Raw genomic sequence first — 288,358 nt, forward strand, 5'->3', positions numbered from 1 at the left:
GCCCTTAATTATGCAGAACTTTAAGGCTTTATATAATGTAAACAAATGAGGTATAAAAAGAATTCACCCCCTCACAGTTGTCATGAAGGCAAAAATTAGATATATAGACCAAAACCACAATTTGTACCAGACTGTAAACATGTTTTTTTCTGCTGTAAAGTTGGGCATTTTAACATGAGCTCAATGAGATCTCTAGCGGCCAGTCGATGAATTGCAGTTCAAGTCACTTCTGTATTGGCTTCAAGAGAAACTCAGGAAGATTGCCGCTTGGTTAAATCTCTTTTTTGGCCCATTTTACCTGTAAAAGAAAATAAATCTGCACACCTGAATATAAGGTGCTTTTCACTTCTAGCCTTCTTCAACAATTATATATCACTTATAAATGATTAAATGCAAAATGAATAGTAGTTATTAAGATTAATTTGGTTTGGAATTGGTAAAATGTGCTTGGGAAAAAAATATGATCAGAATATCAACTTGCATAATAATTATGCACGCACTGTATAGTTTACCGCAAGGATTCAGCGCAATGAAGGAATGAGAAATCCATGCTAATAAAATGATCTGATAAAAGCCACTAAATATATTTTTTGCACATCAACATTGTCTCTGTGTGCATTTCCAATATAAAAGATTGTGTGCATCAGCGGGTAATTTAGTGGCAGGATCATTAATGTCCGAGCGTCAGGCGCTGCTCACGCATTAAACAGCAGCTCGTCTTTTTAATATCCCTTCTCTCCTCTGCTCTAGTCACAATCAACACATGCGCTGGAAAGATGTCATTTTGATTAGCTCAACAAATTCGCAGCATCAGTCCTCACTGAAGTAAGCTTAGTGCTGTGATTTGTGTGGCTGACATCATTAACTGTGTTTTCATTGGCTCATTAACACAGAGGATAAGCTAACCTGTCATGGTGTCAGGGAAATCCAGGACGTACACGCGGAGCCTTTCTCTAAATATTCCCATTCTTCACTGATTGCAGCAATATTTGTGCATTGTCCTTGATAACCTGCATTTGTCAAATGCTTTCCCAGCATTTTCGAGGCTTAGACTAATTGAAAAATACATTTAATTTTGATTTCATTTTCAAATCAAATTTGTTCCAAATATGATGCTTTATCATTTATGCCAGAATGTTCTGTTCAGATGAAGTAGTCATTAGCCGATATTATGTTTTCAGTGCTGATACCCGTGTCTGATGATCGATATGTACTTGATAAAAATACAGTAATGTTGTGAAATATTATTACAATTTAAAATAGATGTTTTCTACTGTAATATATTTTTAAATGTAATTTATTCCTGTGATCAAAGTGGAGTTTTCAGCAGCATTACTCCAGTCTTCAGTGTCACATGATCCTTCAGAAATCATTCTTATATGATGATCTCTTATTAATGTTGAAAACTGTTTTTTTTATGTGTGTGTGTGTAACATTATGACCACTGACAGGTGAAGTGAATGACACTGATTATGTCTTCATCACGGCACCTGTACGTAGGTGGGATATATTAGGCACCAAGTCAACATTTTGATGTGTTAGAAGCAGGAAAAATGGGCAAGCGTAATGATTTGAGCGAGTTTGACAAGGGCCAAATTGTGAAGACTAGACGACTGGGTCAGAGCATCTCCAAAACTGCAGCTCTTGTGGGGTGTTCCCGGTCTGCAGTGGTCAGTCTCTATCAAAAGTGATCGGAGGAAGGAACAGTGGAGAACCAGCCACAGGGTCATGAAGGACCAGTCACTGCATGAAAAGTGGGATTTTCGACCCCGTAAACGCCTGTATACTCCCGGAAATCTCCCTAATTTTCGGCAGTTTTCGACAATTTAGAGGCAGCGAACGTCGCGTTCGTCTGTGCCACAAATTGTCGTAAACGAACCATGACGTAGGTGGAGAGCCCTCCGCTGAGAGCCCGCGCGGAGGTGCGACGCCTCTAATTAGCAAATGAATAGCAGCGAAACCAGAGAGTCAACGGCTGACTTGAATTTACTCACTCACTATTGGCTGAAGCCACTACATTTAAAAAAGAAAAATCCCTCGTGATTGGTTGGCAGATCACTGCAAACCAATCATTATTGGTCCCCCTGGCTCATTATAAATGTAAACCCCAATAATAATAATAAATATATAATTTATGTTGTAATAATTTGTTTTATATTAATGTTATTGTGCTATGAAGTATTCATACCATCAAGGAATATATGGGAAAATTATACGGACCGTGCCGTTTATTCAAACAAGGGGCTTCATTTATAAGCATACAGCTGTTCATTCAAAGAAAGGGCTTAATTTATAAAACACAGCGGTTTACTCAAAGAAAGAGCTTTATTGTTAAACACACAACTATGTACAGTGCAGCAGTAATGTCTCGTAATGTAATGTAAAGTTCGTCGAGCTCCAGGCTGCGAGAGGGCGGTGGGCAATCCATCCAGACACCCTGTCAACAAAGCCGTCTTCCTCGTCAGATATGAGTTCAATGGTCGCGGACTTCCAAATGTCCACCTCATCCAGTACACTCTCGCTTCCAGCAACTGTAATACAATCCATAAAGACAATAAGCAACCTGAAAAATACTCACATTGACAAAAAACGTATCTAATATAATAAATCTTACCCTTTTTCTTCTTGATCGACTCCGAGCTAAACTTCGCAGTTTCCGCCTGCGATGTAAGTTCAGGTTGTTTGTATCTGAAGCTCCGGCGTGTCGATTCATAATACGTCTTACAGGCAGCTGGAAAACAATTACATGAGACTGGTATTAATAAAAACAGTCACGGTAAAATTAAACAAGGAATGAGAAAAACAGAAGTTATACTTAAGTTACACACAATGTCGTCTTGATCAGCGGTTAAATCTGGACTCGCGGAAATCGCTCCAAGCAGATAAGAGCTCACGGCTTCGTTATGAGGCGAGGATAGTCTGTGTAAACAAAATGTGCAGTTTTAAGCTCGGATCTATTAACGCATCCATTTCCTTATACAGCTGAATAAAAGCATATTCTTTAAATCGTAACGTTACATTACCCATGCTGTGGTTCATAGCGCCTGCAGTTTGCCTCAGAGTTGTGAAGACGAAGACAGCCTCCTGAAAATGGGTCCAAAAAGTTTGTCGCGTCCATGCAGAGATTGAGTTGAAGACGGTGTCCTGTCATTGTTGATCGCGAAAAAGGAAAGCAGCAAAAAACATAGGAAATGTAAAAAAGAGAACCAGCCACAGGGTCATGGGCGGCCGAGGCTCATTGATGCACGTGAGGAGCGAAGGCTGGCCCGTGTGGTCCAATCAAACAGACGAGCTACTGCAGCTCAAACTGCTCAAGAAGTTAATGCTGGTTCTGATAGAAAGGTGTCAGAATACACAGAGCATCTCAGTTTGTTGCATATGGGGCGGCATAGCCGCAGACCAGTCAGGGTGCATGTGCTTCGCTTACCCGGGAAATACATGGCACCAAGATGCACTATGGGAAGAAGGCACGCCGGCGGAGGCAGTGATGCTTTGGGCAATGTTTTGCTGGGAAACCTTGGGTCCTGCCATCCATGTGGATGTTATGACACGTACCACCTTCCTAAGCATTATTGCAGACGGTAAATGGTATTCCCTGGTGGCTGTGGCTCTTTCAGCAGATAATGCGCCCTGACACAAAGCAAAAATGCTTCAGGAATGGTTTGCGGAACACAACAACGAGTTTGAGGTGTTGCAGATCTCAATCCAATCGAGCGTCTGTGGGATGTGCTTAACAAACAAGTCCGATCCATGGACCTACCTCGCAACTTACAAGACTTAAAGGATCTGCTGCTAATATCTTGGTGCCAGATACCACAGCACACCTTCAGGGGTCTAGTGGAGTCCATGCCTCGACGGGTCAGCGCTGTGTTGGCAGCAAAAGGGGGACCAACACAATATAGGTTGTGCCTGATCTGGGACCCAGAAAAAAAAGTTTTTTGAATTTAGTATTTTTTCATGTCATTACATTGTTTAGAGCAGGGGTGTCCAAACTCGGTCCTGGAGGGCCACTGTCCTGCAGAGTTTAGCTCTTACTTGCCTCAACACCTGTCTGGAAGTTTCTAGTATGCCTAATAAGACCTTGATTAGCTAGTTCAGGTTCAGGTGTGTTTAATTGGGGTTGGAGCTAAACTTTGCAGGACAGTGGCCCTCCAGGATCAGGATTGGACACCCCTGGTTTAGAGCATAAGAAACAAATGAAAAAAAAAAACATTTTTGAAAAATTATATTTTGTTTATATGTTATGATATGTCCTCTGTAGTTGACACCAGGACTCAGTTGTTTAAAAAATAAAATGACATGAAATTGCATGTATAGGCAAAAACAATGGGATTTATTTTTAATTCACCAATCAATTTTAAGGTTTCAGGATTTTTTTTAAACAAACTTTGTTTAAAGATGATTCTGAACTATGTTATGAAAGATATAATGAAATGCATTGATATACCATTTTACTTTATGAAATATGTGGGGGAAATGGCCATACTTGGATTTTCCCATTCAATACAATGTATCTATACACTGCATCTAATTTGCATATTAATGTGTTCTTTGTGCAACATGTAATGAAAAAAGTGTAATAATGGGAGTAATAATTGGCAACATTTTCATAATAATATCTAATATTTCATAGGAATATTGATATGTAATTTATTTCCCTGTTCACTTGTTATGTCTACAAAATGCCTGATAAACATGATTTAAATCCTGGCGTCCACTACAGTAGACATTTATGAAATCAATGCCGTTTTGTTACAGAAAGTCACATTTTGATTAGAAACCCCCTTAAAATTTACCTGAGATGTTGATTTAGAACAAACAATTTGAAAATTAATCTGATTTAAATTATAATTAGAGTGCTAAACATTAATGTCAGCCATTTTTAAAGACCAAGAAGTTGTTGTTGTCCTGGTGAAACCTCCAAACATTTGGTATCTCTGCAAAGCCCCGAATGTGCTCTTTACAGGACATCCAGATTGTGACATGTGACATGTATGATGTCAGAGAAATTCCCTAAAATATAATGTCCACAGTGGACAAAAGTCTATTCGTGGGTCCCAGGGGGATATATACTGTATATTAATGGATCCCTAGGTTTTAAAGTTAACATTTCATTGAATTGTTCTTGCGATACATCTTCCCCATCACAGTCACTGCATTCTCAGCCTTTTCTGCAGCTGCAGTGTAAACTCTAGTGTGTTGATGTATTTCTAGCCTTATTAGCTCTGTTATTTATTCTTGATGTTGACATTTGATGTTGTGACACTTGAGCTGCTTTAAATAAGCTCAATCTTTTTGCTTCAGATACGATTTCCAACCAAAGCTCATTTTGTGATAGTTGCGTTATACAAATCAAAGACATAGTGTAATTATAAATCAATACAAGAGCAATAGTTCATAAATATTCTCTAACATCTCACCTCAGGTTTCGTGATTGACAGAAATGCACGTGAACGAATGGAGTTTGTGCCGTCGAAGACAGACAAGAAATTAAAGCTTTCTGATTGAATCATCACAAATGTCTAATTCTCAATCAGATGCACTTGCTTTGTGCGTAAATGTTGTACTATGTTCACACATGAACCAGCGTCAACAGGGTTTTGAGACTTGTCTTCGTCACTGCTGACCTCACATGAACTCGGACACGCGCTCACACACAAGTGCAGCCCAGTTGTTTAGCACTATCAGAGATGTAGCAGATGTTGCGCGACATGTGTGAATGTGTGTAGAAAGCGCTGCGCTATCTGAAGGAAGTATTAGACATGCTCTACTGAACCCTGTCTAGGGTTTGTTTTGTTAGGAGTGTGTGTTCTCCTCTGAAGTGCATTAGTGTACATTAACCTAAAATGCTCAAAACACACATAATTGTTTTTTTCATGACAGTGACCCACACTTTGAAAAGCATTAGATTCATGAATTTATGCACAAATTCTACATCTTGTCTGGATTTACAATGATCAAAGAATAAGTAATTTTTTCTTGAATAAGCTTATTTTAACCTTGTGGTTTAAGCTTGTGAAGTTCAATGTGTTCAGCGTATGCTACACTAACAACAAAAGGTGCCATGATACAGGACTGTTATGTTTCTTGGGCATTGTGTTACCTTGGAACATGATAGTGTGTTAATCATTCCCTTCCATACTGATATGGATGAACTGATATTACATTTCTGTCTGAATGCCAAAAAGCTGATAATTACTTTCATGTTATTGCGGGTAACCAATATATGCCCGATACTATCATTTTGTACTATTTTGACTAATTAAAATATCTAGTTCAGATATAAACTCTAGAGAAGTTATAAATAAAACAATTTCAGTGTTTCTAATTTAAAATTTCATGTAAATGTGTTGCTTGCTGTTTCTTTGTAATTATTTGTGAAATTTACATGCAATAACTGAGTTAAAATTGTTTCTACACCTATTTTTTCAGTGTAGAAATTCATTCAGAGATTTTCTAAAGATTACATTTAAAAGTATTATTAAATTATTGCTGTTTCTAAATATTTACGGGAGCATTAGATGATACCAAAGGTAAAAACAGAAGTGAGCAGGCATAATTAAATGTAAACCAATGCTGATAAATTAAAGATAAACAGTGGTTATTTACACCAAGTGTATATAGCAAATAGATTCTATTTACAAATAACATATTTTCTTAGCGATAAATGATATTTACACTAAGTGCAATTAGCGATAGATGCTATTTACACCACGTAAAAGTAGTTCTTTGCAAATGTGAAAATTGTAATTAGATGCTATTAATACTTTATATTTTGTACAGATATGTACTATTTGCACCTCAGTGTTGTTGTACATTAACAGGATGCAATAATAACAGTGTAAATGATTATATTTATTATAATTGTAAAATCAATGCCGCCTTAATGGGACAATAAAAGCCCTCCCCTACACCTACCCCTAACACTCTAAAAAATGCTGAGTTGAAAATAACCCAAGTTGGGTTGAAAATGGACTAACCCAGCAATTGGGTTGTTTTAACCCAGCAATTGGGTTGTTTTAAGTAAACATTTAACCCAACCGCTGGGTTAAAACAGCCCAATTGCTAGAGTGTACCCAATAAATGCTTGTATTATTATTAAACATTTCGTTAGGTATGTATTTCCATTTTTAGAACATTTTCTTAATTTTGATTGAAAGTATAAGGACTAGCTCGGCAAAAGGCGGATTCGAACCCGGGTCGATCGCGCCAAAACCAAGATCTTTAAGCCTTATGCTTTACTGACTACACCACTGAATATGGGTCATTTTAAGGTTAAAGTTAGGGACAGGTGTGGTGGTATGGGTAAGTTTAAGGTTAAAGTTAGGGACAGGTGTGCTGGTATGGGTAAGTTTAAGGGTAAAGTTAGGGACAGATGTGGTGGTATGAGTAAGTTTAAGGGTAAAGTTAGGGACAGGTGTGATTTGTGGGCAAGTTTAAGGGTAAAGTTAGGGACAGATGTGGTGGTATGGGTAAGTTTAAGGGTAAAGTTAGGGACAGGTGTGGTGGTATGGGTAAGTTTAAGGGTAAAGTTAGGGACAGGTGTGATTTGTGGGCAAGTTTAAGGGTAAAGTTAGGGACAGATGTGGTGGTATGGGTAAGTTTAAGGGTAAAGTTAGGGACAGGTGTGGTGGTATGGGTAAGTTTAAGGGTAAAGTTAGGGACAGGTGTGATTTGTGGGCAAGTTTAAGGGTAAAGTTAGGGACAGATGTGGTGGTATGGGTAAGTTTAAGGGTAAAGTTAGGGACAGATGTGGTGGTATGGGTAAGTTTAAGGGTAAAGTTAGGGACAGATGTGGTGGTATGGGTAAGTTTAAGGGTAAAGTTAGGGACAGGTGTGATGGTATGGGTAAGTTTAAGGGTAAAGTTAGGGACAGATGTGGTGGTATGGGTAAGTTTAAGGGTAAAGTTAGGGACAGGTGTGATGGTATGGTTAAGTTTAAGGGTAAAGTTAGGGACAGGTGTGATTGGTGGGCAAGTTTAAGGGTAAAGTTAGGGACAGGTGTGGTGGTATGGGTAAGTTTAAGGGTAAAGTTAGGGACAGATGTGGTGGTATGGGTAAGTTTAAGGGTAAAGTTAGGGACAGATGTGGTGGTATGGGTAAGTTTAAGGGTAAAGTTAGGGACAGGTGTGATGGTATGGTTAAGTTTAAGGGTAAAGTTAGGGACAGGTGTGATTGGTGGGCAAGTTTAAGGGTAAAGTTAGGGACAGGTGTGATTTGTGGGCAAGTTTAAGGGTAAAGTTAGGGACAGGTGTGGTGGTATGGGTAAGTTTAAGGGTAAAGTTAGGGACAGGTGTGGTGGTATGGGTAATTTTAAGGGTAAAGTTAGGGACAGGTGTGGTGGGATGGGTAAGTTTAAGGGTAAAGTTAGGGTCAGGTGTGGTGGTATGGGTAAGTTTAAGGGTAAAGTTAGGGACAGGTGTGATGGTATGGTTAAGTTTAAGGGTAAAGTTAGGGACAGGTGTGGTGGTATGGTTAAGTTTAAGGGTAAAGTTAGGGACAGGTGTGGTGGTATGGTTAAGTTTAAGGGTAAAGTTAGGGACAGGTGTGGTGGTATGGTTAAGTTTAAGGGTAAAGTTAGGGACTGGTGTGATGGTATGGTTAAGTTTGAGGGTAAAGTTAGGGACAGGTGTGGTCGTATGGTTAAGTTTAAGGGTAAAGTTAGGGACAGGTGTGGTGGTATGGTTAAGTTTAAGGGTAAAGTTAGGGACTGGTGTGATGGTATGGTTAAGTTTGAGGGTAAAGTTAGGGACAGGTGTGATGGTATGGTTAAGTTTAAGGGTAAAGTTAGGGACAGGTGTGATGGGATGGTTAAGTTTAAGGGTAAAGTTAGGGACAGGTGTGATGGTATGGTTAAGTTTGAGGGTAAAGTTAGGGACAGGTGTGGTCGTATGGTTAAGTTTAAGGGTAAAGTTAGGGACAGGTGTGATGGGATGGTTAAGTTTAAGGGTAAAGTTAGGGACAGGTGTGATGGGATGGTTAAGTTTAAGGGTAAAGTTAGGGACAGGTGTGATGGGATGGTTAAGTTTAAGGGTAAAGTTAGGGACTGGTGTGATGGTATGGTTAAGTTTAAGGGTAAAGTTAGGGACAGGTGTGGTCGTATGGTTAAGTTTAAGGGTAAAGTTAGGGACAGGTGTGATGGGATGGTTAAGTTTAAGGGTAAAGTTAGGGACAGGTGTGATGGTATGGTTAAGTTTAAGGGTAAAGTTAGGGACAGGTGTGGTGGTATGGTTAAGTTTAAGGGTAAAGTTAGGGACTGGTGTGATGGTATGGTTAAGTTTGAGGGTAAAGTTAGGGACAGGTGTGATGGGATGGTTAAGTTTAAGGGTAAAGTTAGGGACAGGTGTGGTCGTATGGTTAAGTTTAAGGGTAAAGTTAGGGACAGGTGTGATGGTATGGTTAAGTTTAAGGGTAAAGTTAGGGACAGGTGTGGTGGTATGGTTAAGTTTAAGGGTAAAGTTAGGGACTGGTGTGATGGTATGGTTAAGTTTGAGGGTAAAGTTAGGGACAGGTGTGGTCGTATGGTTAAGTTTAAGGGTAAAGTTAGGGACAGGTGTGATGGGATGGTTAAGTTTAAGGGTAAAGTTAGGGACAGGTGTGATGGGATGGTTAAGTTTAAGGGTAAAGTTAGGGACAGGTGTGATGGGATGGTTAAGTTTAAGGGTAAAGTTAGGGACAGGTGTGATTTGTGGGCAAGTTTAAGGGTAAAGTTAGGGACAGGTGTGATGATATGGTTAAGTTTAAGGGTAAATTTAGGGACAGGTGTGGTGGTATGGGCAAGTTTAAGGGTAAAGTTAGGGACAGGTGTGATGGTATGGTTAAGTTTAAGGGTAAATTTAGGGACAGGTGTGGTGGTATGGTTAAGTTTAAGGGTAAATTTAGGGACAGGTGTGATTGGTGGGCAAGTTTAAGGGTAAAGTTAGGGACAGGTGTGGTGGTATGGGCAAGTTTAAGGGTAAAGTTAGGGACAGGTGTGATGGTATGGTTAAGTTTAAGGGTAAATTTAGGGACAGGTGTGGTGGTATGGGTAAGTTTAAGGGTAAAGTTAGGGACAGGTGTGATGGTATGGTTAAGTTTAAGGGTAAATTTAGGGACAGGTGTGGTGGTATGGTTAAGTTTAAGGGTAAATTTAGGGACAGGTGTGATTGGTGGGCAAGTTTAAGGGTAAAGTTAGGGACAGGTGTGGTGGTATGGGTAAGTTTAAGGGTAAAGTTAGGGACAGGTGTGGTGGGATGGGTAAGTTTAAGGGTAAAGTTAGGGACAGGTGTGGTGGTATGGGTAAGTTTAAGGGTAAAGTTAGGGACAGGTGTGGTGGTATGGGTAAGTTTAAGGGTAAAGTTAGGGACAGGTGTGGTGGTATGGGTAAGTTTAAGGGTAAAGTTAGGGACAGGTGTGGTGGTATGGGTAAGTTTAAGGGTAAAGTTAGGGACAGGTGTGATGGTATGGTTAAGTTTAAGGGTAAAGTTAGGGACAGGTGTGGTGGTATGGTTAAGTTTAAGGGTAAAGTTAGGGACAGGTGTGGTGGTATGGTTAAGTTTAAGGGTAAAGTTAGGGACAGGTGTGATGGGATGGTTAAGTTTAAGGGTAAAGTTAGGGACAGGTGTGATTTGTGGGCAAGTTTAAGGGTAAAGTTAGGGACAGGTGTGATGGTATGGTTAAGTTTAAGGGTAAATTTAGGGACAGGTGTGGTGGTGTGGGCAAGTTTAAGGGTAAAGTTAGGGACAGGTGTGATGGTATGGTTAAGTTTAAGGGTAAATTTAGGGACAGGTGTGGTGGTATGGGTAAGTTTAAGGGTAAAGTTAGGGACAGGTGTGGTGGTATGGGTAATTTTAAGGGTAAAGTTAGGGACAGGTGTGGTGGTATGGGTAAGTTTAAGCGTAAAGTTAGGGACAGGAAAGTGTCCTGTTGTAGGGTAAGGTGTAAGGGAAGTGTCAGTGTAATTATAAATGTAACTGCAGAAATTAATTATAGATGTTATTACATTATAAGGATCGGTTTTGCTGCTAAGGAAAAAGCTGAGATCCAAACCCCAACAATAGGACAATAAAAGTCACTAATCTTGAGAGAAGGTCTCACAGAAACTGTGGGACATCACCCTAATCAAACATTCCCCCCCCCCCAATTTTGCCCTCTCTTTGCCCTGTTTCAAGTCACCGAATGCAGATATACCAATGATGATTTATCTTGTGAATCTATTGTTTTATCCCTTTCATGTTTGGTGTCCTTTTAAAGGTCTCGTGTGATTGGTAAAATGGTCTCAGTTTCACTGCAGGTAATGTAAATACAATGTAAAAACATGTATGTACACAATAAGTGCATTGTATCAAATGATCAATTTAAATTTAGTTAGTACATAGTAGTTAAGGCCACCTATAAAGTGGTTCCAGTTTTTTTTTCTCCTGTTTTAAGGATAAACATCACTAACTGTTATTGAATGTATGCTTAAAAACAAGAAAAACTACTTTCCAAAGAGGCAAAGAGTAATGATTACACTTTATTTTAAGGCGTCATTGTTACAGTGTAATTATAGATTTAAAAACATGTACTTACTATAGGGTTAGGATTAGGGTTTGGTTTGAGGGTTAGTTGCATGTAATTATGCATAATTTACTGTTAAAGTAAGTACATGGAACATATGTAGAGAGGACACTGTAAAATAAAATGGTTACCGAATAAACTTTAATTCAGGATATATATTCTGGATCGTTTTCCATGAACACAGGAACCCTGATGAACTTGCAGATGGGAGGGGCCAATGGCAAGGGAGGGGTAGTGTGGGCGGAGCTATGCATATGGGAGGGGCTTGGCTCTGTGAGAAGATTCTACAGTCAATCACAACAAACACTGACGTGATGTGTCTCATTTCAGATGGTGATTATTCTGATCTCAGATAATCTTAATATCTCATGACATTTTGCTTATCAATGAAATAAATCTTGTTTACCGGAAAGCAAAGCAAAAATACAGAGCCGTCTAGTCAGCGCAATGCTTTGTTTTTTTGTATGTTTTTCAGTCACGTTCAGGACCAGTGAACGCATAAAGAAAGCAGGAAGACGTGGAATGGCAATGTACAAGTTTCAGAACAATAGTGCATAGCAGCGTTTACAAGCTAAAAACAGCATTCTTACACGGAAACACACCAAACTCACACGCAACTTCATTTGTCTTGTTGCTCGCATGGTATTTTTTTAGAAACGCTGCTCCTCATAAGGGCTGTTTGTTTTCAGAGAGCAGGTTTGGAGTCACATGAGCGCTGTATCCGCACTGCTGGTGGAAGCTCAGCCTCCTGCTGTTGTTCAGGCATCTGTCAGTGTGCGTTCTGTGTGAATGCTTCACATTTCCCCGTGAGCTGGTTTCATGTTCAGCGATTCCTCCACCATCTAAAGCTCTCGTGGAATGCGGTTCGAGTTATGCTGAGGTCCCATTGCGTCTGACACTACTATTGCAGAAAACAAATATTAAGATTGTTAGATGCTTTCTAATTTCCCCTTGTGTGCTTTCTGTTAATATACAATTTGTTGGGTCGGAAACAAAAGAGTTTACAGTAAGGTCCCATTCGTTATGCATAAGATAACATGTTAGTTCACAGTTCATTAACTGTTATCAATTTAATACACTAAATGTATTAGTAAATGCAGAAGTATATGTACTATAGAAGTACTATGTGTTTGTTAACAAATGAAGTCGTGCTAGAAAGGGTCAATGAGGAATATGTACAGTCAAGCCCATAATTATTCATACCCTTGGTAAATATGACCAAAGAACAGAGGTGGACAGTAACTAAGTACATTTACTTGAGTACTGTACTTAAGTACACTTTTTGAGTATCTGTACTTTACTGGAGTATTATTTTTTAGGGATACTTTTACTTTAACTTCACTACATTTGAAAGACAAATATCCTACTTTTTACTCCACTACATTTCTATCAAGGTCCTCAAAGTCGAAAGTCGTTCCTGTAGCAGCTTTAAAAGTCAGTGGATGATTTTTTTCTTCTTTAAAAGTTTTTTTTTTTTTTTTGCAGACAGCCTATCAGTAATCACTCTTGTCATGAGTGTCATGTCATGTGAAGTTTCCCAACATTTTTTGAACACTGATCAGTTTATAGCAAAATGGAAGACGACGGTTCCTCGGCACAGTGTGTGCACCCATGGCTATACTTAAAATGTATGTTTCAGTTTTCTCAAAAGATTAGTTTAGTTGGCATACACTTTGATGCATGTCTCATAAAATGTTCAAAAATGTAGATGTCTGGGAGAAAGAGAAGAGTAAACAGTTGGGAGAATATCGGATGCGTATCAGAGTATAGGGTCCATGCATTCAGGCTTAAAGTGACAGCAGCTTTGTAAAGAGCTTTGTAACTTTTATACAAGAAATTGAAAATTTCAATACTTAAAGTTACAACACTCTACAAATGTAAAGAAATGAGTTTAAGGTAGTCGTATGCTAGCATGTCGGATGGAGCATCACTGACTGGCTTAAACCAACATGATGGCATAATGTGCATTTATACAACAATGCAACAATGCAACAATAATAAAATAATGCATTGACATAAAAAATGAAATTTACTTTTAATACTTAAATACTTTTAAAAACAAATACTTCTTTACTTTTACTTAAGTAAAAATCAGTTTTTAGAACTTTCACTTGTAACGGAGTAATATTTGACCAGTAGTACTTTTACTTTTACTCAAGTAATAGAGTTGTGTACTTTGTCCACCTCTGCCAAAGAAGGCTGTGGAAATAAATCTGCGTTGTTAATCCTTTTGATCTTTTGTTTTAAAAATGTATTACAATTCTAACCTTTCATTGGAGAAAATGAATTTTAAATGGGGGGGTAAATCTTATTATGAAATAAATGTTTTTCTCTAATACACATTGCTCACAATTAATCATACCCTTTTATTCAATACTTTTTGCAACCTCTTTTTGCCAAGATAACAGCTCTATATATTTTTAATATAATATATAATATTTTTGGTGCACCAAAAAACTCGAAATAACAACATATAGTGATGGCCGATTTCAAAACACTGCTTCATGAAGCTTCGGGGTGTTATGAATCAGCGAATCGAATCATGATTCAAAACACTGCTTCATGAAGCTTCGGGGTGTTATGAATCAGCGAATCGAATCATGATTCAAAACACTGCTTCATGAAGCTTCGGGGTGTTATGAATCAGCGAATCGAATCATGATTCAAAACACTGCTTCATGAAGCTTCGGGGTGTTATAAATCAGCGAATTGAATCATGATTCAAAACACTGCTTCATGAAGCTTCGGGGTGTTATGAATCAGCGAATCGAATCATGATTCAAAACACTGCTTCATGAAGCTTCGGGGTGTTATGAATCAGCGAATCGAATCATGATTCAAAACACTGCTTCATGAAGTTTCGGGGTGTTATGAATCAGCGAATCGAATCATGATTCAAAACACTGCTTCATGAAGTTTCGGGGTGTTATGAATCAGCAAATCGAATCATGATTCAAAACACTGCTTCATGAAGCTTCGGGGTGTTATGAATCAGCAAATCGAATCATGATTCAAAACACTGCTTCATGAAGCTTCGGGGTGTAATGAATCAGTGAATCGAATCATGATTCAAAACACTGCTTCATGAAGCTTCGGGGTGTTATGAATCAGTGAATCGAATCATGATTCAAAACACTGCTTCATGAAGCTTCGGATCGTTATGAATCAGCGAATCGAATCATGATTCAAAACACTGCTTCATGAAGTTTCGGGGTGTTATGAATCAGCGAATCGAATCATGATTCAAAACACTGCTTCATGAAGTTTCGGGGTGTTATGAATCAGTGAATCGAATCATGATTCAAAACACTGCTTCATGAAGCTTCGGGGTGTTATGAATCAGTGAATCGAATCATGATTCAAAACACTGCTTCATGAAGCTTCGGATCGTTATGAATCAGCGAATTGAATTATGATTCAAAACACTGTTTCATGAAGCTTCGGAGCGTTATGAATCAGTGTGTTGAATCATGATTCGGATCGCGTGTCAAACCGCCGAACTGCTGAAATCACGTGACTTTGGCGCTCCGAGCCGCTGATTCGATTCGCTGATTCATAACTCTCCGAAGCTTCATGAAGCAGTGTTTTGAAATCGGCCATTACTATATAAGTCGTTATTTAGTTTTTTTGGCGCAACAAAAATATTCTCGTCGCTTCATAATATTAATATTGAACCACTGTACTCGCATGAACTGATTTAAATATGTTTTTAGTACATTAATGGATCTTGAGAGAGGAAAGGCTATGCAGGCCTCACTGAGCCTTCAGATTTCAACACAAATATCTTAATTTGTGTTCCGAAGATGAACGGAGGTCTTACGGGTGTGGAACGGCATTAGGGTGAATAATAAATGACATTATTTTTGGGTGAACTAACCCTTTAATATAACTCTGATTGTATTCGTCTGAAAGAAGAATGTCATATACACCTAGGCAGTGTTGTAGTCGAGTCACCAACTGTCGAGTCCGAGTCGAGTCTCGAGTCCCAGTGTTCCGAGTCGAGTCCAAGTCGAGTCACCAAAGAAGAGTCCGAGTCGAGTCCAAGTCGAGTCACCATTACCTGAGTTCGAGTCCGAGTCGAGTCCCGTGTTCGAGAATGCAGAAAAAATACAGAATTTTTTTTTAATATTGTGATATATTATTACAATTTACAATATTTGGTTTTCAATTTATTATACTTTAAATTATCATTTATTTCTGTGATGCAAAGCAGAACTGTTTCCAACACTCATAATAAATCAGAATAGTAGAATGATTTCTGAAGGATCATGTGACACTGAAGACTGGAGTAATGATCCTGAAAATTCTGCTTTGCATCACAGAAATAAATTATAATTTAAAGTATAATAAATTGAAAACCAAATATTTTAAATTGTAATAATATATCACAATATAAATTTTTTTCCCCCTGTATTTTTGATCAAATAAATCCAGGCTTGATGAGCAGAAGACATTACTTTCAAAAACATTACAAATAGTAATGTGTCCAAACTTTTGGCCTGTAGTGTATGTCATGTCGGCAAAAATATTTGAAAGGATTGTTTATTGCTGCTTCCATAGACACCATTGTGTATTTTACAAACTATAAATGTATTGTTTTGCTATAAATTATATGTATTTAAATATCTGAAATCTAAAATAAACATAAGCGGGATTAAGTGCTGAGCGCGTTCCGCAGAAAGCACAGTTTGAATCTGGCAGTTATTGTCACTGTACATTCGCTTCACTGTACATAGACATCGCTGACGTCTGATGCCAAATAGGAGACATCGCCCAACCCTAGCTTCCTCTGTTTATTATCATATATGCATTAGGCAATAATAGTTTTTTTTAAAGCTAATGTTAGCCAATGGAAAGCATTTTACTTACTTTTCTGGGTGCATCCGTGACAGATGTCTGTTAAAGTTTGAAGTTGTCCCAGTCTTTTCCTCAATTGTGCGATTACACACACAACATTTAGCGCTGCTCTTTTCAGCATTAGATGCAAAATCCGTGTAGGCAAACTTCACGACAAATGTCAACATTTAGCCCGCGAATAATGCACAAGAATGCGGCGTAAAGTGAGTGACGTCAGTCAGTGAGTGTGTTGTCAAGCAAGGAGAGCGAGCGATAGCAGTGTCTGTGAGGGAAAAAATAGATCACGGCCGGTCTTGGGAGCCCGAAACAGGAAAAGTGTAACAACTTATATCAAATTTTGAAAACCTATTTAGTCAGAAACAACGTAATTAATTTGATGAATGCTCAAGTTCGATTTTATATATCCTCGAGACTCGAGTCCAAGTACGAGTCATCAGTCCGCGAGTCCAAGTCGAGTCACGAGTCCAGAGAACGGAGACTCGAGTCCAGAGAACGGAGACTCGAGTACTCCATCACTGCACCTAGGATGACTTGAGTAAATCATGGGCTAATTTTCCTTTTTTGGATGAACTAACCCTTTAACTGCTGTTTTCACCGCTGTCATTTTTGTTGTGTGTTTATTTTGTTACCTAGTGGAAAGCGCGCAGCACATATTTACATATTCATCGAAACGTCACTCTCAGCAGTGGTGATGGTGTCAGGATGTTTGTTAAAATGATACATCTGCAAAGGCATTTCGTTCTTTTAAGTGAGTATATTGGCTATTGAATCACATTGCAGTTCTCTTAACGGCCACCGGTGTCGCTAATAACAAGGGTTTCTGAGTTCTACAAATAGCCCTTTTAATGAAGTAATGTTGTAATAACATTTGTTTGTCCAGTATGCCTAACAATGCCCTGTAGTCATGACTATATTCACAATATAAAACAGCCGCTCATATGTCATTGCTTAAGTATTGATTTTTGTCCCATAATCAGATAACATAATGAAATAATGGATATGAAATGAAATCAGGCAAATGTATCTGTGTAACTATTACAAACCAATATTCTTCCATTAGAGGTAGTGAAACCCTATCCTCCCGTTGACTTGATCCATCTGTTGTCTCTGACCTTGGCTTATGACCTTTCCCTGTCTTCACCACCCCCTGTTTTTGTGTGTGTGTGTGTGTATTCTCGGCCCCTCTGTGGAAAGCTGAGTTAGTGAAGAGCTCCTCGATTCTCGTGTCTGATCTCGGCTGTCGTAACGGCGGTCACATCTCCTGCTGGGACTGCAGGGCTCGTTCTGTTTCTCTATCTGCATCTGTTGGTGACTCATTCAGTACATTTTAGAGCTTTGCATTCACAGTTGCATGTTAGTGCGGACAACTGTTAGTGGTTAGGCTTGTGTGTGCAGACCATAGACTGTAAAAAAAGATGGGCAGTGTGTCTCCACCTCTTTGAACTTTAGAAAAATGAAGACAAATGTCCCAGAAATGGCCGCTGTGATCATGAGCTGGTGATTTCTGCGCAGTAGTCATTGTGAGGTAATGATCATCACTCTTTTTATATTTATATTATCAAATAACGAACTAAAAACTAACTTATTCGAAAACAACATCACTTGAACAACATCAGCTTGATAAGAACTACCTAAAATGACACCTTGTAATTCGATTTTTTTTGTTTAGTTCAGTGCAACCAGCCACCAGGAGGCGATCAAAATGTTTTGGCTTCACTTTTCAGGATGTGTGTGGCACAGCAGAGATGGTCTTATTATTGGGACATATGAGGGTCCGTGGCTCTACCATTGGAAAAAGCGGCTAACGGCTTACACACTTGGTTCATGTGTGCCTTTTGATAACAAATCACATTACAACCTTGATGTCATTGGATTTCGTTCAGAGCGCTGCGATCACTATTGCAGATACCATAGAAATGAAGGAGAAGTGCCGTAAACTGAATCACACCTGTTGTGCAATTGTCCGTGACTTCTCTTAGATGGTCCATGGGCTGTCCATTCATTAAAGGGTTAGTTCACCCAAAAATGAAAATTCTGTCATTAATTACTCACCCTCATGTCGTTCGACACCCGTAAGACCTCCGTTCATATTCGAAACACAAATGAAGATATTTTAGTGTAAAGCTGATGGCTGAGAAAGGCTTCAGATAGGCCTCCATTGGCATTCAGTACATTTACACTCCCAAGAGCCATAAAAGGCACTTAAAACGTCGTTACAAAGTCCATCTCACCACAGTGGCTCTACAATAATTTTACGAAGCGACGACAATAGTTTTTGTGCGCAAAAAAAAATCAAAATAACACCTTTATCCAGCTTGTTATTGTCTGCCGTGTGTGCCTCCACGATCCATGCGCGAGAATATGACGCAGATCCGGCGTTCGGACACATGACCCAGAAGGGATTTGTTTACAAGCAGAGGAAGACGCGCGTGTCTAAGCTGTTGAATTCTACATTGATCGTGCTTTAGGTCTTGGCGTAGTTCTCAAAATGGGGCTTAAGTGTGCATTTCATGGATTCCCGAACGCTGGTGCTACGTCATATTCTCGCGCATGCGTCGTGGAGGCACACACGGAAGACAATAACAAGCTGGATAAAGGTGTTATTTTGATTTTTTTTTTGCGCACAAAAACTATTGTTGTCGCATCGTAAAATTATTGTAGAGCCACTGTGGTGAGATGGACTGTGGTGAGATGGACTGTGTAACGACGTTTTAAGTGCCTTTTATGGGTCTTGGGAGTGTAAATGTACTGAATGCGAATGGAGGCCTATCTGAAGCCTTTCTCAGCCATCAGCTTTACACTAAAATATCTTCATTTGTGTTCCGAATATGAACGGAGGTCTTACGGGTGTCGAACGACATGAGGGTGAGTAATTAATGACAGAATTTTCATTTTTGGGTGAACTATCCCTTTAAATTATAAGCCATTTCCTCTCAAAAGCGGTTTATTCAGAATAGTGAAGCCTCTCCTCCATTGACACTTTTTTCGGCAAGGTTGCAGGCTTGCCTTCAAGTGGCTTTGCAGACAGTCATAAGCTTTTAGGCCCTGTTTACACTTGGTATTAAGATGCATTTTGGTCGATCGGTTCACAGGTAGACGAGGGAGACACTTTCCCGTTTACTCCTGAGGCCAGATTTACCAAACAGGGCAAATTAGCGCGAGAGCGCAATTCCAAAAAAGTGCCGATGTGAGTGGAAAGTTCTGCGCGTGATCTATTGACGACGTGCAAATTAAAGAACACAGACGGATCATTTCCATAATGACCAATGCAATCTACCAGTTAGCGTCTGGTTTAAGACTAACCAGTAAATTGACTAGCGCAAACCTTAGTAAATCACTGCGCATGGTTCATTTAAATACTCTCCTCCCATAAATTTTGCATCTGAAAGGGAAACTCTTACAAATGAATATGCAATAAGATCAGCCGCAAAAATAACCCTGTCCACGCCTTTTCAGTGCTAATTTTTCACACATCCTGACAGTAGATTTTAATGGCAAAAGAGGGTTTGCACTTAGCCTGGATGCCAGCTGAATTTAGCCCCGCCCACAACATTTGAGTTCGGGGAAATTCAGTCTGGAACAAAAGCTGTTCGGACCAATCAAATCGTCAGGGTGGGCTTTATACAATGATGGACAGATGATCAACAGTAACGTAATCATCCACATCACCAAAGAGCGCTTGGGTTGAATTCGTTCTAATCCTAAATGAAGAACTTGTTCGTATATGTATTCACCTTTACTATTTCTCTCAAAAATTATGATTGTGTTGGCAAGTACTCCGTGTGTGAATGCCTGTTATTTACATTGCTTCTTCCGATCTCTTATATTGGGCACTTTTTGCACTTAAATTGGCTTATTCTTACTGTTGACATTGAAAATGATGCATGTGTTTTTCTGAGGGATTGCCGTTTTGACAGTTTCCACCTGGACATATAGTCATATTTGCTAATAATCTTTAATTTATTTGCCCTGTTTTTGTCCGATTCTTTTTTTCAACACCGGCAAACATCGTTTACACTCATCTTCTTCTTCTACTTCTTCTAGCGTGTGTGCAGTTGAGATCTGTTGCTCTGACTGGTTGTAGGTCTATCCAATTAAGGTCTTTCCTGGTTCGGTTGAAACACCCCATAATCACAGCCCAATGGAGCAGTATCAGACTCATATGCTGACTAGAATTGAGTATGACGACGTCAGGCTAGTTTGCGCTGACACAAGCTTAGTAAATCTGGCCCCTGCTGTTTTAATCCGTCTCTTTTGTCCATTTTCAACCACTTCTGTCCTGATTTATTTGAGGGAAGGGTCTATGGGCAGGTAAATGTATGGGTTTTTTCAGATCTTTCAACCTAATGGACATAATAATTTAAGCCGCGTTTCCACCGCAGGAACTTTCCCCAGGAACTAGGAACTTCGGGGTGGTACTCAGTGTTTTTTCGACCACAGGGTCTAAATGAAGTTCCGGGTAAATATTTCCCCCTCCAAACGGCCCTGCTCCCGAGGTAGTACTTTTACAAAGTTCAGGAACTTTCGGGGGTGGGACTTGGGCGCTGAACATGCTGATTGGTTGACTGCACGCAGCATTTTATTTCTTTTGCAAGGTTCGTTCTGCGTTCAGTAAATATCAGTGAGTCTTGCTCTTTCTGTCCGATGGCACGCGTTCGCCTCAGCCATCTCACGGTCAAAGTCCGTAATAGCTGATAATAACATACGTTGTCTTATTTTAAATCTAGCTTTACGAGCTTTCAGAATACGCTTTAGTATCAGTGCTCGTTTCTTTTCCACCATTTTGTTAATGACCTCTATAGTAAACCAATACATAACCAGCAAAAGTAGCGCTGCTTGCATCTCCTCCATACTTGTTATTGTTGCAGACAGTGTCTCACAAAAATTATTACTGTCCGTTGGTGACTGGGAGGAGTTGCTACAGTTCTACATCACCGGAATAATTTGCCTAATCTTCCCGGTACTTTAGACCGCAGTGGAAACGCAGACAGTAGCAGGTCTGGCTTAAAAAACGGGGAAACGGGGCTTTAGATATGAATGTGCCTGGAGACGACGGATAAAACATACAGAGAGCATTAGCTTTCGTTTCTGCTCAGCCACAAGACCAGCGGAACGCTGTGACCAGCGAACATTGTTCTTGATACGTTTTTCGTCTTCAAACCAAACTTGGGTCTTCAGCTAACAAAGTTTGAATCCCGTCTAGCTAGAGCGCTTCCCGTAATGTTCACTCATTAGGTCAGTAGGCAGAGAGTAGACGGCTGTTCGAACACATGAGCGTCTACACTTTGAAAGCAATCCGGTTGAATGCGTTTTCCACGGGAAGTGATCGAAAGTCGACAGGCTCAAAGCGTATTAGACCATGTTTACACCTGTATTTAGAGTCGTCCACTTGTGATCCAATCGACCAAAACGCATCTCAATACCAGGAGTAAACAGGGCCTTACCAATTGACTGTTCTGATAGACAAATGTGCAGTTTACATAAGCAACAACGTTCCATCTTTTCACTGGTAAGAAGCCATTCACACATCAGTTAGATGCACTCACACTAGCTGTTCAGACGTCTGATTGCTTGCAGGAAGAAACTGTTTTTGAGTCTGGATGTTCTGTCCTGAGTGCTTCTCAGCCTCTTCCCAGATGGGAGGGGCTTGGAGCAGATTTGGGGAGGGTGAGAGGAGTCCTTCATGATGGAGGTTGCCTTCTTCACACACCTAGTGTTATAAAGGTCTTCAATGGCAGGAAAGCTAGCCCCAGTGATATGCTGTACTGTCTTCTCTACTTGCTGTTGGGCTTTCCTGTCAGATGCTGAGCAGTTTCCAAACCAGACGGTGATACAGCTGGTTAGTGCATAGTCACTTCTGTATTTCATTTACATGTAAAAAAATGAAATTTACTAGTTGTGTAACAACTGTTTTAGCTGCAGTGTGTTTGTGCTAAACGACTTAAAAAAGAGGTGGTGCTTTTCAGGGTAATTGATGTTTCACATGCTTTAAACCCTGATATTCTGGCCATAGATATGTGAAAATGTGAGCATGTCTTGAATGTTTTTGAAAAAGCTGACCCAAGGTGCCGTCTGCACCTGTTTTCCAAAGCAAAGCCTCCTCCGTTTGCACACCCCTCATCTGTATTCCAGTCATTTGTGAAATCTCGAGTGGTTTGTCTTGGGCTGTTTTGAGAGCTCGGTCAGCGGCCTCTGAAAAACAGTGTCGATTTTAGCCTTTCCTCATCCCACTTAAACCCCTCTCAGCGCTGCCACTCTGCCAAGGTGCATTCCAGCACGCTATCTGCTATTTAGATTTACTAATGTGGGAAATACTGGAACTGTTTAAATCAACATGGGGGAATTCATTATGAATTAATTGCACTTACTTATAGCATGGTTTATTGGTGCACGTTGTCTGTGTTTGTTTTCACACCTGAATAAGGAATTATGCAAATCAGGTAATGATTCAAATACCCAAAAGAGTGGTAGTCTTGGCTCAATTGGTTCTCTAGACTAGACGTGTGTGTGTGTGGGGGGGGGATGTGTGGACTGGTAAAAATGTCCCCACAAAGATAGCAATATCCGAAATCCTCATCCTTGTGGGGACATTTGCTGGTCCCCATGAGGAAAACATCTTATAAATCAGACTAAGTGATGTTTTTTGAAAATGTAAAAAAATGTAGGGGCAGGGGCAGTGTAGGGGGATAGAAAATACGGTTTATACAGTATAAAAACCATTACGCTTATGGAAAGTCCCCATAAAACATGAAAACCCAACATGTGTGTGTGTGTGTGTGTGTGTGTGTGTGTGTGTGTGTGTGTTTGTGTGTGTGTGTGTGTGTGTGTGTGTGTGTGTGTGTGTGTGTGTGTGTGTGTGTGTGTGTGTGTGTGTGTGTGTGTGTGTGTGTGTGTGTGTGTGTGTGTGTGGGCATGTTTTTGTGAAATATCAGGACACAAATGTGTATAATGACATTGGTATGACATAGGTATTACAAAAAGAGGGTGAAATATGAGACGTTACCCATGTCCTCACTTTTCAAAAGGCTTATAAATCATACAGAATGAGTTTTTTTTCACAGAAAGTAAACTGTGCAGTCTCCTGTGATGGGTAGGTTTAGGGATAGGGGCAGTGTAAGGGGGATAGAAAATATGGTTTGTACGGTATAAAAACCATTACGCCTATGGAATGTCCCCACGTTTCACAAAACCCCCCGTGTGTGTGTGTGTGTGTGTGTGTGTGTGTGTGTGTGTGTGTGTGTGTGTGTGTGTCCGCTGAAGGCAAGTTGAACTGAACCCATGTGCAGTTATACATGAACAAACACAAAATAAACAGACAAAGCTTGACTTGAGCATTAACATGAAACAAACTCACCAACAGCAGTTGCACGAAACAAAGCTAAACAAGGCATAGTGGAAACTTGAGGGCTGTGTATACAAAGGCTAATGACTTACAAGAAACACCAGAGCATGATCAAGACAATGAACCAATGACAAAACAGAACTGAGATACACCAATAGAACAGAAGACACATGAAACAGAAGAAGCACATGACATGATCACATGAGGAACAGGGGAACCACATGACAAAACTAGGAACTAAAGGTGTGTTCGGCCCTGTCCCAAATGGCACCCTAAACACTCGCGGTCTTCCTACGAGTGTGCACTTTCGTGACGTAATGGCGCTTTGTCTGTTGGGAAGAAGTCTGAAACCTAAAATGACAGATGGGACACCCTACGGTATCACGGACTTAAAAGACACACATACTAGGGCTGGTCCGAATACCATTTTTTGGAGCTTCGAAGCTTTGGTAGTAATCAACACAGAATATTCAAAGCTTCGGAGGGAGGGAGCCGAACATATTCTTCTCTTATATGCTCAGAGAAGGGACTCTGCTGGGAGACCTTGGGTCCTGCCATCCATGTGGATGTTACTTTGACACGGACCACCTACCTAAGCATTGTTGCAGACCATATCCAGCCTTTCATGGAAACGATATTCCCTGGTGGCTGTGGCTCTTTCAGCAGATAATGCACCTGACACAAAGCACAAATGGTTCAGGAATGGATTGAGGAGCACAACAACGAATTTGAGGTGTTGACTTGGCCTCCAAATGACCCAGATCTCAATCCAACCGAGCGTCTGTGGGATGTGCTGAACAAACAAGTCTGATCCATGGAGGCCCCAACTCACAACTTACAGGGATTAAAGGATCTGCTGCTAACATCTTGGTGCCAGATACCACAGCACACCTTCAGGGGTCTAGTGGAGTCCATGCCTCGACGGGTCAGGGCTGTTTTGGCAGCAAAATGGGGACCAACACAATATTCAATCAATTATTTATGCCTGATCGGTGTGTATATGAATTCATACAGTATCTGGACCTGACTTACGTTTTATGTTGTTTTAATTAACCAAGCAAAATCGTGTCTCGGCTTGATGTTCATTATTGTCATTTGTAAAAAAAAAACAAAACAAAAAAAGAGAGGCATTGACATTTTCATAATATCGTTTTTTGGGAAGTTGCATTTCAAAATTTATGTACATGGTGCTTCTTGATGGTGGCCGTGTGCAACCTGTGCAGATGTTGTCCCGCCACAGTCTTGAGCGCAGTTCTCTGGTGCAGCTGCACTGTGTGTGTGTGTGTGTGTGTGAGATGAGTAATGAGTGGAATCAGTTGCTGGCCTGTACTGAGACTCTGTTCTCTTCCACCTCCCTCCGTCTCTCTGTCATCAGAGACGCGCTGTTGTTTAGGATGCCGCTCGGTTTGCTCCTTCACTACCTGCCGTGACTCTCAGTAGAGGATAAATCTGTACACTGCCTCTTGTGCCAGACTTCAAACCTCTCGTACTCGCACCTGTGCCACAGTGCCAGCGTTTCATGCCCGACGGCCACTCCTGCTGGGCAAGCATGCGGGAAAAGGGTGAAAAAAACAACAGAGAGACAACATGCCCACTCCCGGGAAACTACAGCCACCCTTCTTATCGCACGGCTTGTTGCCATAGCAACCATCTGTCTTCTCCGTAGCACAGGAATGCAAGGATGACAGGACGGAGGGGGAGGAGGAGGAGGACAAGGAAGTGCTTTATGCTTTCTTCTCCCATCTGCATGCCTATGTGGGTCATTTCAGCGAAACGCCACTGCGTGTGTTGAATGATCACTCGTTTGATCGTTACATCTCTGGAGGTACAAATACCATCACAAGCACCAGTACTGTTCTCAATATTTACATAGTCATATCCTCCTCATTTCATGTTTTTTTTTTTTTTGCTTCATCGGAATGGTACGAAACTTGGTAAAAGTTTTTAGCCTGGATGCCAGCCAGCCCCGCCCACAACATTTGAGGTTGGGAAGTTCGGTCTGGACTTGATCCGTTGTGGAGCAACTATGCTCGAACCAGAGCTGTTCGGACCAATCAAATTGTCAGGGCAGGCTTTATATGATGATGGACAGTAGCGTAATCATCCACGTCACCAAAGAGTGCTTGGGTTGAATTTGTTTACTAAATGGAGAACTTGTTCGTATATGCATAAAAAAAATAAACAAAAGATGATTGTGTTGGCAAGTACTCCGTGTATCCTTAAATTCTTTTACAACACCGGCAAAGATCGTTTACACTCACCTTCTTCAACTTCTTCCAGCATGTGTGCAGTTGAGTTCTGGGGCACGTTCAAGCTCAAACCATTGTGCAACGTTTTGCTACGGTTTCCGGGTTGAATGTCATGTTTCCTGGAAACGGTGTGCAACGGGTTTGAGATGCGCTTTCTCTTGTTTGGTGGGAGTGTCCAATATGTCAGCCCAATCAGCAGCAACACGTATATAAACCGTCCTGTGTTAAAGAGACAGCTCGCACAATGGCTCCAAGTAAAGTCGTTTATAAATGTGTCCGCTGCAGCTCGGTATACGCAACAACTGAAGATATTAGAAGACATGTTTGTCTTTTCATCCTGAAATGCGAGGCAAATGTTGGATCACGATAATTAGGAACCACAGTTTCCACAAATCCCTTCACTCTCTGGACAGCAAGGGCAATGACTGCATCGAGCGTTTTTTCAGTATTAAAAACGTATTTATACCGATTTCATCAGGCTCCGAAAATTCTTCAAAAAGAACACAAAGAATGGCCTTCTCAGCTGCCATAGTTGCAACTCTTGCGTCATCAGAACAGGGTGTTCAACGCAGCACCGTTTCCGTTCAAAAAAAATGTTTTGCAACGTTTTGTTGGAGCTGAACACGCGCCCTGTTGACAATTATGCGTCTGATTGGTTGTAGGTCTATCCAACTGAGTGCAGAGGCATTTTCTTTCCTGCTTCCCCACATGAAAAAATACTATAGTATATTATAGTAAAATTACTCTAGTAAATACTATAGTGTTTTTGAACTGTGCTATAGTAAATATACTACAGTAAATTAACAAAGCGGAGTAAATACTATAATATACTACATTATACTACAATTTACTGTGGTATCTTCATGGTTCAAAAACACTATAGTATTTACTAGAGTAATTTTACTGTAATTTTACTATAATATACCATAGTATTTTTTCATGTGGGTCGGTTGAAACGCCCCATAATCACAGGCCAATGGAGCAGCATCAGACTCATATTCTGACTAGAATCTGAGGATGACGACGTCAGGCTAAAAAGTTTTGGCACTTGCTGTGTGAATACAAAATGAAATCATGGATTTGAAAACGTGTATTGTTTACGGTCAAAAATGAGGGCATTGGAAACAAACAGGAGATGAATATCCTCTAGTGGAAACGTTTGGTACTGCGCACAAACAAAATCTGACTGAAAGCTCATTTTTTGAGATATCAACCTCAAATATGGAGCACAGCTTGTTTAGACTTATGGCTTTGATTTTTCCCCCATAGTTTTAGAGTAAACTGTTGAAAATTTGTATGACTTTTTTTCAAACTTGTTTTAAACTTAAAAATTATCTTTTCTCCAAAGCATTGAAGATTTATGTCAGTTTAAGTTGGAAATGTCATTTTCAGGTCCATGTTCAAAAAGTGAATAAATGGATTATAACTACTGCATAAATATAATTTAGCACAATAAAAGCCCCTAAAAATAAAAAATATTGAATAAAAAACATTATCGAACTAAAATTTTGTACAATCATTTCATTGAAATAAAAACATCTGTAATTTTTGACCGACATGCAAACAGTACCAGAGGGTTAAAAGACATTTTGCTACATGTAAAAACAGCAATATTGTGAAATATTATTGCTGTTTTCTATGTGAATATAACTTAAAATGTAATTTATTCCTGTGATCGAAGCTGAATTTTTAGCATCATTACTCCAGTCTTCAGTGTCACATGATCCTTCAGAAATCATTCTAATATGATGATTTGCTGCTCAAGAAACATTTATGATTATTATCAATGTTGAAAACAGATGAGCTGCTTTAGGGCTGCACAATTAATCGAATTTCTAATCGTGATTACAATTATGGATGCCACAATTACATAATCATTCAAAGGCGCAATTATAAAAAAAAATAATAATAATCCACTTACATTTTTCTTACATATGTGTATTACATATTTTCTACAGGTTAAGGGTTTTTTCTATTGTTTTAATTTTAGTTTTAGTATAACATTATGATACCTCATGCATATTTTTACTTGTTTTGTTTAAAAATAAATCGGTAATGAAACCTTATAGTAAAGTGTTACCAATAAATAGGTATCAATAGCTATAGCAATTATCAATACCAACGTATAGTTGACATTTGAGGCTTAATGCTGTAGAAAAGCAATAAAAGATTTTCTGGAAGAATGTTTTCAGCTTATTTTCATTATAAAAATATTGCAACCAATTGTATAAAGCTATTCAAAACATAATTGAATGTAAATTGTGATAATCGTAATTAATAATCGCAATTACAAGGGAATAATCGACAATTGTGATTGGCATAATCGTGCAGCCCTATAAGCTGCATAATATATTTAAGTAAATAATGATATATATTATTAGGATTATTTGCATAGAAAGTTCAAAAGAATAGCATTTATTTGAAATATGCATGAGAAATGTCACTTTTGATCAATTTAATGTGTCCTTGCTGAATAAAAGTATTATAGTATTAGAAGAAAAGACCTCAAATATAAAAACATGTAAATATATGTAAAATATTACAATATACTATGTTAAAAAAAGCGTTTGCAAATGAATGTTGATTTTATTACTACTGATTGATGTATCTTAACACAGATTGTTAAAGGAACACGCCACTATTTTTGAAAATAGGCTCATTTTCCAACTCCCCTAGTGTCACGATCACCAGTGAGAGTGGCCCTGATTACCACCTGAGGGCACTCCATCCCAGACTGTCATTCCATCAAAGACTACATTACCCATAATCCTTTGCCCGGACTCATCATCACTCATTGTTTACACCTGTGTCTCATTAGCCTGTTTACCTCACCCTATATAAACCTGGTTATCTCAGTCATTCATTGCGAAGTCTTGTTAGTGTAACAACTGCATTTCTGAGCGGTTTCCCTGGTTTCCTGTCTCTTGGTTTTTGGATTTCTTGCCTGTTCCGTGGATTACCCGTTTGCCTGATTGGACTGATGACCTGTGTGGATTACCCTTTAAAGTAAAGCTGCGTTTGGATTCTCAACCTTCGTGTCTCGGAGCAGTACGTTACAGAAGACTTCGCTGTGAATGACAGCGCAAACATTGTATATATAGGCAGAGGTAATGAGGTAAATGAGACACAGGTGTAAACAATGAGTGATAATGAATCCGGGCAAAGGATTATGGGTTATGTAGTCTTTGATGGAATGACCTCAGGGGATAATCAGGGGCACTCTCACTGGTGAATCGTGACACCTAGAGTTAAACAGTTGAGTTTTACCGTTTTCGCATCCGGGTCTGGCGGTAGCACTTTTAGCATAGCTTAGCATAGATCATTGAACCTGATTAGACCATTAGCATCTCGCTCAAAAATGAAGAGTTTTGATATTTTTGTAGTTACATCGTGTACTAAGTGAAATGAAAAAGTTGTGATTTTTCTAGGCCGATATGGCTAAGAACTATACTCTTTTAATACACAGCGCCTGAAAATAGTCCCCAGCACTCTCCCTGTGCAATGTTAACGGTCTAATCAGATTCAATGATCTATGCTAAGCTATGCTAAAAGTGCTACCGCCAGACCCGGAGATCGGCTGAATTGTTTTGAAAACGGTAAAACTCAACTGTTTAACTCTCGGGGAGTCGGAAAATGAGCCTATTTTCAAAAATAGTGGCGTGTTCCTTTAAATGTCATTTTTTTTCTGTTCCTTGACAAACAGTCACAATAAATCAAACGTCCCTTGATCATTTTTTTTTCTTGAATGAAACACTTTGAATCTCCTTGGGAACAAAGGCAGTTTGGTTGAAGTCGTGGTTCCTCTTAAAGAAACGAATCACCCTTTTTATACTTAACGAGGGAGAAGCATTTTGAATATTATCAGAAGGCTGTAAAATATCAAGATGCATTTGATCTATATCTGAAGTTTCTTAGATATTCCATATGCATTTTAGTACGTCACAGAGCTCCAGTACACGATGTGTGTCCTATAGATAGCAGCTCCGCAGTGTATTTGAGGTAGGCGCGTGGGTGCTGTGACTGTCTATGTATAGACGCATTTCCAGCACTCACATTCTCGCCGAAACCTGCGCACAAACACAAACATACACTAAAATCTACCCAGACACACACACACACACACACAAATGCTCAGATTTATATAACCAACAAATCCAGAGACTCGGGCACCGCAGTGTGCTTATTTCAACATCTTCCCTGGAACAGAATGGAAAGGAATGTGAGAATACTTTCAGATTGGAGTCATTATGAGATGGATGAAGTCAGCGCTGCCTGTCAGTCTGGTCTGACCTGTCCATTACGAGGCCCTCAAATGCAGCCTATATTTAAATTCAAAGGACGACTGACATTGTTGCTGAATCACACATACGTGCAGGTACTTTTTCACTCGTGGGAAAAAGTAAAAAGTGCCAGTGGCTGCCTTCCCAAATTGGTGTTTTTGGAGATCCCAGAATGATATCTTGATGTTTTGTAGTGTTAATATGACAGGCCCGTGGAGGGTGTGTCTGCGAGACAAGTTGAGACGCCTGTTTGATGTTGACACTCGCGGTCAGTTGTTCAGCTTTGTGAGATTGCGTCAGATCATGCACATGCGTTATTGCCAGAGGCTCATTGAGTAAAGCCGTTTGTCTGGTTTATCTGTTGTTGTTGTTCTGCAGGATGGGGAATTTCACTCTCACGCTGTGTGGGAACTAGTTGAGAAAGAAAAAAAATGTGGCAGTTCACCTATTTATATTTTCATCATGATACTGTATATGAGAGCTCTTTAATATATACGTTGTTCATTGCAATGGGATTAAATAAGGAACAACTGGAGGTTTTCCCTCAGTAATGTCTCAAACTGTTCATTTTGCCAATGTTTGCAATCAAAACTCTTAAAAATAAAGGTTCCGGAAGGGATTTTTCACAGCGATGCCTTTCTGTGAAAGTTCTTAAAAGAACCATTTTTTCTTAGAGCAAAGAATATTTAGAATATCTGAAGAAATTTGACCATTTAAAAAGAACCTTTTGAATGGAAAGATTCCATGGATGTTAAAGGTTCTTCATGGAACCAACATTTTCTTCAAAGGTTCTTAATGGAGCCAGAAGATTCTTCAAAGGTTCTTAATGGAACCAGCAGGTTTTTCATAGAACCAGAAGGTTCTTCGAAGGTTTTTTCATGGAACCAAAGTTCTTCAAATGTTCTTTAGGGAACCAGAAGGTTCTTCATGGAACCAAAGTTCTTCAAATGTTCTTAGGGAACCAGAAGGTTCTTCAAAGGTTCTTAATGGAGCCAGAAGGTTCTTCAAAGTTTCTTTATGGAGCCAGAAGGTTCTTCATAGAACCAGAAGGTTCTTCAAAGGTTCTTAATGGAGCCAAAAAGTTATTCATAGAACCAGAAGATTCTTCAAAGGTTCTTAATGGAACCAGCAGGTTTTTCATAGAACCAGAAGGTTCTTCGAAGGTTTTTTCATGGAACCAAAGTTCTTCATATGTTCTTTAGGGAACCAGAAGGTTCTTCATAGAACCAAAAGTTTCTTCAAAGGTTCTTCATGGAACCAAAGGGTTCTTCAAATGTTCTTAAGGGAACCAGAAGGTTATTCATAGAACCAAATGTTCTTTATGCAACTCTTACTGCCAATAAAGATAATTTATTTGTAAGAATGTATTTCACTGCAACCTCGAAAGCTTCTCATTATATTATTGAAAAAACAGATTATATGATCTATGATTTCACATTAATTTCATAGCTCCATTCTTCTTTTATTTCAGTAGTTTTATCATTTCTGTCCATTTTCATTTAATTTCATTTACCTACTGAGAAAAAGTTGAAACATGACTTTCCCAGAGCTATAGAGCAACCTCTGAGAATGACAGCTGTCTTCTGATTAGCTTTGTTATTTTATGATCTTTATTCAATGCTATATTGTTTTCTGGGGTAGGACAGTTCAACAGCTGAATGCCTCACTGAAGACTCATTATAAACACGCCCCATGCACACACACACACACACACACACACACACACACTGTCCCTCCCAGTCATGCTGCACTGGTTGTGTGTTCACCTACGACTCTTCCGTTCAGTGTCTGTTGGACGCGCCACACGCGGGATTAATGTGTGATGTGTTGAAGGAATGGCATGCCAGGGAACAGGTGTGTTTTGTTTTTTTGTTCATTTCCGTTCTTTCTCATCCTCATCTTCCTCTCCTCTCTCTCTGTCAGTTGTAGTTTCTCAGATTTTTCTTTGAATCGTTCTGTTTTCATTGTGTTAGCGTGACTATGGCTCAGGCAGGCCAGTGCTTCTCAACTGCTTTTGCTTCAAGACTTTTACACAGGATGTTGTGGTGACCCGACAGAATCAAAACTGATCATTAAAGTGATACTTCTGACTCTTGCTTTCTGATTGGATGAGGCGCGTTTGCAACTGTTGTAAAATCAATATAAACACACCTAATCACATTATATATTAATGCGTAACATTATAGGATAAAGAACTTTGAATTTTGAAGTTATTAATGACAGATGTAATTTTATATTTACATTGTTGTGATCTATCTATCTATCTATCCATCTATCCATCTATCCATCTATCCATCTATCCATCTATCCATCTATCCATCTATCCATCTATCATTCTTTCCTTCTATCTATCTATCTATCTATCTATCTATCTATCTATCTATCTATCTATCTATCTATCTATCTATCTATCTATCTATCTATCTATCTATCTATCTATCTATCTATCTATCTATCTATCTATCTATCTATCTATCTATCTATCTATCTATCTATCTATCTATCTATCTATCTATCTATCTATCTATCTATCTATCTATCTATCTATCTATCTATCGTTCTATCTATCTATCGTTCTATCTATCGTTCTATCTATCTATCGTTCTATCTATCGTTCTATCGTTCTATCTATCGTTCCATCCATCCATCCATCCATCCATCCATCTATCGTTCTATCCATCTATCCATCTATCCATCTATCCATCTATCCATCTATCCATCTATCCATCTATCCATCTATCTATCTATCTATCTATCTATCTATCTATCTATCTATCTATCTATCTATCTATCTATCTATCTATCTATCGTTCTATCTATCTATCGTTCTATCCATATATCTATCGTTCTATCCATATATCTATCGTTCTATCGTTCTATCTGTCTTTAAATTATAATCTTCACACTTCAAGCAGTTTGAAGTATTTTAAACTTTCAGAACAGTCGAGATAAAACTTCTTGTTGACAGATGTTCGCTCTGTTTCTCTATCCCTCTGTTTCTCTTTCCCTCTGTTTCTCTTTCCCTCTGTTTCTCATAGCTGTTAGCTGATGATATAGCGCAGTGTGAGCTGGTTGATGTAGTTTGTGTCTCTGTCAGTCTTTCCTGGAGCATCGTCTGTGTTCATATTCATGCAGCAGCACTAAAGAAAGACCGCAGGGTGATTTTATATCGCTTCGAGAACAGAGACGGAGATAGATGTTGCTCTGAGGATGAGGTGTCATTTAAGATCTGTGGGAAATCACTTATCGAATGCGGAATCCATAAGGATATCGTGGAAGACATGAAGCTCATAATTCACTTTTTCTGTTCCAGTGAGCTGGTTCTGCTGGTTTCACATTTCACTTGACTCAATTTCATTTTCTCTCTCTGTCCAGGGGGGTTAGGTCCAGAACTCGGCCCCCCTCCCTCAGTGGACGAGGCAGCAAACACGTTGATGACTCGTCTTGGCTTCCTACTCGGAGAAAAAGTGAGCGAGGGGTCTCAAGGGCCGCAGTACAGCATGGATGAGCCTGATGACGCACAGGTAGGCTATTCAACCTCACCTCCTGCTATAAATACACACCTCCCCCTATGATATATAAGAAACTCAGAAAAGGTGAATCTCACCTATTTCACCCTACGCTATTAAAAATGCATCTATCATCCGCACTCAAAATGGGAAATCTTTTTAGTTACTTTATTTTACACTTTTCACAGAGGAATAACACGTAAGTTTCAGAGGAATTTTTTCAGGCCTTCAACACACTGAGCCGAAACGTACGTGTTATTCCTCTGTGAAAAATTAAGTAACTAAAAAGAGCATTTTTAAAGTAATTAAAAAGATTTACACTCCAAAACTGGATACAAGGTGAGAGAGCACAGTGTAAACGACTCTGGAACTATTTTCCCCGACACTATTAAAAATAAAAGTTTTTATTGGCATCTATTATTCCATGAACATTCATAGAGCCCTTCCATTCAAATGAAGTGAATGCTGGACTGTCATGGCTGTCACAAAAATACAAAAAACGCAAATAAAAATGCCATCATCCTGAGGTGGATTAATCTAAAGCCAGTACACTTTTTTTTAATTTTTTAGTTTTTTTATAGTTGTAAATAAAACAGAGGTTGGAGTATGAGAATATTATTGCAGTTTTTCTACTTCAAAATGTCATGTTTAATTCAGTGTGTTACTTGCTGTTTCGTTGTAATTGTTTGCGAAATTTACTAGCAAATTCTTTCGGTTTTCTTCAGCAATTTCTCAAGTTTCTACACCAAAGTTTTCTTCAGTGTACATTCAAATACTACTGTGATTTTAAGGGCACCGACCGAATTACGTTGGTACTACTGAGCAGTGTTGGGGAAAGTTACTTTGAAAAGTAATGCATTACAATATTGCGTTACTCCCTTAAAAAGTAACTAATTGAGTTACTTAGTTACTTTTTAAGAAATGTAATGCGTTTCGTTACTTTTGCGTTACTTTTTCTCACCTGGGCTGGGCTTGTTTTTGTTTTTGTTTATAACAAAAAAGTTATATTTTTGTGCAACGGTAAAGACCTCTTCATACCAAAAATCTAGTAATTTTCATAATTAAAGGTCAGCAGCAAGACATTGGTAAATTAAATATAAAGGTAGATTATGCTTTTAATCATCACGTTTATCGAGAAAAATCCTGGAATGTTTTCATCAAAAACCTTAATTTCTTTTCGACTGCAGAAAGAAAGACATGGACATATTGGATGACATTGGATGAGTAAATTGTCAGCAAAATGTATCTAAAAGTGAACTAATCCTTTAATATCGAATCAAAACTAGTTAGCACAGTAATTGTACTAGAAAGGGTTTAATGACAAAATCTGGTTATAGTTACACTTAAAATAGTTACAAAATAAATGCATATAACTTATACTATTAATAGTACCCAGCATGAATAGAATGTTACCCGAGGGATAGAGAGGGAGAGAGATGCTTTAGAAAAGAGAAGATAGAAAGAGCCAGAGCAAAGAAGCCCCAGCGAAAGGAAGAGCCAGAGAATCAAGACCCAGAGCAACCGTTACAATCTTCTTTTATCCTTTCCTTAACCATGTGACTAAACCCAAACGTGAGACGTTCAAACAGAATTTAGCAAGAGTGGATAGTAAGAATTAGTTCAATCATCCACAGTCATTCAGCTTATTTATGTTGACAATGTGTAGTGAAATATAATTTCGTGTAGACTGGAGTTAGATGAGACCAGAACAAATTTCAATTTACATTTTACATTTTTTAATGCTACTTTTTAATATTGATATGATTATACCAAAACAATTATCAGTAAATAATGTAAAAAATGAGGATCAAAAGAAACAAACATCAAGGTAGAGATCATACATGATATCAGATGTCAAAATAAGATAAGCAAAAAATACAAACGGTTTCTTTGCATTTATTTTAAATGTATTGTCAGTATTGCGCTCACAGATCACGTAGGTAGCATACTTTTTTACTGTGTGTGTGTGTGGATGACCATGTCTGTCACACTCTAAAAAAAAAAAGGTTCTTGGCTCGTAATCATAGGGGAACCTTTTTTAGTGCTATATAGCACCAATTTTGGTGCTTCAGTGGTTCTTCAGCGGTTCTTCAGAGGTGCTATATAGCACCTTAGTCAAAGAACCGGTGAAGAAGCTCTGAAGAACCGCTGAAGAACCACTGAAGCACCAAAATTGGTGCTATATAGCACTAAAAAAGATCATTTTTGGTGCCATATAGAACCTTTTTTTTTTTTTGAGTGCAGCCACTACTGAAGACCATTTTTGACCCAGGAAAAACCCTGAAATGGCCCTTGTGGTAAGAAAGATGGGGGTTGAAACAGTAAAGCAAATAATCATTTTTGATTATTTTCAATCCTTCAATGCAGTGAAAAGAAACGTCCACAGTTTTCACAGTAAAAACCCTTGTTCTTCGAGGTGTCAGCTTTATTCAAAAATGATCTTCCCCTCCTGCGGTGAAGAGGGCACATATGGCATTCAGATGAGTTTACCTCTAATCAGGGAATTGCATAAGGACAGCCTCTTTGCTATTCCGCTCTGCTGAGACCGCAGTTTTCAGAATGCGATCGGCTCATTTTACTCATGTTTGCGTGCGAGAATGCTTTAAACAACAGGATCAGGATTCAACAGGAAATATAGTGTTGAATAACCACAGAGAGAGAGAGAGGGAGTGTGGACTGTCGCTCTGACCTTAAGTAGTTGTGAGCGTTTTAAGGCGAGGTGCTTTGCCTGTTGTGACGTTTGATGTTAATCGTGGGAGTGGGCAGATTAGCCGTGCCATGCTTCATTATGCCCTGCCTGGGGCCTGAGCGCCCACCTAACCCGATCCTGTCACTGAGCGTCACTGCAGTCCCTTCAGAGGCGGAGAGAGAGAGCGCTTCCTGCTGCCAGGCTGCCGACTTCCTGCGCTGATAGAGATTAATTGGTCAACTACAAACACAAGCACACACTGAGAGCGAAGGTTGTGTGTGCAGGGTCTAGGAGCCAGCGGGAGGATGAGTCCGTGTTCCACCCTGACCAGCAGCACCGCCTCCCCGCCCGCCTGCAGCCCGTGCTCCACTCTTCCTTCTGCTCCGGGACAGGCCATCACCAGCCCCACATCCACCCTGGAGAGCAGAGACAGCGGCATTATCGGTAAGATTGATTCTTCTGCTCACCACGGCTGTGTTTATTTGATCAAAAATATAGTCATATTGTGAAATATTATTACGATTTTAAATAACCATTTTCTATTTGAATATATTTTTAAAATGTAATTTATTCCTGTGATCAAAGCTGAAGTCTTCAGTGTCACATGATCCTTCAGAAATCATTCTAATATGTTGATTTACTGCTCAAGAAACATTTATGATTATTATCCTGGGCCGTTCCCACCTGGTGGAATGATCTCAATTCGTGCGGCCGAGTCTGTAGCCATTTTCAAAAAACACCTAAAGACACATCTCTTCCTGCAGCACCTGACCAATCAAGAATAGCACTTATCATTCTATTCATTTTTGGTCTGTCTTATTTATTTAAAAAAAAAAAAAAAACTGTCCTGTGTGTTCTGAGCTAGATTAACTGAGACTTGCTACAGCACTTGCATACTGTTGCCTTTGACTGTTCTAGTTGCTTCTTTTGCTCTCATTTGTAAGTCGCTTTGGATAAAAGCGTCTGCTAAATGACTAAATGTAAATGTATTATCAATGTTGAAAAAAGTTGTGAAAACTGACAAATTTTTTTTGTCAGGACTTTTGATACAATATCCCCTTGCAAAATATTGCAATATTTCCCTCATCCCTACTGAATTTAGGGTCAGTGTGGCAAAATAAGGGACACCCATTCATGACACCCAGACCCCCACAACCCCCCCAAAACAATTGCATCAAGGACTTCAACACACATAAATAATAAGTCATGAACTGATTATTTCAACAATGACAACTTGACAGCTCGATAATAAACCATAAGAAAACATGAGATCAAGTTTGTGAACTTGCAACAGAACACATTTAATAATATTTTACATTTGATTATTTTATTTATTTCTCTTTAGTAGCCTCTTTGGTGCACTTTAAAGGGATAGTTCACCCACAAATTAAAATTCTGTCATCATTTGCTCACCCTCTTGATGTTCTCATTCTTTCTTCTGCTGAACACAAGAGAAGATATTTTGAAGAAAGTTTGTACCTAGGCTGCTTTGGGTGCACCATTGACTTGCATAGTAGGAATTTCCTATGTGTTCAACATAACAAAGAAACTCGTACAGGTTTGGAACAACTTAAATGATGTAAATGATGACAGAATTTTCATTATTGGGTGAACTGTCCCTTTAAGCAGTCATTCTGGAATCACTTTTTTTTTTGACAATTCTGAAATTCAAATTTATATTAATTTCCTTAAATTATGACTATATGACTATGTAATTATTTGTCCCATTTCTCTCTCTCTCTCTCTCTCTCTCTCTCTCTCTCTCTCTCTCTCTCTCTCTCTCTCTCTCTCTCTCTCTCTCTCTCTCTATATATATATATATATATATATATATATATATATATATATAAATATATATATATATATATATATATATATATATATATATATATATATATATAAATATATATATATATATATATATATATATATATATATATATATATATATATATATATATATATATATATAATTTTTTTTTTTTTTTTCAATTTCATAAACTTTATAGGACAGGATTATTTATTATGTATGATTAATATAGCCTAGCTAAATGATACATGAATAATAGCATTAATTAGGCTATAATCTATTAATTAACCTGTCTAATGTCTAAAAATATATAATAATTCTGTCTGCCAAGCTCTGATAATATATTGAATTATATAATATATATATATTATCCATAAAAAAAAAAACAATAGGCCTGTACCTTTAGAAGCACGGATGTGTCTGTCAGTGTCAACTGAAATTCTTCTCTGAAAAGTGTGCAGGTTCATCATGAGTTACTGGACAGACCCATTGATACCTTCTTTCTTTTCAGCCCTATATCTGGAGATCCTCTTGTGCTCAAACAGTAGACGCGAGCTCAACATGTTTTTAAAAAAACACGCACGTTTACAGCGCATGTTCTCGAGACTTCGTCGCGATGGCAACAAAGCCGCTAAAACACAATCATGTGCAAATGAGCTTCTGTACTACTTATTGTTAAATTATTTCTTTATATTTGCTATTAGTATTCTCCACACTGCAAAATCCTCATGTGTTTATTGAACTATGTGTGGACCTATTTAAAATACGGGACAAATCGCATCGATTCCGTATTTTCATGGGACGGGTGGCAACCCTGACTGAATTTGATCATCTAATATCACCGTCTTAATGCATTAAACCACATAAAAAAAAAATCACATCAAGTGTTTTAGAATGTCCTTCTGTTTTAAGTGCGGCGGGGCTGTATCATAGACTGTAAAAAAATATGAGGACGTCACCCATAGGATTCTGAAGAGCAGTTTTGAAGTGTAAAGTAGGGACGAGCTGGCTGTTGCCAACAACCAACCTGTCACTCAAAGTGGCCACGCCCTTATTATGCAGAACTTTAATGCTTTATATAATGTAAACGAAAGAGTTATAAAAAAATTCACCCCCCTCACAGTCGTCATGAAGGGCAAAATTAGCCGTATAGACCAACACCACAATTTGTACCAGACTGTAAACATGTTTTTTTCTGCTGTAAAGTTGGTCATTTTAACATGAGCTCAATGAGATTCTGCTCCTTCTGGAGCCAGTCGATGAATTGCAGTTTAAGTCACTTCAGTATCGGCTTCAAGAGAAACTGCGGGAGGTTGCCGCTTGGGCTGTATGTTGATCGCAAGTGGCCAAAACTTGCAGTTTGTTCACATCTACATCAAATTTTTCTCCCTTTGAGAGGTAATCTAAATATGCATGCTTGAAACGGATGTAAAATTGACAGGCCATGGCTATTTTGCCCTCCAGGTCTCTGAATTAGTGTGAAAAATACAATGAGGTGTTGTGCACTACGCGTGCTCGGATAATGCACTTGTTTAATGAAGAAAAAAATCACTGAAACAAAAATGCTATTCCACTTGCTGCCGTTAGTGGTGCACTTTAGCTGTAAACACTTTAAAATTAGGTCCCTTACAATATGTATTAATCTTTTTTAATAAAAATACAACTGTTCATAGTTAGTACATGTTTGCTCAGGTCCATTAAATAATATTAACAGAAGCAACTTTTGATTCAGATATGGTAATAGGCGTTTAGTTACACTCTTTAGGCAGTAGACCAATCACAACAGACCGGGTCGTCTGACCAATCAGAGCAGGGTAGACTGATGGTAAGGAGGGGTTTAGAGAGACTCAATCTTCATACAAACCATTTCCAGACTCTTTGAGGTAATGTGCAATGTATATTATGAGTGTTTTTTGACCTTGGATGCATGTAAACCTATCGCAGGAGACTCCAAAACAACATTAGAAACCTTTAAAATGCCATTATAATAATATATTAGTAAATGTTGCAATGAACATTAACGTTCACATGAAGTATTGTAGTTAACTAATGTTAACAAATGAAACCTTAATGAAAAGTGTTACCAATATTTTTGAGGCTCAAAAGCTCTGCGTTTTCCACACACGTCTTAAGACAAAGCAATGAACGCCAAGCCAAATGATGCTTGCAAATCTGAGGGGTTCTGCAAGAGCTTAATTGGTGCAATCCATTTTCATACAGTATATTCAAATCCAGCTCCTCCAGGGAAATTATCATTTCTAACAGAATTTTCTTGTCGCAACTTTACACACACACAAAAAAAACACAAATCTTGACAGCTCCTCTCCTTCATCTTTTCCCTTTTCCCAGCCACCCTGACCAGTTACTCGGAGCCGGTGGACAGGAGCGGGAAGCACGGCGATGGCTCTCGAGGCAGCAGCCTGAAGCTCTGGCACTCGCACAGATCAACTCTGGACTCCAGCTTGTACCGCGTGGACGAGAACATGGCCGCCTCCACCTACAGCCTCAACAAGATCCCTGAGCCCAGCTCCGCCCACTATTCCTCTCACCCCACCCCACTCTACCTCATGCCCCGCCCTAACTCGGTGGCAGGTGAGTCTTAAGCCCCACCTCCTCTGGTTATGGATGTTTGTGTGCTGTTGTTCATCTCTTTATCAATCATGATTGTGATTTCCTGTTGTGCCACTCGATGCACATAACAATCCCGCTGCTTTGGGAACAGCTTCCTGCGGCAAATCCCAAACACACAACAAAAGATATTTGTACGTCATGTTGATCACTGGGGGACATTCAGAATATAAGCTTTGGATCTGTTTCAGTTCATGACTTTTGGAATTTGAATTGAATTAAAGGTACACTATGTAACTTCTTTTTGGTCACACTTTAGTTTAGGGCCAATTCTCACTATTAACTTTTGCCTCAATAAACTCCTAATTACTGCTTATTAATAGTTAGTAAGGTAGTTGTTACGTTTAGGTATTGGGTGATTATGGGACGTGAATATGAACACGCATAATAAGGCATTAATTAGAGCTTTATAAGTACTAATAAACAGACAATATCCTAGTATATGCATGGTAATAAGCAACTAGTTAATAGTGAGAATTGGACCCTAAACTAAAGTGTTACCATATTGCCAAATCTCTCTAACAGAGTTGATTGTAAAGCATTATATGCTGTGAAAGGTCATTTCATTATGGTTGTTGCACAACCAAAACAATGTTCGAAGCCATTCGGTCCGTTGTGGCACCGCTGCCGAATATCCAGAAGTTAAAGCCGGAGTAAGAACAATCTTTGCTGAGTTTTATTGGTGGCCATGATGTTGTGGCCCTCCTCCCCATGGGGTTCGGGAATGATTTTCCAGCTCGCTCTGTTAGCGGTGAAGGAGTTGGCTAAGGCTAGCGATGCTAAGCTGATAGTTGTTGACACACGCATGACATACGTCACGACCAAACGTTAGTTATTGGTTATGACAGATCCAGAGCGGCTCTGGGCAGATCCAATAGTTTTAAACTTCAACAGAGTACCGCCTTCAAGGAAGTAAACACTTGTCAATGGAGAGTGGCCAGACTCTCTGTACAAATGAAATGTATGAGAGTCTGGTAGGACCAGGCTAACCGTGCATCTTTAACCACAAACTACTGGAAGTTGAATTGGAATTATAAGAAAAATTGAAAGGAAACAGTCACACAAATATGAGAGTTAATTCATTAAATGTAATGAAATATTCATAAAATATGTCAAATGTTTATAGGTTGCACTAATTTACACTAATTTATAATGTATTATTGTTGTGGTATTTATTATTCTTATTACAATCATTTATTAGTAATAAATACTACTAAATAATAAATACTTGAAATGCAATCTATAAAACTACTTATTTTATGAATACTTCATGTTAGTATATATATATGTATATATTTAAGAAATATTTGCATGTATATATATTTATATTTATATAAAAATAAGCATTTTATATATAAATATAACACATTTTTCATAAATATATACATGCATGTGTGTGTATTTATTGATATATACATAATAACACAGTACACACATATATTATGTAAACACAAACTTTTATTTTGGATGCAATTAATCGTGATTAATCGTTTGACAGCACTAATATATAATTATTATAATATATTATAATTAATTATATATTATAATTATAATAATTATATATATATAAATATAAATTAATGTACTTTACATTTAATGTAAATAAATGTTTGATACAACCTATAAACATTAATTGTTTAAAGAGCAACCTATAAACTTTTACATATTTTTTGTAATATTTCAAAGTACATATGTATGATTATGTGTATACATATAATATACATTGTGTATATATATATATATATATATATATATATATATATATATATATATATATATATATATATATATATATATATAAATATAAATATATATATATATATATATATATATATATATATATATATATATATATATATATTAGGGGTGGCACGGTTCACAAAACCCACGGTTCGGTTCGTATCACGGTTTTAGGGTCACGGTTTTCGGTTCTGTACGGTTCTTGTTGTTGTTGTTTTTTAATCGTTAACACTCCAGAAATTTACTTCAGCATATGGTATATATGGCTTAATCATCCACAATTTAGGATACAGTTTTAAAAATTGTTATATCAAGTTGTTTCCTAACTGGCTGTCTACCTAGTCTGACACATTGGCGTAACATTTTTCATGTTAATCATTTCAATTTTGATCAGAACCATACACTGTGGCTTTTCAGCTGACCTGATGAACACATTTCACCATGAAGTGTCCCATGTGTTTCACAATCACCATATGACATCCAGCGCTGTGAAAAAATAACATAAAATACACGAAAACACAACACTGCCAGAAGTTTCTGCCCAAACTTAAAAGGCATGTTTAAATTATTAGAACTAGAAGCATATCTTAAATGTTACATTTATCATGTGAACTTATATACAACATATGCATGTGTGTATGAGACATCAAAGCACGAGACAGACAGGGGTCGGAGGAGAACACCGGAAAATGTGACAGAATGGACTATATTTGCCTGTATTTGCAATCCACGAGCCGAGGTTCAGCTGCGCGACTCGCGAGAGTGTGTGTATGCGCAACGGGCACGCGCGGCGCGGCTCCCGCTCTCCTCCTGCACTGCTAGTGCATCCTCCAACTCTGGGCAGCCTTCCTTATCTCTCCCACTTTCATTTCTACATGTGAAGTGACCTGCAACACTCCACTTTTACTTTACTGTATGTCCACACACACCTCTTATTTCGCGCGAAAAGCACACCCACTGTCTGAGGTAACATAGGGGCACGAGGATACATTGCGCATGCGCGAACCGTGCGACGCACACACTCCGAACCGAGACAAGCGAACCGAACGGTTCGGTTTTTTTCCATGTACCGTGCCACCCCTAATATATATATATATATATATATATATATATATATATATATATATATATATATATATATATATATATATATATATATATATATATATATATATATATATATATATATATATATATATATATATATATATATATATATATATATATATATATATATATATATATATATATATATATATATATAATCTATTACTTTTGTTGTTCACATTTTTATGGGTAATTCGTACTGAAAAATTAAATGTTTCCTTAAATGTCATTCAACTTCCTTATATTTAATTCATAAGGAATTTAAAAGGCATTGTTATATATATAATACTAAAACATTAATAATATAAATTAATGTACTATACAGTTAATGTAAATAAATGTTTGATACAACCTATAAACATTAATTGTTTAAAGAGCAACCTATAACTTTTTTCATATTTTTTGTAATATTTCAAAGTACATATGTATGATTATGTGTATACATATAATTTATATTATGTGTATATATATATATATATATATATATATATATATATATATATATATATATATATATATATATATATATAATCTATTACTTTTGTTGTTCACATTTTTATGGGTAATTCGTACTGAAAAATGAAATGTTTCCTTAAATGTCATTCAATTTCCTTATATTTAATTCATAAGGAATTTAAAAGGCATTGTTGATTCATTCTGAATGGCTCACAACCCCTGGCGTCCAGGTTAATGCACTCTCCAGTGTCCAATCCGGTAACACCATTACAGCTTCAGCGCAGCTCCAGCTCAACTCAATCATACAAGTGTGTTCGCTCACAGCCACTCATTGCCATCAAACTGCAGTTAGTGATGGCATCGGCCCGGGTCATGGACTATATGTTTTAGCTCTGCACTGCCGGGGTGGCGTTAACAGGAGATAAGAGGCGTCTAATAGCGGCAATAATGATGAGTCTTCTGGAATAGAGCTCCCTCAAGTAAAAGCTAAATCTGTATGATGATGTTGATATGTCTCTTATATAACACAGCGCCTCTTCATTCCTGGCTGATTGTGTTATTGTCCAAGTAATCAGCATTGTTTTATTTATGAGAAGAACCTTTTTTAGGAGAGCGAGAAAGCAGTGAGTTATGGTTATCTCAAAAGAAAGTGGCTCTCAAAAGGGCAAGTGATATAAAAGATTATTTGTTAATGGAGGAAACGGCTGGTATTCACGCTCAGTGATCAGGAGTGATGCAGTTGCTCTGAAAAACCATCCAGCTCTGGCAGCGGCGTTAAACGTTTGGCAGAGCTCGTTTTGGCCAGCTGTTTAGAACGGCCTCAAAAACATACTATAGGATCTAAAGATGAATTTTTCTTTTTATTGTACCAGAATATTTGTCATATTTAGTTAACACACAAATGGGAAAGTGCTCATCCTAATGCGTTTCACACCCATACGACTTTATTCTCTGTCACAGAAAAGGTGACTTTTTGAAGAATATCCTGGCCTCTCTTTTCATATAATAAATTGAATGAATACTTGGGTTGTCAAGCAAGTGATGTCTGAAGAGGACATTTGTTTTTAATGACCTACAAGTTCGACTGAGCCATGATAAACTTGTAAGTATATGTTGTCTAAGCTGCCCCCCCCCCCACCCCCAAAAAAAGAGACGCTTTTTGATTTTTTTTTTTTTATAAATTCAGTTTTGAGAGTGTGTAACTCAGGCCCTGTGAGCTCTAGCACCCTGCAGACAGTTTGAGCTGTTTCCACTAAATTACAGAAAATAGTGGAAAAAAGAATTTTGTCTGTGTCATGTTGCATGCAAGATTTATTCAAATGGTTCTGAAGAGAGGATACCGACCCCACCATATACAGTAGTATAAATGCAATATCCCAGTGTCATTCAATTAATTTAATATGCTGGAAACAGCCCAAACTGTCTGCAGGGTGCTAGATCTCACAGGGCCTGAGTTACACACTTTCAAAAATGAAAAAAAAAAATCAAAAAGCGTCTCTTTTTTTATTACAAATATTACAGCTCAGACAACCTATACTTACATGTTTATCACTTTTAGCTGTGTTTTATGTAACTTCAAAGGGTTTCCTGTAAAATGACACGAACATTTTGAACTTAGACCTCTGCATGTGTGTATGAGAAGCTTTTCAATTTGGGTATGCCAAATCCAGGCTGAAATGGTACCAGAGTAATTTAGTGTAAATACGTTACTTTGTGTAAAAAAAATTATGCAAATCTCCAGAAAGAAGAGACTCTAAGCTTTCAAATGGTACCACAAATGAGGTCAGAGCTCCTCCACAGACATTTCAAATTGAAAGTATATACATGACGATGTACAGGGTCCGCGGACTTTAACTGGTTAAGGCTAATTCTTATTTTTCTCAGTTATTTAGCTTTATTTCCAGATTCGATCATTGGCCCGTTCTTACGTACTAGAGCACGTACACACCTCTTCAAAAACCGGTGCTTTAAACCTCTTGACAAACTAAAAGACATAAATGACATTGGTATGTATTTGAAATAAAATATATAGATTGTACTAAATGTCAGCTTGCTTAATTTGCTCAAGATAAGGATTTATTAAGTTCACGTCATGCAAAGAAGAAACTCTGCTTCTAACCACAGGTCGAAAGCTGTCGTTGCAACCACATACGTTTACGAATGTTCGTTGGAACGATGGTTTCAGGAAACACAGACTTATTGAACTATGTTGATAACGACGGAACTTGCGACCATAGTTGGTTAACAATGCTTTTGGGAAACGCACTGGGGTTGTCAAGCTCCAAAATGACAAAAAACACCTTAAAATGAGCATGTAAGTTGGTCCATATGATTTGATGGTCATACGAGAAGTGGATGAAGTCATTATTCATTCAGTCATTAATGTTCCCTTCCACTGATGTTTTGAAAAATTGGCTACAAAAGTCATATGGGTACCATTTGATACCAAATATCATTGGTCCTTGTGATTAAAACCACCACGTTTGGCGTCAGAACTTATTACATAAGTCTAAGTCATACAACATTATCAAATGGCTTCATAAGTCCTCCAGTATAGCGCATAGATGATTTTTAATATATTTGCATGGTGTTTTTTGTCAATTTCGAGCTTGACAGCTCCAGTTCACTGTCACTTTATGGAAAAAAGGCGTCCAGGGTGTTTTTAAAAAATAATTTTACTCCACGGAAGAAAGAAAGTCATCCGGGTTTGACATGACATGAGGGTGAGTAAATACATCAGAATTGTAGAAAGCACATTAGTTTGTCTAGGTCACAGACAGTGATGATTGTTTATTCAGTGCATGCAGTGCAGCTAGGCATCGTGGGAGCAGATGTACTCATTAAACATGTATCGTAACGTGTCTTTTACATCAGTCAGTCATAGAATCACAATGAGGCAAATCTCCATGGTGGCCGTCTGGATGTTTTTTCAATGCTAAGCCTGTAGTAACGCAGACTTAATGTAACCTAATAGTATTATAGAGTTGAGCGCTGTAAGAGACACCAGAGATTAAAGCCCTATTCGAATGGGACTAGTTTTTCCAGAGGAGGTTCGCTTTTTGATTTTAAACTCGTCCGAACATGTCTGCTTTTGTCACACAGCCACAGTAAAAATTAACAAGCAAATTGCCATTTTTGGAAAACAGTTTGGAATATCTGTGACTGTGATATTTTTTCTTAAAGTCCCCCTGTAGTCAATATCCCTTAAACTCATCTTTGATCACTGTGAAAATGTTTTATTCATACCTTAAAATAGCTTGAATGTAACTCTACACCCTTGCTTCATTTAGTAGGCTATTTGTGGATAGATGAAAATGCTAGAGTCGACGTGGGGGAAAACACAGTCCATTCCCCCACAATGTAAATGGATGGGGTTAACCCAGTTTAGCTGGTGTAGAATCATTTTTGCCGCTTGACAGAGCAAGATATATAGACAAACTGAGCCGTATTGGGTCAGATTGTCCGTACAGTATCTGTGACTGATAAACGACTCAACGGAATCAATTGCAATGTGTCATTTTCTCATCAAAATACATGCAGCTCCGCTGACCCCCATATAGGTATGACATGCCAACTTCATAAATCACCCAGTCTTACGATGAACACGTTTAAGTGTTCCTGACTTTAATGGATTAAAAGTATGCATTACATACATTTAACGTTTTAAAATGATCATAAAATGTGTCTTGTGTTATGAAATCGATATTTGGAGTTGACATGTCAGTGTCACAATATTATTAGAATTACTGATTATAGCAAAGTTTTTTATTTACTTTTTTATAGCAACCGTCTTCATCAAAAGACTGGGTGATTTATGAAGTAGCCGATATGTCGTGTAATATTTGTGGGAGCAGCTGCATTTTGACCAGAAAATGTACAAGTGTCGTACATGTAATGTGACTATCAGCTTGAAGCACAAGCATGAGCCCAGCCCTTCCCATCATGAAATGAAGAAGACTTTTGAATGTTTTGTACATTAATAACCTCACGCATTATGTGGGTATTTGATCGCTCATCGTGAAAAACTTAACTTTAACGATAACTTGTCCTGCATTTCTGACGCAGTTCGAGTCCCGTGACAAGTATGACTTTATTGGCGTTTTGTTCAACAAACTTTTGCCATTCAATTAATGAAATCTCTTTTTTTAATCTTTACAATAATACCAGCATCATGTAGTGCAAATGTTTAAAGGGGGGGTGAAACAATCAGTTTCAGTCAATCTCATGTCAATCTTGAGTACCTATAGAGTAGTATTGCATCCTTCATATCTCCAAAAAGTCTTTAGTTTTATTATATTTATAAAAGACAGATACGCTGTACCGAGTCTTTCCGAAAAAACCTGAGCGGCTGGAGGCGTGTGGGCGGAGCTAAAGAGTCACGATTTGCGCTGAGAGCGTCTGAAAGCTATGACATACTTAAACGTGGAAAAAAAAACATTATCCTAAATAAACCATTGAGATCAATCAGATTTAGCCATACATATATGATCCAGAATCAGATCTAGAGGCTGAAATTGAACAGGAGAAGCAGCAACGACGACTACAGCAGGACGTCTCAATGGTATGTAATGTAACTGTAACTTATATATGCTTAGCGGCTTGTCATGCGTGAGTTTTACAACATTTGTGTGCGTTTACTCATGGTTTATGAGGACATGATTTGGTCGACTGTATGCGATTTAATGTTAGCAGTAGCTAGTGTAACGGTTTTGCATGTCAGACTAGTGCGTGTTTACATAGAAAAACAATGGAATAGTAGTGCATTTGAATGAACTAACAACACAAAGACATTTGAAGCAGTTTTACTCACCGCCTGCTTCCAATATATGACTGTGAACCTTAATCGCTGGGACTGCTCCATCTTTCAGCATTAGGCGAGCTACAAATCCAGCGTCGAACTGGGCCTTGTTTATAAACCACTGTCGCCAAAATGCAGGGAACAGACAAAAACACTTGGAAAAACAAACTCCATCCACTGTCCCATTAACACTGGGTTCTTTGGGAAGCTATGCAAGGTTGTCTTGCCCTGACAACCAAAAACACACATCTTTGGTGACATTGTTGATTTCGTTTTCCCTAAAGCGTTTTCTCTTTCGCTCTAGTCGCGCGCGCGCGCCCTTCCAGGAGAAGAGTCCATACGGCCCGTACAAGGACATTCTGCCCTTGCTGACGTCACTTTGGCCCATTCTCGGAAAAAACTTTCCGAAACTTATGAGAAACCGGAAGGAGTATTTTTGGCACAGAAATACTCCATCAAACATCCAACGTTTTTAAAAAAAAAACTTTGTCCATGTTTAGGATGGAAATCCAAGTTTTTAACGGTGTAAAAAGCTCAGTATGCATGAAACAGCATTTCACACCCCCCCCCCCCCTCCCTTTAATTGTAAAGGACGTATTGCAGGCTTTCGGAATTGACGAACGACTGTTTATTTGGCAGTATAAATCTTCAGATCAGGGTTTTTTTTTACTTACTAGAGGTGCAGAACGCCACATGGCAACTTTTCGGGACTGCACCAAGCATAAATAAATCATAATTGCTACAAAGAGTAAAGATAAAGCGTCTAACAAGGTCTACGTGCATTCATTCTAATGGCTTGTTTTCCCCCACGGCATATGGCGGATATTACGTTTTGTGGGCGTTCCCAGTCATGCCAACCAAGTCTATGGTAATGCGCTTTATGTATCGCTCTCTACAATGTCAGACACATAACACATGGTAAATAATATGATTAGCATTTGCTTGACTACGTTATCGAACAGATAATAATGTGTTGCTAATGTTTCACAAACCATGTGCCCTTTCGCCATCTCAGTCTGCCTTCTAAAATCAGAAACGTTTTGAACATCATAGAACGTCAGTTGAGAAAGCCATTTAGTTCATCATAACATCGTAATATACACCATATCGTCGCTGTCCGATGAAAACCACGTATGTCCATTTTGCCGATTTTGAGATTTTTCGACGGATTGAATGTCCAGGTTCATTTCCGTATACAGTATGCTTCACATATCTAAATGGCCAATGAAAAGTTGTGAAATCATGTCATCTGATTTTCACGTATATCCATTTGGTGTCAAAGCTGTCAATCACGCCGCGTATCTCCCCGCCCTGTGGAAGCATCTCGCCGGGCTCGTGAAGTTTCATCGAAGCTCAGCACTGGATTGCCGAAAGTACGACATTGAAGCTCTCCACAGTTTAGTTCTAATCTAGTTCTTCACAGATTAGTTTGCTTGCTAGTATGTAAATAAACTCGGTCTCATTGATAAGATTCAAACTTTTTTTTTCTTAGTCAAACTGATCAAATTATAGCCTGTAATGCTACTGTCATGGTTGTCACTAGAACATGCCTCACTCATACTGCTATCACCAGAGGCTGAGAATGTCCAGCTCGTATTCCTCTGTCAATATGAAACCACACTTGGCCATTCTAATTAATGATCGGAAGAACGCGTACCGACCACCGTTACTGTAAAATATGCACGTATGTCCATTTAAACTCAATTTTGGTAAAATGTGGATTACCGGTATATCATTACACTGGCAAGAATATGGTTACATGTAAAGATGCCGCACCAAGTATGACAACGCTACATTCAACTGCTTTTGAAATACTGTGTTTTTTTCACTTCCTGAAAAGTAACCGTTTTGGACATACGTGAGTTTCATCGGGCAGCGACGATATGCATAATTCACCCGCTATATTGCTAAATGTACCTGATTTTTCATATCAACAGAAAAATATAACCTGCTTCTCTTGAGACTCTCCTTCTTCAGAGCCATCAGAGTTAATGATATGCTAAAACCCGCCCACATGTCGATGTGATTGGTTACAAGGTAGTTTGTGACGTCAGAAACACCAACGATTTTAACCGTGTTTTTGAGACTGTCTTTGGTTCACTGCAGTTTTAAAGAGAAAACACTCAGCAATGGTGTTGACTTATGAATTTGCACATGCATGGTTTGTCTTAAAGCATATTAAAACACCACATAGACATTAATAACTTGATTTTCACCACAGGGGGCTTTAACTCTTACCAAAGCTGAATTTGTTAGCCCACATTGCCTTTGTATTTAGACCTTAAAAACGTATTAATTTTTCTCACTCCATTGGCAGGTATATGTCTTGTCTTAAGCATAAACTCACTTAATTTTGATACTTTTTTTAAACATCTTAAAGAGGACCTATTATCCAATTTTACATGTTCATCTTTCTTCAGGGCCAGATTTACTAACAGTTTTTTTTTTTTACTTTAAAAACTACTGTCAGGATTGACTAAAGACATGCAGTGATAAATTAGCCCTGAAAAGGCGTAGACAGGGTTATTTTTACGGCTGATCTTATTGCATATGAATTTTCAGGCGCAAAATTCAAGGCATGAGAGTATTTAAATGAATCATGCAAGGTGATTTACTGGTGTTTGTGCCATTATTTACCGCCCAAAAAAAGTGCGTCTTAAACCAGACGCTAACTGATAGATTGCGTTGGTCATTATGGAAATGATCCGTCTGCGTCTGTGTTCATTAATTTGTGCGTTGTCTTCACGCGCTAAACTTTACACTACCATCTGCGCTTTAATGGAATCACGATAATTTGCCTCTGTTTTGTAAATCTGGCCCTTAGTGTGTGTTGTTGCTGTTTGAGCATGAAAAAGCTCTCAAAGTAAAAAAAAAAACACCCTCCAGCGGGAGTTCTTCTCTATATCAGTGTCAGTGTTTCTCAACTCCCTGAAATGCCTCCATTGTAGTCTGGAGTTTTCTTCCAGGAACGAACACGTCACTATATTTGTCACGATTCACCAGTGAGAATGCCCCTGATTACCCCCAGAGGGCACGCCACCCCGGACTGTCATTCCATCAAAGACTACATTACCCATAATCCTTTGCCCGGACTCATCAGCACTCATTTTTACACCTGTGTCTCATTTACCTCATTACCTCTGCCTATATCTAGCCTGTTCACCCTGTCATTCACTGCGAGGTTTTGTATTAGTGTTAATTTCGTCAGACGAGACGAGACTAGCTAAATATGTTCGTCAACAACCTTTTTTTCCATGACTAAGATGAGACGTTGACGAGACTGCACCAATGTCCAAAAACGCTGACTAAGACTAAATTAACATGCACTATTGTTGACGAAAAAGGACGAGACTTAAATGTTTTGCATACAATAAAAACTAAGATAAAATCTCTCTTCATTTTCGTCTACAATCGTCTCTAAAATATTTTGAAAGAGTTTGCGCTGTTGCTCAAGTACAGGTCTCATACTCCTCCTGTTGCTGTCAGGCTGTCATCACGTGGTTCACGGAGCGCTTGATACTTCTAGCGCTGTGTCAATACATTTGAATGGCTTAAGCCGCGGATACACTATACAGGTGTTTGCTAGCCTGGATGCCAGCCGAACTTAGCACCATTTAGCAACATTTGAGGTCGGGCAGTTCGGTCTGGACTTGATCCGTTGTGGAGCAACTATGCCCGAACAGAAGCTGTTCGGACGATAGACCGTAAAAAAATATGGACGACACGACTTCATTGACTTCGCTGACCAGAGTTGAAGCTTTCGTAGGCCGCTCACAGCGCTGACATCTTGGGTCCGAGTCTGCGCAGTAGAGAACAGGAAGTAGAGGCGCGATTATCAAAAGCCCGCCCACACTCTCACAGATGCAGAACAATTCATTATGTTGGTGTGAAATAAACAGTTATGGAAATGTAAAAATTAAAGCCAAAGCTCCAATCTCCTCCCAAAATCCTGAAAAAAGTCAGTTAGTGCCTCAGTGACAACTTCACTCAGAGAAGCCGTCAATCTCAGCTGTCAATCATGACGTCACACCCCCCAATTTTATAGTATCAAATAACTCACTAAAACTCAACTTATTTAAAAAAAGAAAACACTTGAAATGAAATCATCGTGATAAAAACTGCCTAAAATGACAGAAACCATCTTTAGGAAACCATTATTTTAAGTGTAATGTAATTGTTTAGTGTGTCTCACGTCCATTCTAATACATGGAGAGAGGTGGGGTTTATGAGCTATACTGGGACCAACCACCGGGGGGCGATCGAGGCGCAGAGGCTTCAGGTTCTGAGAGGGACGGCGTTTGGGGGGGTAAAATGTGTGTTTTTTTGGCAGGGTTGCCTGCTAAAATTCGCAATCCTGTGTCTAAATATCACATAATTGGGGTCGCTTCAACCCGCAGATATGGAGAAACAGCCCGCGGGAAAAACGCAGACTTGACAACACTGTGTGCAGTTGAATTCTGTTGACATTTGACTTGTCAAGTCAAGTCAACTTTATTTATATAGTGCTTTTAACAACGCAGATAGTTTCAAAGCAGTTTCACAGTGTTAAACAGGAAAATAATGCAACAGAATTTTATTCGGCCGGACAGCCGCCCTGGAGAAAACGGCGATGTCATCAGTTCATTTCAATTATCATACAGTGATAATGTGGGAAATACTTCGTTGTGTTGTGAACTTATGTTTGCTTTTTAAATTCCGTTATGTTGTGGCTTTTTCGTTGTGTTGTGGCTTTTTCGTTATCTTGTGGCTTTATTTCGTTATGTTGTGGCTTTATTTCGTTATGTTGTGGCTTTATTTCGTTATGTTGTGGCTTTATTTCGTTATGTTGTGGCTTTATTTCGTTATGTTGTGGCTTTTTCGTTGTGTTGTAGCTTGATTCCGTTATGATGTGGCTTTATTTCTTTATGTTATGGCTTTTTCGTTGTGTTGTGGCTTTATTTCTTTATGTCGTGGCTTTATTTTGTTGTGTCGTGAACTTATTTATGCTTTTTAAATTTCGTTGTGTTGTGAACTTATTTATGCTTTTTAAATTTCGTTGTGTTGTGCACTACTGGGCCACCGTATGTGACCCAGAAACTGGTCAAAGTTAGCCATCTTGAAGGACATCTCAATTCTCTACTGCACCGGGAGGATGTGAGGAACGAGGAGTGAGGAAGCTTCCAGAGGAGTTATGAGCGAGGTGTATCCTATGCGGAAGTCTTGCTTGTCGAGAAGCCTGACGCACGTATAAATTCTCCTCGCCCTTCACACGTCACAATCATTTTAATTTATGCTTTACCGTTGCAGTTTAGCTAGACCATATATCACACATATTTCAACAGAGCATATTGCTTTATTATTAATAACCAAACTTCAACAACATAAGGCCAGATCCCTTGAGCGCAGCTGATGATGCCATGAAGTGACACACGAGTGATTATTCCAATAGACTAATAAGCTTTCCAGCCGACCAATCAGAGCACACTGTGCTTTTCAGAAGGAGGGGCTTCATAGAGACAGGAACTAATCAGAGTGTTACTGACAGACTGGGAAGAGAGGAGCTGCAACAATGGAGGATATGAGAAAAATAATGTGTTTTTTGAACATTCAAGAATGAAAACCTATTCTAGTTGAGGCCAAAAACAAAATCAAGCCTTTGTAAAAGGGCATAATAGGTCCACTTTAAGTCATTTCGCTTCAGAAGTAAACGTGTCTTGATTTAAGAACGTTTCGATATTTGTACAGGAAAACATGACAAAAATACTGAGTAAGAAAAACATTTTTTGCCGTGTACAAAGATCATCCATATCAGTACATGTAATCCACGCTTAATAATTGCTTAGAAAACAAATCCAGTCCGAACGAGAGATGTGTAGGAGGAAAAAATGAAAGTCTGAAAAAAAAGATGAAAGGGCAATGATATAAATAATGTACTGAGGTAAGTGATGATCTCAGTGAAGCGGAGAGTGAGAAAATACTCACTATCAACCCAAATGATGTAACGAGGAATGAATAAAAAGGAGGACAGAGAAAGAAGAAGAGGTGGATGAAAGAAAAATAGGTGTAATGATAATGGTAAGGCAAGGGATTATGGGTGAGAGGATGGAGATGAAGGGAGAGGAGGATGCCGGCTGCGGATTGGCTGAGCTCCCGCGGTGGAGGAGATCAAAGCTGCAGGCTTTAACCAGCTCAAACCGTCACAGAGAGAGAGGAACGGAGGAACAGGGGAGTTGAGGAGGTGTGAATGGAACCGGAGGAGTGCAGATTGTAGATTATGTAATGTTGTAGAGGCATTGTGTGGAGTGTAGCTGAAAGGAGAGATACTGAAGACATGTGAGCGTCCTAATTACAGGTTTCTAGAAGAGGATGAAAAGAAAGAATGGGGATGCAGGTGTGACGTAACACAATAAAACCTGAGCTTAAAGGGATAGTTCACATTAAAAAGAAGGTTACACTTTATTTTAAATTCCATTTACTCAAATAAGTACTGAGTAATATTCATTAACTTAAACGTCCTATAGAGCTACTGTTAGGGCTAGGTTTAGGGTTCGTTTTAATTATGCTTAATTATCTGTTACGTCACCTTAAAATAAAGTGTATCATATCATATCATATCACTCCAATCCCTGTCGCCTGTGGAACACAGAAGGAGATGTTTGGCAGGATGTCCTGGCTGCTCTTTTCCATACAACGAGAGCGAACGGGGCTCCAAAAATGACTTTCGAATGACTTTATTTGCACTTTATTACAAATCATCAAAATGCCATATGAGATCTACCAAATTTTTATTCAGCAAGGATCAAAAAAGACAGTAGCCTAAAGACATTCATAAAATGTATATATTTCAAATAAATGCTGTTCTTTTGAACTTTCTATTCATCAAAGAATCCTGCAATAAGAAATTAATCTCAGTTTCATGCAGCAAAACTGTTTTCAACATTAATAATAATAATAATAATACATGTTTCTTGAGTAGCAAATCAGCATTAGAGCCCGAACTTGAACCCGACCCGCCACTATCCTCGGTCCGGCCCTTGATCAAGCATTTGTGTATTTTAATCATTACTTTATTAGCCTAATTGACCTATCGGTAAGCCCCACCCCCCTTAGTTACTGTTGCTAACTCGGACAAACAAACGGAGTTGCTATATCTTACAATGTACAGCTGTCAGTGTGAAAATCTTATCCCAAGATGTTTTTGGACACAGAATGTAGCGTATATCCCGTCCGAATGATGGCCAGACTTAACTGATGGTTTATCAAGTTTATTATGTCCTTTTTCACTCCAAAAAAATCATTGTAAGAGCTGAACAAACAAAGCATAAGAAGTGCGCATTAACGTCTCATTCACAAACTATCTCTCTCCGTTGCATTACCATTAACATACACAGCAAACTACACAAAAACACTCAAACAACTAACAGTAAACATACACACAGAGTGTATGCCTTTTTGAGGGTGCAGTTAATAACTCGTCAACTTTGTATCTGCAAAACAACTCCGATAGACTATAATACCCATCAAAATAGGAGTCCTTAAACATATCTAAAATTAAATTAATTTAAATATAACCAGTTTAATATGGAGAGGCACTGAAATGTAGACCTTCGTGTTTTTGACCTACAGTGTTACATGACGTGAGAACAGTTAGTTATTATGGTTTGTATGTTAGCAGGGACTTTAATCGTAACTTAACGAGTATGACAAACAGAAAATCCTCTCAGGATCCCTGGAATCAGTGTTACAGTACCTCAGGCACGACATTTTAGCATTTTTTTAGCATAAACATTATCAAACCGATGAGAGCTTCGGATTTTCCAATGTTTCTCTATGGCGCTGACACCTAAAGATGTCCGAGTTCCGGTCCCAACGCAACTGATACTCAACTGCTATTGGTTCATCTGCGTTCGAGGGGAGGAGCTTACCGATAGGTCAATTGGGTGAGCAGAAAGCTATGCCATAATCAGAAACAATATTTTTTTTTTTTAGCAAAGTAAGAACTAATACTACAACTAAGAAACAAATGTGTACAAAGTTGCACAAGTCATGATTAGTCTAAAAATGCGTGTTAAACTCACAGCACATGCAGTGAAGCACAGCATTGTGAACAGAACCGCTCTGAGACGCCAGTCATGAGCTGCTCGCATGAACACTGGCTTTCCTTAAAGGTCCTGTTCTTCGTGATCCCATTTTTCAAACTTTAGTTAGTGTGTAATGTTGCTGTTAGAGCATTTATAATACCTGTAAAATTATAAAGCTCAAAGTTCAATGCCAAGCGAGATATTTTATTTAACAGAAGTTCCCTTTCAAAGCCTACAGCGAACGGCTCGTTAGGACTACATCCTGGTATTTCCTGCTTTAATTACGTCAGTAGAGCAGTTTGTCGACTAACCTCCGCCCACAAGAATACGCGAAAAAGGGGGCGTGGTCTTGTTGCTCCCGCGTGGAGAATAGGAAGCGTTGTGTTCGGTTGCGTTCGTATAGTTTGTTTGTTGCCATGTCGTCGAGACGCTGTTATTTTCATCCCGGAGTCAAGTCACCTTTGTTTGGCTTTCCCAGGGACGCTGTACTTAGAGATCATTGAGCGCATGCATCCCCGTTATGGTGAGAGGCGTGACCTTTCCGGTAACGTGCGCTCTGCGTGCCCTAAGCTGCTGTCGAATCACAACACGGGAACCGCTGGCACAATCAGAACTCGTTACGTATTTCTGAAGGAGGGACTTCATAGAACAGGGAAATCTTTCAAGCCGTTTTGAGGACAGTGAAAACAGCAGTATACAGATAAGTAAATTGTGTGAAAAATACTGTGTTTTTGTACACGCGAAACATGAACACATGTTATATTGCACACTGTAAACACAATCAAAACTTCAAAAAAACACGAAAAACGGGACCTTTAAAGCTGCAGGTCGTAGTTTTTCCTCTTTGTCGCCATCTCTGTTCGACATTTGCAATTGCAGTTATTCGCGGAATTATCAACTTTATGTGAATTGTGCCTCGGCACGGCACAGCGCGGAGGAATCCAATGTTTTGAGGAGAATGTCATTCAGAATCACTGATTATACTTTTTGGAAAGTATGAGCAACATAATAATTTTCATCGGAAAATGTCATCTGAACAAGTAAATAGATAACATCCATTTTTGTTCTGACCAAGCCTGCAGCACTCCTGTCAGAAACTGAAGCTTCTGCGCCTCGATCGCCCCCCGGTGGTTGGTCCCAGTATTGCTCATAAACCCCACCCCTCCATGTATTAGAATGGACGCGAGACACACTAAACAATTCAATTACACTTCAAATAATTGTTTCCTAAAGATGGTTTCTGTCATTTTAGGCAGTTTTTATTACGATGATTTCATTTCAAGTGTTAGTTTTTTAAATAAGTTGAGTTTTAGTTCGCTATTTGATGCTATAAAATCGGAGGGTGTGATGTCATGATTGACAGCTGAGATTGACGGCTTCTCTGAGTGAAGTTGTCACTGAGGCACTAACAGACTTTTTCGGGATTTTGGGGAGGAGATTGGAATTTCTACATTTCCATAACTGTTTATTTCACACCAACATAATGAATTGTTCTGCATCTGTGAGTGTGGGTGGGTTTTTGATAATCGCGCCTCTACTTCCTGTTCTCTACTGCGCAGACTCGGTCCCAAGATTTCAGCGCCGTGAGCGCGCCTACGAAAGCTTCAACTCTGGTCAGCGGAAGTCAATGAAGTTGCGTCGTCCATATTTTTTTACGGTCTATGGTTCTGACCAACTATGGGCAAAAAGCATTGCAGTAAATCATGATGATCAAATCTAACGATCGCTAATCATATCACTTCAAACCGTGCAAATTATACTTTTGTTTTCAAATGGTTAATGTTAACAACATCAGCATAGCGTGACTACATTTAATGTGTATTAGGGCTACCTGTAGTTTAGTTTCCATTTCTGTGCAGTCTAATTTCTAACTGTCATATACCAACAAATGAATGTGGAGTAGAGGTGAATTGCTCCCTCTCATAGCTAGCGCAAAATAATTTATATTTACCATAATGCACATAGCAAAACGAGGCACAACAAAGAAAACTCTGAAACTGGATGAATTAAGCGAACAAGTGTGCTTCTATTACATAATTTAACCAGTGAAATGTCTTGTCCAGCAGAAAAAAAGCGGCCTCTGCGTCCGTTTTGAACCCTTAAAGGGGTCATAGAATGACATTTTTGTACAAGTTAATATGATTCTTTAGTGTCTAAATGAAAAGTTTGTAATATACTTTAATTAAAAATTCTCATTAGTATTGTAAGAAAACACTCATTTTACCTGGTCAAAACCAGCTCAGTTTTCAGCAAGTCATTTCAGTGTATGTGACTTTAAATGATAATGAGCTTTGCTCACCCCGCCCCCTCTGCTCTGTGGGGCGTTCGGTTCGACCCGACACAACACACGTGGAGTGTTGCCTTGACAACATTTGAGGGTATATTTTCGAGAAATAATGGCAACGGGAGTCTCTGAGGACACATCTGAGCAACCTTATCATTTTGAAACGGAGTCGGACCAGAAACAGATGACGAACCCATCGAAGTTCGAACAGGACGTTTCTGAATGGTTGGTTAACGTCATGTCACTTTGATCTATCTTTGTACTGGCAGAGTAGCGTAGTTGCTGTGTTTACTGATGTGTTAGTTCATTGACAGATTGATGTTATAAGATTTTTTTTTACATTACTTCTTAATCAGTAACAGGCACCGTTATAAACCATGTACAAAAGTAAGCTTAGTGTAGTGTTACCACGTTAACTTTATCACCCGAGTACACAGTTTGTAATAACAAATATAACGCGTTGTTCATTATAAACGTGGGATTATGAATTATATTGAGAACGTCATACACATCTTCAGCGGTTCGGATTTAGGAACATCAAAATGACTGCTGTGTTCGTTATTACACCCAACAACACAACACCACAACCGCTTAGACACCATTCTGCTCCAGAGTATCAACAATGGCGAACTGATGACAGCTCGCTCAGGGCGGGTCTGTGTTGAAACGCTGCTGTCAATCAACAATCTTAGGAGGGGCGTACACCGTGTAACGTCACACGATCAGACGGCTCGATTTGAGACAGGGGAAAATATATAAGGAGATTAAAAAAAAAACACTGGATGTATTTTTATCATTATAGGATGGTTGTGTACAGGCACTGCCAACACACATTTCCGTATAATCAACTTGTAAAAGTGCATGTACCATTCTATGACCCCTTTAAAAAACACGGAGTTCACGCCACCTTTCAAAAGCCATTTTTATCCTTGTTTTTTTCGCACGGGCCCGGTTGCAGTCTCTTTTTTCTGTAGCCACTCCGAGGGTGCGTCTCAATCAGCTCCTGGTTCAGTAGTCAGGGCACTGATCAGGGAGTCAGCCCATTGACTTATGCCCTGACTACTCAACTAGGGAGCTGATTGAGATGCACCCTGAAAGTCCGAAGTCTTTTGCATTTTACAACGGGTGAATCTCCAGTTGTCACTGGTGATTGTCGTTTGAACCTTTCTGGATCCGCCATCAAATTGATTAGTTTAATTATATAAAGTGCTGTGAGAAAAGGATATAAATCTCCACCTCCAACATCCTCACACGCAATATAGCCCACTTGCCTATTATGTGTACAGATGTGACGGAATGACGTAAAGACATGCTTGAATTTCCCGCGGAAATCCACCAGTACCACTGGAATTAAAAACATTATTACAAGCTTACCGTTGTAAATCGAGCTACGGTAAGCAGATAGTATTGAACACTGGCTGGTTATGTACTTGCTCAATTTTATTTTGGATCATTTTTAACCCAAAAAAGTTACAGACTGCAGCTCTAAATATTTATTTTCGTGTTGAATTGTTTCGTTTACAGCTTTTCTCAGTCGCTTTGGTACACTTCTCGAATCACCCTCGTCATTTACAAAACAGTAAGAGCATTTCTCAAATAGCAAAACACCATGGATTACCTGCAAAAGCCAGACTCTTGCTCAAATCTCTCAAAAGTAAATATCTGTGTCAATGAACATGTCATTGCCTTGTGTCATTGTGTACGGATAAGACAGTCAAATTGCTTAGTCATGTTGTCAATATAACAGTGTACCCTGGAGGGATGTTCTGATGTAAATATGGCTAAAGTTTTGATGACAATTATTGTAAATTGTAGGTTGTATGTGGGAGTTTGATTGCAAGAGACTGGACAAGATTCACATTTACGCTTTCACTGTTTGTACTGTAGTTTGTTGACAGACCATGTCATTGTGATACAGAAAGGAAAAGACAGCACTGCATAGCACAAAGAAGAAAAACAGAGTAGAAATGTGAACATAGGACAATCTCCTTAGGGAAAACTGTACACGCAGTGCTGTAGGAACGTTCCTGTCTGTTGGGCCACAGTCTTATGGAAATGTATAGAAATATGCTTGACATATTATGACAGCTTGTTCAACCACTTTGCATGTAAGGACTTATGCTATGAACTAATGCCTAAATGTTGTCGGTGGTGAGACTATTCAACAGAGACCCATTATAGTACATTTTGATCAACATGACATAAGCAAATGATAATGTAGGAAACAGCAGAGAATTGTACATAATCATTTGCGTGGATGCACCAAAGCATTTGCAACTTGAGAAATGAAAAGAAATGAGAAACTGCTTTTTACTTGCTTTTGAAGATTGAACAGGTCGTTTTGAGAATTTCAATTCTGATCTGAGAAATGTACCAAAGCGACTGAGAAAAACTGTAAATCCATGAAACATTGATAAAAAATTAAGATACAATTTATACAAAACGACATTCGCTTTAAAGAAATGCTTTCTACAAAACAAAACTTGAAAAATCATTTCTGACCCACTCGCATCTTTGCACTTTTCATAATCAGTGGAAATTTTAAAATAACATAACATTTTAACATAAATATGAAACAAAATACATTGTTTAATGGCTACAACAAGTATAGTAGGCTACAGTACAGATAAATGTCATGTCTGAGCGGGATTTGAGCGAACGTCATTTTACCCATAGACAGTAAAAGAAATGGACAGAGCGACTCCATAGACTTCAACGGGGAAAAGTGAAGTCAATTAGAAGCAGTCACTTCCTGATGGCTGATGTACTGCACAGCCTCAGACTGAGCTTGACGGCGTAGATGTGACGTGATCAGCCTGTGTGACAGTGACAAGTCTTCTAGTAGTTGTGCAACGTAAACTCTGAATCACCGAATCTTGTAGCGACAGAGAGAGTGAGCAGGAGCAACTTTTGACGAATGAAGCAGGATTTGCGACATCTCTATCGGCGTTTATGACTCCACGTCCCCCCGATTGCCTCATAGACAGTAAAAGATTGCCTGCGAGCTTCTCCTCGGGTCAATACGGTACAGCGCGACCGAGTCGCGTGGTTATGACGCAATCGTTAGCCTACTTTTTACAAAAACAGCTTCTACGGGGCGATAGTGTAAGATACAAGGTAATGGAGCCTTTTATACATTGTTGTGTTTGTTTAGAAATAAACAATGGACAAATGGAGTCTTTAAAGGCCTCAGATGTAAAGTTATTCGCTGTCAAAGTGAGGCCAAAATGAATGGGAGTCAATGGGATGCTAACAGCAGGTGATGGCTTGGTTAGCAATGGCTGCCCCTATGGAAGGTACGCTTTTCGGGGGCTGGATTACCCCCTTTTTATTTTTTGAGGGCAATCTAAGCTCTAATTAGCAAATTAGAATGATTTCTGCAGGATCATGTGACAATAGGTGCGTTTACATGGAGCACTGTAATCGGTTTAAAAGTCCAATCCGAATGAAAAAGCTCCATATAAACGCCTCAATCGGAATGAAAATGCCCAAACCGAATGAAATTGTAATCGGTTTGAGAGAGGTGGGATAAACCTTTTCATGAACCGATCAAACGGAAAAAATCCACCATGTAAACGACCTGATCTTGAGTGCACGTCTTTCTGTGACGTGATATACAGCGCGCGCGCGCCACAATTGAAGAGCGCGCGCCGCGCTCTCACCAGGCTCATGTTGACAAGAGAGGAAAGTTCATTTTTCTGAAGTATTAAACTTTTTTTTATTTCATAAAAAGTTATGAACATAATGTTGGAATAATGACACAGACAGCCTGGCTACAGCATCTCCTCTCCAGCCTTTGTCCGAGGCTTCAACTGCGCCTGACAGAATAATTTATTTTTTCTGAGGTGATTCTTACACTTAACAACAAATAATAAATTGCTTTTATAAAACTGTATAAGTCCTGGTGGCCGTTGAGAGTTGCCAGTGCAACGGGGAACATTCAAGCTGCTGGAGAGGACGTACCGATATTTCCCTGTTTCTCGTAAGTTATATAAAAAAGTTCAACAACTGCTTCAAATTGGTTAAGTAACATTACCCACGGTCTACTTTAATTACTTTTTTTAATATTTATAGCCTACCTCTGTGATTATGGTATCTTTCCTTAATCATCTGAAATATTTATGCGTTTAGTATGTTTCTAGTAATGATGCGGAGCACGTCTTCAATGCTTTTTTTATTAATAATTCGGGTGCATTTTATTGTTAATTTTGTGTTTTTCGAATTAAATTAATTGAATTCATTTTGAGTCCGCATTCATCATTCACAGCTGTTGAAATAGCCATTGTATAGGATATAAGTTAGATTAAACTACTGCATGTCTGCCCACAGAAAAATAAATAAATATAAAAATGACCAACACAGATTTATTGATCCACGAACTTCACAGTTATTATAATTGGCAACGTTACGAATCTATGCGACAGACAAACTGTGTGCGCATGTCACAAAATGATTCCGATTGAAAGCATCAGCACATGTAAACACCAATCGGTTTAGAAAACGTCTCATGTAAACAGTCCACCGAATCTTTCAATCGGAATGATTTTAATCGGAATGACAAAAAGGTTTGCATATAAACGTGGCTACTGAAGACTGGAGGACAGGAATACATTTGTGTTTTTATTTTTAATTTTTATTTTTTAATTGTATTAATATTTCATGATATTACTGACTTACTGTATTTTTGATGCAGCCTTGATGAGCATAAGACATTTTGAACAGTAGTGTATGTTTAAATATGGTGCTTCAAGATAAATCATTATTGCCATAAAGTTACTGTATGGCTTCAGAAAATCTTTAGTATAGTGTACAATTTGCATGGACATTTTTGGGGGCTTAACAGCCCCAGTCCCTATCAACTTTCAATGTCGGCCTGATATTTTCTTTTCTGTTCCATGTTTAGAATGACATGATGGAGAATAAATGATGAAAAAACCTTCATTATTAGGTGAACCTTTTAACTCTGGCTGAACGAAGTCAGGCTGTGTTGCTTGGCTGGATTCATTTCTATCGCATTTGTATTTCCCTTACTGCGTAATGAGACTCTAACTGGTCCAATAAGGGCAGCTCAACCTGACTCAGCTCGATTTTAATGCACTGGAAGGTCCTCGTGAGAACAAACGTCTTTAATTCGATTCTAAGGCTACAGTAATTGCTAGTTTTCCAGTCTCACTGAAAACAGAACGCCAAATTCGTCCTCCTGCAGTTTCCTGGAATAAGATGCACCTGTGGCACTGCGCACGCACACACTCACACGCAGGCACGTACGCACACACACACACACAAATTCAATTTCAAAGTATTATCTCAGAACAAGGCTGTCTGGTCATATACACACACGCACACATGATAACACACAAAAGCACACCCAAAATCAATTTCAAAATGATGTTTTATGTGTGTGTCTGTCTGTGTGTGTGTGTAGAGAACCCTTTCTATTTCATCTGATCCACTCACAATAAGACATTCACTCGCACAAAGTCATTCTATGAAGACTATATCAAAAATCAAAAATAACCATCGAACTGAAAATAACACAAACTGCTTCTCAAAAGACGGCAAAGATCTCTCAGAAAATCACCTGTGCTGCATGACTAGGCCTGTCATGATTCTTACATAATGATGCAATGAAAATATGATTAATAATGACCATAATAATACTAATAATGAGGGATGTGCCCAAAGCGAGTCGGTTGTCGGTTACATTGCAGTACATTACGCTTCACTCGTCATATGAAGGTGGTAAGGAAAGATGACTGACTGAACGATGTGCATTTGGTGCGCAACAGATCCTGAGCGTCATCGACAAATCTTGTAAAATGTGCAGTCAGTACCGCCACTCCCTTTACACAGAGCGCACATGATCGCAGATTTGTGAACTCGCCTTTGTATTCAACTTAAAGAAACACGCCACTTTTTTTAAAAAATAGGCTCATTTTCCGACTCCCCTAGATTTAAACAGTTGAGTTTTACCGTTTTTGAATACCATTCAGCCGATCTCCGGGTCTGGCGGTAGCACTTTTAGCATAGCTTAGCATAGATCATTGAATCTGATTAGACCGTTAGCATCTCGCTCAGAAAAATTACCAAAGAGTTTCGATATTTTTCCTATTTAAAGCTCTTTGTAGTTACATCGTGTACTAAGACCGACGGAAAATGAAAAGTTGCTATACTATACTCTCATTCCTGCGTAGTAAGCAAGGAACTTTGAGCCGTCCCATGAGTGCAGCGGCGCAATGATATTCAAAGCGCCTGAAAATAGTCCCCAGCGCTCCCTGTGTAAGCAGGTTGTCACGTCGGTTATGTTGACGGAAGTTAGCCTATTTCAGGGACGGCAGCAAAGCAAAAATATCGAAAGTCTTTGGTCATTTTTGAGCGAGATGCTAACGGTCTAATCAGATTCAATGATCTATGCTAAGCTATGCTAAAAGTGCTACCGCCAGACCCGGAGATCGACTGAATGGATTAGAAAACGGTAAAACTCAACTGTTTAACTCTAGGGTAGTCGGAAAATGAGCCTATTTCCAAAAAAGTGGCGTGTTCCTTTAAGTTGAATACAAAGGCGAGTTCACAAATTAGCGATCATGTGCGCTCTGTGTAAAAGGAGTGGCGGTACTGACTGCAACTCAACTGTTTAACTCTAGGGAAGCTGGAAAATAAGCCAGTTCCAAAAAAGTGTTCCTTAAAAGGTCCTTTCACACTGGATGCGATTTTGACGCGCGAATAATTTGCGCAATGATTTTATTTTTTGATCAGTTTGTGTAATGAGTGCTTCCATACCGAACGGGAATGTGCTGCGGCGAAAAAACAATGTTTATTTTTTTGGTTTCGATGACAATTTTTTTTTAACACTCGCAGCGATAGAAAAGGCTTAAACCAATCACATACAAGGAAACAAAGGTCACGAAATGTCCAGTTGATGTCATTAGCTTATGAATAATTTTCGGCATAATTTCCGTCAAACGACCTTTTTTCACTGACGAAAACGAGACGATAACTAAATAAAAACTAGTGTTGGATGACAAAAACTATGACGAAAATCAACTGTCAAGTTCGTCAAAAAATTAAAACGAGACAAAAATGTTAGGGAGAGACGATTAGGGAAGAGATCCCGTCAGAACTGATGTCCTGTGTAACAGATGCGCACATTTGATTTGATCGTGCTGATCTAACCGCTGGGAAACTACAGGCAGCGCACATTTATGCCAGGCAATTGTTTATGAACTAATGCTGATGAATAATGACAATGTTCATTTTACGATGTTTATATAGTAATATTTTGTAGACGGTTGTAACAATGCATATTTTACGTCATCTGAACTTGAATGAGCAGCTGCAACTGCAACAGAGGCGCAGCAGACATTTCAAAATAAGAGTCCCTGTGTATTTCGAGCTTGTTTATAATTACAAGTCAGGCATTATATATTCGTTTTTGGTTACACAATAAATTTAATTTAATTCCCATTTATTTAATTCCCATGTATTTAATTTAATTCCCATTTAATTCATATTCAGGAGGAAAGACCAGTATTTGACACACATTCAATAAAGTATCAGGGTTATAATAGTTAACTAAAATTTAAAAATTCTTCATTACTTGAAATTCAATAAATAGTAACTGAAATTAAAATAAAAAAATAAACAAACTTATTTGAAGCTTTAGCGTAACCTGATATGGCCTACTGACTAAAACAGAAATACAAAGTTATAAAAATCTATATAGCTGTTTTTAGAAAACAAACAAAAAAGTGAACTGAGCTCTCTCGTGTATTTTTAATGTCAAAAACAAAATGATGTCAAAATGTCAGTTCAAGTGACAGTCGGTTATGTAAGGCTTAAATGCTTAATGTATTACAATTTAACTAAACTCATTAGATTTTAGGAGACTAAATACTGTATTTAGTTGACTAAAATCTTATGATATTTAGTCGACTAAAACTAGACTAAAACTAAAAACAATTCAGGTGACGAAAATATGACTAAAACTAAATGGCATTTAAGTCAAAAGACTATGACTAAAACTAAATCAAAATTTGCTGTCAAAATTAACACTGAACATTAACCTTTGCCAGGTATGGCATTTCTCATGAGATTACAGCTGTAGTTGTGTTTACAGCTGTACAGATGCAGCTGTGTTTGCCCACTGTAGGCTATACACAACAATAACATAACCTTTTGATTTCAACCTTCAACTGTGACACTTAAATGTTTACTTTTTCGTTACACGTCCGGTGTGAAAGGGCCTTAAGACGTTGGACGTAAGCTAACGTGTTTTGAACTGTAATAGGTGTTACACTTTCTTCGTAAGTTGAATACGGAAGGCGGTCTGGCGGAAGATAGATAATTTACTTTATAACGTGTTAAATATGGATATTTTTCATACACGAACGCGTCACTTTGCTTCAGAAGGCCTTTATTAACCCCCCAGAGCTGTGTGGAATACGTTTATAATGGATGGATGCACTTTTTTGGGTTTCAAATTTCCGGCTCCCATTCACTGCCATTATAAAGCTTGGATTAGCCAGGACATTTTTTAGTATAACTCCGATTGTATTCGTCTGAAAGAAGAATGACATATACACCTATAATGGCTTGAGGGTGAGTAAATCATGGGCTAATTTTCATTTTTGGGTGAACTATCCCTTTAATGGCATATGGGTTACTAATGATATGAAAGGGAGTAAATAATAACAGAACGGATAAGTGCCTTGTTGACTGGTTTCACTAATTGTTAGTAACATTGACAGGATCCGCCCGGCTCCTCCTCCCACCAATCCCGTCCTGGCTGGCTGGCAGGATCTTTCTGTTAGCCGTTCTGACTCCACTTCGACCCCTCCCCAAAATTCCCAGCTGCTGCGCTCACCCCATATACAGAAGCGTTCTCGCCCAGCTCTCTTCCCATGATTCCCAGTCATCTCCAGTCAGCCCTCATGCGCACACATTCAGTCCAGTCAGAGCAGAACTAGACATGCTCGGTTAACACCACACAAGTCTTTGTTATCCAACACAGTAGGACTGAAATGGAGCAGTTCCACCACAAGAGTTTAGACAGAGGCTTGGAGCGATTTTGCACCCTGGAAAGACGGATAAGTGTAGTGTTCACAATGGCAACTTCAAACCTTCTCTCTTCCTGATCCGGATTTAATCAGACTTTTGTGGGTCACGGAAAAGGATCATTTAGATGGCACTGTGGTCATCTTCATACTGTGAATCTGGGATTTTATCAGTGCATTTCAAGAAAACGTGGATGTGACAAACTGTTTGTAAGCATCATTGTACAATGCATACATTCTGAGTGCTTGCTATAGCAATGGTTATAATAATGCTTGGCTTAGGTACAATCAGATGAGCTCAACTTCATCCATGTCCTCTCATTATGTGTCCCATTAGCCACCAGTTCGGCCCACCTGGAGGACTTGGCCTACTTGGATGAGCAGAGACACGCCCCCCTGCGCACCTCCCTGCGGATGCCCCGACAGAACACGTCCGCGGGCCGCTCCGGGCAGGACCTGCGAGGTGAGCATCGGCCTCCAGCTGCTTAGCTTTGATTTACATCACCCTGATCCTGTGCATGGATGCCAACTCACAAATATATTTGCTTTGATGTCAAAAAGTGTCCATAGATCCCCGTTTAGCCTCATTCTCTCATTCTTCTGGCGTAGCTTTTCCTCGTCTGTCTCATTGACTCCCACGACGAGTGTTTGTACGGAAGGCAGGGTTGCGTCCCCGTCTGCCCTGTCTCTGTGTATTACTGTCAGTGTGTGTGTGCTGAGACGCTGCGTTCAACCTCTACCCTCAAAAAAATGGACGATTTATTGCATAGAAAATTCATTCATCCATATATTTGGATTGCACAATTTAAAAACTCAAATAAACATAATATGATGCATAACTGTCAATGAAACGGGTAAGATTTCTGTAATAGTATTGATAAACTGAAAGTGTTTTAAATACACAAAAGCCAGTTTTATATATTTATCATCAATAAATCCAATTTGTTTCAATCTTATACATGTTAGCTGAATATTGCTTGTTTCACAGTACATACATACCAATTCTCACTATTAATAAACTCCTAATTACTGCTTATTAATAGTTAGTAAGGTAGTTGTTACGTTTAGGTATTGGGTGATTATGAGATGTAGAATATAGTCATGCAGAATAAGGCATTAATATGTGCTTTATAAGTACTAATAAGCAGCCAATATCCTAGTATATGCATGCTAATAAGCAACTTTAATAGTGAGAATAGTGTAAACTAAAGTGTTACAGATTATTTAAAGAAAATCTAATAGATGCAATTCAATTAGTCAATAATGGTTCAAATAAACTATGACATTATTTTTTTGGAGTGCAGAAATATGCATCACATAACAGTCCTTCCAGAAAAATGTGGCTTTTTTTTGCGATTGTTGCGGGCAAAAATCCTTGATTATGCGGCACGTTTTCTAAAAAAATGCGATGGAAAATGCGGGATATTTATGCAATTTTATGCGCTTAAAATTGCGGGAACTTGCAAAAACTGCGGTTTGATGAAAAAGAGAAAAAAAGCACTACATCACAGAAAGTGCTGGGAATATTTAAGTTCTCATCTTGTTTTATTGAAGACCTTAATAAACACATGGCTCAAATTTACAAAACATTGAGTACAACAAGTCCTGTAGCTTTACAAAAGGAATATGCTACAACTTCTGAAAAAAAAAAAGAATAAATAACTTCCTGTTTTACAGAGGTAGCTATACAAAACAGACATTTGAGTGCTTCCAATGCACAAAGTGCATTCTCTTAAAGGGTTAGTTCACCCAAAAATGAAAATTCTGTCATTAATGACTTCCCCTCATATCGTTAGACACCCGTAAGACCTTCAGAACACAAATTAAGATATTTTAGTTGAAATCCGATGGCTCAGAAAGGCCTCCATTGGCACAATTTACACTCTCAAGACCCATAAAAGGTACTAAAGACGTCGTTACAAAGTCCATCTCACTACAGTGGTTCTACAATAACTTTATGAAGCGGCGAGAATAGTTTTTGTGCGCAAAAAAAACCCTATATAACGACTTGTATAGTGATGACCGATTTCAAAACACGGCATCATGAAGCTTCGAAGCGTTATGAATCAGTGAGTCGATTCATGATTCGGATCGCGTGTCAAACTGCTGAAATACGTGACTTTGGCGATCCAAACCGCTGAATCGACTCACTGATTCATAACGCTTCGAAGCTTTATGATGCTGTGTTTTGAAATCGGTCAACACACCGGGAAACTGCTTTGCGCTGTCTTTTGCTGTTATTTTTGTTGGCAAATGGGAATTTGCGTGATTACGTCGGGTAATTACGTCACTTCAAAACGTTCCCATGGCAATAGGGGGAAATGGCGGCTCTTGTGTGAAGTAAACGAAAAATGTTCAACTTTCTGCTTAAATATATAACTTTTTTGCAACGAAAATGCGGGGATTATGAAATCATGCTAGCCCCACATATTTTGCACATATTTATTTTTTCAAATACGGCGCACTTTTGCAGCATAAATTGCCCATTTCCGCGGCAAAAGTGCGGCGTATTTGAAAAAATGCGGCCCCCGCATAAATATGCGGACTTTGGCTGATTATGCATTAAATCACGCGATCGCATAATCGCGTTTTTCTGGAGGGACTGGTAATCAAAATGGGTGGATTATTTTACATCGCCGCTGTCGGGTGGAAACCTCATATCTACAAAAACTACAAAAACGCTGTATTTTTAAAATAATTAATAACACCGCATTTTCAAAATGTATATTGTTGCTTTATATCTAGTCAGACACTTGCATGTGTCATTATATTATTAACATATTACCAAAATCAACAGAGTTTTGGATATGTGTCATCATTCAAACGGACACATCTGAGGTAGTAAGTGCGTCATATTATGTTTTCATCAACTTTAAGGTTATAAAGTTTACTGTAGCTTTGCGGACAATCTGTTTTTTTCCCTGTATTTTCTGTACTTTCTGTGTTATTAAAGACGAAGCTGCTACTATTTAAGACAGTACAGGCTATGACTCGATGACAAAAGATAGACTTAGACACTCTTCTCCGCTCCTCAAATACAAAATATGGAGATATATGGAGATAGGATGTTTCTGCCCAACAGCGACGTTACGCAATCTAAATACATAAATCTTAAATTTAGGCCTAAATATTTTTGGAGTGCTAAACACACTCGGATAAAGAGAGTGGAAGCTGATTTAACAGGCCTCTGTTGATGTCCGCTGGGTGAGGAGGACACATCTCGGCTCACATGCTCACCCTCACGCTTTATCTTCATCAGCTAATGAGGAATCCAGGGCCTTGGCGTGACCTCAAAACCTCCGGTTCCCCAGACGTACACACACACACACACACTCAGTGACGCTGGACTGTGTTACGCCTGCTGGTCTGCTGAGCCACTCTCACCTGGTGAATAATTAAAATAGCTCACTGCATCCGATTCGCAATCAGGAGAGAGAAGGCAAAGGTGACTCTCATAATATGATATAGCTTATTATTAAACACTGCCTCGAGGAACCATCGTCCTGACAGAACCAAAGCCCAACATCCGAAACATGTTTTTGCCACAAAAATCACACACTCACAAAAAAACTAACTATGAAATTGTTATATAATGGAATTAACAGGGGAACAATTTGTGAAAGAGTGGCTCACTCTCAGGAGCTCAGTGAACTCAAGCGTGGTACCGTGATAGGTCACCACCTGTGCAATAAGTCCATTCGTGAAATTTCCTCAACTGTTAGTGGTGTTATAACAAAGTGGAAGCAATTGGGAACAACAGCAACTCAGCCACAAAGTGGTAGGCCACAGAGCGGGGTCAGCGCATGCTGAGGGTCACAGTGCGCAGAAGTCGCCAACTTTCTGTAGAGTCAAGAGCTACAAACTTCTGTGGCCTTCAGATGAGCTCAAGAACAGTGTGTAGAGCTTCATGGAATGGGTTTCCATGGCCGAGCAACTCATCCAAGCCTTACATCACCAAGTGCAATGCAAAGCATGGGATGCAGTGGGGTAAAGCACGCCAGCACTGGACTCTAGAGCAGTAGAGACGTGTTCTCTGGAGTGACCAATCACACTTCTCTGACTCGCAATCCAATGGACGAGTCTGGGTTTTGGCGGTTGCCAGGAGAACGGGACTTGCCTGACTGCATTGTGCCATGTGTAAAGTTTGGTGGAGGGGGGATTATGGTGTGGGGTTGTTTTTCAGGGGTTGGGCTTGGCCTCTTAGTTCCAGTGAAAGGAACTCTTAATGCTTCGGCATACCAAGACATTTTGGACAATTTCATGCTCCCAACTTTGTGAGAACAGTTTGGGGATGCCCCCTTCCTGTCCCAACATGACTGATCAGTGCCCAAAGTGTCGCTCCATAAAGACATGGATGAGCGAGTTTGGTGTGGAGGAACTTGACTGGCCTGCACAGAGTCCTGACCTCAACCCGATAGAACACCTTTGGGATGAATTAGAGCGGAGACTGAGAGCCAGACCTTCTCGTCCAACATCAGTGCCTGACCTCACAAATGCGCTTCTAGAAGAATGGTCAAAAATTCCCATAAACACACTCCTAAACCTTGTGGAAAGCCTTCCCAGAAGAGATGAAGCTGTTAGAGCTGCGAAGGGTGGGCCAACTCCATATTAAACCCTACGGATTAAGAATGGGATGTCATGAAAGTGTGCATGTAAAGGCAGACGTCCTAAAACTTTTGGCAATATAGTGCATATCACAAAAATACAGTAAAAACTGATATATATTGAAATATTTTCTATTTGAATATATTTTAAGATGTAATTTATTCCTGTGATCAAAGCTGAATTTCCAGCATCATTACTCCAGTCTTCAGTGTCACATGATCCTTCAGAAATCATTCTGATATGATGATTTATTATCAATGTTGAAAACAGCTGCGCAGCTTCATATTTTTGTGGAAACCGTGATGCATTTTTTTCATGATTCTGATGAATAGAAAGTTCAAAAGAGCAGCCTTTATTTGAAAGAGAAATCTTTTGTAACATAAATGTTTTCGCTGTCACTTTTGATCAATTTAATGTGTCCTTGCCAAATAAAAGTATTCGTTTCTTTTAAGACTCGAAGCTTTGAAATACAGAAGACTTTACATAGAGAACAGTGGAATATTTGAACTTAAAAAACTGAGGGGTGATAGGAATATTTTTTCCCATGGCAGTGAACATTGTCACGTTATGCGATCGATAGAGCTTAACTTGTATTAAACACACAACTTTCCTTTAAAGCAACATAACTGCATCACTTTACTGTGCGTCACCCTCTCAATGCAACACTCTCTCTATAGTCATCGTGATTATCCTTGTGTGTGTGAGAAACGGCTTATTTCACCTCTTAAATGGATTACTAGCACTCCATGTGAGGTATTTACTGTCATGACTGATCGTTAGACCAGACGCTTGATTTGAAGCACTCTGACAATTATCCAAAGTGTCTTCAGGTGTGTGTTCAAGTACTATGTTACAGTAAACCACCGTAATGTTTCATTCAGTCATATTCTTTTACCATGGTACATGTACCCCAAAGGGTACTTGACTCGATATTTCATACTTGTTGATATGAAGCACATTTGTGGTTTGGTGTTGCTGAATAAGTACCTGTGAATGTTCAGGAAATCAGTTTGTAAGAGGTGATCTATTGCTAGTCAGGACCACTAGGCTAATTAACTAGGCCAATTTTAATTTATCAGACATAAAACATTTTTGTCCCCTTATTGACGCATTGGGAAAGATCAGAGCAAGAGATCAAATGTCTTCGATGGTCAGTCTATCACTCTCACCATTTAAAAACCCTTCATTTGCCACCTAACAAGTGTAAACTTTGGATCTTGAATGCACAGATGTGACTCTGGGAACATATGTAAATGACGTTTTCCCGTTTAACCCGTCTCTCACATCTTCCTCGTCTCACCTGAAGTCCTCACCATTTTTTTTATTTTGAGTGATTTGCTTTTTCAGTGCAAGCTCTCTCTTTCTCTCTCTCTCTCTCTCTCTTTCTCCTGTGGCCTGTCTGTGTCTGTCTCAGCTTCCGCTAACAGCCATGCCTGGCAGTCACAGTCACGTAAGTGTGGGTTCCTGCACAGGCTGATCTCTGTCCCTTCTGTCCTGTGTGAAATGTCCCCTTGTGAGTAGCAGTAGTTGTGTACGGTCCTCTGGAACGGCTGTATTGTACTGTATTCTGTGATGTGGATGAATTAGTTGTCTGGTAGGTGTGGAAACATGGGGCCCTATGAAATCTATTTTATTTATTTTTTATGCTTAATTTCCCCAAACTTTTTTTTGCAATTATTATATTATATTATATTATATTATATTATATTATATTATATTATATTATATTATATTATATTATATTATATTATATTATATTATATTATATTATATTATATTATATTATATTAATGTATTATGTTATTTTTATTATGTGCATATAATATAATATAATATAATATAATATAATATAATATAATATAATATAATATAATATAATATAATATAATATAATATAATATAATAATATAATTAATATAATAATATAATTAATATAATTAATATAATATAATAAATATAATTAATATAATAAATATAATATAATATAATATAATTTAAAAATATATTTTATTTTATTCTATGCTTACCTTTCCCAAACTCTTGTTTGCATATATTATATTATATTATATTATATTATATTATATTATATTATGTTATGTTATGTTATGTTATGTTATGTTATGTTATGTTATGTTATGTTATGTTATGTTATGTTATGTTAATTATATTATATTATATGAATGTATTATGCTATTTTTATTATGTGCATATAATATAATATTATAATATAATATAATATAATTAACATAATATAATTAACATAATATAATTAACATAATATAATAAAAAATATATTTTATTCTATTCTATGGTTACTTTTCCCAAACTCTTGTTTGAATATTATATTATATTATATTATATTATATTATATTATATTATATTATATTATATTATATTATATTATATTATATTATATTATATTATATTATATTATATTATATTATATTATATTATATTATATTAATTACATTAATTATATTAATTATATTATATTATATTATATTATATTATGTTATTTATATTATGTGCATAAAATATATGCATTATAATATAATAAATTAATATATTTTTTTATTTTACGTTTATAATATAATATAATTAAAAAATATATTTTATTTTATTCTATGCTTACTTTTCCCAAACTCTTGTTTGCATTTATATTATATTATATTATATTATATTATATTATATTATATTATATTATATTATATTATATTATATTATATTATATTATATTATATTATGTGCATAAAATATATGCGTTATAATAATAAATTATTATTTATAATAATTATTAGGGTTGGGAACCGAGAACCGGTTCTTATTCAGAACCGAAACAGATTTTTGAAAAATACCAGAACCGCGCGAAATTCCTAAGTTTCGGTTCCGAAAACGGTTCTGGTGCAATGTGTGTGCGAAGCGCTGGAAGCGTATCCTTTCATAGCGAGTGACAGCCAGTGTTGCCAAGTCCGTGGTTTTCCCGCTTTCCCGTTTTCCACTGTTGCCGCGGGCTGTGTTTCATGTCCGCGGGTTGAAGCGATCGGGTTTTGTTGTGAAAACCTGGCAACCCTGGCTCACCTCATCATGAATATTAATTACGTTGCCTGCCGCTTCCAGGAGTGCAGCAGTTCAGCACTGAAAGCCCTCGCGCTACACATTTACGGTTTTGCGTCAGATATTTTCTCGTTGACCACCAGCATTGCGAAGAGAAAGTCACAAGTATGGATTCATTTCCAAAGAATGAATGATAATGAAGCAAAATGTGAAAAGTTAATAACATGCAAAGGAGGCTGCACTAGCAATTTGACAAAACATTTGCTACAGCACAAAGTGCCTCAGGGCTTATACCAGATTTATAGTGTAAGGCCTATATATATATGTATATGTCAACCGTTGAGTCACCATGGTTTAGGTAAGCGTTTAGGCACAATTACCTTTGTAATGCTGAATTGCAATTTATTATTTACAAGTTCACTGAATAACTGAAATACTATTAAATTAATATACAACTAATTAATAAATATAACTAACAAATATAATTTATAACTTGGTTTTATTCAGAGACAGAGAGATAAAATGTAATAAGACAATTTCAGAGGTGTTCATTTGAAAAACAATGTGTTGCAAGAATGGCTTAATTAATACTGTAATATATGTACAGTACAGGACTTTTTTGACATTGCCAACCTGTAAATTAATTTTAGAGCAAGTAATAAACACAAAATGGATTGTTTGAGTTGCGTATTGTGCCTTTTTCCTTTACCACTATTTGTGTAATAATTTTAATGGAACCGGAATCGGAACCGGAATCGTTAGGCGGAACCGAAACCGGAACCGGAACCGAAAAAATTCTCACGATTCCCAACCCTAATAATTATAGAACTATCCTATCCTTTTATTATCAAAAAGACTAATCAAATTGATTTATAAAAAATTAACAATTGAGTAAAATGTTTTATTTAAATAAAAAAATACATTTTAAGTTAATTAAATTGTGTAATTAAATATAATTAAAGTTAGTTTAGTCAAAAGAAAACGTAACAATTCATATCAATACAACAACATAACATTGCCATATTTCTGTTGAATGTTATTGATTTGTCTCCAGTTCCACTTTGGGTTTCAAGGTAAATCATAGGGCCTTAGATGTGTGTCTTTCTGTGTCTGTTGATTGATTTTTAAATGCATTTGGATTTGTGTGTGTTTGGGAGGGTGCATGCGTGTGTGTGTGTGTGAGCGTATTTCTCCTAGACATTCATAATTATTTATACTTTTCTCTCCACCCCCAGTGCGATTTGCTCCGTACAGACTGCAGGACATCGCACTAAAGCCGCTGCTTTTCGAGGTGCCCAGCATCACCATGGACTCTGTGTTTACTGGCCGTGATTGGCTCTTCCAGGAGATTGACGCCTACCTACGAACCGCCCACTCCGGCACGAATCGCGGCGTAGTTCTGGTGGGCAACATCGGCTATGGCAAGACGGCCATCATCTCACGCCTTGTGGCTCTCAGCTGCCATGGCAACCGCATGCGACAGATCGCCTCTGACAGCCCACAGGCGTCGCCAAAACGTAAGGTTTATTATTAGCATACGTGACTTTTACAAAGTGTACTGGCCAAACTTAATATGATCTCTTTTAGCTGTAGTGTTTCTGTGCCACAACGCTAAAACTAATTCAGGCAGGGAGTTCAATGCTTGAAGTGGAAATAAAAGAGTGCTGGTACTCAGGGCCGTATTATCCAATGGGCATTATGGGCACAGGCCCAGGTGACTAAATGAGTGGAAGTTACATTTCCGTTAACGGAGTGTATTTGTATATTTTGGCAAAAAGACGCTCACCACTAAATGTCTGCAGTGGTGTAGGTCGTAGGGAGTGTGGTGCTTAAGGGTGCTTTCACACTTGATTCGATTGCCTGGACCGAACCCGAATTGCCCCCTGCCCCCGCTGGACTGTGTTCATATTATATTATTTGGGTGTTCACCCTTTTTTCACCCTTCAAGCGGACTTGGGTGCGTAAGACCGCGTTCACATCATCCAAACGAACCAAACTCTGATGTCAATCGAACCCGTGTGCGCACCTAAACTACTAGTAGCTTTTAACACGTTCGACCCGAGTTCGAATCCGCCTTTTGCCGCTCTTCTTCTTTTTAGCCTAACATAAAGGTCTCTAACATTATATTTTGCCAACGAACTAAAATCGAAATCATGATATGGCTTTGTGACTTTATAAAACAGCAAAAGATAGTGGTTTAATAAAGTTAGGGTTCCTGTTTGTGCTGTGGATTTAGTGCGCACTTTGCTCACATAATCAGCTGATGATCTGGCTTTTCCTCCAAAATAAAAGCGCATGAGTTTATTTCTTGCAAGTGAAGAAATTAGGACAAAAGTACTGTAATTTTCCAATATTGTAGTATAATGTAAAATATACTTATGAAATATTACATTTCATTTATACAGTACATTTGTTTTACAATATGCTATATGGATATCATAGGAATAATTATATAAATCATTATTAGATTATTATAATAATTGTTTGGCATCATAAAATGCCAGTGATAATGTAATGTAGACTGAGACTTTATGTCATAGCTAAAAAGATATTTGAGCCCTCTTTAATGTCCCGGTACAAGTCAATGCTTTGCACAGTTCATGGGTTGAAGCTCTTAATTTTGAGCTCTCAAAGTGCACCTGATTGATACATTTATCCTTTAAATGTACAAAAATGTCTCGCGGGGAAGCATGCTCTCGGACCCCCTTAGAGGGACAGAGGTCCACCCAATATAGTTTTACAAAATCCTATACAAAACACAGATCATTTATGAACTTTACTCCAGCATAGTACAACAAAGTTCCTTTTAAGTCAGTAAAAACTGTTAATGCCGAATGAAAATGTCCTTGGACAAACTACATTTTGGCTGTCTACAAGACATTGTGCCCGGGGGGCTCTGAATTTTTAATCCAGCCCGGCGGGTACTTTTTTTGGTGGTTTTGGATCTCCCTTGGTTGCAAGGCCATAGTTTTGGTTTGAACATTGGGGAGTTTGAACATATGCTCCCTCGTGAGATTTGTTTGGTTGTTTTTTGTGTGCAATTTTTGGGGGTCTTTTGTGGTATCATCCACACATGCAAAGTGATATAATGAAAACAACTGCAATAAAGTAATAGGGTAGTTAACAATTACTCGTTTACAAAGTGCCATAGGAAGTCAAACTAACTTTTTAAAAATGTTCTTATACTGAACATTAATTTCCTGTCATCTCTTGGAATATCTGAAAGCTAGGGATGTGATGGTGAGGAAATTTTCCCACTGGCTAATCGACGTGTGACAACATCGATAAAACCGGCACCACCGGTGGGGGCTTTTCAAATTGGTCATTTTAAACCGAAAGTAAAATGCGAATGGCCGCTCTGGCATTCATAACCGAGCGGTGCGGAGCAAAGCTAGTGTTTTCAATGAATTCCTATGAAAGTTAAGCTTCCATAGGCATGAACTGAAAACGCGCCAGACTGGACACACGCCGTGAATGACTGAGGCCGTGAATTAATTAGTTTTAGTTTAAAATTAGCCTTGAATTGCTTGAATTGTTAGCCTGACAAGCTCACCATTGGCAGGGCTCAATCCGAGAGGCGGGACAAACGGTTGTCTTTCAAATTCCCTCTGCACGCAATAAGATAGCGCTACAACCAACCAGAGCAACGAAGAAAGTGAAGCGGAGCTAGTTGATCGATTAAACTTTCGCCGTATCCGGTCGGCAAAACTCCGAACACATCTTCCTTTCTTAAGAATGACTTCAGTGCCGTTCTTTGTTCTTTTCTCAAAGAAAAGCTTAACTCAAAGTCTTCCAGAGTCGCGGCCAAAGCCGTTTCGAAAGACCGCTGTTCGTCAGCTTCTTTGTTTACAAGTAGCACGCGGAACCGCCACAACTCTACCGTCATTATGTTAAGCCCGCCCACCGACTCTATACACGCTGTGATTGGCCTGACCAGAGTTTGGTTTTTCCTGCCTGCAGGTCTACCAAGAGTTGCTAGACTACACTCGCGGCAAATTAGATGCCGCTAGGGTGTGTCTAGATTTCTAGGCTATTGAATTGTGGGTTCATTAGCCTGTTATTCTTAATGAAAAACACAACAGCAAAATGTTATAATGACAAACTCAAATAGGCGCTTTTACATTTCGCTTTTAAACCAAATCTTCCGCGATCATCTTGTCTGTCAGCTCTTCGCTCTCGTGATGAATGAGATCTGACTCCTGCTGCGTTTGTGCTGAGACTCTCGTTCGGCTCACGCTTCATTAAACAGACACGTTCAGTTTTTAATTGTAGTGTTTGTTCTCTAACTGAACTAAATGATTTTATTGCTATAAAAATCAAAACGACGCAGTGGGCAAGTGATGTAACGAGTGATATCCCTGTGTCCAAGCGGGGCTCGAACCCGGGTCCGCCAGCATCAGAGTCAGACGTTCTAACAAGGAGGCTAAAGACTGCAAACGCTAGAGTCAGTCGCTAGAGCGTTTCTTGAGATCAGAGGAGTGAGGTTTACTCCCACAGCAACTACTAGCTGGCCTCCGTTACACCTGAACACCGGCAACAGCGACAATCGCAGCAAGCCTACTGAAAGCCAGTTGTTTCCTTATATCTCATACCTCATACCTGAGACTTGTTACAGCACTTGCATACTGTTGCCCTTGACTGTTCTAGTTGCTTCTATTGCTCTCATTTGTAAGTCGCTTTGGATAAAAGCGTCTGCTAAATGACTAAATGTAAATGTAAAATATCTGTCATTATTAGCAGAACACATTTTTCACATGGGGACAACTAATTGTTGAGTCAATAATTCAAGAAAGTCCAGACTTTAAAGCTCTTGATTCTAACTTGTACCTAGCCTTATGAAAAAGTATCATAGTTCATGTAATTGTTTAATTATAGCATGTGTTACAATGAGGATATATTTAAGACCATTGCCATAGCCATTTTTAACTTTTTTCTTTCTTCTTTTTTTATCTATAGCATTTGTTATGAAAAATAGCAACCTACATATTTAGAAACTATAGCTACAAACACACCACAATGGTCCCCAAGTCCCTTATCAGATCAACTATTACAAATTCTACCAGAATTTACCACAATAAATCTAAAAGAACATAATAATTTGAGTAAATGAGTAAAAAGCTTTCTAATGTATGTTGGTGCAGGATGAGGTTTTCCCCATCTTTTTAGTTTATGCGACTGTTTTAGATCATGATTGACTTTCTCCATAGTGTTTTAAAGTGGTGCGTTCTCAAAAGATGTCACATTTTATCATCAGCGGCGTGATAGGAACGGCTCGCGCACATCTTATTACACTTTTGGAGCTCGCTGGTGAACGCGCCTACGGTGATTCATGCGCCACTCATGCAAAATGAAACAATTGGACTTCAGTCCTAGTGCACAGATAATTGTTCTGTTCAGTTTGTACGGCTTATAAAAGCTCTGAATGTGTGATCTATACAATTATTTAAAAGCCTGATTGTACAGTATGTTTCGGTGTGGGCGGTCAGAGTACCGGCAACATGTGAGAAGTGCCCGGGACGCAAGAAAAATTAGGGTACGCTACAGATTAACATTTAGAAGTGTGTACCGGCCCACTTTGAGCACTGCTTCTCCACCAATAGTGTCACCAAATGTAATCACAAAATTTAATAATCAACATATGCTCAATTGACTGCCGTTTCCAGCTGAAAGTCACTCTCGTGGCAAAAAAAAAAACGTTGATTCCTTTTCACACAAATTATGACTAATAAAGACTTATTTTTGTGCACTTCCTCTCAGATAAAAAGGTACAAAAGCTGTCACTGAGGCGGTACCTTTTCAAAGGGTACATACTGAGGCCTTATTTACCCCTAATGGGTGCATATTAGTATATTTTGAAAGGGTAAAGACCCAGTGGTACCTTTTTGGTACCTTTTTTTCTGAGACTGTATAATGCATGATTAATAAACTAATACATTTGACATTTGCATCACATAACCAGCTCCATATGTTCAACTTTTCTGATGTAGTAAACTTGCTCGGTCGCTCACCTGGTACAGTATTATTTGCATCAGCAAATGTGTCCACAACCGATTAATCGGCAAAACCAATCAATTGGTTGACCACTAGATGGTACGTTATTTTCAAACACAACAATAAAGCATTAAAGGCACACGCCACAATTTTTTTTTTTTATGCGATGCATAACGTTAGATGTCAAATGTCAACAGAACTCAACTGCACACTGTGTTGCCAAGTCTGCGGTTTTCCCGCGGGCTGTTTTTCCATGTCCGCAAATATGTGATATTTAGACCCAGGAATGTGAATTTTAGCAGGCAACCCTGCCAAAAAAACACATATTTTACCCCCCAAATGCCATTTTGTCCGGAGAACCCCCACGGAAAGCTATTGGGCTTGTTTTGGGCTAGTTTTGAGTAGCAATTGGGCGTGTTTTGTTGTGAAAACTTGGCAATCCTGTGACTGCAGGTTGTCACATTGGTCATGTTGAAGGAAGTTAGCCTATTTTCAGGGGCTACGTAATATAATTGCGCCGCTGCACTCATGGTACGGCTCAAAGTTCCTTGTTTATTACGCAGGAATGAGAGTATAGTTCCTAGCCATACCGGCCTAGAAAATCACAACTTTTCATTTTCTGTTGGTCTTAGTACACAATGTAACTACAGAAGAGTCAAGTTTTAAATAGGAAAAATATCAAAACTCTTTGTCATTTTTTTGAGCGAGATGCTAACGGTCTAATCAGATTCAATGATCTATGCTAAGCTATGCTAAAAGTGCTCCCGCCAGACCCGGAGATCGGCTGAATGGATTCGAAAACGGTAAAACTCAACTGTTTAACTCTAGGGGAGTCGGAAAAGGAGCCTATTTTCAAAAATAGTGGCGTGTTCCTTTAACCTTAACTACAGGTGCTGGTCATATAATTAGAATATCATCAAAAAGTTTATTTATTTCACTAATTCCATTCAAAAAGTGAAACTTGAATATTTTATTCATTCATTACACACAGACTGATATATTTCAAATGTTTATTTATTTTAATTTTGATGATTATAACTGACAACTAAGGAAAATCCTAAATTTAGTATCTCAGAAAATTAGAATATTGTGAAAGGTTCAATATTGAAGACACCTGGTGCCCCACTCTAATCAGCTAATTAACTCAAAACACCTGCAAAGGCCTTTAAATGGTCTCTCAGTCTAGTTCTGCAGGCTACACAATCATGGGGAAGACTGCTGACCTGACAGTTGTCCAAAAGACAACCATTGACACCTTGCACAAGGATTGCAAAAGAGGCTGGCTGTTCACAGAGCTCTGTGTCCAAACACATTAATACAGAGGCGAAGGGAAGGAAAAGATGTGGTAGAAAAAAGTGTACAAGCAATAGGGATAACCGCACCCTGGAGAGGATTCAAAAATGTGGGGGAGATTGACAAAGAGTGGACTGCAGCTGGAGTCAGTGCTTCAAGAACCACTACGCACAGACGTATGCAAGACATGAGTTTCAGCTGTCGCATTCCTTGTGTCAAGCCACTCTTGAACAACAGACAGCGTCAGAACCGTCTCGCCTGGGCTAAAGACAAAAAGCACTGGACTGCTGCTGAGTGGTCCAAAGTTATGTTCTCTGGTGAAAGTAAAATTAGCATTTCCTTTGGAAATCAGGGTCCCAGAGTCTGGAAGAAGATAGGAGAGGCACACAATCCACGTTGCTTGAGGTCCAGTGTCAAGTTTCCACAGTCAGTGATGGTTTGGGGTGCCATGTCATCTGCTGGTGTTGGTCCAGTGTGTTTTCTGAGGTCCAAGGTCAACGCAGCCGTATACCAGGAAGTTTTAGAGCACTTCATGCTTCCTGCTGCTGACCAACTTTATGGAGATGCAGATTTCATTTTCCAACAGGACTTGGCACCTGCACACAGTGCCAAAGCAACCAGTACCTGGTTTAAGGACCATAGTATCCCTGTTCTTAATTGGCCAGCAAACTCGCCTGACCTTAACCCCATAGAAAATCTATGGGGTATTGTGAAGAGGGAGATGCGATATGCCAGACCCAACAATGCAGTAGAGCTGAAGGCCACTATCAGAGCAACCTGGGCTCTCATAACACCTGAGCAGTGCCACAGACTGATCTCCTCATGCCACGCCGCATTGCTGCAGTAATTCAGGCAAAAGGAGCCCAGACTAAGTATTGAGTGCTGGACATGCTCATACTTTTCATATTCATACTTTTCAGTTGGCCAAGATTTCCAAAAATCCTTTCTTTATATTGGTCTTAAGTAATATTCTAATTTTCTGAGATACTGAATTTGGGATTTTCCTTAGTTGTCAGTTATAATCATCAAAATTAAAAGAAATAAACATTTGAAATATATCAGTCTGTGTGTAATGAATGAATATAATATTCAAGTTTCACTTTTTGAATGGAATTAGTGAAATAAATCAACTTTTTGATGATATGATATTCTAATTATATGACCAGCACCTGTATAATTGAACTGTTGCGATGCCAACTACATCCAACGTGATAAAACATTGCCAGATTCACGTTCATCCGTTTTTGATAAAACTGAACATTTCACTTTGAATATGATGCTGAACATACTAGAAGCAATGTAATATTATTTTGCAGCAATGTTGCTACAGGGATATTTTTCCAATGAACCTTGGTTGAATATAATTCATTGTTTTTGCTTGTATTGTCAGATGGAGACGGCATTCCTCTCACACAGCCCCAGCCTTCCCATGGGACACTGGGAGGAAGTTGCCCTGGAACTCCAGAAATGAGGAGGAGACAGGAGGAGGCCATGAGGAGGCTTGCGTCACAGGTACACACACACACACACTCACTCACGGTTCTCACATCAATCTTCTCACAATAGATCCTGTTGACCGGTAGAATTGCTTCTGCTCACACACAAAAGGCCCGTCTTAACCTGTGCGGGCTTGCTGTCATGGTCTCAGCTATTGCATTATGCAGATATGTTTAAAAAAGAGAAGCAAGTTTGCCGCTGAGCCTCATAAAATATTTATTCAGGCAGAAAGCAATTTCCTTGCCGTACTATTAGATCTAGTTAAGGCAATGCATTAATAATCGACTCTCACTTTCTACCCTTCTGTATGGTTTAAGTTCTTTAAAAACACTTGTATGAGTAAATTAATATTCTAATGTGGTTGATCCTCTCTCTGGCTGTCACAGCCATGATTCTGCGTCTGATATCTCATGTTTCCGGCATTCATTGTCTCCGGCCTTGTGTAACTCTCTCGATGCATTCAAAGAGCACCAGGCCTGTGTGCCACTTGATCTAAATGACCGTAGCTTTCCCATCAAGCTCATTAAGTGTTTTTTGGAGTTTGCTGAGCTCCAGGGGCTGTTTCTGGTGTTTGTTGTTTTAAATCATTTCTCTAGAGTCCACAATAGTGCACATCAAACTGAATTACCATACAGAGATGCAGTAACAGTGCACATCAAACTGAATGGAAAATAGAAAATAAAGGCAGCCTTGGTGAGAATGCATAAATAACTGCATTGTCATCTCAACATGGGCAAGACTTTAGGAGGTAAAAACATTGTTGGTTACATTTTAGCCAACCTTGATCACCAAGTTGTTCTGAAGTCTCTAAATGCTGCTGTAACAGAGGACTCTGCCATATGCATGTGTGAACTGAACAGGAGTAGCACCACATGCTCACCAAATCTGCATTTATTTGTAATATTGTGAAAGTCCCCACAATCATGTTGTCTGTACGTCTATGTGGTGTTTTTAATATGCTTTAAGACAAACCATGTGCAAATTCATAAGTCAACACCATTGCTGGGTATTTTCTCTTTAAAACTGCAGTGAACCAAAGACAGTCTCAAAAACACGGTTAAAATCACTGGTGTTTCTGACGTCACAAACTACCTTGTAACCAATCACGTCGACATGTGGGCGGGCTTTAGCATATCATTAACTCTGATGGCTCTGAAGCAGGGAGTCTCAAGAGAAGCCAGGTTATATTTTTCTGTTGATATGAAAAATTGGGTACATATAGCAATATAGCGGGTGAATTATGTATATGATGTACAGTATATTATGATGTTATGATGAACTATATGCCTTTATCCACTGGCGTTCTATGATGTTCAAAGCGTTTCTGATGATTGTTAGAAGGCAGCTGTCTGACTCTGAGATGGCGAACGGGAACATTAGCAACACATTATTAGCTGTTTGATAATGTAGTCAAGCCAAAGGATAATCATATTAATAACCGTTATGTGTCTGACATTGTAAAGGGCGTTAGCATTGTGCAGCGTTTACTACAGTAAAGTTGAGCGACTGGATCTCTGAGCTGGTGTGAGTGAGTGGAGGCGGGGCTCATTTGCATATTCATGAATCCGCATATACTAAATGAAGCAAGGGTGTAGAGTTACATTCAAGCTATTTTAAGGCATGACTGGGTTTTTTCACACTTTTGATCGATTTAATCATGGGCATCGGAAGCAAAAAAAAATGTGGGTGGGTCCCCCCAAAATTTTTACTGACTAGATGCAATTTGCATTAAAGAGGTGATGAATTGAGAAATCAACATTCCTTTGATATATAAAAGTTCATTGTGATATAAGAATATCCTGTACGTTTCACTGCTGAAAACGTCCTTTTATTGACACCAGGCCCAGAAAACGCTCAATCTCAGAATATGTCGACCATTGACGTCATAGAATGCAGAAACGTCGCCCATACAGATGAATAAATACGCCTGCTTCTGTAGCCCCGCCCACCTACTCGTGGAGCTAAACGGATCACACTACCGAGCAATAAACATGCCGGTTCCAATTCACGTGTGTAAGTCATTGCGCGTTTGTTCCTTCATTTCACCGCGGAATCGTTTCTAAACAAGACACAGGTCGAGACTGGATTTGCAGACATATTGAGATTAAAACACAATGCTGTGCCTTCTATATTGGATCCGACAGGAACGGTGCAACACACTTATGTGAGTAAGACATGTTTTTTATATGTGATTGTGTTGTATTGTTACAGATCGTATTGATCATGTGTACGTGTGTAACAGAACATACCTTAGCATGCGGCCACAGGCTGGAGAAGGTGTTATTGGTTCATTCTTGATCAGACTCGGACTTGTAACGTTATGGGCCAGGGCTCGCAAAGCCCAACGTCCCGGGCCTATGTATTTTTCAGACGGGCTACCAAAACGTTCACGATCTTAAAAAGTGAAATAACATTCCTTTCTTGCACGCGCGTGTGTGTGTACGGGTTGTGGTTATTCATCGATCGGGCCGGCCAAGTAATACAAAAATAACATTCCAATCAATCGCTGGTGGATGAGAGATTAATCATTGTGTTTGTTTGATAAAGCCCTGTGAGCATTTCTCAACACGCTTTCAAAGCAATGTACTGAGGGGAGCTGAAGCTCATTAAATATGCACATTTTATCCAATCCTAGCCGTGGGCATTTACTTCCAAGTCTTCAGTGCGGCACGCCCATCAAAACCGACCGTTTTTCAGAGAGCCTCAAAACCAAGGCAGAAATTAGCCTATTACTTATTCATTATGATGTTTCTGAATGTAAAAACCACACAAACATCATAAGTTGACCTCAGACAACAGTATAAAAAAATGTAAAAAGCCAGTTCATGACACCTTTAAGTGCAAATAGTCTGCATCGTTTACTAAACGTCAAAAATGACAAAGTCATTAAATCATATACGGTGACAGTAGTGTTGGGGTAAGACGCATGGCAGAAAGTTTTGAAGCAAATCGACCCAAGGTTCGAATCCGCCTTTTTCATGTGTTTAATAATAACGTTTTTATTGGTTAGGGGTAGGTCAACATAATTATAGACGGTAAAAGTGAGTTGGTCTAATATCACATACAATGGTTCCGACGCCCATGGATTTAATGCATCCTTGTATGTATATATGTAAATAAAAAAGAATGGCTAGAGCATGACATCACATCCTGTCACTGATATTCGATGCAGAGTAAAGTAATTTCACCCTAATCACAAATAACCATAACCATTCATTAATAATACATGAGTAATGTTAAAAGCTTTGAAGTTGGTGTTCTTCGAGTTCAGCCAAGAGGTCAATATGTGACGTTTAGATCTTTAATGCACACACACGCACACACACACACACACACACACACACACACACACACATATATATTCAAATGCTATATATATTCAAATGCAGTAAGCATGAAACTCTTGAGCCCTCAGGAGCGCCATAGGCATCTAGTCTGACTTAGTCTGAGTAATTATCTGCGTCACTCTCTCTGTAAGTTCTGCTGAATTATGAGCAGCTCTGGGCCCCCTGCTCTGTCTGCTTCACGCTTATTTCAGAAGTGTTGAATAATGAACACCAGGACAGATGAAGGTGAAATCGGAGCTGCGAAGGTGTCACTACATTGTGCTGATTCCCTTTGAACGCTGTAGCTGCATTCTCAGTGAAAATACGCCGTGATGATTTGTACCTTTTTTCTACTGACGCTTCCAATTTCAGGTGCAGTAAATATGTCTGGAAAATATGTTCTAGACAGATACTACGGTCCTTAAAGTTGCTATAAGAGATCTCAGAAGTTTTGTGAACTTCAATGACACGCCCTCTTTCCTAAACCCGCCCTCCCTACTTGTCAGCCAACCAAATGTCAGCAATCCTGAATGTGCAAAATTATTCACAGTCTGAGCATTTCTGATTGGCTTGCAAAAAATGTTTACAGCACATTTATATAGTCTTTAAATTGCATAGTATAATGTGCTCTCCTATTTTAAAGGTGCACTGTGTACATTTTAGCGGCATCTTGCGAATTGCAATTGCCCACCCCTCCCTTTCAAAGCACATAGAGGAGCTACGGTGGCCGACACAGGACAAAGATTTGTCCCTTTAGGGCTACTGTAGAAACATGGTAAGGGGACCCGCGGTGTATGCAGATAGAAATGCCTCATTCTAAGGTGATAAAAAAATAACGGTACATTATGGAAGGTCTTTATACTGCACTGAAAACATAGTTATGCATATTATATTGCATTTCTGTCAATAGATCCTCAGAAATATGACATACTGCACCTTACTTTATTTTTAGGTTAAATCATACCCTATTGCTCTAAAATATAGCATTTGTGTTATGTTTATATGAGCATGCTATTACAATTGAGTCACATTAATGTCTATGCATGAAAAAAAACTTGAATTTGACCATTCAGACTAAGATGCAAAATAATTATATTCTGTAAACTATAGATCCCTTACAAGGGACATAAGCCGCGTTTCCACCGAAATTACCCGGAACTATTTGTACCAGGAACTTTTTTCCCAGGAACTTTTTCTCCCCCAGACCTGCTACTGTCTGCGTTTCCACCGCGGTCTAAAGTACCGGGGAGATTAGGCAAATTAGTCCGGTGACGTGGGAATGCGCGCGACTGCTTCTCCCAGTCACCGACGGACAGTAATCACTTTTGCGCGATACTGTCTGCAACAATAACAAGTGTAGGTGATGCAAGCAGCGCTGCTTTTGCTGATTATGTACACACATTACCAACACTGCTTATTTAAACGTGCACTTTCACCTGGTTTGACCATTTTAATGCAAAATGGGATGATGGGCAATCCAAAATCTGAATGTGTTGTAATAGCTCAATTCCAAAACAAAACATTTTCTATAAAAGGATAATGAGGTTTCAGTCATGACAGATGTCTGAAAAGTTAATTGAATGAAAACAATAGACTGAATTAAGCGGTTGAAAGATTAGGTACTAGACTGCAAGTATTTTATTTTTTATCACAATAACATCTCTTAACATTCACAAAAAAAAAAAAAAATCACATGACTAGTATTACAATATGCTTCATTAAATGCATAATTTTAGAGACTTCTTCCTCAAATTTGAAATGAAGCAGGACCACACTTATGGCTTCACTTAAGTTGTGGTTATAAGTTATTATACTACATTCACATAGTTATACATTTAAAAATATAATATTTGGGTTTTCTAGATATGTTTATGTGCATATTCAGAAAGACTTGCGAGCAGCAACCCTTTTATTTGCTTCCTACACTATATGAATACAATTAGAATGTGGTTATATAGTTAGAATGTGGAAATTAAAGACACAGTGACATTTTACACATTTTACTTTATTTTAGACAGATTAGTTCTTACAAAATTAAAATAAAAGTGTGCAAAGACAAATAAATTACTAGAACAATAAATTGAAAATATAAAATGTGAAAACAACAATATAAAAAAAGTGTATTTTTCAGTAACCTGTCCAAGAGCTGTGCCAACACGTACAATATATAAAGTACAAATGTGGTAGTGCAAATGCTTCATTCAAGCGGCTGGTCATTGTGGCTACTTCTTGAACAACTGGACAAACTGTCCAAGAACAGACAGAAAACCGGTCTGAAAGTCCCTCTGCTGCCATCTGCTTTCTTCCGCTTCTGACTGGTGGAATGCCAACTCTTGCCTCCTCATCTCTCCTCGGCCTGGCTCTCCAGTAACATCTGCATATATTGGTCAGTTCTTGTCCATGCTGCAGGACGGCCGGTTAGCATCCTCCATGTCCCTCAGTGCATCAAGAAAGTCACAGTCCCTTTTCCTTTTCTCTAAGTAGAAAAATTGCACAGAAACGCATGGAAATTAATACACAAGGCAACCATGAAACAATAGAAACCATCAATTAATTATTTAAAGTGTTTTCACTACAAATAATGAACAATTGTTTGCCCAGCTTGAACAATGCCCAGTGTGCAATTTTTATCATGGGCAATTTAAGTTTACAATTAAAAACAACAAAACCATTAAGGATTACACATCAGTTTTTAAATATATACACATTTTTGTCAGCTTTATAACGTACTGGTGACCGCGGGGGAAAACACGCTGGTCTCCGTTGCCTGCGATTCATCAGGGCCACTCGTTACACCTGGAAAAGCACGTTGAAAAAAGTTACTGCAACGAGTTTAATAGATGATACCAAGATGATATATTTAACTTACCTTCAACCCACTCGGATTCCTGGATGGTTTCCAACAACGCACTAGCCGAGTCTTTCGTTACCGCTGCGCCAGAAAAGGACGGTCTGTGTCCCAGCAACGCGTCCAGGCGGTCATACCACTTGTTGATACGCCGGTCGGAACCGCTCCGGTTGTTATGATCCTTTAATTTCTTGTAATCTTGTCTAATTTCTTCAACTTCTCTCTGCACTGTTTTCCAGTGTGACTGGAACCGAGTCGATATCTTCAGTTATACCTTTTCATTGCGGGTCGCCGTTTCCAGTTCCCGCTGGATGTCCTCCTCCGCATATATGCTCAATAAAGCCTGAACCTCGTCGTCGGTCCATCGGTCGAATTTTTTGTTGAACTCCATTGTTGCAAAAAAAATATTTACTGAACGCAAAACCCACGGAACCCACCTCGCAAAAGACTTGTAAATATGGCGGTGGAAAAAAAAATAGCTGCGAGAGCTCAACCAATCAGCATGTTCAGCGCCCAAGTCCCACCCCCGAAAGTTCGGGAACTTTTGAAAAGTCCCACCTCGCAAGCAGGGCCGTTTGGAGGGGGAAATATTTACCCGGAACTTCATTTAGACCCTGGTTCCTGCGGTCGAAACACACCGAGTTCCCCCCCAAAGTTCCTGGTTCCGGGGTAAAGTTCCTGCGGTGGAAACGCGGCTATAGATGGGACAAAAATTAGATGGGAGGAAATATTTTCGCTATTGTTATTATATTGTATACCGCTTGCAAAACTTCTGCGTTCCCCCAAGGAACTTTGCATTCATTTGCAAAAACTTTGCTTGCTCACAAAACTTTTTGTTCCCTCAAGACATTTTGCATTCACTCTCAAAACGTTTGCGTTTGTATAAAAAAAAAGCTTTTGTGTTCCCCCGAAAAACTATGCGTTTGCTCACCAAACTTTTGTGTTTCTTCATGAAACTTTGCATTTACTCATAAAATCTTTGCACCTTTGTTTTGGGTTCCCTTGAGAAACTTTGCGTTTTGCAATAAAAATCATGGAAATACAGTTTTCCCTTCAATATGTCGCTTTAGCAGCTCTATAGTAAATGTCAGGTTTCATGGAGTATTTAGCTGTTCTGACTACACAAAAACTAGATTTCATTCTGAAACACACCATAAAAACAACAGATCATTGTTGCTGTAAGAAACTCAGAAGCGAAGACCCGGAGACTCGGGTGAATCTTCAGCTGGATTCTTCATTCTTCATTGAGAATGTGCTGCTCAGTCGCCACAGTCATTATATTACATTTGTATTTTATAGGCATTCAGTAGGCAGTCCTTAAAGGTGTTGACCTTGACCACTTAACCAAAGCTTCTAAAGACGATACAGGAAATCACACTGGGAGATTTAGCAAAGCTTGACCCCAAATGGTTTAAGCAGCACCTCATGAGAACAAGAGACATGTAAATATTCACACAGGCCCTGTTTACTCCTGGTTGTAAGATGTGTTTTGGTCAATCGGATCACAAGTGTACGACTCTAAGTACAGGTGTAAACGGGGTCTAAAACATTTTGAGCTTGTCCACTTTTGACCACTTCGAACAACCACAAAAGACCCCCTACTCTCCGCCTACTGACCTAACACGTAAACATTATGGGAAGCGCACTAGCCGTTCATATGTAAATGTGAACTTTTTAATTATTAAATGTATTAAATTATTTAAAAAAGAGTAAAATGGGTAAAGATACCCACTTAACATTATATTTGAAAGGTATTTTAACATTCAATATGCCTTAATTGCAACTTATTAGATCATATTTTTGATTACACATGGTTAAAATATGTTTACTTTTAGTGTTAACCATGGAAATGTACAAATAGTTGAACTACGGTCACTGTAGGGTGACCACCATCAAACAAATCAAATGTGGGACGATTACTAAGTTTGTGTGGGACAATGTGGGACATGTTACCAACACTAAAACATAACCTGAAACTGTTGTATAATCTTAAATTCAACATCACTGAGCCCAAAGGCAGCAGTCATCATGCAGATAACTACTTTTGAAACAGTTCTGACCAAGTGCAACTAAAATCCAACTAAATAAATAACGAAACAAATAAAACAACATTAAATTAGTTAATTAGTTAAATTAGTTAATATATATATATTTAATTTTTTTTTTTTTTATTTTTTTCTCAATATGATTTTTTTCTCAATATGATCATTAAAAATCAACAGACTGGTGAAAATGCGGGACATTTTCTCAATATGCGACATGCGGGACAAGGGGTGAAAATGCTGTGCGGTACAACGCAGGTAGTCACCCTAGGTCACTGTAGTAAAAAATAAACCATGGTTCATTTTCATAAGCGACTCCCAGTGACAGGACGTTGCACCCATAAAATGCAACCTTTTTATTCTGACATGATTTATATTAACATTTGTTTCAGAAAAGAACATGATCAATGTCAGCTTTTAACATTACATTTAAAGAGTGTAACTGCACTATAGGCTACAATTTCTATTTGTTTATTGTGAAAATAATGTTTTTTGTCTTCTAATGAGCATTGTTCAGAGCGTTTCCAAAAGCATCAATGGTTTCTTATGATAGTTTTGGGAAACACAGCTCTGTTTGAATACAGTGTCAGCAGTGAGCGAACGCTGTCTCTGTGATTGACAGGTTCTGTCTTACAGCATTTGTGTGCGTTCAGATGAGCAGGAAAATAGTCCTACACTACACAAATATTCAGTAACATAGCTTATCCGTATTGTATGCATTAAATCATCTTTTTTTTTTTATAAAACAAAACAAAACAAAAAAACACCTTAGTATCAATATTTTTGTTTGAGTATCGTTACTTTTTGATGCTTACATCAGTATCAATATATCATATCGATACGCCCATCCCTAGCGAAGGCCTGTAATCGGACGCAGAGGTTGCTTTATTTCTTCTCGATAGGCGAGTAACATTTGTTTTGTTTTGTTTCACAGAACTAATATATGCTGGCTTTAGCTTGAATATCCTCGTGTGTCATGTTCGCTTGTTTGTCCATTTGCAATCGTATTGTCGTTCACTTCAGCGATGATGAGACCCATTCATTTCCACATCCTATAACGTTAAACCACTGTCCGTTTCAAGCGTCAGCTCGCAGTGTGTCCGAAAAGTAAGACAATAAACTCCTAATATATGTGTGTTTCCTTTGGTTCCTCTTTTGGTGATCGATATAACCCTCTAATCTTGTCATAAGTGTAATATGTTCGTTAGTTGGACTGGTGTGCTCGTGCCATCGAGCTGTTCATGAGAACTGTGTTTGTGTTTTTGGGATGGAAGGGATGACTTTTTCATTGAACTTTCGACCTGGATTACCATATTATAACACGCATTGCGTTCACTTGTTGATGGCATACACTCAGCCGGCTGGCACCATAGATATACATAATAAAGGCTAGATGTCTTACGGTGGAGTCTCTAACGTCATTCCGGCGGCCATCTTGTCACAGGCAAGCTTTCTGGTGGGCTCTGTGGTACCTGATGTAAGGTCAGTACGAACACAAATACTCTTATCTCGCTGAAATCTTGACGGATAATTCTGGATGCTTGAACAAATTAGAGTATGCAGTGTCATAACTACATCTCTGACGTTTATAAGAAACCAAACAGTTTGAAAATTGGTAGAAAATTTAGCAAGTTATGCTTATTTAAAAAGTACATGCACCATGAAAACACAATGTTACGAGTGAGCGAGCTGACTGTGACAAGATGGCCGCCAGGAGCGGACGTCGACCTCCATTGGCCAGCAGCGCAAACGAGATCTATGGCAGATTCAACCATAGTCGTTGCCTGCATTGCGTACGTATGTGTGGGGCGGAGCTATCAAAATAGGGGCGAGACCCTTTTGGGGTAGGGGCGTGTTTGTTTTGGAGATTTGAAATATCAACAGAAAACACTTACCCCAACTTTAATCAGAAAACATATACCATCATGTTGCTCTTGAATGCCCAATACAATGTAGTTCCCCTTAGGTTTGTCATGTGATGTTAGGTTAGGTCATTGCACACCTTACTTTTGTAATCCCACACTGCCCATCACAAAGCAAATGAGCTCAAAAGAAACGCTGCCTCTTTGTGAATCTTTATCTGCTGGTGTCACTGTTGGACAGCGTTACTTTAGAAAATGATATAGTTCTTGATGTCATAATCTTTTTTTAGTACCTCTACCTCAGAAACGGCTGTGTAAACCTCATGACACTTGAGTTTTTTCTCTGTCCTTCGAATCAAGTATTAAAGCAGCTAATTAAAATAATTACTGCTTTAATGGAACCGATTATGCGCACTTGTCTCAAAGATGGGCGTCCCAGAGAAACTCCTGATAAAAGGCTCCAAATTGAGGGAGAAAAAGTTTGCAATTCAGCACTGTGCCACTCATTCCTCACAGGGGACAAATAAAGGTGCACTACAGCAGCAGCGTATTGTTTTCCTGCTCTTTATTTGGGTACTGTTGTTCCACATCGTCATCTAAAACATCGATATTATTAGTAACATTTTATAATTGTTTGGTAATTATGACACACTAGATCAGCATAACCTGCACTCTCTCAGCTGCTCTTCTCTTTGCTGCCCCCTGCAGGTGGTGGCGTATCACTACTGTCAAGCAGATAACGCCTACACCTGCCTGGTGCCGGAGTTTGTGCACAACGTGGCGGCATTGCTGTGTCGCTCGCCACAACTCGCTGCGTACAGAGAGCTGCTGTTGAAAGAGCCGCACATACAGAGCATGCTCAGTCTGAGGTCCTGCGTCCAGGATCCGCCCACTGCCTTCAGACGAGGGGTGCTCGAGCCACTGGATGCACTTTATAAAGGCAAGTGTCCATTACATTCCTTACTTGCAATTTGTCAAGGCCTAGTCGTAAGCATCATTCAGATACTATTACAGTTTTTATTTGGGTTTTATTTTTATTTTTTCCGTTTTTATTTCGGAATTTTTGTCCATATAGATTTTTATTATTTTTTATTTGCGTTTTAGTTTGTTATTTTAGTACATCGAGTTAACCTCTTAACTGTCACCGTCCCACAGGTGGGACGCCTGGTGCTCTTTTTTTGATCGCCTTTTTTCATATCATATATTTAAGTAATTATCACAAATTAGGTATCATTTGAAAGCTTACAAACTCAAAATTCATCCTGTGAAAACCGTTTTGAAATCGGACATTGTGTTGCCATGGAAACGTTACTCTAAATTATTCTAGTGGGCTCCTCCCCTAGTGGGCGGTGTCATGTTTCATATTACAACAATTATTTTAACTACTTTATATTCAAAATCTTTTCCAATCTTGACAAAACGCATATTGTCGGAAAGGTCTGAGTCTCAAGGGTCCATATTTGGTGACTGTTTTGTGATGGAAGTAATATTTGGACAGAAATTTACAGGAAAATGCATCAAAACAACAATAAATGGAATTTGAATGACACCCGGTGGCTATTTTTGGTACAGCACCCTAAACAAAATCTCATGGGGACTTCAATTTTTGTGATATCAACTTCAAATTTGGAACACAAATTGGTTAGACATATGGCTTTGATTTTATAGTAATTTTAGAGTAAATTCTTTTTTGTAAAATATATATTTTATATGAAATAAAAAATATTTAGTACAGTATTTTTCATTTACAGTAAATTTAAACTTCCATACTTATTTCTTACTTTCATATTTTCATGCTTTCACTTCAGCAATAATCTGCAGAATGTCGTCTTTAAAACGAGACCAAACTTTGGTCTATATTCCAAAGCATTCTTGAATTACAGCCCTTTAAGTTTGGATAGTGCATTTTCATGTATATTCTCAAAAAGGGGGGTGACAGTTAATTAAACTAATTGGAAATGAGAAATGTTGCCTTGGCTAGTTTACATTTTATATTTTATTTAAATGTATATTTTTTTTTTTATTTCAAGCAAAATGCATTTCTTTTTGGTAACACTTTACAATAAGCTTTCATTAGTTAACAAACTAATAATGAACTGCACGTGTACAGCATTAATTCATCTTAAGCCCTATTCGGATGGTAATTGTTTCCCGTGGGGTCGCAAGGTATTTTAATCACTTACAGGGGCAAATCTGCGATTTTATTGATGTCCGAATCCAGAATGTCAGTGTTTTTCTCCCACCATCTGCGTAAAAACCCCCGGCCGAATTACCTACTGTTTTTAGACAAACACCAAGGTCGTGTGGTCATTTAATTGCCGTCTGATTTTCAAGAATATATCACTTCAAAATTCACTGTTTATATCCTTTTTGGCCACTGCAGAGCACCGTACAATTGCGCTTCGCTGTAATTTTAAAGCATTTTAAAGATCTAGACTATTATTACTGAAAGGCCAAGTATTTACAAGAGCAATTGATTTCATCACCGCTCAAAAAAGAAAAAGAAGAAAAGCACTTAAACATTTGAAATGGGAGAGATTATATATGTTAAAATTACCGCAGCATTATGTTCACCTCATGTAAATAAGAGGCTGTATTCACTTATTTCTGATCATTTCCATGTGGAATAGAATGACATCCTTTATTTTGAGATAAAATACAAGACCATTTTAACTATAATGTGCGTCTATATATCTTCCTATTTTTAAACAGATTTTAATAATTCAATAATAATTAGGATATTATTTTCCTATTATTAAATTAAATATGCATTTATTCTTATTATACCAAGCATATGACATCTTATTTACAGCATACAATCATGTTATTGACCACGTGAGCAGCCGTTCCCGATCACAAAACTCACACGAGTTTTATCACTGAGGTGGTTGCACATTTATTTTTACAGACGTCCACATGAGAAACAATTACCATCCGAATAGGGCTTTAGTTAATGTTGGGTTTGCAAAGGGGCTGAACATTTCCGGTAAATTTTCTAGAAACTTCCCCAAACATTTTTGGAAAATCCCCAAAACCCTGGAAAGTTTCCAAAAACTTTGCAACCCATTTCAACATTTACTAATACATTATTAAAATCAAAAGTTGTATTTAGCCCTATTCGGACGGTAATTATTTCTCATGTGGACGTCTGTAAAAATAAATGTGCAGCCACCTCAGTGATAAAACTCGTGCATTCGGATGGTGATCTATTCACGGTGGAGGAGTGAGTTTTGTGATCAGGAACGGCTGCTCACGTGGTCAATAACATGATTGTATGCTGTAAATAAAATGTCATATGCTTGGAATAATAAGAATAAATTCATACACTGTAAAAAATTACAGGATCAATAAGTTATGACAACATATGTTTTTAAGTTAATTTAACTCGAAATTAAAAAGAGTTAAGCAATTTCACATTTTTAATTTAAGTTATACAAGATTCAACTCAAAGTTGTAAGTCAGTTGAATGTAAATTGTAATATAGAGAGTTGAAATGAACTTGTACACTGAAAAAAAAATATTGTTGGTTTAACTTAAAAAAATAAGTAAAAAGCCTAAAAATTTGAGTTAATACAATGAAGAAAATTTGGTTTAATAAATAGAAACTCAAAATATTTTTGTATCTGAACCACATTAATAAATAAAAAATGTTGTGATAAATCATGAAAATAGCACAATTTGGCATGTTTCACAGCATTATTACAAATAAAACACACAATTACGCAATATGCTTACAAAATATTTTAATAATATTTGAATAAAGGGTGATGTCGATTCTCAAATGTTCATTGTATTAACTCACATTTTTTATTTCAATTAACTCAAAATGTTAAGGCAACCGGGTAACTTACTTTTAAATATTTGTTTTTACAGTGTATTTAATTTAAGAATAGGAAAATACTATTCTGCTTATTTAAATCTTCTGTTTAAAAAACATAGACGCATTACAGTTCAAATGCTTTTCTGTCTTGTATTTTATTTCAAAATGACGTTTAAAACTGTGGAAATGAGTAAGTTAATATAGGCAAGGCAAGGCAAGGCAAGTTTATTTGTATAGCACATTTCATACACAGTGGCAATTCAAAGTGCTTTACACTGAAATGAAATAAAAATATTACAGTTATAATAGGAATTAAAAGAAATAAAAAATAAAGAAAATATTGAAAGATAAAAATAAAGAGTATAATTAAAAACAAAAATAAAAATAAAAACAGGGTTAAATTTAAGCATATAAATTCAAATGTAAGCAGTTCGGACAAAGCACGTACAGTGGCACAGTGCTCATTCAGTAAATGCACAGCTGAACAGATGTGTTTTGAGTCTGGATTTGAAAGTGGCTACTGTTGGAGCACATCTGATCTGTTCAGGAAGCTGGTTCCAGCTACGGCTGGCATAATAGCTAAAAGCAGACTCTCCTTGCTTTGAGTGAACCCTTGGTATTTCTAATTGACTTGATCCTGATGATCTGAGTGATCTGTTGGGTTTGTATTTAATCAGCATATCTGCAATGTATTGAGGTCCTAGGTCATTGAGTGATTTATATACAAGTAATAGCACTTTAAAATCGATCCTAAATGTAACTGGAAGCCAGTGTAAAGATCTGAGGACTGGTGTGATATGGTCATATTTTCTGGTTCTGCTCAGGAGAGCCTCTTTTCTGGTTCTGCTCAATATACAGCCTCTTATTTACATGAGGATGGGGTAAATATAATGCTGCTTGCTTGGTTATTGCTGCCATAATAACGGCCCATTTCAAATATAAATACTTGCCTGCATTTCAGTAATAAAAGTCTAGATCTTTAAAATGCATCCAAATGACAGTGAAGCGCAACCATACGGTGCTCTGCAGGGGTCAAAAAGGATATAAACAGTGAATTTTGAAGTGATATATTTTTGAAAACTCAGAGATGTGGATTCAGACGGCAATTAAATCACCACACGACCTTGGTGTTTGTCTAAAAACAGTAGGTAATTCGGCCGGGGGTTTTTACACGGGTGGTTGGAGAAAAACACTGACATTCTGGATTCGGACGGCAATAAAATCACAGACTAGCCCCTGTCAATGATGAAAATACCTTATGACCCCTTGAGAAACAATTACCGTCCAAATAGGGCTTTAAATTATGAATACAAAACAGACACCACGCACAAAATATTGTACATGGCATAAATACTAATTTGGTAGCCAGCTATACTGAGCCCATGTTGTGTTTATCGAGTACGGTTTTACTACTTTTTGCAAAACGAATGCACTGTGAACTAACATGGACTAAACAATAAAATAATCTGTATTTTTATTAACTAACATTAATAAAGATTAACAAATAAAGTAACAAATGTATTGCTCATGGTTAGGTTGTGTTAGTTAATAAATTATCTAATGAAACCTTATTTTAAAGTGTTACCTTATTGTATATGGTTTTAGTTTAACCCTGAAACAATCACATGATCAGATTCCACAAGAGTTTGTGTTTATAATTGTATCTTGAATATAAAATAAATGTGTATATAAAAGTTTGTATGTTGTTGTTTTTCTCAGAGAGGAAGATCACTCCGGATGAAGACCTCGTCATTCTCATTGATGGTCTGAATGAGGCCGAGTTCCACAAACCAGACTATGGAGACACGATCGTGTCTTTCCTCTGTAAGACCATCAACAAGTTTCCAGCCTGGCTCAAACTGGTGGTGACCGTCAGGACCTCGCTGCAGGTAAACGCACATTTACAATATTTGGCTTTCTGGAATTGATTCTCAACTTTATGAGGGCATATTTTTCTAATTGTGTAATCATACAGTGTGTCATCCGTACATGCAGTATACAGTTTAAGATATCTGAATAATTAGATCTCATATATTAGGGGATAATATGTATACCTAAACTAAAAATAGAATATTAAAATGATCTCATATGGATCATATAAGTTTTGGTTACCTTCAGTGGAGGGACAGAAACCAAATTTTGGGTGAACTATTCCTTTAGTGAAAATAATTTTAACATTTACCATTTTATTGTGCATTTCGACTGTACCCAACAGACCAAAAAGAAGCTACAAAATCTAATACAAGCATGATTTTTGAAAGTTAAGCCACGTTTCCACCACAGGAAATTTCCCCAGGAACTAGGGACTTTGGGGTGGTACTCGGGGTGTTTTTTCGACCGAACTGGGGTCTAAATTAAGTTCCAGGTAAAGATTTCCCCCTCAAAACGGCCCTGCTCGCGAGGTAGTACTTTTTCAAAGTTCAGGAACTTTCGGGGGTGGGACTTGGGCGCTGAACATGCTAATTGGTTGAGCACACACAGCATTTTATTTCAACAGAAAAGTCTGTTGCGGTGCGTGCAGTAAGAGTTCGAATCAACAACAGAGTTTAAAAAATGCGACCGATGGACTGACGACGAGGTTCAGGCTTTATTAAGTGTATTTGCGGAGGACGAAATCCAGTGAGCACTGGAAAGTCGCGTACATTCCTATGTCACAGAACTAATCTTCACAGTACTTCAGATTCAGATTCAAGTTTATTGTCATTACACATGTACAAGTACAATGCAACGAAATAAGTTTGGAGCAAGCCTCCGAGCCGCAGCTATTTAAAGCGCCGCCACACGCTCTCCAGAAAAGAGTAAGGGAGATAGGAAGGAGGAAAGGGAGGGGCAGACGGTTGGATGGGGAAGATCAGCGCCAAAGCAGAGCGGGGAGCAGATAGAAGGCACGTCTGCTCTGTATGAGATCAGAAAGTGGAAGCCACTTTAGACCACGATTGAAATGCAGACAGCAGCAGGTCTGCGGGCAAAAGAGTTCCTGGGAAGAAAGTTCCTGGGACAAATTGTTCCGGGTAATTTTGTTGGCTTTACTATGCTCTTACCTCTACCTTCTAGGAAATCACCAAACCTCTCCCCTTCCACCAAATCTCTCTGGACGCCCTAGAGGAAAATGACGCCATCGACCACGATCTCCAGGGCTACATCCTCCACCGCATCCACAGCAGCGCGGAGATCCAGAACAACATCTCCCTCAACGGCAAGATGGACAACACCAGCTTCGGCAAGCTCAGTTCCCACCTCAAGGCTCTCAGCCAGGGCTCTTTGCTTTACCTGAAGCTCACCTTCGACCTGATCGAACGCGGCTACCTGGTGCTCAAAAGCTCCAACTACAAGGTGGTCCCGGTCAGTCTAGCTGAAGTGTACCTTCTGCAGTGTAACATGCGCTTCCCAACGCAGTCGTCCTTCGAAAGGGCCCTGCCGCTGCTCAACGTGACCCTGGCTTCCCTGCACCCGCTCACCGATGAGCAGATCTACCAAGCCATCAACGCCGGCTCTGTGAAGGGCACGCTGGAGTGGGAAGACTACCAGCAGAGGATGGAGAACCTGTCGGTGTTCCTGGTGAAGAGACGGGATGGGACGCGCATGTTCGTGCACCCTTCCTTTAGAGAATGGCTCATATGGCGGGAGGAGGGAGAGAAGACCAAGTTCCTCTGTGATCCCAGGTAAGTGTAAAAAGTAGTTAGATGCTATTTATACTTATAAATGGTGGCAGATACCATTGTTGCACAATAAACGGTATGCAAAAATACCATAGAGTGTAAATGGATGGCGCCTTACTGGGACAATAAAGCCCTCCCTAAACTTACCCCTAACCCTAAACACTTTATTATTAACCACACATTAGACACTTTATTCCCACTTTTCAAATATTTTATTAGCTGTATTGAAAATAAATGCCTTTGCGATCTGATATGTGATGGGAAAAAGGGAGTTAGATGACTCCTACACTATTGCTGCTGTTGACAATCCAGTGTCTTCCGTAATCCCAACCAGATTCAGTCAGTGGGCGGAGTTAGAGTAAATAGCCTCTGCCAACAAGTCGGGCTATTTGCACTTAGTGTAAATAGACACTCCAAACTGATTACGATGTTTTTTGAGAAGTTTTTATGTTTCTAACATGTTTTGTTTTTTTGAAGGAATGGCCATACTCTTCTGGCTTTCTGGTTCTCCAGACAAGAAAACAAACTAAATAGACAGCAGACAATTGAACTGGGTCACCATATACTGAAAGCGCACATATTCAAGGTAAGAGTGTTATGCAAGATAAAGATCACCATAATGCTCATATTCACGGGTAATGCTTTCATGCATTAAGGCTTTTTGTCTCATTGTTGTATCATACTGTAGGGCCTGAGTAAGAAGGTTGGGGTTTCTTCATCCATCTTGCAAGGGCTGTGGGTGTCATACAGTACAGAGAGTTTATCTACGGCTCTTTCATCACTCAGAAACCTTTACACGCCTAACATAAAGGTACTGCTCCACTTTACAGATCTTGCATTTGTTTTAACTCTAAAACTAACACTATGGATTTAATGTTTGCTTTAAATGGCACCTATTATGCTTGTTTTTATTTGACCTTTCCTTTAGTGTTTAAATGGGTCCTTGATTATGATTTGACTTTTTTAACTTTAGTCAGTGTGTAATGTGTGTAATGTTTGACATCTGCAAAGTTACGACGCTCAAAGTTCAAAACAAAGGGAGGTATTTACTTTTAGAAATCGCTTTTTAACAACAAACAGCTGGTAGGGACTACAACGAGCTTCTTCATGGGTTAGTGACATCACAAACCCTAACATTTACATAAACCCGCCCCCGGGAACACGCAACAAAGGCCATGTAGAGAAGAGGAAGAGTTGTTGTAGTCTTTCACATTTGGGAGTTGCTCAAGCTGTCATCCGTCTTTCACATTTATTGCAATACAGTACGAACAGAAATGCGATAGCATGTCATAAAAGCAAGATGACAACATGAGTTATAACCATAATTAAACTAAACTATACCTGTTCTATCTTCATGCAGCAGATATTCTTGAACATAAAAGGCTGAACAGTTTCGGACATTTTCAGTGTGTGTCTGCGTGAGGTAATCGGAGCTGCTAACACAGGCTCTTGAAGCTCCGCCCTCTTCTTGAAAGGGGGCCGGGAGCAGCAGCTAATTTGCATTTAAAGGGACACACACAAAAATGGCGCGTTTTTGCCCACCCTCAAATTTTTACATGCTATAAAAAATTACCTGTGGGGTATTTTGAGGTAAAATGTCACATACAGACTCTGGAGACATCAGAGACTTATTTTACATCTTATTTTACAAAATAGGACCCTTTTAATATACCTGTAAACAATCTGCAAAGTCCGAAGGGAGTGAATCTCTTCAAATGAAAGCAAAGCTCAAAGAACATTTGGGTAAGTGATTTCACTGTGTTGAAGAGACCCAGTTTTTTACGCGGTGAGGCCAAAAAAATAGACTTCCAATACTGACGCTACAGTTATTATAAATATAGTTTCAGCCTCAGACCCATGGAACTTCAGCTGAACGTCTGATGCATAAGGCACACAAAATTGGAAACATTTTGGGAGTTTCGAAGTTGTCATCTGATTGGTTGAAATCTAAAGAATTTTCGGGAAACGTGTGTCGCGCTTTTTAACGGTCCGCCCTCCCCCAAGCCATTGTGACGCCAAACCCCCTCATAGTAGAAGAAAGCTGTTGTGTTGTACACTTATCAGGATCAATTAAATGCTGGATTTTCAAAAGCATGCGAAATTCACTGCATAGAAGTTTTGCACGCCAGTCTGTTATTGTAGGGACATCGGCTTTACATTTTCATGCACATAAACATGACGCTGTAGAAAAAATTGAACTGTGATTGGTTGCTTTACATGTCAGTCGAATGGCCTCTCAGGCAGTCCTTGGCCAATGAAAGCTACTATAGACTGCCTTCAGTCTGAAGGTCTGGCTTCACGAGACTACCATATATATAATACAACAGCTTCTCACGAAGCCTCAGGAGCTGAAAACCAATTGTGGAAAGGGGTGTTATACGCTCTAAGAATTTGACCAATTACAACAGACTGGGCCAGCTGACCAATCAGAGCAGACTTGGCTTTCAGGGAAGACGGGCTTTCAAGAGACAGGAACTAAAACAGAGCATTTCAAGCACAGGGTGAAAAGAAGTGCTACAGCAGTGAATAGTATGAGGAAAATAATGTGGTTTTCTACTTTAAATATATATATAATATGGGCACTTTAATTTTCTATAGGTGTCACGGCTGCTGATATTGGGTGGCGCTAATGTGAACTACCGTACTGAGGTGTTGAACAACGCTCCGGTGCTGTGTGTGCACGCTCACCTGGGCTACGTGGACATGGTGAACCTGCTGCTGGAATACGGAGCCAGCGTGGACTCGGCATCTGAGAGCGGCCTCACTCCTCTGGGCTACGCGGCCGCCGCTGGACACCTGGGGATAGTTACTGCCCTCTGCAAGAGGAAAGCACTGGTACGTGAGTGTCTGACAGGCGGTTACATTAAAAGATCTACAATTCATAAATCACAATTTATACTTTATGCTCAATAAATGCTGTTGAGTTTCTAAGATGAAGTACTCGATGTAGTACTTGATGGTACTATAGCTAGTCAAGCAACTACACAGAAGTCATGGTTCGATACGTACCTCGGTTTTGGGGTCACGGTTCGATACGAGCTCTGTACAACAGGAAAATACAACAAATCCCCAGTGCTAGCTGGTTTCTTCATTTATTTAGCAAATTACAGTTTGTTCCACCTAGCGGCATTCAGTCCCCCTGAGGTAGTTGGTACAGTCCAGCCTCCTTTAGAGTATTAAGCACTAAGCAGTAAACAGAATGCACTCTTGCATAGGTCACAATGCCAAATGATTTTGTCTCATTATAACAGCAGAAACAACGTAAAATACTCTGGTCAGACATATAATCATTTGAAACCGTAAAGGGACTATTTCTATTTGCGTACACTCACAATAAAAACAAAACATTGTGCTTTTGTAGAGTAAAGAAAACAAACAGAATGCTGGTTTCTGCCATCCTGGGGCCTATACCATGAAGCCAGTTTAGCTGGCTAGCCAGATATGTTTAAGATAAGTTTGTGCCAATCCTGGGTTTTAGGTACCATTAAAGTTGTTTGGCTTTTGCCAGTGTTCATCTCCATAGTAGCTTACGCTCCACGGTTATGTTCTGGATAAGAGATCTCAAACTGAAATTGGACCAATCAGCTGTGAGAAAAGTGACACACCTCTGATGCAATAAAGTCACTCCCCCTTTTTCTACTCCAAATTAAAGGTCACTACATAGCTAATGGTTTTTAAAGACTGAAGCGTCTGGCTTTTAACAATGCTTATTTATAATAATAATAATTTTGAATGATTGAGGGCCCTTTCACACCTACCTTGTTTGGTCCGGATTTTCTGACTTTTCAGTTTGGTCCGAATCAAAATTACAGGTGTGAAACCTCCCCCGTACCACGGTCCGGATCAAACTGAACAAAGGTTCGGTTCGTTTCTAGTGTGAAAGCATTTTCTGTATGGTTCGGACTTTCAGACCATTTACAGGAAGTTCCTGTTAATGTTTAAATATTATAATGTTATTTTTAAATTTCATCTCGGCTATATTGATTGTGAAAAGTGAAAAGATGCGCAAAATGTCAGAAGACAGAAGGTCAGAAAGGATTTTGACCACTTCATTAAGTTTTGTTTTGTAGAAAGCCGTTCTTTAAAACGTTTTGTATAAATTGTATCTTAATTTTAATCAACGTTTAATCAGATAATAAATAAGAAGCAAATAGACTACAGCAGACAACAATCGTGACATAGAGGCGTGGGAGCGATCACATGCTTTGCACATGAACTGGAGCGCGTCTCAAATAAAGCGAAACTCAGCAGCTACTCGCCTCACAGACATGAGAAATATGTGTATAGAAAGCTTGAAATGTCCACTTTTAAACAAAACAATTCTAAACGAAAAGAAATAGTCAAGCAATGCACACTGTTCACTAGTGGCAACGATATGCGTCCGTTCATTCATTCTTGTCAAAGACGCTGACGTCAGACGCACGTCTGTTTACAAACCAATCAATGTCCAGATGCCGCCCACACAGATGATGACGACAGGACGTGAGTATGTCATGTAAAGTTCTTAAGTCCGCTCGCATAATTGCAATGTGAAACCAAACCAAAACTAACCAAATGTATAAAATGCAAAACATGAACTTGGGTTCGGACCTTGAAAACGCCCTTAGATGTAATTATTATACCCTTAATCAATTACACATGTATCATTTTAGTTAATCAATCATTAATAGGCACTTAGTTGAAATTTATATAAATAGCCTATATAAAGGTCATACAAATAAGCTTTAAAATGAATAAATAAAGCTATAAAAATTACTACATGTGAGCTTAAATGTTCAATTCTTTCTATATATCAACTAAACTAACTTCATAACTTTTACTTGCATTGATGATTGAAGATTTTTCTTTAAGTTGTCCTGTTTTATAGACAGCTCTTTTCTTCTTGCTGTGTAAATTTGTTAAAATTTTAAATATTTTTCAATCTTGTAATATTCTACAGAAGAGAGAAGTGAATCTCAGTTTCACTGATCCACAGCATGTGATTGGCTGTTCGCTACTGATGTCACAGCTAAACTCCTAAACTCAGGATTTCATTTTCATTTATTTATTCTTTAATTAGGGACAATACACATTAATAATACATAAAATATGTAAAAATGCGCCAGATTTAGCCAACACTGGCTAATTTTCATCCGTAGTCCCTTGGCAGGTTGATGTTAGGGACAAGACCAAACAAAACAAAAGAAACAAAAATAATGTGTACCCAAATGCCTATAAATGATCACAATTTTGATTTGACAGTAACTATTTTTTGGTTGACCTGTTATACATTTTAATTATTTTTCGTGCCATCTGAACTCTTGTTTTGGGTAGGTGCATAGATGTCTCTTCTTTTTCTGTTGTGTCTCCTGTTGTGGTGGTTAGCACACAGAGTTGCATTACCGTGCGCGCCCCCTTCTGGATTGGAGTATGGATCGCCTATGACTGACTGTATTCATCGTCTGACTGTATGCACCCCGAATACATATACCGTTACACCCCTACAAGCCACCCATTTAAAATAATAGTTACCTATAAGCTACAATCAAAAATTACTAACTGCATTGAAACTACTTACAGTGTCGCAGAGTTACGAGAGTCCGCAATGTTTCTCTTTTGCACTTTTCTAATTTAACATACTGTGGTTTTAAAAATGTAATATCAAATGATATTATCAGCAAAATAATGAGTTACAGCAATACGATTAAATAATAATGAAATATTACTATTATTATTATTATTATTATTGCCAAATAACAGATTTGATTTGATTGGACGGTTGGAATATTATTATTATTAGTTTCCCAGGGAGCAAAAAAAGCCATGTGAATAGCAATTATATTTATGAGTCATAAGCAAATGCAACAGAAAATTTGACAATTAGAATTTTGACATTCAAACTTTAATTAAGTTGAGCTTATCACAAACAGCAGCCAATCAGCAAACAAGACGCATTCTCATTAAATATTTCAGTGCAAATTAGAACAAGAAAAAACCCCAGAAGGATTTATCTTTAATGTCTGGTTTGCTTTAACATCGTGCCTGGGATGCTAGACACTAAGTCACTTTCACAGGACGTCTGACAGCTGTGCTACAAAAAGCTGATAAAAACGCTGAAGAGTCATTGCTATGGAAACAATACACTGTCTCATCTAATCATAAACTAGAAGGTTTTATACCCTGTCAACAGCGGACATGAGGGGCATAGTAAACATTAGTAAACGGATGTCCTGTTCTGTTTCTGACTTATTCCATTCATTCGCTGCATCCGAAATTGAATACTTCCCTACCAGGGCTTGACATTAACACCCGCCAGCCAAATGTGGGTGTATTTCAGCAGTCACTCCTCCTACTAGCCACTTTGGCCGGTTGAAATGTATATATAATATACATTTTTCAATTGTAGTCTTTTAAAAAGGCATCTGAAATAATAAGTGCAATGGAGTGCTGTCAAAAATATAGATTTTCCAATACATATCTATACTGAAATATCTGAAACATTTCCAATACTCATTTTCGGCAGAATAGATAGACAATACCAGCGTCTCTTTCTCTCTCTCTCATCTCTCTGACAGAGAGTTTCACATAAACCAGCCTCCCCTCACTCACTCGTTTCACTTGGTCCGGTTGAATATTACAGGGAATGTTACAGGGCCTGAATTTCGGCGTGGGATTGCTCGTATTCCATATAATTTTACTCATTCCCACAGATTTTGTGCTCACACCCTAAGTGCACGCACATAAAGCTGTCTCTCAGCACTAAATTGAGTTCTTTTTTCACTGCTTATTGCGCTTAAACAGTCAAAAACACACAAAATAATGTCAAAATATCAGTCTTAGCGAGTTTTCAATGCATGTGTAACAGTATACTGGATCCGTGTGTCAGGTCTTAAAGTGACAGCAGCCTAATATACCTGCTGCCAAATTATGAGATAATATTTAAAAAAATCTACATGGCAGTTTTCCCCCATGGTGTTTATGTCAAAAATTGTGACCAGTGAATATGCTGAGTGCTAGTAACTTTGAAAAAACACTAGCCACAGTGGCTGGTGAGCAAAAAAGTGAATGTCTTGCCCTGTTCCTTACTATATAGTATGTGGAAAACAGTGCTCCAATGAAGTCCAAATACATAGTATTTGAAAAGCAAAAAGTACCGTGATGACCTACTACTTCAATGGACACTTTACTATCCCATGAGGCCATGGGAGAGGATTTATGAATGGCAGTGAAGCGACACAATTGATGCTGGTAGGCCACGTGATAGTGACAACATGGCGGATGTTGTTGCAAACCATATTCTTTTGCAAGTAAGCTACAAGTTTTAGCTCATCTAGCTGTGAATCTTTGGTATAAACATACCTTAACTCTCTGGTGCTCTTCGTTTAGGGGTTGCATTGGCTATCTTCCCGGTCATAAGTGACTGGACACCTAAAAATTAAACTTCCTCCACCCCAGTAAAACTAATGCAATTTATTTTTCTTCAATAATATTTTTTCTTTTTAATTTTGTATTTTGACATGATTTGATGGTATTTTTTTATATTTATGCAATAACTATGGTCTATTTTTGCCATTGAATTTTTTTTTTTTTTTTTTTATTGTTTTGTAATTTAAAATATTTTTTTATTATTATTTCAGTATTTCAGGTTAAAATAGAGACTAGGCCTTCAAAATATTTTTTTTTGAAGGCAGATTAGCCCCTCTTTTGGAATTATTTAAGAAACCATGGGTGTAATCACTAGAGGTCTCTACGGAGAGGCTTGAGAATTCCCTTGTTCTCTTTTGAACACATTTAATGATTTTTTTTTATGGATTTGAATATATATTTAAAAAATCGCAAATGCTATTTATTATAAAGTTTTAGTTTTTTTTGTTGTTGTTATAAATATAGATTTTTTTCTGTGAATTTGTGTTTTTGCAGATTTCCCATTCATTTCCTATGGTGTCATTTTTGACCGAATAGCACAAGTGGGAGTGTTTTTTTTACGACCACTTAGCATGCTCGAATCATGCCCTCAATTTTTTTGTGTGTTTACATACCTAATGCTGGAAAAGTCACCAAATTTCATATCATTCTGATGAAGCCGTGATTTTTTTAAATTCCAAATGTGGTTCATAGGTTCAGTTTTTCATAGGTGTGTATGTATAAGTGTGCGTGTGTGTGTGAGTGGATGTGTCAATATCACACTCTTGATGTTTTAGAGTGTCACCCCTTTACTGCTGTGTACTTTTTTTCAGCATTGTGGCCGATTTGTAGATTGTACACGCAAATATTCTGTGAATTTTTGTGTTTTTGCCGATTTCCAATTCATTTCCTATGGTCGGTCATTTATGACCGAAGACAATGAACGCTACTTTTTTTTTTTTTACGATCAATTAACATGCTCGAATCATGACCCCAATTTTTTTGTGTGTTTACATACCTAATGCTAAAAAAGTCACCACGTTTCATATCATTCCAATGAAGCTGTGATTTTTAACATTTCAAAAAGACCGAAGAGCACCAGAGGGTTAAACAAATGAAGAAGATCTCAGTGCCCCCGCTGAGAAACACTGGACCAGATATTCCTCTCCATTTAAGTGCCACAGAACCTTGTAAATGCACTTTTGCAAAATCCAGCCATGATTCATGGAAATTGCATAAAGCCAGTCAATCAGATATGCGCTTACAATTTTGGCTTTTGTGCGCTCAGTTCGCATCTGACCTTGATGAATAATAATATTTCTGTGTGTGTGTGTCTGTCCTCTCTATAGCTCGACCACTCGGACAAGCACGGTCAGTGTGCCCTAGTGCATGCCGCTCTTAGGGGGCACCTGGAGGTGGTGAAGTTCCTCATTCAGAGCGACTGGGGCCAGACACACCTCCAGACCCCCTCCTCTACACAATCACAAGACACGCCCTCCCCGACACAGCCACAGGCCACGCCCTCCCCCACACCGCCAGATGCCACGCCCTCCCCTACTCAAGACACGCCTCTGGAATCACAGCCCTCCAGCCCTGAGCAACAGGAGGATTCAGAACAGACGCCGCAGGAGTCCGAGCAGAAGGTGGAGGAGCAGGAAGAGACTCCGGAAGAGTCGGGACAACAGACACAAGCAGACGCTCAGACTGGGCAGCAGACATCGCCACAGCCTGTGACCTTCAACAAGAGCCTCGCAGTGCAGCAGGCCCTTATAGCGGCGGCGAGCATGGGTTACACAGAGGTAATGGCCTGCTGGTGTCATACAAGTCCTTGCATGCTTCTTGCTCATATAGATACTAATTGTGTCTGTGTCTTAAAGATTGTATCTTATCTCTTGGACTTGCCTGAGAGGGATGAAGAGGACACTCAACGAGCCCAGATTAACAGCTATGATACCCTGTGGGGGGAGACAGGTAGAGTTCCACTCGTACACTATTTGTCAAATAATTGTACACTAATACATATTGAACTTCCTACTAAGGCAGCATCGTAACTGACATGAAAGACTCTATAGTGGCTGATTTAGTGCACTCTACATACACACACTGTTTAGATCAATCTCTTTTCTTAGCAGTTTTGGTTCCGGAAGTATTTTTTCTTTATATTTTTGCCATAGGGATTTTTAAAAAAGTCTTCATTTAAGAGATATAAGCCTTGAGCCAAACCAACCAGCTACGAGGAGAATTACAACATTACAAACTTTGATTAGAAGCAAAAAGCAAAAAGACAAAGCTACAAGATTGTGTGCTTAAAGGGATAGTTCACCCAAAAATTCATTAATTACTCACACTCAAGTTGTTCCAAACTCGCAGAACTAGCTTCAGAACACAACTGAACATATTTTTTATGAAATTTATTTCTGTCCCTCCATTGACAGTCCACATAACTACCACTGTAATCCTTCAAAAAGTTCATTAAGAGACCATAAAACTAATCCATGTGAATTGAGTGGTTTAGTCCGTATTTTCTGAAGAGACTCAATCGCTTTATATGATGAACAGATTGATTTTAGGCTTTTATTCACATATAAACATTCATAAACATACACATCAGCTGAGGTGAATAGAAGCTCAACCAATGAGGTTCATTCTGGAGTTACGCAGCACAATTGAGCTTCAGCAAGAGCCAATGAGGTTCATTCTGGAGTTACGCAGCACAATTGAGCTTCAGCAAGAGCCAATGAGGTTCATTCTTGTGTTACACAGCACAATTGAGCTTCTGCAAGAACCAATGAGGTTTGTTCTTGCATATCAAGCTAGTATGGTAGAGCTTCTGTTTATGTTTGCGGATCAATGTTTATATGTGAATAAAAGCCTGTTCATTATACAAAGTGATCGTGTCTCTTCAGAAAATTTGAACTAAACCACTCAATTCACAATATATGGATTTGTTTTATGATCTCTTTATGAACTTTTTGAAGTGGCAACGTGGTAGTTGCGTTGGCTGTCAATGGAGGGACAGAAAGCTCTCAGATTTCATCAAATAGATCATTTGTGTTCCAAAGATGATGAACGGAAGTCGTACGGGTTTGGAATGATATGAGGTTGAGTAAATGATGACAGAATTTTCATTTTTGGGTGAACTATCCCTTTAACAGCTTTAGTGAGTTAAAAAGTACAATACCATGAAGCATTGCGAACAACATAATCATATGAAAAAACAACATAAAATGTATTTAAAGATGTTGATGGTGTATATAAAAGCATTTTATATTTATAGCAAAATATGCATATTTATATACTGTATATATACACTCACCTAAAGGATTATTAGGAACACCTGTTCAATTTCTCATTAATGCAATTATCTAATCAACCAATCCCATGGCAGTTGCTTCAATGCATTTAGGGGTGTGGTCCTGGTCAAGACAATCTCCTGAACTCCAAACTGAATGTCAGAATGGGAAAGAAAGGTGATTTAAGCCATTTTGAGCGTGGCATGGTTGTTGGTGCCAGACGGGCCGGTCTGAGTATTTCACAATCTGCTCAGTTACAGTTACGCACAACCATTTCTAGGGTTTACAAAGAATGGTGTGAAAAGGGAAAAACATCCAGTATGCTACAACAGCAGAAGACCCCACCGGGTACCACTCATCTCCACTACAAATAGGAAAAAGAGGCTACAATTTGCACAAGCTCACCAAAATTGGACCGTTGAAGACTGGAAAAATGTTGCCTGGTCTGATGAGTCTCGATTTCTGTTGAGACATTCAGATGGTAGAGTCAGAATTTGCCGTAAACAGAATGAGAACATGGATCCATCATGCCTTGTTACCACTGTGCAGGCTGGTGGTGGTGGTGTAATGGTGTGGGGGATGTTTTCTTGGCACACTTTAGGCCCCTTAGTGTCAATTGGGCATCGTTTAAATGCCACGGCCTACCTGAGCATTGTTTCTGACCATGTCCATCCCTTTATGACCACCATGTCCCCATCCTCTGATGGCTACTTCCAGCAGGATAATGCACAATGTCACAAAGCTCGAATCATTTCAAATTGGTTTCTTGAACATGACAATGAGTTCACTGGACTAAAATGGCCCCCACAGTCACCAGATCTCAACCCAATAGAGCATCTTTGGGATGTGGTCGAACGGGAGCTTCGTGCTCTGGATGTGCATCCCACAAATCTCCGTCAACTGCAAGATGCTATCCTATCAATATGGGCCAACATTTCTAAAGAATGCTTTCAGCACCTTGTTGAATCAATGCCACGTAGAATTAAGGCAATTCTGAAGGCGAAAGAGGGTCAAACACAGTATTAGTATTCCTAATAATCCTTTAGGTGAGTGTATATATATACAGGGAGATTGACTGCATTATTCGCAGTGCTTCATGGGAATGAGCGGCTCTAAAGAGTTAATTTAGGCACAATCTGCTTGTTTTGATTCTCTGATTGGTGGAGATTCATTTTAAAGATAAAATTTAAATTGCTGAACCTCAAGTGACTTGACTGTGCAAACTTGATGAAAAATCTTATATGAAACCTCCTTCACTTTCTATGTACTGCAATACTTGTGATGCATATTGAATGAAGTATATTTAACATTCCTCTTGCAATCCAATTGCCATTTGGCATTGCTTTCTGTGTGAAGAATGCATATAATATGCAGTGTTTGAGCTCATGATTGACAGCTCTCTACTGCTCTTCTCCTCAGCACTGTCAGCAGCGGCAGGGCGAGGAAAGCTGGATGTTTGCCGGCTGCTGTTGGAGCAGGGCTCTGCTGTGGCACAGCCCAATCGGAGAGGGGTGGTGCCACTCTTCAGCTCTGTGCGTCAAGGGCACTGGCAGGTAATTGATATTTTAATATGATCTGCCCCAGGCAGGCGCCACGGCAAAATGGCTGCCCATTGCTCCCAGTGTGTGTGTGTCCACGGTTTGCAGTGTGTGTGTGTGTGTGTGTGTGTGTTCACTACTCACTACTCCTAATGTTTGTGCACTAACTTGGATGGGTTCAATGCAGAGGACCACTTCCTAGTATGGGTTACCATACTTGGCCTTCACATGTCACTTAATTTCACTTTTTCCAGCTTTATCCATTAAAGATAAAGAGTATGTTTCAGCTGTACCCTCTCTTTCAGATTGTGGATCTGTTGGTTTTGCATGGAGCAGACGTAAACCTGGCTGATAAACAAGGCCGTACTCCGCTCATGATGGCCGCCTCAGAAGGGCACCTGGACACGGTGGAGTTCCTAATGGCTCAGGGTACATGATATACACCTTTATGACGCAAAGGGGCAGTTTTACGAGGCTTGCATCAAAAATAGCTCACGTCTTTTGTTTATTTGTAGGTGCGTCTATGGATCTTATGGATAAGGAGGGTCTCACTGCTCTCAGCTGGGCATGTTTGAAAGGACATCTGTCTGTGGTTCGTTGCTTGGTGGATAGGGGTGCTGCGACAGACCATGCTGATAAAAACGGACGGACGCCTCTCGATCTGGCCGCCTTCTATGGAGACTCAGAAGTGGTGAGTGAGACCAAAATGTCTGTCTGTCCACCACACGCCACCCAAAATGTGAGATGGTGGTCCAGGGGGTTACACCATGGAACTGACACACAGAAGGTTGCTGGTTCGATCCCAGCGGTCACCACCAGTGTGTCCTTGAGCAAGGCACTTTACTCCATGTTGCTCCAGGGGGATTGTCCCTGTAATAAGTCGCTTTGAATAAAAGCGTCTGCCAAAATGCATTAAAAAATATATATATATATCTCATAGACTTGCATTGAAAAGTTAACGGTAATTCCTCCCAGTGCGTTCAAAGTAGATCCTCCAAACCTGGCATCACACTTTCGGCTGTTTTGACCTATTATGCTACAGTTTGTCCTATAGAGAGATGAGTCGTGCTCTTTTTTTCTGTCTCAGGTGCAGTTCCTGGTGGATCATGGGGCTTTGATCGAGCATGTGGATTACAGTGGAATGCGTCCTCTGGACCGGGCAGTCGGCTGCAGAAACACGTCAGTGGTGGTCGCCCTGCTGAAGAAAGGAGCCAAAATCGGTACAAAAATAGCCACGTTTACATGCAACCTAATAATCTGTTAGCCCTAATCTGTACAGGGTTCGAGGGGTTCGAACGAACCACCCCTAACTGCAAAAGGTCCAGAATTTAAGTCCGTTTTTTTGTAGTAAACAGGGGTTATTTTTAGTATTGACGGCCAAAAATTCGAATCCGGACCACTGTATTTTTCGATGCGTAGGCTATAAATGTTGTGAAATAATTGCCTATAGTATTACTTTAATGCAGCAGATATTGCACAGCACCAAGATCTTCTGCCTGCGGTCTGTCACCGCTCGTCAACGTCAAAACATTTAAGAGGACCAATCAAAACAAAGTAGGCAGGCTGAGCGCAAATTCCAGCATAACGCTTCAGTAAACGCTCATAAAGTGCGAGATAAGATATAAGTAGCTAAACGAAACATTTCATGTTTGGCAGCTGTTTTCGGAATGAAATGTTTAACTACCGATAAAAATAATCAGGCAAACTAATAAACCTTTGTCTAATATCGCCATTTTAAATTTAAAATAGATATGTAAATACGTATATAATTTACGTGATTTAATGTATTAATAAGCAACTGTCAATGTGAGAGGACAAGAAACATTAACGAATCCGTTTTCTTCATATATAATGCATACGATTAATAATGAATGTGTACATATTGTGAATGAATTTTTAAAAAAATCTTAGAAAGTGATTAATACAAATTATTCTAAATCTAAATTGAGAATGAGAGAAAAAGAAAGAGAGATGGAGATGAGGAGAGAGCAGGAATTGACAAATAATCTACTGCCCACTGACTTAGTTTTAAAGCTATTTCTCATAATTATTTTGGCCTTCAAACGTCTTAAAATGCACATATGTAGATATCAGAAATCAAAATGTTCTCTGGGGAGAATACCCCGACCCCCCCTAACTACCTAGTGGGTGTGTGTGTGCAGCAAAGTAAATAATTAAAGCACCTTTGTTTTGTGACCAATTATACATAAGTGATCAAAACTTCATGTTTCACAACATGAAACAAACACATGTTACACTCTAAAAACAACCCAAGTTGGGTTGAATATGGACTGACCTAGCAATTGGGTTGTTTTAACTTTTAACCCAGTGAATCGGTTGTTTTAACCCAGCAATGGGGTCGTTTTAACCCAGTGAATGGGTTGTTTTATCCCAGCGGTTGGGTTAAATGTTTGCTTAAAACAACCCAGTCGCTGGGTTAAAACAACCCAATTGCTGGTAACTATGCCCAATTTTTTAGAGTATAGCTTCTAGTTCTGTCACATGAATTTGTGATTTAAACTTTGTGGGGAAGTTTTGATTATCCGTGCCAAATAACAGTGTGTGTTTGGACTGAAAAAGGTGGTACATGATCTTGGTTAGTAATTCGACCACATTGTAGTAAATATGATGTGGAAAAAGAACCCCCTTTCACTAGGCTGGCCACGGGCCTGATCTGAATTACATTTAGATCGGATTGGAAGGAGTGTAGACCTGAAATAATCCGATCAGTCGAAAGTAAAGTAAGCATGTGACCGCTTGAATCTGAACATTTTCTCAATTGGCGTAGTGCTGTGATGTGTTTATTTATGGTCGTGAAGGTAATGCAGCGACTGGGAAATGCGCTAATGTTTTGGTCAGATTATATGTAATGCACATGTAAATGAATATGTGAATCGGATTGCAAATGTTAGGGTTCTTATAAACAGAACAAAAAAATGGATTGGATTCATTCCAATTGATGAAAATGTGTGTGTGTGGCTCAGGCTTTGCCAACATTGCCACAAGCATAGTGCAACCAGAAATCCCCAACCAGCAAATGATCCAAAGTAAAACGGCAAAGCCCAACATGTGTGTGTATGTTTTCATGTAGCTCAGCTTGTGCTTGGCTGCTCTAGCATTCTGCTGCTCTGTGCTTTACTTCACTTACCTCTCTCTCTGGAAGCGGGACCCTTTTTGTTTGTGGTGTTTGCTTTTTGTTTTCACTCTCTTGCTGAGAAACTCTTTCTCTCTGTTTGTCGACTCAATGGTTGGTGAGAGATAGTTAAACGTTGTTGGTGCTGTTTTGTTGTTGAACTTTTAATTTTCTATTCTTTAGCTGAAGCTCTTATTCCCCACCACTCACAGCTGCTTTTTTGTGTTCCCCCTCACTTTTCTTCCACAACCACCGCCATCTCTCTTCACTTCTTCTTTCTCCCACTCTCACGTTCACTCACCTACACACACGCCACTCTCATAACCACCTCTGGTTGTGCTGCTCACTCCATCTCGACCCTAATCCTCATTCCCTCGCTCTCACAACCCCTGACCCCGGCCACAGGATGTCAGACACTGCCGAGTCGCCACAAAGGAGGTAATGCTTGTGCTCGGGCTGCTCGCATCTTGCTTCCCTTCAGGCATCCCGGCAGCTCTCTTCTCCCTTCTCCCTTCTCCCTTCTCCCTTCTCTCTTCTCCCTTCTCTCTTCTCCCTTCTCCCTTCTCCCTTCTCCCTTCTCCCTTCTCCCTTTTCTCTTCTCCCTTCTCCCTTCTCCCTTCTCCCTTCTCCCTTCTCTCTTCTCCCTTCTCTCTTCTCCCTTCTCCCTTCTCTCTTCTCCCTTCTCTCTTCTCCCTTCTCCCTTCTCCCTTCTCCCTTCTCCCTTTTCTCTTCTCCCTTCTCCCTTCTCTCTTCTCTCTTCTCTCTTCTCTATGTTCTGTTTCCACTGGTGTGTCTGAGTGCTGCAGGTTTAACTGCCACTCTAATCTATCTATCTATCTATCTATCTATCTATCTATAGATCTATTGTCTGTCATCTATCTATCTATCTATCTATAGATCTATTGTCTATCTATCTATCTATCTATCTATCTATCTATCTATCTATCTATCTATCTATCTATCTATCTATCTATCTATCTATCTATCTATCTATCTATCGTTCTATCGTTCTATCGTTCTATCTATCGTTCTATCATTCTATATATCGTTCTATTCTATCTATTGTCTATCTATCTATCTATCTATCTATCTATCTATCTATCTATCTATCTATCTATCTATCTATCTATCTATCTATCTATCTATCTATCTATCTATCTATCTATCTATCTATCTATCTATCTATCTATCTATCTATCTATCTATCTATCTATTGTCTGTCATCTATCTCTCTCTCTCTCTCTCTCTCTCTTTCTCTATCTATCTATCTATCTATCTATCTATCTATCTATCTATCTATCTATCTATCTATCTATCTATCTATCTATCTATCTATCTATCTATCTATCTATCTATCTATCTATCTATCTCTATCTATCTATCTATCTATCTATCTATCTATCTATCTATCTATCTATCTATCTATCTATCGTTCTATCTATCGTTCTATCGTTCTATCTATCTATCGTTCTATCGTTCTATATATCGTTCTATTCTATCTATTGTCTGTCATCTATCTCTCTCTCTCTCTCTTTCTCTATCTATCTATCTATCTATCTATCTATCTATCTATCTATCTATCTATCTATCTATCTATCTATCTATCTATCTATCTATCTATCTATCTATCTATCTATCTATCTATCAAATGTCATCTATCTATCGTTCTATATATTGTTCTATTCTATCTATTGTCTGTCATCTATCTATCTATCTATCTATCTATCTATCTATCTATCTATCTATCTATCTATCTATCTATCTATCTATCTATCTATCTATCTATCTATCTATCTATCTATCTATCTATCTATCTATCTATCTATCTATCTATCTATCTATAGATCTATTGTCTGTCATCTATCTATCTATCTATCTATAGATCTATTGTCTATCTATCTATCTATCTATCTATCTATCTATCTATCTATCTATCTATCTATCTATCTATCTATCTATCTATCTATCTATCTATCTATCTATCTATCTATCTATCTATCTATCTATCTATCTATCTATCTATCTATCTATCTATCTATCTATCTATCTATCTATCTATCTATCGTTCTATCGTTCTATCGTTCTATCTATCGTTCTATCATTCTATATATCGTTCTATTCTATCTATTGTCTATCTATCTATCTATCTATCTATCTATCTATCTATCTATCTATCTATCTATCTATCTATCTATCTATCTATCTATCTATCTATCTATCTATCTATCTATCTATCTATCTATCTATCTATCTATTGTCTGTCATCTATCTCTCTCTCTCTCTCTCTCTCTCTTTCTCTATCTATCTATCTATCTATCTATCTATCTATCTATCTATCTATCTATCTATCTATCTATCTATCTATCTATCTATCTATCTATCTATCTATCTATCTATCTATCTCTATCTATCTATCTATCTATCTATCTATCTATCTATCTATCTATCGTTCTATCGTTCTATCTATCGTTCTATCTATCGTTCTATCTATCGTTCTATCTATCGTTCTATCGATCGTCTGTTTGTCTGTATATTTCTCTATCTACCTACCTCACCTGGGTTTCCCAAACTATGAAAATAGAATATCACGGTAATGTATTAAAGCTACACTATGTAACTTTTCCGTCCACTAGAGGTCGCCTGTTCAAAACAAAGGCGTAGTTTGATGACGCCACGTTTGAGCGCAGACTCTTGGGACATGTGGTCTTCACCTCACAGCCGGTGGAAAACAATCAGGATAGGACTCGGGCAGAAATCATGTTCATGGATGCGATTATTAACATTACTGTAGTATGAAGCAGAGCAGGGCCGAGTGTTGTGGAGCTGAGCAAGCCCGCAGGAGCGATTGAAGAGCGGGACTGTTATTATGGCATAGTCGCCGGCGGGACTTTTATTATGACACGGTTGCCGGCGGCACTTCCTCTTTTCCAGTCATGAGCATGAGGTAACGCAGCTCTATTTATCATATTAGATATATCTGAGTGTGTTGAAAAGGAAGTTATGACGTTCGTTCGGGGGCTGCTATGACACTTGTTCACACTGCAGTGAGAGTAAAGTGTTTCACTGAATAAAAACCGGAAACCGAGGGTGACGCAGATATGACGCAATCGACAGGCGACTCCCTCACACGCATAGCTCCCACGTCCCGGTTCCTCGGTTAAAATAGCAATTTCTCACGATTTACAAATAGTTGGAAACATTTGGGATATTCTAAGTACTCAACTGAACAAAATATATAACACTGGCCTACTGGTTTCTGGATATTTTACTGCAAAAATCCTACATAGTTCACCTTTAAATTAGTTTGAAATGCATGTGAGAGCTATAAATGTAAAGATCAACATAACTCAAAATGTCATGGGGCATTTCTTTATTTCTATAAATGATTTACTCGTCACCCTCATGTAATTCCAAACCTATATGAGTTTTCTTGTGTAAAACACAAAAGAAGATATTTTTTAAAAATGTCAATGTTTTTTCCCCCTATACAATGAAAATCAATGGGGTCCAATGTTGTTTTGGTCCCCATTTACTTAGGCAACAGTTGAAGCGTGGCAAAAAGTTTGGGAAATCTTGTTTTGTTAATGGTTTAGGATTAAAGGTTACAGGGAATGAGAAGTTGAGTTCGCCCTGAAGGCATCCTCATCCTGTTGTCCATGCCTTCATCTGTTTGTTATAATTCCTGAGCGTTCTGCACTCCTCCGTCTCTCTCCATGTTTTCCCCTCAAACCTTTGATTGTCCATTTTGACCCATCAAACATCCTGTTACCCCTTAGGTCCTGCTACCTGGGCAATGGCGACGTCTAAACCTGACATCATGATTATCCTACTGAGTAAACTTTTAGAGGAAGGAGATGGCTTCTACAAGGTCAGATTTACTCATCATTTACCTCTCGTGTTTGCACAGATTTGTCTAGAACAAAGACATTGGCTCTATGTATTTACACAGTCAATCACCTTTTCTCCTGCAGAAGGGTAAAGTGAAGGAGGCAGCTCAGCGCTACCAGTATGCTCTGAAGAAATTTCCCCGTGAAGGATTAAGTGAGGACCTGAAGACCTTTAAAGAGCTCAAAGTGTCTTTGTTCCTGAACTTGTCTCGCTGTCGGAGGAAAATGAATGTGAGAACAGCATGAACGTTTCTAAAAATAGTCATTCTGATTATTAGTGCACACAGTAAGGTGATGCCTGTGATGCTGTAATATTGTTACTGCAGTATGTCATAAGAACCTTGCTGATATACCTCTAGGACAACTGTGCAAATAAATGAAATGTCAACCCCCAAATACAAAAATAAAATATATTTCACTGTACACACTTTCTTGGTCACAGGACTTTGGTATGGCGGAAGAGTTTGCTACCAAGGCTCTGGAACTGAAGCCTAAGTCTTATGAGGCATACTATGCTAGAGCCCGTGCCAAGCGTAGCAGCAGGTAGGGTTCATTATTTTCTTTCCTTTCACATCAGATTACTTATAGATGGCTTACTATTTCCATTGCCACTCCGTAGGCAATTCGCTGAAGCACTAGACGACCTGAGGGAAGCCATGAAGCTGTGTCCCAACAATCGTGAAATCCAGCGCCTCCTTCAGCGCGTGGACGAGGAGTACAGACAGGTCACCCAACCAGAGGAGCCAGAGCTTGAGCCTCCTCCATCTCCACCACCATCTCCCTTACCAGTGGAGGAAGATGAGGAGCCCCCTCATCACACCCCTCCCCCTGAGCCACGACTGGACGATATGGAACCTGTTCAAGACTTGTTTGAGGATGACGACTTCCTCGAACAAGAGCTAGAAGCTGTGTCAATCGGTCTTTCCTCTGAGATTCACTCGAATGCTTCGAGCCTTGCCATTATACGTAGTCCACCCCTTTCTCCAACCCATCATGACACTGGCTACCTATCAGGAGGGCAGGCCTTTGAGTACCACCCGAGCTCATCCTCCATGTCATCTCCTACCCATCATAGTTACCAGTCCACCTCCCCGTGCATCTCCCCAACACATCAGAACTCCCACTACCGCCAGAGTCCGCCCCATACTTCGCCCGCCCATCAGTCCTCCTACCGGTTCAGTCCTCCACCCATGGGCGGTGGAGGAAACCAGGGCATGGACTACCAGAGTCCTCCGCCATCTCCTCTTCGGCGCGGGGTTCCATTCAGAGCAAGTCCTCCAGTCGAGAGTGTGTGTCTATATCGTTCCCAATCTGGCTCTCCAGTCCGCTACCAGCAGGAGCCTTTACCTAGCCGTCCTAAATCGCCGCTGTTGAAGATGAGCAGCCAGCGATCTTTCCAGCTCCAGTCGCAACCTTCCCAGAGCTCCCAGAGCAGCCAGCACCACCAGGTTCAGGGTCTTCGCCTGCAGCCCTCTATGGCACAGATCGTCCGCACCAACCAGCCCAGTAACAGTGCGTACAGCCATTTGGCGCATCCACTCAGCAGCAGGTATCAGGGTAGTTCCATGGATGTGGACAGGGAGAGAGATCGGGAGCCAAGACTTGTGTACCAGCCCTCATTGGATGGCCGGTCAATGTCTCAAGTGCAATCCAGCCTTAGTGTGGGAGCTCTCTGTCAGCACGGGGGCCGAGGCGGGCCTGCCGGGGTAATGGAGTCAAACTTGGGGAAAGACGAGCTCCCTCCCTCACGTCCTGCTTCAGCCTACCGTTCAACCACCGGGGGACCCGGAGGCATGCGCTTCAGCCAAACCCCCCAGATTAGCCGCAGTCAGTCAGCAGCATACTATCCCGTCTCCAAGCATGAACTTGAGAGAGCAGTGGCCGCCTCTGCTTTGCCACCTTGCCAACTGGGCTCTCCGGAGATCCCCCACCTAGTGCGCAGACCTATCAGTGCCAATACAAGTGACCTAAAGCAGCACGTGCCGACCCCCAGACCACTGATCCACTCCCAGAGCGTAAATCTTCGCTTCTCCCCGTCTAGCAGTAACATCTCCTCAGGCTCCAGTTGCAATTTAGCCCCTGGCTTCAGGCCCTCCTCCTCCATGGCTCAAATGGAAATCCCGTTGCAGACCACATATGAGCGAAGCTTCGATGAGCCATCTGCCCTCTCGCCCTCTCAGAGCGGGCTCTACCCGGGCGAACCCGCCCGATCCCGGACCACTCCATTTATGGGAGTCATCGACAAGACCGCAAGGACTCAGCAGCAGTACCTTCACCAGCCTTCCCGGGCCTGGCCCGTTTCATCCCTGGAATCGGTCATCACTAGCCCTACGTCGCCTGGCAACTTGATCCACCAAGCCTCCACCGCCTCTTCCTACAGCCCACCTACATCTCTAGGCAATATTGCCTACTACAATAAGACCAATAATGCCCAGAATGGACACATGCTAGAGGAGGAGTACTACGTCCAGCCGCAGCCCTCCTCCCTAGGCAAGCTTGCTAACGGAGGGGCCCGTGATCGAGACCTCCTAGAGCGGGTGAGCCAGGTGCCAACGTACCAGGATGTTAAAGTGGCGCGGACAATGCCCGTGGCACAGGCGTACCAGGAGAACATGTACCGCCAGCTTTCCCGTGATGCCAGACAAGGTCCCACCTCGCCCATCAAACCAAAGAGACCCTATGTGGAGTCAAACGTTTAATAGGCACCCAAAAGGGTGGGCACAAAGGTGTGTGTGAGACAGTGAATGTTTGTGTCAGGTTGTACGTAAGGGACTGTGTAGGTGCAGGATATTAAAACCAGTATTTCAAGTAAAGGAAACTGAATAATAGACATACTTTTAAAAAACAGTGTTACAAAGTTGCCTGTGCCTACTTCTGTTGGTAAAAATTTGCGTGATGAACAGGCTCCAAATATCCTGACGGCACCCTTTTGGAATATTAGAATAGAGTATGTGACAAAAAATGTTCTGCACATTATAAGAAAGCACATTTATTGACGTTCCACAACAGAGGCCTACATGCAGAGAAATAGTGTCTTGCCATCGTTCCTAGCACTAAAGCGGATCTAAAACTGGGAATCTATGTGTTGAGCTCATTCTCTCTCATTTACTCTCTCTCTCTCTTCCCAATGAAACTAAACCAATATGCTAGGCTTTCTGGGCATCATATTGTTGGATTGTTCAATACTGTAAAAAGGAAAACATATTTCCGAAAAACTAAGCTGTAGTTACAGAAGGAAAAGAGGAATATTTATAATTAAGTTATATGATGTATAGAAATATTAAAGCAGTTTTTGTGTCAAGTTTATTTTTTTTGTCTTTAATTTTGGAAATCGTATCAGATATTTTCAAAGAGTTTATGACTTAGTTATTACCTCCTAATTCTGGCTCCCACGCAGAAATATTGTTTGTCAAAATTCACAGTTGTGCTGTGGCAATAATATTAGTTGAACCAATTTCTTGGGGATAAGCTTAATATGATTTTCAAGTAACCCTCGTATAGCTTCTGTCTTTATTTAAATGAAAAGATTTGAGTTAGTTACCAAGTACTGGAGTGGCAATCCTGCCGTATTTCAAGTGGAAGAATGTATCACACCATAGACGTCTTATGAACTCTACAGTATGTATACTACACACAACACAAAGTTTCAGGGGCGTTTGCAAGGTAGTAATACAATTTCTTTTCTTTTTTGTTCTAAGAAATGGAATATTGCATTGTCACAGAGAAGCATCGGTATATCAAGTGAAGTATGTTTGTTTGAACTTTGAATCTTTTATTCGTAAATTTGGTCTGCACTGACTGTCTGTGACATTTTGAAGAAAGAGAGCACTTTATTCATTTGTAAGGATTGTATGGAATGTGAATATTGGGGGACTGAAGATGTGTTTTTTTTGTCGTTTTTTTTAAATCTGGGATAGGACATCCTTACTAACGAACGTTCAGTCAACACTGGAAAATAACCTGTGATTAGTTGTACTACTAGAAAACAAATAGAAGTCATTGTCCTTGGTGCAATTCTAATTTTTCAAGCAAATGAATGAACAATAATATAAAAGAGCAAAATTATGTTTTTAAAAAGATGTGTATATAACAGCCTTTATAGAGCGCAGTGTACTTGCTGTATATAGTGGCCAAATGTGTTCATGCATACAAAATCCTGCTCACCTCTGCAAACGCGTCGCCGAACGCAGGACTTGATGAGCCTCACGTGTCAAACACCGTTCAGTGGCATCACACACTACCGAAAAGCAAACCAGCCGTTTTGAAATAGTGTATTTGTCGTGTAAAAAAAAACAACAATATTCAGCTAGTTCCTTTTGAAATTCTCTGCTTCAGAATGCAATATTATTAACACGCAGAGCTTAAATGTGGCTTTGGTCGGATCTTCTCAAAAATACAGTATATGATCAGATATCTAGACAGCTTGTCTTAAAGGCAACCATATTCACCTTTCTATTGCTGTCAGTGTTAACCTGCTTGAATCGAGAGATGCCTCGTGGTCGAATTTGGGGACAGGCGAAATAAGGCTCATCAAGGGCCTCTGTAGAGTGTTGTGGTTTTCAGTGCAAGTTATTTTCGCTGTACATAACCTGACGCATGATTTATCCTCCATTCCCCTCCGAAATCGACATACACAGACGTTCGTCAAATCTGCCGTATGTCTCCAATAGAGGAACTTGACAGAAAAAACGAACACAAAAAAAAAATATCTCGCACTCATCTGACATTTACCTCTAAAGGTTTTGGCCATTCTTTTTATTTTTCCGTTGGATTTGAGTTGATTTTAATGTATTTGCTTGCTAAGCAGAGTTTCTCGTCTGTAAATGTGAGCTTTCAGAGCGCTGTGACAACGTTTAATGACTTCAATAAACCAGAATGTGTTTTTATCATGTCAGTGGTCATTTTTATGTGGTTTATGTTTAGTACGAGTTACTTTACATGTAAGAAATGTAAAACACTGGGCAAAAGATTGTTCGTTTTATTGTGGTTTGCTTTATATAGGCCTACAGCTGAACAGAACTGCTATTTGTCCTGTCAGTGGCAACCAGCTCAAATCAAATCAGGGCGAGCATCATGACTATTGCTCATGTTTGGCAAACGCCCACGTGTTGAACCGACACATATGATATCTCAAAATCATGCAGGCTGTTGAGGATAGAATTTCTAAGTGATTTTTCCTCTGGCAGACATTAAAACAAAAATAAATCCAACCATTCTAAACACCTTAGCAACACCTAGAACAACTGATTCAGTCTGTTTTAGACCAGTCAAATAACTAAAACAATTTTGTAAACAATTGTACTTTTTAAAAAGAATCATCAAAGAACAGGAAAAAACATTTTCACTTAAAGGAACACGCCACTATTTTTGAAAACAGGCTCATTTTCCGACTCCCCTAGAGTTAAACAGTTGAGTTTTACCGTTTTCGAATCCATTCAGCCGATCTCCGGGTCGGGCGGTAGCACTTTTAGCATAGCTTAGCATAGATCATTGAATCTGATTAGACCGTTAGCATCACGCTCAATAAAATGACCAAAGAGTTTCGATATTTTTCCTATTTAAAACTTGACTCTTCTGTAGCTACATCGTGTACTAAGACCGACGGAAATTGAAAAGTTGTGATTTTCTAGGCCGGTATGGCTAGGAACTATACTCTCATATATAATAATTAAGAGCTTTGAGCCGTACCATGAGTGCAGCGGCGCAATGATATTACACAGCATCTAAAAATAGTCCCCAGCGCTCCCTGTGTAAGCAGGTTGTCACATTGGTTATGTTGATGGAAGTTAGCCTATTTTCAGGCACTGTGTAATATCATTGCGCCGCTGCACTCATGGTACGGCTCAAAGCTCTTGATTATCACGCAGGAATGAGAGTATAGTTCCTAGCCATACCGGCCTAGAAAATCACAACTTTTCATTTTCCGTTGGTCTTAGTACACGATGTAGCTACAGAAGAGTCAAATTTTAAATAGGAAAAATATGGAAACTCTTTGGTCATTTTTCTGAGCGAGATGCTAACGGTCTAATCAGATTCAATGATCTATGCTAAGCTATGCTAAAAGTGCTACCGCCAGACCCGGAGATCGGCTGAATGGATTCGAAAACGGTAAAACTCAACTGTTTAACTATAGGGGAGTCGGATAATAAGCCTATTTTCTAAAAAAAAACGCAGTGTTCCTTTAAGACTTTCTTTGGCACAAACTACATTTTTATGAACTGCAGCAATCCATATTCCATTTCGCTTCTTCTTGGCAAAACAATCTTTAAAGCTGCAAGCGCCTGCATTGTCTGCTTGTATTTAAATGGAACTCCATTAATGATTGACCTTCAGATGATTTGTGTCAATGTTTCAAACACCGAACGCTGCGGCATTCCCTTTCACTCCTTCTTGGGTTTGGCTGTGAGGAGATGCACAAATCCTGGTACTAACACCATGACCACCTGCGGCACAATGGTGTATTTCAGGAAGAACAGGAAGTAGAAGAGAAGAGGAGGAACAGTGGGAAGAGGGAAACTGCTGATGTAGTGGAGGGCCATGGACGACAGAGCCAGACAGAGAGTCCTGGGTACCCATGCAAGAGCCCATCCATCTGGCTTCCAATACTGTGCAAGTCCAAGCCCTAGCAGAACCCCGGCATCACGGTTCAGAGAGGAGAAGGGCGCGGTGTCCAAGCGGATCCACTCGGAGTGAGAACACCACCTCTTAGCCAGCGAGATGGACCTGCGGTTCACAGTATAAGAGTGTAAGTTTGCAGTGAAACAAGTCATTCATACAGGATTAAAGGATTAGTTCACTTCAAAATGAAAATTTCCCGATAATTTACTCACCCCCATCTCATCCAAGATGTTGTTTTTTATTTGAATTGGCTCGATTAAACAGACATTTCAAGCTCTCTCATGCCTGTGAGGTAAGTAGCCCATATGCTGAGTTTCGGTTCATTTATGTGACGCGCTGCAGTTCTTCCTGCAGTCGAATACGGAGCAACTTTCTGCTCTTAAGTTTAAGTTAAAGTCACGTGCTTCTGATTTGTCATGTTGTTGGTCTTGGCAGCAATTATCTTGTCCCAAATAGTGCATTGCCACTGTTGGCATTGAGCCTGGTGAAATGTAGCCACACTTTTCGGAACATGCAATATATCAAAAGAAAGCAACATTTTGACCAAAGAGCTGAGAAAGACTACATCCGGATGGGATTCACAACAATGATCAAAACACAGATGGAGTAGTTTGAGTCCATCAACACCCCAAAGCTTCACAGTCCTTTAGCTCGTCCTGGAGCGACATTTCATTCAGTAACATTAGGCAGTTTTGATTCATATGCTGTTTAATGTTTGATGATTGCGTTATTTTACATGTGATTTGATTACATATGATATTGCTTGTTTCTGCTTCTTTTTCATCCGTGTTTTGATCAGGAGATTCTGTAATCTTTCAGAAGATGTGCAATAGCACCCTCTGGTGTGCCCCAAGCGTCCATTTAAGGCCCGCTTCTCTTTTCACTTTATATGCTGCCATTGGGTGCCATGTTTAAGAAATATAAGATCTCCGGCTCTGGTGGCCGTGTCGGAGCCTTAATGCACCGCAGTCGGGGTTAAGGCTGATTTATACTTCTGCATCGGCGTCAATTTAAATTTATACTTCTGCGTCCTCCCAGAAGGAGCATGTGTACCCCCGAGGGAAGGGTTCTGGTAGACCAATCACAGCGCTTGCGGTCCGTGTAGAAAAGACGCGTTGTTACATTTTTGGAGAGGTGCACGTCAGGGTACATCATAGACTATGCATGCAACACACAGCCTACGACGTAGCTACGGCATACACTCAACGCAGAAGTATAAATTGGGCTTTACACACTAAGAACTCACGTGCGAGCCGCGTCTCCGGGCGTAAGCTAGTGTTTTTCCGCCACAGCCATTCATGCTGCATGCTTACTGGCTCACTGACGTTGACGAGATTAAGCCACAGGTATCGAAATTTGGTATCGAACGACAAGACCTTTTGCGATATTCGATAGTATCGAGGCAATTTGGTCGGTGCCTAAAAAGTATCAAACTCAATACTCAACCCCAGTCAGCATAGCAGTGGCAGGAGATCTTCTATTTCTTAAACATGGCACCCAATGGCAGCATATAAAGGGAAAAGAGAAGCGGGCCTTAAATGGACGCTTGGGGCACACCAGAGGGTGCTATTGCACATCTTCTGAAAGATTACAGAATCTCCTGATCAAAACACGGATGAAAAAGAAGCAAAACAAGCAATATCATATGTAAAATAAGTAACGCAATCATCAAACATTAAACAGCATATGAATTAAAACGGTCTAATGTTACTGAATGAAATGAGCTACAGGACTGTGAAGCTTTGGGGTGTTGATGGACTCAAACTACTCCATCTGTGTTTTGATCATTGTTGTGAATCCCATCCGGATGTAGTCTTACTCAGCTTTTTGGTCAAAATGTTGCTTTCTTTTGATATATTGCATGTTCCGATATTCATACAACAGAATATTCTGGGGGGCCATGAACATTTTGTGAAAATAATCAAAAATGCTGGCGGTGGCTGGCAACTTCTTTTTTTAAAACGCTTGCGGGGAAAGAGTTAATTGTTACAATTGAGATGTACATGTGCTGAAATCAAACGGTAACACTTTACAATAAGTTTCATTAGTTAACATTAGTTAACTACATTAGTTAACATGAACTAATAATGAACTGCACTTATAAAGCATTTATTTATCTTTGTTAATTAATTTCAACATTTACTAATGCATTATTAAAATCTTGTTAACATTAATGTATGTGAACTAACATGAACAAACCATGAACAGCTGGATTTTTATGAACTAACGTTACCAAAGATGAACTAATGCTGAACAGAGGTGTTGCTCATGGTAAGTTCATGTTAACTAAAACATTAACTTATGTTAGCTAATACAACCTTATTATAAAGTGTTACCAATCAAACGTGTTAAGCTAAAGAAATGTAAAAATTTTTACACAATATTAACTCAAATGTCACATTGTACCCACCAAGAGAGATCAATCCCAGTCTTTTCCAGGACACCATGCAGCACAAGAGCTCCAAAGAGCAAAGTCAAGCTACAGCAAAAGAAGAACAGCAGGGGGCGGCATTCAGGCACAGTCCGGTTCAGATAAACCCCCAGCAACACCCCTGTGGAGAAAGTGCATTAAGATCCTATATATTTTTGTTAAAGATAGTGAGTATGGATGTATGTATTTATGACTGACCTGTCAGAAGACCTGCGATGACTTGATGAGGGAAGTGAGCCAGGATGAAGATCCGAGAAAGGCCCACACATCCCAAAAATACTGCGTACAACAGGTACGGCACTGCAGCTAATATCTTACTGTACAGCAAAGAGTTTGATTAGTTAGTATAACATATGAATAAACAGCATTTATATGTCTGCACTAATGCTGTGATGTGAATTATTAGAGCATGTGAGAACCTTATAATAGTATAAAATCCTTTTTTTAAATGGAACAGTAGACAAAATATTGACAAAAGTTTGCATGTTTTTTGTATCGAGTATCATATTTGATACATCAGGCTTTTATGGCTCATATAGTGAGAATATTTGAAGCTCACACTCGAGGAGGAGAAACATTTGGTGCATATGATAATATTTATATGGCCAAAATGTACGATGAAATTACCACTTATATAAAATGGATATAGTTGTCACTTCAGAAGTTGTATATTTCCCAATAATATGTCTTAGTAAGATGATATTTAAATGCTCAGTTTTATGATCAAAGCTGTAGTTTTAAAAACGTATAATGTAATGCAATACAATGATGATTGAGAGATGTAAACTTAAATAAACTTTTTCTTAAAAGCCTGATGGATCATATTTAAAACTCACATTTTAACTTGAATTAATATATATATATATATATATATATATATATATATATATATATATATATATATATATATATATATATATATATATATATATATATATATATATATATATATATATATATATATATATATATATATATATATATATATATATACACACTGTATAATAATAATAAAAATAATATATATCTTATTATATAATTCTAAATAATAATAATATTTAAAATTATATAATATTATATATATATATTTATTTAGTTATGTATTTATATATAATATATTAAAAATGAATAATATATAAAGTATATAAAAAGATAATGATATATATATATATATTATTATATAATTTTAAATAATAATAATAATAAAAAAAAAATATATATATATATATATATGCATGTATGGCTAATCAAGTAAGGTTTACATCAGTTGCTTCAGTCCAGTAAACATTGATCTTGAAATATTGCAAAATAAAAGTTATTCTGACATTTACTTTAATGGCTTTCTGGGTTTAAAGACAGACCTGCCTGTGCGAGTGTGAAAGAATGATGCCAGTGAAGAGACGATCAGCCACCAGACCGCACTAGTGACCATGGCATGACCTGAAGGACTGCCTGAGAAACATGGCTGAGGCATTACGGCTCATTTCATTGACATCTGGAAATGGTTGAGGTAAAACGATCTATATAAGGAGGATCATTTCACTGCTTTACCTGGGCCAGTCTCGCAGGTAGACAGGAACTGCTGGACTTTCGGTGGGTTTTTAGAAAACAATCCAGATTCTCCAATCCACCAATATGGCCTCTCGCCAAAGAGGATCCTGAGTGTCAAGATACATAAATGACAGTCAGCGTGAAACGCCATTCACAACATTGAGCTTAAAACTACCATTTTATAAAAACTAAAGAACGTTCTCTACAGTTTACTTTCTAAATGCACTCGGAATCATTTATAATCAAAAGAGTAAGAAATTACTACATTGATTTAATGAGGGTTTTCCAGAAACAATTCTGCTAATTTAGTGCTCAATTATTACACCCAACTTGTGAATGGTAGTGTAGCAATATTTCCACAAAAATATTAACAGCACTTTTTTTAAACTGAAGTGATTTTTTTTTTTAAACTGCTTTAAAATTAAAATAAAATTATAATTCATTGATTTATATGTGGTTTTAGTATGTCATATTGCCATATTTATATAAGCAATGCTGGTATTCTGACTATTCTGAATAACAACTCTACAACTAAATATATAAAAGTAAAATAAAACGTCAGGGAAGTTTCAGGGAAATGTGCTTTATCATAAAAATAATGTTAAAACAATGCAAAATAGCATTTATTTTTATACAAGTACTTTTCTTCTTGTAATTTGGGGTGAAATGTGACCCAAACATGTTTTCGAGAGATTGACCCATACAAAACAGTTATATGTAAATATAAAATATGAAATTTTTGACCGATAATTACCAATAATTTGAACCAATATATTGGCCATTAAATCTAAATTTTTATATAATTTTTGAGAGCCTGATTACAAAAACAAAAGTCTCACCATTAAAATCCATGTCCCAAACACAATTATAGTGTGCTCATTATAATTGAATTATGAGGGTTTTTAAAAAAACACACACGGTGCTTGAAAGTTTGTGAACCGCTTGCAGAATCTTGAAAATGTGAATAATTTTAACAAAATAAGAGATCATACAAAATGCTTGTTATTTTTTATTTAGTGCTGTCCTGAATGAGATATTTTACATAAAAAATGTTTATATATAGTTCACAAGACAAAAAAATTGCTGAATTTATAAAAATTCAAAAGTTGAACTGTTGTGTTGTTCCCTGGATGATCCGTGTGTGTGTGTGTGTGTGTGTGTGTGTGTGTGTGTGTGTGTGTGTGTGTGTGTGTGTGTGTGTGTGTGTGTGTGTGTGTGTGTGTTGTTGTTCTTGAGTCTCTTGTTTGTCCTGAGGAGTTAAACTGACCAACGATCTTCAGAAAAATCCTCCAGGACCCAAAAATCCCTCAGTTTTCCAGCATCTTTTGCATATTTAAACCCTTTCCAGCAGGGACTGTGTGATTTTGAGATCTGAGGACGATTGAGGGACTCAAACACGACTATTAGAAAAGGTTGAAACATTCACTGATGCTCCAGAAGGAAGCACGACGCAGGATGGAGACGTCCACATTTTTCTAATTTTGTTAATTTAGTACTGCCCTTCAGAAGCAACAGAAGATACTTGCATGTATCCCAGAAGACAAATTAAGTACAATTTATCTTGATCTTGAAGGGTCAAGGGTCAAGCCAAACATCACTTGTCTCTTCATCAGACACATATCCTTCAAGAATGATTTTATGTTCAATATTAAAATAAGAATGAATGATACTCAAGTTATAACCATTTCCTACATTTGATAAATCTGTTCTCTATATTCACGGAGTGATTTTGGATATTGTAGTGTTTTAGTTGCTCTGTGCTTTTGAATCCAGATTATTCAGGAGCTGCTCTGATGTCTGTGTCAAGACGTGCTGACAGGCAACTGTCCTTGGTGTTGTAATACACTCCAGGAGTAAAACGAGATCAGCATGTGTTAACTATATGTCTTACTGAGGTGACCCCTGGGGTCATCCATGTAACAGCTATGGGACTCTTTTGGGGAGAAATGTACCTCTCTGATACTTTTCTTTCTTTATAGAATAAAGTCACTTCTGTACTAAATGTAGTATCAGCATGTTTTGGAGAAGTGCTTTGTTGATAGTTAGTTAAGATGTCCCGACCTTGATGGAAACTGTTTTTCTGGGGAACTTTGTGTGTGCGTCTCATGATTCTGTGCAGATCCAGTATTGGAGATGGTCCTTTCGGCAGACGATTCCAGACTTTGAGGCGTCTTTTCTGTGACCTCCGAGGTCATTGAGGATTAATCTGGGCCTGGGCGACACAGAGTCTACGCATTTTGAGAGATATATGTCCCTATCTGTCTACGTGTGGAAAGTTGCTTACGTTGCATGTTGTTAGAACCAATCAGAATCATTCCACATGGCAGTAATGACGTGTCTAGACCTTGAAAACAGTATAACTGTTCAGAAAATTGTATGTACGTTAGACGGAGGCGGGGAGACTGTTAGAGGGAGTGCGGCCTACGAACTCCTCTTGAGCTGGCTTCTGCTGATGAAACTGCAAACTATTCTTCAGTAAAATTTTCTTTAATTAATCTGACTCCTGGTCTTCATTTTTCACTACTGGTCCTGGGTCCTAAGCTGTTACCCCAACAATCTTCAAATTCAATAAGTTTTCACCCCCCGGCTCTTAATGCGTTGTTTCCTTCTGGAGCATCAGTGAATGTTTTAACCTTTTTAATAGTTGTGTTTGAGTCCCTCAATTGTCCTCAGTGTGAAAAGATGGATGGAAAATCATACAGTCATTGCTGGAAAGGGTTGAAATATGCAAAAGATGCTGGAAAACTGAGGGATTTTGGGGACCTGGAGGATTTTTCTGAAGATCGTTGGTCAGTTGAACTGCTCAGGACAAACAAGAGACTCAAGAACAACATCACAAAACACACACACACAGCCGTGGATCATCCAGGGAAAGACACTAATATTAAGAATCATGGGGATGTAAACTTTAGGACCGGGTCATTTTAATAAATTCAGCTATTTTTTATTTTTTAGACTTGTGGACTATATGTAATTAAACTTTTATGTAAAATATCTTATACAGGACAGTACTAAATAAATCAAAAATAACATGCAATTTGATTGATCTCTCTTATTTTGTTAAAACTGTTAACAAATTCTGCAAGGGGTTCACAAACTTTCAAGCAGCACTATATGCGTTATATATATATATATATATATATATATATATATATATATATATATATATATATATATATATATATATATATATAAAACGCATATAGTGCTGCTTGAAAGTTTGTGAACCCCTTGCAGAATTTGTTAACATATATATATATATATATATATATTTTTTTTTTTATATATATGTTCACAAATTCTGTAAGGGGTTCACAAACTTTCAAGCAGCACTAAATGCGATATATATATATATATATATATATATATATATATATATATATATATATATATATATATATATATATATATATATATATATATATATATATATATATATTCACAAATTCAGCAAGGGGTTCACAAACTTTCAAGCAGCACTATATGCTATATATATATATAACGCAAATATATTGCTGCTTGAAAGTTTTTATAATACATTAAACATATTTATACTACTAACCTTCATGTGGAATATATGTGGAATATATACTACATAAGAAGTCATTATAAAACTAGTTTACCCATCATCTGACATTCAGTTTCAATTTCAAACACCCCAACATGCAAAGCAAGTCATACCATTTGAGAACCAAATTAAGCCACTCTGATAAAGCTGCGACCCAGAGAACAGCGATGCCCGTCCGTCGGTGGATGTAAAACACGACAGGAAAGACCAGGAGGACTGCAGCTTTCGGGTCGCCCATATGAGAAGAGACTAGCCAGAAATCCTCGTAGCTGCTGGTTCTCTGCTGAAGAGCCTCCGCCATCCAAACGCCTTGCCGGTGAACGGTCTCCATTATAGGATGATGAATAAACATCCACAGATAGCATTAAAGTCGCCTGTTCATCTTACATGAAACAGACTGCGTGAATCTGAGTTAAACCAACTGTCAAAGGTGCTTCTGCAGCGGCTGTTGATCTGTCAGGAGTTCAGACCATAGACGTATTTATTATGTCTATGGTTCAGACCTCCACTAAGACGGGTACCGCAGTGGGACAAAATTCACTAAAACGCATATTTCAAATATTAGTTTATAAATACACTCTGAAACCCTTTTAAGCACACAAATTAAGAACCTTATGAAAACAAAAAAGCTTTTCAAATGCATATAACCACCAAATTTTAACGTGTGTGTTTGTTTTTATACATTTACTCTGTTGTATTGTTATTATTTATCTCACTCTGTACTTTTTGTTCCATATCTGACTGATATTTCTGAAATAAATACAACTTTAAAATAAACAAATATATTGTAGTTGAATTCAATTATTTTATTGAATTTACAGTAGAGCAATCCAGTCATAAAAATAAATCCATATAAACAATATCCTTATATCAGACGACAGTCATACATCTGTTATCTTTTTCAATGACAAAGATGTCTTAATAACTTTACGATTGTTCTTTATCTAGATTAAAGAGTCATAAAAGATCTTGACATGTATTTTGCTGTGTATATATTTCCCAAATAAAATAAGAATATTCATTATGTTGTCCATCTCTTGCATAAACAAAAGTGGTAACATTTATTTATTATGTATTTATTTATTTGTGTAGGTATTATCTTATTAATAATAATAATATTTTGTTCATGTTAATATAATTTTATGTTATGTTATGTTATTTTATGTTTATTTTATTAATAGAAGGATAATCGTGTTACCACTCTTTCCTGTCACCTGACGTGCCGCTGCGTCGTAGCAGTCACGCCGTCGCGTGCGTTTACGTAAAGCTCGCGGTCCGGTTTCCCTGGCGGAGAAGATGGCGGCTCCTGGACCGGGGGAGTATTTCAGTGTCGGGAGCCATGTCTCTTGCCTCACCTGTTTAGGCCAACGTTTGCAGGGAGAGGTGGTGGCTTTCGATTACCCGTCCAAGATGTTGACTCTGAGTATCCTTTATTCCTCGGATATGTGCGTTTAAACCGCTGGACTGTGTCAAACTGATGCTCCGCGCGAGCGTGTTTATGTGTGCGCAAGTGGCCTCATTCAACGCCTATTCTGGCTTCATTTACACTCTGTGTTGTGTTTGGACACGATCAGCTATGTTTGTCGCTTGGTGTTTTCTGTGCTTAGTTGATTTGACATGGGTTCACTGTTGAGAACGTGTTGTTTGTGGTTAGCTTCTTGATTAGCATGTCCTCGCGACCGACAATATTAGCCTCCGCGCTAAGCTAACGTCTTTCCAGTGTAATAATGGCAGCTCTCATAGGGCATGTTACATGATTTATGAACGAATCTTTTTGTATTACTTCAGTAAGTATTAGTGTGTAGAAGAAAAAATATGCCCAGGCTGATTAGCATACGCCGGTTTACTATCATACTACAAGCGGGATATAGTTACACTGTTCTCGGATCAATAATATCAGACTGAACGGTCATATTCATTTAGTTTTGCCCGTGTTATACAAATAGAGGAGTTTGTGAATGCTGAGATTGAAGGCCATCCTATTCACTATGTATTTCATGCACTAAATATATCACAAACAGTTTCCTTCCACGCAAACGAAAGCTAAAATATAGTTGACATCTTTCGACATGTCATTTTAAAGGGTGACCAAATGAGTGTTGACACCCTTTGACCTGGCATGGTTTACTAAAAATCATTGCAGATTTCACATCACCACGACCTGGATGTTTTTTTCAATGATACTAAAATAGATACTATAGTATAAACTATCACTCAGACGCCATGTAGTATATTGTACTACAGTTTTATGTCAGCAAAGTTTTGATCATTTAGAAATGTGTGTATCAAATATGATACAGTATGGTAGATTAAATGGCTAAGCAGGGAATGTATTTTTCAGGTATCTACAAAAGATGGAGATTGCTCTTAGTGATGAATGAATGAATCAGCTTGTCACACGTTAGGTTGATCCTCATGTGGGATTTTTAGAAATGTGAAATCTCTTGTTCCTGTTCAGTAGTCACACTTGTTTAAATGTGACCTTTTGATGGTTTGACATGTATGGCATCACTTGTCACACTTGTCCTCCGTCTTATGTCTTGTAGGCTTGCTCAACCAATTACTCATGTTGGTTTCATGTTATGTATTGCTCTCTGCTTTACATCTAGGCCTTAGAATAATGGCCATCTAACCTTATGCACATGGTGGTAGTTGAACCACTCAATGTCTTTGGTGTATTGTAAACAAGTGTGTCGGTAACTACTTCTAATGTTTAGTAAACCAAGTAATTTCCCAAACAAGAGGATTCAACACCTACCTGTTTTTTCAAGGTGCACTATGTAACCTTTTTTCTGTAAAATATCCAAAAACCACTAGGCCAGTGATATATATTTTGTTCAGTTGAGTACTTATAGTATCCCAAATGTTTCCAACTATTTGTAAATCGTGAGGAAATTGCTATTTTAACAAAGGAACCGGGACGTGTGAGGGACTCGCCTGTCGATTGGTTCATATCTGTGTTCCCCTCGGTTTCCAGTTTTATTTTGCAGAAACGCTTTACTCTCACTGCAGTGTGAACAAGTGTCATAGCAGCCGCCGAGAGAACGCACCGATTAACATCATAACTTCATTATCAACACACTCAGATGTGTCTAATGTGATAAACAGAGCTGCTTTACCTCATACTCATGACCGGAAAAGCGGAAATGGCGCCGGAGACTGTGTCATAATAAAAGTCCCGCTGCTCGCGATGCGTGTGTTGCGCTCATCTCATTAACAATCGCTCCAGTGGTCCGTCAGCTCCACAACACTCGCTCCTGCTCTGCTTCACTACTGTAACGTTAATAATCACATCCATCAACATGATTTCTGTCTTTCCCACCGGCTGTGAGGTGAAGACCGCATGTCCCAAGATTCTGCGCTCAAACGTGGCGTCATCAAACTACGCCTTTGTTTTGAATAGACGACCTCTAGCGGACAGAAAAGTTACAAAGTGCACCTTTAAAGTGAAAGAGCATCTGCATAATCTTGGTTTGATTTATCCTTAACCGCTCCTCCCAGAATGTCCTTCCTCCAGCGGTAAGCCCAACCTCAGCGACGTCATCTTGATTAACTTAGCCTATGTTTCAGAGGTGGATATAATTAACGACCGCACTGAAACTCCTCCTCCTCTAGCATCTTTGAATGTTAGCAAGGTAAGATCATCTTTTGAAATTTCAATGTATGCTCTAAGGGTGGGTGGTGCGATCACAATTGTATACATTTTAATTTGTTTACATTGACAAAATACAGGTGCATCTCAATAAATTAGAATGTCGTGGAAAAGTGCATTCATTTCAGTAATTCAACTTAAAAGGCGAAACTAATATATAGACTCATTCATTACATGCAAAGTGAAATATTTCAAGCATTTATTTGTTTTAATTTTGATGATTATGGCTTACAGCTTATGAAACCCCCAAAATCAAAATCTTAAATTACAATATTGTGAAATGGTTCAGTATTGTAGGCTCAAAGTGTCACATTCTAATCAGCTAATTGGTCCAAAACACCTGCAAAGGGTTCCTGAGCCTTTAAATGGTCTGTCAGTCTGGTTCTGGACTGCTGACCTGACAGCTGTGCAGAAAACCATCATTGACACCTTCCACAGGGAGGGAAAGCCTCTAAAGGTAATTGCAAACGAAGTTGGATGTTCTCAAAGTGCCCTATCAATGCACATTAATAGAAAGTTAAGTGGAAGGGTGTGGAAGAAAAAAAGTGCACAAGCAGCAGGGATGACCGCAGCCTGGAGAAGATTGTCAGGAAAAGTAGGGCCCTATAATTTCCGCTATCACGGAATTGGCACATTAACGCGGAATCTAGTGTTAACGCAGAATTTTACATATTTGGAGTGAAATTCTGTTTTGTGTGGAAGAAGAACGTATGTCTGGGGAAAATGCAGACCAGGGGAAGCAAATCTGGGTGACAACCCCTCCTGTCGTTTCAGCTCCCCCTTCAAAACAATGAAAGTATGTTGAAGCGGCTCTCCATGGCTCTGCTTTCATCGGCGAAAAAGTTAAGAAACTTGATGCTAAGTCCTCAGTACTGAGCTGAGCGGTTCCCGCATGACTTTTATGTGTCAGGTGAACTTTTGTTTCGTCCTATATTTTTTGTTTACTTGAAAGAAAAAGCTAATGGAGCACTTTCATTTAAACTTTTATATAAACTATGTAACACTTCACACAGATAGCTGGCCTGAAAGGTTGTAAGTGTTAGCAAAACTAACGTATCTGACATTTCACATAAGGTTTATTATCAGTGTCGATTAGGGATCGACCGATATGGATTTTTTAGTGTTGATACCGATTTTTTTTTTTTTCATCAGCCTTAGCCGATGACCGATACGGGCTGCCAATTTTCTTGAGCCGATACTGCTTTTGCTCCCTCAATTTAAAACATAAAAATGACACAATGATCATTTAAAATGTACAATTTAAAAAAGGAACATTTTATTGAACTAAAAAACAATATTTAACAAATAGTAAAAACAGGTGAGGTAGGACAAGGGAAAAAGAGTTCAGTGGTGAAAATAAATTCTGAAAATAAATATTTAAGCATAAATAAAATAATTACACTATTGCACACAGTAGCAACAAGCAAGCAGCATAATAAAGTGCACACTGACTGTACTATACTTAATTTTAAAACTATTTACAGCCTAGTAATTTAATGGTTACACTCTAAAAAATGCTGGGTTAAAAATAACCCAAGTTGGGTTGAATATGGACTAACCCAGCAATTGGGTTGTTTTGACCCAGCGGTTGGGTTAAATGTTTGCTTAAAACAACCCAATTGCTGGATTAAAACAACCCAATTGATGGGTAAGTCCATTTTCAACCCAACTTGGGTTATTTTTAATCCAGCATTTTTTAGAGTGTAAGTGCACTTAACTTAATCTCTTGTAGAGCAACACCAGCAGTAATTCAGGAAAAAATCTCCCAATGCTCCACGTGAAACTTCAGTCTTTCCACCTTTTACCATCGTGTCAATTCGCAATTTATTTTGATTAATATGCGTGAGGGAGGGAGAGCAAGACAGTTTGAAGGCGGTGAGAGCTGCCCTGTGGACGCCTGTCTGTAAATAATGCAGGAAAAAAAATATCGGCGAACGCAGCAGCCTTATATTGGCCGATACACGTAAAAATTGCAAATATCGGCCAGCCAATATATCGGTCTAACACTAGTGTCGATCCCACATACACATGGGGCAGTTTGCAAACACTCCACTGACAACTGTGTTACTGAACAGAAAAATAAACTGGGCAAGAGCAACATAAATATAAAACGCATACATGCGATGTTCACAGCTCGCGCTCCATTTACGGACTGCCCACTCACTCATCAGCGAGTTAGTAAGAGTGCGTTCCGCCTTAAAGGAGCAGTACCTAATTCTACTAGTTACAACTAATATTTTGTTGTGCCTTGAAGTACTTGGAGTGCAGTGTTATGTTACATCCTGCAGTATTTGTCCGGAAAAGTACTGAGTAAATGTGATGTTTGTTACCTCAATAAATTTAAGGTCATTCCTATTTTATGTTCTATTATATAATCATTAAAAGCACACTCTTTTTACGACTAAAATAATAGTAAAGGGTAAAAAAACTGAATTTCCAAAAATTAATTTGGGAAACATTAAAACAGATTTTATAGGGCCCTAGAAAAGGCCATTCAAATGGGTGGGGGAGCTTCACAAGGAGTGGACTGAGGCTGGAGTTACTGCATCAAGAGCCACCACACACAGATGGATCCTGGATATGGGCTGAAAAATGTCAGAAGTGTTTTTCCTGGGATAAAGAAATAAAGAACTGGTCTGTTGCTCAGTGGTCCAGCCCTCTCTTCTGATGAGAGCAAATTTTGCATCTTATTTGGAAACCAAGGTCCCAGAGTCTGGAGGAAGAATGGAGAGGCACACCTGACCTAGGTGAAAAAGACGTACTATTAAATGTATTAAAAATGCATTATAGTATATTTGTATTGTAATAAAAACATACTCAAGTGCATTTTTAATGCATTTAGTAGTATGTATTTTTCACCTGGGAGTCCAAGATGCTTGAAGTCCAGTGTGACGTTTCCACAGTCTGTGTTGGTTTGGGGAGCCATGTCATCGGCTGGTGTTGGTCCACTGTGCTTTATTAAGTCCAGAGTCAATGCAGCCGTCTACCAGGACATTTTAGAGCACTTCCTGCTTCCTTCAGAAGACAAGCTTTATGGAGATGCTGACTTCAATTTCCAGCTGGACTTGGCACCTGCCCATACGGCCAAAAAGTACCAAAGCCTGGTTCAATGACCATGAGATTACTGTGCCTGATTGGCCAGCAAACCCGCCTGACCTGAACCCCATAGAGAATCTATGGGGTTTTTGCCAAGAGAAAGATGAGAGGCATGAGACCGAACAATGCAGAAGAGCTGAAGGCCACTATTGAAGCATCCTGGTCTTCCATAACCTTAGCAGTGCCACAGCCTTACAGCATCCATGCCACGCCGCATTGAGGCAGTAATTCATGCAAAACTGGCCCACACCAAGCACTGAGTACATGTGCATGATTATACTTTTCAGAGGGCTGATATTTCTGTATTTAAAATCCTTGTCATTTCATGTCATCTAATTTTCTGAGATTTCGATTTTGGGGGTTTCATAAACTGTAAGCCATAATCATCAAAATTATAACAAATAAAGGCTTGAAATATCTCACTTTGCATGCAGTGAGTCTATATAACATATTAGTTTCACCTTTTAAGTTTAAGCTCATTTATTGAGATGCACCTGTAGTTGGTATGGCCTATTGGTAATTAGGGATGGGTATCGTTAAGCTTTTAACGGTATTACTAGTCTTACTGATATTGCTGATCGATCCGGTACTTTAACGGTATTCTTATCGTTAGTTGCAGTTGCTTTAAAGTCTGTTTTTCACATTACACCTGTTCATTCAGCACGCTCTTGTGTCAAAGTAAAGCAGTCCCGCCCACTAATAGCCAGGCAGTTTTATCTACCACAGTAGACTTTTTTGCAAAGTTTATCATTTTTCGTTGTACCATCAGCACTGCTATACACTTAATTTGTTGATAGAAAACTGATTTCTGATGTTATTTGTGTTGTTTATGGTTTTATTAAACCTCTATTGTTTTCACATAGGCTATGTTCAGACTGCAGGCAAATAATTTTTTCTCAAATTAGAAATTTTCAGACTGTCTGCACTATTAATTGTAAGTGATCAAATAAGATTTGTGTCTAGACATAACCTCCCTAACTGCATGGGTTGTTTTGTTAATGTATGTGATGAGGCTTTCAAAACGGATGTGGGGGAATATATAGCCCCGTTTCCACCGAAATTAGCCGGAACAATTTGTACCAGGAACTTTTTTGCCCCAGACCTGCTACTGCCTGCGTTTCCACTGCGGCCTAAAGTACCGGGAAGATTAGGCAAATTAGTCCGGTGATGTAGGACTGCGCTCGACTCCTCCCAGTCACCGACGAACAGTAATCATTTTTGCGCGACACTGTCTGCACTCTGCAACAATAACAAGTATGGAGGAGATTAAAGCTGTGCTGGTTATGTATTGGTTTACTAAAGGGGTAATTAACAAAACTGATACTAAAGCGTATTCTGAAAGCTCGTAAAGCTAGATTTAAAATAAGACAACGTATGTTATAATCCGCTATCACGGACCGTGAGATGGCTGAGACGAACGCGCGCCATCGGACAGAGAGAGCAAGACAAAAGAACGCAGAACAAAACTCGCAAAAGACTTTTAAAAATGCCGGTTGAAATAAAATGCTGCATGAGTTCAACCAATCAGCATGTTCAGCGCCCAAGTCCCACCCTGGAAAGTTCCTGAACTTTGTAAAAGTACTACCTCGGGAGCAGATGAGATTTATACATCACACGAAAGTGAACAAATAATCTTTCCATTGATGTTTGGATGTTAGGATAGGACAGTATTTGGCCGAGATACAACTATTTGAAAATCTGGAATGTGAATCAAAATATTGAGAAAATAGCCTTTAAAGTTGTCCAAATGAAGTCCTTAGCAATGCATATTACTACTAGTAATGTTTTGATATATTTACGGTAGGAAATTTACTAAATATCTTCATGGAACATGATCTTTACTTAATATCCTAATGATTTTTGGCATAAAAGAATGATTGATAATTTTGACCCACACAATGTATTGTTGGCTATTTCCACAAATGAACCCCGTGCAACTGGTTTTGTAGTCCAGGGTCCCATATTGTGATTCCCTTCTGTGCTGTAGTCATGGCTAAAATCTTTGGACGGCATATATGAATATTTCCGTCACAGATTTTGATGTTATCAATATATGTCGCATTAAGAGTGAAGCAAAAGATTATTTGAAATCCGATTTGAGCGTCCAGACTGAGATGCATCTCTAAATATCTTATTGGATCACATTTGAAACCACCTCCAAATGTGGTTTTAATCAGATTAAAAAAAATATTTAAATACATTTTTTTTTTTTACAGTCCAGATCTACAAAAAAAAAAACCTTCTGGGTAAAATCTGTAAATCCAAAAGATTTTTGCTGGCAGTCTAAACAGAGCCATGGTGGTTTGTAGAAAAATAAAAAAAACTATACCCTTAAATAGGCCACTATTGAGCTGGCAGCCATTTGTAGTGGTGTCTGAAACCATAGTGGACGTTATTGAGTGCACCCATTCAAAACAATGCGCAACTGATGTACACTCAACAGCTAGAGAATACCCATAATCCACCGTTGCACATGAATTCCCACATCTGACCAGAAGATGGTGTCCGTAGCTCATCCATCCATCCCTTTTCCAATCCGCTGATCCAATTTGGCCACTGCATAATATCATACATGTATAAATTAATTATTAAATTGCTTAATTAAGGTTTACACTTAGTTTCCAGCAGAGAGTTAAAGATAAATCTTTTAATTTTGTTACTGGAGCCAATTTAAGTTTCGAGTGATTATTAAACAAGCACAAAAAATGCAAAAGCGGCAGCCCTCAGTGTCCGAAATCACTCACTCGCTTTCATTCACTCCTTCAAGTGGACTAATCTAGGGAATAAAAATGAGGGTTTAGGGGGTGATTTCGGACACAGCAAAGGTCTTCAGGATTACTAGAGACTTCCAGGAGTTGGTTGGAGCTAAACTCTGCAGGATCGTGTCCCTCCAGGAGCAGAGTTTTGACACCAGATGAACATGTGATGCTAAATAATACAAGATTGAGATGATGCCTGTCTGACAATATCTTATTTTGACATCTTTTGTTCTGCAGCTTGCAAATCGGGCAAGGACGGAAAAGGAAGACAAGTTGTCCCAAGCCTATGCAATCAGTGCTGGGGTGTCAGTTGAGGGCCAGCAATTATTCCAGACTATACACAAAACGTAAGACTTGCAAACTTTACTTGCATTGTGAAACCAAATGTAAGACCACAGTCTTTATCTATAATGAAAGTGATGTTAAACTTCTCTGGGTGATTTGTATTGTTATTGTATTGTAAAGATTGTATTGTACTGAATTGAGTTTTAAAAGGATGTGAGATAAAGACTGCAGTCAAATCTGTAACTTAGAAATTGTTGTAATTCTGCATTTGACACGGTGGTCCTCCCTCGTGCGGTCTGCCATGCTTGAATTAAAGTGCAAGGTCAATGTGATTTCAATAAACACAATCATCTACTGACAACTTGAGCTTAAACTATTTTTAAGCATGAAACGTGTTTCTATATTAAGGCCCCGATATACTTCAAGCGTAATCGAAAGTCTCTTTCGGGAGTTTGAAGCGGCTTGCCAAAGTGGGGCGTGTTTCCAAAAACAAATTTCCATTGATTTCTGTTGGTATCGACGGAACGTGCGCCCATGGTTGGTTTTGGGAAACCCACCCCAGGCTGGTAAACGCCTACGAACTACCATTGGTCCATGGTGATTACATAATAGGTTGGTGTGGCTCTGAGGCTCCGCCTTTGTTGTGGAAATCATCTCCGGTTCATTTCTTCTATTCAGTCCCTCGATGTCAGACATCCGTGAGTAAAAACATGAACACACACTGGAGAGCTGCTATAGAAAATGAAGTTGTAATTGTAATTGAAAGAGACACTAACACTGTATAAAACTGTAAATCTGCTTGCTTTAAAACAATCTTATTTTATAAAGTGGTATATAAATAAACGTGACGTGACTGGAGTGCTGAATTGCAGAGCATGTGCAAACATCCACATCGCTATCAGATGCTTTCTTTGACTTTCTAGACTGTTTTCTCACCGCTGTCATTTTGGTTGTATGTTTATTTTACTGAGAGGAAAGCACGCATGCAGCACATATTTACATATTCCTCTAAACGCCGCTTTCAGTAGCGTGGGCGGCGTCAGGATGTTCGCTAACACTATACCGCTGCTCACGTATTTCAAACTTCTTTTTACCCCAAAGCAAAGAACGAAAAAGAGCTTCGCCGTGAGTATATCGGGGCCTTTACTCTTCATTTGATCATTTTAAGCGTTATTGCTCACCGCTGGTGTGCCCACCTTGAGTTTGTCGTTTGATCTCTGTTATCCAGCATCAAAGACTGTAAATGGCAGGAGAAGAACATCATTGTGATGGATGACGTCGTAATCTCACCACCTTACCAGGTGGAGAACTGCAAAGGCAAAGAGGGAAGTGCTCTAAGTCATATACGCAAAATTGTGAGTATCTTTTCAATTCACTAATATATATTCATTTCAATGTGTTAAGAGCTCTCTACCAATGCCGTAGATTTGTTTTTTTACAAGAGAGAATATTAAAAGTTAAAGTCCTCATGAAATCAAAATCGATCTTATTTACTTTGTTAGCACACATTACAGGTCTTGGGGTGAACAATTAATCCGTGCAAGTTAATACACAGGAAAAAATTATTTGCCGTAGTAATCTTTAATCAAAATCTGAAAACCAATGACGACTGTGTGACAGCTTGGGTTTTAAATATCCTTAAAGGTGCACTATGTACAAAAAAATCCAGTAAAATATCCAAAAACCACTAGGCCAGGGTTATATATTTTGTTCAGTTGAGTACTTACAATATCCCAAATGTTTCCAACTATCTGTAAATCGTGAGAAAATTGCAATTTTACCCAAGGAACCGGGACGTGTGAGAGAGTCGCCTGTCGATTGCGTCATATCTGCGTTACCCTCGGTTTCCGGTTTCATTCAGCAGAAACGCTTTGGCTGTGAGGTGAAGACCACATGTCCCAAGATTCTGCGCTCAAACTTGCCGTCATCAAACTACGCCTTTTGTTTTGAATAGGTGTCCTCTAGTGCAGTGTTTCCCAACCACGATCCTGGAGGCGCACCAACACTGCACATTTTGCATGTCTCCTTTATCTGCCCATTTCAGGTCTTTGAGTCTCCACTAATAAGATGATCATTTGAATCAGGTGTGTTTGATTAAGGGACACATGCAAAATGTGCAGTGTTGGTGTGCCTCCAGGAGCGTGGTTGGGAAACACTGCTCTAGTGGACGGAAAAGTTAAGTAGTGCAGCTTTAACCGTTCCCCTCCAACCGTGAGTCTGCTATGAGCGCGAGATGGAGAGGAGGAGCGCTGAAGTAAAACTCCGCCCTCTATTCAATACTCCGTTTCACTTGGAAATGCATTACAGCACTGAAATAAAATCAGTTGCAACTTCCGGTTCACTGGGACTTTAAGCTAGCAGTCAATTTTAAGTCCTATCTTAAAGGGTTTGTTCACCCAAAAATGAAAATAATGTTATTTATTATTCACCCTCATGCTGTTCCACACCCGTAAGACCTTCGTTAATCTTCGGAACACGAATTAAGATATTTTTGTTGAAATCTGAAGGCTCAGTGAGGCCTGCAGAGCCAGCAATGACATTTCCTCTCTCAAGATCCATTATTGTACTAAAAACATATTTAAATCAGGTCATGCAAGTACAGTGGTTCAATATTAATATTATAAAGCGACGAGAGTATTTTTGGTGCGCCAAAAACGAGATAATGACTTGTATAGTGATGGCCGATTTCAAAACACTGCTTCGTGAAGCTTTGGAGCGTATCAAATCAGTGAGTCGAATCAGCGGCTTCGGAGCGCTAAAGTCACGTGATTTCAGCAGTTTGGCGGTTTGACACGCGATCCGAATCATGATTCGACTCACTGATTTGATACACTCCAAAGCTTCACGAAGCAGTGTTTTGTAATCGGCCATCACTATACAAGTCGTAATTTAGTTTTTTTGGCCCACCAAAAATATTCTCGTCGCATTATAATATTAATATTGAACCACTGTACTTGCATGAACTGATTTAAATATGTTTTTAGTATATTAATGGATCTTGAGAGAGGAAATGTCATTGCTGGCTATGCAGGCCTCACTGAGCCTTCAGATTTGAACAAAAATATCTTCATTTGTGTTCAGAAGATGAACGGAGGTGTGGAACGGCATTAGGGTGAGGAATAAATGACATTTTCATTTTTGGGTAAACTAACCCTTTAAGTCAAATGTGGGATATTTTAAATGGATCTCTCTAACTCCTAACAATGAAGTCGTTCCATTGGTTGATGCTTGAAAGACGTAAACTAAATGGCAAGGCTGCTGTTAGCTTTGCAGTTCAATTGTCAGCGACGTCTCCTAGCAGCCAAATTGTGGACAAGAATTGCCATCATTTGATCTTCAAGTGTTTTGTGACGTCATTCACTCTCATCTGTCAAAATTGGCATTTGCATGGCGGATGTTTTCCTGCCATTAAGTTCTTTTAAGTTGAATAAGTGCAATAAAAGGCTATTTCGTATTGTGACCTTTACAAGTTTAGTGGAATGCAACAGTAGGGATGGATTGACAATATTCAGAGCTCAATGCTAAGAATATTTCTACAGGCCCAGTCAGGCCAGTGGTTCAAATTTTTAAATTTGCCAAAATGTTCACTGACCCCACCACAAAAAAGTAATAAAAACTGAATAAAATAAAATATGCCTAGTAGGCATGTGCCGGTATACAATTTTCATGTTGCGATTAATTGCTGAAGCTTTTATCACGGTATACGGTATTATCACAATATTTTAAAAAAAGTTGCAAAAAAAGTGTTGTCATACTATAACAGGTTTAAAAAATTTCTTATAACAAAAGAACCAAACATTTAAATACAATAAAGCAATACACAAAAATGTATAAAGTAAACAAATATTTAAAACAGATTAAAGTGCTTAAGAATTATAAAGAACAATAGGTAACACTTTACAATAATGTCTCGCCAGTTAATGCATTAACATTCACAAAGAGCGAATAGCAACATTTTTACAGAAGTTATTCTTCTTTGATAATGTTAGTTTAAAAAAGCAACTGTTAGTGTAAGCTCAGGTCCATTAATACAGTTACAACTTTTGATTTTAATAATGTGTTATTAAATGCTGAAATGTACATTTAACTAAGATTAATACATGCTTTAGAAGTATTTTTCATTGTCAGTTTGTTAATGAATGAACTAATGTTAAATAATGGAGCCATATTGTAAAGTGTGTGATTGAAAAACAGTCAGAACATATTCAAACAATATCTAGGGCATGTAAGTTAAAACTTTAAAAAAAAAATTTAAGTTTGAAAATGACTTTAAGTCTTTAAGTATTAGGTTATGTGATGATGAGCACCGGATTGTGGTCACTGGGGAAACGGCTGTATTTCTGCTGTTCCATCAGCGCCCTCTGCTGTCTGAAAGTGAATGTGCACTTCAGTGCGTCTTCACACCTTCCGCCATGTGCTCGGCTCATGAACGGTCTGTTTACATCAGTGCGCGTTCCTCTTTGACGCGTTGTTCATTTTAAACGGTTGATGGGTAAAGTATTCTTAAAATACATTCTAAAAATCTGAATAATTCGTAATAAATAATTATTCACGGTATTTTGAAGTGCCCACGATAACAATATTGTGCATGTTCATTATTGCGGTATATCGTATTACCGTTTACCGGCACATGTCTAATGCCTAGTTATTGTTGTTGTTTTTGATCCATGTAACTTTAATAAAGTTCCCATGATGTGGATTTCTTTAATTATTTTATAATGTTTCCTGAGGTGTACTTATATTGTTAGTATGAATTTTTTTTTTAACCGTCATGAAATGTCATAATTTAGAAATAAAAGGCTTTTTTCTATTACTGATTTTAGCCCTCAGGCTTGAATGCTCTGTTTGAAGGGCGTGTCTGCTGTGAGACTTCGGTGTAAACGCCCACTGCTGTGATTGGCTCACATCTTTGCATTTGAAATGCGTATTACATGTGGAACCCTCTCGAATACTTTTACTATGTTTTTTTTACTATTACAGCTGTCGAGATTAACAAATCGTGAAAGTGTTGATTATAGCATTTAGATCTATTCCCATCATATGATAGGCTGCGGTGATGAGCATTGATTACACATGCAGTCTGTTGATCGCGTGAATGCAGTGATCTCGTCATTGCAGCACGTTTTCTCACAAAATGCTTTCACCACAACTAACAGCAAACACAAAATCGACATGAATACAGTAGGGATGTGCGGTATACCGGTACTGGGAGAATACCGGTATGTATTTTATTTCAAACGGTACGATATCAAAATTATGCTCATTTCGGTATATACTGCTGTTCCGAAGTTCACCGCTAGGTGGCAGTGCGCTACCCAAACTGATGCGAAACCGGCAAATGTCATTTGGCGCCATAGAGGAACAAAATGAATACAGCAGTTGAATCTAACTCAACACGCACAAAAGGAGTTAATAAAGAGAGGATTAGACGTGAAATTTGGAATTACTTTGCTTATAAAACTGCTGAAGAACCATCAAACCTTGCCAAGCATCTGTCACTTGCCCATCCTGTCTTGTGCAAGACATTAGGATTGACAGGTGAGTGCATAAATCAAACGATCTAATTTAGACATTTATTTTCTTTTAACACTGATCAACGCACATACATAAGATCTTATCGTTTAAATGTAATGAATTATCCAGCGTTCGTTTCAACCAATGACATTTAGATTTCATAATATTTGCACGCATACTATTGCACTATATTCGCGTAAGACGTAACCGACTGTGTTTATGTGAGTGCTCACTAAAGATGGACATTTGACATAAGTTTGTGTGTATTTGACTAAAGAAAAACAACTTAATTTGGAATGCGCGACGCTCTTTAGGCTTGTGTGTTTGTTGTTGGTATGAGCACAAAGAAAACTCTCTCTTAGCTCCCATCCCATGTATGACGGAATGCTATAAAATCGCATGTTCAAATTGGCAAGATTTAAAAAGACGTGGGTAGTGATTTCTGTCAGCTGTCCCGAAACAAAAGCGTAAGTTTTGAATTGGAGCGCGCAGACTGCATTTATAGTGCATGTGCGATGTCTTTTGAAGCTAGAAGCAATTTGCTAATTTTGAGAGCTAGAGAAGGGTGTATTGCTGAAATTACTTTGCACAAGAAAGTTTCCAAATGACTGATTTGATAATCTTTGATTCATTTAATAATAAACATTTGCGTTAATTTCCTGCTTTATAAACCTCAAACCTGCGAGAGTGAGTAAAATTATGCGCAATACCCGCGCCAAAATTCAGACCCTGTATGGTATCGACTTAATATCGCTACTTCGGTATTAGATTGTGGTACCGTACCGAAGCCAAACTTGTGGTATCGAGCCATCCCTAGAATACAGTAAGAGCTTCGCTGTGCAGCGTAACAGCGTCATTCATTATAACGGCAGTTTGGGCAAGTGGGCAGATGAACTCGCAACGTGTGATTGACAGATCCGGACATTATAAAGAGTGTTCTTTGATCGCTCTCTGTAGTCTAATCACAATTTAAATAACTGACATCGCGACTGAATTAAATGTAAAAATAAACCAAATCCATTTTCTCCAAATTCTCTGGGGGGGCAAAGCAGAGAAAGGGGAGGTAATCGTTTCCCCTTATGACGGCATATAGGGGAGATTCCAGATCGGCCCATCTGAGCTTTCATTTTCTCAAAGGCACAGCAGGAGACCCAGGGCTTGGTTTACACCTGTCTCCATTTCTAGCCACTGGAGGACAATGGGGACCATAGACAGGCTAGGGGAACTCATATTAATGTTAGAAAACTAATGTGAAATTTATGTCATGGGACCTTTTAATAAATAAGCTTATGAGAATTATAAGAAGTTAAAATATATTTTCGGGCCACCACAGTCTAGTTAATGAATGGGAAGCACTGAAATCTATTTCTGGTGGTCAGTGTTGATATTGTGGCGGGCCGGCACAAACAAATCCATGAATGGGAAACACTGAACACAGCAGTAGTGTTTTTCACTTCCACTATAAAAAATGAAAAAGATTATTGACATGTTAATGTTCACTGACTGACATGTTTTCTCTGTGAGTACATTATGCTCTAAGCTTGTCAGTGTAGAAACCTTTATTCTATACAAGGCAGGTGACATATGTCTGAACGTTTCATGCTTGATGGTGCATCTGCGTATACAAGTCTCATCGATCGCTTGCCATGACTTTCGTGTCTGTCTTTTTCAGGTTGAGAAACATTTTAGAGATGTGGAAAGCCAGAAGTCGATGCCGCGTACACAAGCACAGCAAACACAGAAGGACTCGTCTTTATCCTCCTGAGTGGGGGGTATGGCTCATCTGGGGAGGGCACCACGGGCATCAAGGGCCTAACAGCTGGTCGAAACCAGCGCTCATCTCCCCCTCTGCGTCGTAGTCCGAGGGTGGATGCACCAAGGGCCTAGGGTCTGGAAGATCAACAAAAGAAACAAAAAACCATAAAAAAAGCAAAAATGTTTTAAGAAACATGAGTGAAAAGAGTTCATTCTAAATTAGACTTTATAAAGATAATTTAAAACACCAACCATCAAACAAACCATAGTTTCTTTGACTAACAGTGTCTTATCCCCCCTCTGCCCCTTTTTCTTCCTCCTCCTCCTGTGTTTCATCTAAAAATAGCTTTTCATATTTTCTTCTCTCTTACATCCCTCCTTCGCCTTCTATTCCATTTTGTCAAAAAAAAGAAAAAACAAACCAGTCAGAAAAGCTTGTTAGCTTTATTTACTTTGATGTTTTTGTTTTTTTTTTTTCTTTGGCTGTTTGTTCTACAAGTGTCTGTCTTTTCTGTATTTTAAACAAAATGTGACTTCAGATGCCACACGTTACAAAGGACATTTTCTAAAATAAAAATAACAAAAATTCTGACTGTAATATTGTACTTTCAGTTGCTTCTTCAGAAATGTTTGAACACTAAGCTTGCAAAAAGGGTTAAAATATTTGCCCTTTCAGTCCAAGGTTTGGTTATGTGGCTTTTTGTCCACATGTTCTAATCAAACAGCATTTTATTCGTTTAGCAAAAAACACAGTAGTTAAAGGTGCTGTATGTAAGTTTTTGACTGTACTAAAGCATCAAAATTCCATCATATGTTTGCAGATATTTAGGAAACGTGCCGAGTTCACATACTCGTTTCTACTACAGCCAGTTATTCTACTTTGAAATGTGCGTTTCGTGTCGGAATGTCTGTTTTTGTTTTGGTCCGTGTGAACGCACGCTGCCAGTTTACCCAATAGTATTGCACCACCCCAGGTTGCCAGTTGGTGGAGAAAACAGTGTATTGCAGCCATGGAAGCCAGCAAACAAGCTGGGTCATAGATCGCAGATTCTACCCGTCCTAAAAAGCCTCGGCATCCATATAGAAATCTATTAACGGAAGCATGTTAAAACGTAGATAAATCAACTTACATAAGTCTCCTCGCCTTCCATTGTTGCTCGCTCATTCTTGTTGCGTGTCCTCAAACTGGCAACCATAGACCGTAAAAAAATATGGATGACGCAACAGCATTGGCTTCCTCTGACGAGAGTTGAAGCTTTCGGAGGCCCGCACACGGCACTGACATCTTGCGCAGATTTGGGACCGAGTCTGCGCAGTATAGAACCGGAAATAGACGGCGATATCAAAAGCCCACACTCAGAACAGAACAATTCATTATGTTGGTGTGAAATAAACAGTTATGGAAATGTAGAAATTAAAGCTAAAGCTCCAATCTCCTCTCAAAAATCTAGAAAAGTCTTAGTGCCTCAGTGACAACTTCACTCAGAGAAGCCGTCAATCATGACGTCACACTACTTTTTTATAGCATCAAATTACTCACTAAAACTAAACGTATTTAAAAAAAGAAACCATCTTTAGAAAACCATTATTTGAAGTGTAATTTGTTTAGTTTGTCTCGCGTCCAATGTAATACATGGAGGGGTGGGGTTTATGAGCTATACTGGGACCAGCCACCGGGGGGCGATCGAGGCGCGTAGGCTTCAGTTTCTGAGAGGAGCGCTGCAGGCTTGCTGGCAGCAATATTTTTTTCCCCAGGATGGTAGGGGAAGGTATAGTGGTGTCAACAATAATCGATTCGGCGATGCATCACAATGCGGGGCATGCACGATTCAGCATCGATGCGGCAAAGTGCCAAAATCGATTATGTCACCGTTTATTTTCTGGCCTTGAGTTGGACAATAAAATTGTGAAGTTTCAATTACTTCCAGGGTCATAACAACAACAACAATCAAGATGGCTGAGGCGGAGGGAGATGACCGCAATAGACGGGTAATTAAAAACGCACCCAAAGCTTGGAAAGCGGACATCTGGGCACATTTCGGATTCTACGAAGTTGATGGGAAACTAGACAAGACTTACGCGGTGTGTAAAACCTGCCACACTAAAATCAAGTACGTTGGCAATACAACTAACTTCACAAACCATGTTGATCGTTCTAAAGTAGAGAGAAGAGGAACATTTCTCATTCAAAGCACTGAACGCAGTGATTTATGTTTTCTTTTATTTAATGACATTTATGTAAAAGAAAACATCATCCGCTAAAATGCATAAATGTAAATGTAAAGATACAGGAGAGTGATAATACACACATAGCAGCCAATACAATCTGTTGTTTGTATTGCCTCATGACTGATTAAAAATTTGCCTTGTTGTGTGCAGTAGAATTTTGATGCATCGTAGAATCGAATTGAACCGAATCGTTACCTGGTGAATCGTAATCGAATCGAATTGTGAGGGCAGTGCCAATGCACACCCCTAGGAAGGTACCGCCTTTTTTGTCTATGATTGGCTAGAAGGGCTCTCCTCCGATTGGTTATAGATCTCACGTTCATGGCAGGCTGTCAGCTAGTCTGTTTTGATCGTCTTTACAACAGAAGTAAACAAAGTCAATCCAACATAGCCTACTAAGAAAAGCACTATATGTGGGTGTCTTCAGATTTATATTTCAAGGTATATTAACTAACCCTAACTCTACCTTGAAATGGCTAACAAATGTTATTTGTTTTGGAAAGAGATTGTTTCTATAGAAGATGGGACGAATTAGCACATTGGCATGACACAAAACTCTCCTAGCTATAGAAGAAGATGGGATGAATCAGCACATTGGCACGACACTGTGGCCCTTAACCACCACATTTCTGTGTGGCTTTAAAGTTACTGTACAGTCGATTTACCCTCATAGTGTTTGCCTCACCTAGATACATCATGTGAACTTGGAATATAAATCTGACGGCACGCACACGACAGCCTGGCCTGCCATGAACGTGAGATGACGTTTCACGGCCAAATCAAATAACCAATCGGAGGAGAGCCCTTCTAGCCAATCATAGACGAAAAAGGCGGTACCTTCCCCTACCATCCTGGGAAAAAAAATATCGCTTGCTGGCAACCCGCGTGAGCATCGAGTCCGAGGAGGGGGCGGGCAAACAATAATTTGAATTTGAACTGCAGTACCCATTTCAACCTCTAGCTGTCATTCTTACATACTGCACCTTTAAACCGTGATAGATTTACACAGAGGTTCTCAAACCTGTCCTGGGGACCCCTCACCATTGCACATTTTGGATGTCTCCTTTATCAGACGCAACCAATTCAAGTTTTGCAGTCTCTACTAATGAGCTGATGAGTTGAATAAAAATGTGCAGTGATGAGGTAGCTTATTTTGATACGAACTATGTTAATAAAACATCATGTATTTTCAACAAAATGAAGAAAATATTCGAAAAGTCTAAATAAAATGTCTAATGTGTATATCATATAGGGAGGGTTTTATTGTCCCAATAAGGTGGCATTCATTTAATAATTTAACAAATGCAATCATTTACGCTGTTATTATTGTATACTGTTTAGTGTTCAACAACACTGACGTGCAAATAGTATCTGCCACTATAAGTATAAATACAATCTAACCAGTGTAAATAGCAGATCGCTAAGAAATGCTACTATTTCCACTTGGTGCAGCTATCACTATTTGCACTTATTATTTTTTAGAAATTGTAAAAACTACATGTAATTATAGCGAGGTTTACTGGTCAAATATCTTAAACCTCATTATCTACAGCCTTCGGGTTAATTACATGAATAGAGTTTCATTGAATTATTCATCACTGCTATGAACTATAAAAGGTTTTGACTTTCCCTGACCCTATTACGGCAAATGTCAAAAGGTCTTGATTGTTCTTGATTAAGGATAAAGGATTATTACTGTAACTAATACACCGGTTCCATTCACACCGCTGGCACCTGTCAACACCTCACCAAGATTTAACATGGTGTAAGATGCTCCTGGGGTTTCTATCGAGATCTTGAACATGCTTGACTGTAAGACTACACGTCCTGCTTCTAAATTGATGGTTCAATGAAATATTCAGTATGTACCAGGTACTCTTGTTTCTTGAGTCTTAAATCAAGTCAAATGTTAAATGGAGACTCAAAAGCAGGGTTGCATGCAGGACGCTCTGCATCCAGTTTGCGATTTAAATCCGAAAAGTTGGTTTTGTTTCTCTATTAGTAGTGGAACAAGGGCGCAGATGTCAGCCTCATTTGTAAGTGCTAAATGATTAAACGTAGTGTTTTTCAGGTAGGAGTTTGAATGCAAATTGAATTATGTAGGGGAAAATGTGCCATTTGATATGAGAGTGGCATGTTTCAACTCAACCAGTGGCTCCGTATTCTTCAAGACCGGTTTGCGGTAAGTACATTTAGATCTGTGATTTCTTTAATTATGAATGAATGTCTTGATTTATACACAATTGGCCAGGAAGAATGTTGACCAACATGATGAACTCTGATGCTGATTGTGTGAAATGATAAACGGATTAAAGGATTTAGCTCTTTATATCATTTGAGTACTCATGCCAAGCCACAAATCCTTGTAGATCTCAGACTGCAAGCCGTTTGAAAATGAATTATATTTGTGCAGGAATATACCAGTTGACTGTTGAAGATGCTCTGCGTCATATCTTTACCCATCATGTTCCTGTTTGCCGCGAGCTCGAAGCTCTGCCCTCATCAGTGTTCTTGTTACGAAGCGTCTGAGCTGGTGGACTGCCGATCCCGAGGCTTCACTCACATTCCCCACAGTATTCCTCATGGCACGTGGCTCCTGGACCTCAGTGGGAATAAGTTGTCGGAGTTGAGGAGTACCTCTTTTACTGGGATATGGGCCCTCCGGGTCCTTCTGCTTTCACAAAGCAACATGCAGGTGGTGCATTCTCAGGTGCGCTTCATTTTGGTTGCCTTTACGAAAAAAAAAGTCCAGCTATACTATATACTATAAAATAAAGGTTCTTTATTGGCGTCAATGGTTCCATGAAGAGCCTTTAAGAAGCCACAAAAGGTTTTTTTTATGTGGAAAAAGCTTCAGATTATTAAATTGTTCTTCACACTAAGAAAAATAAAGGTTCTTTATTGGCATATGGTTACATGGATAAACATAAATATGCATGGGACATTGCGCAATGTTCTTTACACTCTAAAAAAAAGGCTCGTAATCATAGGGGAACCTTTTTTAGTGCTATATAGCACCAATTTTGGTGCTTCAGCGGTTCTTCAGAGGTGCTATATAGCACCTTAGTCAAAGAACCGGTGAAGAACCGCTGAAGAACCACTGAAGCACCAAAATTGGTGCTATATAGCACTAAAAAAGGTTCCCCTATGATTACGAGCCAAGAACCATTTTTGGTGCAATATAGAACCTTTTTTTTTTTTAGAGTGTATGGCATCACTATGAAACCCCTATTTTGAATTTAGAACAACTATTTTGGGTTCCCCAAAGAACCTTTCAGTGACCAGTTCTCAAAAGAACCATTTTTTCTTATTGTGAAGAACATTTTATTCATCTAAAGAACCCTTTTGCACTATAAAGAACCATTTGTCCAATGGAAAGGCTCTAGCTAGGGATGTTAAAGGTAGTTCATGAACCATAGATGCCAATAAAGAATGTTGATTATATATATTTTTTAAAAACACCTTTTTGGAACCTTTATTTTTAGGTGTATTTAAAAGGATAGTTCAGTCCAAAACTTCAAGTCATCCCAGGTGTATATGACATTCTTTCAGACGAATATAATCTGAGTTATATTAAAAATGTCCTGGCTCTTCAAAGCTTTATAATGGCAGTGACTGTTGGGTTTTTTTTGAAGTCCATAAAAGTGCATCTATCCATTATATAACTGCTCCACACGGCTCCGGGGGGGGGTTAATAAAGGCCTTCTGAAGCAAAGTGGTGCGTTTGTGTGAGAAAAATATATCCATATTTAAAACTTTATAATGTAAATTATCTAGCTTTCACCTGATCGCCTTCCATATTCAATTTACGGAAAAAGTGTAGCGCCTCTTGCAGTCTGACTACATTGCACACCAGTAACACTCGCCAGAAGTAGCGTAAGCATTTTGAACAGCGAGAAGCCTTTATTAACTTAAATAGATGCAGTTTTATGGACTACAAAAACGAAGCATCAGTCACTGCCATTATAAAGCTTTGAAGAGCCAGGACTTTTTATAATATAACTCTGAATGTATTCGTCTGAAAGAAGAATGTCATATACACCTAGGATGACTTGAGGGTGAGTAAATCATGGGCTAATTCAATTTTTTGGGTGAACTATTCCTTTAATGAAAGTGTCTAATGTTTCACAGTTGTAACATCTTTCAAAAATCATATTCCTATGTTGCACAGAAGAAACAGTCACATGGGTTTGGAACGACAGGAGTGTGTAAATAATTATAGAATTGAGTGCAATTCGATCTGAAAATGCATTCCTCTGCCTTTCTCTTTAGTCTTTAAATTTCAACCCTCTTTAACCCAAATAAAGTATTTGTCTAAAAACCACTAGAGAATTATTTACTAAACGGGGCAAATTAGAACAAGATTCCAGAAAAAGCACAGATGCGAGTGGAAAGAGTGTGATTTACTGACTACGAGCAAATAACATTAAAAAAAACCGATGCAGCTGGATAATTTCCATAATGACCAGTGCAATCTACCAGTTAGCATCTGGTTTAAGACATGGGGGGCGGTAAATAATGGCGCAAACCTTAGTAAATCACTTTACATGATTCATTTAAATACTCTCCTTCCATACATTTTGCGTCTGAAAGGGAAACTCCTACAAATGTATATGTAATAAGATCAGCTGCAAAAATAACCCTGTCCATGCCTTTTCAGCGCTGATTTATCACTGCGTGTCTTTAGTAAATCCTGACAGTCGTTTTTTAATGTCAAAAGAGGATTTTGGGCTGGAGCAAGCTGTTAGTGAATCTGGCCCTGAATGCCTTGTCTCTCTTTAACATGGAATATTGCTTTAACTGAAAAAATATTTTAAAATATATTAGAAAAATAGTGTATTGTTTCCAATAGGGAAAATCGCTCTTGTATAAATATGGCATATGAAATGAAAATGAAAAAAATATATATATATTGCACAAACAGTACATTGGTTTTGCTGGGGAGAAAAGTTACATTTCAAGGTCAATTATCAAGGCCAAGTATTAGCCTGGCTCCGCCCTCCTACGTACTTCCGCTTAATTTTCATTTTCCTTCAGTACTCCGTCTAGAATTGCGGTATATTCTCTGGGTTTTCTCCGGTCAATTTTTAACCGGTCCAATCAGCAAACAGAGGGAGTGGCTGAGAACGATGACGATGATGTTGTGCGTTTGTTTGAGATGACATGCATCACGACCAAACGTTAGCGATTGGTTATGGCAGATCCAATAGTTTTAGACTTAAAACAGAGTACCTGCTTCAAGGAAGTAAACGCTTGTCAATGGAGAGTGGCCAGACTCTCTGTACAAATGAAGTGTACAATTGTATGGGATGACCCCTGAACGAAGAGGGCCAGAAGGTTAAAAGGATTGTTAGCTGAATGTGCCTCATTTCTGTTCCAGGCTCTTTCCTCTCTGACTTTCTTGGAAAAGTTGGACCTGGCTTACAATGAGCTCCGTGTCCTTCCTCCAGATTTCTCTCAAGGGTTGACCTATCTTAAAGATCTCAAGCTTTCCCACAACGCTCTGGGGCGCCTTGAGACCCACTCTTTGGAGGACCTAGAAAGCCTGGAGAGGTTAGATCTCAGTCACAACCACATTCAGGTCATCGAAGTTGGGGCATTTCGTGGCCTGATCATGCTGAGGCACCTTAACCTGGCACGGAATCAGTTGACGGTTCTCCAAGGAGGTCTGCTGACCATGCAACAAGGTCTTGGGGTTCTTCTCTTGGGCCACAATAACATCTCCAAGATTGAAGCGGAAGCTCTGGCTCCCCTACAAACCCTCACCATACTGAACTTGGAAGCCAACCAGTTGAGAAGCCTGAAGTTCAAGACCTTCCTAAACCTTCAGACGCCCAGCACGCATCTGCAGATGTGGGAGAACCCTTGGACGTGTGACTGCGAACTGCATCGTGTTTTCAGCAAGATACTCCGCGTCCGGCATCTCCACGTGGATGATTACATGAACATCACGTGCCACACTCCGCTCTTACTGGCTGGAGCGTCTCTGGGATTGATGCACGGTCAGCTGTGTATCGCAGAAACAGCCACTGTCCTGATCATAACCGGAACTGTGATGGTCACTGTGGTGGCGGCGATACTTATGGCAGAACGGAAGCGAAAGAAGAAAAGGATGAACCTGGAAAAATAAGGATCCAATGCCTTGGGAGTCTCACAAATGAAGAAGAGAGGAAAAGTCGACAGCTATTAGAAATACAATCTTAGTTTACAATATCGGACCAGAGCCTGTATGTATACAACTTCTCAGAAATGCTCTTAAAGATAGTCTTGAGCTTTGACTTAAAGGGTTAGTTCACCCAAAAATGAAAATTCTGTCATTAATTACTCATCCTCATGTCGTTCGACACCCGTAAGACCTCCGTTCATATTCGGAACACAAATGAAGATATTTTTGTTGAAAGCTGATGGCTGAGAAAAGCTTCAGATAGGCCTCCATTGGCATTCAGTACATTTACACTCCCAAGAGCCATAAAAGGCACTTAAAACGTCGTTACAATGTCCATCTCACCACAGTGACTCTACAATAATTTTACGATGGGACGACAATAGTTTTTGTGCGCAAAAAAATCAAAATAACGCCTTTATCCAACTTGTTATTGCCTTCCGTGTGTGCCTCCACGATGCATGCGCGAGAATATGACGCAGATCCGGCGTTCGGACACATGACCCAGAAGCGATTTGTTTACAAGCAGAGGAAGACGCACGTGTCTAAGCTGTTGAATTCTACATTGATCGTGCTTTTGGTCTCGGCGTAGTTCTCAAAATGGGCTTAAGTGTGCATTTCATGGATTCCCGAACCCCGGCACTACGTCATATTCTCGCGCATGCGTCGTGGAGGCACACGCGGAAGACAAGAAGAGGTTGAATAAAGTCGTTATTTTGATTTTTTTTTTGCGCACAAAAACTATTGTCGTCGCTTCGTAAAATTATTGTAGAGTCACTGTGGTGAGATGGACTTTGTAACGACGTTTTAAGTGCTTTTTATGGGTCTTGGGAGTGTAAATGTACTGAATGCCAATGGAGGCCTATCTGAAGCCTTTCTCCGCCATCAGCTTTCAACAAAAATATCTTCATTTGTGTTTTTTCATTTGTGAAAGCAACTTTCAGCAAAGTCGAAGACTGATTCTTAAGCGCTGACTGAGGTGGCTACAATGATGTCAGCCCAAAATGGCCGCCCTCAACCTCTGAATCAGCCAATAGTGAGCCTGCAAGGGTGAAGTCACAACAGCACAACGCCAATCATTTAATGTAATTACAATAAAATAATTGAATTAAGACTGAAACTTTATATTTAAATGTATTAAATTAATTTTCATGAATTAGTATTGATGCTGTGGGGTCGTTTTCTATTGATGTACGTCTCCTCATTTACAGTCTGAGTAATGATGTGAAGCCCGAAAAACCCATAAAAGTGTCTTGCTTTTGCCGCATGGTTTGAATGTTAGTTGGGAAGTCAATGAACTGCCATACAATAGTGGTCAAAAGTTATGCCTGGCCTAATGTACATATTCAACCTATATTCAAATATTATTATTAAAAAGGTGTTAAAGATTTTGTAAGCAAATTGCGTAGTTGTGATTTGAGTCAATTGTATTATTTGTGATAACACAATAAAACATGCCAAATTGTACGGACATACAAAGAAATTATGAACACAAGCAAAATAAAGAGAGGACCAATTAAATATTAAAGGAACACACCACTTTTTTTGAAAATAGGCTCATTTTCTGGCGGTAGCACTTTTAGCATAGCTTAGCATAGATCATTGAATCTGATTAGACCGTTAGCATCTCGCTCAAAATTGACAAAAAAAAGTGTCGATATTTTTCCTATTTAAAACTTGACTCTTCTGTAGTTACATCGTGTACTAAGGCCAACGGAAAATGAAAAGATCTCTCATTCCTGCGTAATAATCAAGAGCTTTGAGCCGTACCATGAGTGCAGCGGCGCAATGATATTACAAAATAGTCCCCAGCGCTCCCTGTGACTGCAGGTTGTCAAGTTGGTTATGTTGACGGAAGTTAGCCTATTTTCAGGCGCTGTGTAATATCATTAAGAAATGTTTTCGAGTTCCAAGGCACTAAAGTGGGACATTAATGGTGGTGACGTTGAACTATGTAGTGTAGTTCATTTATAGCCTAATTTTAGCATTTTACTTCTGATGTTTATATTTAGGCTTAGAAAATCATAAAAGTGAAGATTATCATGAACAAAACATGTAAGAATCATAAACTTGTGTTGATCACAGAGCCAATAGACAAAACCCAATTGACTTTTTATCCCATACAAAATACATTGCATAAACAGTACAATAGTTTGATTTTGAAATATGCTAATAATTGTCTTATTTTTAGAAGCTCTTGCTTATTGCTGCTAAAGGAAATTCGACTTGAGTGTGTGTTTCAGAATGGTTAGGCAGTGAACTCGAGCTGAATGACGCTTGAGGAGCCACAGAGGAGGTTTGTTTGCTCTTTGGAACTCAATACCTGGAGCACCAGCCTGACCTTTGTGTTATTGTGTCCTCTGTGCTGGACCATATTTGTTTGATCACCATTATCTTGTTGACCAGATTATTAGCGGAATCATACACTTGAATTTGAAGCTATTATTTTAGTTCCAGTTTGTACACTTTGAGGGATAATATTTCATCAAAACCAATGTGGATATTATACTGTTGATAAAAGAACACTATACAATGCTGACGAATGTTTGATAATACGGTTCTTGAGTTGCTGTTGTATCTATCTATCTATCTATCTATCTATCTATCTATCTATCTATCTATCTATCTATCTATATATCTATCTATTGCTGGAGAAGCCGTAGTTTACAGTGAATTTATAACAGCTAGGCGTTGTTAGGCACGATGTGGAGCGGAGTAAAAAAAAAAATTATTTACTGTCCTGAATAAGATATTTTACATAAAAGATGTTACATATAGTCCACAAGACAAAAAAAATGACCCCGTTCAAAAGTTTACACACCCAAGCTTGATTCTTAATACGTGTGTCGTTCCCTGGATGATCCACGGCTGTGTGTGTGTGTGTGTGTGTGTGTGTGTGTGTGTGTGTGTGTGTGTGTGTGTGTGTGTGTGTGTGTGTGTGTGTGTGTGTGTGTGTGTGTGTGTGTGTGTGTGTGTGTTGTTGTTCTTGAGTCTCTTGTTTGTCCTGAGTAGTTCAACTGAACAACGATCTTCAGAAAAACCCTCCAGGTCCCAAAAATCCCTCAGTTTTCCAGCATCTTTTGCATATTTAAACCCTCTCCAGCAGGGACTGTGTGATTTTGAGATCTGAGGACGATTGAGGGACTCAAACACAACTATTAGAAAAGGTTGAAACATTCACTGATGCTCCAGAAGGAAACACAATGCAGGATGGAGACGTCCACATTTTTCTTATATTGTTTAAATATATATATTTTTTTCATTTAGTACTGCCCTTCAGAAGCAACAGAAGTTTCCCAGAAGACAAATTAAGACATTTTACATTGATCTTCACATTCAATCATTTTCACACACACACACACACACACACACACACACACAGCGGTGGATCATCCACGGAACGACACACAGTATTAACCCTCTGGGGCTCTTCGGTCATTTCTGACCCAAATTTTTTAAAATAAAAATTTTTAAAAATCGTAGCTTCATCGGAATGGTCCGAAACTTGGTGTCTTTATTGGTACTTGGTACATGAACGCCCAAAAAAATTGGGGACAGGATTTGAAAAGTCTAAGTGGTCGTAAAAAAAAGTCACACTCAGGACCTTCGGATCAAAAATGACCCCCCGAAATGAATGGGAAATTGGCAAAAATATGAAAATTTGAGAGTTTTTTTGTGCATACAATCTACAAATCAGCCACGATGCAGAAAAAAAGGACTCAACAGTGAAGGGGTGAATCTCTAAAACATCAAGAGAGCAAAAAAAACTCACACACACACACACACACACAAAAACACAATTAGCTTTTGGAATAGCACGTGTTAATTTGTGTTTTGTGTGGTTTTTTTTGTCTGTTTTGCACTCTTGATGTTTTAGAGATTCACCCTTCACTGTTGAGTCCTTTTTTTCTGCATCCTGGCTGATTTGTAGATTGTATGCACAAAAAAACTAATTTCCCATTCATTTCCTATGGGGGTCATTTTTGACCCGAAGGTCCTGAGTGTGACTTTTTTTTTACGACCACTTAGACTTTTCAGATCCTGTCCCCAATTTGTTTGGGTGTTCATATACCAAGTACCAATAAAGTCACCAAGGTTCGGACCATTCCGATGAAGCTACGATTTTTTTAAATTTTTTACAAAACATAAGATCCACTATAGTGGTTAAAATGCTCAATGTGTCCACCGGATGGCACCGATCTCACTTAAAAAATTGCTTTCATGAGGCCTAGGCTTGACTCTAAAATGAAATATATATATATATATTTACATTTTTTATTATATTCAATGGGAAAAAATTGGTCATAATTATTGCATAAATATTAATTATAAATCATAAAATCTAAAAAAAAAAAATATTATTGATCAAAAATATATTTCATTGATTTTACTCAAATCTTTTTTATCTTAAGCCCGCCCTCATTTTTGACCCATAGATGAAGAACCCCAGAGGGTTAAGAATCAAGGGTGTGTAAACTTTTGAACAGGGTAATTTTCTTGTCTTGTGGACTATATGTAAACATCTTTTATGTAAAATATCTTATTCAGGACAGCGCTAAATAACAAATTACAAGCATTTTGTATGATCTCTTATTTTGTTAAAATTATTCACAGATTCTGCAAGCGGTTCACATACTTTTTCTTGCAACTGTATGCAATAATCAAACGATATTGTAAGTTCCGTACAAAATGATTTTTTTTATTGACTGATTTTATAGAAGTTGTACAAGGAATGCAAATTAAATACAAGCAGCAAAAAAAAAAAAAAAATGCAGTGGCATTTTAAATGTCTGTAACATGGGAAGAATCCCACATTACTATACAGCTTAACATCAAAACTGACAATAATGTTTCCAAACTTCCCTTAATTCATCATTCAACTTTAATTTAACTTTTTTAAGACTTCTAGTCATTCTTAAACTTTAAATAATGCATTAAAAAGGAAACAAATGCAATGTAAACCGTCTTTTGAAGACTTTGTGCTTGCGATTGGAGACTCCAGAGCAAGCTGGGAATTGTATCCTCTGCACCTTTGAGTGTGTACACAGTTTCTGAGCATTACTTTAACTCGCATGATCCCGAGAAACACGCTCGATCTCTCATGTTTGTCCTAAGCACTGCCTGTACAGAGATGTTGGCGTATATCCCTGTATCTTTAGTTGTCTGTGGCTAGAATAAGCACCGATCCAAAGATGCCGATGTTCTGCCCGATGAGCTTCATCTGGTTCCAGAACTCCACGTGGCAGGTCTTGTGCCAATAACCGATGTTCCCATCGATGAAAAGCACAACCAAAGGCAACAGAACTGCCAGGATCTGGGACGCCACTCGCACGTAGCAGCCCGAGAGGTAGGCGAGCGCGAGCACACCAAACACAACCACCAGCAGCTGGACGGTGATCTCACCGCCAGGAATATGGTCCAGGTAGGCCAGCCGGTCCTCCTTACTGTGCTGTAGAGAATAGACCTGGAGGAGAAATAATAATATTATCAGGAACATCATCTTCGATACATGAACTTCTAAGGCCTTTAAAGGAGCACGGCGACTTTTTGGGATTTTATCTTATTCACCGTATCCCCCAGAGTTAGATAAGTCCATACATACCATTCTCATCTCCGTGCCATAACTCTGTCTGACGCACCCACCGCTAGCCTAGCTTAGCACAAAGACTGGAGGTAAATGGCTCCAGCTAGCCGACGGCTCAATAAGCAGTGTTCACTTTGACAGCAAATTTTGATTAAGTTTTAGTCAGTGTTCTGACTAAAATCATTTAGTTTTAGTCATATTTTAGTCACCTGAATTGTTTTTAGTTTTAGTCGGGTAAATATCATAAGATTTTAGTCGACTAAATGTACAGTAGATTTAGTCTGCTAAAATCTAATGAGTTTAGTTCAATTGAAATACATTAAGTATTTAAGCCTTACATAACCGACTGTCACTTGAACTGACATTTTGACATCATTTTGTTTTTGACATTAAAAATACACGAAACAGAGCTCAGTTCACTTTTGTGTTTGTTTTTTAAAAACATCTATATAGTTTTTTATAACTTCGTGTTTCTGTTTTAGTCTGAAGGCCATATCAGGTTAAGCTAAAGCTTCAAATTTCAGTTATTTAATTTCAAGTAATGAAGATTTTTTTAATGGTTTTAGTGAACTATTAATACCCTGATACTTTATTGAATATGTGTCAAATACTGGTCTTTCCTCTTGACTATGAATTAAATTAAATACAGTTTATTTTGTAACCAAAAACGAATATATAATGCGTGACTTGTAATTATAAACAAGCTGGAAATACACAGGGACTCTTATTTTGAAATGTCTGCAGCGCCTCTGTTGCAGTTGCAGGAGCTCATTCAAGTTCAGATGACAAAATATGCATTGTTACAACCGTCTAAAACATATTACTATATAATCATCATAAAGTAAACGTTGTCATTATTCATCAGCATTAGTTCATAAACAATTGCGTGGCATAAATGTGTGTTATTCATTGATTGTGAGCCGCTCTGGAGCGCTGGATTGGGGATGAGCCTGTAGAAGCGCAACAGCGCCGTGTTCTCCAGCCGTTAGATCAGTTCAAATCAAATGTGTGCATCTGTTACACAAGACATCAGATCTGACTGGATCTCTTCCCTAATCGTCCCTCCCTAAGTTTTCGTCATCCAACACTAGTTTTTATTTAGTTATCGTCAGGTTTTCGTCAGTGAAAAAAGGTCGTTGACAAAAATTATGACAAATTATTCAACGAAATGAACAACGTCAATAAGTGACAAAATAACGCCAACATTTTCCTATTTACATGTTGTGATGTGTATAGCCACAGCGCGTACAAATAACAAGGTTACATGAGACAGTCATCTTATAAACGTATACATACTGGGGACTATATTCTCAGAAGGCGCAGCACTGCTCTACTTCTGCGGAGTGATTTGCTCACAGAAAAATAGATAAATCTAAAAAATTACCAACACAGAACTATTGATCCACGAACGTCGCAGTTCTGACAAAAGTAATGACAAAAGAGTGCACATGTAAACATGGCTACTATTCGAATTGAGGGGGGTTAAAATTCCCTCGTTTTCCAAATGGTAAGCATTACAGCGTGCAACAAAGTATGGCTCGGTCTGATCTGAGTCTGTGAGGCCAGGGCAGTGATCAGATGGACAGACTCACCATGCAGATCAAGTAAATCCCCAGGAAGACCTGTCCGGTGGACTGAAGCGAGCGCGTGCGGGGTTTCTGTCTGTAAACCTCTCCGGCTCCACTGGCCAGCACCAGAAACCCTCCTATGATGGCCATCGCTCTGGAGTACATCCTCACCTGTGCAGGTTAGGAGAAAAAGCACGGGAGGTCAACACATTTATATGAATTCATCTCTATTGGCCATATATGCTCGAAACGGCATAGAGGATTGACATTCCAACAAACCTTCCTTTGACCACTGTATCATGATCATACACTATATTGCAAATGTTTAACCCCTTGGGTGGATGTGGTATGAAAAATGGATTTGCATGAGCAGTCAGAGGCAGAATAAATGGGAAGATGGTTTGTTTAGCAAGGAAGATTAGCCAAAACTCTTAAACAAGTTTGCATTTTAGCCCTTCCAGTTCCATCGTACTAACAGAGTCTAAATGGGACTACAGGAGTTCTCGATTATTATACATCATCACAGTGATCAGGTAAACTCCACTCACTCACTCACTAGTCTCTTTCACAGCCTCATTGTGTTCATAATCACGCTCTTTCAAACTAATATAACTCAAACTTTCAAGGAAAATGTTTTTAAACAAAGACATGGGAGGCTTAAAGGGTAACTTCAGTGATTTAGCATTAAACTTTGTATCAGTAGAAACCCCGTAGTCCCCGTATTCGAATTATGGTACTTTCCCCCCCTCATATCCCCCCGAGACGAGAGAATTATGCATTTTATTTCTGAAAAAAATCCTCAGATGATGCAAATATCGTCATTTTCGTCATCTGAGGATTCATGTCATTTATCAGGTGTCATTTATCACTTACCACTATCTTGTTTTTTTCTTATCCTTCTCTTCCTTTCTCTCTTTTCTTTTCTGGCTTCCTGAAGCATAATTCCGCTTCATGATGACTGTAGAGGAGGTTTTGTATTTTGCCGGCAGCAGAGATCGCGTGATTGGCTGGCTGCTGTCAGCGACTACTGAGAGGGGCCCTTAAGGGGGATCCCGATAACAGTGTCATTGCACTTTACTGCATTGACTATCAAAGGGGCGCTCACACAGTTTGTCGTTGCATTTTATTCTTAACGTGTCGTTGTCTTGGGGCCCCAGGCCAGCTCGGGGCCCAAGCAATTGCTTGGTTTGCCTGCCTTGTCACGATGGGCCTGGTCGGGACTTTTGTTCGGCTCACTCACACTTTATTGAAAAGACACGTTCAGTTTTTAATTGTAGTGTCTGTTCTCTAACTGAACGAAATGATTTTATTACTATGAATATCAAAACGACGTTGGGGCGGTGCCGCGGTGGGCAAGTGATAACCAATAGCCGTGGCTTTGGGAGTGGCCTCGTAGGGCAGCGGAGCAAGTGCATTCTGGGAGTTGTTTAAGGGGGCACTTCAGCGCTGGGAAGATGAATGTGTATTTAAACTGGGTCATTTATGTAGTAGAAATGTGAAATTATTTTTGAATTTGGTGCCTTCTAGACCATAGACCGTAAAAAAATATGGACGACGCGACTTCATTGACTTCCGCTGACCATAGTTGAAGCTTTCGTAGGCGCGCACAAGGCGCTGACATCTTGGGTCCGAGTCTGCGCAGTAGAGAACAGGAAGTAGAGGCGCGATTATCAAAAGCCCGCCCACACTCTCACAGATGCAGAACAATTCATTATGTTGGTGTGAAATAAACAGTTATAGAAATGTAGAAATTAAAGCTAAAGCTCCAATCTCCTCCCCAAAATCCCGAAAAAAGTCAGTTAGTGCCTCAGTGACAACTTCACTCAGAGAAGCCGTCAATCTCAGCTGTCAATCATGACGTCACACCCCCCGATTTTATAGCATCAAATAACGAACTAAAACTAAACTTATTTAAAAAACGAACACTTGAAATGAAATCATCGTAATAAAAACTGCCTAAAATGACAGAAACCATCTTTAGGAAACAATTATTTGAAGTGTAATTGAATTGTTTAGTGTGTCTCGCTCTCCATTCAAATACATGGAGGGGTGGGGTTTAGGAGCTATACTGGACCGGCCACCGGGAGGCGATCGAGGCGCGGAGGCTTCAGTTTCTCACAGGAGCGCTGCAGGCTTGTTCTAGACTGAGAAAAGTATTTTTGTCTCATGTGGATGAAAGACAACAACTCCCAGAATGCACTTGCTTCACTGCCCTACGAGGCCACTCCCAAAGCCACAGCTATTGGTTATCACTTGCCCACCGCGGCACCGTCCCGAACGTCGTTTTGATATTCATAGTAATAAAAAAAATTCGTTCAGTTAGAGAATAAACACTACAATTCAAAACTGAACGTGTCTTTTCAATAAAGTGTGAAAGTCACATCACAAACGCAGCAGGAGTCAGATTTCATTCATCACGAGAAGAGCTGAGGTGAGCACGGCCGTCATTCCCGACGCGTGTCCAGTCTGGCACGGCGTTATCAGATCGCATATGGAAGCTAAACTTTCATTCGAATTAATTGAAAAGTTGAAACACTGATGGGGGACAGAATGATTTAAAGTGATTATGGAGGAGATTAGGAGGAGAAACGGTTAGAGATTAGGAGGAAACTGCAGCTTTACCGAGCTCAACGGCTCTGGCCGAGCTATTGGCTATTTTTAAAAAGGGGAGGAGCTGTTTGATATGCCCCGCCCTGTTTTCTTGTTTCAGTAGAAATGATGTCAACACATTGAATAATGCTACGCGTTTCAAGGCACTTCAGTGGGACTTAAAACCACTGGAGTCACATGGATTACTTTAATGATACTTTTTTTCATTACTTTCATAGTGAAAGTTGTAGTTGCGTAGACCAGGGGTTTTCAAACTGGGGTCCTCCAGAAGGTTCTAAAGGGTCCCCAGCAAATTTCAGAGAATAAAAAGACAACGCAAAAATGGAAAAAAAGTCTACTCTAACTGTTTAATTTCTAAATGTTTCTCTCCTTACTTGCCTTATACATACATTCCAGAATTGTATATATATTTTTCATTGAAAATGTTCTTCTTCAAGGTTATACATCCAACATTAAGTATAGCCAATTTAATTTATATGTTATGTTTATAATGTTATAAGTAATATGTTGTATTTATAATGTCACACTTACTAACAGTTTAAATGTTTTTTCTTACATAAAAATAGATGGATTTTAGGAAGAGGGTCCCTCATAAAGGTTCATCATATTTGGGGGTCCTTGACATCATAAAGTTTGAAAACTCCTGGGCCCATATTCATAAAGAATCTTAATGCAAAGAGTAGCTCCAAGTGACAAAATTCTAAGAAAATTCTAAGAAATGTGGGCGTTTACTCTTAAAATTAACTAAAAAATCCTAGTAAAGCAAAAAGTAATTCAGAAAGCATCTTAACCCTTAAAAGAGGTCTTAAGATCAAATTTGTTAGGAGCACGGACGAGGACTTTTAAGAGGCTTAAGAGTTTTTTTAGCAGCGGAGAAAATGGCAGAAAGACGAAGAGGGAGAAGAAATGTGTTGCAGAAAATGGATGACAGTGACTTAATAAGACGCTATAGATTAGATCGTGCAGGGATCATGTTTGTTGCATTAAATCCAACTTTCAAACCACCAATTAAATAGACATGCCAGCAATCAGTGTAATTGGAAAGAGTGGAACAATGTTTATAATTCTAAGCCAATCAAATACCTTATAGGAAATTAACAGCATGGTAAATCATAAAAGGATTTATATACACTGGAAAAAATGATTTGTTGAATTCACAAAAAAATTGTATCGTAAGTGGTCGCAATCAATTTATTTTATCTCAATTTAAACAAAAACACATGCAATTCCCATAAAACCAATTCATTTTTTTAAATTAAAATAAAAAAACTACATTTAAATTATTTAAACGAGCACAAATTAATTATGCTTAATTTAATTGGGCCCTAAACATTTTTTCAGTCTACATATATGTAGTGTGTGTGTGTGTGTGTGTGTGTGTGTGTGTGTGTGTGTGTGTGTGTGTGTGTGTGTGTGTGTGTGTGTGTGAACTGTAAAATAGGACAATTTTGCTTGTAATTTCAAAGTGAAGGCTTAGAATAGACCCTATACTTAAAAGCGCTCCTTTTTGGACAACCAACCAATCACAGTCTTCAAAAGACTGTGTCATACGTAGCAACAGGGTCAGCCCCGCCTCTTCACTAAGATAAAAGTTTTTGTATTTTCCTTGCTCAGAGTTGCTCTCAGATCTGTCCCGAATAGCTCCTACGTAAAAGTTTTTAAGCTAAATTAGGAGTTTTCTGAGACGACTCTTAGAATCTTTATGAATACGGGCCCTGGCGTAGACGGTCAATGGAGGGACAGAAAGCTTTCAGATTTCATTAAAACCTTCATTTGTGTACCGAAGATGAACGAAAGTCTTACAATAATTGTCTTAGTGAGTAATTAATGACAGATTTTTCATTTTGATGTGAACTATCCCACAATTTAAGGGTTGGCTCACAAAAATAGACCATCATTGTGGGCAACCGTGCTGTTCTTTTTTGTGCCACTAGAAACAGTTACAAAATGTACACAAACATGAGTTCTCACCTTCAACCAGTCTCCATAATGGACCTGTCCACCCATATAGGACACATATGAGCTGAGGGCCAAGTGAATGGCAGCCGCCATGGCAAACCATCTTCTCTTCACCCCGAAGGACATGAAGCTGGCACACAACACCGCAGCTCCCAGGTCTATGTACAGGTACGGCACCTGGATGTCTGGCTTCCTAAAAAAGGAAGAAAACAAGCATTAGTTGTAAGAGAATGGCTATTAGCTAGACTTTGCCAACTTTATGTAGTATGGGGGAGGAGGAGGGGTCTTTGTCAATTCTTTAAATGAAACTTTAAAAGTATTGCAAAACAAACACGTCTGTCAAATCCAGTTTGAGCACAAGCACTTTCATTATGAATTTGATTTGTCTCACGTGTTTATACTGTGTCACTGCAAGCGATCTATTGAGATTTCCTCTAACGTTCACGTACCGTTTCACATCCGCGCGCTCCGCGAACAGCATCAGCATACTAAAGCTGTTCCAGAACCCGAACCGAGTCAGAATAAAGGCTCCGAACTGCGAGAAAAACCTCAGTGCTTTTTTGCGGGTTGCAGCAGCCATGGTTCAGGATGGCGGAAGTATCATCTCCTTTCCTATGGATCGTGAATGAATCGTTCCATTGAGTCGAATCTTTTGATTGAATCAGTAGAACGCTTCGTGAAAAGAAGAGCCGTTGTCAGTCAACATATGAAGAATGAACTGTAGTATTGTTAAATATTATTGTTGAGCTTATTTTTTTAGTGTGTATATATAACAAAATGTAATAAATAATAATAATAAATGTTTTGTATTATTATTTGTATTTAATCATAAATAAATCATAAAAAGTGCCCTGGGGTACTAATATAAAATCAGAATAACGGGGTTCAATCGAATATATATAATTAAATAAAAACATTTTCCTCTTTAGAATAGTCAATTAAACAAAAAAGTAGGCCATAAAACAGAGGTCTTGAATACCAAATATTTTCACTGATAAATGTGGGTTCACGCCACAATATAACTGAATAGTTTAGTTATTAGTAGTTTCATGATATTTATTACACAAAAAAAATTCAATTTCTCTTCGAAGATATTTCCTTCAGCAAGGACGTAATGCGTCATGACGTAAAATAATCATGAATCATTCATTTGAACCATTTCATTGAAACGAACTATTCAAACGAACCGATTCTCGGAAATGACTCGGACTGTCCATCGCCACGCCGTTCAGGAACCTTGTTGGAAAAAAGTGAACGTTTGCTGCTCGATAGTAACTCTTTAATATAGAAACAATGTTGTTTTCCTCCAGAGGGCGCAAGGTGGCTCAGAGAGCCGAATTCCTCATTAAACTGTATACAATCTTTAGATCAATTAATTGATCTAAGCCTATTTCAATATAAACCAGAAATCAGTTTTTTTTTTTTGGGTCACAAACTGTGTTAACGTTATGCATGAGCCAGCCAACTTTAGCAATGAATAGGCCACCTGAATGCAAAAATTAATTAGCCTAAATATCACAACTACGAAACAATTGCTTTGTTTTCATTCATTTAATTGAAAAAAGATGCCCTGAAAAGTTAACCTAGGATTAAAAACAACAACAAACTGTAGCAGTTAGTAGTACAGAGACAAACAAATGAATCAAGTAGGCCTAAATATTAAAATTGTAATAGTAAATAATTTTAAACAAAAATAAGATTGATCTTACTCTAGTTTATAAGAAATGTAAAGTGCTGTTTCTAACAGATGAACATTCTGAAGAGAAAGAATGACCCAAAAGAAGTAGGCCTAAGATAGTTGCAGAATGAACGGAGAGGTAGAAGAGACGAAGGAGAAGTGAAGAGCAAATGAAGAACACTTGTGTTTTGGTCTGATAAGAAAAGGTCAAGCAGACTTATCTATATGTCACAGTCGGTGTAAAGGCAAGGTCGGAGTGAATGGTTAGATGTCAAAGATAGATGTAGATAGATATACGAGGTGTGGTTTTGACACCCTTACAACAAAGACAGACAAGCAAGCATTTTCAAACAGCATTACTTGTCGTAAAAACACTGTTTCTGGGAGAGAACACCTAGTACTGTGAATTAATAATCCTGGGAAACATGATCACGCCAACGGTATTTGGAGGCGTCCAGTATCTAACAAAACACTTGTAACTAAGATAATAACATATGAACATGTGAGTACAATATACATATTGTTGTATAATACATTAATAAAAATGTATAATAACAATAACTCACTGGCACTAGTGTGTCTCATTATGGCACACTTGGATATGTTGAAGTGTTTTATTGCCATCTAGTGTTTACCAGATAAAAATGCAACAACAGTGCACATGAAGTGTCATATTGGCTTCAAATACTCAAATGATGCGGTATTTAACAACTGATTAAAGGGATAGTTCACCCAAAAATGAAAATTAGCCCATAATTGACTCAAGACCCCCAAGTCATCCTGTGTGTATGACATTCTTCTTTCAGGCGAATAAAATCAGAGTTATATTACAAAAGTCCTCCAGATTAATCCAAGCATTAGAATTGGATTTATAGTTGCTCTGTTTTTGAAGTCCATAAAAAGTGCATCTGTCCGTCAAATAACTGCTCCACGCGGCTCTGGGGTGTTAATAAAGGCCTTCTGAAGCGAATTGAAACGTTTGTGTAAGAAAAATATCCTATATAATAATATTGTGTAATTTTATAATATAAAATATAAAAAACTACAAAACATGGCGGATATGCGCGACCGACGGTGAGAAATTTAGATAACTTTGATAACTTTAGGTTTGAGTGACTAACAATCAGTTTAACCTGATAAAAAAGCGCATTTGTGAGGTCAGGCACTGATGATGGACGAGAAGGCCTGGCTCTCAGTCTCCGCTCTAATTCATCCCAAAGGTGTTCTATCGGGTTGAGGTCAGGACTCTGTGCAGGCCAGTCAAGTTCCTCCACACCAAACTCGCTCATCCATGTCTTTATGGAGCAACGCTTTTTGCACTGGTCAGTCATGTTGAAACAGGAAGGGGCCGTCCTCAAACTGTTCCCACAAAGTTGGGAGCATGAAATTGTCCAAAATGTCTTGGTATGCTGTAGCATTATGAGTTCCTTTCACTGGAACTAAGGGGCCAAGCCCAACCCCTGAAAAACAACCCCCACACCATAATCCCCCCGCCACCAAACTTTACACTTGGCACAATGCAGTCAGGCAAGTACCGTTCTCCTGGCAACCGCCAAACCCAGACTCGTCCATGGGATTGCCAGACAGAGAAGCGTGATTGGTCACTCCAGAAAACACGTCTCCACTGCTCTAGAGTCCAGTGGCGGCGCGCTTTACCCCACTGCATCCCAGGCTTTGCATTGCACTTGGTGATGTAAGGCTTGGATGAGCTGCTCGGCCATGGAAACCCATTCCATGAAGCTCTACACACTGTTCTTGAGCTCATCTGAAGGCCACAGAAGTTTGGAGGACTGTAGCTCTTGATTCTACAGAAAGTTGGCGACTTCTGCGAACTGTGACCCTCAGCATGCGCTGACCCCGCTCTGTGATTTTACGTGGCCTACCACTTCATGGCTGAGTTGCTATTGTTCCCAATTGCTTCCACTTTGTTATAACACCACTAACAGTTGAGCGTGGAATATTTAGTAGTGAGGAAATGGTCACGAGTGGCAACCTATCAAGGCACCACGCTTGAGTTCACTGAGCTCCTGAGAGCGACCCATCTCTCACAAATGTTTGTAGAAGCGTCTGCAGTGACAACTCCTGATATATATTACCCATAATCCTCCTTGGTGCTTGATTAGTCTTAGCTCAATTACTAAAGCTTAAGCATGTGACAGTCAAGTTGTCACCACTTGTCTAACTGGCTTTAAAGAACAACACGGTGACACATGGCGTGTTATTTCTGATCTCCCTTATTGTGATGAATATTTATTAATATGAGGTTGCATACAATTATTACTTTTTCTTCAATACACTGAAAAAAAAATTATGGAGGATTTACTTTGAAAATTTGCTTTTCATACTCATACAGTTTTAGAACAACTTGAGGGTGAGCAAATGACAGAATTTTTATTTTTTGATGAACTATCCCTTTAATGAATATGGTATTTTATTCAAAGTGTATTGGTAATATATAACATCTCAATAATGTCACATTGCTTTCTTGAATGATGCACTGCAGTAAAGCTCCTCGTCGCAATGACGCCATAACATCACGAATCCCGGCTTCAAGGTCCCTCTTGCTAATTCTGGACAAAGGGGGCCTGACCCAGATCCTGAGAAACCGGCTTACAAGTGAGGTCAGTCAGTGCCACAACAAGCTTATTCAGGAGTTCAATACACACTCGAGTGCAAAGATGTGTCTGAGTAGAAAAACACTGGAGTTTGGAGAGAATTCAGTCCTGCTCACGTCTGGCTCAGTTGTTTTCCTCAATTGCCATGTCCAAAAATATCCAAAATAGCTATTTAAAAGTGATTTGTTTGCCCCCGAAACACTCTCAATCAACAGATCCAGTCTTGTTTTTCCAACATGGGCAATGTGAGAAAGCATTGCGGTTATTAAGCAGATCGCGGTAAGAGTAATCCTGCGCTGAGCAGTTTATTGGGCAGTGATGCCCGTGGCTGATGGCCAAAGTCTCAGTGACACTCTTTGACACTGGATCTAAGATATTGCGCTCAACCCTCATGTTCAGTTTAGGATCTGGCGACCCCAAGACTGAGTTTCATTATTTCAGGACTGACTGTAAACAAAAGTTCAGCTGGTTAATGCACTTCATGAACTAGATAAAAATAAGTTTGTCGAGAAGATGTTTGATGTTGGCTTAAAAGCCTGACCAGAAACGTAAGCTTGAAGTATGAAGTTTAAAGTAGTTTAAAACCTTAACATTTGGAGGTTTTGAAGGCAATACAGTTTAACCCATTCCTAGCATGTTTCTATCATGTTTTAACATCATTGTTAGCATTTTTCTAACATGATTTAGCATTTGCCAGCATGTTTATATCATGATTTAGCATTTTTGCTAGCATGTTTTATGGTTGTTTAACATCATTGTTAATTTTGTTTAGCATTTGCTAGCATGATTTAACATATTGATAGCATGTTTTAACATGTTTGCTAGGATAACATGTTTCTAGCATGATTTGGCATTTCTAACATAACATGTTGCTAGCATGTTTAAAGCATGGTTTAACGCATTTGCTAGCATGTCTCATTGTTAGCATGTTTCTAAAATTATTTAGCACATTGCTAGCACATTTTGTTATCTATTATATCATGTTTCTAGCATTTTGCTAGCATTTTTCTATCATGATTTAGCACATTTCTAGCATGTTTTAGCATTATTGTTAGCATGTTTCTAAAATGATTTAGCACATTGCTAACACGTTTTATCATGTTGATGGCAGGTTTTCTAAATTTAACATTGTTGTTAACATGATTTAGCACATTGCTAAAACATTTTGTTATCTGCTATCAACATGTTTTAACAGGTTTATATCATTCATCAGCACAATGCTAACACGTTTTAACATGTTTCTAGCATTATTTAGCATGTTTCTAGCATTATTTAGCATGTTGCGAACATGTTTATAGCATGATTTAACACATATCGCTGGTATGTTTTAATGTTTTAACATAATTTTTAACATGTTTCTAAAATAATTTATCTCACTGTTAACATGTTTTATCATGTTGATGGCAGGTTTTCTAGAATTAGCATTATTATCATGTTTCTAACATGATTTAACATTTTTCTAGCATTTTGTTATCATTTTTTTGAGATTAAACATTGTTGTTACCATGTTTCTAGCATTATTTAGCACATTGCTAACACGTTTTATCATGTTGATGGAAGATTTTCTAGATTTAGCATTATTAGCATGTTTCTAGCATGATTTAGCATGTTTTAGCATTTTGTTAGCATTTGTTTTCTAGATTTAAAATCGTTGTTAGCATGTTTCTAGCATGATTAAGCACATTGATAAAACATTTTATCTGCTATCAACATGTTTTAGCAGATTTATATCATTCATCAGCACAATGCTAACAAGTTTTAACATGTTTCTAGCATTATTTAATATGTTTCTAACATTATTTAGCATGTTGCGAACATGTTTATAGCATGATTTAGCACATATCGCTAGTATGTTTTAATGTTTTAACATAATTTTTAACATGCTTCTAAAATAATTTATCACACTGTTAACATGTTTTATCATGTTGATGGCAGGTTTTCTATATTTAGCATTATCATGTTTCTAACATGATTTAACATTTTTCTAGCATTTTGTTAGCATTTTTTCTAGATTAAACATTGTTGTTACCATGTTTCTAGCATTATTTAGCACATTGCTAACATGTTTTATCGTGTTGATGGAAGATTTTCTAGATTTAACATTATTAGTCTGTTTCTAGCATGATTTAGCATGTTTTAGCATTTTGTTAGCATTTGTTTTCTAGATTTAAAATCGTTGTTAGCTTGTTTCTAGCATGATTTAACACATTGATAAAAAATGTTGTTATCTGCTATCAACATGTTTTAGCAGGTTTATATCATTCATCAGCACAATACTAACAAGTTTTAACATGTTTATAGCATAATTTAATGTTTCTAGCATTATTTAGCATGTTGCGAACATGTTTATAGCATGATTTAGCACATATCGCTAGTATGTTTTAATGTTTTAACATAATTTTAACATGTTTCTAAAATAATTTATCATACCGTTAACATGTTTTATCATGTATATGGCAGGGTTTCTAGATTTAGCATTATTATCATGTTTCTAACATGATTTAACATTTTTCTAGCATTTTGTTAGCATTTTTTCTAGATTAAACATTGTTGTTACCATGTTTCTAACATTATTTAGCACATTGCTAACACGTTTTATCATGTTGATGGCAGATTTTCTAGATTTAGCATTATTAGCATGTCTCTAGCATGATTTAGCATGTTTTAGCATTTTGTTAGCATTTGTTTTCTAGATTTAAAATTGTTGTTAGCATGTTTCTAGCATGATTTAGCACATTGATGGAACATTTTGTTATCTGCTATCAACATGTTTTAGCAGGTTTACATCATTCATCAGCACAATGCTAACAAGTTTTAACATGTTTCTAGCATAATTTAACATGTTTTTAGCATTATTTAGCACATTGCTAGCAAGTTTTAGCCTGTTTTAGCATCATTGTTAACATGTTTCTAAAATGATTTAGCACATTGCTAACACGTTTTACCATGTTGATAGCAGGTTTTTTAGATTTAGCATTGTTGTTAGCACGTTTCTACTACATTATGCTAGTTTCATACACATTGCTAGTATGTTTTAGCATTTGGTTTCATATTTTTGTGGAATATTGTTTCACATTTTGTGGCCATATAAATCTTTACTGTTACTTTTGATCAATTTAAAATAACATATATACTCACTGACCCCTAACTTTTGAACGGTAGTGTACAATTCAGTATTTATTACACTTGGCTAATGGAGTTTGTATTGATGAAAAACTTGAAGACTGCAAAATCAATGTCTTATATAAAACAAAACCATAGATATTAAATGGAATTAAATTGAATTGGTTTGATTAAAGGCAGCACAGTTCTCTGAGCACGGCTCCAGACCGTCTGATGACTTCACGCAAATCACACTGAGCTCTTTCTATGCCAAAGTTTGAAGATCCTTAAGATGCACTGATAGTTTTTAGGCTTCCACAATAAGTTTGTTATCGGTTAATGACGAATTTGACACAGTAATTCCATCATGCTGCCCTTTCCTCCTGTATTTCAATGTTGTTTAGAGGTTACTTCTCATGCTCTCAATGGCCTTAATGAGATCAGTGGAGATTGATGACTTCAGAGCGCAATCCTCACCAGGATCAATCTCTACACCTGTGAAAGAGCGAGGGGAAGGAGGGGGTCCGGACAGCAGAAATAGAGGAGAAGAGCCAGAGATTCACAGACGCAGAGGACAGGAGCGGAGGAAGATGATCTCCTAGGAGACATCAGGACATTTCTCTGACGGCCGCGAGTCCATCCATTCAACAGGTAAACAGATGATTTATTCATTTTTGGTCAGAATATATCAAATGTTATATATGAAAAATCACCAGGACTGATTTTTTTTATATGTCATAGTTTTCAGACTTTTGAGAAATCTTTTCATTTTAATAAATGCACTTTTTAATATATAAATAGTGAGTTGCTGAACATTATTTTAAAGCTGATTGGAGCAATATGCATTGTGAAAAGCTTTATACAAATGTATTGTGTTTTAATCACACTAAGTGCATTTTTCTGATCTTCTCTGTGGATCTTCATATTTGTTTTTTATTGCCTACTTTTAACAGTACACTGAAAAAAATTAACTGATAATTTAACATTACTAAATCAACCAACCAATACATTTTAATTTAATTTTTTATATTTTTACAGTGTTGTTCATGGCTTTTTTTAATGTGAATATGGAGCTTAATTTCACATAGTCTTTCATAATTTCTTATTTTCATATCCTATCTTTTATTTGCTCTGAATAGTCAGGATGGCTCGGGATATGACAGATAAAGACATCCTGAAGATGGAGCTGGATCAGCTGAAGGTGGAAGTGAACACTACCCGAATTGCGGTGAGAACTTCCAGCATCTTTAAAGTCCTCATGAAATCAAAATGGACCCTATTAACTTTGTTAGCACACGTTACGGTTCTAAGTTAATACACAGAAAAAAAAAATAGTTTGTCGCGGTAATCTTTAATCAAAATCTGAAGAGTAACTTCATGGACTTAAGGTCTGGAATGGCGTTCCTTCTCAGATGACGTCTGTTTGACGGCTTGAATATCCTTAACCACTCGCCTCCAACCATTAGTCTGTTATGAGCGAGAGATGAAGAGGAGGAGCGCTGAAGTAAAACCCCACCCACTATTCAATAATCCGTTTCACTTGGAAATACGTCACAGCACTGAGGAAAACTCAGTTGCTATATCTCACAATTCTGACTTTATCTCACACAATTCTGACTTTATCTCACAATTCTGACTTTATCTCACAATTCTGACTTTATCTCACACAATTCTAACTTTATATCTTAAAATTCTGACTTTATATCTCACAATTCTGACTTTATCTCACACAATTCTGACTTTATCTCACACAATGCTGACTTTATCTCACACAATTCTGACTTTATCTCACACAATTCTGACTTTATATCTCACAATTCTGACTTTATCTAACACAATTCTGACTTTATATCTTAAAATTCTGACTTTATCTCACACAATTCTGACTTTATATCTTAAAATTCTGACTTTATCTCAAACAATTCTGTCTTTATCTCACACAATTCTGACTTTATATCTCACAATTCTGACTTTATCTCAAACAATTCTGACTTTATATCTCACAATTCTGACTTTATCTAACACAATTCTGACTTTATATCTTAAAATTCTGACTTTATATTTTAAAATTCGGACTTTATATCACACAATTCTGACTTTATCTCACAATTCTGACTTTATATCTCACAATTCTGACTTTATATCACACAATTCTGACTTTATCTCAATTCTGACTTTATATCTCACAATTCTGACTTTTTATCTCACAATTCTGACTTTATATCTCACAATTCTGACTTTATATCACACAATTCTGACTTTATCTCACAATTCTGACTTTATCTCACAATTCTGACTTTATATCTTAAAATTCTGACTTCATCTCACACAATTCTGACTTTATCTCACACAATTCTGACTTTATCTCACACAATTCTGACTTTATATCTCACAATTCTGACTTTATCTAACACAATTCTGACTTTATATCTTAAAATTCTGACTTTATCTCACACAATTCTGACTTTATATCTTAAAATTCTGACTTTATCTCAAACAATTCTGACTTTATCTCACACAATTCTGACTTTATATCTCACAATTCTGACTTTATCTCAAACAATTCTGACTTTATATCTCACAATTCTGACTTTATCTAACACAATTCTGACTTTATATCTTAAAATTCTGACTTTATATCTCATAATTCTGACTTTATATCTCACAATTCTGACTTTATATTTTAAAATTCGGACTTTATATCACACAATTCTGACTTTATATCTCACAATTCTGACTTTATATCTCACAATTCTGACTTTATATCACACAATTCTGACTTTATCTCAATTCTGACTTTATATCTCACAATTCTGACTTTTTATCTCACAATTCTGACTTTATATCTCACAATACTGACTTTATCTCACAATTCTGACTTTATATCACACAATTCTGACTTTATATCACACAATTCTGACTTTATATCTCACAATTCTGACTTTATATCTCACAATTCTGACTTTATAACTTGCAATTCTGACTTTATATCTCACAATTCTGACTTTATAACTTGCAATTCTGACTTTTTATCTCACAATTCTGACTTTATATCACACAATTCTGACTTTATATCACACAATTCTGACTTTATCTCACAATTCTGACTTTATATCTCACAATTCTGACTTTATATCTCACAATTCTGACTTTATATCTCACAATTCTGACTTTATAACTCACAATTCTGACTTTATATCTTAAAATTCTGACTTTATATCTTAAAATTCTGACTTTATCTCACAATTCTGACTTTATATCTCACAATTCTGACTTTATATCTTAAAATTCTGACTTTATATCTTAAAATTCTGACTTTATATCTTAAAATTCTGACTTTATAACTTGCAATTCTGACTTTATATCTCACAATTCTGATTTTATATCACACAATTCTGACTTTATATCTCACAATTCTGACTTTATATCTTAAAATTCTGACTTTATATCTTAAAATTCTGACTTTATCTCACAATTCTGACTTTATATCTTAAAATTCTGACTTTATATCTCACAATTCTGACTTTATATCTTAAAATTCTGACTTTATATCTCACAATTCTGACTTTATAACTTGCAATTCTGACTTTATATCTCACAATTCTGACTTTATATCTCACAAATCTGACTTTATATCTTAAAATTCTGACTTTATATCTTAAAATTCTGACTTTATCTCACAATTCTGACTTTATATTTTAAAATTCTGACTTTATATCTCAAAATTCTGACTTTATATCTCAAAATTCTGACTTTATATCTCAAAATTCTGACTTTATCTCACAATTCTGACTTTATATCTCACAATTCTGACTTTATATCTCAAAATTCTGACTTTATCTCACAATTCTGACTTTATATCTCACAATTCTGACTTTCTCACAATTCTGAATTTATCTCACAATTTTGACTTTATATCTTAAAATTCTGACTTTATCTCGCAATTCACCCTTCGACCAATCACATCGCTGAAATCTGCCGTTTTGTCCGAAAAAACAGTCAGGAGAGTTTGTAGATTAACGTCGGTGGACTTGAACTTGGAAAAACGGTGTGTACTGATGTCTTTCCGCGGTAGAGGCAACATTTCGTCTAGTGTTCATTCATGTTTGATGCTTATCAATGATCTAGAAGGAAGAGATAATCAGTTCACGAGCAGCTTTAACTGAGGCGCTACAGCGATCACCACACAATAAAGAGCCACAAAACGCTATTTACTGTTTAAATTTATTTTTAAAAATTACAATTTCAAAGTTGTCAGTGTCCTCTTTGCTCCGCGATGTATTTTCTCTGCGTGAGAACGTGTGTGTGGTGTGAGAGCGCCATGGCTTGTCGGACATAGCAACAGTAACTAAAGGGGGCGGGTCTTTGCGAACGGTCAATTCTGCCTTTATATCTTAAAATTCTGCCTTTATCTCACAATTATGACTTTATATCTCACAATTACGTCACAACCAGAGACATCACAGGTATGGAAGCGAGGCTGTGAGCACTTACCGTGTTTTCAGTTTCATCTGCTGTAAAAAGCTCCTAGATCACTTATAAATTTCCACAGCTCATGTTGTCTGGAGTTTTTTGTTTTTTTTTGTCTTCTTAAATATATTTAGCAGAACAATCCAAAAAAAAAAACATATTTAATAACAGTTCAACCCACTGAAGAGAGGCCTGTCTATCCCTCACATCCTCGCTTTCATTCCTGTTAAAATCAAAGACAGCCCTGCTGTGAATAAGGGCAGCATTTGCAGCTAGATCCTCGGTTTGGTTACTTATTTGCTTAGTTGATTCCAATCAATGCCACAATCATCATTGAACCTATTCTTTTTCTCAGGTTTCAAAATCAGCCCCAGAAATCATTGCTTTCGTTGAGGAGCAGTCTGCCGAAGACCCCCTGATCAAGGGTGTCCCAGAGGACAAGAACCCATTCAAGGAGAAGGGAGGCTGCATTATCACGTAGCACCGGCCCTGGGGGCACCAGGGCTCTGTTCAACATCTACTTTTGTATGAACGTTTATTTGTACTAGAAACTCTCACATTGTTTAGCATCCACCGTAGTTTTAGATATTATCCAACTCCAGAAGTTTAAGAGGACACCCTCATGTCATTCAATACCTTTTATGATATGATGTTTTCAGTCTGTTTTTGAAATAAACTCATCTGCAATCTAGGCAAATGTCTGGTTTGAATCTCGGTATTCATTTGCCCCTAATTTGACTTTAAAGGCATCGTTCATCCCAAAATAAAAATTCTGTTATCATCGCAGGTCATTTTAAACCTGCATGACTTCTCATTTGTCCATACAGTGAAAGTCAAAACCACTATGAAGAACTTATTGTGCAATGGAAAAGTGAGTGATTTCAGGTCTTGCATCTGAAGAGGGTCTTTTAAAAAAGAATGCTAGGGCGGCATGAAAACCCCCTGGTTATCTTGCATTAGCGTTCTGTGTGCGTAAAGCTCAGATTGAATCAGTGGCTGCTGTGATAACGAGATTTGGGTGTCAGGTCTCTCTGTCCTGCTGAAGAGCAGCTGCTTCCTTCGTTTCCAGAACTTAAGCTCATTCTCTGATCCTCGTCTCAGCATTGAGCTTTTCATCCTCTAAGCTCCTTTTCCAAGTTTGTACCACTGTCTCTCTCTCTCTCTCTCTCTCTCTCTCTCTCTCTCTCTCTCTCTCTCTCTCTCTCTCTCTCTCTCTCTCTCTCTCTCTCTCTCCCTCTCCATCTCCTATTTAAATACTGATCCAGTAATTGGGATGAACTGCAGCTCTTGTGTGTGAGCAAAAACCCAACAACAGGGTACTCTAGTTCAAATTTGAATGGGATTTTGGGTTTATAGGGTTTGGTTCCTAGACAGCACATATGAATGGCTGAATGAATGTCTGAATGTCTGAATGAATGTCTGAATGAATGAATGAATGAATGAATGAATGAATGAATGAATGAATGAATGAATGAATGAATGAATGAATGAATGAATGAATGAATGTGTCACTTTGAATAAAGTGTCTGTCAAATGGAGGGTATGAGCAGATATCCAATATCAACTAATTAAGATATTCAGCGTCTATAAATATATATTTTTTATAAAACTAACCTTGTCGAGAAAAAGCTTGATTGAATGTGCACTTTTACTTCAAATCTTCAAAGTATATGTTAAAAAATCTTTAATTGCATATAATATTAAGGATTTTTTTTTTTAAGTGCAACAATGTCAAATTAATTTGTACTTTTAAGTATTTTGATAATCGTTTGCTGTGCTTTAAAGAATTAGACTTATTTATTTTGTGTTTGTGTTGATTAACATCCTGAAGTAAATATATTTGGACTGAATTACAACTTCATTTCAAATTAAAAAACATGACATACAAGTTTCAATAGAAATTACATAAAAGTATATTTTAGTTTCAGTCGGTACATTCAGCAGTGTTTCAAAGACAACAGAAGTCATTATGAAATTGCATTTAAAGTCCTTTAGGTAAATGGGTCAAAAATCACTCTAAGTTCAACTAATAATAAAAATAATTTTAAACTATAATATGTTATATCTGCAAATATGACTCGTACTTGAGCTGGCTTTCATTCTTTTTATTGTTCTCGCCAACACGTCTCACATCCTGGAACAGTTTGAAAAACCTTCACTTCCCGTCCCCCAACCCTTAACATAACCGGCATTCATTCTATCTTATTAATGTAACAAACACATTACTTTAACTGAACATCAGGTTATTAGACTAATTAAGCATGCAACATAATAAATTTTCATTTGATTGCAAATAACAAGCAGGTCAGTGCCAACTGGCTGGAGTTTTCACGGACATTTTTAACCTGTCCCTCTCCCTGTCTGTGGTCCCCACATGCTTCAAAACGTCCACCATTGTTCCTGTACCTAAGCAGTCAAAAACACTCTGCTTAAACGACTGGCGTCCTGTTGCTCTGACCCCCATCATCAGCAAATGCTTTGAGAGACTAGTCAGAAACCACATCTGCTCTGTTCTCCCCCCCTCACTGGACCCACTGCAGTTTGCATACCGCAAAAACCGCTCCACTGATGATGCCATTTCATCAACAATTCACACTGCTCTCTCCCACCTGGAAAAGAGGAACACATATGTGAGAATGCTGTTTGTAGACTACAGCTCAGCATTCAACACCATTGTGCCCTCCATACTTGACATTAAACTCCGGGCTCTCGGCTTAAACAGCTTGTTATGCAGCTGGATCCTGGACTTCCTGTCAAACAGACGCCAGGTGGTCAGAATGGGCAGTAACATCTCCTCACCACTGACTCTCAACACTGGAGCCCCTCAGGGCTGTGTTCTCAGCCCACTCCTGTACTCTTTGTACACACATGACTATGTGGCAACCCACAGCTCCAACACCATCATCAAGTTTGCTGACGATACGACGGTGGTAGGTCTCATCACTGACAATGATGAAACGGCCTACAGAGAGGAGGTGCACACTCTGACACGATGGTGTCAGGAGCACAACCTCTCCCTCAACGTCAGCAAGACCAAGGAGCTGGTGGTCGACTTCAGGAGGAATGAGAGAGAACACCGCCCCATCACCATCGATGGAGCACCGGTGGAGAGAGTCAGCAGCTTCAAGTTCCTCGGTGTCCACATCACAGAGGAACTCTCATGGTCCGTCCACACCGAGGCCATTGTGAAGAAGGCTCATCAGCGCCTTTTCTTCCTGCGACGGCTGAGGAGGTTTGGAATGAGCCGCCACATCCTCACACGGTTTTACACCTGCACCATAGAGAGCCTGCTGACTGGCTGCATCACCACCTGGTACGGCAACAGTACCGCCCGCAGCCGCAAAGCCCTGCAAAGGGTAGTGCGCACGGCCAGCTGCATCATCGGAGGTGAGCTTCCCTCCCTCCAGGACATTTATGTCAGGCGGTGTGTGAAGAGAGCTCAGAGGATCATCAGAGACTCTAGCCACCCGAACCATGGGCTGCTCTCACTGATGCCATCAGGCAGACGGTACCGCAGCATCAGATCACGCACCAGCCGACTCCAGAACAGCTTCTTCCCACAAACAATCAGACTCCTTAACTCTTGACCCATCAGGATCATAACACACACTGGACAGAATATCACTCAGCACAACCCACTGTAGATAAACACACATTATATACACATTTATTTATCATACAGCATCTATTGCACTTTGGATTTCAATTTTTCAATCTGTGAATAATATTTTATACTGTACATTGTATATTATTATTACTATTATAGCGTAATGTATATTGTTTAGTGTATGTTTAGTGTATATTGTTTAAAGTATATGTATATTGTAAGTATGTGTATATTGTTTAAAGCTGTGAGAACTACACTCACATTGTGTAAATTATTTATTGTTTATTGTAGAGTTTACTGTGCTGTGAGTAATTGTGGGCGCATCAGTGTAATCTGATGCTGCTTTAAATGTTGTACATGTCATGTCATGACTACCATGTTGCTCGGAACTGCACCTAAGAATTTCACCTACTGTTGCACTTGTGCATATGTAGAGTGACAAATAAAGTGATTTGATTTTGATTTGATTTGACAGTGTCTAAAAACAGTACATTTAGGTCACACTTAAAAGGTTAGTTCACCCAAAAATGAAAATTAGCCCATGATTTACTCACCCTCAAGTCATCCTTGACATTCTTCTTTCAGACGAATACAATCAGAGTTATAGTAAAAATGTCCTGGCTCTTCCAAGCTTTATAATGGCAGTGACTTGTTGGGTATTTTTGAAGTCCATAAAAGTGCATCTATCCATCATATAGCTGCTCCACACGGCTCCGGGGGGGCTCCTTGACCCTTGAACCCTTGACGCATGCGAACACAGAAGCGTCTTAGAAGTCTAAAGTGAGAATTTTTAAAGAGAAATGGCGCAGGATTTCGATATAAGAGAAGAGGGGCTTGAGTTTGTTGCCCAGCCTTATGCACGAGAGCTGTCAAAGCTTGCGATGCTCCTGTACGTCACGTCAAGGTTTACTCTTGTAGCGCAAGTCGACTTGCTTCCGACGGTCAGCGGTACACTAGTTATTATAGTCTATAAAGTTTTAAATATGGATATTTTTCTTGCACAAATGCACCCCTTCGCTTCAGAAGGCCTTTATTAACCCCCCGGAGCTGTGTGGAGCAGTTAAATGACAGATAGATGCACTTTTATGGACTTCAAAAATGACCCATCAGTCACTGCCATTGTAAAGCTTGGAAGAGCCAGGACTTTTTAATTTAACTCTGATTTTATTCGTCTGACAGAAGAATGTCATATACACCTATAAGGATGACTTGAGGGTGAGTAAATCATGGGCAAATTTTCATTTTTGGGTGAACTAACCCTTTAAGTACACTTTAGTTCTTTCACATCTGGTTTCATAGACAAGGCTTAAGCTATAGTCCCAGACTAAAATACATGTTTGAGCTGTTTTAACTGAACGCAACTTGACTTGTAATATGTCAGTGCTATTGTTTTGTGCACATGTTTTTTTCTCAAGGCACGTTTATAAAGTACGCTTATTTAACTAAGGCCTAATCCTGGCTTAATCTAAACCCTGTCAAATCAGGCCTTTAAGTATATTTGTCCATAATACAGCCTTGCAAAAGTATTCATATGCCTACATTCCCCCTCCCATTTTGGGGTACAAAGTTATTACTGTTTTTGGCCCTTCAGATGGGAGAAACAAGATCGATCTTGGAGATATGAACTCTTTTCTTTCTCTTCACATGTGAATTAGTGTGTGGAGTTTGACACAAATTAGCTGATAGGTTAAAACATTTTTTACCTTTGTTTATTCTCTGAGAATTTGTTGGAGTTTGCGATACACGCTTTTTTAAAATGATTTTTTATTTTATTTAAATAGCACCTTACAGACTACCACCGTAGTTCCAAAGTGCTGTACATTGCAGTGAAAAAGACAAAACATAAAACATCCATGTACTGATAAAATGCTACTAAAATGCCAAAGAGTACAGATACGATTTTAAGCGGTCCTTAAACAGCTTAAGTTCCCGAAGCACATCACAACCACTTCACTCCGCCCAGACGTGGTGATAACATCAGAGTCGACCAAGCAGGTGGTCATAGTGGAACTTACTGTCCCCTGGGAAGACAGATTGGAGGAGGCAAACGAGCGCAAGAGAGCCAAGTATGCAGAGCTGGTGGAGGAGTGCAGGAGCAGCGGCTGGAAAGTACGCAGTGAGCCAGTGGAGGTCGGTTGTAGGGGCTTTGCTGGACAGTCGTTGCTCCGAACACTCAAAATCCTTGGAGTTAAAGGTCAACTGTGTAGAAGAGCCATAAAGAACATCTCAGAGGCTGCTGAAAAAGCCTCACGATGGCTGTGGATCCGGAGGGGGGATCCGTGGCGTAGCATGCCACTTGGACACAGGCCGGGGACTGATCACCCCCGGCAGGGTCGCCCGGGCGAGGGTGTCTGTTGATTAAAGACCCGAAACACCTGTTGACCCCGGGATCATCACTGATGACGTGTTCAAGTAGCACCAGACGGTGTATGGTAGAACTTTCACTTCTGGCTCAGCCAGTGACTTCTGGGAAAGACCGGATGACGCCCATGAATAGTATGGCAACGGCTGGAGTGACAGCTGACAACGCGGAAAGACGGCACCCGGGGCAGTAAGGGTTAGCAGCCCGAACTGCAGCTCCTGTGAAGGAGCACCCAAGCAGGCTACAAAAAACCCTTCAGGAAAATACCTCCAGGGATTCCCGAGAGGGGGGGAGGATGAGAATCCCAATCGGACAGACCTTCAGGCTATGACCCAAGCAAACGGACAACCGACAACGAGCACAGTATGTATCTGCGGCAAGGTTTGCAAAAACCCGACAGGTCTGAATTCATCAGACAAAGATGGCCTGCCTTAAGGGAGGGCGAATGCAGCAACGCACAGGGGCAGTAGCCAGCACCCCAGTTTCTGGAGCGCCGGTTGCAGAACCTGGTCAGACGGAGGAGGAGCCAGGCCCGGAGCCACACCACAGCACCCGGAACCTCCAAGCAGCACCAGCCCCTTCGCAAAGCAGAAAGCCAGAACAGCGTCAGGTGAAGTGGCCTGCCGCTAACAAGAAGGATTGGCACCAATTCGATGAGGACCTCGATAAGATCCTGGAGTCAACATGCAAGGGAAATGTTGAACAGAAACTCCATACCATGTGCACCCTCACAATGGGCATAGGCGGAGAGCGGTTTGGTGTCATAGAAAAGCATGGCTCAACTAGTCCATCACGACCAAACCGGCGAGAGGTCAAGATCAGCCAGCTGAGACAAGAGCTACGATCCCTGAAACGACAGTATAAGGCAGCAAAGGAGGAGGAGAAAACTGGCCTGGCTGAACTCCGAGAGATTGCAAGGAAGAGGCTCACCACACTCAGGCGGGCTGAGTGGCATCGAAAGAAGGGCAAGGAGCGAGCCCGCAAGCGTAGGGCATTCATCTCCAACCCCTTCAGCTTCACTAAAAGACTCCTGGGGCAGAAGAAAAGCGGCAACCTCACGTGCTCTGTTGAGGAGACGAACCACCACCTCAGCATCACTTTTAGTGACTCTGCAAGGGAGCAAGATCTCGGCCCCTGTGAGAAGCTCATAGAACCTCCAGAACCAGCAGTTCAGTTCAACATCTCCGGGCCAACCTTGAAAGAAGTGAAGGCTGCAGTAATGGCAGCAAGATCAAGTTCCGCTCCTGGTCCTAGCGGGGTACCTTATAAGGTCTACAAACAGTGCCCAAAGCTACTTGTTCGACTCTGGAAAATCCTGAGGGTTTTGTGGCAGAGAAGGAGAGTGGCTTCCCAATGGAGATCAGCTGAGGGGATCTGGATACCCAAAGAAGAGAACGCAAGCACCATTGAGCAGTTTCGTATAATCTCGCTGCTCTGCGTCGAAGGGAAAATCTTCTTTAAGATCGTGTCCCAACGGCTAATGGAGTACCTCCTGAAGAATGGGTACATAGACACCTCAGTGCAGAAGGGGGGAGTCCCAGGAGTACCTGGTTGCTTAGAACACACAGGAGTGGTGAGCCAGTTGATCCGGGAGGCAAAGGAGACCTGGCCGTGCTCTGGCTGGATCTTACCAACGCCTATGGGTCCATTCCCCACAAGCTGGTCAATGAAGCACTGACAAGACATCATGTGCCAGAGACGATCCGCAACCTCATTCTGGACTACTACAACAGTTTCAGATTGAGAGTTTCGTCAGGAACGGTAACATCTGCCTGGCAACGGCTAGAGAAGGGCATCATTACCGGCTGCACAATCTCGGTACCACTCTTCGCTCTAGCCATGAACATGATCGTCAAATCAGCAGAGGTGGAGTGTAGGGGTCCCATGTCTAGATCTGGTACTCGGCAGCCACCCATAAGAGCCTTTATGGATGACCTAACCGTGACAGCAGCTTCAGTTCCGGGGTGTAGATGGCTTCTCCAGGGGCTCCAACGTCTCATCCTATGGGCAAGGATGAGTTTTAAGAAGTGAAGTGACAAAACCCTGACAAAATCCAGCTGTTCATGGTTTGTTCATGTTAGTTCACTGTGCATTAACTGATGTTAACAAGGTTTTAATAAAGCATTAGTAAATGTTGAAATGAACATTAACAAAGATAAATAAATGCTTTATAAGTGCAGTTCATTATTAGTTCATGTTAACTAATGTAGTTAACTAATGACCATTATTCTAAAGTGTTACCCCGAAATGAATCGGCCAGCCCACAGCAGAGTTAATTTTGACAGCAAATTTTTATTTAGTTTTAGTCATAGTCTTTTGACTAAAATGCCATTTAGTTTTAGTCATATTTTAGTCACCTGAATTGTTTTTAGTTTTAGTCTAGTTTTAGTCGACTAAATAAACTGTAGATTTAGTCTCCTAAAATCTAATGAGTTTAGTTAAATTGTAATACATTAAGCATTCAAGCTCCATTTAATTTTGACATAATTTTGTTTTTTACATTTAAAATGCATGAAAGAGAGCTCAATTCACTTTTTTGTTTGTTTTTTTAAAAACATCTATATAGTTTTTATAACTTTGTATTTATTTTAGTTAGTAGGCCATATCAGGTAAAGCTAAAGCTTCAAATAAGTTTGTTTATTTATTTATTTTTAATTTCAGTTAACATTTATTTAATTTCAAGTAATTATTTTTTTTAATGGTTTTAGTTAACTATTATAACCCTGATACTTTATTGAATATGTGTCAAATACTGGTCTTTCCTCCTGACTAAGAATTAAATGGGAAGTAAATGAAATACAGTTTATTGTGTAACCAAATACGAATATACTGTATAATGCGTGACTTTTAAATTATAAACAAGCTCGAAATACACCGGGACTCTTATTTTGAAATGTGTGCGCCTCTATTGCAGTTGCAGGAGCTCATTCAAGTTCAGGAGATAAAATATGCATTGTTACAACCGTCTAAAACATATTACTATATAATCATCATAAAGTAAACGTTGTCATTATTCATCAGCATTAGTTCATATACAATTGCGTGGCATAAATGTGTGTTATTCATTGATTGTGAGCCGCTCTGGAGCGCTGGATTGGGGATGAGCCTGTAGAAGCGCAACAGCGCCGTGTTTTCCCGCCGTTAGATCAGTTCAAATCAAATGTGCACATCTGTTACACAGGACATCAGATCTGACTGGATCTCTTCCCTAATCGACCCTCCCTAACATTTTCATTTCGTTTTTATTTGTTGACAAAAATGACAGTAAGTTTTCGTCATAGTTTTAGTCATCGAACACTAGTTTTTATTTAGTTATCGTATCGTTTTCGTCAGTGAAAAAAGGTCGTTGACGAAAATTATGACGAAAATTATTCGTCAACGAAATTAACACTGGCCCACAGCCAGAGCTCACAAAATGTCTTTATCAAACAAACACAATTCATCTCTCATCCACCCGCGATTGATTGGAATGTTATTTCTGTATAATTTCGCTAGATCATCAGTGAATGATACACAGGAGTGATACACACGAGTGTGTGTGTACGCGAACCGTACACACGCACGCGCCCGTCTGAAAAACACATAGCCCCGGGACTTTGCGAGCTGCCGTTACAAGTCCGAGTCTGATCACGAATGAACCAATAACAGCTTCTCCAGCCTGTGACCGCGTGCTAAGGTATGTAATCAATAGATATCAAACGATCTGTGACAAAGCAATACTAACACATATAAAAAAACATGTTTTACTCACATAAGTGTGTTGCACCGTTCCTGTCGGATCCAATATAGAAGGCACAGCATTGTGTTTTAATCTCAATATGTCTGCAAATGCGGTGAAATGAGTCCACGAGTCGGTGGGCGGGGCTTGAGGTGGCGCTTCTGCGTCAGTGGTCGACATATTCTGAGATCTCGCGTTTTCTGGGCCTGGTGTCAATAAAAGCTTTTCTTTGACTAACAAGGAAGTTTTCAGCTCTGAAACTTGCAGGATATTCTTATATCACGATTAACTTTTATATATCAAAGGCTCAAGGGAAAGTTGATTTCTCAATTCATCACCCCTTTAAAAGAAACTTGTTTGCTGATCTTAGACTTACGCCTGCACTGTAGGGCTTAATAAGCTCAGCTAAATATTCTGGCGCCATTCCATGAAGTGCTTTAAAAACATGGCAAAATCTTATACTGTATCCTAAAATATATTGGTAGCCAACCTAAAGACGCTAAGAATGGAGTAACATGGTCCTTTTTCCCACCATTCATCAACAACCTTGCGGCAGCATTTTGTACAAGCTGCAAGCGGGCAATGTGTGTTTGACAGGTCCCAACATAAAGTGCACTACAATAGACGAGAAAAAATATAAGCATGGACAACTTTTTCCAGGTCGCTGGCTGAGAGTATTGGTTTCAATTTGGCTATTGCTCTTAAATAAAAGAAGCCATTACGAAGCACTGTCTTTATCTGCCGATCGAAAATGATGGATGAGTCAAAAATGACTCCCAAGTTCTTTACTTGTTCCTGTGCTACCCCTTCCATTGGCCTATAAGTAGTCGATTACCGTTTGGCTACCAGCTGTGCGACCAAAAATAAAAAATTTATAGTTAGTTTTGTTTTCATTCAATTTAATGAGATTTTCAGCCATCCACAGCTTTTCTTCCTCAAGACACTTAAGGAGTATGTGAGTATGTTTTATTACATCTCGACAGGATTACAGGCAACTCCCCTTATTACAGTATGTACAGTATATGTCTCAGATTTCTCACCTACAACTGGTTCAAAATGCATCAGCACAATTCCTGAAGGTATGTTAAAAAACACTTACATTGGCTACCTGTTCAATACAGAATTGAGTTAAAAATGCTCCTGTTTATGTATAATCGAACACCCGGTAACCTGCTTAATTTACTCCAACACTTTAATCCCTTGAGAAGCCTAAAATAATAGGATAATAATTTACTCCAAATTCGCAGAGCTGGTTTAAAAATCGGAGGGAATAAAGCTTTTGGTCCCACATTATGGAACAGCAGCTGAATTTCACAAGGTTCCTAACTTTTGGCTTTTAATACATTGTGATATTTTTATGCTTTGTTGTTTGTTCATGTTTAAAATAAAATAGGGCATGAATACTATCGCAAGGTGCTGGAAGTACTGTTTTTAGAAGTGTAAGGGACTTTACCATAAAAAAAATACTTTTAAAATATTTAGTGATTTCTTTTTATTACATAAAATGTGCCAAGAAAAGAATACTGAGGGAAAGGCCTGGTTATCAATTATTTTATAAGTTTGAAACCGATGCTTAAATGAAATGGTATTGAGTTGCATAAATGTAAAAAACAAGCAGGCTGACTTGCAGTTCCTTTAATTAGGCCTGGAAAACCTTATCAACAGATGCCTGTCATAAAGTCATATAGATAAACACAGTGCACGTACAAAGATGATTCTTCACAATTTAGTCTTATCTTAATTGCCTTATCTGGTAATGATACACAAAGAATCCATTTCTACACTATTGCTTAATTTAACAAGAGGAAAACTCAAAGACATAAAGATAAAGCATTGCGCTGATTATGCCACATGAACACAGCATATACAGAATAAATCAGGATTGATAAAAATTAAGTTTTCTACATTCATAAAGTTAATGAATCACCTGTGCTGATCTAAGGTGCTTATTGATCGATGTATCAGGCAACATATGAATAATAGGCTCATTTTATTAGTGTTTATAGGCACAGCAACACATAATATTCAGCAATATTATTGATTTGTTGTTTGTGTTTTGCTTCAGTTGCACTCTGATGGTGATGATACACAGGGCAACTTTTTGAGCAATGTTACTAGGCAATGTTGCCATCAACGGGCAAGCAGGTAAGACACAGGGCCCATGACCGATATAAAGTATCCAGATAGAAATGTGTTGCCCATTCCCAATGGGGAAGTGGCCCAGCAACATTACTTTGTAACATTGCTCAAAAAGGTTGCCCCATGTATCATCACCTTCAGGGTACATTCACACGTCAACAATGACATTTTTTTCCTTTGCGGTTTTTGTGTACACAAAATGATCCCGCTAACACAGATCCGCAAAAATGATTAAAAAAAACCCCCCTGCAGATTATGCTGCCAGGCCAGTAGATGGCGCCGTCACTTTGTAAAGAAACAATTTGTGCCTATAGACCGAACATGTAGCCTAATACGTATGCACATAATGTCACCATTATCACAAATCCGCATTTTTGTAGTTTACACAGAGTCAGATAGCCTAGAAATCTAGACACACTCTAGTGGCAGCAAATATAATTTGCAGCCAGGGCGTCTAGCAACTCTCCGTTGGCTTGCAAGCTGGAAAAACCAAACTCTGTTCAGGCCAATCACATCGTGTATGGAGTCGGTGGGCGGCTTAACATAATGACGGCAGAGTTGCGGCGGTTCCGCGTGCTACTGGAAAACAAAGAAGCTGGCGAACAGCGGCCTTTGTATCGGCTTTGGCCGCGACTCTAGAAGATTTGGAGTTAAGCTTTTCTTTGAGAAAAGAACAAAGAACGGCACTAAAGTCATTCTTAAGAAAGGAAGATGTGTTCAGAGTTTTGCCGACCGGATACAGCGAACGTTTAATCTATCAACAACCTTCTCCGTTGCTCTGGTTGGTTGTAGCGCTATTCTATTGCGTGCAGAGGGAATTTGAAAGACCACCGTTTATCCCGCCTCTCGGATTGAGCCCAATGGTGGTTTCCCAGACCCAACTCTGCTCTGAACGCTCTGTTTGAAGGGGCGTGTCTGCTGTGAGACTTCAGTGTAAACGCCCACTGCTGTGATTGGCTGGAAAGGTGTCAGAATACACTGTGCATCACAGTTTGTTGCGTATTGGGCGGCATAGCCGCAGACCAGTCAGGGTGCCCATGCTGACCCCTGTCCACCGCCGAAAGCACCAACAGTGGCACGTGAGCATCAGAACTGATCCACAGAGCAATGGATGAAGGTGGCCTGGTCTGATGAATCACGTGTTCTTTTACATTACGTGGATGGCCGGGTGTGTGTGCATCACTTATCTGGGGAACACATGGCACCAGGTGCACTATGGGTAGAAGGCGTGGCGGCAGAGGCAGTGATGCTTTGGACAATGTTCTGCTGGGAAACCTTGGGTCCTCCATCCATGTGGATGTTACTTTGACACATCCCACCTACCTAAGCATTGTTGAGACCATGTCCAGCCTTTCATGGAAACGGTTTTCCCTGGTGGCTGTGGCTCTTTCAGCAGATAATGCACCTGACACAAAGCACAAATGGTTCAGGAATGGTTTGAGGAACACAACAACGAATTTGAGGTGTTGAGTTGGCCTCCAAATTCCCCAGATCTCAATCCAATCGAGCATCTGCGGGATGTGCTGAACAAACAAGTCCGATCCATGGAGGGCCCACCTTGCAACTTACAGGACTTAAAGGATCTGCTGCTAACATCATTGTGCCAGATACCACAGCACACCTTCAGGGGTCTAGTGGAGTCCATGCCTCGACGGGTCAGGGCTGTTTTGGCAGCAAAAGGGAGACCAACACAATATTAGGAATAATGTGTCATAATGTTATGCCTGATTGGTGTATATTGGATGTAGGCCTATGAGTTCACGTCCTATCAGATTAACCACATCCCATTAACTGTGGACATAATCCCCTAACATTTGACAACAATTAATTTTCATCAGTACGTCTATTATTTTATAACTTGAACATTGAAAATGATTTTAAAATAAAGGTAAAATGAAACATTTTCTTTTCTTTTTTTGGTGTGTGTGTTTCTGTTAGCTAATACAACAAGCATGTGCTTTAATTAATTGGTGCAAATTACTTATTGGGATTCATTGTCACGAACATAGATGATAACTATATGATAATTCATGTTAGCAATTTGCTAAAACCTGCTAATTAATGCTATCAATGTGTGCTAAAACATGCCATCAACATGCTAATACATGCTAACAACATGTTAAAACCTGTTAGCAAAATGTTAAATCATAGAAACATGTTAATTGTTGCTAGAATGTTTTAGCACACTGTTACCATGAATTAGAATGTCGCTAGCATGATTTACTTGTTGCTAGCATTTTTAAGCTGTTTTAGCCATAGATATCCATAATAAAGATTGTCTCGTCCGCGCTGCTGGCCAATGGAGGTTGACGTCCGCACCTGGCGGCCATCTTGTCACAGCTCGCTCACTCGTAACATTGTGTTTTAATGGTGCATGTACTTTTTAAATAACCATAACTTGCTAAATTTTCTACCGATTTTCAAACTGTTTGGTTTGTTATAAACGTCAGAGATGTAGTTATGACACTGCATATTTATGAATAATTATTCATAATTTGTTCAAGCATCCAGAATTATATTAATAACGTTTGTAAGAAACCAAATCATTTGTAAATCCGTCAAGATTTCAGCGAATTAAGAGAATTTGTGTTCGTGCAGATCACTCGCCTTACATCAGGAACCACAGAACCTGCCTGTGACAAGATGGCCGCCGGTGATGATGTTAGAGACTCCGCCGTAAGACATCTAGCCTTTATTATGTATATTTATGGTTTTTGCTAACATGTTTTATCATGTTGTTAACATGTTTTACCATGTTGATAACATAATGCTAAATCATCCTAGCAACATGCTAATTCAGGCTTTTATGGTAAACTTAAAGTGTCAAGAGGCCTATTTACATATATTTGCGATTATGATGCAGTTTAGTACATTTATATCAAATCACACTGACTACAAGTGTTTTAGTAGTCTACAAAAATAAGTATTTTTTTGACTAAATTGAAAAATGTTTATGAAAAACTAGGGAGCTAACATAAATGTTTATGTAAAGAGGATTGCTTTGGGTCTGTATTTAGACTGAAGATTGTTATTTAATATTACCACTCTTATCTTGGTCGATTATGTGTGATGCTTAAATCTTGCGTCACTGCAAACTCAATTGCTGAGACCTTTGCTCTTTGCAGGCATATAAAAGAAGATTTGAGGAAGACTATATTCTCATTTTCTTTCCATCTTCAGCTTAAAACTCTCCTAGCCTTCCTATGTGCAATAGTCGCTTTTAAAAGAAAAAAGTAGACACATAGATTTTTAGTCTTCAGGATGTGGCTGCTGATTGTTTTGGTGTGTGTCCTGATTTGGGCCGGTGGGACATGCTGGTTCCTGTTCAAGAAGCCAAGTCCGTTTTCAGTGGAGTCAGTGAGGCCTCCGGGACCTTTGGAGCTGGACCAGAAAAAGAGAGACAAAGTGCTGAAACAAGGTGAATAAACCAGACATTTTAGACTCTGAATGCCCCTTTGCCCTAAGAATGACCTGAGAAGGTTTTAAGCTAATCTGCAGCATTATAAAAGTGAATTCATAAGCTCATTTGAGTTAATCTTCAAATGCAACATATGCCCACTTTTCTGCTGAATACATTCAATGAGCTTCCAACTCTTAAAACATGTTAAAACCCACTGACACATAACGGCTGAAACCAGGGAGACCAAACAAAGTATTAATAGTTATATTAAATGCAATCCGTTTTTTTGACCCACTTAATTATGACATATACATCTTTACTGATCTACTATTTAAAGCTGCAATCCGTAACTTTTTGCGCTCTAGCGGTTAAAGGTCCCATGGCATGGCATTTTTCTATTATTTTATAATGTTTCCTGAGGTGTACTTATATTGTTAGTATGATTTTTACATTAAAAAATGTCATAATTTAGAAATAAAAGGCATTTTTTCTATACTGTTATTACCCCTCTGGCTGAATGCCCTGTTTCAAGGGGCGTGTCTGCTGTGAGACTTCAGTGAAAACGGCTACTGTTGTGATTGGCTGACATCTTTGCATTTGAAATGAGTGTTAGATTATGTTGCAGAGGAAGGGGAGGTAACCTTTCCTGGTATGACGTCATAACAGGAAAATTCCAGATCAGCTCGTCTGAGCTCTCATTTTCTCAAAGGCAGAGAAAGACAGCCAGAACTCGGTTTACACCGATCAACATTTCTAGCCACTTGGGGACCATATACAGGCTATGGGAACTCACATTAATGTTGAAAAACCTCATAAAAATGAACTTTTCATGCCATGGGACCTTTAATAAACAGAACAGCGTGCGTCTCGCGGAAGAACGTTGCAGCCGGAGCTAGTTCTCTCTGTTTATGTCTATGGCGAGTCATGCAGGGACTGTGCTCCTCCGCAGCGGTTCCGGCCTGAAATAGTCCCAATATAAACACTTATTATAAGTGTACCATAATGATTCAGGGTAAGACAAAAACACGGTTTGCAAAATGGATTCATGTTGTACAGTCTCATTATGTAAGTTTTGTAAATCTTGAACACAAAAAAAGTTACGGACAGCAGCTTTAAACGTCTGAGCCAAATTTGGACAATATCTCCTCCTACCTAGAGCTTTAAAACTACGAACACCGGGTTACAATTTTTCTAACTGATCTGACTTATGATTTTCATTAAACAATCAAAACTACGAAATGTCCCATACGCTTTCATTGAGGGGGTCAAAACTCATATACAATAACTCGAATAGAGTATTGAGCTTCATCCACAACGTATCACTTAGCTCAGGACATTGATTAGCATGAATTAGCATTTTGCTAGCATGTTTTAACATATTTTGCTAGCATGATTTAGCACTTTAATTGCTATCAAAATGCTAAAACATGCTAGAGACATGTATGTTAATTCATGGTAACAGTGTACTACAACATCCTAGCAACATGCTAATCCATGTTAACAATGTGCTAAAACATGCTAATACATGCTAGCGACATGCAAATGAATGCCAACAAATTGCTAAAATATGCTAACAACACGTTAAATCATGCTAGCGACATGTTAATTCAAGGATAACAGTGTTAAAACGTTATAGCAACATGCTAATTCAAGTTAACAATGTGTTCAAAAATGTTAATTCATGCTAGAAACATGCAAGTTAATGCCAACAACATGTTAAAATATGCTAGCAGCATGTTAAAACATCCTAGCAACATTCATTCATGCTAGCAATGTGTTAAAACAGGCTAATAACATGGTAGCAACATGCTAAATCATCCTAGAAGCATGCTAATTCAGGGCTCTCAAGTCTCACGCATTGGGCGTGAGACACACGCATTTCAACTCGTTCACACACTCACACGCCACACCTTGTATTTCTCACGCAGAGAAATTTCCAGGATAATGCCCACCAAGTTGCGCTGCTATTAGAGGAATCAAGTGAGTTCCAACTAGAGTTCAGAAGGCCCTGCCACACACCAGCCAATCAAATAAAAAATACAGCTACCGAACAGCCAATCAGTAAATAGCATTGCTGTATCCGGGTAAGATTTAGATATTCCAGCAACAACAACAACGTTTACATTCTGCCACCTATTGTTTGTTTAGTTTAATGTTTTCTTTCCAACATTTCTTAATTGTATATACAAAAATATTTAAAACAATCTCATAAAATGTTTCAGTGTAAATGATTTAATTTGATTGGCAACAGCCCTACAGTGTCTTATTCTAATTTAATTTATAGATCAAATTTAAGAATATAAAATGAAAGCTGAAGCATAGCCTATATTTAAAGCTACACTGTGTGATATTTTCCCCCATCTAGCGGTGAAAAGGTATATGACCATCCAGTGAATATTAGTTTCTCTTCCTCTCAATTCTGATTTCATTTTAACTCCTACGGTGGCTGATTTAGTCCAAGATTAACATGGCTTCTAGTTCGACCTCGTCCACATTCGACACAGTGCCATCAAGTGTTAAAACGCGAAAGGCGAAGCTTGAATTCACGGGTATGTCCCTCTTTGGCTAATGTACTTTCAAGATGGAGGGGCAACATGGCGACCCGCATTCGAACCCCTTACCCGTATGTATTTTCAATGGCATATTATAAATTTACGAGAATACTTTATTACTTGAAAGAAGTAAATATACATTAAGGAGCATATATTTTTTTTTAAAGAACTAAGTGTTTTTAGCTAAGAATAAACTAAAAAAGTAACACAGTGTAGTTTTAATAAGATTACAGGAAAATGTCCTTCATAAAAGGTAAAAATATCAAAGATATGCAGATTTAAATATCTCAAAGCTGATTGAACACAGAGAGAGGTGAGACTATTGCTTCAGAATAAATTATATTTACAACAGTAAATTCTGAAGGAAAAAAAAAACATTCCAATTTATTATGGATTATTAATTTGCCTCTTCCCTGACATCTTCCCTAACCCTAACCCAGAAATGCAAGAATTAACACTATGCACACACACACACACACACACACACACACACACACACACACACACACACACACACACACACACACACACACACACACACACACACACACACACACACACACACACACACACACACACACACACACACACACACACACACAGAAATGTTGAATTAAATAAAATAAAAATATTATTATTTATTTATACAAATTAGTGTCATTAGTGTCTTTTTTTCAGATCAGAACCTTGTCCCCACCCAAACCACTGTTGCCGTTGCCAAAATCTCACTCTGAACTCAATTCAAAACTTGAGAGCCCTGCTAATTTATGCTAGCCACATGTTAAAACATATCAGGCCAACATCAAAGTTTGTCCCAACTCATCATATGGTTAAAGTGTATGATAATGTAGTCAAGCATTTAGGGTGAACTTAAATTTGTCTTGTGTTTATGCTATATTTGCAACAACACATTTGCAATTATGAATATGCAGTTCAGTACATATATATCACATAACACACTACAAGTGTGCTTTAATAGTCTATGTTAGACAACACACCAAAATAAGTGTAGGTACTTTTAGAATAAAGCATGAAAAGGTTTATAAAAAACAATGATTTTAATTGTACCTTAAAGTAAAACTTTTCATTTGATATTATTACAAAGTGCACCTTTCAAAAATGTGCTTAAGTGTGTGAAGAAACATAATAATGAATATCTGCAAGTACAGTTTTGAAGAACAACACATTCAATACAATTAAGTGCACTTCTTTTTAACAAGGGACTGAATGAGGACTGGGGCTGTCAAGCGCTAAAATGAGCAAAAGAAGCACCATAAATGTGATCTATAGAATGTATGCACTCATTTTGATTGATTTATTGTGTGTTTTTATTTGTACCACAGAAGTGTTTGAAATGGCATGAGTTAGTAAATTATGATAAATGAAAAGTCTCTCTATACATATTACATAGCCTACCGTATTTGATATCTTGTTTTAACTTAAAAAGAAGTATTATCAGATAATGACACAGAATGTTTAAGGTAATCCAATTATGCAACATATTGATAATACTATCATAAAACAACTGACATGTATGTCAATGGCTTTCCCATATCTTAATTAGATTAGCCAATTGTGATAATATTTGTAGTTCTCAAACAAACTCTTATTTAAAGTGTTTAGGGCTTACAAAGATAATACTGTATTCTGTGATATTCTGTGGGCGTGTGAACTCCTTATCAGGCCTCTTCACCCACTGACAGCACTGCATGCTGGGAGTTAACCCAGATCAGCATTGGACTATTCATTTCCTATATCAGTCACTGTGTTTCATGCTCTTGGTGCAGTAAAGGGTTACATTAGATTGCATATGAACACTGTTGCTTTGAAGTTTTTTTTTTAGTACAGTAGCCTATACGTATACAGTACATGTCATGTGCAGGGCTCTACTGTAGTACGGGTATCAAAGTATGCGTATGTGTGACTTATTGAAATGGATCAGTGAATTATGAAATGTAAGTTTCATTTGTGGCCAATTAAATAATGTACTGGCTTGTACAGCAAGTAGTAAGCGCATTTCAAGCACTGCAATATTTCACAGTATTCAGGAATCTTTACCAAAATTAAATGTTATAATGCTATATTATAATTGTTGTTTATTATAATTATCAGTCATTTGTTTCATTATTTTAGCTTCATTTAGAAATGAAAATGTAACAGTTCATGCCTTCCAGAGCAATGGCCCCACCTGGTGGTAATTTTGCAAAGGAGTTTCACATGTGGTCATTTGCATTGCACTTGCTGGTCATGTTTACCGCCAGGTGTTAAAGGGGTCCTATTATGCCCCTTATTACAAGATGTAAAATAAGTCTCTGATGTCCCCAGAGTGTTTATGTTCAAACCAAGTGGCAAACTCCCGCAGTTTCTCTTGAAGCCAATACAGAAGTGACATATACTGCAATTCATCGACTGGCCGCTAGAGACAGGTTCCAGAAGGAGCAGAATCTCATAGAGCTCCATGTTAAAATGCCCAACTTTACAGCAGATTAAAACATGTTTACAGTCTGGTACAAATTGTGGTTTTGATCTATACGGCTAATTTTGCCCTTCATGACGACTGTGAGGGGGGTGAATTTTTTTATAACTCATTCGTTTACATTATATAAAGCATTAAAGTTCTGCATAATTAAGGGCGTGGTCAATTTGAGTGACAGGTGGATAGCCATTTATATGCTGTCTGTTAGTCATCGCGTCACTTCAGCTCCGCCCACGTCCCGCCTTTTTGCCCATTTTCTGTTATCTGGGATTGATGCGCTGCCAAGATGGCAACGGCCAGCTCGACCCTACTTTACGCTTCAAAACTGCTCATCAGAATCCTATGGTTGACGTCACGGACACCACGTCCTTATTTTTTTACAGTCTATGGTTCAAACTACCCCACAGGTCATTTTTATAGCATTTTAAAATTGTCACTTTTTGAGGGTGAGCAAAACCGTTTTTTTGTGTCCCTTTAAATGCAAATGAGCTGCTGGCAGAGCTTCAAGAGCTCGTGTTAGCAGCTCTGATTACCTCACGCAGACACACACTGAAAATGACAGAAACTGTTCAGACTTTTATGTTCAAACCGGAGCCGGACAATGATGGAGAGACTCAAGAAGAAGAGACAACATGTAGAACGAGACAGGACGTTTCTGAATGGATAGTTGATGAATTTATGAGAACTATCTTCAAGTCATTGATGATTAGCGCTGGTGTGGGAACTGTTGTAAGATGAGCCAGAGAAAATCTGCTGCATGAAGAGAGAACAGGTATAGTTTAGTTTAATTACGTTTATAGCTCATGGTGTCATCTTGCTTTTATGCTTCTATTGCATTTGTGTTCGTACTGTATTGCAATAAATGTGAAAGACGGATGACAGCTTGAGCGACTCCCAAATGTGCTCAACTACTACAACTCTTCCTCTTCTCAACATGGCCTTTGTTGTACATAAAATGTACATTTTAGGGTTTGTGATGTCACTAACCTATGAAGAAGCTCGTTGTAGTCCCTACCAGCCGTTTGCTGTAGTCCTTAAAAAGCGTTTTCTGTAAAAGTAAATATCTCCCTTTGCATGATATTTACTTACTGTATGTATTTTTAGGATTCACCAAGGTGAAGATTCCAAAGGATCTTGATGCAATTATAATCGGCAGTGGGATCGGAGGAATGACGGCCGCAGCCACAATGGCCAAAGCGGGGAAGAAAGTGCTGGTGCTGGAGCAGCACGACGTGGCTGGAGGATGCTGTCACACTTTCACTGAGAAGGGCTTTGAGTTTGACGTGGGTGTGTACCATCCCTTAAAATGCAGCACAGTTATTTTTCCATTGGAATAGAAAAAAAAAAACTTTAATAAAGTTTTTAGGTTCTGAACCAACAACAGCTCCGACCTCAATCACAACATTGTTAGAGAAGTAAAAGAAAATACATAAAAAGGACAGATTATATATAGATTAAATGTACTTTTTTTTTTTTTTACGTGTTACGACCAAGCGCCAACCTCCTGCGGTCTCTTCCTTTAACACGTCACCGAACTGTTGAACTCTAGGGGAGTTAGAAAAGAAGCCTATTTTCAAAAATATTGAAAACACTTCTTCAGAAAGAGCAGTTATTTTGATTTAAGATTACGAGGCACATAAATAAAATAAACAATTATGATGTGCACAGACAAATCATAATTAATACTGAAAAATTCCATAAAAAATATAATATTTGCCCATTTAGATTTCATGGTCAATTTATTAATTATCAGACTGTTGGGTCAATCTTGAGGATGTCTGTGAATAATGTCATGAGATCGTTCAAAAACAAATCTGCTGAAGGTTTTTTTTGTTTTTTTTTCATGTACAAGGACTTCACTACTTCGGACAGCTGCATGAAAACGGTCTGCTTAAGACCGCTTTTGACCAAATCACTGAGGGTCAGATGGAGTTTGTGGAGCTAAAGCAGCATTTCGACAGTATTGTGATTGAAGACCGAGAGGAACGGAGAGACTACGCCATCTTGAGTGGCAAGACTGAGATGGAGCAGAACCTGAAGAAGCAGTTTCCCGATGATGTCAAAGCTGTGGAGGAGTTCTTTAAGATCATGAAGGTAGAGCGTCCATCATCTCATGTTTCTAAAGGCAAGCTCACACTACAGGACAGTAAGACTACACGATTAACAGCGAAGAAAAAAAAACTATTTCTCTCTTAAAGGGATAGTTCACCCAAATATGGAAATTCTGTCATCTAAATCTATATAAATGTCTTTGTTCTGCTGTACACAAAGGAAGATACACTATATTGGCAAAAGTTTTGGGACGTCTAATGACATCCCATTCTTAATCCGTAGGGTTTAATATGGAGTTGGCCCACCCATTGCAGTTACAACAGCTTCAACTCTTCTGGGCTTTCCACAAGGTTTAGGAGTGTGTTTATGGGAAATTTTGACCATTCTTCTAGAAGCGCATTTGTGAGGTCAGGCACTGATGTTGGACAAGAAGGCCTGGCTCTCAGTCTCCGCTCTAATTCATCCCAAAGGTGTTCTATCGGGTTGAGGTCAGGACTCTGTGCAGGCCAGTCAAGTTCCTCCACACCAAACTCGCTCATCCATGTCTTTATGGACCGACGCTTTGTGCACTGGAGCGCAATCATAGTGGAACAGGAAGGGGACATCCCCAAACTGTTCCGACAAAGTTGGGAGCTTGAAATTGTCCAAAATGTTTTGTAATGCTGAAGCATTAAGAGTTCTGAAAAACAACCCCCACACCATAATCCCCCCTCCACCAAACTTTACACTTGGCACAATGCAGTCAGGCAAGTCCTGTTCTCCTGGCAACCGCCAAACCCAGACTCGTCCATCGGATTGCCAGACAGAGAAGCGTAATTGTTAACTCCAGAGAACACGTCTCCACCGCTCTAGAGTCCAGTGGCGGCGCGCTTTACCCCACTGCATCCCAGGCTTTGCATTGCACTTGGTGATGTAAGGCTTGGATGAGCTGCTCGGCCATGGAAACCCATTCCATGAAGCTCTACACACTGTTCTTGAGCTCATCTGAAGGCCACAGAAGTTTGGAGGTCTGTAGCTCTTGACTCTGCAGAAAGTTGCCGTCTTCTGCGAACTGTGACCCTCAGCATGCGCTGACCCCGCTCTGTGATTTACGTGGCCTACCACTTTGTGGCTGAGTGGCTGCTGTTCCCAATTGCTTCCACTTTGTTAGAAAACCACTAACAGTTGAGCGTGGAATATTTAGTAGTGAGGAAATTTCCCGAATGGACTTATTGCACAGGTGTCCACCGATCACGGCACCACACTTGAGTTCTCTGAGCTCCTGAGAGCGAGCCATTCTCTCACAAATGTGTGTAGAAGTGTCTGCATGCCTAGTGCTTGCTTTATACACCTGTGGCCATGGAAGTGATTGGAACACTTGAATTCAATGATTTGGAGGAGTGTCCCAATACTTTTGGCAACATAGTGTCTCACCCCCCATTGTCTAACATAGTATTTTTTTCCTACTAATGGGTGACGAGATCTGCTTGGTTACAAACATTCTTCCAAATATCTTCCTTTGTGTACAGCAGAACAAAGACATTTTTACAGGCTTTTTCAACAACTTGAGGGTGATTAAATGATTACATTTTTGGGTGAACTATCCCTTTAAATTCATGCGAGAAATTAGATTAGATAGAGATTTATGCTGCATTCACACCATGTCGTAATTACCATAATTAGAAGATGACAACACGTGACGTTGTTCTCTGAGCTTTCTCGGACTCTGAATTATGTGAACTCTATCAACGGCTTTATGAATCTTCATCAGACACATGGTACAAGTCGGGGCTCTCAGAAAACAAATCTGTCTGTGACAGCAAAATCCGGCCAAAAGTCGTGTCGAGTGAGCTTGTGTTTGCATTGGCAGTGAGTGAACCGGATGAAGTGTAAATCCTATGTGCTTACTTGGCAGTTGGGCAATAATTATGTCACCTAATTAATATTCCTGATTATGAGGTTTGCATGTAATACTAAGTTGGTCATTTGTTTCTTTGTTCTTATCTGAACATTGTCTAGAGTGATCAGTACTTCCACATTTGTCCACATTCCACATCTCCCTGTCATAAAATAAAATACATTTTAAAAAGTTAAATGTCGTAAAAGAAAATGACTCACCTCATGGCTTTTCTGCTTCCAAATATTAACCTTTAAACTCATATATTTATTATTTGTGTCTTCTCCTCTGTATTGTCCACAGGTCACAGCCCGGCAGGTTGCTTATTTAGCCATCCTAAAGCTGATTCCTCAGTGGTTGGCTCTCTTTCTGCTCAAAAGTGGCATTGCTGACTTCTTCTCGTCCATCTTCCGTCTCTCTGAATCCAGTGCCACAGAGCTGAACAACAAACTGTCAAGCAACAAGGACTTGCACTTGGTCTTCTCATATTTCTTCTATGGTGAGGAATTCTGTACATAAATTATTGTTGTGCACTAAACACAACAATTTGTAATTAACTGTTTTGTAAGCAGTAATAGTGCTATAGCCCTTGTATTAGGTTTAAAGTCTGGGTATGATGTATTCAATGTATTGTGGATTCAATACAAATTCACCAAGAATCACACTATGATAAAACAAACTTCTCACACTACAAAAAAACACGACAACATGATTTTTAAGACTATATATATATACACACTCACCTAAAGGATTATTAGGAACACATACTAATACTGTGTTTGACCCCTTTTCGCCTTCAGAACTGCCTTAATTCTACGTGGCATTGATTCAACAAGGTGCTGAAAGCATTCTTTAGAAATGTTGGCCCATATTGATAGGAGAGCATCTTGCAGTTGATGGAGATTTGTGGGATGCACATCCAGGGCACGAAGCTCCCGTTCCACCACATCCCAAAGATGCTCTATTGGGTTGAGATCTGGTGACTGTGGGGGCCATTTTAGTCCAGTGAACTCATTGTCATGTTCAAGAAACCAATTTGAAATGATTCAAGCTTTGTGACATGGTGCATTATCCTGCTGGAAGTAGCCATCAGAGGATGGGGACATGGTGGTCATAAAGGGATGGACATGGTCAGAAACAATGCTCAGGTAGGCCGTGGCATTTAAACGATGCCCAATTGGCACTAAGGGGCCTAAAGTGTGCCAAGAAAACATCCCCCACACCATTACACCACCACCAGCCTGCACAGTGGTAACAAGGCATGATGGATCCATGTTCTCATTCTGTTTACACCTAATTCTGACTCTACACTGTAAAAATTAAAGGTGCCTCAAATATCCTATCGGATACTCAAGGAACTTCAAAATGTATTTTAAGTGCCTCAAAGCTCTTTCTCCAATAGTAGGGTTACTGGTGGAACCACTGACAGTCTTTACGGTTCTTGCAGGAACTTATGGGATCCCTTAAGAACTCTGTATTCAGTTCTGAGGTCCTGTAGTCACCTTTTCATTACCATGAGACCTTGAAGTGCTTTGGGGGAACTTAGAGGAACTCAAATTCTATAAAAGGGTTCTTGTAAGATCTGTAAACAGTTCAGTGGTTCCTAGAAGATCTCTTTTGTAAAAGCCAGCATCTGGTGAAACCCAGAAGTTCTGTGAGGCCATATTACGATGTACAGCCTGTTCATTATTATTATTATAATGTTGTTGTTGTTGTTAACAATTATTAATAAATCAAACTCACACACGCACACAGTGTGTGTGTGTGTGTGTGTGTGTGTGTGCGAGAGAGAGAGAGAGAGAGAGAGAGAGAGAGAGAGAGAGAGAGAGAGAGAGAGAGAGAGAGAGAGAGAGAGAGAGAGAGAGAGAGAAGACTTATGTTGAAATTAACTCTATTGGTGTTGATTTCCGGATTTCAAATTTACTGTGAGTTACACACACACACACACACACACACACACACACAGTTTTTTATACTAACTTGTATATTCTATCCCCCTATAGGGATATAGCCTAGGCCTACCCCTACCCATAAACCTATCCATCACAGAAAACATTCTGCATTTTTAATAAAACATTGTTTAGTATGTGTTTAAAGCTATTTTAAATATGTGGACAAAAAAAAAGTCTGAAAATGCTGTTCTTAGGCATTTTACCACACAGTATACACAATTTGAATATATTTAATGTTTCATAGGCCTATTGAAATAAACTGTGCATCATTATAAGTGAATATTGTTTACCATGAAATGAAATATTTTAGGCTACATTCTTCATAATAATAATAATAACAACCCGAAGAAGAAGAAGACGGCGAAGGGCTCTCTGGCGTCCTGCTCGCGCGCAACGCAAGTAGCGGCGATTTGAAAAAAACAAACAAACGGACATTTCCTTAAAATAACCGCTTCATATGACTTTCCCATTCAAGGTGAGTAAAGTCGCCAAAATAATTATACAAATTAGATACAATGTGTAACACACACGGCCACACTTACATGCTAAAATAGTATGGCTATTTAAAAAAGTATTTTTAGGTTGAAAGTATTTTATTTTTAGTTTTTTTAGGTTTTAGTAAAAGTGTAACGTTAGATTGATTAGCATTTGTATAACCCCAGTTTTACTACAAATAACGTTACCATGGTAAAATGGTTAGTGTATCAAAACCATGATTAATTTTATGTTACCATGATGTTATTTAATACACATTTTTAATCGTTTTTTCTTCGTTTTTTTTGTAGTATAGCCTACAAACTGCTATGTTTTTACCCTAACTCTAACCCTTTCCTTTTATCTTTTTCTCTCATCAGAACATCCAGTATATTTAGTATTTCTCTGAAAAACAGGGTTCATTGAGCAGCAACAAATGTACGTATATTTCTGGACTTATACCAAATAAAATGGTGTTTGTCAGTCAGGCCTTATTCATGAAACACAAGCAGAAAATTATTTAAACAGTCAATCATGAAATACATTTTAATTTTAATTAATTAGGGGTTCATTGTTTTAATTTTTATTATTTATTCATCAATTTAGCTATATTTTAGCAGATACGTAAAAACACAGCCTGTTATATTGTTGTCCACTAGATGGAGCCACAGGACAAGGAAACTTTTGAGCCTAATCCCTTTCTATCAGTTTCCATCCCTTTTGAATGGAAAGAAATGCATAGATTTAGTTCATTTGTATAACTTTGGTGTACTGACAGTATATTTTTATATAATTGGTGTATACAAAAATCTGTGAAATGCTGATAGATCATAAAATGTTAATTTGCCAGACACGATAAAATATATTGCTGTCCATTAAGAATAAATTTGATTTGTTTTATTTTATTTGTTTATCCATTTCCTTCTTTTTTTAATTCAACAGTAAGTGATTTAAAAAAAAAAAATTTTGTTTGTTTGTTTTGTTGCTGTAACCGGTTTTATCAAATCTTAACTTTTATTAATCATGAGACATAATGATATTGTTTACAGTACAATCTGTATATTTTTTACCCTAACCCTTTCCTTTTATTTTTTTCTTTCCTCAGAACATTTGTTATTATTTCTCTGAAAAATAAGGTTCACTGAGCAGCAGCAAATGTGAGTATATATATATATATATAGTATAAATGAAATGATGTTTGTCAGTCAGGCCTTATTCATGAAACAAATTCAGAAAATTATTTATAAATCAATCGATTCATGTACTTAAAGAAACATTTCAATTGAAATAATTGAATGAATGAACTAATCATTCACACTGGTGCTTGGACCCAGATGATTACCCATTTGTGACTATATTGTTTTATTAATTTATTCTAATCATCATATTAGAATGATTTCTGACGGATCATGTGCCATGATCCTTCAGTGGTGATGCTAAAAAATCAGCTTTGATCACAGGAATAAATATATATATATTGATGAGCATAAGAATTGATTCATGAATTGACTTTTATAGGGACATCTCTAATGTGAGGCTGTGGACAGTTTCTAATGTCTGTTGCTGGCTGACAAGAAATGACCTCTCTGCACTTGCCCCATCTTTTGAAGGTGTGTAAATAGTTAAACAATGACTGTTGAAATGGGCCATCATCTAATATAGATCATGAGACAAATGCAGGACAAACTTGGCCAACAATTTTCAAATTACCAGATTTCCCTGTTTTGCTAAAGCAAAAAATGGAAAACAACATGGCTGAATTGCACCAGCCAACATCCCGTTCTAAATGGAGGTCACAGATTGTGCAGGTGCTGTTTGTCTATATATGCACCATAACTTGGTAAGTCACACACACACACACACACGCACGCACGCACGCGCACGCGCACACACACACACACACACACACACACACACACACACACACACACACACACACACACACACACACACACACACACACACACACACACACACACACACACACACACACACACACACACACACACACACACACACACACACACACACACACACACACACACACACACACACACACAAACACACTAATAGAAAACATAACATTTTGAATAGACATCTGTGTAACTATTAGTTACATCTGCTATTGAATGTCCACAATGACACTGCATTTACTTTATAACAGCAAATGTATCATTCCTAAGGTATCCTACACAGCAGCAGTATAAAGAAGTGTGTACTGCACTCATTAAGATGTATCCAAACTTGAGAGACCAAACAGGCGTTGGATATGTAAGATTACTTTTGTATTATTCTTTTTTAGAATTGTATCACTGCCCTAAGTTTGTGCTTAGGTCCTTTCCAAAACCACCATTCACATATGGGTAAAAGCTACAGTGAAAGTGAATGATAATAAGAGAATGATTAAATGATGTCAGAAGTTTCATTTGTGTGTAAACTTTCCCTTATACCAACACTACTATTAAAGGAACAGTCCACCAAAAAATAATAATTCTGCCATCATTTACTCACCCTCAAGTTGTTCCAAACGTGTATGAATTTATTTTTCGTTTTAAAAAACTTTGTTATATATAGTTTATTAAACCGTTATATTCTTCAAATTTGTAGGCCTCATGGTCATTGCAGGAATCCTTGTATTGCCGTACCTTTTAAATGATGATCCTGCAGGACTGTGCGTGATAAACAAGGTCAGATTTTAATGTATATATGCAAATGTAATGTCATTGATGATTCAGATAATCAGCTTAAAGTTTTGCCAGTATTATGCCAGTTATTCCTAGAGATATTATGCAATTAACTGCTCCACAACCATAAAAGGCACTACAAAAGGCACAACAAAATGGCCTTGTATATTATGTATATTGTTACACAGTAAAAAAAAATTCAGATCTCAAATTGAAAAATTTCTAGTGACCGATCACATCTAAATTTTTCAGTTGGCCAAAATGAATTTCTGTGAATTTATGCAAACTAAAAAATGTTGATGTGATCAGTCACTAGAAAATTTTCAATTTTTTACAGTGTAGCTTTGTGATCAGTTGCATTTGATGTTCCTAATTTTTTAGTCACTTTAGATAAATGTATGTGGAAAATGAATAAATGTAAAGGTTTTGTAAATTAAATTGTATCTTAACTACCTCTTTTTTCAACCAACAGCCTCCACAGAACCTCACACCAACTTTGGTGATTACAGGAAACCCATTTGGTGAAAGCAGCATTGCAGTCTTTCTTGATGGTGAAGAACTGTTTGCTGATTAACCTGCTGATGTAACCATGGGTGTAGGCCTCACTATGAGTGCCTACTTCCTATTCAACATACAGTACAAGAAACCAATTAAAACACTGACTTTTCTGCAGTATCTGTTGGGCATTCAGAAGGAGAGCATCAAGCTACCTACAGTTGTGTTGAGGCTTATCAATTACTTAAAATGCCCAGTGTGAATATTCCCAGAGTGAAAATATTACAATTGACTGCATTGTACATTTTACTGTAGTAGATTTTAATTGTATTATTGTTTATTTATATTTTAAAGTTGTAAGAAGTCATATTTATCTTTTGCAGTTTTGCCAAGATGTAAACTCTTAATGTATAGCAATATTAACATTATATATGTGCTTCAAAGAATTAGATGTTGATGTAGCTACAGTATTCAAGGTAAATATTTATTGAACTTTTCTATGAATATTGTTGTTGTTTATTAATAAAAAATGTTTGCTTTGCATTTGGTTTTAGTTTTTCATTTGTCAAAAAAATAAAATGTAAATAGATCAATTTTATTTAATAGTAAATAAAGAGAGGGGGGGGGGGGGGTGGAGAGGGAGAGGGAGAGGGAGGGGTAGGGAGGTTACATTGGGAAATGGTGCCTTGAAGCACCCAAGGTGGTTCCTAAAGGAAGGGTTCCTCAGGAATCCTGGGTGGTTCCTCAGAGAACCGCCTCTTTTGAAAGGGTGCCTACAGGATCTACAGACGGTTCCGCCGGTGTGGCAAAGTGAAGAACCCCAAAAGGTTCCTCCAGGCACCTTTTATTTTTACAGTGTACCATCTGAATGTCTCAACAGAAATCGAGACTCATCAGACCAGGCAACATTTTTCCAGTCTTCAACTGTCCAATTTTGGTGAGCTTGTGCAAATTGTAGCCTCTTTTTCCTATTTGTAGTGGAGATGAGTGGTACCCGGTGGGGTCTTCTGCTGTTGTAGCCCATCCGCCTCAAGGTTGTGTGTGTTGTGGCTTCACAAATGCTTTGCTGCATACCTCGGTTGTAACGAGTGGTTATTTCAGTCAAAGTTGCTCTTCTATCAGCTTGAATCAGTCGGCCCATTCTCCTCTGACCTCTAGCATCAACAAGGCATTTTCGCCCACAGGACTGCCGCATACTGGATGTTTTTCCCTTTCACACCATTCTTTGTAAACCCTAGAAATGGTTGTGCTTGAAAATCCCAGTAACTGAGCAGATTGTGAAATACTCAGACCGGCCCGTCTGGCACCAACAACCATGCCACGCTCAAAATTGCTTAAATCACCTTTCTTTCCCATTCTGACATTCAGTTTGGAGTTCAGGAGATTGTCTTGACCAGGACCACACCCCTAAATGCATTGAAGCAACTGCCATGTGATTGGTTGATTAGATAATTGTATTAATGAGAAATTGAACAGGTGTTCCTAATAATCCTTTAGGTGAGTGTATATATAACAACAATTTTAAAAATATTTTTTCACAAAAATGTTGTACCGTATCAGCATTTTGTCCACATGGATCTGGCGTTTTGGGAGCATAAAACCGATATTTTTTTAAACCAGGTCCCAGAGTGGATAAATCTGAATACGACACCCTTGTGTTTTCGTGTGTACAGCCAATCCGTATATTTTGTGAAACATCCCGCGCAGGAAAGATTAGAAGGGATACAACTACGGCCACTGGGCATGCGCACATCATTATTGCGTCATTTAATTACTTTATTTGCATTGTTGTAAGGGTAGGTTTAGGGTGTAGGCGTTAATAAAACTCATCTGGTAAGTATAGCACATTTATTTATTGTAATTGTATTGTGAGATTTTGCCTCACTTCCTACCATTGCTGTACCCCTTCTAGCCACAACTCTTCTTCTCCATTTTTAGTGTATTTCTGTGGCAGAATTATGGCATGTATACAACATCGTTTTGAGTCGTTTTCATTGCTCCCGTGTGTACGCAGATATTTCTTGAAACAGGGGAAAAAATGATTGGATGGGGAAAGCTCTGGCTTCTTGGGGACGGGGCCTAAGTTTATCCTACTCAAACCAATTAATTATTTTGAGCATTAGGGTTGCAGGTTTGAAAAGCACAAATATTTCCTTATCCTAACAAACCGTACTTCAATGGAAAGCTTATTTATTAATTTATTAATTCAAAAAATTGACCCTTATGACTGGTTTTGTGGTCCAGGGTCACATATAGTAGGTCAAAAGTAATTACTCAAGAGAGTGTGTGATTTCGGATGCAGCCCAAGGGTGTGTCTCATTCAGTTCCCAAGCTCCCGAGCTCATGAATCAGTATATCGTTTACTCTAGCTTGGGCACTGGTAAGGACAGTAAAAGACGCTGTGTTCATTACCTCTCCGATGTATGTTTATGCTGAAATATAATAAAATAATGGTTTCTGGTTTTTAAAAACACATAACGCATGTCGTTATTGGTCGTTGTGTGAAGTGAGTTGGCTCACGTGATTTTGAGTTTCGCGCTTCAGAACTTCCGTTAAGGGAGCATAGTGAGCATCGACGCGCCCTGGGTTTTGCGGAGCATTGTGGGACTTTTTAGGGAGCGAACATTTCAGTGCATTGAGACAGCCCTTAAAATGGCCGACTCATTAATCAGTGCCCTGACTACTGAACCAGGGAGCTGATTGAGACACACCCATAGAGAAGTGTTTCTTTGATCTCTGCTCCAGGTGTGCCTCCTAAAGATTCCAGCTCTATGATCAACGCTCTGATGCTGCATCACTTCAAGCGTGGCGCATACTACCCTAAAGGGGGCGCCAGTGAGATCCCATTCCACATCACTAAAGTCATAGAGAAATATGGGGGCAGTGTGCTGGTCCGCGCCCCTGTCAGCCGTATCCTGGTGGATCAGAAGGGAGCTGCATATGGTGAGTGCATAATAATTCCAGTTTCTTCTAATTCAGCATTTAAAGGGTCATGAAACTCCCTGTTTCAGCAGCAGTCAGTTCTCACCACAGTTTTGAAAAATGCTATAAAAGTGGGCGTGGTTTAGCGGCGGAGTGGAGGGGGACGAGGGGAGACTGACAGCACATCAACGGCTTCTGATTCAGACCATTTTATTTTGCTCTCGTTAAAAGCATCAAAGCTTCCCACAAAAGCATGCTGCAAATTACCATTAAAGGGCTAGTTCACCCAAAAATGAAAATTAGCCCATAATTTACTCATCCTCAAGCCATCCAAGGTGTATATGACATTATTCTTTCAGACGAATAAAATCAGAGTTATATTACAAAAGTCCAGGATAATCCAAGCATTAGAATTGGATTCATAGTTGCTCTGATTTTGAAGTCCATAAAAAGTGCATCTGTCCATCATATAACTGCTCCACGCGTCTCTTGGGTGTTAAAGGTCCCATGGCATGAAATTTTCATTTTATGAGGTTTTTCAACATATGTTGAGTATATGAGTTCCCCTAGCCTGAATATTGTCCCCAAGTGGATAGAAATGTTGATCGGTGTAAAACCGATTTCTGTCTTTCTCTGCCTTTGAGAAAATGACAGCCCAGACGAGCCAATCCTGAAGTCTCCTGGTTTGACGTCCAAGCAGGAACGGTTTCCTCCATTTCCTCCGCCCAGAGAATCTGCCACACCCATGCAAATGCTTGAGAGATCATGGGTTGTGAACGAGTGAACGCTGGCAGTTTCTCAGTGTTTGGATGTACAAATGAAAACAGAAGTCTTTTTTCAGTTCCTTCTGATCTGTGATCAGTGATTTCTGATGTGTAGCTAATTATTTATTATTCGTGCACACACTGCGGCTTCTCTCTCTCCAGACAGAACTGTGTTTTCTATCTTGTGAGTCAGTGTTTTTGTACGTACTCGTCGCGTCTATCGGTTCTAAAATGTGCATACAGTCATGAGTTTCTGCTCAACATGGCAGAGTCAGATCTTTAGAGATAAACCTCACACACGCCGAAGCTCGGCCTTCAACATGCCCGACCCCCAGTACTGCATCTGGCCCACAGCGGAGGCACCAAACGCGGCGTGAGATTAAGCAGAAGGGGGGTAAGCGTGAGCATATCCGGGCTAGCCAGCCTAGCCCCACAATAAACTGGATTACATTCGATTACTGCTGTTGTGTCTTTGTTTGCGCTGTGTACTCAACGCGCGTCACTGACGCTTTTGTTTTATTTTAAAAATAATGCTATTATCAACACTTACTTTTAACTCGTTCATCTCGACAGCTGTAATGGTACTTTGCATGTGTTACAAAGTTGGTAATAATGATGAAGACGGACTCGGTGTGACTGGGACTCGTGTTTATTCAGAACTCTCAGATACAAACACAATAAACTCGCGCTGACTGACAGCGCTCTCATAACTCAGTAGTTACTATAAATAATTTTGTTAGCAATCGCTCAGTCTCTGGTACATTAGTGATGTCCGGTTCGCGAACGATCTTTCTTTTGAACCAGTTCTTTTTAGTGAACCGAATCAGTTCACCAAATCGGACTGAATCGTTCTAAACGGTTCGCGTCTCCAGTCAGCGCTGATCCATAATTTACTAAAGTTACTAACTTTCTGACATGAGTGACAGCCCCTCCGACTAGAAATAGACTAATAACCTGAAGTATATGCTGTAACTACAACAGTTCAGACATGCTGAGAACTGATGTGAAGTGAACTCAGGTCCATCCGTCTCTCTGGCAGCAGCTCGTGCCTCGTAGACCTCGTTAAACCACGCCCCCTCCGCTCATTTAAAATGCAAAGATGTCAGCCAATCACAACAGTGGGCGTTTTTACTGAAGTCTCACAGCAGACACGCCTCTTGAAGCAGGGCATTCAGCCACAGGGCAAACAGCAGTATTGAAAAAATGCCTTTTATTTCTAAATGATGACATTTTATGATGTAAAAGTCATACTAACAATATAAGTACACCTCAGGAAACATTATAAAATAATAGAAAATGCCATGGCATGGGACCTTTAATAAAGGCCTTCTGAAGCGAATCAACGCGTTTGTGTAAGGGAAATATCCATATTTAAAACTTTATCAAGTAAACTTTCGACCGACCACCTTCCCTGTTCCCCTGCCGATCGAAAGACTAACGAGACCAGGTCCGCTCGTCATGACGTCACGTACGCATCTTGAGTTTCACTTTCAACATTCAACACTTTTCCACAGAAGGCGGTCAGCCGAAAGTTTACTTGATAAAGTTTTAAATATGGATATTTTTATTACACAAACGTGTTGATTCTCTTCAGAAGGCCTTTATTAACACCCCGGAGCTGCGTGGAGCAGTTATTTGATGGATAGATGCACTTTTTATGGACTTCAAAAACCGAGCAACTATGAATCCAATTCTAATGCTTGGATTAGCCTGGACTTTTGTAATATAACTCCGATTTTATTCGTCTGAAAGAAGAATGTCATATACACCTAGGATGACTTGGGGGGTGAGTCAATTATGGGCTAATTTTCATTTTTGGGTGAACTATCCCTTTAAGTTACACGCAACACAATATACACATGGTTTTGTAAGCTCACCCTACACAAATACATATCCTGTGACACCTATAATTCAATGGACAATTAAATGCACAGCCATTCGCAATTTGTTCTCTGCATCAAAAATATATATGCTGTTACACACGCTGTTGCATAACTTTGATCACTTTTGAGGCTTATTTTTTATATGCCATTTGGTCGGTTAAATGGCCTTAAAGAGCGGTTACACTCACAGTGTGGATGAATCGCATTTGTGTGAAAGCTCAGGATCTATTGAAGAGAACGTAGGCAACGCAAAAACTCATACAAAGCGGAAAAAACACTCGTTTTTGACACACTTTTACTGTGTGCGATCTCACTGTTTGAAGCGCCAGTCAGAGGAAATGCCTATCATGCCGCGCTGTCATGAATTAAGCAACGCGTCTTCTCATAGGACAAAGACACACAGTCTCATGAATAATTATGAGACACCGATGAATCATCGCCCATCGAGAAGAAAACGTCACATCCTATGACGTTGACATGAAGACGAATTTAAACCAGGAAGTTGAAAATAGAGCAAAAAGTTTTAAAATTAACCAGTTTTCTCCCACATTCAAAAATAACAGATGGTAACATTGTCTTCCATGATGTTCAACACACATACTTCTGTTAAAATCTCAGAAAATTTGGTTTAGGGTTTCATGACCCTTATGTATTTATTGTGGTTTGATTGACAGGAGTGACAGTGAGGAAAGGTGACGAGCATGTGGAAGTGCGGGCTCCTGTTATCATTTCCAACTGTGGGATTTTCAACACCTTCCAGAAGCTCTTGCCTCCGGAAATACAAGTCAAACCAGGTGAATATATTCTGTGTGCTTCAATGCAACATCTAATGTAAAACTGCTCTTGAGAGACTAGATGCGCTGTTTTCTTATATTTCAGAGATTCAGAGTCGTCTGGATATGTTGAGGCCTGGTAAAGCCTCGTTCCTCCTGTTCTCAGGGTTTGATGCGACAGAGGAAGAGTTAGACATCACTTCCACCACCATGTGGTTCTTCAAATCCAATGACATGGATGGCATGTGAGTATCAAAAACAGATACTTTACAGCTACTTTATACTGTTGCATTTAAAATATAGAAGTCCAAAGGCAAGAAACAACCCATTTATCATAATATAAAAACAACTTAAAGGGTTAGTTAGTTCACACAAAAATGAAAATTCTGTGATTAATTCCTCACTAGGGCTGCGCAATATATCGAAATATCGCATATGTACATAACGCAAAATGCATATCGCAAGGTAACGCAATATCTGAATGATTTTAATAGGCTATTTCAACATTGTGAAAAGTGTACGTTTTAGGTCGACGCATATAGCAGAGAATAGACTGAGCACACAACTGTTACTTATGTGACTTGCTTGACGTTAAAAAGAGTTATTAAATGCAATAACTTGTGAAAAACAACTCCTTGCAGTCTCATGCTGTCTGACACACACACCGAAACGTGCGCACAAGCCTTTCTTTTTTGTGTCTTGTTACACACTCGAACTGTCAAATACACACACAGTTGTGTCAAAATGACTGTCTTGATGAGTATTCATGTAAACACAGTCGGTTATGCTTGAAGATATCAGTTGGGGAAAGAAATAGATTTGACACACTTACAGCAATATCGTATCGCATATGGAATATCGCATTATTTAACAAGGACATCGCATATCGCATTTTTCTTAATTACGTACAGCTCTATTCCTCACCCTCATGTCGTTCCAAATCCATAAGACCTTCATTCATCTTCAGAACACAAATTAAGATTTTTTGTATTAAATCGGAGAGCTTTCTGCCCCTCCATTGATAATCTATGCAACTACCACTTTGACGTAGGGCTGGACGATTAACCGAAAAGTAATCGAAAACGAAATTCAGAACCTAACCAACGTAATTTTCCCATGTTGGTTATTTTTCGGTTTTACTTTCCCCTTAAAAACACACTACCATCCGTGTAGTCATGTGACTAAAATAACTAGCTTTCAGAGGGATGCGAGTCGACTTACGGTGAAAGTGCCTTGACGCATGTGTATTGACGAACACAGAAGCACAGTAAAACAAAACACTGCTCATGAATAAGAGTCTAAAACGAGAATTTTTTAAGAGAAATGGCGGAGGATTTCGATATAAGAGAAGAGGGGCTAGAGTTTGTTCCCCAGCACAATCCGCGAGATCCGTCAAAGCTTGCGATGCTTCTGTACATCACGTCAAGGGTTAATTTTTTGCCGTAATTCGAATTGCGTACCGCTGACCACTGGAAGCTAGTTATTTTAGTCTATAAAATTTTAAATGTGGATATTTTTATATTACACAAACGCACCACTTTGCTTCAGAAGGCCTTTATTAACTCCTGGAGCCGCGTGGAGCAGTTATATGACGGATAGATGTACTTTTATGGACTTCAAAAACGACACTGCCATTATAAAGCTTGGAAGAGCCAGGACATTTTTAATATAACTCTGATTGTATTCGTCTGAAAGAAGAATGTCATATACACCTGGGATGACTAGATTTTGAGTAAATCATGGGCTAATTTTCATTTTTGGGTGAACTAGCCCTTTAAGGCTTGCCAGTTTGGTCATTAAAGCGATTTTAGACCATCGGATGTGTATCATTATATTGAGTTACTGCGCTGATGTATTGTGACGCACAAACACTCATACAGACAGTAGCTCGCACATCACGTGAAGATCGCAAGAGACGTCCTGTGATTTATCACTAAATTAGCTTAGAAACTCAAAAGTTAAAACATAAACTTTTCTACTTTTGAAGTAACAGGTGTTTCCCATTTACCACTCCCCCTTGTTATCTTGTTAACCTTTTGTGTTTATATACCCCAGTGCTTCAGTTGTTGATGGTCGGTCTTTCTGTTGCGTGTGAACAGGGATGAGGCCCAGTGACAATCCAAATGCCAGCACAAAACATTTATTCAAAAACATAAACACAGATAATCCGGGAACAAGAGTATAATCCACAGAGAACCGACAGGAGACCGACAACAACAACACACATACAGGAGCAACGACAGCCAACAACTGAAGCACTGGGGTATATAAACCAGGGTTCCCACGCTTCTTGAAAGTTCTTGAATTTCAGACACATGGATTCATGGCCCTACAAACATAGGTCCTTGAAAGTGCTTGAATTAAAGGGTTAGTTCACCCAAAAATGAAAATTCTGTCATTAATTACTTACCCTCATGTCGTTCGACACCCGTAAGACCTCCGTTCATTTTCGGAACAGAAATTAAGATATTTTAGTTGAAATCTGATGACTCTGAAAGTCCTCCATTGGCACAATGGTACTCTACACTCTCAAGACACTTAAAAGGTACTAAAGACGTCGTTACAAAGTCCATCTCACTACAGTGGTTCTACAATAACTTTATGAATCGGCGAGAATAGTTTTTGTGCGCAAAAAAACCCGAAATAACGACTTACATAGTGATGATGATTTCAAAACAAAGCATCATGAAGCTTCGAAGCGTTATGAATCACTGAGTCGATTCAGCGGTTTGAATCGCCAAATTTCAGCAGTTTGGCGGTTTGACACGCGATCCGAATCATCATTCGGCTCACTGATTCATAACGCTTCGAAGCCTCATGATGCTTTGTTTTGAAATCGTCATCACTATGTAAGTCGTTATTTAGGGTTTTTTTGCGCACAAAAACTATTGTCGCCGATTCATAAAGTTATTTTAGAACCACTGCAGTGAGATGGACTTTGTAACGACGTCTTTAGTACCTTTTAAGGGTCTTGAGAGTGTAGAGTACATTGTGCCAATGGAGGCCTTTCAGAGCAATCAGATTTCAACTAAAATATCTTCATTTGTGTTCCGAAAATGAACGGAGGTCTGACGGGTGTCGAACAACAAGAGGGTAAGTAATTAATGACAGAATTTTCATTTTTGGGTGAACTAACCCTTTAAGCATGATCTGCATTTTGTTAGAGTAGCATGGTGCTATTACAAACATTGGCCTTCATGCGCTGCCAAAGCCAGAACAAAACAGCATTACGGGAGGAAGCTATTTCAATATATTTCTGCTGTTCCATAAGCGCCATCTACCGTCAAAAGCCCTATTCGGACGGTAATTGTTTCTTGTGGGGTCGTAAGGTATTTTCATCATTGACAGGGGCTAGTCTGTGATTTTATTGCCGCCCGAATCCAGAATGTTTTTCTCCCACTACCTACTGTTTTTAGACAAACACCAAGGTTGTGTGGTGATTTAATTGCCGTCCAAATCCACATCTCTGAGTTTTCAAGATGAGATCACTTCAAAATGCACTGTTCATATCCTTTTTGACCACTGAAGGCCACCATACGGTTGCGCTTTGCTGTAATTTGGATGCATTTTAAGGATCTAGACTTTCCTTACTGAAATGCTGGCAAGTATTTACAGGAGCGATATATTTCATCACCGCTCAAAAAATAAAAAGAAGAAAAGCATGTAAACATTTCAAATGGGCCGTTATTACGGCAGCAATTATATCTGTTAAATATAATATATGTGCAGGTCTTAAAAGCCTTCAAATAGATTTTTAAAAAGGTACATGTACAGGTGATTTAATAAATAATTTAGCATATTTGTAATGCCTAACAATTAACTTAAATTCCATTTAATTGGAAAATTCATGTATACAATATTATCTCTATATTTTGATGTTTTAATTAAGTAATGATTTATAAAAAAAGAAAACAAAAAAACTAGTGTGAAATAAATGTTAAAAGCAGGAATAAGAGAGCTGCAAACTGCATCTCTTGTTAAAGCTCGCTCTTGTACACAAGCCTCTTTCCTCATTGGATTTTGTAAAATTGGACATTTTTCCTCATTGGAAACTTTATTTTAGTTGTCAGTATATGCCTTAGCGTTACTGCGTTAATGATAGACACAGGTACAGTAGGTATTTGATATATTGTCAGTAACACACCCACCTTTATCGCATTTATTGTGCTTGATTTCAAATAAAAAGTGCTTTAAAAAGTCCTTGAATCTGGTGTTCATGAAAGAGTGGGAACCCTGATAAACACAAAGGGAAACAAGTTTATCAAGATTACAAGGGGAGTGGTAAATGAGAAACACCTGGGGAGACTAATCAACAAGAAAAACTACAAAGAACTACAAAAGAAAGCACAGGAAACACTTCAACATAAAAGTCCAAAGAGGACAGACACAGAGCGTATGTGACAGACAGTATGACTAATTCACACACGCAATCTCGCTTTCATTAATGCATTCAAATAACTAGGCCTACTCTCACGGTGATCATTTATTAAACAAAGAAATATCACACCTTTAATAGTCAAGCATATTTACAGACCTTGTCAGTGAACAATGAGAGCAAGAAACTACCAAAAAACTAAGCAAATAATAATAATATTAATATTCATTTATTAATCGCAATCGAGGTAAAGTGTTCAATTAATCGAGATTTTGATTTTAGGTCATATCGTCCAGCCCTACTTTGACGCTTTCAAAAGTTAATAAAGAGATCATAAAACTAATCCATATGAATTGAGCATTTTAGTTTTAGTCTTCTGAAGAGACACGATCGCTTTATATGATGAACAGATTGAATTTGGGCTTTTATTCACGTACATTGATCAGCGAACATAAACAGAAGCTCATCCAAACCTGCTTAACACATAATGAATGTTTACATGTGAATAAAAGCCTAAATTCAATCTGTTCGTCATATGAAATATGATATTGTTACAAAGTGCACTTTTTAAAAGTGTTAAAATTGGTGGACTTTTGTCATTAGTATTATATTATCTACAAGTACAGTGTTATAAATATACTTTTAAGATTTGAGGTATACTACAAGTGCACATTTTCAAAAGCAAAGGAATTGGTAAACTACACAAATCACTTGCAGCTCGCAAATCAAACACTAGGCGGTGCTGTTGACTAAACCATTCTCGCACACATCCCATTATTCTGGGATTGCTGCCATTCTTCTGTCTGGACAGGGTTTCTGCTCTCGGTCCAAGAAGCAATTCTTATCTTCCTGCCTGTGGGAAAACATATTTCCAGTCCTTTCCAAACTTTCCTGTACTGTCACGTTGTTTTCTTGTAGAGCTGTATGTCTATTAGCATTATAATGTGAGACTGCAGTAAACTGAGAGAACTTTCACCTGTAGGATGGATGAGTTCTTCGGTATGAGTAAAGATGAGGCACCAGAGAACATTCCCATGATGCTCCTCACCTTCCCCTCAGCCAAAGACCCCACATCCCAGATCCGTCACCCAGGTAACATCTTAACAGACCATAAACTGGTCAATACAGCTCTCGATATAACACGGTCACAGAGAGATTCACTGTTCAAAAGTTTGGGGTCGCTAAGATTTTGTAATGTTTTTAAAAGAAGTCTCTTTTGCTCACTCAGGCAGCATTTATATATAAAAAATACAGTAAAATTGTGATTATTTATGATTATTATGTGATTATGTGATATTATTCCAATTTAAAAGAACAGTTTTCTTTGTGAATATATTGTAAAATGTAATTTATTCCTGTGATCAAAGCTGAATTTTCAGCATCATTACTCCAGTCTTCAGTGTCACATGATCCTTCACAAATCATTCTAATATAATTTGCTTCTCAAGAAACATTTATGATTATTATCAATGTTGAAAACAGTTTGCTTCATATTTTTATGGAAACCGTGATACATTTTGTTTCTGAATTCTTTGGTGAATATAAAGTAGCTACAAAAGAACAGCATTTATTTGAAATGGAAATTGTTTGTAAAAGTCTTTACTCAATAAATGTATTAATTTCTATACTTAATTAAAGGTATTACGTTTTATACTTAAAACAAGAAAACAATCTTAAGTCACTTAATTTTGATTAGAAAATGTTATCAAAAATCCTTATATCCTATTTAATTTTCCGTCTCAAGTTAATGTATGCACTCTAAAACAAAAGGTTCTATATGGCCCCAAAAATGGTTCTTCGTCGTAATAGAGGAACCACTTTTGGTGCTATATAGCACCATATCTTAACGTGTTCTGTATATGGTAGCGGTGCTATATAGCACCTTAGTCAAAGAACCGCTGAAGAACCTCTGAAGAACCACTGAAGCACCAAAATTGGTGCTATATATCACTTAAAAAGGTTCCCCTATGATTACGAGCCAAGAACCATTTTTGGTGCCACATAGAACCTTTTTTTTGTAGAGTGTGATTTAGAAATGTTTCGATATTTTATTGCAAAATATTTAGAAAATGACGATATTTTTTTTGTAGTGTTATGCTTAATATTTCTTGGAAACTTTTTTGATCAATTTTTTTTCCACGATTCTTTGATGAATAGAAGTTTCCAAAGAACAGCATTTATTGAAATTGAAATCTTTTGTGTAATTACGTCTTTACTGTCAATTCTGATCAATTTAATGCACCCTTTACTAAAAGTATTATTTTCTATACTTAATTAAAAGTATTATTTTTATACTTAAAAGAAAAAAAAGTTGTTTAATTTTTCAAAAATCTTCATATATTATTTAAATTTCCTTCTCAAGTAAATGTATCTTGATTTGGACATTTTTAGATATTTTACTGAAAAACAAGACAAAAATAATTGTCTAGACAATACTTTAAAAAATTTAAATTAGGGCTGTCAAAAGATTAATTGCGATTAATCGCATCCAAAATAAAAGTTTGTGTTTACATAATATATGTGTGTGTACTCTGTTAATTATTATTTATATATAAATACACACACAAGCATGTATATATTTAAGAAACAAATATAATTTTTATATATAAAACATTTATATTTATATATATTATAGATTATATAAATGTATATACAGTATATACATGCAAATATTTCTTAAATATATACATGAATGTGTGTGTATTTATTTATAAATAATAATTAACAGAGTACACACACATATATTATGTAAACACAAACTTTTATTTTGGATGCGATTAATCGCAATTAATCTTTTGACAGCCCTAATTTAAATGTACAGAAAGTTCAAAAGAACAGCATTTATTGAAATAGAGGTCTCTTTTGTAAAATTATAAATGTCTTACCTGTTACTTTTGATCAATTTAAGGCATCCTTGCTGAAAAAAAGTATAAATTTATTTTCTTTAAAAAAAAAAAAATTCATACTGACCCAAAACTTCTGAACAGTATAGTGTAGGTATGATTTAAATGGCCTCTATTGGTCTGATATTAAAATAAAGAAAAATAATTAGTTACATTTCAGTCTGTTTGCATCTAGAAAGGATGTGTTTGTCGTTTGCAAATTTAAAGCGTGATTCTGTTGTGCTGTTAATAATGTCAGGCCATATTTTAACCACATACAAATTTTCCAGGGAAGTCATGTATGACCATCCTGACCATGGTCAATTATGAATGGTTTGAAGAGTGGGAAGACACTAGAGTGAGGAAAAGAGGCGACGACTATTTCAACTATAAGATGAGATTTGCCAACTATCTCTTTGACTGGGCCTGCAAACACTTCCCGAAACTCAGAGAAAAGGTACTTTGTTGCATGTTCGAAATCTGTTATTTTAACATGAAAAATTAGTGAAAAAGGAGGAATGTGTATTATTTTCAATGTTAAAGGCACAATATGTCATATTTTTGGGATTAAAATATCCAAAAACCACTAGAGCAAAGTTACATATTTTGTTGACTTGTGTACTTACATTTTTCCCAAATGTTTCCGAGAATGTGTTCCGCTCGTCTCTCATTAGCTATCGCTCCAGCGGCCTTGTTCCGCTCCACCGGCTTTCAGCCCGCGCTGCTTCATACTACAGTAACATTAACTAGACAAAAAAGTTTGAGACAAACTTTGAAGTTGGCTTGAGAAAGCTCGAAAAGTACTCAGGGTGGATGCTAGGGTGTTACTATGTGGTTGCTAGGTACTCTGAGTGGTTGCTAATGGGTTGCTATGCGGTTGGTAAGGTACTCTGCGTGGTTGCTAGGGTGTTGCTATGCGGTTGCTACGGTACTTGACACGTTTGCTAGGGTGTTGCCATGCGGTTGCTAGGGTATTCTGGCTGGTTGCTATGCGGTTGCTAAGGTACTTTGGGTGGTTGCTAGGGTGTTGCTATGGGGTTGCTAGGGTATTCTGTGAGTGAGTGAGAGAATATAGATAGATAGATAGATAGATAGATAGATAGATAGATAGATAGATAGATAGATAGATAGATAGATAGATAGATAGATAGATAGATAGATAGATAGATAGATAGATAGATAGATAGATAGATAGATAGATAGATAGATAGATAGATAGATAGATAGATAGATAGATAGATAGATAGATAGATCGATCGATCGATAGACTCACTCACTCACTCACACACTCACTCAGAGTGATAAATCGACAGATAGATTAGAAATATTAGATAGAATGGAAGGCAAGTGATTGTCAAATGATTAGAAATAGTTCATAGAATGGCAGCTAATGGAGTCTAATGAGCTTCAGTGTGTTTAGATTGAAGTTTGAGTTTGAATAGTCTTGGCTCATCTGAACATTATGTCAATGAAAGTCAATGGGATTTTTTTTCGTCGAGTTTTGATCGTCATTTTTAGGAAAACCGTGAGTCCGATCAGTTAGAAAAGATATAGCAACTCGAGTCAGACTATAAAAATGGCCTCTTCCAAGCCAACTTAATAAATCTTTAATACATTAGCTCCATGAATATGATTTCTTCCCGAGGTGGAGGGGATGAAGATAACAACTCTCATGACCCCGCGAAATCAAGGCGTCATCAAGCTACGACTCTGTTTTGAATAAGCGCCCTCTAGTGGCGGAAATTACATATTGTGCCTTTAAAATACTTTAATGTGCAGAGTCACGCAAGTCAAGTTAGTCATTCATAAGTTGACAGAAGAGTCTAAACACGGACCCGTTAAACTTTGGGACACTGATGACATGAATTACTAGGTCGAGCATTGAAGCTGGGGTTTATCAACAACATCTCTGTAAAACATATTGTTAGTCTAATTCGCATGGACCATCCATAGCCCGTTCATTGACTTGCCAAAGAGTAAAATACCTGGAGAAAATCATTCCCATTCATCTCAATGGTAGTTGCTTTTGCCGATGTCTCTCTCTGTGTGACTCAGCTGGTGTATCAGGAAGCAGCAACTCCTCTCACAAACACACACTACCTCAGCTGTAACCGAGGGGCCATTTACTCCGCTGATCACAACCTGGACCGCTTCTATTCAGAGGCCATGGCTCGAAACCGATGTGATACTCCCGTCAAAAACCTCTATTTGTCAGGTACAGTGCTCCTCCTGTATGTTTTCACACTGGGGTCTGCAAGGGGTTAAAGAGGGGCTGCAAAAGCTTTTTTTTGTGCCATTTGTTAACATTAGATAACTAAATGAGTTAAAGGATTAGTTCACTTTTAAATAAACTTTTGCTGATAATTTACTCACCCCCATGTCATTTAAGATGTCCATGTCTTTCTTTCTGCAGTCGAAAAGAAATTAAGGTTTTGGATGAAAATGATCCAGGGTTTTTCTCCATATAATGGACTTCAATGGGCTCCAAACGGTTCAAGGTCCAAAAGACAGTTTCAGTGCAGCTTCAAAGGGCTTTAAACGATACCAGACGATGAATAAGGGTCTTATCTAGCAAAACGATCAGTTTCTGCGAGAAACCAAGCAGTATTTATGCTATTATTTTACCTCTTATCAGACGAAGGCGATCATCTCTGAGCTCCGCCATAACTTCCGGCAAGTGAGGTCAAATTAGATCGTGGTCATAGATGTATGCGTAGATGCCTCATTAGCGACTGCACGGATCAGTAGAATGAGGCATCTACTATCGATATATCTATGACCACGATCTAATTTGACCTTACTTGCCTTATATAAATACTGCTCGGTTTCTCGCAGAAACTGATCGTTTGGCTAGATAAGACCCTTATTCATCGTCTGGTGTCGTTTAAAGCCCTTTGAAGCTGCACTGAAACTGTCATTTGGACCTTGAACCATTTGGGTCCCACTGAAGTCCATTATATGGAGAAAAACCCTGGACTGTTTTCATCCAAAACCTTAATTTATTTTCGACTGCAGAAAGAACAACATGGACATCTTGGATGACATGGGGGTAAGTAAATTATCAGCAAAAGTTTATTGAAAAGTAAACTAATCCTTTAACATGAATCGACAATGAAAAATACTCCTAAAGCATGTTAATTTGGTTACACTTTAGATTAGTGCCCAATTCTCACTATTAACTATGATTTTTGCCTCAATTAACTCCTAATTACTGCTTATTAATAGTTAGTAAGGTAGTGGTTAAGTTTAGGTATTGGGTGATTAAGGGATGTAGATTATGATCGTGCAGAGAATAAGGCATTAATATGTGCTAATAAACAGACAATATCCTAATAATATGCATGCTAATAAGCAACTTGTTAATAGTAAATTTGTATTCCCCATACTAAAGTGTTACCAAAAGTATTATAGGTTTTTCTGCCACTATATTCCATTGAAAGATATGGGCATTTTAACATGTTTGGGGTTTTTCTGTGCATTTCAGGTCAGGACATGTTTAGCTGTGGTATCGCTGGTGCATTGCATGGTGGTCTCCTCTGTGCCTCCGTCGCCCTAAACTACCCTGTGTACATTGACCTCTTTCTTATCAAGAAAAAGCTCAAGCGGAAGAAAGCAAAGGAGATGACCAAACTGGCTAAGCAGAAGATGCAGTGATGAAGCTGCGCTGCCTCTGCAGTGTGGAGGGAGAACTGCACGGGGCAAGGTTTCCAAGTCCTCTAAAGTTAAAACAGTTGAGTTTTACCGTTTTCGAATCCATTCAGCCGATCTCCGGGTCTGGCGGTAGCACTTTTAGCATAGCTTAGCATAGATCATTGAATCTGATTAGACCGTTAGCATCTCGCTCAAAAAATGACCAAAGAGTTTCTATTTAAAACTCGACTCTTCTGTAGTTACATCGTGTACTAAGACTGACGGAAAATATATATGGCCGATATGGCTTGGAACTATACTCTCATTCCTGCGTAATAATCAATGAACTTTGAGCCGTACCATGAGTGCAGCAGCGCAATGATTTTACGCACAGCGCCTAAAAATAGTCCCAAGCGCTCCCTGTGTAAGCAGGTTGTCACGTTGGTTAAGTTAGCCTATTTTCAGGCGCTGTGTAATATCATTGCGCCGCTGCACTCATGGTACGGCTCAAAGCTCTTTATTATTACGCAGGAATGAGAGTATAGTTCCTAGCCATATCGGCCAAGAAAATCGCAACTTTTCATTTTCCGTCGGTCTTAGTACATGATCTATGCTAAGCTATGCTAAAAGTGCTACCGCCAGACCCAGAGATCGGCTGAATGGATTCAAAACAGTAAAACTCAACTGTTTAACTATAGAGGAGTTGGAAAATGAGCCTATTTTCAAAAATTGGCATGTTCCTTTGAGAACATTGCTGTTTTTGTGCAGTTAATTAAGAGAAGGTACACCGCCATCTTACTCCAACAAAAGTGACTAGAAAGCACCTGACGTCATAAACACGACTTCCCAACTCGTAAATACAAACTTCCCAGGAGGACTTGAACACACCATAAGCACTGAAATAAAAACAAATACATATTTCTACAGAAACAAGGGAAATATTTATAAAAATGGAAGTTAGTTAAACCTATTATCAGGTAAAGATTTTAATATTAACTGTCTTTTGATATATAAGACATTAAATAATCTATAAACTAGCAATAAATGTTTTTTGTTTGTTTTTTTTTACCTAAAATGCTACAATATAAAGCATATTAAGTAAGTTTGCATCAGGCTGGTTCCCTCGACAAAAAGCCAATAGGATTCTTCCATTTGCTTTTAGATTATTGCAGGCAAAAAAGCTCTGTAACCAAAAAAAGTTTATGGTTTTTATGATGTTCCTCATCATAGACTTCACAAATTAACAAAACTTTTATGTAATTTTAGGCCTAAATACAGTCGCCAGAAGGAAAGGCTATAAATTACTTACTTCAATGTCACCACAACTCTTTATTTAAAACTTTTCCCCTGAAAGTTTGAGTTAAAATAGTTTGCGAGAGCATAATTATAAACTCATTCATTCACTGTGATGATGTTTAATGTCCGACCACCTCTGTAGTCCCATTTAGACACTTGTTTCAGGACATATTAGAAGGAGGATGTATTTTATGTTGTAGAAGAAAACGTGAAAATATCTTTTTCGCAGGCATTTAACTAAAACCCCATTCAAAAACGTGCTAAAATGGCCTACAAACATACGTCATTCCTGCAGCACTCTATTCAACCCAGGTTAAAAGCGCAACGCAATTAATATAATAAGGCTTAAACTGTCAAATGAGCTTCATAAAGCATTAGGATACATCACATTTTTTAAAAGTAAGTACCAGTAACAACATCAACACATCACCTGGTTTTCAACCAGACCTCCCACCTGTTTGCTCTTCTAACCCGGGCTTGATCCCCATGGATATTGGTGCCCTAGCAGGAATCAAAGGAATTGTGGGAAACCTCAGACTTCCTGATTTAAGTGGACATTTCCCCTGGGATTCCCTTACAGATTGGTTGGCATAACACTGCCCCTGACGGACATGTGAGTTTGGGACGGGGAGGAGGATATGAATGGCCTCACTGTGATTCAGAGTCTGAGCTCTACGCTTGTACGCCTGGGTTAATATTCCCGTGAAATTAATCTAGAAACGCTTACAAAGTGTGTTTCAGAAATAAAAACAAATCTCTTGTAAGGTTGATTTTTCAGAGCAGTTCCAACTGCATTCGTCTTTTATACAAATATCATTAAAAGCCTGTTAATAAAATGAAGCACTCCACTTGTCTTCCAACTAAGAATTATGAAAATGTTTCAGGACTTGGATTACACGTTTTTCAAAGAGTCCAGAATAAACTTGTTTAAGATGCAGGGGAAATGGGTTTGTTTGAACAGCAACCAAAAACGCTTAAGAGAACCAAAACGGGGTGAAATGGAGCCGTAATATGACCGCATTTCATGGATGATTTCCACTATCACAGCCCATGGGAATGCAGTCAAATATACACAATAGTATAGAATACAACACAAAATTGGAGCGAAACCAGGGAGAAACTTGACTATGACAAGAAAAACACAAAATTGAATGGTTTTGCCTTGACTCCTTTGGTATTAGGTTTGATTTCCAAAAGATTTCGGTAGGGAATACGCTGGGAGAGAGTCATTAATTGAAGATGTGGTACTTTTTCTTCAAGAACCAAACCATGGCTTTCAGATCTGGGTGATTATATATGTAACCCCTCCTGTAACCTCTAGCGTCAGTCGCTAGAACATCTCTTGAGGTTCACTCGCACAGCAACTACCAGCTGGCCTCAGTTACACTCACCCCCCTAAACCTCACTCAAATCCGGGTCACGGCACCAACATAACCCCTCCTGTTCGAACCGCCTGCTCTAAGCGGGACTCGAACCCGGGTCTGCCGGCATGAGAGTCGGATGCTCTAACAAGGAGGCTAAAGGCTGCAACAGGGATGTAGAATATGATCATGCAGAATAAGGCATGATCATACTAATAAACAGCCATCCTACACTCAAAAAAAAATTCTCTTTGAATGAACATAAAAAAATAATGGAAAGTATTTCCACATTATTAACTTGCTTTTATTTCAGCATTATGCAATTATGTTATTCCAATTTAATGTACTTACATTGATTCAACTTATTTACTATGGTTAGGCACAGCCTATTTAATAGTGTGAGCCCAACTCATTTGCAATGTTTTGGACCAGCTAATTTATTTAAGTTAGCCTAACAAAAGTGCTTAATGCTGAAAGAAAGCCATTTAATCACATGGAAATCCTTTCCATGATTTAATTACATTAGTTCAAAGAATAATTTTGAGTGCATTTACAAAACCTTTTTCTTTTACAAAGATTTTATTGGCTAGTCAGAAAATGGTTTTGATATATCCGTGGCATGCCCAGAGTATATTATTATTATTAAAACAACTTTAATAGTTATTAGTAGGTCCTCACCCCAATCACATGCTCTACACTTCACCACAATGGTAACCTCCAAAAACACTATCATAACACAAACTTTTAAATACCAACATAACATTAAGCATTAAAAAGTATCTCAATTTTCTCATCTTGTTAAAAATGCATCAAATTGCACTTTATTTAAAAATTTACTCTACGAATTCAGCCCCTTTGCAAAGCATGATGGGAAATTAAAGTCTTATTTCTTTGGGTTACTTGATTGAAACATGTTATTTCAAAATGAAAACATCAAGTTATGTCAAAGAGTAACGGTTTTAAGTCAGTTTAACATGAATCAATTACATCTGAACCAGAAACCTAATATAATGGTGTTAAATCAAGATTAATTACTTAAATAAAGTTTTTGAGTGTAGTAATATGCATGCTAATAAACAACTAGTTAATATTGATAATTGGACCCTAAACCAAAGTGTTACCAAAGATTGTTTTCTGACTATGATTTCATACGCAGGCTTTGGGTTAACTTAGCTAAATTTCTACTCTGTAAATGCACTGAAAAAACAGGAAAACACATGTTGTCCAATTTACTTAATCGTATTATTTGTGATCTACGCAACAAATTTGTGTTTCTCTTCTAAACATGATTTCATTGCTTTCGATTAATGTAATTCTCTACAATGTGCAATCTACTAGATTAAATTATTTGGGGTGAATGTGAACCAATTAAGTACTCGAAAATGATTTTTGCTGAAACTGTAGTTCCCAGCATGCTTTGCTTGGGACTTGACGACTAGAGTAAAATTGCTGAAATTAAGTGTTATTTTGTACGTTTTTGAGCAAAATGAGAAAAAGGGGGAGACTTTATATTGTTTATTAGTGTTTAATGTTTAATTATGTTGGAATTATTCGAACCATTTAAATTACACTGGGTTACCATAGTGGAGAAGAGCGGAGCGATTGCTTAGGCTGTGGACTGACTCAGCACATGTCATTAAAGAGCATTTTCCACTTAGCACATATATTATGTGCTAAGGCTGGAAAATATGATAAAAGCTACTGAGTACTGTGTTATAGATCAGTCAAGTGACAACAAAAATATACAAAAATAAACATGTGTTTTGATTAAAAAGGCAGGGTCTCAAGCCCCCGTGTGCACCACTGTTGTTAGGGAGCCATATTAAAATCATTGTGAGACTATTCAATTCGGTTACTTAAAAATTACTTAATTCCATTATGTTGAAATTATGTGAACAAATAATGTTTGTTTAACTTAATTGAATCATGTGGAACCGATGTACATGTTTAAATCATGTAAATCCAACACACCATTTTTTTCAGTGTGGTCTATAATAATGCAAAGTACGAGATCATGCATGGTAGCTGAGAGAAACAACAAGCTCAAAGGATACAGCTGTTTACAATTGTGCCCATCATCATTTGAGCCAGTAATTGGCTAAACACAGCAAATTATGGATGAAGGACTGAGTCAGGACTGTTTGATGTCTCCGCCCCCTGCAGTATGAGGCTCCTCCCATGGGCGGGGCTTAGTGGGTGTCTTTTGTCCCAGAGCTTTGCTGCTGTGTGGAGGCCAGCAGATCCAGCTGGTTCTAATCTGAGTGGGCTGTTCGGATCGAGGGTCCGAGCCAGAAATACAAAGAGAGAGAGAGAGAGAAAGGGGGAAGGCAGGAAACTTGTTTTTAGCTGAAGAGAGGGAAAACGAAGACTAAAACTGTTGCATTAATTACCAGTAGTAGGCCTATATTAACTGTGCTATATAATGTGTCATCATCATCACCTGTGATAACAACAGTTCCCAAAACTATCAGTTTGAACATTGTGACTGACTGTGAAGCTAAATATGTATTTGCTTGCAAACATGGTTTTGGCTGCAATAAATGAATGCTGCATGCATCAAGGGCAATGCTATTTTAATATCTTTGAGATGCACGTTTTTATTCATTTGAACTAGTTTTTGTATTCAATGTAGAAAATAAATACAGAAACTCTGACAGGACATTATGTAGTAATTATAGGGACATATCCATTAACCCTAAAACACTATGCAGAATTAAAACACCTGTAAAAAATCCTTCATGTTTATAAAGTACATTGTGTCGTATTTTTACGGACTTTTTAAAAATAGTGTTTTCTGTTTTCATTATAATTTTACTTAACGTTTTAGTAATTATGTTGTGCATTTTTGTGGTCATTTTAATTCGTTTTTGTTTTTATAAGTTCATTTTTTATTTCAGTTTTAGTAGCCTACATTAAAATTAGAATATGTTGCTGGCTGAAACTAGCTTAAATAAAATAGTTTAGTAAAGTTTTTTAAACTTTATGTTTACATTTTTGTATTGTTTTGATGCAAGTTTACTGTGATTAAGGGGGAAAATTGAAAATTAAAGAGTACAAGTAAATAAAATAGGAGGTTGTCTTTCCCAGCTGTTTTGAATATTTTCTATATCTAACTCTTTTTGTGTGTTGGCGTATGCAGCACTTCCATCAAAGATTTTTCCATGTCTGTGGAAAACAGGCTAGACTCAAACACAACAGAAAAATGGCTTTGACCTTGGCGATGCGACTAAAAAAACGAAAGCAGATCTCGCACAACATTCAGCATGAACAGGAGTGACATGTTTTTATTAACAAAAACGATATTCAGAAACCCCCAAATAAGATGAGGAAAGTGTAACGAACTATCTGACAAAATGACAAAAGGATCTGTTCCTCATGATTGGCGGTGTGGTTGTAGGTCACAGTCTTGTTCTGTTGGAGGTGCAGCGTTTCGCTTCTCCTGCCGCTGACTCACAGCACTGGAATTCTCTTTGGCAGCTTCTCTCCCCTCCGTTTCCAGCTGTTGGATATATTGCCTGGGGTACATTTTGTTACACGCATGCCGAGTGAGAAGGAGTGAGAGGAGGAGGAGGCCTTGTAAAGGGAAAAAGTCCAGGTTTATATACACTGAGAACTAAACAAAGGAAGTGAAGTCACATTCTTCACTGGGAAAAACTGCAACCAAAGATGGAGGGAGAAAGGAATAAATGATGAATTCGCACAAGATGCTCTCTTTGCTCATGTGGGATTTGAAGATTCTTCATACAGGGTTTCTAATGGAATATCTATCATAATTTGTCATTCTAGAAGATCTAAATGGAATCAAATATGAATCCTAAACCTAAATCACTGCATTTACATATGAGAATCATAATAGTTCTATTGGTTTTCTAAAAGTTTCAAAAAGTAGTTTAGTCTTGTAATGCATTTCCATTAGAATCTAACTGAGGTGTTATTGGTTCTCGTTAGTAGAATAAGTTGACATAGTTGCTTATACTTATACTTAATGTCTAAAGTAGACCATCAAAATAAAGGCTTACCACAATATTTGCCCTTTCATTTATCGGGTTATCACTGTAAAAATCCAACAGTTGTTCCTACTAACACTTTTTAGTTAACTTAATGTCCAATAATTTGTTGAATTTACAATTTAGTATCTGTACTGTTTGCATGCTATGCCTTTGTTACTCAGAAAACCCAAGTTAACATTACTTGATCATTTTGCAAAGCAAAAAATAAAATAAAAAACAGGTGGGGCAAAAGGTTTTGAGGCAGGCTTTTCACTTATTTCCTCCACTTGTTATCTTTCTAAAATTGTAAAATAAAGCCAAAATTAGTAAAACAAAGGAATTAATTTATTCATGCCGCAATGCGCCCTGGGAGTACACTTCCTCAGATCACAGATATATTTCCTCAGCACTGGGAAGATGAATGTGTATTTAAACTGGTTCATTTATGTAGTAGAAATGTGAAATTATTTTTGAATTTTTGCCTTAGACCGAGAAAAGACAGAAAATGTATTTTTGTCTCATGTGGATGAAAGACAACAACTCCCAGAATGCACTTGCTCCACTGCCCTATGAGGCCACTCCCAAAGGCATGGCCACTGGTTATCACTTGCCCATCATGACACCGTCCCACCGTCGTTTTGATATTCATAGTAATAAAATAATTTTGTTCAGTTAGAGAACAGACACTACAATTAAAAACTGAGTGTGTCTTTTCAATAAAGTGTGAGTGAGCCGACCGAAAGTCATGACACAAACGCAGCAGGAGTCCGATTTCATTCATCACGAGAGAAGAGCTGAGCAGAGCTGAGGTAAGCGCGGCTGTCATTCCCGACGCGTGTCCAGTCTGGCGCGTTTTCAGATCATGCCTATGGAAGCTTAACTTTCATAGGAATTCATTGAAAAGTTGAAACACTCACTTTGCTCCGCACCGCTCCGTTATGAATGCCCGAGCCGAGCGGCAGCAGCCATGCGCATTTACATTCTGTGAGTGAGATCCCTCCCCTGTGGGCGGGTTGAAAACATGCGGAACAGCTCCTGTAGTCTCTAGCCTCTGGCCAAAAAATCCTCTGATGATGCAAAATGACAATATTTGCGTCATCTGAGGATTTTTTCCAGAAATAAAATGCATAATTGACAAATTATCAATTTAATTGAAGGCTAAGTGAGGTCAAAATACGAGCGTGGTCATAGATGTATACATAGATGCCTCATTAGCGCCTGCACGGATCAGTAGAATGAGGCATCTACGATCGATATATCTATGAGCAGGCTCGTATTTTGACCTCACTTAGCGGAAGTTATGGCGGAGCTCAGTTCATGTTCGTCTGATAAGAGGTAAAATAAGAGCATAAATACTGCTCGGTTTCTCACAGAAACTGATCGTTTTGCTAGATCAGACTCTTATTCATCGTCTGGTATCGTATATCGTTTAAAGCCCTTTGAAGCTGAACTGAAACTGTCATTTGGACCGTGAACCGTTTGGAGCCTATTGAAGTCCATTATATGGAGAAAAATCCTGGAATGTTTTCATCAAAAACTTTAATTTCTTTTTGACTGCAGAAAGAAAGACATTGACATCTTGGATGACACAGGGGTGAGTAAATTATCAGCAAAAGTTTATTTAAAAGTGAACGAATCCTTTAAGGCAACGAGTTTGCACAATTGAATTAATTATGTTTTTATGGCGAATGTCAGTAAGCAGCAAACTAATGCACAGGTAGATGAAAATAAATTTCAGGTAACAGCAGTTGGCTGATCCATTTGCCAGATGTTTTACCAAAAGCGACTGCATTCAAACTAAACATTTTATCTGTTCATGTAGGCTATTCCATATTGAATAGAGTTTCTTAAAAAAAAAAAATTTGCTTCAGTGAACTTCAAAACAGCTAAACACACAACATATAAAAGACATACAGTACAAAATCTAGATTTTTTTTAATGCCACACCCACAAACTGTAGTTATTAGTCTTTGCATGCTTGAAATGTTACAAGGTGAATCCAGTAATGCTTGAGGCAGCACACACACACCCCTGCTGTCACACACTAATCTGCTGCAGACAACAATCACACTAAATACCCCCTCTCTAAACAGACACAGCCCCTACTTCAGCTAAATAACCACCCGCTGACAGCAAGCCTCACTTAAGCCATCTCTGCACTATCACATTATTGTATTGAAACGGTTTGGGTGGGAACTGCAATTACTGCACATTCTCTGCTATTAAAATAAGGGTTAAAAAGAGCAATTGATAACATATAACATATGCCATATAAACCCCTGCATTGTTTGTGATGCCACATGTCTGATAATGAGCAATATCACAATGATATTCAAAACAAAACAGTTTTGAGTGTGATATTTAGGCATAACATTGAAAGTTACTTTATCTATTTCTGCTCTGCTTTACCGAACGGAATGATTCGTAGTGGTGTTTCGTTCTTCAATGAATCAGTGTTTTTGAACGAATCGGTTGAGTGAATAATTCAATGACTCACTCATAAATACGCGCCACCTTGTGGCGGAAGGATTTAATCTGAAGACAGACGGGATGCGTTCACACAGCCGGTGTTTATTGACAAAATGGAGACCGGAGTATTTGAGTCGCTCGAAGACCACAAAACTGAAGACAGCAGCTCCAGTGGAAAACAGTGGATCTAATACCTTCAGGTGACACCCAGCTTCGTCATATCTCCATCTCTGTAAGTTACCACATGAAAACACGCCAACACACGAGACGAAACTAGTTTTTAACCCTCTGTGGTACGGTGTTGCCTCCAGGCAACATAGTCTATTTTAGTTTATTTTTAATAAAATGAAACACTTATTTATTGTTCAAATCTATCTCAGGGAAGAAGAACTCAAATACTAATCAATGAAAGAGCAAAAAAAGTGGTCACATGACCCACAGGGGTCCATTTTGTGTCCTGTTTCAGCACATGTGCACAGGTCACATCCATATTTTCTCCAATGAAAAGTGCATTTTTCACTCATTTCTGTCCAGTTAATCATCCACAAAAAATACGAGTCACCTTAACTGGTAAGTAAATAAGTATTTTCAAGAACTTTACATTATATCATCAAATGTTTTAGTGTAAATAACAAAAAACTGTGTGTTGCCTCAAGGCAACATTGTACCATAATGGAATCGCATAAGGCCATACCACCAGACACACTGGCTTGGATACAAATATAGTATATTTGTAAGGAAAAGAGCTAGAAGTCTCTAATATATTTTGCATGATTTTGTAATGCACTAATAAGAATAGTAATTCACATACTATTACTGCACATATTATGATCTGCACATTTTCTATAGCACTTAAAAAAGTTTTTCATCTGGATTTCCGAGTTTCTTACTTGTCAATATGTCTTTTGTGTTCGGAACTCGTAATTATGGTATTTCCAACTCCACTTGAAGGGCACATTCAGCACCACAACATAAATTTGTTTTATTTATGTTATGAAAAGTTATATATTAGTAGTGTATTTTTTTTACAATTACAATTTTTAACAATTCAGCAACACATCTTCATAAATTGAATAAAAACATAATAAAGCAAAAACGCATGTTATGCAAATTTTTTTTAAGTAAAGTTATAAAACCTTGCTGTTTTTAGAAAAGTTACATTGACGCTCTGACCAAAGTGTTTTTTGAATGCAACTGATGTCATAATTACGACTTCCCAAATAGTAGTATATGAACTTCCAAAGACTTACCACTCAGCCAATCAGATTCAAGGACCACAACTATACTTTTGTTGAACCTGCAAGTTTTTTTTATATAATCATGTTTACTAGTGGAAAACAACATTTCCCATGATTCTGCAAAGAATAAAGACAAGAGAGTTGCGCCAAAATAACTATGAATTTTTGAGCTGGTGGTGGCGCTGTAGACTTAGTCCTAGAGACCCAAAAGTTGGTCAGATTACTATTCATTACAATAATCACTACAAATGTGCCAATTGTATCACTATCCTATTCCTATGCTCTATAACTACCTAAATATGTATAGATATTGCAGTAAACTTAAAAATATGTGGTTTCTATATACACAATCAACATCTATAAATCAATAGATTTACATTTCTCCATTGTCTATAATATATGAATTATAAGACTACACCATTTTATACATTTGTCTTTTTGTCCTATTTTCATATAAGTTTTTGCTTCAAATCCATGCTACCGTATAACTCTTAAACAAAGACTTTTTAAAAATCCCTATGGAAAAAAGGAAAGGGGGAAAAAACTTCCAGAACCAAAGCTGCTAAAAAAGTGTGTGGGCTGGGCACGGTTGCACTTTATTGAATTATGTAGAGCATAGAGTAATTTTGCTTTAAAAGAGCAGACTGCTGTGTGTTTGGAAGATGTGGAAGGAAACTGTCAGTTCACTTATGCACTCATTTTAGAATAATGAGAATATAATTCAACTAAGCATTAAAGATATCTTCACATTTCACAGGGAAATCCATTATTGTTAGGGTATGAAGTCAAGTTTATTTAGTCAGTGGGGGTTGTATGTACGAGTGTGTCCCTGTATCCGGTGTCTGTCGACTCTTCCTCTAGTGCTGAGCGTGTCGTCCCAGTAGGAAAGGGATGTGAGTGTGTGTGTGTGTGGTGTGTGAACTGTTTTCTCTGGACACACTTCAGTGCCTTTCGAGCCGTAATGGAGGAGGTCTTACAGCTTGCACCCAGACGGGGGTCTTGGCTAAAAAGGTCCAAAAACAGTGTGTTTGCGTGAGGGATAAAAATCCAGTGCTGCATTTTTGTTCTTTAGAAAAATAGTTTGACACCAATGTATTAGCAAAACGGAGCTATTCTACAAGTATTAAGTATTATCTTGCAAACAATAGCACTTCACTGAAGCATAATAACACAGAGTTTACTGGAAAGGATCTTTTTATGACTTGAAGAGACTTTTTAAAGGCAGAGAGGATTATGGTTGAGCTGCATTTAACCTCTACTTATTTTATGAGTCATGATTCACTCTTTCCCTTAGAAAATGCTCAGTCTCTTTATCATTTGTCTTCCTGCATCCTTTAAAATGGTCAGATGTTATCAATTATTTTTTCTCTCTCTCACAGTGTATTAAATGTTGCCTGTAAGTAATGTGTTAAACAACTATTTAGGTATAGTAGAAATTGTCTATATAGATATTGTCTCAATTATATTAGTTGTTCATTGTTTATTAGATTAATACAATTCATACTTTTTACTGCCAGTGAGTAAAAGTACACATACTCTACCTTTTCAATAGTTTTTTCTTCAAGAAATGAATACTTTTATACAGAAAGAAGGCATTAAATTGATCAAAAGTGACGGTAAAGACTTTTAAAATTATTTATATTTCGAATAAATGCTTTGAGCTTTCATGTGACACTGAATAATGCTGAAAAAAAACAATCTTACCCCAAACTTATGAAAAGTACACTGTAAAAAAATGATCGTGATTTTAACGGTAAAAGACTGTAAAAATGCTACGGTTAAAACAGTAAGCAGAAATTTTCCATACTATATACGGTGTATAACTGTAATAGATCTAACCTTACATTTAATGTAATTTTACAGTAAATTACGTTAAATTTACAGTTTTTGAAAGTGAAAAAGAACAAGTTTGTTGTTGTGTAAATTACAGTAAAAATTGTAAATTGGCAATCCCAGAATTCCCTGCGTGACACTTCACATTTGATGTATTTCCATTGAAATAACTGTTTCTTCTTATTTTTTTCTAATCAGTTATGTACATTAGGGTTTTATGTTACATTTATTGTTGTTAAATTGTGTGAGGGATTTCTCTATATTAGTATTGTCCTCCTGAGCTTTGATTCATCACGTGACTCTCATCTCCACTGTGATTGGTGGTTGTCAGTATCAAAGTTACAAAACAGATATTAGATTTCAATAGATTGGTAATTTGACATTCAAGTTAATGAAATACGGTTATGTACTGTAAATTTAACTTAAATCTGTAAACCCTAAAATGTTGCTACCGTATTTTTTACGGTAAAGTTCTGGCAACCACAGCTGCCATTTCTTTACTGTAACTTTTACAGGGATTTTTTTTTACAGTGTAGTGTGTCCTGTTAATTCCAATGTAAATTCTACTTTTTACTTTGTATACATTTTCATCATTTATTCAAATATTGTACACATTATGTACATGTGCTTTAATATCTGTTTGCATAGAGTATTTGGTAAAAAAAATGTATGGTTCAATTCTCACTATTAACTAGTTGCTTATTATCATGCATATTACTAAGATATTGGCTGTTTATTAGTACTTATAAAGCTCATATTAATGCCTTATTCTGCATGGCCTTATTCTGCATCCCTTAATCCTAATACCTAAACCTGAACGCTACAAAAACTACCTTACTAACTATTAATAAGCAGTATATTAGGAGTTTATTAAGGGCAGAAGTCGTAGTTAATTGTGAATATGTGTTGCCCACTAAAGTGTTAGTGGTCCCCCAGTATTTGATAGAGTTAGAGAGTACAGGCATTGAAAGTAGTTCAGTTTCAAGCAGGTTCTGTCTGTAGTTCACATCTCAAGACATGACCAACGCCAGACCACCGTAAATCACGCAACAGCCTCTCGTAAATAACTGAACACAATGTTGAATTTCCACAAAGCCAGTAAATCATTGCCAAACTCTCGACCAGACAGTCTGAAAATCTTTCTTTGCTGTCTGAAAAGGCCGGAATGACTGTAGCATCTTCTGTTAGTATTCCTCTTAATCTTTATTATTATTACTCCCCCATGAGAGTCTATGGCGGCCCTATGAACTGTAAGTAGAAAAATTATGAAAATTGGCACAGTTGTAGAAATGGTAATGAATAGTAATCTGACCAAATTTGGGGTCTCTAGGACCAACTCTATAGCGCCACCACCCAGTTCAAAAATTCCCTTTTCAAATGTTTATAACTTTTTAACCCTTTGAAATGAATCTTACCTGATTCCTTTCATCATACAGATCACATTCAACATAAATATTTAGTCAGATATCAATCCAGAGCGTCAGTATCATTCAAATTCACACGAACGTTGTCATGATGCACAGCACTAAATCATTGTGCAGGGAAGTTGTCTACTCATTAATAAGCTGTGGAAGCTCATATTAAGTGTCTTACACACAAATGAGTCTTGAAAAAATTGTTTAACCCGTCAGAGATTCTGATACGTGTCTGTGCTTGTGCTATTCTGAGACTGCCTTTACCAATCTGTACTTTCAAGGAATAGATGCACACGCAAACTAGTGAAAGTCAATTTACTGTGAAGTCTCGACTCCACAAAACATTTGCAGATGTCACTGTTATTGCAGAGGAAAGAGATCACGCATCTGACCTACTGTGGCTAGTGTTGAGTGACTATATACAGTAAAGTGAGAACATGACAAAAAATGCTGCTTATTGACACTGATTTGATAGTAATTCCTTTGTTTGCAATATGAAATACTATCTAAAGTTCATCTTCCACAACATATCTGCATTTTAATTGTATTATTATTAGTGGTGGGCATAGATACATTTTTTAAATCTAGATTAATCTCACTGTAATCTTGGAATTAATCTAGATTAAAATGGCTCATTTGAATTCTGCCGAAGGCATTCAGAATATGTGTGCTTGTAAGTGATCGTTTGTCTTTTTGTAGTTTGAATAATAAATAACTTCCCTTTAAGACCTGACACACGCATGGATCCCAAACACTGTTCCTGTGAGTTGGTTACGACCAAGATGGGCATTGAGACATTTTTGAGTGTATTTGACCATTAATAAGCTGGAAAAAGGAGCTCATTTTTGCACTTGTATGTCAGAGGCAGCTTTATTACGGTATGTGTGTGTGCGCTTCAGATGCGAGCGCGAAATCTGCGGGAATTAGTAGAATTAACGTTATTTGCAACCCCGCGCGAAATTCAGACCGGTCACACCAATACTAACTCGCTGTCATGAGGAAAAATCCAGCAGAACACCCGTTCACAATGTTCAGAGGGTTAACCGGACTGAATGAGAGGAGGCGGGTACGTGTCAACTCGCTGTCGTTCGGAGAGGAAAGGAGAGCGCATCTGATATCGATACTGTAGAAAATGAGTATTGTATCGTTTCAGATATTTCAGTATCGATACATAGTGAAATATCGATATTTTTGACAACACTAGTAGGCATACACACAGGTTCGAAGACTCGTTCTCTTGCCCCCTACAGTGCAATTCGGCTAGGTATACATCCGCGCTAAAATATCAAGGTGAAAGTCATCATAGTTTGCGTAGTATAGACCCAGCTCCCAACCCAACTTTGAGTATAGATTAACAGCGATATTTTTTTTATCGCCCGATAAGACTCTCACGTTAACACAGCATGTTAACGCCGATAACGGCCCACCACTAATTATTATAGACTATTAGCGTCCACACCAATTTATTCTAAACCTAAAATGCATGCTGCAGTTTTGTCGTCTGTCACTTTAAATGCTTGAGCTCTTTAAAGCAGGATGGTTTCTGATTGGCTGTCAATGTTTTTATCATTCATCAGCTGTAAAAAGTTCTGAAAGTGATATTGTTTCTCTGCTGTGTTTTCGTTATATTTCGTTGTGCTGTGGACTAGCTAGTCTTTTATATATATATATATATATATATATATATATATAGCCATTTTTAGAACTATATCTTTATCGTAATAGTTTAGCCTGACAAGCCAGACACACATCAAGATGTTGGGTCTGGGAACACACCATTGGGCTCAATCCGAGAGGCGGGATAAACCGTTGTCTTTCAAATTCCCTCTGGACGCAATAGGATAGCGCTACAACCAACCAGAGCAACAAAGAAGGTGAAGCGGAGTTAGTTGATCAGGGCTCAGCGCAAAGGACTTTTTCTACTGGCCCAATCGGGTCAGTGATTAATTTTTACTCGCCCAAGTTGCCCTGCCAGAATTTGTACTGGCCCCACCACAATGTTTTTAAATAAATAAAATAATAGGCCTAGTTATTGTTTTTGATTCATGTAACCTTATTAAATAAGGCTGACTCCAAAAAGCCTTACTTGTATACATTTTAAATATTGTTAAAGACAGTCAGTAATGAAATAAGAACAAATAAAATAATTACGAGCAACAGCACAAATAAATACAACAGAACAAACATACAAATGAAAAACAGTTCTTTTCTGGTTTTCAGGGGGCGCTATTATGCATCTCCTGAACGAGTACAGAATCTCCAAATCAAAACAGAGGCGAAGAAGAAACAGAAACGAGTGATCTCATATCAGTAGATGCATATGAAAAATAATGTGATCATCAGCAAAAAGCAGCATCTAAATCAAAACGGCCTAATGTTATTGAATGAAATGTTGCCCCAGGATGAGCTTTAGGACTCTGTGAACCTTTGGGGTGTTGATGGACTCCATCTAACAGTTACTCCATCTGTGTTTTGATCATCTCTTTGAATCCGATCCGGACATACACTCACCTAAAGGATTATTAGGAACACATACTAATACTGTGTTTGACCCTCTTTCGCCTTCAGAACTGCCTTAATTCTACGTGGCATTGATTCAACAAGGTGCTGAAAGCATTCTTTAGAAATGTTGGCCCATATTGATAGGATAGCATCTTGCAGTTGATGGAGATTTGTGGGATGCACATCCAGGGCACGAAGATCCCGTTACACCACATCCCAAAGATGCTCTATTGGGTTGAGATCTGGTGACTGTGGGGGCCATTTTAGTCCAGTGAACTCATTGTCATGTTCAAGAAACCAATTTGAAATGATTCGAGCTTTGTGACGGTGCATTATCCTGCTGGAAGTAGCCATCAGAGGATGGGTACATGGTGGTCATAAAGGGATGGACATGGTCAGAAACAATGCTCAGGTAGGCCGTGGCATTTAAACGATGCCCAATTGGCACTAAGGGGCCCAAAGTGTGCCAAGAAAACATCCCCCACACCATTACACCACCACCACCAGCCTGCACAGTGGTAACAAGGCCTGATGGATCCATGTTCTCATTCTGTTTACGCCAAATTCTGACTCTACCATCTGAATGTCTCAACAGAAATCGAGACTCATCAGACCAGGCAACATTTTTCCAGTCTTCAACTGTCCAATTTTGGTGAGCTCGTGCAAATTGTAGCCTCTTTTTCCTATTTGTAGTGGAGATCAGTGGTACCCGGTGGGGTCTTCTGCTGTTATGGCCCATCCGCCTCAAGGTTGTGCGTGTTGTGGCTTCACAAATGCTTTGCTGCATACCTCGGTTGTAACGAGTGGTTATTTCAGTCAAAGTTGCTCTTCTATCAGCTTGAATCAGTCGACCCATTCTCCTCTGACCTCTAGCATCAACAAGGCATTTTCGCCCACAGGACTGCCGCATACTGGATGTTTTTCCCTTTTCACACCATTCTTTGTAAACCCTAGAAATGGTTGTGCGTGAAAATCCCAGTAACTGAGCAGATTGTGAAATACTCAGACCGGCCCGTCTGGCACCAACAACCATGCCACGCTCAAAATTGCTTAAATCACCTTTCTTTCCCATTCTGACATTCAGTTTGGAGTTCAGGAGATTGTCTTGACCAGGACCACACCCCTAAATGCATTGAAGCAACTGCCATGTGATTGGTTAATTAGATAATTGCATTCATGAGAAATTGAACAGGTGTTCCTAATAATCCTTTAGGTGAGTGTAAGTTAGTCTTTGACAAAAACACGATTTTCTCAGCTTTTTTCATGAAACATACCCACATACAAGTGTTGATACAAAAGAATGCATGAATCTAGAATCTAGGCTCTGTTCTTTCTTTTGATATATTGAATGTTCAGATATTCATACAAGATATTCTGTGGGCCATGAAACTTGTGAAAATTACAAAAACGCTGGTGGTGATGGCAAATTTCGTGTTTACGTTAATTTAAAAGACTTAACCGACTATGATGATACTGGACAAGACAGGCATTTTGACAATTTTGTGAATATTTTGTGAATATTCGCGCACGGTGAGATGCGTGGGTGCGCTTAAGCTAGTGTTGCTGCACCGCGCGAGTACCAAACTGAGAGACACTGGCACTTTCTCGTCTATGTACGTTACGCTTGAATATTTAAATAGGCAAGGCTTACAAATGCACAGTTCCGTCAACTGGCCGGTGTGTCTATCACCCTGGCCCCGGGCCATCGGGCAGTCCTTATTGTCGAGCCCCGTTGATAGATTAACCTTTAGCCGTATCCGGTTGGCTAACTTTTTTAATTCTTCCTTTTTTAAGAATTTTCAGCGCCGTTCTTTTTTCTTTCCTCAAAGAAAAGCTTAACTCCAAGTTTTCCAGAGTCGCGGCCAAAGCCGATTCGAAAGGCCGCTGTTCACCAGCTTCTTTGTTTTCAAGTGGCACGTGGAACGACCGCAACTCTGCCGTCATTATGTTGAGCCCGCCCACCGACTCTTTTCATGATGTGATTGGCCTGACTAGAGTTTGTTTTTTCCAGCTCGCATGCCAACGGAGAGTTGCTAGACGCCCTGGCTGCAAATTATATTTGCTGCTGCTAGGGTGCGTCTCGATTTCTAGGCTAGTAATAGTTATCATCCTTGGTGTGAATGTGCCCTTATGAAAAAAATTATAAAAGAAAGCAATTCATGAAACAAGCAAAGGTAACACAAAACGTTTGACATTTTGTTTCAGCATGCAATTTGCAATGAATTATATAAAATTACAATACTAAAGTTCATAAGCTCAGGGGAAGGTGAGTGTAAATTGAGTTTAGTTTGGAGAAGAGCAGAATTTGTGCCAGATTTGTCCTGAAACTGGCACTTTCTAGACAACAGAGGGAGATAGAGAGGCAGTGAGAGAGTCTGGTTCTGCTACTGAAACCATCTGGAGCTGTCATTTGCAACCCTTCTCCGCAGATGGAAAATTTTAGGTGTGCTCATATTGGAAACATGTTGAAGCATTGTGAATCCCACCATTAGCAATGATAAGCATTAGCAATGTTTCTGAAACACTTGAGAAAGCATTGTGCTTGAGATTGAAATCAGGTTGAAAAGCAGAAACATTTCTTGTTCCCAGCAGTTCTTGTTCACCTGCACATCTCCACATCTCGTACTTATAACCACAACCCTTTTATAGTGTCAACTTTAATGACATGGCTCTGGATGATGATGAAGACCAACATCTGTTGGTTAGTTTACAGTCATTTTTACATTCATTATTCTTAAAATATCTCTCAAAGTGTCCTTCTGACTCAGTACCAATGCAACCACTCTAGTCTGCATCTACAGGCTCCATGAGATACAGCAGATCATGAACCATTAATGTCTATTTTAATGCATTCATTTAACATAATGAAGATTTGTTTGAATGGTAACTAGCTTAAATTTTGAAAAAGACAACAAAAGTTTGAGAAGTTACAATCAAAATGTTTTTGTGATATGAAACCTGGCAACGCCCACTAGGGGAGGAGCCCGCTAAAAGTATATAAAGTACCATTTCTATGGTAACGCAATGTCTAATTTCAAAACGGTTTTCACAGGATGAATTTTGAGTTCATAAGCATTCAAATGATACCTAATTTATGATAATTACTAAAATATGTGATATGAAAAAAGGTGACAGGTGACAGTTAAGGGGTTAAACATTAAACAATCTGAACAATCAATCAATTGAACAATCTGAGAACGTTTCCTGTTAGCTGGACATTTTGTGTTGCTTCATTCTGTTTTTAGGTATTTCTTTCATAGCTCAGAAAACATAATAAAGTAAAAAAAATACACATTCAATTACAGAACAGTGCTGTAACATTGATATGGATAGCACAACTCTTTGTTGTGAAATTTATGAGAAAGGTTTGAGTTTATATTGAATTTTGTAGATTTAGGTAAAAAGGAGACGTGAGAATTTATTTTAACTTCTTTATAATCAAAACCTTTTCTAATCTTGGCAAAACACACATCATCAGAAAGGTCTCAAGCTCAACCATCGGAGTCTCAAGGTTCCATATTTTGTGATATAAGGGATATTTGGACCGAAATGTATTTATTTATTACAGGAGAATGCATTAAAAAAAATCGATGAAATGTATTTGTCGCCCGGTGGCTATTTTTGGTATTACGCCTAAACAAAATCGAGACTTACATTTTTTGTGATATCAACTTCAAATTTGGAACACAAGTTGGTTATACATATGGCTTTGATTTTATAGTAATTAGAGTAAAAAATATTTTGTAAAATATATATTATATAAAATAAAATATTTACATTTAAATGTAACCCCTTAACTGGCGCTCTTTTTTTGATCGGCTTTTTTCGTATCATATATTTTAGTAATTATCATAAGTGAGGCATCATTCGAAAGCTTACGGACTCAAAATTAATCTTGTGAAAGCCGTTTTGAAATTGGACGTTGCGTTACCATGGAAATGGTACTCTAAACGCTCCACCCCTAGTGGGCGGTGTCATGTTTCATATTACAAAATCAATTTGAACTACTTTATAATCAAAATCTTTTCTAATCTTGACAAAACAGATATCGTCGGAAAGGTCTGAGTCTCAAGGTTCCATATTTGGTGTTTTGTGATGGAAGTGATATTTGGACAGAAATTTCAGGAAAATGCATTAAAAAAAATGGAATGTGGATGACTCCCGCCTAAACAAAATCTCATGGGAACTTCAATTTTTGTGATATCAACTTCAAATTTGGAACACAACTTGGTTAGACATATAGCTTTGATTTTATAGTAAAACATTTTTTTGTAAGATATACATTTTATATAAAATAAAAAAAATTTAGTACAGTATTTTTAATTTACAGTAAATTTAAACTTCCATAACTTTTTCATACTTTCATATTTTAAATTGCTTTCTTCAGCAATAATCTGCCGTGTGTCTTCTTTAAAACAAGTCCAAACTTAGGTCTATATTCCAAAGCATTCTCTAATTACAGCCCTTTAAGTTTGGATAGTGCATTTTCATGTCTATTCTCAAAAAGGGGAGTGACAGTTAAGGGGTTAAACTTCAATTTTTTTCATACTTTCATTGAATAATCTGCTGAGGGTCTTCTTTAAAACAAGAAAGCCCTATCCAGAGCATTCTTGAATTACAACCATTTAAGTTTGGACCATTCTCAAAAAAGGGGGGTGACGGTTAGGGGGTTAGATGTTATACTTGTTTTCTTTTATGCATTATACTGAGAAAAAATAATGTTTTTATAACTTTAGCGAAACATTTAGAGCATATATTTTCTGTTAGCTGGGATGAAAGACTAATTCACAATCTTTGCTTTATCTACACCAGAGAACAGTTCTCTCGAGTAAAAATGAGTCAGAAACAGGGCGGAGAATGAAACAAAGACGTGGTGACCTGTCCACGTTCACTAGATTTTGAACCAGACAATTACCTCTCAAAGCAAGAAACACCAGCAGGCATAAAATGTCTTATAGCTTCATCACTTACACAATAACAATGAGCTCCTGCATTTAAACAAGCTCTTCAATGAGCATCTTTCACTACAGAATGACATCAGTTGTTATAAGGTCTGTACATGTGGCTGTTTCCGTCTTGTTTTGCTCATGCGGCAAAATAAAGTATTTTAAAGCACATTTTATATGTTGTATAGGAGCCTCGGTTTTTAGTCATAATGTTGTGTTATCAAAACATGTTTCACACAGCGGACCAGCGCCTGAAGCCTCCATCTGCTTAAGCACTTCAAGATGTTTCTGAACCTTAAACGCTTGTGCGAGGAAGTTATGTTCCCTATCCCAGTTCTCCAGGTTTTTGAAATCAGTCAAAAATGTTGCAATCAACTAAATTATCATTAATGAGGATTAATTCTTAAAAAGCATTGATTTTCTGCACTGTCTTTGTGTCTGGGAGAATGAGTTCAAGAATAGACTAGGTCTCAGACCAGCATTTCCAAATGAGTCGACCTCTTTACGGGAGAAAGACCAGGGAAAAGAAAGGGATCGGATTTCGCATGAGGGGATGGAAAAAGTAAGACTTGCTTTGGCTAGTCTTAGAAAAAAAGACACGAGACACATTTCATTTACTGAGAAATTGTGATTGATATTCATTTTCCTAATTGGCCAATGAGAAATATACAGTTTAGTTTTTTTACGGGGCAGGATGGGGGTCTGGTGTTTAGATCATTGTTAATTTTACCTGCTGTTTTACTCACAGTAAACCACACTTTCCCACACCAGCTCAAGATGTCTGTCCCAATTCTATCGAAAAAGAATGCATTCATTTTCTATTAACCCTTTCTTTCTTTGATCATTTGTCTGTGTAAATGCCAACTGCATACATTTTGGTTTATATTGGAATTTTAACATTTCATTTCATAAATATATTTTACTCTACAGTACACTGTAAAAAATATATTGTTGGTTAAACATAACAAAGTAAGTAACCTGGTTGCCTTAATAAAAATTTGAGTAATTACAATGAAGGAAATTGGTTTAATAAATAGAAACTCAAAATATTATTGTATCTGAACCACATACATTTAAAAAAATGTTGTGATTAAATCATGAAAATAGCACAATTTGGCATGTTTCACTGCATTATTACAAATAAAACACACAATTACGTAAAATGCTTACAAAATTTAAAATAATATTTGAATAAAGGGTGATGTCAATTCTCAAATGTTCATTGTATTAACTCACATTTTTTATTTCAATGAACTCAAAATTTTAAGGCAACCAGGTAACCTACTTTTCATTTTTTTTTTTTTTTTTTTACAGTGTAGTAACACAAAATAGTTACACTCAGGACATTAAGGACAAAAATGCCCCCATTAAAGCTTCATTCTGCTGGCCTTCAATATCAATAAAAAAAAATATATATATATATATTTTCTATTTTTACCAGTTGGCACCATTTTTTCACCCTCATGTTATGATTTTCTTTCTTCAGTAGAACACAAAAGGAGATGCTTGGACGAATATCCATGCTGCTCCTTTCCTTTCCATGAATGTAAATAATGGAAAGTAATGCTGTCGAGATCCAAAAATGACAAAACCATCATAAAAAGTACCATATGATTTGTCCTGGGGATCTATGAAATCAGTTTTTGTTGGCCATTTTAATGACATTTTAATAAACAAAAGGATGTCTAATCAATTGAAGTCATAAAAGTTGAACAATTTAATTATTAATTAAGATTTTTACAATAATAGAGCCTTATGAAATATTTTATTTTTTCAGAAAAATATAAAACTTTTTTATGAATGTCATGGTTTTATGATTTAATACAATTTTATTACCAAACCATAATTTTAATTAAAACATGAATGAAAAATTGTGTGATAGTGATTAAAGAATAATGTTTTAATAACCTGTATTATCATTATTGTTACGTTCTACTGTACAATATGTACATATATATATATATTCACTATATGTCCAGCTGTTGAGAAGACACGCTCTGACCGCACGATGTCCCAGGGACACTCAAGTACTTCATTACCAGCTGCGCAAGGTGGGCGTATTGCGTACTTTCTTTTTAGCTTTCGCAACGCCTACTGCACTTTCAGGATTCTTTATTTTCTTTTTCTGCCTGTTTTTTTTCTATGAGTTTTGTTACATCTATCTTTTTATTTGTTTAATTCGTTTAAAAATAATAGTGTACATAATTAGTTAAAACCGATTCCCTATTTTCGTTTTCGAAACTTGTGTTGGTTGGTCTGATCGATTGCGCAATCAATTTTCGAACGTAAAGTGACAGCCCTACTTCAGTGTGTAGTGAACCAAAATACAACACGCAGAACATGCAGACTTTAGACTTTAATTTTCACAGACACTAGTCCAAAAGTATGGCTGTACACTTAAAGCTGCAATATGTAAAATGTTTACAGTAAAATATCCAAAAACCACTAGGTCAGTGTTATATATTTTGTTCAGTTGAGTACTTATAATATCCCAAATGTTTCCAACTATTTGTAAATCGTGAGAAATTGCTATTTTACCCAAGGAACCGGGACGTGTGAGGGCGTCGCCTGTCGATGACATCATATCTGCGTTCCCCTCGGTTTCTGGTTTTATTTTGCAGAAACGCTTTACTCTCACTGCAGTGTGAACAAGTGTCACAGCAGCCGCCGAGAGAACACACAGAGTAACGTCATAACATCATTATCAACACACTCAGATGTGTCTAATATGATAAACAGAGCTGCGTTACCTCTTAGGCTGCGTTCACACTGCAGGCTGAAACGACCCAATTCCGATTTTTTTGCCCTTATGCGACCTGTATCTGATCTTTTCATGACAGTCTGAACGACACAGATCCGATCTTTTCAAATGCGACCCAGGCCACTTGGGTATGTGGTCCAAATCCGATACATATCCGATCTTTTGAAATGCGTCTTCAGTCTGAACTGCCAGGTCACATGTATCCGACCCGCACGTCGTTGATACGCGACAAACGTCATCATTGTAACTCCCGTTCCTTACTCCAGTCCAGTGGTGGCGGTAATGCACAAGAAATAGTTGCTAACCGCCAATAAAAGAAGAAGTACGCACCTGTTGCTAGCCAATACACTCCAACTCCAACGCGTTTCTGCACTGTTATGGGCCGCCGCAGACGTGTCTCTTCCCGTGACAAAGTTAGTTGAAGGCGCTCGCAAACATAATTGAAGGTGGATCTGGTCATTCTGAAGTTACTGACGAATTCGGTATCAGTAAAGCCACTCACATCAGTATCCCACCACTCCTGGCTGCGACTCCGCACACACACGTTTCTCTGTACCGACGTTGCTACCACTGCTCCACAAAACGCCATGGCCAAAAACCTTGCTCTCCTCCTCTTTTTTAATTTTCTTCTTAACATGAGAAGGTTGTAATGGTGCTGGCTCCGTTGCGAAAATAACTTTAATAAAGCTAAACGAACTCCAATGCTGACACCCATATTTGGCTACTTCCGTAAACAACAAGTGACGTCGTTGACCGTTGAGTACTCTTCTGCGCATGCGGGTCACTTCTGGGTCATTTCACGTTCACACAGGAGATCACAAAAGGTCGCATTTAATTGGAAATGTGAACGGCCTTGCAAAAAAATCGAATTTTTTCAAAAAATCGGAATTGAGCATTAAGCCCTGCAGTGTGAACACAGCCATACTCATGACCGGAAAAGTGGAAATGGCGCCGGCGACTGTGTCATAATAAAAGTCCCGCTGCTCGCGAGGCATGTGTTGCGTTCATCTTATTAACAATCGCTCCAGCAGTTCCTCAGCCATGGGCGTCGGAACCATTGTATGTGGGTGGGACAAGACACACCCACTTTTTACGATCAATGATATTGGACCCACTCACTTTTATCGTCTCTAACATTTAGCACATGTCTGTTTACCTACCCCTAATCGATACACACTTATTATTAAACACATAATAGACGCTTTATTTCCACTTTTCTAATATTTTCTTAATTTGTATTGAAAATAAATGCCTTTCCGATTTGATATGTGATGGGAAAACGGAGAAGATAGATTTCGGCGAATGCGGGACTCGAACCGCGGGTCGGTTTGTGTCAAAACTAGATGACGAGCGTCTTACCCCTACACTACTGTCGCTTTCAATGGTATGGCGATTTACGTAAATTTGTCTTTCCCACCTATACGTTTACCAAGTAAAGTGGTATATTTGTACTTAATGTAGTTGGCATCTACTCCAGTAAAAAATTTCTGAGGACCCACCCAAATTTGTTTTGCTTCCGACGCCCATGTCCTCAGCTCCACAACACTCGGTCCTGCTCTGCTTCAGACTACAGTAACATTAATAATCACATCCATCAACATGATTTCTGCCTATCCCAACTCTTTTCCACCGGCTGTGAGGTGAAGACCGCATGTCCCAAGATTCTGCGCTCAAACGTGGGGTCATCAAACTACGCCTTTGTTTTGAATAGACGACCTCTAGCGGACCTCTAGCGAAAGTTACATAGTGCACCTTTAAAGGTCCCATGGCATGGCATTTTTCTATTATTTTATAGTGTTTTCTGAGGTGTACTTATATTATTAGTATGATTTTTACATCATAAAATGTCATAATTTAGAAATAAAAGGCATTTTTTCTATACTGCTGTTTGCCCTGTGGCTGAATGCCCTGCTTCAAGAGGCGTGTCTGCTGTGAGACTTCAGTAAAAACGCCCACTGTTGTGATTGGCTGACATCTTTGCATTTTAAATGAGCGGAGGGGGCGTGGTTTAACGAGGTCTACGACGCACGAGCTGCTGCCACAGAGACGGATGGACCTGTGTTCACTTCACATCAGTTCTCTCAGCATGTCTCAGTTCAGGGTGAACTGTTGTAGTTACTAGCATATACTTCAGGTTATTAGTTTATTTCTAGTCGGAGGGGCTGTCACTCATGTCAGAAAGTTAGTAACTTTAGTAAATTATGGATCAGCGCTGACTCGAGACGCGAACCGTTTAGAACGATTCAGTCCGATTTGGTGAACTGGTTCGGTTCACTAAAAAGAACCGATTCAAAAGAATGATTCGTTCGCGAACCGGACATCACGGAGACGAAGCGATTGCTAACAAAGTTATTTATAGTAACTACTGAGTTATGAGAGCGCTGTCAGTCAGCGCGAGTTTATTGTGTTTGTATCTGAGAGTTCTGAATAAACACGAGTCCCAGTCACACCGAGTCCTCTTCATCATTATTCTACCAACTTTGTAACACATGCAATGTACCATTACAGCGAGATGAACGAGTTAGTAAGTGTTGAGTATAGCATTATTTCTAGATATGTTCCAATCATATGAATAGCGTCATTGACACGCATTGAGTAACGTTACACAGCGCAAACAAAGACACAACAGCTGTAATCGAATGTAATCCAGTTTATTGTGGGGAAAGCTGGCTAGCCTAGCCGGATACCCTCACGCTTACCCTCCTTCTGCTTAATCTCACGCCGCGTTTGGTGCCTCCGCTGTGGGCCAGATGCAGTACTGGGGGTCGGGGATGTTGGAGGCCGAGCTTCGGCGTATGTGAAGTTTATCTCTAAAGATGTGACTGCTGATGTTAAACAGAAAAGACTGTATGCACATTTTAGAACAGATAGACGCGACAAGGACGTACAAAAACACTGACTCACAAGATAGAAAACACGAAAACACCGTTCTGTCGGGAGAGAGAGAAGCCGCTGCGTGTCCACAAATAATAAATAATAAGCTACACATAAGAAATCAATGATCACAGATCAGAAGGAACTGAAGAAAGACTTCTGTTTTCATTTGTACATCCAAACACTGAGAAACTGCCGGTGTTCACTCGTTCACAAGTAACGTTAATGATCTCGAGTGTTTGCATGGGTGTGGCAGATTCTCTGGGCGGGGGAAAGGGAGGAAACCGCTCCTGCTTGGACGTCAAACCAGGAGACTTCAGGATTGGCTCGTCTGGCCTGTCATTTTCTCAAAGGCAGAGAGAGACAGCCAGAACTCGGGTTTACACCGATCAACATTTCTATCCACTTGGGGACAATATTCAGGCTAGGGGAACTCATATTAATGTTGAAATACCTCATAAAATGAAAATTTCATGCCATGGGACCTTTAATCATATAGCAATATGATTTATTCTGTGACATTCCATGTTATACAGTAAATTCAATTTTTATGACTTTCGTCCATGTTTTCCAAATATCAGAAATCATAGGCCCCTATTGTCCATATTACTTGTGCACTGTATTTTAAGTCTTCTGAAATCATACGATAGCTTTGTGTGAGGAACAAACTAAAGCTCAAGTCATTTGTTTATTCACTAGGCTAATCTTGCCCATCAAATATGGTGGCTTTAGATTTAAAAATGACTTCAGATCATACAAGTCATGAAATTCAAACAAATATTTATTTTGGGATGAACTATCCCTTTAAGAAAAACTATTTGATTAGATGTGAGGTCTGCTGTGGTGGAGCTCTGGGTGTGGCTGGACAAGGGAGATAAAGGCGAGGCTTCTCCAGGATCCAAGCCTTTTTTTTCTCGATGACGGGAGGTAAATGGGGGTTGAGAAAAGTGATCAGGGGTTTCAAAGGGGAGCACACTTAAACCAGACAAGATTGAGGACTCGACTAATGTAGCGGGCAGGTGGAGACAGGCAAAACACACTCTGTGTGTTGGTGAGAGAGGGATGGATGGACTGGTTTCTTTTAGTTTGCCTTTCCAAACTGAGTTTTTGAGGATGTGGCAGTGTGAAGCCACGTTCTGGGTTTTGGCTTTTACATCACAACCAAACCAAACATAAATATATGCATTCATACACACCATAAAACATGAAGTTGTAAGTAAACCAAGATTATTGGCGTAGTATTTCAATCTTTCTACACTATCAGAAAACGGTACAAAAGCTGTCACTGTGGTGGTAACCTTTCAAAAGGTACTAATATGTACCATTTGGGGGTAAATATGATACGAAGGTGTGCAGCTTTTCCTTTTTTCCTGAGCATGTCAAAATGTCACGTTTAATTTAATGCATTACTTGTCATTTCTTTAACTCTTTCCCCGCCATTGATGGAAATTTCCAGCTTTTTGTGTTTTTACTGTTATATGGTAGTGGGCGCTATTACACATCTTCTGAAAGAGTACAGAATCTCCTGATCAAAACACAGGCGAAGAAGAAGCAGAAACAAGCAATATCATATGTAAACTGATGTATACGTAAAATAACACGATCATCAACATTAAACAGCGTATAAATCAAAACTGCCTAATGTTACTGAACGAAATGACGACCCAGGACGTGCCTAACCCTAACCCGCGTCTGACCCAGGATCTGGGTAACACAAAAACTACTCAAACACTGGGTTGTTACGTCTGACCCAGGATCTGGGTTACACAAAAACTACTCAAATACTGGGTTGTTACGTCTGACCCAGGATCTGTGTTACACATAAACTACACAAACACTGGGTTGTTACGTCTGACCCAGGATCTGGGTTACACAAAAACTACCCAAACACTGGGTTGTTACGTCTGACCCAGGATCTGTGTTACACATAAACTACACAAACACTGGGTTGTTACGTCTGACCCAGGATCTGGGTTACACAAAAACTACCCAAACACTGGGTTGTTACGTCTGACCCAGGATCTGTGTTAAACATAAACTACACAAACACTGGGTTGTTACGTCTGACCTAGGATCTGGGTTATACATAAACTACACAAACACTGGGTTGTTACGTCTGACCCAGGATCTGTGTTAAACATAAACTACACAAACACTGGGTTGTTACGTCTGACCCAGGATCTGTGTTATACATAAACTACACAAACACTGGGTTGTTACGTCTGACCCAGGATCTGGGTTAAACATAAACTACACAAACACTGGGTTGTTACGTCTGACCCAGGATCTGGGTTACACATAAACTGCTCAAACACTGAAAAAATAACACAAAGTCTCAACACAGAATTTTGGTAGAAAATAACCCAAGATTTTTTTAGAGGGCATACAACAAAATATTCTGGGGACCATGAAACTTGCCAAAAATGCTGGCAGTGGCTGGCAATTTTTCTTTTTTTTCAAAAACTCTGGTGGGGAAAGAGTTAATTAGTTGTGAAACTACTAGTAATTTCTGAGTGAAAACTCTAGCTTTCACTTGCAGTGTCTTCTGTTTGTGCATATATCAGGTTTCCTCTGTGTGGCGATGACTAAGGATGCATGAATACTGTGATATAGGAATGCTCTCTGCTCAGTGTCTCGACATGTTGGCTGTGAGCAGGGGGAGGGACAGACCTCGGTGTCGAATAGCCTACCTCAATGTCTACCCATCGCGCTGGGGTCAAGGCGATGTAAACAGTCATGATGTCAGCCTAAAAATAGATTGAGAGCTCTTATAAGCGGTGAGATTTGTGTAGCGCCGTTGAGCTTTTGTTGACATTTAAGAGGTGGGCATGATGATTATCCTTTCCTCACAAGCCTGTGTTTCATCCTAATTTAAGGGTTTCTTCTTTTATAACCCTTTATTAGTATGCTTCAATGCTCACTTATGCCACTGTCTTTTATACAGTGTGTTGAAAACATTTCGGACCACCAAGCAATTCTCACTTTGCACTGAAAAACTAATCCTGTGCTAAAGATTTTTTTGATGTTTTTGAAAGATGTCACCATGTAAAAACAGTTAAATATTGTTACAATTTAAAATATCTGTTTTCTATGTGAATATATTTTAAAATATAATTTATTCCTGTGATCAAAGCTGAATTTTCAGCATCATTACTCCAGTCTTCAGCGTCACATGATCCTTCACAAATCATTCTAATGATGATTTGATTTGCTGCTCGAGAGATTTATGATTATTATCAATAGCTATAATAATCAATAGATTATAATAGCGGGAACTTTCCCCAGGAAATAGGAACTTTGGGGTGGTACTCTGTGTGTTTTGACCTCAGGAACCGTGGGACTTGGGCGCTGAACCTGCTGATTGGTTGAGTTCACGCAGCATTTTGATTGGTCGACTCGATCCAGCATTTTATTTCAATCACTATTTTTAAAAGTCTGTTGCGTATGCGGTGCGTGCAGTAAGAGTTATTTGCTATTCGAATCAACAATGGACTTTAAAAAATACGACGATGGACCGACGATGAGGTTCAGGCTTTATTACGTTTATTTGTGGAGGACAAAATCCAGTGGGCTCTGGAAAGTCGCGTGCAGTCCTAAGTTACCGGACTAATCTTCACGGTACTTTAGACTGCGATGGAAACACAGACAGCAGCAGTTCTGGGGGAAGAAGTGTTCCTGGGAAAAAAGTTACTGGGACAAATTGTTACGGGTAATTTCAGTGGAAACGGGGCTTATGATAATTAATACATTTTGATCTAACGCATCAGAAACGAGTGATGGAAACGCCAAATTTTGTGGGGAAAATATCCCTGAATTCGCTTAAAGTTTTTACGCTCGCTTAAGGTGGTTAATGAATAAAAAGAGTTCATGCGAATTATAGTTCATACAATGTCAAAAAGTGTTGATCAAATCAATCTAGTTATATAAGGACACTTGACTAACAATTGATTTCAATCGAGTTAATATTGGGTTCAACACACTCTTTTCACTCCATGACGTGTGACCCTGAAGCACAAAACCACGACGCACGGGTATATTTGTGGCAATGGCCAACAATATATTGAATGGGTCAAAATTAAAAAAAATTCTTTAAAGTAAAAATCATGTTCCATGAAGATATTTTGTAAATTTCCTACCATAAATATATCAAAAATTTAATATTATTAGTAATAATAATTAAGACTTCATTTGGACAACTTTTAAAGGCGATTTTCTCAATATTTAGATATTTTTTGCACCATCAGATTCCAGATTTTCAAATAATTTAAGGCTGTGCGATATTGAAGAAAAATGCGATATGCGATATCCTTGTTAAATAAAGCGATATGCGATACGATATTGCTTTAAGTGTGTGAAATCTATTTCTTTCCCCAACTGATATCTTTCACTTAAAGCATAACATACTGTGTTTACATGAATGCTCATCAAGACAGCCATTTTGACACAACTGTGTGTATTTGACAGTTCGAGTGTGTAATAAGACAAGAAAAAAAGAACGGCTTGTGCGCACGTTTTGGTGTGTGTGTCAGACAGCATGAGACTGCAAGGAGTTGTTTTTCGCAAGTTATTGCGTTTAATAACTTTGTTTAACGTCAAGCAAGTCACATAAGTAACAGTCGTGTGCTCAGTCTATTCTCTGCTATATGCATCGACCTAAAACGTACACTTTTCACAATGTTGAAATAGCCTATTAAAATCATTCAGATATTGCGAGCCCTTGCGATATGTACATTGCGATATGTACATGTTTCGATATATAGCGCAGCTCTAAAATAGTTGTATCTCGGCCAAATATTGTCCTTTAACAAACCATACATCAATGGAAAGCTTATTTATTCAGCTTTCAGATGATGTATAAATCTTAATTTAAAAAAATTTACCCTTACGCTGCATTCACACGGGGCGTCTGCGTTAACGCTTCTCATTTACTTTCAATGGGTGACGTCATGCATTGCCGAACTGAATTGTGGCTTCCGTCGCGTTGCTTCACTCGTGTTGCAAGTGGCAGAAGTTGAAGATTTCTCAACTTTTCAAGCGACAACGCAGGCGTCATCCAATCAGATCGTCCTATGCAAATACCCTAGAGCAGACGCTAGCCAATTGCGTTCGTTTAAAACACCGGTGAATGAAGAACGATCAAAATGAAGGAATTGCGGTGGGCAATCACCTGGTTCTGTATGACCAATCTTTGTATACATACCGGGACACAAACCGGAGAGACCAGGCCTGGAAGGAGGTGGCAGAGACGGTTGGAGAATCTGGTATTATGTTGCTTGTATTGTGTCTGTGTACTCTGTTTATCATAATTGACAGGCAACCAGATCGGCATCCATTTCGTCTCACAGACTAGCTGTCAAAATGTTTTGTTGTGTTGTGTTGTGTTGTGTTGTGGTCCAAGCTGCAAGTAATGTGATTGGCTGTAGTCATTATGACGGTCACATCAGCACCAAGCTTCAGCCACGCCCTCCATCAAGCGTTAATGCCGACGCCCCGTGTGAATGCAGAGTTATGACTGGTTTTGTGGTCCAGGGTCACATATGGACTTGCACTATAGAAAATGTGAAAATGTTCTCTTACATTTAGGATGCTATCTATGTAGGGAGTGACAGCGAGGCAGCCCGTAGGTTTGGGAGCAGAGCCATTGTGTGGTGTGTTGCTGGCCGCTTCTCCCTCCCAACAATGATGATGTGGCAGGCTTGACAAATTATGTTGCATAGTTTTTGTGTTTGCAAACTTCAGAGGACAGAGACATCATGGTCCACCCCTTTCTCCTCTTCCACCACCCCTCTCCAGCATTTTGATCCTAAATGATAAAGTGACTGTACACATCAAACAAAGACAGATATGACGGTAGATCTGAACTTCTCTTTCAGACAGATGTGTGCATGCATGATGCGTTTGACCTCTTAGAGAAATGGGAAAATGTGAGAAACTAATGAGAAGCAGATACTGAAACCTTAAGTTTCGTGATTCGGAAACAATCTCCTGTGTACTTTCCAACTCACTTTCAGAGTCTTTATGAATTAACTTGAAATTATCATCTATAAATTAATCTGTGAAATTTATGGTGAAAAACGGCACTGGTGGATGCCAGAACTTACAGTAGCAACATTTTACAGGGCTGAACTTACAGGGGACCTATTATGCTCCTTTTTACAATATTTGTAATATAAGTCTCTGATGTCCCCAGAATGTGTGTGTGAAGTTTCAGCTCAAAATACCCCACAGATCATTTATTATATCATGTTGTAAATGCAAAAAAAAATTGTAAATGCAAAACATGCACATTCTGTTTTTGTGCACGTGTCTTTAAATGCAAATGAGCTGCTGCTCCCCACCCCCTATCCAGAAGGGATGGAGCCTGTACAGCTCGTGCCTCGGATACCAATAAAGAAAATATTTTCTATATAATATCTCTATGTGTGTTCGCTCACGTGACATTGCAGTTCTTTATCATCATGAAAGTTTATTATCTGCATGTGTTTTAAAGCCATATCAGTCTACTTCTGATATATGGTTTTCTGAGCGCACACACCCGAAGCACGCACACAGAAAGCTGGATGTCAGACTGTGTGTCCCGTGAGTATTAAACTAAGTTCTCTTTCACGTCTTATTGCGCTTAAACTGTCAAATACCAAACTCTGTACTTTTAAGGGCACCGACCGAATTAAGTCGGTACTACCGAGTACCGATTCACATTAAATCAATCGGTACCAAATTTCGATACCTGAGAATGCATCTGGTGATATAGACTACTGTCTGTGAATATTAATCCGCAAAAAGACTATTTAAATACGAATCCTGCATGTCTCTGTGTGAATGAATGCCGTAGAAGCGCGGTTTACTACACACACACACACACACACACACTATCGCGCTCACTATCACTATAACGCTCGCGTGTTTCCATCTCTGTCGTCTCATATGAGGACATGAACGCATGTCCGTCATCTCCAGAGCCACTGAGAGTCACTTTATGAGCATTTTACTTTTTCATTTGAGAAAAACTACCGTCATATCAAACACAGAAACTCAAAGGTCTTCACGGCAACACGTCAAAATAAAAGTCCGGTTTATCTTGACAAATACGTCACTGTTGTACAGTACAATTTCGATACGTCTCAATTAATAATACTGACACAAATGTAATAATAATAATCAAAACCTTATTTTTTAAGTAATAAATTAAAAATGTTCTGTTTTAATTTTAACCGTATAAAGCTCAGTTGTGCAGCACTTTGACAAAAAAGTTTAATTAAATTAAAAGATAAATTAAATTAATGTCTTATGTCTTCATTTGATTACCAGAAAATACACAGCACATCATTTTGTGGGGAATCTTTTCATAGAAATGAAATTAAAAGGAAAATAATATGGTTGTTTTTATTAATTAAATTAAGTACCTAGTAGCCTACTATCTAGTAAATATTACAGTATACAAACATCACAGACAATGGCAGACAGAGACCAGGGCAGCTCTGGCATAATGTCAATAACACTTCTATAAATGACTTACAGGTTATTTATTGATGTAAATCCTTAAAGTACCGGAAAAAGGTACCGAATTTCAGGTACCGGTACCAATACCGGTTAAAATGTGAACGTACCCAACCCTAGTCAGCAGTCATGGGCCGGGCCTGATCAATGTGACGTTGCACTGCATAGAAACTGTAAACGGCTTCTTCTGAGACACTGCTTATGATTTATGAGGATTAAAAAAAGAGGAGTGGTGGATTTTTACCATTATATGGTGGTTGTGTACACACAGTGCTGACACCGTTATGTTCAAACTGTAAAAGTGAATTTTGCATAATCGGTCCCCTTTAAAGGGTTAGTTCACCCAAAAATGAAAATTCTGTCATTAATTACTCACCCTCATGTCGTTCGACACCCGTAAGACCTCCGTTCATATTCGGAACACAAATTAAGATATTTTTGTTGAAAGCTGATGGCGGAGAAAGGCTTCAGATAGGCCTCCATTGGCATTCAGTACATTTCCTCTCCCAAGACCCATAAAAGGCACTTAAAACGTCGTTACAAAGTCCATCTCACCACAGTGACTCTACAATAATTTTACGATGCGACGACAATAGTTCCCCTTCAAGGGAACTCGAGCTGCGTCACCGCTTTGGGAACGCCCCTGCGTGATTGCGTCGTGAAGCACGTATGTCATCAGTCCAATAGAGAGACGGAACGTCATAGGCGGGTGACGTCATAGACCCGGAAGCTATAAAGCACACCAGCAAACACACGCCGTTAGCTTCTGTTGCCTTCAACAAGCGCTCTGTGTTATTCTGTCCAAGTGTCTTTGTGTTGTGTCTGAGTTCAGACTGTTTTGTTACGTTTGCACTATTCACCACATTGATACAAGAGAAAAAAAAGTATGACGAGCGAACAGCGTTACAGACAGTGTGTTCCTCCCTGCTCACGCTACATCCCGAGCGGGGATACACACTTGATGTGCGTTGTTTGTTTGGGAGAGCAGCACGCGCAGTCGGCACTCGAGGGTGCCGGCTGCGAGCATTGTGAGGCTCTGCCTCTTCGCGTGCTGCGATCCCGCCGGGCGCTCTTCGAGGAGGGCGTCCCGGTTAACGCTCCCCACGGCACGGGTCCCGCTGCGGCTGAGGCTCAGCGGCGACTCATGTCGTGGGGTTCGCAAAAGGATCTGACGGAGGGGATGGAGACGGGCCCCGCCCTATCTCTTCCTTCACCCGCCAGATCCAGCGCTGCCTCTCTGGGTTCGGGAGCCCGCTCTGCGGCTTCTCCCGCCCGGGGAGCGGCCGCGATACTGCAGCTATCTTCCTCCGAGGAGGTTGATGTCTGTAGCATCGATGCAGGGGGTGGAGACTCGTCACTTCATTCCCCTGCAAGTGAGGAGCTCATGGAGGTGCTGAGCAGAGCGGTGGCCAGACTTCACATTGACTGGCCACATGAACATCATGAGCGAGCTGCTGTAAAAAGCAGACTCGACGAGCGCTTTCTCCCCGCGCGCTCTGTTCAGCCTCCCCGAAGGAGTCTGCCGTTTTTCCCGGACCTCCACACCGAGGTGTCGAGGTCTTGGAAGCGGCCCGTGTCTGCACGCATTTTCACCCCGCAAACGTCCGTGTATAGTAATATCGCGGGGTGTAAGAGACACGGTTATGGTCAGCTGCCTCGGGTTGAACAGACGCTTGCGAGCCATCTGTCACCCGAGTCTGCGTCGACCGTAAAGGCTCCGTCTTTGCCCACAAAGCCTCTTAAAGTGACATCATCTTTTGTGGGCAAAGCATACTCGGCAGCAGGTCAAGCCGCCGCGTGTCTGCACACGATGTCTATCGTGCAGGCATATCAGGCTGATCTGCTAAGGGACCTGGGGGAAAGCCACGAGATCGGAGTCGATACTATTAATGAACTTCGATCGACTGCCGATCTCGCTCTCCGTGCCACCAAGGAGACGGCTCGATGCGTCGGCCGTTCTATGGCAGCCCTAGTGGCCACGGAGAGGCATTTATGGCTAAACCTTACAGATATTAAGGAAAGGGACAAGAGCTTTTTGCTTGATGCGCCGTTGTCTCCGGAGGGCCTGTTCGGTGACGCTGTCACCACGGTTACCGACAGGTTCCTGGAGGCGAAAAAACAGGCAGCGGCGCTCAAGCAGTTCCTTCCCCGTAAGCCCCAGGTCTCGTCTGCTGCTGGGCGGGAGCAGCAGATGCCGAGTACAAGCTCCTCGCACAGGGCGCAGCAAAAAGTGAGTGTCGCCACTCGTACACCCCCGCAGAAAGGGTCGTCGGGTGCGCGGCGCTCACAGGCGCAGCCTTCTAACCCCAGGGCTGATCTGAGGACAGTCATTGTGGCGAGGAAGGCTGCGTCAAAGAAGTCCTGACGCCTCTGGGCCCAGGACAGTGAGGGTGGTCCCCTCCGCGGGCGCACGGTGCTTACCGCTGTACACGGTACCCGTGCGTCCGCGGTACCCTCACGGGGTCAGTCCGCCAACCCCGCCCGAGTGCCGGGGCGCGGAGGGGCCCCGCGGGTCATTCAAGGATGGCCCGCACCCTCTTCGGAGGGAAATTATGCCGTCGAGTCAGTCGTTCCCTGCCGGTTCGCCGCTTCAGGGCGCTGCACTCGCGGTGCAGAGTACATCAGAGACCAGCCTCGAGGGGCTGGTTCCCTTAGTAGATTTTGTGTCAGAGTGGGAAAATCTGCCTCACATATCTCGTTGGGTCCTGCGATGTGTAAAGTTGGGGTACGCGATTCAGTTCAGATGCCGTCCCCCCAACTTCAACGGGGTCCTCTCCACTGTGGTGGACCCGGTGCAGGCTCTGGTGATGACTCAAGAAGTACAGACTCTGCTGCAAAAGGGGGCTATAGAGAGGGTTCCCCCCCCGGACAGGGAGTCAGGCTTTTACAGCCGGTACTTCATAGTGCCAAAGAAGGATGGTGGGCTGCGCCCCATCTTGGATCTTCGCGTCCTGAACCGAGCCGTGGCAAAGCTCAAGTTCAGGATGCTGACACTCAAACAGATCGTGTCTCAGATCAGGTCCGAGGACTGGTTTGTCACGATAGATCTCAAAGATGCGTATTTCCATGTCTCCATCCTTCCGCAGCACAGGAAGTTCCTGAGGTTCGCTTTCAGGGGAGAAGCGTACCAATATCGGGTGCTTCCTTTCGGTTTAGCCCTTTCACCCCGCACGTTCACGAAGTGTGTGGACGCTGCTCTGGTCCCCTTGCGTTTGCAGGGGATCCGCATCCTCAATTACATCGACGACTGGCTGATACTAGCACAGTCAGCGCGTCTCGCGGTTCAGCATCGAGATGTTGTTCTCGCGCATATGAGGAGGTTGGGGCTGAGGCTCAACTCCAAGAAGAGTGTTCTCTCTCCTGTGCAGAAGATCACTTATCTCGGGGTGAGTTGGGATTCGGTCGCTATGCAGGCTCGTCTGTCGGAGCCTCGCGTGGGGTCAATCCTCTCAAGGGGTGAAGCTAGACCAGCCGCTCACTGTAAAGCAGTTTCAGAGACTGTTGGGTCTGATGGCAGCCGCGTCCAATGTTATTCCTTCGGGCCTGCTGTTCATGAGGCCGCTACAGTGGTGGCTCAAGACCAGGGGTTTTTCCCCGAGGGGGAACCCCTTTCGCGTAATCAAGGCAACGCGGCGGTGTCTCCGCACCTTGGTTATGTGGAAGGACCCCAGGTTCCTGACCCAGGGCCCGTCGCTGGGGGCACCGTGTCAGCGTACTTCTCTGACCACGGATGCCTCCCTGACGGGCTGGGGGGCGACCATGAGTGGTCGCTCGGCCCAGGGTCTGTGGCAGGAGCACCAGCGTTCATGGCATATAAATTGCCTGGAAATGTTGGCGGTGTTTCAGGCTCTGAAGCACTTCCTGCCGCATCTCAGGGGCCATCATGTGCTTGTACGCACAGACAGCACATCGGTGGTCTCCTACATCAACCATCAGGGGGGCTTGAGGTCTCGTCGCTTATACAAGCTGGCGCGCCTTATCCTCCTCTGGGCTCAGGGAAAATTGCTGTCAGTCAGGGCTATGTACATTCCTGGGCGGTTGAACGTGGAAGCAGACATCCTGTCGAGGCAGGGGCCAAGGCCCGGGGAGTGGAGACTCCACACCGATGTGGTGGAGCTCCTTTGGGAGAAGTTTGGCAGGGCCCAAGTGGACCTGTTCGCCACTCACGAGAACTCTCATTGTCATCTGTGGTTCTCCTTGTCGCCTCCAGCTCCTCTCGGACTGGATGCGATGGTACAGGAGTGGCCGAGGCTGCCCCTGTACGCTTTCCCCCCGATCGCTCTGCTTCCGGGAGTTCTAGAGAGAGTGCGCCGGGACGGGGCCCGTCTCCTTCTAGTAGCCCCGTTCTGGCCGGGCCGGGTATGGTTCTCGGATCTGGTGTCTCTCCTCGACGGCTCTCCCCTGGAGATTCCGTTCCGGAGGGACCTTCTCTCTCAGGCGGGCGGAGTTTTTGTTCACCCCCGCCCGGAGTTGTGGAAACTGTGGGCTTGGCCTCTGAGGGGGCCCAGCTCATAAGTTCCGGTCTCTCAACTGAGGTTGTTGAGACCATTCTACACTCCAGAGCTCCTTCTACGAGGAAACTTTACTACCTGAAGTGGAGACTCTTCACCTTATGGTGTCGAGATCGCCTGCGGGATCCAGTTAACTGCCCTGCGAGCGTGGTGCTGGAGTTCCTGCAGGAGAGATTCTCTGCTGGGTTAGCCCCCTCCACACTAAAGGTGTACGTGGCGGCCATAGCTGCTTACCACACTCCTTTGAGTGGTGTTTCATTAGGGCGACACCCTCTAGTAACTCGTTTCCTCCGTGGAACCTTGAGGCTGAGACCTGTGACACGCACCAGGGTGCCGGCCTGGGACTTATCCATCGTCCTTCGAGGCCTTTCCGAGGCTCCCTTCGAGCCGCTCGAGGAAGTTCCTGAGAAATTTCTCACTTTCAAAACTATTTTTCTTCTTGCTATTTCTTCTCTTAAAAGAATTGGGGACTTGCAAGCCCTCTCTGTCGCACCCTCGTGCTTGGAGTTTGCCCCGGGTATGGCTAAGGCCTTTCTCTCTCCGAGGCCCGGGTATATTCCTAAGGTCCTCACTAATCCTGTGAGACCTATTGTGCTCCAGGCCTTCTGTCCTCCTCCCTTTGTGACGTCAGACCAGGAAAAGTTAAATTTGCTTTGTCCAGTTCGCGCCTTAGACGCCTATATCCACAGAGCTGCCCTGTGGAGAAAAACTGATCAGTTGTTTGTTTGCTACGGACCTCCATCCCGTGGGGGTCCGGTGTCAAAGCAGAGGATGAGCAAGTGGGTAGTCGAGGCTATCTCACTGGCTTATGTGGCGGCCGGACAGCCCTCTCCTTTGGCTGTTCGGTCCCATTCTACTAGGAGTATGGCTGCTTCTCAAGCTCTCTTGGCAGGGGCCTCCCTGCAGGAAGTGTGTGATGCGGCGGGGTGGTCCTCGCCGCATACATTTGTCAGGTTCTATGAACTAGATGTTTCTGCTACTCCGGGGTCTCGGGTGCTCGCCTCGTAGCTGTTACAGGCGGGCATCCAGACTCGCATGGGGACGTGGGTATTCTCGTTCCCAAAGCGGTGACGCAGCTCGAGTTCCCTTGAAGGGGAACGTCTCGGTTACGACTGTAACCTTAGTTCCCTGATGGGAACGAGACGCTGCGTCACCCGGCCATACTCCTCGCACGCCCGCAAGCGCCTTGTTTCAGGCCTTCTTCAGAAGCTAACGGCGTGTGTTTGCTGGTGTGCTTTATAGCTTCCGGGTCTATGACGTCACCCGCCTATGACGTTCCGTCTCTCTATTGGACTGATGACATACGTGCTTCACGACGCAATCACGCAGGGGCGTTCCCAAAGCGGTGACGCAGCGTCTCGTTCCCATCAGGGAACTAAGGTTACAGTCGTAACCGAGACGTTTTTGTGCGAAAACAAAAAAATCAAAATCCAACGTTCGGACACATGACCCAGAAGCGATTTGTTTACAAGCAGAGGAAGACGCGCATATCTAAGCTGTTGAATTCTACATTGATCGTGCTTTAGGTCTCGGTGTAGTTCTCAAAATGGGGCTTAAGTGTGCATTTCATGGATTCCCGATAGGGTGACCACCCGTCCCGCGTAGCGCGTGCGCGCACAGCGTTTGAAGCCCAATTCATGCGTCCCGCGAATTGAGACCGTGTCACGCATAATCAATGCTTGCTCAAAAAAAAAAGTTGGTCGCTCAGGCAGCCAAACGAACATTACTTCAATCCTAGTTCCCACACGAACATATTAAGTATTCAGTCCATTTTATCACGAAATTCAAACGATAAATGCAGTTTTAACGCTCTATAATATGACGTGACTGATAGGCGGGTATAAGTTCAACTTCAAGCGGCAGCGCGAGTGAACGCGATCAGGAACAGATGATTGCGTTCACTGGCGAGCCGCGCGCTGCCTCTTGAGAAAGAATAAATATTATTAATATCTTAAGGTATGTTGAGGATACATTAGAACTTACTGAAACGTATCATATGTTGTGTAATCGCTCCATCGGTGTTTCAACCGCGGAAAGACAATAAAACAGCTTGTAGACAATGTCATGTAGAATCACGTTTACCTCAGAAGTCATTCAGTGTCCACAGCTGTGAGCTCACTAGAGAGATTAACTCTTTCACTGAATACATGCACTATATTAGCCTATAGTTTCATTATATTAGCCTATATATATTCATTATATACTACTTAGCCTGTTAGTGATGTCTTGTTTAATTAATGTATGTTTAAATAAACCTGTCATGAAAATTACAGCCACTAAATTATTATATTTCAACAACAAATTTGAGAAAAAATAATAATAATTAGATTTAGAAGTTAATGCAAAAACTGCCTTATGTGAAGCTTATGTGTTGATTATTATATCTAAAAATAAATAGCAACTGAATTTTTGCTAATAGTTTGGGCTCTGTTGTTAATCTTTAATAGCAATATGTAAGTAAGGGCTCCATACATAGTTTACAGCATTATCTTTAAGAAACTTTTAGTTCTAACTGAATTAATTTAAGGACAGACAACATTTTTTTTCTCATTTAACCACTGTTGAATAAAAATTTATAAAATGCAATTTTGTAAAACTGAACCGAACCGAACCGTGACTTCAAAACCGAGGTACGTACCGAACCGTCAGTTTTGTGTACCATTACACCCCTAGTATTGGTCAATCTCAGGTAACTTTATTTAGCTCTTTACAAGGTTTCTAAGCAGAAGATGGATGTATGTTTTCTCAGTCCTGTTACCAAAACTCATGTGCCATTGAAAAAGAATGTTTAAAATCATGTCAATTAATTCCTTTGTTTTCCCTTCAAGATAGTAAATATTTTAAAGAAATTGTTGGTTATATGTTCAAATAATTAATATTTGTGATTTAAAAAAAAACACTCTATATGAAGGTGTATTTTAATAAAAAACACAAATATTTTGTTTCATTTTAAAGAAGACTGAAGCCACAAGTTTATTATTTTTTAAATAATTAGTTGTATTAAACAATTGTATAAATGATGGACCAAAACAAAACTGATGAAAACAGTTGTTTAACAATTTTGTTTTAGAAAAAAAGTAAATTTTTGTAACAGGAATGACCACTTGGTAGCAGGAATGAAGACTGTGTAACAGGAATGAGTGTCCATACGTGTGTGTGTGTGTGTGTGTGTGTGTGTGTGTGTGTGTGTGTGTGAGAGAGAGAGAGAGAGAGAGAGAGAGAGAGAGAGAGAGTACATAGCCATGTGTGTGCTAAATGTCACATTTTTTCCTAATTTCAACTGTAAAACTCATAAATCAGGTGAATATTATATATAAACTAATATTCACAATTTTAAATCAACAAAACAGAGGACTCTACTCACTCCTGTTACTTTTACTCAGTCCTGTTATTTTTCATATAAGTAACAGGACTGAAAGTCACAGGATTGAGTTTTTAAGCAAAAAATAAGCAAACACATGCCAAATTGCCACTTGGCTAAGTAGCTAATAGCATGAGGACACTGAGAAAATAGTAGTGACTTACCTAAAGTTAATATTTTTTTAAATAAACAAATAACCTCTAAGAAATAATTTAGGTAACAGGACAGTGCGTTGAGATATGACCTTCCTAGTCAAAGTTACAATTTCATCAAATATACAGAAATAAAAATGAGACTTACTTTTGGTCTTCCCATGGCCTACATAAGATCCAGATGATGCAACATCCTTTTGAAAAGCTGGTCTAGTGGCATGATGCAAGTTTTTAGAGGGGGCAATGTGTGAGGATAACAGGACTGAGTGAAAACCTGGGGACACGACTAAAATGTGTATTTTATATAACATATTATGGATTTTTTATAAAAAATATATGTTTTAAGCATAGATGGTATATGGAGTCACACAACAATGCAAAAAAATGTGGTTCTTCAGAGGTGCTATATAGCACCTTAGTCAAAGAACCGGTTCAGAACCTCTGAAGAACCACCGAAGAACCAAAATTTGTGCTATATAGCTCTAAAAAAGGTTCCCCTATGATTACGAGCCAAGAACCATTTTTGGTGCCATATAGAACCTTTTTTTTTTTTTTAGAGTGAACTGCAATTCCTGTTAATCCTATAATTTTATATTATAATTTATTTAAAGTGAATAAATTGTAATGAAAAATAAATAAAATTATAGCTAAAGTAAATCGTAAGTGGAAGTGCATCTGTCAATTAATTGAATGTTCAAAATTTTATGAATCTTTATTTAGAAAAAAAATACACAGTGGTAGGCCTATTCATGAGCATACATCAGCAATTACACATGTTTAAGGGAATAGGGCAATACCATGTAAGGTGCCATGTGCTAGAAATGTGTAAACCACTATCAGTGAGTCTGCCCGTGGGGTGCGGGCACCGCTGCGCCAGGCAGTGTCCCACATTGTCCCTCAGAAACATACCCCTTGTCCCCCCTTGGGCTTATTAGCAGGTGGTCACCCTAATTCCCGAACGCTGGTGCTACGTCATATTCTCGCGCATGCGTCGTGGAGGTACACACGGAAGACAATAACAAGCTGGATAAAGGTGTTATTTTGATTTTTTTTTGCGCACAAAAACTATTGTCGTCGCATCGTAAAATTATTGTAGAGTCACTGTGGTGAGATGGACTTTGTAACGACGTTTTTAGTGCCTTTTATGGATCTTGGGAGTGTAAATGTACTGAATGCCAATGGAGGCCTATCTGAAGCCTTTCTCAGCCATCAGCTTTCAACAAAAATATCTTCATTTGTGTTCCGAATATGAACGGAGGTCTTACGGTTGTCGAACGACATGAGGGTGAGTAATTAATGACAGAGTTTTCATTTTTGGGTGAACTAACCCTTTAAACTTATTATGAATAACAGTACATTTTAATAACTGATATTATGTTAATATTACATCCTACTACTCTGTTTTGTACCTGTATTGCAACCTGATAAGCACCGTAATGATACAATTGGTAAATGAGACACATGATGGCCATGTTCAATCCGATTTTTGTGCATATCTGATTGGAGTCCAATCATACTTGGCCAAAAAATCACATGAAATATTCGATTTTTACAAATCTGTAGTTATCAGTGCTGGGGCTAAGACAACATCTGTATTTCAAACTAGGGCTGTACGATTAATCGAAAAATAACCGAAACCGACATTCAGAACCTCCAACCGACGTATTTTTCCCATGTCGGTTATTTCGTTTTTCACGTGACTCCGCCCCGTCAGTCACATCAAGTGCAGTTTGCAGGCACACAGAGATGCAGGAGCAGTTATCTGTGTTTATAGATGCTCAGAATCACTATAGTAACTGCATGTTTTACACAGTTTATACAGGTAAGTTAATTGCTGTTCTTATAGCCTACGCGCTGACACACACACACAGACGGCGCGCGCAAGCCCCGAAGCCGCTTTCACTTTCGTGCTCATAAAGTTTGTCAAGAATGCGTTTAAAAAGGCTTGCCAGTTTCAACATTTAAAGCGATTGTGCACTATTCAAAAACAACAATACGGAAAACGTCTCCGTTCAGTGCTCAGCTTCTTTCTGTGACACAGAGAGCCGAGCCGTGTCGTGTCTCTGATAACGCGCGCGCCCTGAAGGCAGATCTGCGTCCTCACACAAAGCTTGTCATTTGTATGTGGTTTAAGCCCTGCCAGTTTGAACATTAAAGCGAGTTTCGACCATCAGATGTGTATTATGTTGAACTAATGCCTGATATATTGTGACAAACGAACACTCAGACAGAAGCTCGCACATCACGTGAAGATCGCGCGCAGAGGAGCACAGAAACGCAGTGTCAACGCTGTCCTGTGACTAAAATAAAGACACTAAAGTAGCTCAAAAACTCAACCGTTATAGGCATACATGTTAATACTTTTGCAGTAAGTACAAACCACAGCTTAATAATGAATAGAGACGGTACGAGTAATTCACACACAATCACTTTCTCATTGATGCATTCAGATAAATGTAATGTAGGCCTACTGTGTTAATTTATCTGTATCTGATGTACAACAAGCAGAAATCTGCCCCATGAAAGTGAACCGTTTCCTTCAAGTATTTTAAAAACACAAAGAAATGCACTTTTTCATTAGAAAAAAAAAATTCCACCTTTTAATAGTAGAAAATATTTACAGTACAAACCTTATCAGTTAACTTACTCAAAACCTTATCAGGGCAAAAAAAATAAAATAATAATAATCGTTCATTAATCGTAATCGAGGTCAAATGTTCAATTAATCGAGGTTTTTATTTTTGGTCAAATCGTTACAGCCCTATTTCAAACCCCTCCATTTTGCTGCTGTGGGTTTTTTTGGTCTATGCATTGCATACCAACATAAAATCATTGCCAAAGAAACCAGTGCAGATATTACAGAAGATGAAAGAGCACCACAGGACGCACAACTCAGATCTGAACAGTTGTGATACACAGCAGTGTCAATCATTCAGATCAGATTCAAATTGGATGAACAAATAATTGGATTTGGACTGACCGTGTGAATGAAGCCGATGAATCAAAGTAAATTTATAGCGCAGCTTTTTAATGAGGACGAGGTAAATAGTAATATTCAGAAGATGTGAGACTAAAATAATGTAAGAAACATGAATTAAACGACAATAAACAAGATGTAAGATGTTTTTTCCACTGTACATTATAAGATGACTATTGGTTTTTACTTCCAAAGTCTGTATTGAACAGTGTAAAATTGTTTTTCACTGTATATATTAAGATACATTTTTACTGTAGCATTTTTACAGTCTTTTACCTTTAAATTACAAACTAATATAGAGCTTTACCGTTCTGATTTTAGACCCTTGTGTGGCGTGAAACAGTGAAAAACAGCAGGGGCCAGAGCTCTTGGCCAGACTTTCCATGATGTGACAAGGGGAAGAAAAAGACCAAAAACACAGCCATGCTGCGGTCTGACTCCACTAAATATGGCCATCTGCACTTAGCCAATCGGAGGGCTTTCGCATAAGCTCCGCCCATCCTATATGAGCTTATTTTTCCACCATGTCTTTGTCTTATTTTTCTGGGACGATATAGAGAAAATGAAGTCCAGAAGCTGAGTGCATTGTGTTACCCTGATCATGTGACCTTCACCAGTGTTATCTGCAACTTATCGCCTGTTTAAACACTGTCTTTTTATAGCATGTTCCCTGAATCCAGCGTCCTCTTCACTGGCATGTTCTCTCACATTATCTTGTTCAGTCTGTTCAGCCCTGGCACTGCTGTGCGCTCATCTCCGACTTTTCCAGTTTCCATCCAGACCCTTCTGTGTGTCTTTCCTGGTATTTCCTGCGAGATATTTGACAACACAGATTTCTGCTTCCCATCTGTACGTGCCGAGTTCAGAGAGGCTGTAAATCACTGGAGGCGTGTCAGCCCAGCGCTTTAACCTGCTGGCTAATTTCGAGGGCTTTTACACTCTTAACCTGTTGTCTCCCGTTTATGTCCATAAGTACACTCTAAAAAAAAAAAGGTTCTATATGGCACCAAAAATAGTTCTTGGCTCGTAATCATAGGGGATCCTTTTTTAGTGCTATATAGCACCATTTTTGGTGCTTCAGTGGTTCTTCAGCGGTTCTTCAGTGGTTCTTCACCGGTTCTTCAGAGGTTCTTCACCGGTTCTTTGACTAAGGTGCTATATAGCACCTCTGAAGAACCACTGAAGCACCAAAATTGGTGCTATATAGCACTAAAAAAGGTTCCCTTATGATTACGAGACTTTTTTTTTAGAGTGTAGCGCAGATGCAGGTTTTTTTTTTAGCATGTAGAGCGCCTGTCTGTGACACATAAACATAACCTGAAGATACATACATGCATATCTTGTATATCAGTGATGTTTGCAATTGGAAGCAGTTTGAGACTTGGAGAATATATCATCATGAATTATGTTTACTCATCTCATTGGAAATTTATTTGAAGCTTAAGTCTAGCAAAAATGTTTCAATGTTTATAAAAATAGGTAAAATAAACTTAATTCAATATATATCATCTGAAAACAAACATACCCTTCAAACATCTCTTATTCTCACCAAGGCTGCAGTTATTTGATAAAAAATACAGTAAAAACACTAATTTTCTGAACTACTGTTTTCTATTTGAATACATTTTACAATAATGACCAAGATGGCGGCGCGAGTAGATCGCGAGGCTCAGCGTCTCTCCAGATTCTGCAATTTTGCGGTATTTTTCCTGTTCTTCTCGGGTCTGTTCGCACAGAACAGTTGTGCCTTTACATCGTACACCCGCGCTGAGCTTTTGGATATTGGTTTGCGAATTTCCGACAGTTTTATGGACAATCTACAACTCCTTCCTGAGATCGCTAAGACACCGGTGACTCTGCACTCTACCCGGCCGGGCGGAAGTGCACGCAGACGGCGGCGTGATCGTAAACAAAGGCGAGGGAGACGTGGAGGAACGCGTGCTAAGCTAACGCTTACTCCTCATCGGCTCTCTTTACCCAGCATTTTCCTTGCCAATGTACGGTCGCTAGTGAACAAAATGGAGGAGATTCGACTCAGCATCACACACAGTAAGAAACTTTTGAACTGTAACGTCCTAATATTCACGGAAACCTGGTTAAACAGCGGAATACCGGACACCGCTATCGAGCTAGCGGGATGCCACACACTCCGGGCGGATAGAACATTAGATGGCTCTGGGAAGAGCAGAGGGGGTGGATTGTGCATTTATATTAACAAAGCTTGGTGCACAAACTCTGCTATTGTTGGGAGTCATTGTTCAGCTAACCTGGAGTTTCTCATGGTTAAATGTAGACCGTTTTATCTACCGCGGGAGTTCACCTCCACTATTATCACAGCAGCCTATATTCCACCCGATGCTGATGCCAAGCTTGCTATGAAAGAACTTCACGCAGCCATCAGTAAACAACAGACTGATCACCCGGAAGCTGCGTTTATTGTTGCAGGTGACTTTAATCACTCAAACTTAAAGTCAGTGCTACCCAAGTTTCACCAGCATGTTTCCTGCCACACCAGAGGAAACAAAACCTTAGACCATGTTTACACAAACATGGCCGGAGCTTACGTTGCGACACCCCTCCCCCACCTGGGACAGTCAGATCACCTCTCTTTGTTTCTCAGACCCAAATATTCACCCCTCATCAACCGCGTGAAGCCATCAATGAAAACCATCAAGGTGTGGCCTGCGGGGGCAGACTCCACACTCCAGGAAAGGTTTCTAAACACAGACTGGAGTATGTTTGCTTCTCAAGCCACCAGTGGCGCTCACACGGACATTGACTCCTACACCTCCTCAGTATTGGATCATATCAATACCACCATCGACAGTGTTACAACCCAGAAACAGATCACCACATACCCAAATCAGAAGCCTTGGATGAACAGGGAAGTACGACTCCTGCTGAAGTCACGCAATACTGCCTTCAGATCAGGAGATGCACAAGCCTACAGCGCATCCAGGGCAAACCTGAAGAGGGGCATCAAAAAGGCCAAGCACTGCTACAAGCTTAAGATTGAGGGTCACTTTTCCAACTCTGACCCTCGACGCATGTGGCAGGGCATCCAGGCCATCAGTGACTACAAACCCCCCCACTCCACCCCCGCAGCCACTGATGTCAACTTCCTGAATGAGCTAAATTACTTTTATGCTCGTTTTGAAAGAGACAACAGAGAAACTGCCACCAAGCTCAAACCCTCAGCTGACCACCCACCAATCACACTCTCCACCACAGATGTCTGCAAGGCACTGAGCCGGATCAGCGCGCACAAGGCTGCTGGACCAGACAACATCCCTGGACGTGTGCTCAGGGCATGTGCGGAGCAGCTCGCTGGGGTTTTTACAGACATTTTCAACCTGTCTCTCGCCCAAGCAGCTGTACCATCATGCTTTAAACGCACTTCCATTGTGCCAGTGCCGAAACACTCCAGCCCGAGGTGCCCTAATGACTACCGCCCTGTAGCACTCACACCCATCATTATGAAGTGCTTTGAGCGGCTGGTCCTGGAACACCTAAAAGACTCTATACCATCCACATTGGACTCACACCAGTTTGCCTACCGCAGCAATAGGAGCACAGAGGATGCAGTTTCCATGGCACTGCACTCTGTGCTCACGCACCTGGACAATAAAAACACTTATGCACGCATGCTGTTTGTTGACTTCAGCTCAGCATTCAACACTGTCATCCCATCCAAGTTAATTGCCAAACTTGGAGACCTGGGCATCAACACTTCAATGTGTAACTGGATTTTGGACTTCCTAACTGACAGACCCCAGAATGTTCGATCAGGATCCACCTGCTCCACATCCATCACTCTTAACACTGGTGTACCACAGGGCTGTGTGCTAAGTCCGTTTCTCTACTCCCTCTTCACCTCCGACTGCAAGCCTGTGTATGGAACTAATTCCATCGTCAAGTTTGCGGACGACACTACGGTGATTGGTCTCATCAGCAACAACGATGAGACTGCCTACAGGGAAGAGATCCAGCACCTGGCCACATGGTGCGCTGATAATAACCTGCTCCTCAACACCACCAAAACGAAGGAGCTCATTGTGGACTTCAGGAAGGAGTCAAGAGGCACACACGACACCATCCACATCAATGGAATGGCTGTTGAGCGTGTCTCCAGTTTCAAGTTCCTGGGGACCCACATCTCGGCGGACATGTCGTGGACGACCAACACCTCCAGCCTGGTCAAGAAGGCTCACCAGCGCCTCTTCTTCCTGAGGACACTGAGGAAGAATCAGCTCTCCTCGGCTATCCTGGTGAACTTCTACCGCTGCGCAATAGAAAGCATCCTGACCAACTGTGTGGCAGTGTGGTATGGGAGCTGCTCTGTTGCGGAGCGCAAGGCACTGCAGCGGGTGGTGAAAACTGCCCAGCGCATCACAGGGACTCCACTGCCTGCCATCGAACACATCCAGAGGAAACGCTGCCTGCATCGAGCTCGCAGCATCCTCAAGGACTCCTCTCACCCAGCCCACAGACTGTTTTCTCTCCTGCCCTCCGGCAGGCGTTTCAGGATCCACCGGACCAGGACCAGCAGACTTAAGAACAGTTTTTTCCCCAGAGCTGTCTCTTTATTGAACTCAAACCCCCGTTGATCCACTTCCCTCATAAACTGATAACTCTCCTACCTCACATCCACCTTCACTTTGTTATTTGCACTACTGACTGTTTATTACAGTAACAACTGTTTACTTATGCATTCTGCACCACCATACCGTAACTGGATTATGCTCATCTGCACTGCCGACTGTATTTACAGTAACAATGTTTACATTTGCATTTTGCACCGTACTTCTAACTGGAATATGCAACCACTTTCCACTGCACTTTTACACTTTCTTTCGGATAGCTCTGTCCATAATTTATTGTACTAACTTAATCCACTGCTATATTCCTCATATTAGCCTAACATATTATTGTATACCTCTAACTGTAAAATTCTGTTCAAGTAATAACCGTCTGTATATTTATTCATAGTACATAGTCACCTGTAAATTCTGTTTATAGTAATAGCCATCTGTATATTTATTCATAGTACATATTCACCTGTAAATTCTGTTTATAGTAATAGCCATCTGTATATTTATTCATAGTACATATTCACCTGTAAATTCTGTTTATAGTAATAGCCATCTGTATATTTATTCACTGTATATATTCATCTGTAAATTCAGTTCTACTTATAGTAATAACCATCTCTCTACTTATACATATTTATATATATTCAGAACATTTTTATGTCCTGCACTTACGCAACCATTGTATATATCCTGCACTTGCTGCTATTGCACTTCTGGTTAGACCTAAACTGCATTTCGTTGCCTTGTACTTGTACTTGTGTAATGACAATAAAGTTGAATCTAATCTAATCTAATCTAATATAATTTATTCCTGTGATCAAAGCTGGATTTTCAGCATCATTACTCCATTCTTCAGTGTCACATGATCCTTCAGAAATCATTCTAATATGATGATTTGATGCTCAACAAACATTTATGATATTTATCAATGTTGAAAACAGCAGTTTTTATGAAAAAACATGATTTTACAGGATTATTTGAATAGAAAGTTCAATAGAACAGCATTTATTTGAAATAGAAACCTGCAGAAAAGTTATAAATGTCATTAATTTAATGCTACCAAAAACCCCAAACTTTGAATGGTAGTTTATATAATTTAGTGATTTATGATTCAGATGTATTACAGTTTTTTTATTTTAATGATGTTTAGATATTTTATATATCATAAAACTTTATTTTAGATATTGGAAATCAAGGCATATGAATAATTTTACAAATTGGCATACAATGCAATTTTTTTTTTATCTTTATGTAAGAACAATGTGTTTGAGCTGAGTACACTCTTAAAAATAAAGCTTCTTTATTGGTATCTTTGGTTCTGTGAATAAAAGTTAACATCCATGGAACCTTTCCATTCCATAAAACCTTCTTTATAGTGGAAAAAGTTTCTAAAATGTAGCTCACAATAAGAAAAAAAGGGTTCGGTAACACTTCAGGCAAGTCTTTATGCATAATGCATTATAAGGTATTCATAATATACATTATAATGCATTACATCTTTTCCCAAATAATTGTAACCAAAGTTAAAATGCATTATAATATTTGCAGATTCCTTTTTTTAAACATCTGAAATAGATTGTTTGTCATGCGTTTGAATTAATAGATAAGTATTATAACGGTATTCATAAGAGTCTATACAGTGCATTATTAGGTATGATGAATGCATTACACATAAAGGCTTTAAGTAAAGTGTTCCCAATGGTTCTTTTAATAACTGTTTACTTTGGAGTGTAATATAATAAATAATGAAATAAGTAATTCGAAAATTCCCTCTCACACACATTTGCTGTGTCAGTCATGTTGTATGTCTCTCCTTCCCGTAGGCTCCTCCTCTCCACACTTCTAAAGGCTGTCGGGCTGAGCTGTGTTTCTTCCTCTGGCCAACAGAAGGCGTCTCAAAGTGGAATCATTCACTAGCGGTAAGCAGTTCTGGCAAGTGTTCTGGTCGAATGCCACACTCCATTTACCACCCGAGGCCCGCGTTTATTTTGTGTTTCCAAATGTTTCCTCACAAATGTTCCGGTCTGGGATTTCATCTGCGTTGATTGCCCGCAATATATAAAGCACTGCTGTCAATCACAGCACATACTTTATAGACAATCAAGACATTCAATTCAAATCAGAACTTCAGAATTTGGAATTAGTGAAATGTTTGCTAGTAAAAAATAATATATTATATGAATATAAACTGGAATGTGTGGTCCTAATTACGCACTCATTCAGCAGGATCTTTATAGACTACTGGCTCACGGGGAACTACAGTAAACCTGCTGGGAAAGACTTTATGACCTACAGACAGAGTTTATTGAAAACCCTGTGTTTGGACCTGTCTTGCTTTAACTAGATTTAGAAGAGCATTTGTTACCATAGCATGAATGTGACACTTGTAAACAAGAATTGATCAGAAAATACTTTTTCCCAATTAAATGTATTAAAAAAAAGATCCCTGTTCTTTGCTCACAGTTCATGACGACAAATAAATAATGGTCACACTTTAGTTTAGGTCCAATTCTCACTATTAACTATTATTTTGCCTTAAAGGGGACAAATTATAATGATATATCAGGGGTGTCCAAACTCGGTTCTGGAGGGCCGCTGTCCTGCAGAGTTTAGCTCCAACACACCTGCCTAGAAGTTTCTAGTACACCTTATAAGACCTTGATTCGCTGGTTCAGGTGTGTTTAATTGGGGTTGGAGCTAAACTTTGCAGGACAGTGGCCCTCCAGGATCAGGATTGGACACCCCTGTTATATATTTTTTATAATTCGTTACATTTATATAGCGCTTTTCTGGGTACTCAAAGCGCTTTACATATGGGGGGAATCTCGCCAACCACCACCAATGTGCAGCATCCACCTGGATGATGTGACGGCAGCCATAATGCGCAGAACACCCACCACACACCAGCTTATGCTGGAGAGCAGACCGAGTGATGAAGCCAATCAGTATATGGGGATATTCTTCTTATTATTATTATTATAATAGTATATATTATGCCCCTTTTTACAAGATGTAAAATAAGTCTCTGATGTCCCCAGTGTATGTGTATGTGAAGTTTTAGCTCAAAATACCCCACAGATAATTTTTATAGCATGTTAAAATTGCCATTTTTTGGGGGTGAGCAAAAACACAGTTTTTGTGTATGTCCCTTTAAATGCAAATGAGCTGGTGCTCCCTGCCTGTTCTTTCAAGAAGAGGGCGGAGCTTCAAGAGTTCGTACAACAGCAGAACATGTCAGAAACTAACGGTGTTCAGTTCCAACCGGAGTAATTACACAGTTACACAGAAACACTCCTTACAACTAACAGTAAACAAATATATACAGAAATTATGCCTTTTCAGGGGTGATTAATAAACTGGTAAACTTTATATCCGTAAAACAACTCCGATAAAGCATTATAAAGTGTGCGCTCTCTCTTTTGTTACTGCCGTGACCTGTGTAGCTCCGGAAACTGTAAGCTGGATCACGAACAGTTGGTGCTGATCCTTTCTTGAGCTTTACATTTTTAGCAGAACCTGCCTTGTATTGTCCCTCATTCAGGCAGTGAACCTGCAATGCTTACAAGACATTGTTGTCGCTATAGATGCTCGAGAGCGGAGAAAATGGCGGACAGTGTACAACTGGCTGAGGGAGGAAACTATGCTAATACGGACGAGTCTGTCAGAGTCGTGGGTGGAAACGTGCAGATTAAGGAGCGGTAATATTATAATAGATCCCCTTCCTACGTCAGAAGGGGAGTGAAATCTGAGCGGCTCATGCTTGTAGAAAAAGGCTTACCAAAACAAAGTTACTGGGTTGTCCTTTTTCACATTTTCTGGTTTGGTAGATGCACCATGGACCCCGATTATAGCACTTAAACACTGAAAAGGTCAGATTTTCATCATATTTCCCATTAAATAAACTCCTTATTACTGCTTATTAACAAAGTCCCTTTAAGACAAGTCATTTCACAACTGTCTTATAAATGTTGTTTCTAAACGTTCGAATCATGACAAAAAACAGCCTGGACAAAGCTAATGCGAATGCACAGTCCTAATCTTAAAACAAGCTTCTAATGGCAGCTGCAGTGACGCAATGACTTTACTAATCAATGATTGGCTCTTTCATTTAGAAGGCGGGGCTTATTTGCCATATTGGGCGTTGCACTTTCTCCCATTCATAAGTAATCGGAGTGCACAATCTTCCTATATATAAAGTCTTTGTTATTGATTGTTAGTAAGGTAGTTGTTAAGTTTAGGATTATGGGATGTAGAATTTTGTGATTTATAACTACTAATAAACCACCAATATCCTAGTAATATGCATGCTAATTAGCAACTTAATAGTGAGATTAGACCCTAAACTAAAGTGTTACCGAATTAATTAAATTCTTATCAATATCTACAGTATTTTTTTTTACTTCAAAATTTCACTTCTAATTCAATGTTACTTGCTGTTTCTTTGTCAATGTTTGTGGAATTTACTACTAAATTTACTTGCATTTGTTTTAAAGTAAATCCTAAACCAGTGACATGGTGAAGTTCCACTAAATGTCATAAGATAAAAGGAAAAAATTAGTCTTTTCTACTATTTTGAGCAGGTCTGTCGGTTCACTCAGGTGAAGCTGCACGTCTTGGTGCGATTCCAAAAGAAACTAGGATGTTTTTCCACTGGCAATGTTCACGCTCGTTATAAGCGCGCAGCCTGAAACCATCTGGAGTCATCACTGGCTTTTAAAACATCTCGCGAGAAGCTTGCCTGCAAAAATCATATAACCTGGCAGATGTCTGATATAAAGATGAAGATACTCTCAAACTTTCGAATGTCTAATTTAGACAGTTCTTTTTGTCCCGCTTGTTTGAGAGGAATCCATTTCAAATGTGTTTTCCTTTAGGTTCTTCTAGGGTTCAAAGGTTCATGTGTGATTTATGCCACCCAGATCTCACTCGCTCACCCAGATTTCCCTCCGTCTCTCTAAAGACTCCTCCCCTCCTACTAGTTTTTCTTCTTCTCGTTTTTCTTTACTTCGTCCATGAATTTGTCCTTAGTTTTAATCTCCAAATGTTCAGAACATAAAATACTAAAAATACTAAAATCTGAAAGGTTATGTCGAAATTACAATAAAAAAGTTGCAAGAGATTATTGAGGAACGCTGAATAATCAGAGTTTGCTATCCAATTTCAAGTCCATTCCCTATGATTTAGTATGCGAAAAACACTATGCCAAAAAAGAGTAGTATGTCCGAATACATACAGGAGTCTTCGAAAAACAGTAGTTTATGTTTCTGTCCTTCCCCCGAGATTCTGAAGTGTGCATACGTCCGAATTTCTTTCATACTACCCATATTCATACTATACTTTTTTTAACAGTTTCAAAGTAAATTCAAATTCAATTTCAGACGCACCTCATGTTTAAGCCGTGATGCACATTCAGATCAAATGACTTAACCTGACAGACAAAAGGAGAAGAAATTGACCTCTCTCTCACTGGATGGACTGGATGACTCCCAGAAACGAAAGCTCTGAGAGTCTTTCCCCGCCGTGGGTGTGTGGGACAGACACGTCCCTCTAAACATTTTTAAAGAGCTGCTTTGCCACTTTTTTCCTTGTTTGGTTTAACAGCCTCTCATTTTGGTCGTATATTTTAGGCAGAGTTTACTGAGCCTTAACCAAATGCCCAGTGAGTCCACAATGATATTTTCTGTGCCCTGTCACTTTCCCTGTGGCAGTGTGTGTGTGTGTGTGTGTGTGTGTGTGTGTGTGTGTGTGTGTGTGTGTCTGGGACCTCGGCTGACCATGACTGGCCTATAATTTAAACCCTCACAGCTTCATTGTATTATAGTGTGTTCATACGTTCTCTTGTGATTCACTGTTTCACTCTCCCATGAAAAAGACAGTAAGTTTGCATGTGTTTATGTGGGAGAATGTGATTTGTAAGGCAGTTACAATGACTGTTTAACCCTCTGGGGCTCTTCGGTCATTTCTGACCCGAATTTTTTAAAATAAAAATGTAAAAAATCGTAGCTTCATCGGAATGGTCCGAAACTTGGTGATTTTATTGGTACTTGGTATATGAACACCCAAAAAAATTGGGGACAGGATTTGAAAAGTCTAAAAAAAATAGTCACACTCAGGACCTTCGGGTCAAACATGACCCCCATAGGAAATGAATGGGAAATTGGCAAAAAAAAAATTGTGGATTCAATCTACAAATAAGCCACGATGCAGAAAAAAAGGACTCAACAGTGAAGGAGTTAATCTCCAAAACATCAAGAGTGCAAAACAGACAAAAAAACTCTCACACACACACACAAAAAAACACAATTAGCTTTTGGAATGGCACGCGTTAATTTGTGTGTGCGTGTGTTTTTGTGTGTGTGTGTGTGTGTGTGTGAGGGTTTTTTTTTGTGAGTTTATATTTTGCAAATGCAACTTTTTTTGCAGTTGCGACTATTTCTCGTAATTCTTTTATTATATTTTGCAATTATGACTTTATATTTTGCCATTGCAACTTTGTTTTTTGCAAATGCAACTTTGTTTTGCAGTTGCGACTTTCTTGTAATGAATATATTTTGCAATTGCGACTTTATATTAGGGATGCACCGATATTAACAATTTTGGCCGATACGGATAACCGATAATTCTTTACATTTGAAAGAGATAACCGATATATTGGCCAACAAATATAAATATAAATTAAAAAAAATTATATATATTTTTGAGAGCCTGATTAGCAAAAAAAGCCATGTCCC

At 38.9% G+C, this 288,358-nt stretch overlaps 7 protein-coding genes across 10 annotated transcripts; 5 read left to right on the plus strand and 2 right to left on the minus strand.

Moving 5' to 3' along the window:
• The first annotated feature begins 32,034 nt into the window (after positions 1-32,034).
• On the plus strand, positions 32,035-126,517 carry tanc2b (tetratricopeptide repeat, ankyrin repeat and coiled-coil containing 2b). Its single transcript, XM_079801649.1, has 23 exons — positions 32,035-32,120; positions 33,642-33,790; positions 36,749-36,908; positions 40,623-40,865; positions 68,737-68,862; positions 77,294-77,575; positions 84,733-84,854; positions 95,626-95,857; positions 100,457-100,626; positions 101,792-102,399; positions 102,874-102,982; positions 103,085-103,207; positions 104,995-105,231; positions 111,129-111,578; positions 111,657-111,750; positions 114,492-114,625; positions 114,916-115,039; positions 115,126-115,301; positions 115,698-115,830; positions 121,520-121,611; positions 121,715-121,861; positions 122,073-122,173; positions 122,250-126,517. Exons 1-23 carry the CDS (start codon positions 32,102-32,104, stop codon positions 124,327-124,329), a joined length of 6,111 nt encoding a protein of 2,036 aa, XP_079657775.1. The 5' UTR covers positions 32,035-32,101; the 3' UTR covers positions 124,330-126,517.
• A 68-nt stretch (positions 126,518-126,585) lies between these two features.
• Positions 126,586-136,320, minus strand: g6pc3 (glucose-6-phosphatase catalytic subunit 3). Of its 4 annotated transcripts, none has more exons than XR_013815397.1 (7): positions 135,912-136,308; positions 132,231-132,337; positions 132,041-132,131; positions 130,878-130,996; positions 130,659-130,800; positions 127,652-128,353; positions 126,586-127,126 (listed from the first exon to the last, which is right to left on the minus strand). XR_013815397.1 is itself a non-coding variant. In XM_079801675.1 (6 exons), exons 1-6 carry the CDS (start codon positions 136,148-136,150, stop codon positions 128,011-128,013), a joined length of 1,041 nt encoding a protein of 346 aa, XP_079657801.1. In that variant the 5' UTR covers positions 136,151-136,320; the 3' UTR covers positions 126,592-128,010. The 4 variants fall into 4 exon arrangements, 1 of the variants encoding a protein (XP_079657801.1); XR_013815398.1 differs by having other exon boundaries at positions 126,587-127,074; positions 127,782-128,353; XR_013815399.1 differs by having other exon boundaries at positions 126,590-127,074; positions 127,751-128,353; positions 135,912-136,313.
• Positions 136,321-137,025: 705 nt separating this feature from the next.
• Positions 137,026-153,448, plus strand: lsm12b (LSM12 homolog b). The gene is made up of 5 exons (XM_079801488.1): positions 137,026-137,221; positions 139,300-139,433; positions 145,543-145,652; positions 146,819-146,945; positions 152,777-153,448. Exons 1-5 carry the CDS (start codon positions 137,095-137,097, stop codon positions 152,867-152,869), a joined length of 591 nt encoding a protein of 196 aa, XP_079657614.1. The 5' UTR covers positions 137,026-137,094; the 3' UTR covers positions 152,870-153,448.
• Positions 153,449-156,234: 2,786 nt separating this feature from the next.
• On the plus strand, positions 156,235-162,641 carry LOC307116938 (uncharacterized protein). Its single transcript, XM_079801489.1, has 2 exons — positions 156,235-157,798; positions 160,469-162,641. Exons 1-2 carry the CDS (start codon positions 157,526-157,528, stop codon positions 161,216-161,218), a joined length of 1,023 nt encoding a protein of 340 aa, XP_079657615.1. The 5' UTR covers positions 156,235-157,525; the 3' UTR covers positions 161,219-162,641.
• Positions 162,642-165,924: 3,283 nt separating this feature from the next.
• tmem101 (transmembrane protein 101) lies at positions 165,925-173,595 on the minus strand. Its single transcript, XM_079845495.1, has 4 exons — positions 173,422-173,595; positions 172,985-173,165; positions 168,428-168,574; positions 165,925-166,715 (listed from the first exon to the last, which is right to left on the minus strand). Exons 1-4 carry the CDS (start codon positions 173,550-173,552, stop codon positions 166,407-166,409), a joined length of 768 nt encoding a protein of 255 aa, XP_079701621.1. The 5' UTR covers positions 173,553-173,595; the 3' UTR covers positions 165,925-166,406.
• Positions 173,596-177,153: 3,558 nt separating this feature from the next.
• Positions 177,154-186,723, plus strand: gngt2b (guanine nucleotide binding protein (G protein), gamma transducing activity polypeptide 2b). Its single transcript, XM_079845454.1, has 4 exons — positions 177,154-177,271; positions 180,772-181,018; positions 181,507-181,595; positions 185,193-186,723. Exons 3-4 carry the CDS (start codon positions 181,512-181,514, stop codon positions 185,316-185,318), a joined length of 210 nt encoding a protein of 69 aa, XP_079701580.1. The 5' UTR covers positions 177,154-177,271; positions 180,772-181,018; positions 181,507-181,511; the 3' UTR covers positions 185,319-186,723.
• Positions 186,724-199,924: 13,201 nt separating this feature from the next.
• On the plus strand, positions 199,925-231,877 carry LOC307144128 (inactive all-trans-retinol 13,14-reductase; the record flags this gene model as incomplete). The annotated part of the gene is made up of 11 exons (XM_079846167.1): positions 199,925-200,081; positions 206,196-206,378; positions 206,944-207,185; positions 209,323-209,518; positions 217,370-217,567; positions 220,868-220,987; positions 221,073-221,211; positions 226,324-226,433; positions 228,514-228,680; positions 230,279-230,438; positions 231,708-231,877. The coding sequence occupies 11 exons, from the start codon at positions 199,925-199,927 to the stop codon at positions 231,875-231,877; spliced, it is 1,842 nt and encodes a 613-aa protein (XP_079702293.1).
• Positions 231,878-288,358: the final 56,481 nt, after the last annotated feature.

The sequence above is a fragment of the Gobio gobio genome (assembly GCF_949357685.1).
Source record: "Gobio gobio genome assembly, chromosome: 20".
NCBI classification, from domain to species: Eukaryota; Metazoa; Chordata; class Actinopteri; order Cypriniformes; family Gobionidae; genus Gobio; species Gobio gobio.

Coding starts and splice junctions, on each gene's coding strand:
- tanc2b (XM_079801649.1), top strand. Junction 102,400..102,873: donor AAGTTCCTCTGTGATCCCAG/GTAAGTGTAAAA, acceptor GTTTTTTTGAAG/GAATGGCCATACTCTTCTGG. Junction 122,174..122,249: donor CGTGCCAAGCGTAGCAGCAG/GTAGGGTTCATT, acceptor GCCACTCCGTAG/GCAATTCGCTGAAGCACTAG.
- g6pc3 (XM_079801675.1), bottom strand. CDS start 136,150: ATGTTTATTCATCATCCTATAATGGAGACCGTTCACCGGCAAGGCGTT. Junction 130,997..132,040: donor TTTCACACTCGCACAGGCAG/GTCTGTCTTTAA, acceptor TTTGCTGTACAG/TAAGATATTAGCTGCAGTGC. Junction 128,354..130,658: donor ACTGGGATTGATCTCTCTTG/GTGGGTACAATG, acceptor TGTGAACCGCAG/GTCCATCTCGCTGGCTAAGA.
- lsm12b (XM_079801488.1), top strand. CDS start 137,095: ATGGCGGCTCCTGGACCGGGGGAGTATTTCAGTGTCGGGAGCCATGTC. Junction 137,222..139,299: donor GTCCAAGATGTTGACTCTGA/GTATCCTTTATT, acceptor CGCTCCTCCCAG/AATGTCCTTCCTCCAGCGGT. Junction 145,653..146,818: donor TTCCAGACTATACACAAAAC/GTAAGACTTGCA, acceptor TCTGTTATCCAG/CATCAAAGACTGTAAATGGC.
- LOC307116938 (XM_079801489.1), top strand. CDS start 157,526: ATGCTCTGCGTCATATCTTTACCCATCATGTTCCTGTTTGCCGCGAGC. Junction 157,799..160,468: donor TGCAGGTGGTGCATTCTCAG/GTGCGCTTCATT, acceptor TTTCTGTTCCAG/GCTCTTTCCTCTCTGACTTT.
- tmem101 (XM_079845495.1), bottom strand. CDS start 173,552: ATGGCTGCTGCAACCCGCAAAAAAGCACTGAGGTTTTTCTCGCAGTTC. Junction 173,166..173,421: donor GAGCGCGCGGATGTGAAACG/GTACGTGAACGT, acceptor TTCCTTTTTTAG/GAAGCCAGACATCCAGGTGC. Junction 168,575..172,984: donor ATTATGGAGACTGGTTGAAG/GTGAGAACTCAT, acceptor TAACCTGCACAG/GTGAGGATGTACTCCAGAGC.
- gngt2b (XM_079845454.1), top strand. CDS start 181,512: ATGGCTCGGGATATGACAGATAAAGACATCCTGAAGATGGAGCTGGAT. Junction 181,596..185,192: donor TGAACACTACCCGAATTGCG/GTGAGAACTTCC, acceptor TCTTTTTCTCAG/GTTTCAAAATCAGCCCCAGA.